Source organism: Molothrus ater, chromosome Z, assembly GCF_012460135.2.
Source record: "Molothrus ater isolate BHLD 08-10-18 breed brown headed cowbird chromosome Z, BPBGC_Mater_1.1, whole genome shotgun sequence".
Lineage (NCBI taxonomy): Eukaryota > Metazoa > Chordata > Aves > Passeriformes > Icteridae > Molothrus > Molothrus ater.
This window is the reverse complement of record NC_050511.2, coordinates 34,699,813-34,988,170: the sequence shown is the minus strand read 5'-3', so window position 1 is coordinate 34,988,170 and position 288,358 is coordinate 34,699,813. Positions and strand designations below refer to the sequence as shown.

At 37.9% G+C, this 288,358-nt stretch overlaps 3 protein-coding genes across 6 annotated transcripts; 1 reads left to right on the top strand and 2 right to left on the bottom strand.

Annotated features, from left to right (window-relative positions):
* Positions 1-42,810: 42,810 nt before the first annotated feature.
* PSAT1 (phosphoserine aminotransferase 1) lies at positions 42,811-58,768 on the bottom strand. The gene is made up of 9 exons (XM_036403525.2): positions 58,607-58,768; positions 56,425-56,485; positions 55,544-55,613; positions 54,201-54,406; positions 52,567-52,739; positions 51,376-51,545; positions 47,620-47,748; positions 45,058-45,195; positions 42,811-44,442 (listed from the first exon to the last, which is right to left on the bottom strand). The coding sequence occupies exons 1-9, from the start codon at positions 58,673-58,675 to the stop codon at positions 44,337-44,339; spliced, it is 1,122 nt and encodes a 373-aa protein (XP_036259418.1). The 5' UTR covers positions 58,676-58,768; the 3' UTR covers positions 42,811-44,336.
* Positions 58,769-63,746: 4,978 nt separating this feature from the next.
* Positions 63,747-88,594, bottom strand: CEP78 (centrosomal protein 78). 4 transcript variants are annotated; one of them, XM_036403323.2, is made up of 16 exons: positions 86,063-88,592; positions 85,675-85,850; positions 84,954-85,026; positions 84,330-84,433; positions 83,387-83,561; positions 81,493-81,606; positions 81,176-81,240; positions 78,361-78,469; positions 77,732-77,749; positions 76,635-76,770; positions 75,633-75,678; positions 74,457-74,600; positions 69,727-69,804; positions 67,878-68,044; positions 65,898-66,051; positions 63,747-64,554 (listed from the first exon to the last, which is right to left on the bottom strand). In XM_036403323.2, exons 1-16 carry the CDS (start codon positions 86,313-86,315, stop codon positions 64,051-64,053), a joined length of 2,316 nt encoding a protein of 771 aa, XP_036259216.1. In that variant the 5' UTR covers positions 86,316-88,592; the 3' UTR covers positions 63,747-64,050. The 4 variants fall into 4 exon arrangements, with proteins under 4 accessions (XP_036259216.1, XP_036259218.1, XP_036259217.1 ...); XM_036403325.2 differs by lacking the exon at positions 74,457-74,600 and having other exon boundaries at positions 81,155-81,240; positions 86,063-88,594; XM_036403324.2 differs by lacking the exon at positions 77,732-77,749 and having other exon boundaries at positions 86,063-88,594.
* Positions 88,595-117,330: 28,736 nt separating this feature from the next.
* LOC118699004 (guanine nucleotide-binding protein G(q) subunit alpha-like) lies at positions 117,331-234,408 on the top strand. The gene is made up of 7 exons (XM_036402576.2): positions 117,331-117,789; positions 155,322-155,506; positions 194,930-195,084; positions 207,769-207,897; positions 208,834-208,963; positions 219,959-220,112; positions 223,673-234,408. The coding sequence occupies exons 1-7, from the start codon at positions 117,654-117,656 to the stop codon at positions 223,861-223,863; spliced, it is 1,080 nt and encodes a 359-aa protein (XP_036258469.1). The 5' UTR covers positions 117,331-117,653; the 3' UTR covers positions 223,864-234,408.
* Positions 234,409-288,358: the final 53,950 nt, after the last annotated feature.

The following is a 288,358-nucleotide window of genomic DNA, read 5'->3' as shown; positions in this document are numbered from 1 at the left end:
GAAGAAGTAGGAGGTGGCAATGTAGAGCTCATTATGATACAAAGCAGTGAAAAGGAGAAAGTGGTTAGATTTGGGTGTCACATGAGGAAACTGAAATGGGCTTGTCCTTGCCTTGTACAATCTCATATATTCACGTGTGGCACATTGCATACAGTCCACAGACCAAAATATGTTGACAAATAGGTTGGGAGTTTACACTAGAGCTTCCCAAAAACTAAGGTTCCACAAGTGAATAATGAGGCAGAATTATAGGAGCTAATTCTGCATGGCTAAGTGACACCTCAGTGCATAGTGGGGAGATAGGAGATATCAAATATTCTAAAGCTAGAAAAACATAAGTAATGAATGGAGCTATTTAGAGAATGTATAAAGTAAAATGGACACAGAGTCAAGAAGATGTTCAGAATGTGTGTCTAAAAATTTACTGAAGTAGCAAATATTCTCCCCAAGGAAAATTACAAACCTGATTATTCTGGAAAGGTAAAATATGTATAAATTTAAGATTAAGAAATATATATTAGAGAAATGCCACAGGTGGGAAAAATGAGTAAATTTTTGTGTCTGATATGCCCAATATGAGTCAAGGTACATTGGGATCTGGACAAAGCAAGATATTTAGCAAAACATATGCAACATTTATTTTGGCAGATTCAGCCAAGCACCTGAAATCCATTAATATACACCCAGTTATCCTTGCAAGGGTTCTGCAAGGTAAGAGGACATATTTTTTAGCATTCTATGGATCTCAAATTGACACAGTCTAAGAACTAAACCCCCAGTGAGATCAGGCATTGCCACACAGTTACAGACCTGACCTAGCTCAAGCCATGAGTGTGTTTGCCAACAGAGTTCACATATGGCTACTTTTATTCCACCATCAACGCAGAAACACTGGTAGTCAACTGGTGAGTTTGCATCCCCTGCCATGACCAGCAGACTAAGACTAGATTCTTTAGAGATTTGTCCTCTGCATGATTTCATTTCCAAAAACCACTAAACTACTTTTATCTTATGATAATTCAGGTCCTATTCCTGGCTCTTAATACAGGTTGCCTATCTCAGACTTTCAAGAAAACATTGTTCCTCATTTTGTCTTGACCTAGTCCCCCTTCAAAGTGAAATATCAACATTTGCAAACACTGTATCATGAGGGGAACTAATTTATTCTTTTTTTTTTTATTCTTTTTTTCTTTTGCAAAGTGCTTTGGATGAAAGGCAGGATAAAATTCAAAATACTGTTTTTTTTCTTGCAAGTTCCATGCCATTGAGGAGGTGAAAAGGTTCCTTTGAACAAAAGCTGTTGATTTATCTGCATTTTAGTGGCTTCCTTTGTTCCCTGAAGCTGCATATTTAAACTTTGCTATGCAGGAATTTATTACAGATACAGGAGGCCAGAGCAGCTTTTTTAAAACTCAACTGCTCTGCTCTGACCAAAGTTTAGGTAGGGATGAAGTAGAACTGAATCCACTGGCATTACAGATAATTGTTTTTTGTGTTTAAACATCTTCATGGATTTAAAAAATAAAAAATACAAGCAAACAAAAAAAACCCACCCAAATGGAAGTACCAACTACAGTAATCATTATTAAGACTGAGGTAAGAGTATCTAGACCCCATTTATTACCTTTTTCCTGGTACAAATTATTCATGAGTATCTGAAAACACTCTGTAAATTCCTACTTTGGTAGCACAACACAATAATTTACCACCACTGCCTTCTAGCATCACACATGGCATCTCTTCTGCATGAATACCCAGCAGCTATACTAGAGATGCCAGTGAGTCATCATTATCGGCATGGCAAAGAAGCATTTTACCGTCATAACTCCCAGTTCTCAAACCAGGCATACATTTTTCACATCCTGATTCATCTTCAGAAGTAAAAGTAACTGTGTGAGGAACTGCAAATAAGCAAAAGCATTCACACTGGTAATGACTTATAACTACTCTGATAGATGGGTAATTTTCTGATAAATTGAAAATTGCATGTTGGTGGTGTTTATTACTAATTTTGATGCTTCATTTTTTTAACTTCAAATCAAAACAAGACTGGAAGGAACAATTAGGGTCATATAGTCACTGTTTAATCTAGTGTACAGAACACCCACTCTGCACAATGCTACTCACTAAGTGCTTTTGGAATCCTTTAGCAAACTAACACAAGTTGATACAGAATAAAAGCAGTCCCCAAGAGAGTGGCATAGGATGCCAAGCAAACAGAACCAGCCTCACTTTCAAGCACAGCCTTTCCGCGACCTGGTAAGGTGTCTGAATGAAGAAATGCCTGTAGCCTTCTCATCAGGTGTCTGGATGTACTGCTGCCAGCCTGTCTCAGAAGCAATGTGGTGCCTGCCCCACAGAAACCTCACAGCCCTGTAATCCTTCTCACTGGAAAAACAGCTTGAAGGGACAGCCAGAACAAATCTTGTGTAGCCATGGTGACTAAATCCAGCTGGTATCTATCGAAGGGTTCATCCCCTTTCCCTTACATGTATAAGTACATAGCCCATGTAATACATTTGACACCATTAGGTATTCCTGTCTTCATGATTTTATCCTTCCTATTTTAAATTGCTTTGCTTCCCATGTAGCCTTTTGTTACTTAAGTAACATTTAGAGTTTCCAGAACACTATCTCCATCATCTCTGGTCCATGGAGAGGGACAGTAAAGGAATAAGACATTAGAAGGGTGTTTGAAGAAGGAAGACTAAAGTTTAAATCTGAATAAAATTCACCTGATTTAAAGAAAGAAAAGCAATCAAAAATCACCTCTGATTCACCTCTATACCTCTGAAGAACAGGTACCACCTAAATTAAAAAAGGAAAAAGAAATTCCTTATTTGTAAAAATCAGTTGAATTTTACTGTACTATATACATAATGTCTGCATTTCATAGCATATCCAGTGAGAGATCTCTAATCTCTGTCCCATCATTTCAAATATTTCCATGTTCAAACTGCCTTCTTTTGTAAGTAGGCTTTTGTGTCTGATATATATATTTTTAACTGGACTGATATGGCACAGTAGAGACATCCAGTGGTTTGTTAGATTATTAAACTCATGACTGTCACTGAAGATATAGCACAGAGTTATTACCATTAGCTAATGGTAATTTTAATTTCACTTCAAACACAAATTTAAGATTTTATATTAATCAGCACTAATTTGGGAACTTGCAGCAATCTGACATCAGATATTTAATTTGCCATACATCTAGTTTCTAGTGATTTATGTGAAACACAAGCTCCATTTATACTAAGGTATAAATTTCAGTCATAGTCAAAATAAAGATGATAAAGTCAATGGAGTATTGTCAAGTTACTGTCAGAGGATATGGGCCTATCTAGTTTGAAAGGCATGCCTATTAAGAGTTTAAGATTCCTTTGAAGAAAACACTGGTTTGGCTTGACTTACATTCTCCATCTAGGTATGCTGGGAGACAGAATAAGAGTGTGGGCTTACTCATCTTTGTTAACTCACTAAATAGCAGCAAATACATTATAGCACTTGAAGATGGAAAGAAGATTGCTGGGAGCCAGCAAAGATCTGGCAGCTGAGAGGAAGAAGGCAGCCCAATAGACAGAGACAGAGAATTAGCAGCTGAGTGATGGGGTCAGAGCTCTGGAAACACAGAAATAAAAGAGAAATGAAATTTTGAAAGCAGATAAGGGGAAGAGACAAGCTAGCATGACAGTGAACTTTGGATCAGAAAAAGACAACATCAGAGAATAAGAGTCAGTTCTGACTTACAATCTGCAAAACTCTATTTAGGTTCAGTGAGGCTGTACAAAACATAAGTCAGGGTTGCTCGGGTAGAATAAAATCCTTAAAAAACAAAGAAAACCCTAAAGCTAGCAGGCCATAGAGAAACACAAAGGTATGCAGCCCATCAAAGAGGCTGCAAGACTGTGATTTATTAAAGTGCTGCCATTGCTAAGAGATTGATCTTAAATATGTTTAACCCAGTAGGAGTCTTTCCATGGATTCTGGATCAGGCTCTGAAACAGCATTGCTTGACTGGCTGATAAAGTGAATAACATCACGTATCTTTTCTATTGACAAAAGTGAGGAGGAGTTTTTAAATTGCTTTAGTTTAGACAAGTTATTTACAAACAAAAAGCAAAGCTGGCAAATGCACAGTGCCCTGTTAGAAGGAGACAGAGGGAAGTTACCACTTACCAGTGTTAATTAGTAGTTGGCATATATACACTATACTATATTTACTATTCCCACTTTTTTCATCCTTGCAATAGATACACATGCAGGTAGCAGAGAAGTGAGCACTGGTTTAAACCAGTGTCCTCTTCCTTGTGGTGACTATAAGCATGCAGCCAGGGAGAAGTAAGAAAAGGACCAGTATATCCCTATGTCTCATTCTACCACGTATTTTTTGGTCACTACATGCCTCCACGTGAAACAATTTTTTTAATACAATTGAAAATAAGCAGCACAGTTTCAGAGACCAAAAGGCAGAATATGACATTGTGCCAGGAGCATTCTCAGTTCTGACCCTTTTCTTGCAGTTAGACCTACATGTAAATCTCTCAAGACCCTCTTACTCTGCAGATAAAGCAAAATTGCAATGTTTTTTATTGAATGTGCTTTGGAAAGCTACATATCAGGAGAAACTGTAAATCATCTCTGCAATGTAAGAATTTGGCTTCATTCTCAGACTTGACTTGATACTATACAATTGCTTGCAAGACCTTAATTTCTGGACTTGATTTCTTAAACACAGAACTTTTCACTCAGACTTGTTAGCATAAGCCAAGAATTCTTCTATCTCTGTCAGAAGTGCATTCACAGACCTGAATTTGAGGGCAAGGTAAATGGAGGGATAATTTCTTTAACTGAACAAAATAGCTCTGCCTGCACTAATGCTTTTTAATGTCTGCAAAGTGAGGCCAAACTTCAATAGTGGACGGAGCATCGTGTTGAAAGAGGTGACAGGGCAACAATTTAATTTTTATTGAACCATGTTTCAAAAAATGAGTATGGGCACATATTATAAGCTAGTACTCACAGTGAAAATAGATCACCAGGTTTCCAGCACAATTAGCACCTACCACATTCTTCTCCAGATACAACTGAAATACTACAGATGACATTCAGCAGCAGTTTTTCTTCAGTGTCTAGTATGTGATATAAAGAATGTATCATGGGTTTTTTAAACCTCTGCTCAGGCAAGAAACAAAACTAAACAAAACCACAGCCTTTCTAAAGCTGCCTACCAACTTCTCCGTATCCGCTTGGCAAAGTAAGAGCAGCTTTAGGGACACTTTAATATTCAGTATCCATGCTTATTCACATATTGCATGTTCTTCTGATCCCATGATCATGTGGCAACTTAATCTCTTTTCTGTCACCCCTGTTATTGTGGGGGAACAGAACTGCCTCATGTTTCCTCGCTCATTTCACATAGATATCAAATGAAATATTTTTCATGTAGGCAGTGCTGAAGAAATCACTTGCACCTTTATTAAAAGTTAACAGAAGCTGCCAGCACAGGAATGCACATATGTAACTAACTTTGTACGTGGTCAGTAAAAACAAGTACTTGAACCCCTCACAGCTCATAGAGTTTCATTACAATATGGATTTGTGTAAAGATGAAAGCTAAGAACTTTTTTTCTTTTAAGGCATCTTCTCATAGGCTGTTGACCAGAAAGGAGAAATGGAGTCACTTCACAGGCTGGACCTTTAGATGGATTTTCTTGATTTCCATTTCCATTCTCTTAGATTTCCACATATGCTACTCAAAAGAAAATCTGAATTCAGTAATAAAATTAGGTAGTAAATGTTGAGTTAAATTTGAATATGTTTAATTATTCTGATCCCTTGGGAACTGAAAATCTATTACTCATGACACAGACCAGAAGATTTAGGACAGAATTGTATTCCTGATGGGCTTTAATCCATAAAACTAAAGACAGAGAAACAGTGATTTGACCAGTGGTACTTCCACCTCAGGCTGAGCTGGCCAGCTTTTATTTTAGCCCAGTCTTCACAGTTTCAGTTTTGTGTAACATTTTTAAGAGATTTCTGGTAGAGCTCCTTAGAAAAATTATTTTGGACATATGTTCTTCATTTTGATGGCTGAGCAATAAATCACTATTGTTACACTGCCAGTGTTTATGAAGTTTTTATTAACATTTAGAGTCCATTTAAAAGTAAAATTTCATCTTGGTGAGAGAAGAAAATTTGCCATAATCTGTGCATTTATCATGAAAACCTCATAAGGGAAACAACCTTTTCTAAACAGATGTTCTTTCATTCTATGCCAGCTACAGAAGGTGCTAACAAAAGAAAAACAGCAGTTGAATACATACGAAATACCAGAGTGCAGGGCAGCCCAGGACACAGTCGAGGCAGCAGGAGATTGCAACTAGCTTCTCTTCAGAGCTCATGGGTAGTTTTCAAATATGGCACAAGACAGGCTAAAGTCTACCAGGATATATCTGACTGACTTTCATCAGCTCAGAAGCTGAGCACTCACTGTCATTAGTGGTACAGGATCCTTACAGCAAAGAGAAATTCTTCTTTTGCAAATAAGGAGCCTTGAGCAGAGGGAGTGTAAGTGATTTCTCTAGGTCACAGGGAATCCATGACACTCTGCCAAGAGCTCTCTCTGAGTCTCCTCAGATTTCAGTTCAGGGCACTGAGGTTGTTCCAGCTAATGGCCACCTCTCTGGGACACCTGCAGTCTTTCTCACTTTTAATTCATATGTGGCTAGTTAAGAAAAAGGATAAGGGATTTTTCAGACAACTAAATCTGCAACATAACTAGAGTCCTTTTAAAAAGCCTGCTTTGAATGGAATCGACAGCTACATCAGAAGAGATATGCTATGATAAGTTGAAGAATGCAGGGCTCAGATGATTAATTTGTCATCATAACCACCTCTGAAAACAGAGGGGAAAGGGTATTTTATTTTTAAATTTTAATCTAGGTAATATCTAGTGCAGCTGAAGAATGTTTGCATTGTCTTACACTACATGTGTGAGTAGAAGAAAATGAATGTGAGGTTTCTCATGTTTTCTGTGTGACAGAAAAAGACAGAACCAAAAACTGGTTTTGAATCTATACACAGGAGACCATTTATCACAGGACTTATGTTTTGAAATTAATTTAGAAACGCAAATGCTGACTGGAGCTTTTCCCTAAAAACAAATCTAATTTTGAGATTTGAAGGAAAACCTTCTGGTTCAGAAGGATAGAAGAGAAACAAGCAGACTCCCTGTTCCTTTCTGCTCCTGAACAGATCTATATCAGCAATTACTACTCATTCTGACAGCTTTCACAGACCTCTCAGCCCCATGTTTCAAAATCAAGAACTACACATAGCTATGAAACTTACTTTAATTAGTCCAAAACCTAAAACCAGACAGGAGTAGAGGACCTTCACAGGTGTGGTACAGCACTGAATAAAGTCTTAAAAGGAGTTTAAAATAAATAAATAAATAATAATTTAAAAATTAAAAGTTTTAGAAAGTGAGATTGAGGAAATAAATGAAGCAATTATTTATCAAAAATACTTATCTCTACCTTTTCTTTACCTAAATATAACCAAGAGCTCAGGGCTATGCTGGCTACTTAACTTGTGTGAGGAGCCAATTCATTTGTCTCCACCCTGGCTGTCTGCGGGGGACGGGTTGCAATGCGCCACGTCCCGGAGACAGCCGGAAGGAGGAAAGCCTTGTCTCTGGGGGTGCCTTTCTTTGCCTGGCACCATTTCATGTCCCACAGGGGACAGGCAGTCAGCAAGGGAACCCCGAAGGCTCTGTAGCCCAGGGACGCTCTCCCGCCAGACGGCAGAAGGTCTCTGCCCGCGGGCTGCGCTGGCACATCGGCCTGGGCCGTGCTCTCCTGTCCGCAGGCGGACCTGGGGAGGAGCCGGGCGCATGAAAAGTAACTGCACCCCAAGCTCCGGGGGCTATTCTGTCCCTTGCCTTTGGACTCTCTTGGGAGGGCTTTTCGAACTTGCATTTGGAGTCCTGCCTCGCTGGCCCTCGCGTCTGTGCTGCCTCCCTGAGTCCCTGGCCAGGCCCGGCCCGCTTCGTCCCAGCGCCCTGTCCCTGCGTCCGGCCCTGCCGCCTCCGAGCCTGACCAGGCCGCTCCTGGCCGCGACCCTGCCCGATCCCCTGCCCGCGTGTCCCGCCGCCCTGCCCGGGCTCCTGCCCGATCCCCTCCCCTCGTGTCCCGCCGCCCTGCCCGGGCTCCTGCCCGATCCCCTGCCCTCGTGTCCCGCCGCCCTGCCCGGGCTCCTGCCCGATCCCCTGCCCTCGTGTCCCGCCGCCCCGCAGGGGCCGTGCCCAGGCCGGCAGCGTGCACAGCGCCGCCTCATCGGGACATCGCCGGCGCCCCTCGGCCGCCGGGGCTAACGCCCTCTTTTCTCTCTGGTCCTCTCTCCCTCTCTCTCTACAGCCCCGTTTCTTTCCCAGTTTTCTTCCTCTTGCTCTGTCTTCTCTAGCCCTCTTAAGGAGGGTAACTCCTTTTTTTTTGTTTGTTTGTTTGTTTGTTTGGGTTTTTGGTTTTGGGGTTTTGGGTTTTTTGGAGGGGTTGTTTGTTTTTGTTTGTTTGTTTGTTTGTTTGTTACCAATAAACGGTTCTCAGACACAATGTTTGCCTCGTTTGGCTTAATTTCGTTCCTGACCATCCATTTTTAAAAGAACTTCTTGCGGTTCCGCACAGTGGAATACAACAACTTGCTACTTATTACACTGTAAAGTAATGTCAAGTGATACAATTCAATTTGAACTCACGCAGCATGACTATCAAAGCAATAACACTTCCAGAAGAAGCAGTTAAAAAATAAACAGTTACCTGATGCTGAAATTATGGTAATTTCATCTAATCTAACTTTGCGAGATTGCTAAACTTGTGTTCTTGCTCAGCAATATTTCTTATAGGAAACTGACAGAAATATGCTTATATAATCAGCAAGTTATACCAGACTTTTCTTGCTCAGTCCACCCATGCACCCTCTACCCTGGTTTGAGCCCTTTCACAATTAATTAAGCCCCTTTTGCTTCCATATACATCCACTGCAATTTAAAGTTTGTGGTTCTCAAAACCCCTGTCTGCAAAATCAATTTTAACCCATCCTGGATGCAGAAGAGCTATTACTTGAAGGGAGTTTTATGCCCTATTTCCCTGCTCACCAATGTGAAGACATCTGCACTCCTCTGACTGTTCTCATTCCCACCAGCTAGCCCCAGCTGCCAGGGAAAACCTGTCCACTTTGGGAACAGAAAGGGAAACCATTCTCCAGCCAACCACTCTTTATCATTGTGTTAATAACCATGTCCCCATCTGTCCTCCATGTCCATCTGCTGTCCTCTGTCTTACACTGGGCTTGGACGGTCCTTGGTGAATGCATAGCCCTTGGTGACTATATTTTTGTCATACTTCCAAAAAACTGATTAGACTAAGCCTTGATCCATGCATAACAGATAATTTAATAGAAAGAGAAGGAAGAATATTGTTATACAAAGACCCTTGTCACCTGCACACCATAGTATGGTCCCAGAAAGGCCACGAGCTGTCTGCTCCTGTTCTGAGAAGGGAGCTGAAAACAGGATCTCATCTATCCCATTCCACCTGAGGACTGAACAAAAGACCCATAGCCAGTTGACAGGACGTAAGGCAAATGGATTTTAGGGATCCTGAAGGCTGCCAAGGTGGGGCAGCAAAATGACTAGCCAAAATACATGACTGAAAAAAAAAATAATATTTTGAATGAAAACAGTGTGGGATTCATAGAAGATTTCATATTTTCCCAGGGGAGGTGGTGGGGAGGAGGGAGGGGTTGTGATTGATTTTTTTTTAGGGAAAAAGCAAGGGCCTATGTTCTACCTATAGCCAACAAGTATCAGTGTGCTGGAAGTGTTTAGATTCATGGGCATTTTTTATGCTTATTTCAGTAATGGTATGTAAGTCTTTAGATAAATAAATTTATAAGACCCTGATACCACAGCTTTAAAAATATTTTGTGTTTCAGCTCTTTCAGCATACCCACAGGACAGAGTGACATTTGCAGGACAGTGACCATGAACTATTGGAAATTGTCAGGATGACACCTTAATTTCCATGATTGAAAAAAATTCTGTCATTCAAAAGAGATGCACCAGAAAAAAATAAAATACTTTTTCTCTCCATCAACTTATTCTGATGAAGTCATCCAGTTGTAATATTCTGTTACTATTTCTGAAATCTGTAAATATCACAAAATGCGCAAAGACAATCATGTGAAATGCAAAAACCACAGGCATAGCATTGTCTTGCTCAACCCATTGGAATCTGCAACTGAACAAAGGAACCCAAAAAAAAAGAAAAAGAAAAAACCCACTGTGTTGGAAGAAAAAAATGTTCATGCAGACGCACAAACCAATAAAAGCAAGGAAGTTCTGAATCCAGGTCACTGTGGAGTCCTAAACACAGGCCTATTGTGTTTTGATGCAGCAGAAGCCCATATGGTCTTCCATTAGAGGGTCTCAAAGCAATGGGCAATGTTACCATACCATATGTGCTGATTTGAACTACTGTGATGATTTATGTTAGTGAGCATAAGGATTTTTTTGCCTTCCCATTTTTTTTCTTATTCTTGTTTTGTTAGCAGAAGCCTACAAATGGACAACCTTGTCATTGGGGATTTCCAGCAATAATACTAAATTTTTCTCTGAAAAAAATGAGCAAAAAAACTATAAGGCAAACAGAGCAGGACTTCATGTTTAAAAGAGAGTTCTCTAACCTGGAACTACAATTTTCCACCAAATGAAAGATCCCAGTTTCTACTTCAGTTTCACACTGCTTCTAATCAATTCCCTGCTAGGAAGCTACAAAAAGGCAGTGGCCAAAAATGAACCTTATGGAAATTTACCTCTCAGAATCTGAGCCCCACAATACAGGTTTGTTTCTCAATTTCCCCTTCTAAAACAAAGCAACTGGAAGGATAATCAAACATTAAAAGTATCAGTGAGTAAAAAAAAAAAATCTTGCTTTCTGGGAGAAAGAAACAGTAATGTACTAAACAAAGTAATAAAAAAGCCAGCATCATCTCTCATTTTATCCATAGTACAAACCAGAGCTATCCATGACTTTTCTACCATGGATTGGTTCTGTGTATAAAAGTCATCACACAACACCCAACAAACTTGCCATTCATCCTGTTCTGCTGAGTATTGCATACTTTGATGAAAGATCATAAAAAAGACAAAACAGCCCACTAAACAGAGGAGCAGATTTCTTTCTCCTTTCCATGCTGTTACAGCTCTAACTACCCCACCCCACCAAATGTCATTGTCAAGTGTAACTGCTTGGTGAAGATGCTGGTTGTAATCTACAGACTGAACCAGCTGAATAATTAATTCAGCTGACAATTGTTGCTTTTCCATATTTATAAAATGTCAAGACAAAAATGGCATAGAAGGAAATTTCAACAGCACAAAGATAGGAGGTATTCAATCCCTTATAAAATCCTGGGCAGCTGCCAGCCAGCCAGCCATAGCAATTGCTCTCCTTCAACTCAATGCAACCCTCCAACTCAATTTTCCCTACACATTTTTTCTAAATCTCAGAGAAACACCAGGTGCTCCAATGTCAGATGGTGCTCTGAGCTGTTGATTTAAGAACATGGAGGGGGGAAATTGAGATAACTCACCCAGTTATATGTACATGGCTTTGTACGTAGAGATGCATATGGACTGTATGGGCAAACACACTGACATGAGGTTCTGGTAGTTTTACAGATTCTTTCTTTATCATTAGCATATTTGCAATTGCCTATACACCATGGGAATTAAATCAGAAATCAAATAAGCTGTTCCTATATTTTATAGAATTGACTAGCTAAAGCAAGGCACATTCTGCCAAAAAGCCAGTTGCAAGAAGGATCCACACAATGAACCCAAGAAAAACCCATGGGGGTTGCTGTTAGGGCCAGATGAAGTGAACTTGGCAAAGCAGAACAGACAAGCCAGAAAATATGTGGTTGTCCAGAAACATATGCAAAAAGAAGTGCTTAGGGCCAAAGTGCTGGCTAGAAAGTCAGCTTGCTTACCACAGGCAGAAAAGCAGACTCATCTCATCCAGTAAATGTAAATCATGTCATTCCATTAAGTTACACTGAATCTATCAAATAGTGCTCTTAACAGAATCATTAATCCTTGTGTTTTGAAGTTGTTTAAATCCTTAATCTATCAACTTCCAAGTGTCAGATCTCAGGAAGGACAGAGATCTCTTTGGTGAGAGGGGATGGCAGGGCTGAACAAATGCAATATATTCAACAGAAACAGCAGAGCATCCTTCTCCTGGAGGGAAGTCCCTCCCACGGTAAATAAAGATCAGTTATACTCTTCATCTCTGTCTCTACACAAGTGATGTCCCCCATGGGTCCATGCGGATGCTGTTCCCTTTTCCAACCAAGAAATGAAACTCAAGATAATTTTAATACGGGAGGTAATATAAAAGTGGATCTTTATTGAAGGCCTTCAGGGGCAGTTATGGAAAGGTGTCCACAGAAACTTGCCCACATAGGGTGAATACAGTTTTTATATGTTTAGCAAATTAGCATAATTGACAAAAAAGCACAAGTTAGGGGGAAAAATGATGATGGAATTTCCCCCCAGGTCAAGCTCCTTCTCTGGAGCCCCCCATCTTGGTGCTAGCTCTACTTTGTTAATGAAGATGTATTTTGAAGTGTTGTTCTCAGCCTTGGTCCCAGGAAGATAGGAGAGATAGGGTAGGGGTTTTGTATCTCCCGGGTCTTGGAGCTCTGGAATATGTTTTGTCTTTCTGCCTAGGAAAAAGCCATGGAAAATTACTGAGAAAACTACCCACTAGTACAATAGGCTACAGAGCTACAAATACATGTGTGAAGAATACAGAAAACAATACATATAAAAGGAAAAAGGGCAAACCAAAACAGCACCAGTACCAGTGTTATTTGAAGTCTTCATTAATGATGTAGATGAAGGTATCGAGTACACCCTCAGCAAATTTGCTGGTGACACCAAGCCAAGTGCTGATGTTGCTTGAAATACAAATGCCATCCAGACGGACCTGGACAGGATCAAGAAGTGGATCCATGACAACCTCATGAGGTTTAACAAGACCAAGTGCGAGGTGCTGCACCTGGATTGGACCAACCCCTGGTTCTAACATAGGCTGGGGGATGAACAGATGCAGAGCAGCCCTGCCAAGAAGGACTTGGGGGTGCTGGTGGATGGGAGGCTGGACATGACCCAGCCATGGGCACTCACAGCCAGAAAGACAAAGGTGTCCTGGGCTGCATCCAAAGCAGCATGGGCAGCAGGGCCAGGGAGAGGATTCTGCCCCTCTGCTCTGCTCTGCTGAGAGCCCACCTGGAACCCTGCATCCAGCTCTGGGGTCCCAGCACAGGAAGGACATGGAACTGATGGAGAGAGTCCAGAGGAGGGTGACAAAAAGAATTAGAGGAACTGAATACTTTTCCTGTGAAGAAATGCTGAGAGAATTGTGACTGATCATCCTGGAGAAGAGAAGACTTTGGGGTGACATAATTGCAGCTTTCCAGTACCTGAAGGGAGATGCAGGAAACATGGAGATACTCTTTACAAGAGCATGTAATGACAGGATAAGGAGGGATGGATGGCTTCAAACTGAAAATCGGTAGGTTCAGATCCGATATTAGGAATAACTTTTTCACTGTGAGGGTAGTGAGGCACCGGAGCAGGTTTCCCCAAGAAGTTGTGGATGCCCCATCCCTGTGAGTGTTCAAGGCCAGACTGAGCACTAAGCCACATGGTCTATTGGGAGGAGTCTCTGCTCATGTCAGGGGCAATGGAACTAGATGGTCTTTAAGGTCCCTTCTAACCCAAGCCATTCTACTTTTCTAAGGTTCTATGATTCCATGACTCATTGAGCAAGTCCTTGATTTGGCTACCAAATATATAGGGGATGGATGGATGGATGGATGGATGTCAGTTGTCCACCAAGGTTCTCCATCACTTCTGTCTTCCGTAGAACACGGGGGAGAAAAATAACACAGAGAAAAATATTGTGGGTAAAAATAAAGGCAACTTAATAAAGCAAAAACAATGGTTATGCACAGAAGCAAAGGAAAAGCAAAATTTTGTTCTTTATTTCCCATCAGCAGACAATGCCCAGCTGCTTTCCAGGAAGTAGGGCTTCCAGATGCATAGTGGTGGCACTAAAAGACAAATGTATTAATAACAAATGCCTGCTCCCCTCTTCCCTCTTTCTCTTAGTTTATATTGCCAAGCAGATGCCATATGGTATGGAATATCCTTTTGGTCAGTTTGAGTCAGCTGCTTTGGCTGCATTCTCCCAACATCTTGCCCATCCTCACTGGTGAGTGGAGAAATGTTGCAAAGCTTGCACTGATGCTGTGACAGCACTGCTCAGCAGGAGCTAAAACACTGGTGTGCTATCAACACCTTTCTAACCACCAGTGCAAAGCATGGCGCTACAAGGGCTGCTGTGGGGAAAATTAGCTTAATCTCAGCCAGAGCCAATACAGTGCATCAGTCCAGCCGCAGATTACTTCTTTCATTCATTTTTACATTATGACAGAATGCCTCACAGGGAAGCCTAAATAACTCCATTTTATCAGTTCTTAAAATAGAGTCAAATGTCATGCAGAACTTAATGAACTTGGAAAAGAACAGTAATCAAGCTGCAAAAAAATCCAATTTTTTTATCCCTTTTTATTTGATCCTAATCACTCTGTGCTATAGGCAGTCAGTAGACACAGGATTGGAAAATAAATAAATGCACCCTGGCAGCTGCCTCAGCTGCCACTGCAAGTGCTTTCTGACACATAATTAGAAAACAAATGGAAGATTAGCTTAATAATATTCATTAGCATCTAGCGAAACCAAGAGCATTTCGTGTTCAAAGCATGTTGGGCTTTTAGATGAGTTTAAGAAAATTCTGTATTTCCACCCTTCAGTTATGAGAAGACTGGGGGATGGGGCAAGAAGGGGAGGGAGGAGAGGTGGAGGGAGAGAGGGGGAGAGAGAGCTTGCACAGGGTTAACCCCTTTCTTTCTTGTCCATGCTATTTATTGATGTGGTTTTTTCCCACAAGTCTTTCTGCTAATCTTCAGGGCAGGAATAGTTAACAGAAAAGCAGGGCCTCCTTTCAGGCATTGTTGTTTTTCCATGCTCCCCTTCTTTTTTTTTTTTTCCGTCAAATTATCCTAAGTAAGGATTTTAATGATATTCAGAAATCACGGCTGTCTTGCTGAATCGCTGTAGGACTGACCTCCCTTGACAGTTCTTAAATTATTCAGCTATCAAGGGCCTGCTAAACATTAAATTAAGCATCCTCTCTCCCCTGTCCTAAACCATTAAGTTATGCAAATGCACAGATAATGGGGCATATGACAGCTGGAGGCATTAATCAGGCAGCTCTGTCTCTGGGCTGTTGTTATGTAGAAACCGCATCTGCCAACAGACAGAAGAGACACAATTAGATCTCACTTAATGGAATAAGAAGAAACTACCGAGCTCTCTACACTCCTGTTAAGTTGTAGACCTGGGAGGGAATAAGGCACTTGGGAAATCTCACTTGCTCTCTGTTTCTCTTGCTCTCCTTTTTTTTAATACCTGTTCTTCCAATTGAAATGAAAAATTACCTGTAATTGTTATCATTTGCAAACAAAGCCTGTCAGAAGACCCACCCGCTGTTTACAATGGATGTTTTTCTTGTTCCTTGCTAAGGTTCTTTGGGGAATTTTCCTTCATTTGTTTTTTTAACTAATGCTCTGTCTTTTGCTGGAGGAGGGTGGAGGGGGGAAGGAAGCAAATAAATGGGTGTCCCTTTACACCATTCAAATTACTGCTTTGAAAATGAACTGGCATGCTCAATCATAGCAAAAAAGCATATTGCTGAGGCATGACTCAGTTTGCCATTTGTACATATGTGATGATTTCTTTCTTATTACTTGCTAATTATTGGACACCAGTCTTTGCATGCAGATTTTTCTGGCACTTTTTAACACATTTTCCCCCACAAAATTTCCTCTCTGCCTAATGAGGTGGGTGGGGGTGGTGCACAGAAGTTTTGGGACATCCTATGAATTTCTTAAAGGGGTTTGGAAAACAGTCTAAAGAATTTAATGCAGCTTACTTTAAGAGTGGCTTTAAAAATCCTTGTTCAAAATTTAGGCTGTGATGAAACATGGATCAAAAAATACTGAGTTAGTGGGTAAGTGTGCACACATGACTTATTGTGTTAGAAAGGAACCTCTTTCCTATAGAGACTAATCTTATGTAATCTGCTGGAATTTCTGAAAGCCTTCATTATTAATAAAGTATATGATGGAATTTTCTTACTACAAAGATCTTTCACCCATGGTAAGCTCTCCCCTCCTCTCTGAAAGAATACCTACTAAAACAACTTCATTAAATCCTTAAGACAAAATCTTTAATATAGGTATTTTCTCATGGAGAAGTGTCTTGGTTTGAAAAGATGAGTGTCTACTAAGGAAGGTGGGGGCCTCTCTTGAAATGGAAATGTAAACTTCCTCCCTCGGAATTATTATAGTTTTGAAATTAAGGGGCTCTTAGGTAAAGATCTGGGAGCAGGAATAACAGTTCTTTATTAGGAAAATAAAAATAAAAATGCAGTAATAGAAAACAACACTGACAGAGTTAGAATACAAACTGACACCCTCTTGGTCAAGGTGTTGGTAGCAATCCAATTAAATGGTGGCTGCAGTCTTTTTGGAGTGACAGATGTGGTTCTGTTGAAGCACTGATCCTGTAGAAGGGTATAGTTTTCCTCTGAAGGTTCAGTCACGGTGTAGATGAGCCTGGTCTTCCTCTGGGAATCCAGTGAAAAAGGCTGTACCTCTGGGAATCCAGTGGGAAAAGGCTGCCTGTGGTGTTCCAAATCTCAGATTATATCCAGGTAGGAATGCTTGGCTCCCCCCACTGGTGGAGCATCTCACAATGGGATGATGTAATTTTATCAGTCATGAAGTGAGACTCAATGGCCCATTAACAGAAGATATCTCCTGGGGGAGAGGATGGGTCATGGAAGAGATAAAGAAAACTGCCCCACCTGGCTTTAACAGCTGACCTACTCACAGAAGATAACTGCCCCACCTGGTTCTAAGAGATGGCAATGGAATACACACCCCCAGCCACATCTTGCGTGGCAACCTTAGATAAGAAGCTGGGCTTTTAATTCCCATTATGTGTTAACTAATTTAATAAAAGCAAAGAATATCAATCTTTACTGTTATCAACTTTAATTTTTGGAAAGCAGTGACTTTTTTCTGGGACTAATGTGAAGATAAAAATGTTATTGAAGTAGTGGAAAAGGTTAGTGAGCATACATCAGTTTGCATACTGCTACTCAAATAAGCCCAATATGTGCTGCATGCAATTAGTAATACAGATCTTTTTCTGCCCAGCTGCCATGATCAAAACTTCTGCCCAAGGTTTTACAATCCAAACTGCTACCTGAACATATTGGTTGAACAGTTAAAACTGATCTCTAACCCCACACAAAAAATAGTCACTGCCTCTTTCACTACTGAAAGCCTGAGACCTTATGAGCTTAACTGTCACCTACAGGTGAGCAAAGCTAGAACCCTATATCTAAGGAGGAAGAGAATAAATCTCAGAATCCCAAAATACCAGGTCTTCCTTAGGAATCCACTTTGGGGGAAAAAAGGAAGCACTAGGATAAAAATTATAAATGGTCACAGCTGCCAGATTTCCACATTTAAAAGAAGAGAGAATGATAGAAAATGCAAGTTGCTTCTCTTATTTCTGTGACTGCATCTCTGACAAGCAGCTGGAGATCTAAGACCTTAAAACAGCAGATCATGAACCAGTACTAAATTGATGATGTGACTCTCTAATTACTTCCATTCATTTTGTTTTTTCTGTTCTTTTTATCTCAGGAGTACTGGGAATTTGGGCCAATATACTTCATCTCTATCTCCACTTTTTATGCGGAGGACAACTTTTCCTACCAGTCCAACAACTTTCAAGGTAGGAAAAATAGAAGCCAGGTAGAACATAACACCACCAAATCTTATTACTTTCATTTTAATTTTTGACAATCATGGTATTTCAGACATTACTTCAGCTGCCCAGATTGGTTGATGTGTTTGCTCCCAGTGATCATATAGATGCAGGTATCATTTCTCTTGTTTACAAAGTGCTCCCAGAGATCTGGATTATGAAGCTCTTTATAAACTTCTCAGCACCAAAAATTACATTCAAGCTTCATGTTCGTTTCTTCATTATTGAGATGTTGGATGGCTTCTGATTTGGTTTTGCAAGTCTTTATTGGGGTATTTTACTTTGAAATCAAGTGATACACAATTAACATCTTAGCTTTTCTATAAGGCTAGAAGTATTGTGTCAAATCAACAATATGTGTATAAATTATTGTGCACAAATTCTATGTCTATAAATTGCATAAATTTCTGAGTCCTTCACTGGAGAGGATGGGACAGATGCAGATAATCAAACCCACTGTTTGTCCCATATTGTATGCTTTGAGACATTTAACTACTTTCTAGTTCCAGTTCTGAAATTGTGCTGACTATGAAGCAGCATGCCATTAACAGTAAATAAAGTTATTTTTGAAATTCCTCCATGCCAATGCATACTAAGTTTTCAGTTGTATTTTTCAGAAGAAGCTAAATAGAGGTATCTGACCAATCTGAGTGCTTGTTCTGCATTATGACAAGATAGATATGGCATTGTAATTAAATACGTCTATAAAAATGCCTGAATAAGGCATATGTATAGAGCACTTACAACTGTTCCAAAATTTATCTAAGGTAGTCTTGGCCTATGGTACTACTTACAGTCTAACTGCAAACTTATAATAAGATATTCGCCTTTTCTGGCCACTGGTTATATTTTGACAAACATATGTGGAGATAATTTCCTGTGTGATCCTGTGTAGCAGGTGAACTGTACAAAGACATACCTATATATTGAATTCTATTAGCAGAGATTGAGCATATCAAGAGATAAAATACTTCATGATGCAGAAAAATTTTTCTTGCATAATGGCATCATACAGAAACTAGAGATCACAGCATACATCTGTGTTTTAAGTAAGAAAGTGCATGCACATGGTTACTGTTACTGCTTTTATTGGTGGGTCTCAATTTAATAAAATGTAATGAGATATTAAATAGGTTGCAGTAGCCATTCATGTTCACTCATGTAATCACCTTGCTGTTTATTCGTTTCTGGCAGAGTTGCAACCATACAGTGCTCTCAAGCTGCTTTAGAAAAGAGCGTGGCAGCACTATCTTCACAGTCTCTCTTAGGGAAAAGTGTGTGTTCAGCAACACTTCCTTAAGTGAGACAACAGTGGAGAGAGCAGCACTGAAATTGTTGATTTGTGGAACAGCTATCTCACTCTTGTTCAAGAAAGCTTGTCCTGAAATGTTATTTTAAATTGATTTCTAAGCACCATAATTGATAACCACCACTACAATAAGGTATTCTGCCAACATATTTAAACATTTGGCATTTTTACTATTTGGAATCCAAAAAAAACTGTACTGCCATCTTCATATGTGTTTTACACTATATATGTAGGTACATTTATTTTGAGAATTACTGGGAGCTTAAAATGTGCAAGAGCAGATAGTCCTATGCTGAATTTCTAAATTTAAAAACAGAATTTGCAACATATTCTTCATCTTGAATCTGCAAGTGCTTTTTCATATATGCTGAGTGGTAATATATATATCAAGCTAGGACTGAATGTGTAGATTACTTTTTGAATGCAAGTTGACCATAAAGTTGATTTTTGAATGTATGTTGACTATGCATACATACATGCAAATAAACTCTTTGTTTTGTAATTTATCCATCCATCCAAAGCCTATTACAGTGTAATGACTGGACTGTTGTTTATATTTGCCCCTCCTTCAGATACAATTTTTTGCTACTTTATTACCTGGGACATAGCCCAGACTGGGATGCTTCTCTGAAATTTAGTGCTAACTTTCAGAAATTCAAACCTTCTCTCACAGCTTTGCCACCAATTTCATGACAATAGGACTGTACCTAGTGTAGTAATTTGACATGAAATTACATTGGTTTAGCCTATTAAAGCAGTAAACAACAGCTTTCACTACTGTACAGTGAGAAACAGTCAAAAATATATCGCAATTTAAGTCATCTGCATCAGCAGAATTACTATATTGGTCATCCATGCTAAGCGTATTTCTGATATTAGCTGTTTTTTACTCACTGGCTCCAAAGCATAACCTGATAATTTCCTCCTATGATGCTTTCCTTAATTGCTTTGACTGATTACCTTCTTCTCCATTCAGTACAACTTTTCTCCTCAAAATGTAAGAACTGTCTCTGTGTCTTATTTCATATGTTTTCAGGTCTGGAACATGATAGTTTTCAAGCTGCACTCATTTTCTATTGGAGGATATTTTATACATGTCAACATTTCATACAGATTGCTATCTCTATTAGTAATCTCTGGTATATTTGGGTTTTATTGTTCTGAAAGGAAATACATGCTGTTGCACAGTTCTGTTCATGTTATTTGTCTGTGGACACCATTAGACCTTACTTACTGTTGCTCAGATACTGTATTTTCTTTTCAGGTCTGCTTTTCACTTAGTTTTACAAAAAGCCAGTTGTTGAAATCCTGGTCTCTGGTGACTTCTGCCTACACTTTGATAAAGGATTTTCTCACTGTCACTTACCAGTTCCCTGAATTTCTCTTGCCACAGCTCGTCTTTGTCCTCACCTTTACCCATTCTGTCAAGGCTTGTATTTCCAAAGCTGTAGGGACAGGCCACTATTCTCCATTCACTCTCCTTTCGGAGTCAACCTCCACCTGAGTACTTATGGCCCACCTGCTTCCAAATGCATCCAAAGATCAAGCAGATCCCCAGTTTAATGTCCAGAGAAATACAATATTGGGTAGTTGCCTGTCTGGACAGGAAGAAAAAAATTATCACTTCTTGTGCTCATGGCCTATACACACAGGAAAATATTGCTGGCAGGTTTGCCTCAAGACTTCCTCAGTGTGAGTGCTTCCTGGACACTCACCAGCAGAATTCCCATCACATCAACAGATGCATCCTTCTCAAACTTGTGTCAGGTTGCCTCTGATCATTCTGCTTTTCACTGCCATCAGTCAACAGAAATTAATGCAAATCCACTGGTCTTCCACAAACTGATGATCCTTCATCCGTCATTCAGATCCACCCCAATAGATCAAGCAAGACCAGCTTCTAATCAGGCAAGAAATTTGGCCCTTTAATTAACAAAACTTTGTCATGCCTAATTTCACCATAACAAGGGAATTTTTTTCCAACTTCTGCAGAGTATCATGGCACCATCTCTTTTGTACCACTCCTCACATTGCACTACAGTGAGAACTCTTACCCTGCACATCCTGGGCTACAGGGGACTTACAATGCTAAAAGTGTAATTTTCTAGGATGTGATCCGTGAATCTTTTGGTAGTTTGCATGTGAATTTACACAGAATTCTTTTCAGAGTTTCCATGTTTTCTGTGAGACTTTTACAAATTTGTTAAACCATCCATTGGTCATTCAGTTTCTATTTTCACCTGTCTGATTGATTTTTATAATGTCCCAGGCAGCAGCAGATTTCCAGTAAACACAAACTGGCTCACATCATTTATTTCACTCCCTTCCACCAGACCACTTACTCATTGCTTTCCTCAGATTGTTTTATTTCTGATAATATTAGACATTGAGATTCCCCCCCCCCCATTTTTTTAGCCTATGTTCCATAATCACTGTAATCTATTATCTATATAGACTGTATATACAAGGAGATATAAGATATTCACAGAATAAGATTGAGATAAAAGATAGCTTCTTTGTATTTTGTATAAAATCTGTCAGATATACACTTCTATTATGTATCTCATATATAATACATTTTTATGTCTTGACACCCATGTTCATTATAGATATCAGCACTTCCTGTGTGGAGAGAAGATGAACTCTGAGCCCTCAGGCCTCCCTAAGTCCAGGGGCATACTGAAAATGATAATAATCCATGGTTTGTTTTGCCATATTACTTAATTAATCCAGCAGCTCTTGAATTGCATTCTTCTTTCACTGGATATTAAACCAACTTGTCAATTGTAATTGCAAAACTCCTTTTACCTTTTTATCTCATTCAGGCCAGTCCTACAGAGTCCATCTTCTCTTGCATGATATTGCTTTAGTTCAATCATTTTTAGTCCAAAGGAAATATATGCTATAGAGAATTGAAATAAAAAGAAAATGGCCAGCAAGTGCATGAAATAATACTTGTAATTCATACATAAAATTAATTAATATTTCAAAATATTTTCATTACAAAGCTGTATCTGTTAGAAACATAATAAAACGTGTACAGATTATTCTAATACATCAGTAGTCAATAACTTCAAGTTTTTAGGAAGTTTCCACTCTGATGTGTTAAAGATGCATGAGTCTGTTAAAATGGACTCGGAGTGCAACTCTGCCACGTGTACAGCAAAACAAGTACTTCCAAGGAATATCAGGTAACATTCAGTACTTGTAAAGTTGCTTCTTTCTCTGTGTACAAGCACATAAAGTTACTTTTAAAATTTAGTTGCATAGCTTTCTTGTCATCATTTAATCTTTGCCTTCCCTCTTCTATTGATGCTGAACAGGAAAACATATGCAGATACAAAAAAAAAAAAAAAACAAACACAAGCAAAGCATTAACAAATTAGGGTAAATTAATGACATTACATACATCACCACTTGAACCACAGGAATACCCACCTGGACATGGATATTCCTGGCCTTCAGAGAGACATAACCTTTGTGTCATCATTTGTGTTATTTTGCCCACCAAATATTCTAGAATCAAGACCTGTGAGCAGCTCCCTTGAGTACACAGAACTTCAACCTTTATCATAACTGTGAGTTAGATCAGGCTCAAACAAGCAGATGTGTAGTGACATAGTTTTGCCAGCTAGAGACTGTAAGTGAGCATTATCCTTTTTTGTCCTTTTTACAGAACAGTCCCCATTCTCATTCCTTCTTGAAAGATGTGGTCTTCACAAGTCTTTTCTCTTCAAGTATCTACATGTCTGATGTTTAACACCAGTAAATTTTTTTCGTTTCCCGGGGAGCTGAAACCTAAAAACTACTGAATCAATGCTAACATGTGATCTGCTCACCTTGTTTATCTCTCGGTGCATTAGTTTTATTTATTTTCTCAAGCATATTTAATGTGCAATCTCTTGGTGGAGAATTATGTATTTCTAAATGATGCAATATTGCTGATAGAATTTACATGGCGGAATCACTGGTGTTGATGTGACAGCCTTAATGTCTCTCTGTTTATTATTATGAAGTATCTTTGCTACAATGCAGAAAGTAGTATTCCTAATGCCCTCTTCACTCAACATGATTAGTTATGCTGCCCTAAAATAAAATCGTAATTCATTCTGGACAGTGACAGTGATCTTGACAATCAGTAACACTCATCCTCAGTGTGATACCCATTCACAGACTATTCCTTTCTATGAGGCAAAATCCCAGACTAGGCAGATACCTCTATTACTCACTTGAGTCATCCCCATGAACAGCAGGCAGGCAGGGTGCCCCAGCCGCGCAGTAAGCATGCCTCCACAAGGCACCAAAGATACTGTTACAGACAAGAAAAGGAAACCTAACATAATGAAAGGGAGAAACTGAAGTGCCTATGTTACCCAAAGTGAGTTTTTTAGCATTTCTCAAGTATTGTCTCAGCAAGGGCGCAGCATCATCAACTCATGTAGGCAGGAAGGCAGGCAGGAATTGTCTACAGTTACCTTTTCTTAAAATTTCCCACTGATGCAATGGTTTTCTTGTAGTTCTGCCTGCCTGTTTATGGCTAAGTTTTTTAGATGCACAGAACTCAGCTGTCTAAAATTCCAGCAGATTGTGCTATGCTAATCACTATTGCGAGCAAGATCTAATGCAGAACTGACATAGCAGTTGCTTCATTTTAGAAAATGGACTGTAGAGAGAATAGTACTGGCTCTGCCACTTATCCCAAGTAGCTATTCCCAGACTGCCTGAGAGCTCATTTTGCTGTATATGTTAAAGGTACAGGCTCTGGTTATGCACTGTTTCAGCAACAGTAAATAAATAAATAATAATAATAAATAGCTCAACAGATCCACAAACAATTTACAATCAATACTGTTCTTGTTTAAGGAACAATTTCCGATGCTGCCTCTCTTACCCAGCTGTGGATTCCCCAACCCTGGAAGTGTTCAGGGTCTTGAATGGGCCTCTGACCAGCCTTGCTCATGACAAGAGGGCTGGGACAAAATGATCTTTATGTCCCTTCCAGGCCAAACCATTCAATGATTTTGTGATTTTATAACTCTACGATTCTGCTAGAGTACAGTGAATTTCTCTACACTAAGGAAAAAAAAAATTAGTTTGTTTTGTTGATCTGAAAGTCACAAAGATGCTGCATTTGTGTAGTCCAAACTAAGACACACACACTAAACATCTGGCTTGCATTTTCTTTTCAATAGCATAGAAGTTAGCCATGTTTCAAGAGGTTTTAATTGTCCAGTAGAGTAGTCCTTTATTTCTCTATATTTCTTGTCACTATGAATTGCTTTCATGTGTAGAAGTAAGACAGCTCTTTGATGCAGTTTGGAAATGTTGATTTCCTGGTTACAAAATGAATTCAGGATGGGCTTCTTCAGAGATATGGCTAGTTCACATTGGCAAAGCCTGGCATGTTATTGTACTTCTGCTGCAGGGAAAGAGGGCTTAGCTTTCCCAGGTACCAAACATCCAGCTGTTGTGGTTTGACAGGAAATGTGCTTTTTGGGATGCTGTGGTTTGGGCCAATGGATATTCAGGCTTTAATATTGGCATTTAACCTGGCCATTTAGGACATGGACACGCCTCTGAGAACACAGGGTTAAAAGCAGAGCTCTCCCCTGGGAGGGCCCTTTTGGGTTTCCGGCCAAGAAAGAGTTCGGGTCTGTCCCCAGGCCCAGCTGCTGGCTGGGCAGGGGGAGGGGAAAGCCATGAGGCCGAGAGAGGTAGGCCTGAGCCCGGGGGTGGAAGGGTGGAAGAGAGAGAGAGAGAGAGACACCGGGAGCCACCGGGCAGCCCCCCCTGAGAGACAGACAGAGAGAGAGAGAGAGAGAGAGAGAGAGAGAGAGAGAGAGAGAGAGCCGCTGCCTGGGACTGTAACCTTGAAGCTTGATAAACATGGGCCTGTGCCGGCAGCACGGCTGGGACAGAGAAGAAGGGGGGGAGGGTTCAGCCGGCCGCTTGTAGGAGCTTTTAACCCCTTTTTGGAGAATGAGAACTTTACAGATCATTGACCTCTCCTAGAAGATAGAGTGGAAGATGAGGAAGGAAATGTGCAAGTGTGAGAGAGGTCTGGGCGAGTGAGAAGTAGTGGAAGAATAGAGAAGAATCCTAGTGAGAAGAGATGATGGAGTAGCTTTTGCTAGACTCTTTTTGTACAGCCATGGACAGAACCATGTTCCTTGTGATACAGAGACTGCATTCTAGGGGGAGGCAATGGCCTCAGAACCAAGAGGGTTCAGTGTTGATGCCCCTCGGCCCCAGGGGGTGAAAAAATATGGGGGGGACAGGTGTCCCAAAGGAGAGATTGTGGGGACAGGTGTCCCAAAGGAGAGACTGTGCCTTTTTTGGATCGGGACAGAGCATCCTTAAAAAAGACAACCCTAGAAGCAGCTCTGGTCCGTGTTCAGTGGTGAGAGCACTGGACATGAAAGGAAGAGGTCACGACGGCAGATGTACTCCGGGCGGTGCCACGAGTGACACGGAAACACACGAGGCTTCAGCTGTGTTTCCAGGGGAAGCCCATGGTACAAGAAGGACTCCTCTCCTCTTGATGAACTGAGGATTGATTGTCTAAAAGGTGGTGCTGGACCGAGAGTTGGTGATTTGAGGAATAGATGTATTGTGTTGGAAATTTGGTGGGGGGAGGAGGAAATGCATTTGTGAGATTTTCATTTTCCCTGTGTGTGTGTTCCTTTTTATCTGTAGTTGTAGTGTAGTTAACAAAGTTTTGTTTTCTTTCTTCCCTAAGTAGGAGCCTGCTTTGCTTATTCCTGGTCACATCTCACAGCAGCTGCCAGGGAGAGGGTATCTTCATGGGGGCACTGGCATTGTGCCAGTGTCAAACCATGACACCAACATTCCTCAGCTGTGCTCCCACTGCAAACTACAGAAGACTGTAAAAGTTGTGCAGTCATGGTTTGCTAATTTTTTTTATCCCAAGAGGTTTTGAAAGAAAATAGTTTTAAAAATCTTTATCATATCAGCTCTTTTCTAAGAGTTCTCAAACAAAAGAAAGCACTGCAACACTACATGCTCATGGCAAATGGTGCTCAATTAAAAAAAAAAGTGCATCTTTCTTCAAATATTAGTGGCACAATCTGCAGAGGCAATATAACTTTTATGTGATTCAATGTAATTTTTCTATTGGCAAAAATAACTCAATATCAGCTGTAGGCAGAGACAAGTGAAGTCTATCCATTATATCAGTTCCAGAAATAGGCTAAGAAATTATCACATTTGAAGCAATTAATAAAGGAAAAAGATGTAGAGTGAACTATTTCTCAACAAATAATGTTAGGGGGCAATTTAGAAAGCAATATGATATATGATAAAAATATTATTTTAAATCAAACACACTACTTGTAAATCACCAGCTGTATCACTCTACCCTTTTTTTTCCCAAAGTTTAGTTTTTAAACACATTTCTGCATCTTAACCAAGTCTTTGTCTCCCTCCTGTGTTCAGACTGTTATTAACATGACTTTGATATAAACAAAAATCTCTTTCAAATATTTACAGTCACTGCTTTAAAATCGTTCTTTTTTAACTCAAGTTATATGTAAAGCAACATTAATATTTCTCAGATGAAGTAAATACTTCACAGATAAAGGCAAATTCATATCTGATAAAAACAGGTCAGAAAAAATTGCAAACAACTTAACAAAATAAATGTGATCCCTTTGCAATTTATGATTAATTATTTTCCCCCCTGCTAAGATACTGCATCTAAAATTTCTTGGTACTTGCAATGTACTAATTTTCAAAAACTTATCCAAGACCTCTAAACCTTTCTTTTAACTGTCAGACTGCTGAATTTACATGGTGTCATCAAGCAATGACTTTCAAAAGCATTAACATCAGAAGGGGGAGAAATGATTGATGCACAGATGAAACATATCATTAAATCTTAAACTAATCAATTATTAAATTCTGCAATATCTTAGTAAAGTTGCTTGTTTTTATTTCCAAAGGGATTATATGGAGCTAAGGTGGATATATCATACATTTTTGATGCACACACACATCTATGCTTCACTCATTAAGTAGAGTGAGACTGCTTTAAAAGAAATATACTGGTACATGGGAAAGACCCTTAAACATGTCATATAATACCTACCCATTTAAATAATTCTACCTTTTATTTCCCCTTTATTTTCCTTTTTCTCATATTTGCAACAGCCAGGACAACTGTCTTTGTGAAATTGGTATGTATGAACTAGGATGTATGTAGTTTGTTGCTGTCTTTTTATATTTTCTAGTGCTGAATGTGTTCCCCTTTCTATGAGAATCTGTAGAGCAGAGTCTTTCTCTTTTGCTGTAAGAGAACAAGTTTCCAAATCAAATCACATTATTTGGAAGGCACTGCATCTGATATTTGAATATTTGAACCTCCAGGGCAGTAGGAAAAGAGTTTCCAAATAATAAACACCGTTTCATACAAACCTTTAGAAATTTGTAGAAGAATGCTCCAAAAATTAAAAAAAAAAAAAAAAAGATTATACACATGGACAGCTACTGTCCATGTATTTGGTGTAAAAAGATGTTTAAGAAAAGCCATAATTTCAATCTAATGGAAGTGTGGGATAAACCCACAACATGACACCTTTGAAAATGAACATTACTTTTGTAGCCCTTTTGTAGAGCTTGGATATATTTGCTATCATTTCTGTTCCCACTTCTTGACTGCCCATGAGATCACAAAAAACTTCTAGATAATTCTTGGTTTGGTTTGGTAAAATAAGAAGGAACTGAACAAAAAGGTCTTTAGGCAAAGAATCTTTTATTTTAACCACTACAGGCTGTAAATAATTTGGTATAACTTAGCCAATAATTATCTAAAATTTGCACACTCTTGTTATTATTGTGAATTACTTAGCAAACATTAAATCATTGCAAACCTTTTGGGGATTGTACTCTAAAATGCTACCTCATTCTTACATTTTTGACCCAAAGGAGAAGTCAAAATTTTTCCCCTGTGTCTAACTCTCAGTTGCTCTAACAGAAAATATTAGCAGTTTTCAAATCCTTCTATTTTTTCAGTCACCGGAATTCTCTCTTTTTCAGCAATCTGTGATCTGATTTTCTATAAACCTCTACCTTCACTGACTTCTACAGAATGGTACACATCTCTCTGAAGTTGTAACCCATCACCCTGGTATGTTATCACCATTCCTGTTTCAAGGAGAAATGAAATAGCTGTTAGTTTTATGGCTTTGAAAATCCCTCCAATAGGGGAATAGAGAGTACATTGAAGTATTTCTCACTATAACCTTTTCTCACCTAGCTAAAGAGAAAGGCAGTGTAGTAGAGCTAGAGTAAATCCTGTTCACAGAGATTTTTCAGCACTTATCTTCTATAGCATACCTGCATTTGAATGTATTTTGTCTCCCTGAATCTTTGCTTTCCCCCTTTTCCATTTTCTACAATTCAGAAGGTAAACACAACCACAATAATGTGTAAATTGGATTTGTAACCCATCCTGAGGGGGTGAACACTAAGTAGGTCACAAGAACACAGATACTGATGGGGTGGTTTGCCTGTGGGGTGAGGAAGAGCTCCTGCACTTCTGTCACACACCTCTTCTAATGCAATGTGATAGAATGATTTTAGACTAAATGTAGGCTTTTCTTTGGTCTTCAGAGATGATTTTGCTTAAGTGTTGAGGTACTTAATCCACCACTCAATAATAGTCTTGAGTAGAAACATTACTGAAAATTAGCTTTGAAATAAGCAGTAGTATGAGTGCTTTGTTTGGCAATAGATGTTGCACAAATTCAGTTGCAGTTAGACAAGCCAAGCTTTCAATTACTGCAGACGCCATGGTGGAAAGAGGACCAGCATGTGGGCAGTAATTTTCATTGTTTGCTTTACTCCTGTATCCTTTGATAGCCAGCTGGTGATGGATGGGAAGCAGTGTAATGATGCAGACTCTCTCTTCTGAAAGCCGTTTTGTACAGCAATCCAGATACTAATAAATCCCCATGAATACCACATTTTTACGAACTGCTAAAGTGATATGACTGTTATATGTTGATAATGATGAATTGAAGGAGTAATTGGCAATAATTTATTACCCTTTTCCTTGTGATCAAATTACTCATACAGTTAAATGATACCAGTATATTATGAAAATGAAGTCATTCTGTTCCCAGGCTACTCCTCTTACAGCTAGAAGCCATGTCTGCTATTTTTACATCTTTCACTACTGTTCAGTTCTGAACTCCATGCAAAAAGGACTGCTCTTTCTCTTCTTTTTGTGGTACACAGAATGCTGTGATCTAGACAATGATCACAGGATTAAAATCTTTTAACAGAAATAATAGCTCCAAAATAATTTTGTAGCCTAAGGAGATTGAAAGAAAATATTTCTTTATACAGCATATAATGATGCAGTCTAATTTCCTGAACAAGTAACTGATTCAAGATAGTAAAGCAACAAATATCCTACTGAGGAAAAAAGTTCAAAATTAATTAAAGAGGCAGAAAGAAATTATCTGAATAATTAAAAAGTCATCTCTAGTTGTTCAAAGCAAGATAAGCATACAGGAATACCTCTTTAGTTCTCATCTCTGAAAACAGATCAAAGTTTATCTCCTTGGGATGAGAAAGAAATTCATTAGATCCTTAGTCATTCAGTGGAATCATTCACCTCAACAAAATTTGTCTTCTGTCAAGTTTGAATTGCAGAGATGTAATAAATACACAAATAGCATGGAACATCTTTCAAAGAGCCAAAGGAAAGCTTTTGAGAGTCATATTGACAGTGGCATGAGGTCTCCTGAGCATTCTTTTTTACAGGAAATGTTTAATTGCTTTTTATTGAGCAGAACCTTTCCTTCTGCTTATAAAAGAAATTATTGCTTTCTGCCTCTGGTTCAGTCAGAGGAAGTTAATAGTCCCAGCTTCCTCTGGAAAAAGACACAGTTAATGACTGGAAGACTATCATAAACAGGGTTTATTGCCCAAATTACAATCCAGTTCCTAACCAGCCATCTCATTTCAAATTGCCCTCCTGACATTTTGGTGATTTTCTGTCTTATTATCTGGTTCACAAAGACAGTTCTCTGATGTTTTAAAACTTTACATGCTTCTTTTTCTTCTTTTAAATTTTTTTTAATAGTATTCACATTGCTGGAAATTGGTAAGTTCAGTGTGAAAGGTGACTTCACAACAGCAAAGTGCCTCTCAACAGAAGTGATTCTTCAGCGTGCAGCAAAACCTGTGTCCAAATACAAAAAAGAAATTATTCCTTCTCTGCCCTGAAGCTGTTCCTTCTGGCGTAATATCTAAGTGCTATTATTAAGGCATGTACAAAAAATACGATTGTATAGGAAAATATTTGTGAAATCTTTAAGGTAAAAGAGTTAATAGAATACTACATATGTGATAATTATTCTTACTATGACATCATAAATGCACAGAGAGATTTGCAGTTAAACTAAAATCCCTGCTTTATAGTGCTATCAAAGAAATCAAACATATTGACTAGGTGTAGCTGGTACTGTGGTTGGAACATATTGTGAAATGAGGAGACTTAAAGAAAAGTTAAAAGGCAGATTTTCTGTAATTTAGCGATTTAGCAATGAGAAGTGTTATACAAAGCAAAAGCTAAAAATTGTGTTTCTTTGAAGGGGACTTCAGAATGGAAGAATTTGGGATTGCACACTAGAGAATTTCTTTGCTATTACACCTCATACATAGGTGTCAGATTTTCTAAATAGATAGATACATCCAAGACAGACATTAACTCAGAGTGAAATACAGTAGCAAGAAATGTAAAAGCCACCTTCCTGCCAGGACAAGGACATAATTACAAACACTGCATAAACCTAATCAATAAGTTGTATTGTCACAGATTGTCACAGAAATAACAAAAGTCTACAAAGAACATAGGTTTGAAATGTGATCAAGTCTCACCATGAACTCCAAAAGCCATTACTGCATTTATATCAAACAAGTCTGCAGAATTTTACATTATTAAAAAATTAAAAACCAAAACAAACAGGATAGGGGGAAAAGATCTTAACTTGTGGGAGAAAACAGTGATTATTTTTAGTTATATCACCCACTCCCTAAACTTCTGAAGCATCTGAAGACTTCCAGCTCTATCACAGCACCTCAATGATGCTGTCCTTTATGATTCAGACTGGTGATCTTTTAAATTTAAGTGTTGTGTAAGCATCAGCATTGCAAGTCTGAAAATATTTACTATCATTGCATCAGGATTTTTACATCCTATATTGGCGTTTTTATACTCTAAATAAAAATAACTATATAACTTTTAATTTTTAATTGAAAATGAAGCTTCTATAAAGGATTTCAAGACTGACAGGAAAAAACCCATCTATGTAGAATAGAGATAACCTCTAGTTTGCTTATGGCTAAGGATTCATTCAAGGGTATATCTATGTCTCTGTAAGAGGTGTTGCAACAGGCACAATAAAGATAGTAAATATTTTGAACAATCAGGCTAATTTATTAGAATGCCTAATTAATATTAATAGAGCATTTCAATATCACTAACTATAGCATACTAAAGGATTGAATTAGAAATCAACAGTAGCAACTGACAGAGGACTGTGTAACCAGGGCATAAATAGCAAGTCTTCCAAATATGGCTTATTTTTAGCTATAGTAAAGATGGTAAAAATATATTTATTATTTCTAAAAACCAAAGAGTGCTTTGAAGCACAGAATTTTGTTTAAGTCCGGTTTCAGCCTCACTATATTCTTTCTTTACTGTGTCAGTACTCTCTTTGGCTCAGAAGCTCATTTTGTGCAGGGGAGATAAAGAATAATAATGCAAAAGACTGCAGCTGATGACCAATCCCTTAACATTTTTATTTTGTGTTATAGCTGTGATATACAATAGGTGATTTCCTGAGTCTGGTACCACACCAGAGTCATGGACCATAGTACATGTACATATTCTCCAGAAAAGCTGTCCCACTCCCCAGTTTCTTCCTGGGAATTGGAAGCTCTTCCACAGCATCAGCAACAGCTGCACCACAAACATACTACAAGAGTTACACCCATCTCTGAGAAAAAGCTCCCCTAAATTAGCCATGCTGAGCAGTGCCACTTTCAAGAGAGCTGTCCTTCAAATAAAAGCCATCAGACATAAAATTTGACACTCTGTGTTCTTTCAGCAATCAAGTGCCATCATTTCACTTTGACAGCAGAGAGAGGAATTAGTCTCTATAAAAAATATCAAACAGACATACCTTGAGTAGTCCATGAAAGTGAAGTTGAGGGCTGGGTTGTTGCTGCAGCAGGTACTTATTTCAACAATTCCCGCAATTGGAGAGAAAAAGGATATCTAAAACCAAACCAGAGCCTTACAACAGTAATGGAATGGCCACTTCTACAGCATTTCTACTCCAACATGTCCATTTTAAGACTCTCAGTCTATATTTCAACCTGACTAAATCCTGAATGCCTTCTCTGAGTGACAAGTAGACAACCAGAGGACTTGGAAATCGTAGCCTCACATGGGAAGAAGCATGATACAAAGATAGCACCTTGCAGAGCACCCCTCAGGACAAAACTGCACCTTGATTTCTTCAGATCCCACAGTCTGCATAACACTTTTACAGCCCCATCTTATGTCTGCCCTACTCACAAAAAATGTCCCAGCACTCCATGCACCTGCAGTGCAGGCAATCTGATGATTGTCTCACAGCACAAACCTGCAAAAACAGGAGATGGATAACATGAGGTTGTGGGAAAATAGGAGAAGGATATCCTGGGGTTGGTCTCTCTAAGAGGAGATAATCCCTAGAACAGATTAGTTCTACATACGCTGGCACTTGAGCTCCCTCCTCTCGTCTGGGACACAACGGATTGGCATTATGGTAAACTCAGTAGCCTGTAGCTCTGTTGGTAAGAAAGGCAGAATGTGTGTCACAACTCCTGCTCTCTACAATTACTTTATGCATACCTGTTATGGGACCTTTATTTTTTAAGTGAAATGAAGTCCAAACAGATTAATCTGATCTCTCAGCCTTATAGCTACCATATGTTGGATAAGAAGATAACTGGTTTGGAGTTCTAAGAGTCATAAAGATCCAATTTACATCCACTTATTCCCGAACTAAAAGGATATGTGTGGTAAAATAGTATAAATTATGGTCTAATGGACTATTAACAGAAGCATGCTGTAACTGTGTGGCAGACAGACTTTACTTTTTATCACTAAACACTTCATTAATGACCAATTAAAGAATCCCCCTGAATTAGCTCATTTGACGCTAGAGGTAAGTTTTTAAACAGCATTTCAGAAAACTAAGCTGTTACCATGCAGCATATTGGAAAACATGGTGCATCAGAAAGATCTACACCTAATAACATGTCAATAAAGTCCATTATCATCCACACAGTTACGCTTCCAGCAGTACTGAACATTACCTTAGGAAAATCAGATCTGGAACATTAAACATTCCCCTTAGTGACAGGAGTGGTGCAGCTGCAGCTAACAGGTACACCACAGAGCAGACTGTTGCTATCTCTCATAAGGAAGGAACTGAAATAACTTTCAGTGACTGCAACAAAATACACTGTCTTGTCTAGAGCCTTGCTTCACTGAAATATTTACAAATATCTTACATCAATGCCCATGTGCTCAGTCTCAAGACTTTGGGTCATTTCATGGCATATTTTCAATTATTGTCCAAGGAAAAAAAGCACAAGATGGGCATCACAGTTTCAATGCAGGACACAGAGATTCATCCCCCTCTCTACAAAATAGCAGCCACGGCCATAAAAAGCCCTCAGCTGTGAAGCTGAGCTATCTGGTCTTTGGCCAGTTTATCCCCAGTTGTCACAGATAAGGAAATAATTAAGAAAACAAAAGAAAAAATGCATGTATCAGCAAAAGAATAATCAGGTCATTTGCTCCACAGCTCTTGCTAAAAGTGCAGGCCTACAGTCTTCTGGAGAGCAGTTTTTTCCTAGAGGAGCATCCCACAGCCTGCTGCTAAGGCCTGAGCTGTGAAGAGACTGGTCCAAATCATGTGGCTGGAGCCTGTCTGTTCCTCACCCCTTGACTGATGGCAGATTCTTCCATCTTTATACAGCACTATGATGGAATATACCTAAATTTTTGGCCTTTAGAGCAGCACATCTCCAAGAGCACTGAACTTGAGAGCACCTGGCTGAACAATCAGCAGCAGGAATGGCATTTGCTTACACTGGTACCCAAGCCACGACTTCTCACCCACTCCACTCATTCCTTTTCTTTTGCACTTCATCAGTCTCCATGTTCCCACACTGCAGCCACCTAGCCTTGTATCTCCTGCACAATTTTGATTTATCTCCCTGCAAAGGGAAGACTCTCTGGGGACCTAAGCCACCAATGTGACTTCTGAAAAATTCATAGCATGCCCAAGTTTAGGGAAGGAGCTTCAGCATTTCGTTGTAAGGACTTTTAAAACTCCTGCACCAGAATATGAGAAGGTGCCATACCATGTCAGTTAAGTAATACTGGTCATCTCTTCTTCTTCCTTACTGGCAACAGATCTACTTTCTGGAATTCAAAAACAGCTTAAGAATTCCTCTCATCTTTGCTACTATTTCCAGCTCAGTTTCTGAGTCTCTTATCTTCTCTTGCTCAAAATGTTGTCTCAAGTGTGAATTGTAACAACCTCTGTCTTAAATACCTGTTATCAAATAATGTTTTTTATAATAGGATAATAAAACACTGCACCATATTTTGTCATAGGTAGCACAGCTGTTAATTTATAGTGTGTTTTATGCTTATTGTCCCTCAACAAATAGAAATTGCTTTTCCTTCTCCTTTACCCTAGCATGGGACATAGTATGTGTCCAGCCAAGTTCAGATTGTGTTGCTCTCCCTTCATTAATCCTCATGTATTCCACTCAATAGAACCAAAAGTGGCAGCAGCAGTGTTGAGAGCAGCTGCAAGGTTTCTGGGATCCTTGTTATGGCTGTGATGAACTGCAAAGTATCCTGCAATAAACTGTAATCAGTAGCACGTCACCTTCAGCCAGCTAACCTGCCTGACTGAAGGTGTGAATGGGGAAAGAGATTCAAGAAGTGCCATGACTCAGAATATGCCTGGAGTAGGACATACCAAGGCCCACTGCTAGTGAGGTCTCTGTCGTCTCCACTAGAACTTCACATCTTGTTGCTAAAACTTACAATCAGTTCTCTTTAATAGCAATGTAAAACAGATGTAATCCAAATAATTTAAATGAGCATAAGTAATGGAATGAGAGACATAAAATTCTCTTTTATCCTACATTTTCACAGTAATTAATTTTTTTTTCAGAGAATAATCACCACTTTCTAGAACTGAGCTTTTAATAGCATTGCAGTAATTTAATATAGGGACTGGAATTTTTGAGACTTCATTTTAGACAACATAATACCCCTTTCAGATTTAAAAAAAATATTTCTTTATACAGCATATAATGATACAGTCTAATTTCCTAATTTTATATATACCCTTAAATGTGACCATATACCCTTAAATGTAAGCACCACTCTAAGAATAAACTCCAAGCAATGCCCACACTCAACACTCTGGGACATTTTAGCTCCCTTAAATCACAGGATTTTGAGATGCATTGCTAGATTAATATATTCTGTAAAACAGTCTAAAGATAATCCAAACGTAGTCAGACATGTAACAACCAATTCATTGCCATTTGAATACTTAAATGAAATAAATTGCTCTTTCACAGTTCCATGCTGCAGTACCAGGAGCTCATGGTTTCTCAGGGATGTACAGCAAATTGTCCACCAATTGCCTGTGGTGATTGGAATCTTTTCCATTTGTGAGCCACACTGGTTAACTGAGGCAAGAGATTCAGGCCTTGCAAGTCACATCAGAGCTGTGGCCATCGCTGGTGATGCCCTGATTCAAGTAAAGCACTGCTTATCTGGCTCTTCACTCTTGTGCAACTTATGAACTCTCTTCTGTATTCCTGGACCTCTGCTCTACACAGAGCTGAATTGGGCTGAGCTATTAATTGTCCACAAAAGAAGATTTCTTCCCAACCTGAACTACAATTTGCTCCAAAATGTGTAAGTTTGAAATGTGCATTAAGCCTTGAAATGTGCATTTTCTGACCTTTTTTGACCTTGCCTGGAATTGAATTTTCCAATTTCACTCATACGTAAGCACTGATCATTTGCTTTATACTGAGTAGGGCTCCATCCCAATGTCTTTTACATAGACAGGCACACAGAAGCACTTGAGCAGAGAGCAAGGAGAAGCGTGATACTGTAAATCAGTGACCCCCTTCTGCTCTTGTGGATCTTAACCATGAGTATCTCCTGAGACAGAGAACATCCCAGCCTTTCGCACATTTCTTTCACAATTTTCTAAATTGTTAGCCTGTTTCTTTGGTTTAACCTGACTGAGATCAGACTGATATACAAGGTTATTCTTTGTGTGTAAAAGACATTACAAAGAGCCTTTCACATTCTCTGGTGGTTAACACAGAGGATAATGGGTATCAACACTCCAGACTGGTTATGCTGTCTTCTAGCATCTTCCTCTGTGAATACCGTTTTATTATTCTACAGACATATACTTTGTGTCTACTTCTGCCTCAGTCTTATTCCAGAACTAAACTGCTTTTAAAGATGCTTTTTTGCAAAATATCCTTCCTTTCAGAGACATGGTGAGAGACACACAAAATGTGTGCTGCTTCATATCTCATCCACAGACATCTGATCCTTTAAGTAAATTCCTCAATGCTTTTCATTCTGCGTTGACTGTTCTTAATATAATAAGCTCTGTATTTCCTACAGGAATGAGAATCTTAAGTGAATTGTCTAAACAAGGTTTTTAGGAAGGTGAGAACTGGAAGCAAATATACTGAGCACAAGAATTTTCCACTGCTGTTTGTTTTCTTTCAGTAAGGATTTAGCAATGCTCAGCAACATTATTTCAGTATTGCAGAGCAATACTGAATTGGCAATTCTATGCTGTGAACTTCCCCTATTATTCATTTTTCCCATTCTGAACAGCGATTGTCACACAAACATCTATCATTTTGCCAGGTGTCACACTGATTGTGGTATGAAGCTTGAACTAAGATTTACACTAGCATTTCTCCAAAGTAAAATGTTTGCTTCATCACAGAGTGGTTTGTGTTGTAAGGCGCCTTCAAAGATAATCTATTCCAACTCTCCTGCTGTGGGTAGGGACTCCTTCCACTAGAACAGGCTGTTCAGAGCTCCATCCAAACCTGAACACTTGAACACTTCTTCCAGGGATGGGACATCCACAGCTTCTCTGGGCAGCCTGTTCTAGTGCCTCACCACCCTCACTATAAAAAAATTCCTCTTTATGTTCTATCTAACCCTAGCATTTTCAGTTTAAAGTTTAAAACAGTTATCCCCTGGTCCTCTAAGTCCAGATCATTATAAAAAGTCTTGCTCTGTATTTATAAGCTCCCTTTATGTACTGGAAGATACCACAGTAAGATCTCCCCAAATCTCTTCAGCGTCAATGGAATAACTGTGGAATTATTTCCATATTGGATAAATAAGTCACATTTAAGGGTATATATAAAATAATGGGAATCAGCACAATCAGAACACAAACTAAAACATCATAAAACAAGGGTATCTAATATTCATCTCTAGATGGTATATTTTAAAATATAAAGGATCTGTGGTTGATTTTTTGAATGCATTTCCTTGCATGTGTATCACTGAATGGATATGACTGGAAGATATTAGGGTAGGTCACCTGTTTCAACCTTCCTGCTCAAACAGGGTCATCCTAGAGTACAAGGCACAGAATTGTGTCCAGGTAATTCTTGAACTTTCCCAGTGGAGGAGACCCCACAATCTCTGTGTGCAATCTGTTCTAGGGCTCAGTCAAGTTCTTCTTTATAGTCAAAGGAAAGGTCCTGTGCATCCATTTTTGCTTGTTGCCTCTTGTCCTATTGCTCAGCACCACCAATCAGAGCCTAAATCCACTCTCTTGTGGAGAGCTTTGTGGATAATTGGCTAGCTGAGAAAGGTCACTTTGATATGATACCGTTGGATAAATTTCAAGGAGACAAGCTGGGGATTAAGTAGTCAGTGTCCAGTCATGGTGACCTTGCTGCAACATGAAGATGGGGGAGAGAATCTTTTGCCAGAAAAATGAAGATAGCCTTGGTAGAATAGCCACAGGAGTGTAAATGTAGAAACAAAATAATCATTAGAGCATAGAAGTAGGTGTGGTTGATTTATGTGTGTTTAACCAATAATGAGCTCAGCTTTTGCAATATGTATAAGCTTCATTAACACCAATATAAATATGTGTGAGCTATCAATAAACTTGGGATTTGCATGATCACTCATATTGAGTGCCGCTCTTCCTCTGCCGACCCGACACCCTCTTGACATTCTCCCTTCAGATACTGATTGACATTGATCAGGTCCCCACTCAGTCATCTCCCCTCTGGGCTGAACAGGCCCAGCTGCCTCAGCCTTTCCTCATAAGAGACATGCTCCAGTCCCCTTGTCACCTTTGCTGCCATCCACTGAACTTGCTTCAGGAGCTCCATATCTTTGTTGTGCTGAGAGGCTCAGAAGTGGACACAGCACTCCAAATGTGTCTAACCAGGGCTGAGCAGAAGAGCAGGATGATCTCCCTTGACCTGCTGGCACTGTTCTTCCTTGTACACACCAGGCCACCATTGGCCTTCTTGGCCACTAGAGCAAAATTTGGGGTTTTTTTCCATTCAGGAGCAGTTCAGAGCATCTACCAACCAGCACTGAGATGTCAAACCAATCAAAACTCGGCAGAGAGCTACCATCAGAATTCCAGATGTGGTTGTCTTCTCTGTGTCAAATGGAGGAGGGACAGAAATAATATTCTGGCTTTACACATACAAATGTGTGAACTTTGCACGAAAAAGCTAAAGTTTTGATGTTAATACAGTGGATTATTTTTCACTTACTGAAATGTACACTCCATTGCCACGGAAAGATTCTGACTAGGGCTGTCAAACAAGCAATTTGATTTCAAAGTAATGCTGTAATTAAAACTACTGCTGGTGGGCATCTGGAACACAATGGGACTGCTTCTCTTATCATAACAGAGATGTAAAGAAGTAATTGAATAGAGAATTTTGTTCATCTGCAGATATTGCTACAATACAGATCAAGTAAATAATACATTGGGGATACATTGTGTATGTGCTTGTACAGGGGAAGTGAGAGTGTAGTTCAATCCTGTCATTTAACTGACATAAGAAGTGTGTTCTGCCTTGCTTCCCCATCTAGCCAGGTTTTTGCTACAGCCCCTATGGTTATAGAGCCACAAAATAAGCAGTATTCCTCCCAGGTGAAGAGGGTAGGGAACCAAGGCAGAGGGCCACCTCTTCAAAGTGGTACACTAATAGGTGACAAAATAGTAACTTAAAGTTGTACTATATTCTTATTGTTTTTCTTCTGTTTCTATTCCTCTCCTTTAAATTTACACAAACTAACTCTAAACCTTGCAATATATCCTCCTATTCACCAGCTGTCACCCAGATATACCCTGCTCATACCCACCACTAACGTCCGATGCTTCCTTCAGAAGTCACAGAGCACATAGCTCTGGTGCCAGCGTCACCCTTTCTCTTGCCACACCTGAGGACACTTCACAGCACCATAGCAATGTCCTGTCTCACACCAAACTACTTCATATCACCAGACAGGTGTAGGAAACTGAAGACAAGCTTCCATGATGTACCAAACAGGAAGCTTCCATGAGGTACCATTTAGGTGGCTTAGTGAAATACCTCCACAGACAAAATATTCTATTTCAGTACTGGGAGACTAGAGCTGACAGTACAACTCATATTACTGTCACATGTACTGTGACATCAGGCAAAGCACAATCACAACTGAGTCAAATATTAACTTGTCTAACACTAAGGCCAAAGGGTGTGTCTTCACAATAAAAATGTGCCCAAAAGCAGCATGATTGGGGCTGTCCTGGAAAGAAAGAAAGGCCATAAGCCAGTGTGACCCTATACTGGCAGGGCACTAGCAGGTCAGTTTTCCAGCTTTTATAATTCTTTAGGTCTGGTTTGCCAAGCTTCAAAACTTAGCACCAGAGTGTGAAACTTCCATATAGTTGTTTCAATTCCAAAGACTACTGTTTACTCTATGGAAGAATATTTACTAAGTTTTACAGTAGAGAGTTTGTTACTACCATCCCTAATTCTAGCAATACATCTCTCAAATCTCTTCAGATTACATCATGGAACTACAATACAGAATCATATCCAGATTGGTTTGTTACATTAAAAATTCTAAGCAGTTTAATGGCAATTTCTCTTGTAATAGTTTAGCAAATTTCCATTTTCTCACGTGATTTCTTTACATCTCTTTTGTAATTAATCCATTTACCAAAATATAAATTTTTTTCTTTTTATGCATAGTGTAAAGGTAGGAGATATAATTCAAATTTCCTCAGATTTCAGAAAATGTACAGCTTTTGGTTTCCTTACATCAAATACACATTTATTCTTCAGCTACTTACAGAAAAATAAATCTATCCTTGCACCTCTTTGATCACTCTCCTCCAACCATTCAGTAATCCATCAGTAATTATAACTTCTTACTTTCTTTAGCCTAAAAGGGTGTTATTTATCACAGATTGTCATGAATCCTGGTTTTAAATTATCAAGAGTCCAATTGCTGACTGGAATGGGGAATCTTCTTTCTAATTAAATGGACTGATTTAATGTAAAAACTTACAACACTTCACTTTTTAATTAGGTACATCATTATTAAGTACAAAAAGGATCATCCTCATTTTATTTTCTACCCAGACAATGAAATACAGTGAAAATTAAACATATACCAATATAGTGCCAGACCTAGTAACACTTTCAGCATACCTCTGCAACTACTAATATATCAGTATATGTCTTTTATTCCTGCTACATTCCAAACACTTACTTGAATGTTAGGAATAGGCTTAAGCTTTTTATATCCAAACATGCCTGGGTGTATTGAAAAATATTAAGTTACAAGTTGAAAAGAAAAAAATGGGATTAATTTAAACAGAAACAGGAAAACAGGAAAATATAGAGCATCAGCTTACAGAAGAGCAGGACTCCTCCACACTGCTGCCTGTATGAATCATTTCTCTCCAATAGAATTACTAGTTAAACAGGGATGTGGCAATCCAGACTTTCAGTTCTTATTTAAGTCTTGCTTGGCTTACAGATGTTAACTTCCACAGGAAGTTCTTATTGTAGACAACTGACAGGAATCTCTGGGATATGATACCTTCCTGAAGGACAGTTGACACCTGGGCTAAAGCATCCCTCACTGAACACTGCAGATACAGAGGGAGCATGCAGCTTTCTCCTTTTAGGCCAGGTCTGGGAAAGACAGTGGCCAGAGACTTCTTTACTACAAAGGAGAATGCTAGAACATGCTTTTGTGAAATCAAACACAAGAGCTAGGAGATAGAAATGATTCATTAGAAAAGGAATTCAAAGAATTGTTCATTGAAAAACTTGTCTTATGATTCTCTCTCCATTTGAGCCAACTCAGGTGAGACCAGTATTTTCTTTATTTTTTAACACCTTTTAATGTCTTCAGAGTATTCATATCACACCAAAAGAGCCCTGCTTCCAAACACTGAAATTACTAACCCCATTTGTAAGTGCTGATGAGAAAAAAAGACCAGGAGTTTCAGCAACAGGTTGCTGAAATTCCTCCTACAAATCTGATATGGGAGAATCAGGATTTAGCTGTCCACAAGGGCTCAAAACCCCAAATACAGGCAAACAGCTTGGAAGGCTAGAATTGCTGCATGGATAAGTCTGAAACAAACCTCAAGTAAATAATTTATTCAGATACATGCTTCTGTATTCCCTGTATGCCCCTCACTTGGTATTCAGTCTACCATTGTCTGCTTAATGCAGTCTTCACTCTGTATTTAATTTCTACAAGATTTTTGCATTACTGAGTTAAAAAATTTGACAAGATGCTAGGCACAATTCAGAAGCAGCAAGAAGTTCCTTGTCAAACTCATGAATCGGCTGCACAAATCAGCACAAACTTTTCTTGTAAACACACACAAAAGCATGCTTGCTAAGAGGAATGCAAGGCTACTGTAAAATGCAAAGGTTGGCTGTTTTTTAGAAAGAGATAAGCCAGAGTTACAGCTTAGTAAGCTGCAGAGTTACAGCTGCAAGCAAGTACACAAAACTCAGAAAAATAAATTTATGAAGTTAAAAAGCTTAATATGGAATCCAAATTAGATATTTGTAATTGGCAGGGCAAATAGGGTTCTTTAAGCATTCATAATAATACTTTTGTTTCCATGGCTCCTATGGGAAAGACTCTTCTTGCACAGAAATAAAACATACAGGAGGGAAGCTTGCTTTTTAGGGAAAAGGAGTATACCAGAATCTAAAATTCTAATACACATTAGTCTTGATTTTCATCCTGAAAATGACAAAAATCAAAAAGTTTCAAACACAACGGTACTTCACATCATGACATGATTAGATTTTATTTTTTTCACATAATTTATTTAAGTAACACTAAGTTGACAGAAATCTCCAAATAGTAGTCTTAAAATGATGACTTTTCAGATAGGAATGTAACTCAATCCTAGCACATTCCATTGACTTGCTCTGAGATTCCACGAACCAAGGGATAGTACATCATTATCATTAATAAATTGCTACCACTGTACTGACGTTACACAAAAATTAAAAAAAAAAAAAAGAAATCCCCATTTTGTGCCAAAGAGTTTAGTCTGAAACCAGATGTAGCAATACTAAACACTCTGACAATAGCAGATATCTTCTACACAAGTTAAAGTAGGAGATTCAAGTCAATATATGGACATTGGCAGTAAAGTCACAAGCTGAGATAAAAGAGTAATTCAAGGGTTCTACAACAGGAGATCCTCTGAAAATTTTTGCATAACCACAGTGACCTCTCTAGCCCAGAGTATCAAAGTGTGCAATAAGCTAGAAGGACCAAGTGAGAAAGTGGGACCAAAATTACACTGCAGTGTCAGGAAAAGGCAGAGAAGACTATTATTTACTCCAGCTGGACAAAGTTCCACATATAAAAGGCTAAACAAGTGAAAGAATGAAAAGGTAGAACAAACACTGGACAAGTCGAGAGGGAAAACACTTAAGAAGACTGCTGCACTTTGGGCTCAAAGTCAGTGCAGAGAAAGTCACAGGCTCATTGAGTGGAATACAGCAATCCAGTCTGGCACTAGGTTAACAAATGAAAAGAAACTTTTTTGCAGCAGCAAATATGCATGCCCAAAAATAAGAATGTAACAATAACAACCTAGGAGTTTAATATACAAGATGTATAGAGAAATAAAAAACATCTTAGAAATTTATTTAATCAGACTCATGAATCTTAGGTTTAAACTAATAAATGTTAGTAGGAAAAAAGGCCCAGTCCTGCAGACTTTAACCACAATTAATTGCAATGGTTATGAAAGTACTTCTAGGATTGGAGCAGTAGTCAAAAGGCCAGATTCTCAAGTTAGGCATGCTGGTGTTAACTCCTAAATACTACTGGTGTTACACTGTTGGAATATACCCGATAAATCAACTAGATGTCCCTAGAGACCGTGTCAGTTTACCTTCATTATGCAGTCAGAGAGTATTTGTAAAGCATTATGGAGAGCTTATGACAAATTTTGCTTCCTAAATTTTACTAAAAAGGAGGCATTGCTGAAGTCACTTGTAACTAGAATTGAGAAAGACTCAGATCTATACCATCTTAAAATGTTATTCATGTTTTAACTACACATTTCCAAATTTTACAATCAATCATGATCAGTCTGGGGATCCTCAGCAAAGCCAAAGTTGCCACATCACTGCAAGACTGGGCCTCTGTTCCATTCAGTTAATTAATATTGCTACAGGAACTAAAAGAAAATAAAACTTGTGCGCTGCAGCTGTGCAGTACCGCAGTCATGTTAAAACCCTTTAGCTTTTATTTCATAGATGTGCAGCATGGCTCTAAGCCACAGGCCTTTATGACTGATGCATCTGCATGAAGCTTCTCATGAATGTTGCAAGCTTCTGAACATCTTCTACAGTCACCGCATTATATAAAGAGGCACGGATTCCTCCCACAGACCTGAATTGTAAGTAGGAGAGAATAAAAAAAAAAAAAGAACCAGAAAAGTTTTGTATATTCTAAAAAAAGACATTAGTAGCAGTCACAGACATTTAAATCTATTCCTACTCTAAAATTATAAAATTCACATTTATGTGCAGGGGAAGCAATATTTAATTCTTCAAGGCAGGCTTGCAGTCCAGCGAAGCTTAGTATTTATCAGTTATTTACAGCTCCAAAGCTGTTGCCCAATGACATCAAAAAACTAATCCCACAAACAATACTGAACATTGGAAAGAACTCTTGCAACCAGGCAGACAAGCCATCTGAGAGATTTTATACACTGATACAATCTGACCTCAAAAGATATCTTTGGCATCTGCACAGATTTGCAGAAGAGAGCAGAATTAAAGATAAAGCTCTCTGAAGCCCCCCACTTCACCTATGCAGTAGCTGAGCCACCAGCAGTCTCTGATTACAATCTCTAGACTGCTATTCTCAAGGGTTGCCAAACCAGTATGAGGAACAGCTTATGCGTGAGAAAGGCAGGTAAGTCAATGCACAATGCCTGATGCTGTACCACTGTAGTAACAGATTACTCTGCACAGCACAGAGACTCACTTGACTAATACTTACCGATGTCCTTTCAGAGATATCATGTTAAGTTCCACAGCCTTCTCAAGGAATTTCTTCTCCAGGGCTTCATCACCCTTGACACTGCCAATGCGGAAAGGTACATTCATTCTGCTTCGGCTCTTTCTCTCCACTGGACATCTAGAAAGGTTGCAGAATGTAATGCTTAACCCACTTTGGGCTAAATTTGTATTTCAGCTATATGCAGTTTGAGAAATGAATAATCACACCTGTTTAAAACCAAAATCAATCCTTCACAATCAAAACTGGTATTACTTTCTGTGAAAGAGAGCAACCTTCCTTTTTTAACCAAGTATAAAAAAAAGTTACTTAGGCTAGGTGAGGTAATTACAGGGAATTTTGACTAAGTCTAAAGCAGTTTCTTCTCTTCCTCTTCGAAGATTGACTTCTCCACTAGCCAAAAGTGCTACCAGAATTACACTCAGCTAAACAGAACTAAAGGAAACATAAGAACACAGCATAAGTAAATTTTCATAGACATTAGAAACTTCTGTTAGTGATTTCAGTCCACCTTCTAAATTAACATTACTCAGAATAACGAAGCAAAGAAGAGGTATCTCTAGAACAAATCTTGCAGTGCATACATGGCCATAGCATTACAGGAGATGCATCACAATTCCTTAATTTCCTAAAAATTTAATCTGAAGTGGAAAACTCAAGATCTGTGTAATTTCTCTTCAACTATTTTGTGAAGCTAAGAAATTACAGGGGAGGAAGAGAAGATTTAAACATCTTTTTTAGTGTTTCTACTTATAAAGGAGATCTGAAGCCTTCAGATTTATTTTTTTCTCAGTCTGTGATGTAGATTCTTGCAGACATTCAATATAAATGAGTGTTCATAAACAGCAGGTGGATTTCATACCTATTATGCTAATTGGAAATAGCATAATGAGAGACAATAAGTATCATTCTTTTTAGTTCCTCTCTTGGTCCTTTGTCCAGATGTCTCCATGATGAAAAGAAAAGAAAAATCCATCATAACACCTGCCTGTGCAAATCTTCTACTTCAGGTAGAAGTAGAAGATTTCCTTCTACTTCCTTTTTGAACATCATTTTCCTTCAACCAGGAAAATGACGTTCAAAAAGGCCTATGCTTCTGAGCACTCCCATATGTGAATTACTGCAGCCATGCTTTAGTTTTAGAATATACAGTTGCTACTAGGCAATCTGATGTAACTCAGTGCACAGACATTGAAAAACAAACTACAAATGGCACAGAGCACTTCATGGAAGAAAGGTTCCATTTGCTAAATGGCTTGTCACCTGGCTTACTCAGGGAAGCGTGCCACAGATCAAGTGCCACGTTACAGCTGGCAAGGCAGCTTCAAATTAAGTCTTCTTTTAAGTTATAGACACAATTTAAAAATTCACAGTCTTAACTGTATTGCTTAGAAAGCTGCATACAGCTCAGTTAGTGAAGCTTGTTCTGCTTTCCCAACTGACTATTTACCATCCAATTTGCATTGCATTTCCCACACATTGCCTTACAGACCAACTTGCCTGATACAGATTTCTGTTTGTCACAAAATGTTTTTTTCAAGGCTTCATTTGCTTTCTGACGTCTATGAAAAACCCCCAGGATTTCCCTGGAGTAGGATCACAATCCTGATCATGGTGATACTAAAGGCAAAGCTGTTTTCATTAACTAAATGAATAAGAAGAATGTATTAAATATTATGATGAAACTTTATCCCTGACAATTATGACTTCAGACAGCTCTAATTTAAAATCCAAATTTAATTTGCTCTATTCTAACTTGGACTTGAAAGTAAATTAGGTCCCATACTGTTGCTTTTACCCTGAAGGTCAAAGAAAATATTTTGCAGTTTCATGGTCAATTAGTAGTCTGAACTTGGCAAATAATAAAATTATTAGAGTACCAGCTTTTAACTATGCACAGGTCCTATGAGCTCAAAAAGTACCTTGCTATTCTGTGTAAAAGTCAAGAGGGTTAAATCTGCTTTGGAAAGCCAGCAAAAATAGCTGAAGAAAATCAACTGTGCATAAAGTACATTAAAAAAATGTATTCCATTTTGAGGTCTGATCTTTCTATTTTACTTCAAGAAGTGTTTCAGAACTTAGCATAATTAGCAATAAAAATGTTCTGCTTGACAGAGACAAAGCAGAGTCTTTGACTCCTGGAAGGTGGTAGGCAAAATACAAGGCAAAGGGGTCTCTACAATTTCTTACAGGCAATTTTTTCTGTTTTGGCCTACATGCCACCAAGAGATTCCGTAAGCATACAAACCAGAATCTGCATATCTGTTCTTTGTATACTCTTCTCCCACACTCCTGTTTTATTCAGTTTTATTCAGAATACGTTTTTAGTAAGGTTCACTACTGATCAACATGATAAGTTGAAATAACTTCCTACTGGAATGAAACTTATCCTTAGACAGTTACCAAGCGAATGGTTTGCTCAAACGGTATCTCTAAGAGTCCTCAAAAAAGGTGACTTCCAAAATACAATTAAACTCTCAAAATTTATGAATGTTTGGTTATGTAGCAAATATTGAAGCAAAGGGGAAAAGCATAGGAACTTACACATAAAATCCATTAGATTTGTCTATAATATCATAAATCATCCGTGACTTGATTAAACTGTGTTTATCCATAGCTGCAGCTCCACCATTATTCTTTATCCATTCTAGTACCAATCCCATGATATAAATACTGCAAAATGAAAAAACATTTTTCAGTGAAATTATTCAAACAGGAAAAAAATAAGTCTTGCCTAATAGTTCACAAAATCTTTCAGTAACACAATGCCATGTTTGATTTAAGGGCACTTAAGATTAACAAATCAAAACCTAGACTATTTTACAAGTTATGACAACTCAGATAATGTTTTCTGGACACAAGATAAAATATCCTGAAATTCAAATGTCACACATATCTGTTGGACCCATTTTAATCCTTTGTACCACAGAAGGACATGTCCCTGCAGGCTAATTTATGCAGCCCAGCAGGGCGCCTAAAGACACCCCCAGACACGCTGCATGCACTGCCAATTCATTGCCTACACAACTGCCTCTCAGGTCCTGCCCAGAAGGACTACACAACTGCCTAGCAGGAGCCAGATTTAGCAAAAAAAGTTAATAGCATTTGCCCTGTGCAGCTGCTCTAGCAAAAATGCAGGAGTAAATCTCAAATACATGCACATTAATATGCCAGAAATGTAACCATATTTTCAAAAATGTTAAAAATAAGAACTCTAATCCCATTTCTGTCTACAAAGACCTTTTGCCCACATGAACAGTGAAGTTCGGTGAAACAAATTATGATGTACCACACTTGACTGTTACCAGTCAAGTTCTTAGTAGAGATCTGGAAGCCTACTGGCATCACATGGCTTGAGACCAAGAATTTCAATGCTAGTCACTAAGTGCAACCTAAAAAAATCCTTGATGCCTTTTGCCTTTGTGCTTTTGCTACAAAACTCAGCTTGTTCAAGTTTAGACATTTCCCACGACTGCAACAATTTACATAAAAACCTGCTCACAAGTTTTTATGGCCTATATCCAACAAGTTCATTCTTATGAATCCCTTCATTATTGATTCCAAGGGAGTGCTCAGAGAACATTACCATACAAGTTTCCCTAACACATACCTAGCAGGAGGCTGTTTAAAATTTTGCTGCTTTTTATTTCTAAAGGGATGCCAGTACCAAATCCTTGAACACTTCCAAAAGGCTGCAGAATAACCAAGGTTACAGACTGCCTTTTACAGGAAGTACCTTACTGCTCTGAGAGCACAATCTTGCCACATTTATGACAGGACACTATCAACTATTCCAGTGTAAATGATTTAAGTGAAGTATAGACTATGCCCTTGGCAAATATACTGAACCACATTCACATCTTGCCCTCACTTCCTTGAGCAAAACTTTTTTGACAAGTGAACTCCTGGAAGTCAGCCTTAGAACCATTCACAAAAAACCAGACAGCTGAAACTCTTTATCCTTCTTTTACGTCAATCAAAATAACGTTTCTGAAACAACTTTAAGCGCAAAATGCATTTCAGAGCTTGCAAATGAGATTTTTAGAGCAAATTCATTGTTAATTTTAGCTAAACAGATTAGGGTCAAAGAGCCAACTATGTAGTGCCATGAGGTTAAAGCCATTAGCATCACCTTAATTTAATTTAACATTTTGCTGAAGTAGCTTTTGCAAATTCAGTTAATATTTCCTGCCTGTTTGCCAGCAAACCATTAACAAGTGCAAGGAAAAGAGCACAGAAAAAGAGAACTAAGAAGCTTTGCCAGTTCCTTAAACTGGAACAGGCAGTTAGGGCCAAGCCAAACAGATGTGCATCCTGCCAACATTTCAGTCTGTTACATTCTGGATTCTGGAGCATACTCCAATGTGAGTCTGTAGCATGAAGTGAAATCCAGCAAGACAGCGATGAGAAAGGAGAAACTGTTAGTTCGACTTTATTTTCAGTTCCCTTTACCACCCACTACTCTGTTAAGGCTATGAGTAATAACTAAAGCAGCACTTGCTTTTCAGAGGTTCTTTGCAATGGCTAAAATAAGGCTGCAGAATTTGATTTGTTTTGCTTTTCAATTCAGAGGAACAACACGGTATCCAAGTACTGAGATTAAGTAGAACTTCAGTTTTTCAAATGGAAATAGCTTTGTACTTGGAAAACATGAATGGCTGGATTTAAAACCTAGCATATTCAAGTATACAGTGTCCAAAAACAGTATGTATGACTTGGCAGTCAGGCACATAATCGATCATGAAATAGAGGTTTCATCAAGCACTGGAAAAGACATACATCTTGCCTATGTTACAAAGCTACATTGAGCAGACCAAAATCAGAAAACATTGAATAGCTAATTCTTACTGGGTGTACCCAGCCAACAGGGCAGACTGGCTGCCAGTAAGAATGCATAATTACAGCACTACATACTGTACAGTATGCACACAACTTGGGGGAACAAGTTCTGCACTGTAACATCTGGCATAAACAAATGTTCACAAGATTTAGTGTTCTGTTGATAAAGATAGCTGCTCCTATGTCATGGCAATGGTACACTGCAGTGACAATCAGCAGATTCAGAGATACCTAAATTGAGTAAAATTTGAAGTGATATTAATTGTAATGATGGAATTAAGTTATAGGGTTTATATACGGGAATCACAGAACTTTGGGCCTGTAAGTACATTTAACTTGTGTTGGAGGTCATTAGGCAATCTAACTTTGCAATTCTGGAACATGCAAACAAAATAAGAGCTGAGACTAAATATCAGTATAAAATTTCATTATGAAACTATCCTGAAAAGAAAATCTTTATTTTCAAAGTAATTTTAAAAGCTTCTGGGGAAAAAGAATGATAACTAGATAGAAGATTTTCTTTAAATACTCATTTCAGAGGATGCTGGTATAAAAATTCTTCAGGATAAGAATGGGTAGATACTACTAGCTCAACAGCTAAGCATGCTAGTAGCAAACATTTCACTAGTTATCTGAAGCTACAAGATAGCTACAATTTAAAAAAAGCAAGCTGTAGTCTGATCTGCTTCTTGCAGGGTGAAATCATCAACCACATGGCAATTTTATGATTTTGATTGCTAGCAATGTTTATAAAGCTAGATCAATTTTATCTGTGGATGCCAAACCGAACGCTGAGATGGCAGTCAAAGAATTATGCAAAACTTTACAAGAGTAAAAGCAAAGCAGCTACTAAAATGGCTTTTAAAAAGTTCTTCTACAGTTTCATTTCAAAACCAACAGTAGTGAAAGATGTAGAAAGAACAAGAAATATTTTAAAATATTAAAAGAATACATATTCTTGTAATATATTATACGATTTAAAACTTTAATCACAATATTATTTACCATTTTCCAGTAAAGAAAGTCAGTGGTGATCTGGAGGTTCAAATGCTGAGAACAGTGTCAAGAAGAAATTAAACCAAACTATATTTAGGATCAAGAAGCAAGTCTAAGTACCAAATTACCTCCTTGCAATAAGAGAAGCATCACCATTGAATTGACTAGAGCTGTGCTCGTGTAAACCAGAACTGCATCCTGAAACTTCTACAATGTAGCTATGACATACAATATTAACTTTGAAAAAGGCTACATCTTCTGTGGCTGAGTCGCACCAGGCAATGCAAAGACTACTAGTCGCACGGCTGGACATTTCCCATGTTCTCACAGAAATCACGTGAAACTCTCCAAGGTATCAGCGGCTTGAGGGCAAACACGGAACTTTGGAAGCTTTTCTAGACAAGAGCGGCAGGTGGCAGTGTGGCAGCTTTCTGATAAAGGATATCAGACAGCAGGGTGAGTTACCTGTAGCACGGTGGAGTGTTATACAATGAGCTATTTGCTGCCTGTGTTTTGTAATCCAGTACAACAGGGCATTCCTTCAGTGCAAATCCCAGCAAGTCCTCACGTACTATTACAACAGTAACTCCAGCACAGCCAACATTCTTCTGAGCACCAGCGAAAATCACACCAAACTTTAAAAGGAAGAAGAAAAGAACTTGGTACATGCATTCACTTGTAAATCTTATTACTGAGTAATACCCCAGGCATACTAGTCAGCTGAACAGAGAATGTGTTGAAAATTAGTAAGTTGTAGGTTAAAAGAAGAGTTAGCAGAAGTTCTGATTTGAAAGTGCACTTACACCTACTCAGCTGAGGAAGATAATCACAAATTTCACAACAGTTTGCTAAATGTTTATTTAATAGCTGCAAATAATTCTCAAGGCAACCTGTTGCAATTTCACACTACTCCAAGCAAATTTACTAAAAACAAATTCCTACACAGTTCACAGTATTTTAAACCCATCTGGTGTTTCAGAACAATCATAAAATTCACCTGTACAAAGAGGCAGATCAGGAAAGGTCAAGTTGAACTACTCCATTTTGCTACACACAGGTACAAAAGGTCAAACATGCTGTTTCACTAGTCAATAACACTTCTACAAAGAGTATACTTTACAAACATAGTAACTGCTTATGTTCTGCTCCTGTACTATCTGTGAAACAGACACCATAATCATGAGGCAGAGGAAGCTTTAGGAGCTTAAAAGAGGTTACAGATTTTTCATGATAGAGGCAGGATTCAAAAACTTATTAACAGTACCCTGCTGTAGCCGTACACTATCTACAGACTAAATGTTATTTAGAAGACATTTATTTTAGCTGTTATTTTCTTATAGCAGGTATTTTCTTCATCAGTGAAGATCACACAGCAGCTAAATAATCTTGGGCAGCTATTAACATGAACAATGTCAACGTAGTTCAGTATGTTTTTATGAGAAAAAGGAAAACAGACATTGAAATCTTAAACCTGAAATGTCAACGCTTCTATCTATCATCAGATACTCAATTAACAAAACACGACTTCCTTAATTTCACCGCTCAGCATCTCTAGCTCAGATGCTGAGACATTCAAATCCAGACATTTCAAAGTGCTTCACTATATGCATGAAACTTTGAAAATGCTTTGTACAGCCACTATGTCCAATTGTTTACCTTGGAAACATCCACAGGTTTGGACAGGAAGTTTGATGACATATCACAAACCAAGACTGCTCCTTTGACATCAGGTACAAAGTCAAACTCCACACCATGAACAGTTTCATTAGCACAATAATACACATAAGATGCATCCGGATTAAGATTCCAAGTGCTTGGGTCAGGAATGCCTAAGAGCCAAAAAAGAAACCCAGAGGTCACAAGTAACTTTCTTGGCATGCAGTTTTACCTGAACATGAAACTTAAGTGTAAACCAAGAACAATTTTGCCATATAGACTATTAATCTTGTTGTTACCAGGAAAATAATGTATCTGCAAAGCCAAGACACCAGTGCATTCCCAAAATTCACTGGTGAGTGATCATTAAGTTTGCAAAACTTTTTGATTTTCACCACTTATTCTTCAAATTATTTTCCTCCCATTGTAATTGCAGACTACAAACTACTGGCCTAAGGATTCAAAACAGCATTTCAGAGGAATTCAGACATTAAGTCCAAGAATCTTCCTGCTGCCTTCGGAACCACTGAAACATCCAAATTCCCACTGAAAGCTCTCCAAAATTCTGCTTCTGTGCAATCCCAGAAGCATTTAAGTCTTGCCCAAGCTGAACAAACACAAGGTCACCCATCTTTCTCCCATTTTAAGCTTTGCAACTGATTTACAAAGCTAAGATCTCCTCTGTCAACAGGCAATATACAGGCATGTCCTGACAGCACAGAACAGGTTTGGCATAAACCTGTTGCTCTCCCTTTCTTTTCTCCTCCAGGACCTGATGGGAGGTGGAGGGAAGGGTGGGAGACAGTACCATTGCCTCCATCATTATTTACTGGCTCTCCTCTTATCTACAGCTATGAAATGATGAATTACACTCCCCCAGACTGGAAAGTTGTAGGTTCAATTCCTTCCTGTGCCTCACAGAATATAAACTTACTTTCCAAGTTAGTGCCCTAATTGCCAGTTAAAACACTAACTTGTATGGGAATATTCTTTGTCTTGTTGCCACTCTTTTTAGTTCAAGTGCCGTAATTTGGACCAGAGGGAAGAAAAGTGAGCAAAAGTAGCAGGAATAGAAACTAGATCTCATGTATTCCTGCTCCAAGAATTATTTATGTATATTCAGTGACACATTGGTGGGAAAGATAATAATTTAGGAATCCTTAAAAGCCCTTAAAAGGGCTGTTACCTTAAAAGGGTAACAGAATTCAGGTATCCCATGTCCTGGGTCAAGTTAAAATCTCAGACCTGCTTCTGAATTTTAGAGCATTCTTATTACTGAGTGTACATGAAATTGAAATATCTCACAACATCCCTGTGAATAGCTTAAGAACTCAGTTAAATATTAAAAAAAACCTGAGTGAACCCAGACAATTTCCCTACTTAGACACTTTTGTCTTGACACTTATTTCCTGGCATCTGCTCAGCCCCATTTCACCATTTTTTTCTGGTGGAAAATGTTAAGCCATTAAATAAATCTCCCAGTGCTGAACAAAGAGGGCATGGCAGACATTCTTTCGAGTGCTGGGCACTCAACTCTAGTTAACATTCAACAGCCCAACAGCAACATTGGATCCATTTTTAGAGCGAGTCAAAAAGCTAAGCATTCACATGGACAGATGCAATCATCAACTTACTTGTATAGGCTCCTAGTTTGGGATGAACGATATTTACTTTGGCATACTTCTCCGCTTCTTTAGCTGCTTTTGCTGACCAGCCTCCAGTAACCACATAATCTGCCTGTCTTGCCTCCTTTAAACCAACAAGGTTAAGTGGGACTGCACTGAACTGAGCAGATCCACCTCCTTGAAGGAAAATAACTTTGTAGTTGTCTGGTATATTTCTGCATAAAAGAAATACCCATTTATGTTATTCCCAGGTGACACAGGATGCATACAACTTGATATTATGCATTTAACTGTAACTGAGGAAGAATACTGCCATTTTAGAAGACTCTTTGCCTAGAGGTTAGATCAATCCCACTAACTTACCTCAGCACTGGTCTTGAGAAACAGCTTATTTAATAAATATTAAATATTTAATAAATTTTAAATATTTAAATATTTAAGAGTACATGCTATGAATTTTAGTGATAAAAATTCTCTGAAAAAAAGCTTCCTCTCTCCAGCCCTGGCACTGCATGAAACAAACTCTGTGTGTAGCTGTACACACAGACTTGAAAGATATTCCATCACAATTAATGCTGACTTTTAATTTATCTGTTGGAAGCTTCATGACTTTTCTGTCATGAAGTCACCAAAGTGCTTACAGTAGCGCTCAGCTCTGAGACCCTTCAATTTGAAAGTGCAACAGTACAGTAAAGTATACATGCAGAGCAAGTGCAATAAAGAGTTGCTCATACAATCACAAAAATTACATATCCAAATTATTCATTAAAATCCCTTTGTCAATGATTCTGGCTGGACTGAGGGTCAAGCATTTGTGTTAAATGGCCGACATTATTAACTACTATGAGAACAGTAATTCTAATCCATTATATATTTATTTCAATTTTTTAAATATGTGTCATGCTATGAGTAGGAAAAGGGCTCTTGCTTGGTGATTCTAACACTGATCCACAGAGCTTTGTTAATAAAATAGGACTTATGGACAACGTTCAGATCATATTTATACCACCAGAGAACTGATTTTTATTGTTTGCACTTATTTCTTTTAGTTCATGTCCTTCATTAATTCTATGAAGGTGACAAAAATCAAAATTTCAAAACAAACTCAGCTAGACATGTAAAAAACATCTTAACCTAATAAGAATCCATTGTCACATTCAAAAACATAAGCATCAAATTTACATATAAGAAGATGGATGTCCTCCTCAAAGTTATTACTCTACAATACACAGTACCCACTCATGAAAAACACCACCAAAGAGGTGCTTTCAAGAACAGGTCTCTGTATTAGACATTACTGATGCAACTAGCACACACATAACATAAAAATAAGCGGAAAGTAATTCACTTACAGCAATTCGCGCATGAGATTTTCAGTTGTATTTAGAATTTTTGTGAAATCTGAAGACCGATGGCTCATTTCTTTGGTGGAATAGAGAGAAGAAATAACATGAAGACGGTAATACATGAATTTGATTTTAAAATTGTGTTAAGCTTTAAACCTTTTACACTACAGACTCAAAATATCTGAAGGTTGTCATTCCCAGTTCCTACTCTCTTTAAGTACATAAATACTACTAAACACCCACAGAAGACTCATCCCTGCAGTCTTGTCCAGATACAGGCAAATCCCATTCATCAACACTTGGCACCCATATGACCTTATTACCACTAGGAACAACCATATTTGTGGGTAAAAAAATAGTCTCTAGAAAGATTTCATTCTTCCTCATGCTAAGAACCTTCTCTGCTGCTAATGCTGTGAGAAGTATATAATAAAGCACAGGAAAAGTACAGGTTTTGTTTTGTTCTCTTAGCTTTAGCAAGGCTTCTTCACACAGTAAAGCTAATTAAACATTAAGGACAATTACACAGTAATTCCTTCTAAATCCATGGGCTGTCTTCCACGTGTAAGTGTACAATTTAAACATTAATCTGAATTGTGCAGAGACAGCTGCACATTCTACTTTTAGCAACTAATAATATGCTCACCATCTTGATGCATAAATCTTTTGTGCAACTGAGGGTGAAAAGCCAGCCAGCAGGAGAGCACTGCTTTCCTAATGGGAAGGATGCTATACATCTATATGGTATCTACACATCTATATGGTATCTATACACATCTGTACAGATACACAGGTATTAGAAATGGAGCCAAAAGACCAGGAAGTCTTATTAAACAATTCAGTTAAACAACAAAATAATGAAAAATGTAGATTTTTTTAAGTCTTACCAAGAACACTTATACCAAGTCCTTTGTAGTCCACCAATTCTTTCTGTGCTTCTAATAATACCTATCAAAAGAAAAAAATCCAGAAATAAATTAAGGGAATTTTCCACTATCTGGAGTCTCTGATGCATCATGCCTATGCCAGCTGCCCCATAGTGCAATAACCTGACACTTGTCAAGTGAGATTAACAGAAGTATAGTTACCAATACAATTTTGCTGTACCTCCTAGCAGCTTAAGGCTTTTCATAAGATACCAAATTTAAATAATATGCTTGTTGTGGAGACCATGTTGTAAGTTATTATTTCAAATGCTAGATTTCCAGATTTGTGAATGATTTCTAGCAGTTGAATGGAACTCTTGGAACTCTTACATCTAATGTTTGCATACATACTCTTTCTAAGCATGCATCCTAAACACCCACTCCCACCACTCCATCCTGTGTCCTTTCACTTGACTTGTGCAAATAGGACAAACAAAGTATTGAAGACAACATAACAAGATCAGCTTGGGGAATTGGATATCTTAAACTGAGCCAGCATGATAATGACTGGTTTCACCAAATGAAGTTCCACACTTTCTGAAGACAAGCCTTTATCTTATTAAGACTTAAGAAAGAAATTAAGCAAAATTTTGAGACAACCAAAAAAACTAGGTCACCAGCCAAGCAGTGCTTCAGCCATCCTTTTTTTTTTTTTTCTGCCTTCTCTCCTAGCTTTTAAGTATGTACAAAGTAGCATGAGATTCCAGCCACTGGATTTGCAGCTTCTGATTTTGGTAAATTCTTGTCTGAGAGCCAGAACAGTCTTGGCTGCTCCTAAAGGAGGCAGGAGAAGAGGGAGGCCCAGTAGAACCAAACAAATGCTGCACGCATGCACCCTGACAAGAAACTGCACACTCTGGGCAATTTCAGGAATAAGAAATCTACCTTGCTGACCAGGTATCTGCATGGCCTGTCAACTGTAACAGCTGGCTACCAAAAGGTCAACTAAAAGATTGTGAAGTTTTAACCACCACATTTTACGAGCAAACTTATCCATGCCAGAGAAGGAGGCAAAAAAAGTAAGGGAGAACACACAGACTGCTAGAGTAGTGCTTGCTAAACTGCTTGATCAGTAACATTCTTAATCTGAAGTTCTGTACATGCCTCACAACAGACATCTATGACACACATTATAATCTATGAATTGCTCCATCTTTTGCTTTACCGAGTCTGCATGCTTCATGGGCAGCAAGAGCCCACAATCAAGAGAAACAAATCATCGAGGTGACAGCAGTCCACACAAGAGCACTGCATTTTCAAGAGGGCAAACAGATTAATAATAGGGAGCTCAGCTGTGCCCACCTGCACTCCTCCAAACTTAAATCCAGGTTTTAATCATCTCTGTCAGAGAGCTGGGTATGAAGGCAGTGCCTGTGAGAGCCCCTATGGAATCTAGAGCTCGACACAGAAAAACAAATTTCTTTGCAACAAAATTTTTTACAACCTTACCCAGAAAGGGCACTTCCTCGAGAAAAGAGATGGGAGGGGAAAGAAACACAAACAAATAAAAACAAGAAAGTTGCTCTGCAGCAAATCTGTTTATCTAAAGAATTTTTTAAATAAGTAACACATAAAATAACAAAGAATACTGAGAAGGATACTAAGAAAAGAACAACAACAAAAATTCCACAGCACACAACCCTTAAACTGATAGTCAGGTACGTACAGTTCCGCAGAAACCACCCCTCTCCATATGTAACTGTATAATCCATGGCTGCTGATGCAACTTTCCAGAGGGTTGAGTATACATTATAACTTCTTATAAAAAGGCGTCTCAGGGAATTACCATGCTATTTATCAACTGACAAATCTCACACTCCACAGAGCTATCTTTGTACACCTAGGTCCTACTTCCCATCCCAAAACTAACGATATAGGTGCTAGTGCCGTATCATCCAGCACTAAAAAAACCCAAAAAACAAAACCCTAGAGTGTATTCGAAGAACCACACTCGAGCTCGTTTGCAAAAATCCGAGTTTATCAGGGAAGTTCGTTGTAGAATGGAAGACAAGAGGTTTTGGCGCTGCGCGGGTAAACTCCTGTAACTACGATTTATTAGTTTCCCTATCCCTCGCTTTGCAGCCGGAGCCCCGCGGGGAGCCGCGGGAACGAGGACACCCAGCCCCGCCGTGCCCCTACTCACGGAGCGCGGCAGCTTCGCCGGCCCAGCGCCGAAGTTCGCGACCTGCCGCCCGCTCTCCGTCGCTGCCATGCTGCCACTCCTGCTCCGTCTGCCGCGGCCGCCCCGCCAGCCCCTCCGCTATAAACCCGCGGCCGCCGGGGCAGGCACTTTCCACCCCTGTCCCGGCCACCCATTGGCAGCGCTGCCGCAGTGAGGCGGCGTGAGGGGAGGGGAGGTGGTGTGAAGGAAGGCGGTGTGAGGGGAGGCGCTGTGAGGGGCGGGGGGGCGGTGTGAGCGGAGCGGGATGCCCGCGGCGCTCGGCGGGGTGCCCACAGTAGCGAGCCCCGCGCGGGCAGCACAGCGAGTCCTGGCGGGTGCAGCGCGCACGAGCCGCCCACGCTGGGTGGGCGTGCGGGCAGACAGACACAGACACGCAGACACACACACAGAGAAACAAACACACCCACACACACCCACCCACACCCACACACACACGGTGAATGCACGTCCTACTGTACCTTCCTGCCTGTGCTTTTCCCCCACGCGGGTGCTGTAGCAACGCTGGGATGCTTGTTCCAACAGCAGTCTGGGTTGGATGCGTGAGGACTTAAAAAGCAGCGACCCACAGTTACAGTGAATTTTAGAAGATCCTTCATATTTCATATGAAATGACAAGAGGCAACGGACAGAACCTGATGTACAGAAGTTTCACCTTATTTACCTTAAGAAAGAAATGTGCAAGTAACCATGCACTAGAACACGTTGCCCAGAGAGGTTGTGGAGTCTCCCTCGCTGGAGACACTTAAGAACCACCCAGGTACAATCCTGTGCAATGTATTCTTGTACGTCCCCGATAAAGCTGTGAAGCTGGAGATCACCCACTTTATCCAACAAGACCATTTCTGTGATTCATCTTGAAAGAGATGGGTTTACAGTACCCAGATCTAATATTTTGTGTGAACCACTTGCCTTGTAGAGGAGGAGGATCCCCACCTTCTATAAGCCAACAAGTGTCCGCATGTTGTGCAGTTTCCCCAGAAAGTCTGTTGCAGGCAAATTGCTATTTGAATTTCACCATAGAGAGTAAAAACAGAAGAGCTGTGAAACTTGATCACCTTCACATAATGGATAGCATAGCTTGGACTTGCCTTGAGGTTTGACAAATCCTAGGTTAATAGCCCTGAATACTAAAGCATTTCTCCCTTAGGTATCTATGGAACGAATCTGCAGCATCTTAATTATTTGAAAACACAGAGGTAATACAACTGAACTGTTGTAATTGAGAGAAAGAGACTTTTAACTCATTCCATTTTCTGATTGTTTCAGGCAGAGACATTCTGCCCAGGTCAGTTTTCAAAGTGATTTTAAAGGCAGTAGCAGTAAACCAATTTTGACAAAGCAAGCAATGAAGTATGACTGAAAAGAGATGGGCATCACAGAGCCCCATGATTTCCAAGTATCTTGGGCAAGATTCACAATTCTCATATGTAGTTGTATAAAGCACAGCTCTTGAACACATTAGATTGCCCAGTCCTTTCCTGTAACACTGGCCCTGTTTTAGTCTCATGGGTGTTCACCAAGCTAATCATCAACATTAATCATCTGTAGAGAAAACTGCAAGTATCGATGTCTGTTATTTTGTGAATTCTGAGATGTATATAAAATACCATTTTTCATTACCAATTATTTCACTGAAGAAATATTGACTATGTGAATTTGTTCCTTTTCCTGTCAAGCCAGGTGATACCTGGAACCACAAAAAGAATTTATAGACCACATCCTGATCTGGTATTTAGTTGAAAGATTTTCATCTTAAGGAAGTTGTTTTGTTTAAAAAATTGTAAATAGAAACATTGGTATTAGAGCAAAGATAACTTTCATTTCAATGATAGCTACAGCTTAAGAAAAATCTATCAAAATTGCTTTCAGACACCAGAATTTTTAAGAGATAATAGCAAACTTCACAGACGACACAGGCTGTATACATTATCTTAAACATTATCTTACAACACACAGTTGTTCTTGGTATTGTGGTGTGAGACATACTTTAAAAATACCTTTATTATTAAAGTATGTCTCACACCACAATACCAAGAACAACTGTGTTACTTCTTAGTTATAAGTAAATAGAAACCTCTACTGAGATGCTTAGTAACAACATAGTTGTGACTAAAAATTTAATTATTTTTACTAGTGTCTCTAGGTAGAAGCAAGATCAAAAGATACAGGCATCTCATATGGGCTTTTTTCAGTATTAAATCTAAAGCACCTGTGTAGGCCCAGAGAAGCAATTTAAAACTCCAGTCTGGCTAGGAAAATGGTATCCAAGGTAGTAAGGAGTAGTGGAAGTAGTCAGAAATAGTGTAGATTGGGGATTCAGGTCAGGAAGCCTGCCTACTACTACAGAAAGTGCTTCAACATCCCGCCAGATCAGCCCTTGTGTGTGGCACAAGGGAAATTAAAACTTTGGAGTCAAAAATGTACTTCAAATGCTGGCACAAAGAGCTAGAACATGAAAATAGAAACAAGGCAAGCTACTGCTGCTATCAACTAAGAGCACTGGTGGAAATACCAGTATTGGAGTTTTTAGTTCACCGAAGTCTTATCCTGACCAGAAGAGTCAAAAATAGCAGCTCCCACGAGATCAGAGGACAACTCCACTGGAAGCCTTGTCACCTGGAAGCTTTAGAAAACCCTCTTCATACTGTGCATTGATGGGAAGTATATAAAATTGGAAAGAATATATAAATGTGAAATTTTTGCTGTGGACAAAGGATCATTATGCTTTTGCAGATGGAAAGAATAAAGAGAAATAATACAGGTCTCATTACAGTTTTGTTTGTATTGGATTGAGATTTCTCCTATTTTAGTATTTTGCTAGCAGCAGTTATGATTTCATGTTTTAATTACATCAAAACCCATGAATTCCATCATGGAATCATACCAATATTCATAGTCACCCAATATAAGCTTTCAAAACCATGATTTCCAGGAATGCTTCTGATTTCTACCATTTGACTGAGAATTTCAAGTGCCACAATTTCAAGTGCCATCAGTCCATGCAGATGAACCTGGATTTGTGCAATTAACACAAAAGCAAAGACAGCAGTATTTACTATGATGCATAACTGGAAAAACAAGACAGATTAAAAGTGTAAATAAGTTTTCAGAGTTCTCAGTGAACTTTTATTAGGTTCATTTTGACTTCATGTTATGCTGGATAGCAAAACCTTGATCAACTACTGCTGGAAAAGAACCAGCTCACTCAAGGAGAGCACACATACATGAGTTCTCTGTCTGGTACCACAAATGGACGTCATTATTAAAAGATAAATAATGCTGACTACATAGCAACCTGGCAAGCATTTCAGGAGGCAGCTGGGATGTCTGGTCCAGCAAACTAGTGAGATGAGCAAATTCTGGTGAAACCTTACACTTTGGTGGTTCAAACAACAGTTTGGGGCTATTTTGTTTTTCAGAGATTGAAGTCCTGAACTGTGAAGAGTAGGTCTTGGGAAGACTAAGTGAAAAAAATTATTGAGCTTTATGAGTAAACAGTAACATGTTCTCTAGCAAATAGTTACCTATTGATTTCAAGCTTTTAGGTCAAACAAGAATACAGACAATTATGTAAAACATTAACTAATAGCAAGAGAATGAAACTGTTTCTATGCCAACTCAGGGTAGAAAATGGTTTCCTAAAAATTTAAAATAAAAATATTTTTACTTTTTATTAGAATACTTTATTGTTAAATATATATAAATTTATATAAGTTTATATGTGTAAAATGCTTTTTGTAAATGAGTTTTTAAATTGTTAGAAAAAACCTTGGATGTTCTGATGTATTCATGACAGCCTCAAAAAGAATACTTCTCCCCAGGCAGCTTCAATCCATTGTCTCTGCCAATTTCAGATCCAACTATATATAAAGCATGCAGTACAGATTCTTACAGTAAGAATGCAATACCATAGCAGCAGTAACATGAAGAATCCTTCGTGTTTCTGATTTGACAGGAAAAAAAATGTTAAGTATTAATCCACTGAAAAAAAGTATGCCCATCTAAATTGCAAACTGCCTGGTCAATTTTGCTTTAAAAGATGATTTTTGACGTAATTCACACTCTAAATGCAAATATTGAAAAGCAAGTATTTAACATGAAAGATATTAAATATCACCTGCTTTTGGGCATGTAATATATAAATTATTCTAAGTTCTTCATGGTATTTTTAGGGACAAGTAACAGATTCCTAACTCCTAACCTCACAAATAAAACACTTCTGAATTTATAATTTTATCCAGCATTTCTCAGTGATTAGCTTTAGAATTTTAGATTTAAAAAAGGGAATAGGTAGCTTTTTACTGCTGAATATTACAGATTGCAAGTAATTGTTTAGTCAGACCAAAATCACAAAGAATGACTGAAAAATTAGACAAGCAGTTGGGAAAATATGTGAAAAATAACAGATTAATATATTACCTTCTAATATTCTGAAGTGACAAAGTCTGTACAAAGAACATACTTTCATTGTGCAATTACTTGTGCAATACTGCAATAGCTAAGTAATCTTGTGCTATTTGCTCTGTAGGATTGAATTTGAGGATTCATGAGTTTTTTCATATTTGTCAAGCAACTGGAGTCAGTAATTTCTACAGATCCTATGTGTTCCAGAAATCACATAGCAGATGACTGAGTAAAAAATAGTTACGGCCTCTTTTTCTCTCCATTCAGCCTAAATCATCCTGCCTAGTTCCTGTACATAATAAGTATATTCTAGTTCAGAAGCAGCAAACCAGCTGCCTGTGCACAAGGACAAGAACAAGATGCTGGGGCTAAATCCTAGAGTTTTAAAACAGTGATAATTCTCTTAGTTTACATTCTCACACTTCTCTAGGTCTTGAGAGCAATCTGAGTTAGACTACACATCCTCCAGAGGCCCCTTCCAGCATGTGCTATTCTATGATCTGCAGTCATACCACTAATGATGGCTGTATGTAAAGGTTTCCTATAGCAATGTTTCTGGGCTCATTTTTGACTCTGAAACTTCCACTAATTTTCAGAATGTCATACCCACACACTGTTATGCAGGAATTGATGTTTGCCCCAAAACCATTTCTGCACTCCCACTGAAATACACTGAAAATAAACACTAGGAAAAAACTGTACTCAAATTAACTTTATTAGCTCAAAAATCTGTGATAATGGAATCCATATGTTGAGTCCCTCATGTGTAGTACAAACTCATGGGTACCATTTTAGCTGTATCACATGTTTTCAAAACTAAAAATCTAGTGACAACATCTAGTGACAAAGAATGCAAGCATGAAACAGGAATACTGAGCAGTATGCAATGCTTTAAAAAGTCAAAGTCTACAAAACCTTACAAAAAATTCACTAATTATACTGAGACATTCAAAACATAATCTTGCAAGTGTAAAGAACAGTTGAAACATTTTAGAACCACTTCAAATGCTGTTAACACTTGGTATACTTTCTTGTATTTCAGAAACAGATCCTATAGTATCAGTTCCAGAGCTAACATTAACTATCTGCAGTCTACTTTTGTCTCCTGTTTCATTTGCTAGAGGAATGTGTTTCTTAGAGGAATAATTTTTGCTTTTTTCACCAGGAATACCACTGGATATTGTGCTATCATCACTTCTAATTTGTACACTGGAATCAGCAAATGAATGCAGACCGGTAGCCAACTGCCTTGCTGAGTGATGTCCTTTTGCTTGTTCATTTTGTTTGACTCTCCTCTCAGATAATACTGGAGTACTACTTCGAGGCTTATTCTCTTTATTTGGGTTAATTGTTTGAGCTTCATTTTCCCTCCACAAACCTGGCTGGTACTGCTGTCCAGCAGTCTGAAGTTCTCTCATTTCTTTAAGTGATGAAAAGGCATTATTCACAACCATCTGGGATTGAAATGTGCCAGGAAGAGGAAGTTGAATGTCCCCAGCTCTGTTCTGAAACAAAAGATTCCAATGAAAAGACAGGCAACTAGAGGAGAGGGGAAAAAAAAAAGAAAAAAAAAGACAGTTTTGCAACTGCCACATATACTGGAGTCTGCAGAGCAAAATACAGTCTTTACCTAATACAGGTAAGACACAGAGTAATAGCAATTGAACAATCTTTATCACCTTTCAAAACAGATTTCTGAAGATTGCTAGGGCGATAATGACACAGAGTAGGCACATTACAGTTTCACATCTAGCTTCAAATTTATACCAGAGGTGCATCAGTTACACAAAAGCAGCCAAAACTTAATCACATCTACCATCCCAAGACACCTGCAATTCCTTATGTTTACTAGCAATTCACAGAAGTGTAGTCTCAACACTCTATACCATAACACCTAGCTGCTACAAGAACCCAAACTAGTCTCAACACTCTATACCACAACACCTAGCTGCTACAAGAACCCAAACTAATCACCAGTATTGGGAGGCAAGAACAAGAGTCTTCAAACTGCAAAACTGGAAATTCTCTCCACACTGTTAAAACAACTCCCAAATTTTTAACATTACATTTAAGGATCTCATGTGTTCTTGAGGAAATTAAAAGAGTTAGAGTGGAAGACTTTGGATATAAGAAACACACTGGAATGCAGAGTGATTCTTAGTACAAAAGTTTTATTACAAAAGTTTTATTCAACTTGGACATAGCTATAGGCCTCCAGTATCTAAATTTTTAACAGCCTTTTAAAAAGCCTGGGTTTTTTTTCTTTGTTACACGAATTCTAATATCACCTTTGAAAAATACTCAAGGTTTACTATCAATTCACAGAGTAGAACCTCAAACTTTATGCAATATTTACAAATATTACAAATTTGTAGTTGCCTGAAGCTCATGTCATGGCCACAGAGAAATCTATCAGGACTGGACATATACACTATTATTACTTACAAGATAATTTATGATTTTCAGTAGGTACATTGTATAGCCTCTCCTGTAAGACCAGGGTTCTTAAAAACACTATAGGTCATTATTAAATGTTTCTAAGAAACCTTATCATGGTATTTTCCAATTTGAATGGATGCATTCCACTACTGGAACTTCCTATTTCAGACAAGGAAACAACAGAATTACCACCAAAGCTTAATACATTACAAAATACTGCAGTTTGTGCTCCTAGCGGTAAACACTTTAAAAGCTTACATTAATCACTGAATTATTATGATCTGTATAAATGCAGCTACAGCAAAGGGTTCCAGTAATAACTTCATGAATCAGAGGGGGATTAACAGCTAAAAAGTACATTAAAGAGTATAAAGTAGAATCGCCTCTAGCATTCCTTATAAAGACTTACTTTGCTATTCTCAGTATGTTCCTGTCTTTCTTCTTCAAAGGACTTCTCCTTTACCACGTTCACAGGCTTACTGAGAGTAGCATTCATTTGTGGATGCCCCAAAATACCAAAATCTGATTGGTCTATCCCAGCTAATACAGCAAGTTGTCCAAGGCTGTAAGATAAATGTTTAATATAAAATCACACAAACTATTATTACTTTTTGAAAGACTAAACGTTCAAAATCAGAAGTAGAATCTGTTAAAGCTTTGAACATAGTTTTCTATTACTTTAAGTGAAGCTCAGAGTATCTTAACTAAGACAAAAACAAGCAGCTGAAGGTATTTTCTTGACTTTGCACAATTAGCCTGCAGAATCAAAACAAGTGTTACAAGGCTGAGAATGAAGCTCTCTAGTTAGCTCAGAGCAGCATACTGGCAATGAGATTCCATGTCAGGCAGAACAAAGATTAAAACTCTGTCCATTCAAGCAGAAATTGGTGCACATCTCCAAATCGCATAATCTCTTAACATGTCAATGACAAGCTTCACAAATACAATGATGTTGGGTCACCTGCCAGCTTGTAAGTTGGCCAAACCAATCACATGTGGGTTTTAAGCCTCAGTAAAAAGTGGAAAGTTGCAGTCATTAACTGATAGCATAACATATGATAAAAAGAAGCTTACTGAAAAGAGCATTCTTCATGACTGGGATCCTGTAATGCTCAGTGAAGCTCCTTATTTACTATGAATAGACATAGGGCTGATATAAAGAAATTTTTTTCATGCAGTGAAAATGCATTTTTCCCTTCCTGAGAAATCTGAAACTCCTGTAGTAATGGCAACTCTACAAACCGTTTTGTCACAAAAATTAAAACACAGCCTCAGGGTAAAGTTTACAGCAAGTCAGAATCATTGTATCATGGAATCATTAAGGTTGAAAATCATTGAATCATTAAGGTTGAAAAAGACCTCTTAATATCATCAAGTCTTGCCATTAATCTAACACTGCTAGGTTCATCACTAAACCATGTCCCCTAAGCACCACATCAAGATGTTTTCTGGACACTTGAAGGGGTGGCCATTTCACCACATCCCTGGGCAGCCTGTTCCAATGTCTGACCACATTCTCAGGGAAGAAATTTTTTCTATGTCCCTTCTAAATGTCCCTTCTGAACCTCACCTGGCGTAACTTGAGGCCATTGTCACTTAGGTCCCAAGTTATATCACTACAATTTGGAAGTGGGAGATAGGGAGGGCAAATAAAATCTTCTGTGATCTTCTCTGAATCCACAAAGTAGACTACAATGCATATTCATATCATTCCATTCTTGTGGATGAGACTGCCATGCTTGGTCATACAAACTTTACAAGCTGGGTTCAAGCTGAAATTCTTTGAAAAATGGGAAGGATGAACCATCCTCTGACAAATTGCAGATACAGTGGTAATACAAACTTCAATAAATTTTCTGTAGTACTACTATTACTACTACTACTACTACTACTACTACTACTACTACTACTAACAATAAATACAGACTTAAAATACAAAGGCTGGAGATACAAATCCCATGTAGATTTCCATACTTCAATTTGTGAATGGAGAGCACAAGGTAACAGGACACTCTCTGAAGGCAGTTCAACTGCATTTTGAGCCTTTCATATTGTGGGAATGTTAAGAGCCAAAGGTGATTCACTAAAGACTTGGAAACACACCTTAATAGAAGCTTTCTACTGTTTTGGAATAGGCTTCTTGAAAGCCTTTCCCAAAGACAGATGCATGAATAGCATCTTAGCTGAACAGTATTTAGATCATGCCTTTGCCACTAGGAAAAGACTAAACAATAGGTAATTTATTTTAAAAAATGGCTAATTTATTTTCCTTTGCTCTCTCAGAGTACACACCGAGAAATCTGGCAGGGTAGCAGGCAGCATACTTCATTGTGAGGATAATTTTGAAAAGATCTCAGGAAACACAGCAAGACTAAAAGTGACAACCTACCCAGCATCTTTAAGGAGGTCTAAAAAAGCATGAAACTTTTGAAAAGAGTTCTCAATGCTGCCTAGAACACCTTCATCTTCCAAAATCATGTTGGTTACTGATTGTGCATGAAGAACCTCGGATAGGGAGATATTTAGACTCCTTAATCTTGCATTTTCAATTTCCAGCTATGCAGGGAAAAAAAAAAAGAAATTTCTTTCATTTTCAGTTTAAAAGACCCCAAAATATCAAACCTCACCTGTGTGCCTAAACAGTAGCATCATAACTGATGTAACAAGATACAGAGTTTGCTGTACCACACACTTTCAGGGCACTGTTGCATGAGCTCTGTGCAGGTCTGCTTATCCACAGCTGCAGTTCTGTGCTTCCATAGATATTCCTGAAGGCACTCAAAGCCACTGGCTTAGCACTGTCTTCAATATGTACAGGATGTTACAGATCAAGTACAAGTGGAAAAATTTAGCTTCCATATTGTTTTACTGTGTAGTTATTATATGACATGTTAACACCAAAGAATTTATTTTACCATTAAAAACTTTAATGAAGGCCAATGCCCTATTATATTCACCGCTCTATATTGGAGGTACTATGTATACTACTGTTAACTCTCCCCTGCCCTGTGCATCCCAAAAGTGAAAGTTTAAGATTATTCAATCTTTCTCCACAACGACCAGTAATCAAATTGATGATTAAACTGAAAACTGTGTGATCACTACAAGATATACAAGGTTTTGTGTTCGAGGGAAGCATTAACTCATCATTGAAGATTACAGCTATGAAATCAAGTACTACCACAGGCTTTCTGTCTTGTATTTTTTATGAGAGGATGAAAAAATTACAGATTGGGTAGTGCACTGTAGGTGATAAGTAAGTAACAAAATAAACACTTTTAGAGATTAATGCTACTTGTTTTATTCCATCTCCTGGTTCAAGGTGCTAAATCCAACCAGCCTAGCCTTGACAGAGGAAGATTTCTTGTAGGGGATGTTCAGCCTAAAAAGCATTTAAGGATCTAAAAAACAGACAGGCAGCAGAGCCTACTGGTGCACATCACATCACAGGAAGATGGGGATAGTCACACAAGAGGGCTACAATCTGTCTTTGAGAAGTGGGGAGTTCTTTGTGGGTATCTGCTGTGGGGTATCACCTGTTGCTCATATTTCAAAGGATATCACTGCTTTCACTTCCCTCCAAATCACATGTAAGGACTAAATCCCTTTGCTTACACTACCTTACACTCAACTGTATTACAAGAAATTCTGTTTATTCATGCAGAAGAATATTTTTAGGTCAGCAACAGCAGAGGGGAAACAGACCTCACAATTCAACTGTGATAAGTTGTTCAGTTTTGTCAAAGCTGAACTGCACAACAAGTGACATGCAGAAAACCATCCCATATGGTTAATGCCTGCAGAAATAAGACTTAAAAACCAAAGGTACAGAATAAACCAAACTGAACAACAGTTGCAACACAGCTTTCAGCACAAGTCATGGTTAGTGAGTTGGGAGACAAAGAACTATCTATGTGTACATACTGCAAATAGATTTAATCACTTTCTTGAGAAAAGCAAGTGTCAGGATGTCCCAGATCATAAGTGTTTCAGAAAATGAATAAAACACATTGAAAGAGTAGCTTGAGCTGGAGTTCAAGGCTCTGAACAGAATCAGTAGAACAAACATTACTAAACACAGATTTCATCACTGCCCTTAAGAACAGTAAACGATCCACGTGACTTTGAACTGAAAATCTGAAAGCTAACACATCAGCGGTCATTGATAATTACCCCTAAGCAAGTGCATTCTCTGAGCAGTGCCTCCTTTAAAAGTAAATATCGTTAAGTATCTTTACCTCTAGTAATCGTTCCTCAGCCTTTACTCTAGCTTTCTGTTCTTCCTTTAGTTTTTCCATGCATTCTTCCAGCTCCAACTACCAAAACACAGATAAACTATCATGAAATTTATCTCAAAATGTCAGATTAACATGCAATAAGAAAAAACTTAACAGCTAGCAAATGGCATTCCAAACATACCTTCTTCAAAAATACAAGACAGAGGCCTACCAGTAGACCATCTAGGATGCAAAATATTAAGACAGAGAAGTAGAAGTAAGTGTGATTCACTTAACAGATTTGTAAGACTGCAAGAGATCACATGAAATTACAGTCCAAATCTTTTTGGTCTATGACATAACCATCAAGAACATATGTTCTTCTCTACTTCCCCTTAATTTTTTCAAGCATCATTTTTAACTAAATATATCTATATCATAAAGCTCAAATTGGGCTCTAATAAGAAATTCTTAGCAGCCATATCTAGATTTTCCAACTATACTCTTTAGCCAGGATTTTATTCCTTTCTTTATTCCTTCTTATAATTGTAAGAATACAAAATTCTGAAGAACTGTACTCTAAGTAGTCAGAATACAAAATTCTGAAATGTAAGAATTGTACTCTTTCTAATTGGTTTCACTTAGTTCTTCAATAAAAAGCTTTTCACAATTCCAAGTTTAGTGTTGAGTTAACAAGAATAAAAACAAATCCAAAACACCTAATAAATATATTCTAGTGTTATTAATAAGATGCCTAAACTTGTATTTTAATTAAAATCTCAATTTCAGTAAGAGTAGTCAAGATTTGCAATACCACATTTTCTTGCATCCCAGCTGAGCATTATTGTCTTTAATTACAGCATCTGAACTAGAAAAACAAGCAAGAATTTTTGTTCTTGTACACCTTAACAATCCTCTGGTTCAAAAGGTGAAAACTGTTCAAATTATCACACTATTCTATTTTTCAGAGATTAGACTGTACAAATTAACAGTATACAAAACTTCTCCCTTTCACTTCGTGTACAAGCACACATATGTAAAAGGACACTGCATTTTGTATGCACCGTATCAACCAGTTCTAAAGAGAATTAAAGATTCAAGTAGTACTGAAATAGTTTGTTTACTAGTAAAAGCTTTTCCAATGCATACTACTGCACTTCCTATAAGTAACCAACTGAGAAGACTAGCGCGCAACAGAATGCATAGTAAAAATAAACCTACAAATGCAAAGGTGTTATAAGTTGCAAGGTACTTTTGCAATTGGTTCCAAGATGCAGGTTCTACAACCACTCCAAGTGATGATTATGGGTCTGTCACTATTCCAGTGAAGCCCACTCCTAAAATCACTAGACTAGTATCAACCAAGCAAACACTGCAAGTAGAAAGCTAGTCATATCTTTATCATAGTCCTATTTGAGCATCAAAGCAGATTTAGCACTATGTCTAACCTGCAGGCACAGGGTGGGGGGCAAATATCTAAGGAGAACCATCCACAAATATCATAATCTTACTGCCATCTACCTTTGAAGATGTGGAAATAATGGGAGCTACAAAACCTCTACATACACAGAAGCACAGCACAGAAAGTAGAAACCGTAATGTTCTGCACTGACAAATTGGCAGTCCCCCAGCCTAGCTTTGAAGACCAGTATTAGCTATCACAGACTGAAGAATTCTTACCTTTCCATTTATAGTGCATGTGCATATGTATAATTATTCATATTTTGAAGTTTCTAGGATGTAGGCTAGGAACTCTACTTTAGAAACCATAGCTCTCTAGTATTTTTGTTGTGGATGGATTTTAGATAATTTTAAAGATCAAAGTGCTGACCTTTTTCTTCAAATTGCTGGTTTGTAATGCTGAAGGTCAATGGCTTAGACAGTAATCAAATTATTACAATTTTTTAAACAGAAATGTAGATGTTTTGCAGTGATGCTTAAACTTGATTTATCACACTTGATATGTACATAGTATTTTATGGTTATGGACTGAGTTCATAACAAAACTGAACACTGCAGTTGCATCTCCTCATAAGCAATAGCAAAGCCAGCATTTAAAGAAACTAATTTGTCACCATTATGTTACAACTATATGTACATTTTAATCTTTGATTTGCTTTTAAGAAATTCACTAGTTTACACAACGCCCTAGTCTCTGTGCAGAAAAAAAATATTAAAATTGATATCAGAGAGGTAAATGTACATCCAAGCTAAAAGACTAAGCCTTCAAGTATTACAGCCCAGAAAGATAACACTGATAGACTTTAAGATGAAACTGAGTATCAAAAATATAGGTAGCCCTTAGAATTACCATAAGCAGTATGTCTGTTCAACACTAGACAGAGGTATAAAACTGAAGTTCAAAAAATTGTATTTTAAAAAATTTAGTAACTGTTCTTTTATTTGACTGCATCATACTTAAAAAAAATACAGTTACAGTGCAATCTCTACTTCTTTGCAATTCACAAAGTAGTGAGATGTAGAAAGAGTTGCCCTGATAACTAATTAGGGTAAAGTTCACCATTTAAATCCCTAGTTAAAATTTAAAAGTATGGGAGTTACCTCAACTACATAGTTCATCAAAACAAATTGTGACATTTGATTCCCTCTTGTGGAAGAAGAGAATATTTATCAGTTCTCATTTTTCATTTAAGCAGATACTAGGCTTTCACTAGCCTAGTCTTTTTTTTTTTTTTTATGAAAACACAACTAAGTACTACTACTAGTTTTATTAAGTAGTATGCCTAAAGCCCCTTTTTCTGCAGAAGGATGTAGAGGAGTTCTCCAAAACTAGCATACTTAAGTGAAAGTCTGGTCCTTCAGTCACATCAAGAGATGTCTGGAGAACTTTTTTTGACAAGGAAGCAGTTTAAGGAACTCCCACCCCTTACTGTTTATTCCCACTCTGCATTCCCATCGTTGCTCTAACACAACTGGTAGTCCCATTAACTGAAAGGTCTATTACCACCAAATACACTGGACTACTTTTCAGTTGGATCAGTTCCTCAAAGCACCTCCCCTCACAAGCTACTGCACAGTAACACCTGTTGAATGACAGTCTTATGATCAGACAAATGTTAAAAGGCACAAGAGAAAAAGACTGAAGCCAGAAATGAAAAGGCTAAGTGACAGAGGGAAAAGAGACAATTCAGTGGGGCCAATTTGATAGCTTGATTCTGCCATAATGTGAAACCTGCTTTTTGTGAATGTAACAAAAACAATGGGTGAGGCACAGAATCAAGTGCAGATTGCTTAACTGGTGCTATCTGATAAGCAACCATGGCCTAAAAAAGTATTTTGGTTTTCAAATTCAGAAAGTCATGAAAATCTCGACCTTTACAAGCACACAAAAATCAAAACTTTGCAGTAGGTTGCCAAAATTTGTGGGTTTCTCTCCAAGGAAGTTGAAATTAATCATAAATTGTCTCTTCCTTATAGCTGCCCTACATGTAGTACTACAGCTAACACCAATGTGTTAGCTGTGGTATGGTCAATAAGACATCCTAGTGGTCAGTATGACAACCCTTCCCCAGAGCACAAAACACTGCATGCCTCTGCTGTGTGTTATGAATAAAATATTCTTCCCTCTCCAAAAAGCAAGAATAAATACATCCAAAGCTTTCTGCAAGCACAGTAGTTCCTACATACAGGTTTTTGGAGCAATTTGCACATGACACAGAATTCTATGACTTCAGACAAAGTACTCTTGGTAAGTGTTGAAGCCACTACACAGCACAATGTCAATACATTGCACACTAACAGTAAAAGTTACTATAAAATTAATTTCCAGCAACATGTGAAAACCTAGAAATCTTCCTGAACAAGAGTTCTAGGGAGAAGAAGGTCTAAAGAAAAAATACATCAGCTGAAAAGGCTGGGATTTATTCATGCAGTATTTGTACAGTCCTTTTGCTTTCCACAACTCTATCTGAGCCGAAACATTCCCACTACTGATAAACCTACAGCAATTTAACTTAACTTCACTCCTCATACACAAAGACAGGTGTACAAGTCCAATACAGGTATACTGTTTTTTAATACTTATTGGACAGGTATACAGTCCAATATTTACACATACAAACAGCATATTCACCCAGCGTGGTGCTCTGACAACAACCTGCAAATCCAGACTGACTGTAGATCTTATTTACAGAAGTAATCATTGCTTTCTCTGAACAGAATTAAAATCTTGACACTTTAGAAACAGCTACCTCATTTATTCTGCCTGAGGGTGTTACCTTACAATACTGCTAGATTACCTCAGCAGCATTGCAGAGCCACTGATACATACCTTTTCTCCACCCCTTTCTTTTATAAGAAGATTCCCAATCAAGATATTTGCACAAATAGTCTGTTTCACTACTGCTAAGTTTTTTAAGTATCAAAGAAGTAGAAGGAATAATAAAAAGCAGATGAAAAAAGTTTACTAGGCCCAATTATAAAATGGAATTCAAACATTTTGAGCTATTTCTGTAATTATTTTTAAACAACAGTTATTTGTATATTTTAGCTCTTAGAAATAACACTAAGTTACTTTTATAAAGGAAATACTTGAAAGAAAATAACACTGATCAAAAGATCTGTGCACTATGATGCAAGAGAGAAATTACACATACTGCAGCTGTATTAAGTTATTCTGAAATCCTGCTCCAAAACTGGTTATTTGTTTAATTACAATTTTCTGAATAAAACATGGTTTAATTTATATAATTTGCCTTTACGGAATCTAAGGCACTGAACATGCTTCTTACCTGTAACTGTTGATATTGTGCTACATCAGTCTTATCTAATGATTTTGACAAACCAGTCTGCTGGACAACATTCTCTAAATCTTCTGTGTCTTCAGTTTCAGATGTAGAAGCACGTTCTAGTGTCACTTTCACAGGTACAGCTGTCTAGTTACACCAGAAAAGAAAACCATGCCCACTCATAGCATTACAATATTTAGCAAAAATCAAAGATTAAATCATATCAAAAGCTTAATTTAAATACAGTTGTTTCCCAGAGTCCTTTACAATGTATACACATTGCCCAGCCATACATCTATGAAATAAATTTGCATAAAACAGTATTAAAAAAAAACAATCCTATGTGTGCCTATGTTGAGTATTTGTGGAGAGGATTTAGCAGCAGAAATGCTAATCCCTGCAAGGCATAGCCAGGACTGCCCCACACAGGACACAGCCAGTCTCAGCTGACCCTTTGCAAGGCATAAAATGCCAGACAGGCACAAGAGGTGGGAACAAAAAGAGTGAGAAAAAGCAGAGGGAACATAAGGCTGGGAGCAGGCAAAGGGGTTCCATGGTGGAGCCAATACCCTCATTACAGCCAGGGAAGACCTGTGTCAGAGCAGAGGGATGGGTCAAAAGAGCTGCTGCCCACAGGCATCCTATGATACCCATGCTTTCCCAAAGGACTGCAGTCCATGGGAAGCCTACACCAGAGCAGAGGATAACTGGTGGCTTCTGCAGCCATCAGATCCTTCTGTGATGGAAATGAGATACAAAGGAGAAGGAAGAAAGATGGGGTTTTTCTTCTCCTGGTAGAGCAGCTCACAGAGAAGTACAAAAATAAGCATATAATCCAAATCCAAGACAGGAAAGATGGTGCAGAAAGTGTTCAGAGAAAAATGCTCTTGGTTATTCCTATTGCCTATGGAGGCATTGTGCCTATACTCCAACTCAGCCAGCTCCTAAGACTAAGAACCCAAAAGATACAGAGATAGAAATTGAAGTAAACCAAGTATCAAAGAAGATTCAACCAAAGGCTGATGTAAACTACTTTCTTTTTTTACTCCTATGAGTGACAATCTTTAAAAGTATGTTCCAGTCTTAGCTTTCAGACAACGAGAATCTCTTGAGAACATTTTCCTCTTTTTTCAGGCAGCTACCCACTAAAATAAAACCAGTGTGTGAGAAAAACAGTACCTGAATCTTCAATGGCAATTCCCCAGCACAATCCGCTGCCCTGCCTCTGAAGTACAGAAAAAAAAAATCAAAACCATACTTTTGAGGAAAGTTTATAATGCTCCGAACACAAAATTTGGAAGAAATGCACAAAATGCTCGGAACACAAAATTCACTCTTACAGGTGAAGCAGTAAAAGTAAATAAACAGCATCAAACACTGCACTACATCCCTTTAAGCCTCATTACATTCTTATTTCGATTAGTACTCCCTAGTTAATCATGATTTAGAGCAACACTACTGGATGCTAACATTAATATCTTCAATAGGCATCTTGTTTAGTTAATTATTTTGAACTAAAGTCAATAGGAGAATTTGGTGTTCAGCATTTTGAAAAACAAACTTAATAACCACACTTGCAATATAGCATTAAGTAAATTTTTTGTTTAAATAGTTATATAGTCTCCATTTTGAGAGGCCAAGATCTTGGGAATGGATTAAAAAAACAAAAACAAACAAGAATTGTTTCAAAAGACGGCTTTCATGTGTAAGTTTTTTTCAGTTTTACTTTAATTTACCGCTCTTAGATGATCACAATAATTATGCTGGTATTGAGTGGGGTGAAGCAGAAAAAAGAGACAGGAAAATACCTAAGCAGCATGAACTGGATCTCAAACCAACTATACTAAAAGTTTAGAATGCTAACTTGCCTCTTCAGCTATGATACAGTTGATAAATCATTATTAACAAAAGAATAAGCAGAGAAGGTAGATTTGGTTGTGGTGGGGTTTTTTGCTGCATATGAATGGCTATCATGTATTTTTGTGTATTTTAAATCCTTACTAGAGAAGAATTTATGTAAAATCCTCAAAATTTATATAAACAGAAAAAACTCTGACAACAGTTACAACATTCTGTGTGTAACTTTCAAATCATATTTTAAAAAGCTAACATTGCTCTCTGCTGTATTTATCATGCAAATTTTATGGTTTAGTATTTTCTCTTGTACTATGAAAACCTCACCTGTATCTCCTTGCACGTTCTGCAGTCCGCCAAGGAAGGAAGCCCTTTGTGCCTGGTGGTAGTGGTTTTGGTGAGTAACTCTCTCTCACAGTAGAATTTTTTTTCCCAGGACTTACAGATTTTTTAGATGATAATCCTGAATTGAAGAACAAGACGAGAAGAAAAGAGAATTCATGATACCTTATTATTCACATAAGAATTCACAGCTTACTGTTCATAAAATTTTCTATGTGATAAATAAGGACTGTAGGAAATCTGCCATTCAGTCTAATTTTGCTAAAATAAAAAAAAAGCTTGATCCAAAACCTTGAGATTATAAGATGGTATACTTAACTGCTCTTAGGCTGATGCAAGACAAGCTGGATTTCAAAAAAAGGAGGCAAAGCTTTGTAGCAGAAGAGCTTTAGATGGTTTTAAACCATCCACACAAACAGTAAAGGCATCTACGTGTTTCAAATTGCCCTCTAGTGGCTTTAGAGTGAACAACATTATTTTATTTATGGGCAAAATAATTAAAAATAAAGCTGATACTTATGCACATCACTTGTACAGGACACCAGCAATCTCTTCCCTTCAGAACAATAATAAGAAAAAGTAGGGTTTACTGGTCTGGTATTTTGCTGTTTAAATCATACAGCATCAATGTAGACTCAGAAAGAAACCTAATATGGATCATCATTAGAATATCTACCAGGAGTAATTAAACTTTTTATCAGGGCAAGGGGAGCCTCACATTCTCTCTAAGCCAGAAACTGGTAAGTCTTGAAAACTAATCATCTTATATTTCCTACAGTTAAACTAGTGAGAACTCAGGTTATTGTTTTTCTGAGATCAGTACAATAACTGATTTTGTAATGGTATAGAAATGCATCACTTAGTTACTAGGATTCAAAATCTCAATTCATTCTGAACATAATAAACAGGATAGTTTTCAGCTTGACTTTGTCCTTCTCTTAAAAAAAACAATCCCAAAGCACATAAAAACACCACACACAACCAGCAACCCCAAAACAGAGAAAAAGACAAAAAACCACAAAACCCTCCACAACCACATTTGCCAGGCATTTTTTCCTCCCATTACCACCCAGATCACTTACCTCTCTGCTTCCAGATAACTAGAGTGAAGACAAGAGACAGTGAAATGTATTACAGTGAAATTTTTAGTAGCTTACTGAAAAATGTTGAGTATCACATCTATCAGTACTTAATTATAAATATTCAAGATACCTATGTTATTTTAAACATACTATTTATAATAGGTTTACATGAAGTTAAAAAATGTTTTAGAACATTTTGTACATCAGTTAAAAAATGCATGTTTGCTTGTTCTGGCAGAGGACAGCCTGCTACAGAAAGGTTACAACAGCAGGAGAACTAGACAACTTACTACTGCCAAGCTTTGCAGAAGTGAAAGCTTGTGGAGACACAGTACAAATATGTGCAATGCTTCCACACATTTTAAAGTCAGCATATCCTACCATTTTTCCAGCCATGTATCTAGCAGTACTAGAAACAAGAGTAAGTTTCCTACCAATGATACCAATGATAACAGAAGATGCATTATATCATTAAGAAGGAACAATTTTTTTTCTTTTTGAAGACAAACATTCTGTAAACACTAACATTTAGACACATCATTCATTTTATTTTTTAATTTAAGCTCTTAAGAATTAAGATAAAATTTTCTAGACAAAATGTACTATAGGCAGAAAAAACAAAGAATTACCAATACGAATAGTAGCTTTTCCTTTCCGACCACTTCCTAGGACAATAGTTCTTTTCTTTGGCTTAGTTTTCAAAGCTTCTTTGGAAGACGAAGACATCAGCCACTTAAACTAGAATTTGGTTTATTTTTTAAAGAAAAAGAAATCTGTTTAGCAACTGACAGTTGAAGAGGTGCGTATTTAAAATTAGTTTTTCAGATCTAGAGAACACTGTACTTACAGGAAACTTTATAAGATGTAAAATCAAGAAAAAACAGAAGTCTCACAAGGCCCAAATTTAAGCAGATGATAGTCTACATTACCAGAATGTGTTCCCAAAACATCACTACAATATCCCATCCAATATTATCCTTTCTCCTGTGGAAAACAGTTCTCCTTCTATAGCAAAAATCTCCCAGCATCAACCCTATAAAGAGGCAACCCTGGCTTCTGTGCTTCATTCTCAGACAACTGGCTTGATAGGAATGACTGGCTCAGACCAAAGCTCTCCAGAATAACAAAAGCTTCCCCAATGCAATTTTGTATTGCTGATAAAGTTAGTATTTTAAAAAACACAAAGTTTATTTTTATTTGCCTGTAATGAAAATTCATCCTTACACAGTAAAAGCCCCAAAATAAAATTAAAAGACAGTGATGATCAAAGGCCACAGCTGTACTTCAAACTTCACTTCCTTACAGCAACAGTTCTATTCCTAAAGGCTCCCCTTGCCTGATAAAAAGTTTAATTACTCCTGGCAGATATTCTAAAATTACTCAGCTAAAATTACTTACTTTTCAGTGTGCATCACTAATACAGAGTCTAGTGCTGGAGCAGTAAAATACAGATGACACTAACACAAAGCCTGTCTCACATGGCCCTAAATCCCACATCAGAGTAGTAGGAACAGTATGTCAGAGCTATTCCCATCTAAACCATCAGAATGATTAAAATTCCATTACTGTGCTCTAAGTTTAATTCAAATTTATCATTGCCAAGAAGATCTTTTTCTTTTCACATTGGATACAATTAAACCTTGTATAAATTTTGCTGTGTCTCCAGGTGGGTCTGGTCCCTGCGCAAGCGAATTGATCATTTTAAACTAAAACACACCCAGAAAGTGTAAAATTAATTTGCAAGCTTCTAAGAGCAAAAGTAATTTTAATTTTGTTTTGCTAGACACCTAAAAGAGCAGCTTTACTAGGTTAAACCAAAAATTCATCTAGCACATAGCCTGTCTCATCTCTGCTCTTGTTGTAAACCATCTAAGCATCCAAGTATAAAAACAGCAAAATATAAAACTAGTGCTCTGAAAGTATCCTGTTTTGTAGACAACTTCAATGGATTTTCCCTTGAGCTATTTATAGACTCTCAGAAACTACACAAACTTTCATCACCTATTTCACTTGGTCATATCTATGATTACATATCTATGATTTCACTATACCACTACACAGTGCTGCTAGAATATATACCTTTTGTTTTAGCAAGGGCATCAATTAGCAGTAGACAATTACTCTTGCAAACCCAAAAAAAAGGTCCAGAAGAGAATCAACTACATGCTACTGAAAAACAAACAACCACTTTTTATACAAAGCAGGATGGAAGGAAAGACAGATGTGACTAGCAGAAGAAGCAAAGCTATGTAGTAAACCAATGGAAGTATTTCTTCATCCATGTTGTAAATGAAGTATGAAGAATTACTAGCAGTGCTAATAAAACTTAAGATACCACACTAACTGGTTGAATATAAAACTAATGTCTTGAGTCAAGTAATCTTTTAGTATATGGGAGATTTCCCAGAGTTGTTTCTTTCCATGGTCTGGCTTTCCAATTATCTTTAGCATTTCCAGGCAAATGTTATTTTCACGTGATTCCTGTGATATTTTTTAAGTTTTAATCTCATCTGCCAAGCAGAAAGAGTACTTCTTCACATCCAACCTCAAGTTCTCAAAAAAGGTCTTCTAGAGATTGAAGTAGGGAACTGTAATAATCCTCCAGAAATTCTGTACACAAATTTTCAGTTTATTAAGACAGTCTCTACACATCCACAGCTCTGTCTTTATTTAGTCTTTTCAAAAACCAAAAGAGCATTAAATTCCAACACAAGAACTGGGATTGCTGGGACTCCTTTGGGAACTGAATCACATTTCTGTATATTTGAACACTATATCTAATCATAAACAGTCTAGATATTCAGTTTATGTGCATTACTGTGAACTCTCTATGGACAGTTAGACCAAGATGAATGGGGGTAATGTACTTTAACTGAACTCTGTTCTCATAGATGGTCTGCATTGAAAGGACAGGCCTGAGCAACTTTAAAAAATTTGGGTTACAGAAGTTAGAGACAAGAAATAAGTTCTAAAATAAATTAAGGGCTAAATTCCAAATTGTGGTTTCCTTCACTTTTTAGTTAGAAGTTATTATTACCATGTTGACAAGGACATATGTAGTAGAAAGCCCTCCAGCAGTCCTGGAGGGACTATTTAATTTAATATTAAATTAATATTTAATTAATATTCTATGGTAATGCCCAAATACACACACATTTCCATTTTTCTCTCCATTAAATGGATATCCAGGTTTTATTACATGTGACAGCTTTAATTCCATAAGAAATCATACATGGAAAGAAATACAGTAACATGTTCATTATAGTGGTTTTAGGTTTCCCCCTAGAGAGTGGGTTTTTTTCATTTGTACTGAGTCAAACTTCTGTTTAGAACCAGAACAGCTGTTTTAGATTCATTCTGAAAAAAGTCATCCTTTAAAAAAAATAAATGCAATGGAAGCTAAAAAGAAAATCCCAAACTCACTCCAAAATGTGTAAAACACACCTCTGAGTCAGCACTGCTTCCATTCTTGAGAACTCTTTCAATTATCTTTTTCATCAGACTATGACCTAGAATGAATTAAAACACCTTTTTAAGAATTTTCTGTAAGAGACAATTCTTTTTGTGAACAAACAGATCATTGACTAGTAAGTAGATATTACCTATCCTGGTTGTTTTCCTATGTTAAAAATGTTTAGCAAATTATCGTGGCATGTTCTTTTTTTCTTAAAAGCAGTTTACCTTTCCCCAGATAGCTACTGAAGAAGAAAAAAAAACCCAACAACCATACAAAGAGAATAAATACAGACACAGGTACATACCAATTAATGGATTTTTTCTTACGTCAAGTACCACTAATGTTGTGTTAGTTTGAAGAGCATCTAATAATGACCTTGCTCCTTCATTGGATATTCCGCACTGCTGCAAATCAAGTGCTAAAATGTTTAAGGAGGCAAAAAAAAAAAATCAGTGGAGGTAGTATAGCATTTAGTTAGTAATTTAATTTAATAGTTAATATCTAAAAAATTAATCCTGCTGAAAACCTCCATTTCATAGAAAATGAAGCATGAGAACTGAGGACATGATGATAACAGTCATCAAAAAAGTGTAAAAACAGGAGTATTGCTTTCAAAGAACACAACTAGAACTTTTCAACATTAAGAAACAGCTGTTAATATCTGCAGAGGAGGTAATATGAACCACTCTACAACCACTGTGGGCAACCTGTGGCAGTGTTCAGCCATCCTCAAAGTAAGAGGGTTTCATCATGTTGGAGAAACCTCCAGTGTTTTCATCTCTACCCACTCCATCTTGCCTTGTCCACAGGTCCACTGGAAAGAGTCTGTCTCCATTTCCTTTACATCCTCCTTTCAGATATTTGTACACCTTGATTCCACTCTGAGCCTTCTCTTCTCTAAGCCAGAGTCCTAGGTTTCTCAGCCTTTTCTGAAATCGGAGCTGGTTTAGTCCCTTCATCTTAGAGGCAATTCACTAGACCCTCTCCAGTAGCTCCACTTCCCTCCCGTACTGCACATTCCATGGCCTCACTTGTGCTGAGTAAAGAGGAAGAATCACCTCCCTCAACCTGCTCAAAAAGTCTTTGCTTAATGCACCCCAAACACTAATGGCCCTCTTTGCCACAAAGGCACCTCACTGTTTCATGGACAGCTCATTGTCCACCAGGATCTGCAGCACCCTTTCTGCAAAGCTGCTTTTCAGCCACACAGCCCCTGCATGTTCTAGTGCACATATTATTCCTGTCCAAGTGCGGGACTTTGCACTTCCTTTTCTTAAACACCATGAAGTTCCCATCAGCTGATTTATCCAGCCAGCTGAGGTCCCTCTAGATGGCAGCACATCCTTGCCTTTCTAGGGACCCAAGAAAGACTGTAGTTTCCTGAGTCCTTCTTCCCAGACTTCTTGAAAATAGGCAAGACATTAGCTATCCTCCTCCAGTCCTCAGGCACACTCTCCCAATCACCATGATCTTTCAAAGGCTACTGAGAGTGACCTCAAAATTACATCAGCCAGCTCCCTCAGCACTTGTGAACGCATCCCATTAGGGCCTATGTATGGCTGTTTGTCCAGTTTAAGTATTCTCTAATCTGATCCTCTTCCATCAGGATGGATGTTATCTGTAGACCTGCCTCATACTAGAAAACAAAACTATAAAACAGGTATTTTATTCCACACACAGAATGCTATGATTTACACCAGCACTATTAGTAATTTTGTATAATTACTAGGTATAGCAATACATATACTGCAGAACAAATTCATTCTCAAAGATACTGAAGGACAATACTAAATAAAACAACAGTATTCAGATACTTCAAAAGAGGAAGAGAGATTTCTTTGGAAAAAAAACAGTACTCTTCCCAAGCTACACAGTAAGTTACTAGTCTGGCTGCAACTGTTACAACCGATAATTTTAAATCTTCTGCCTGCCACTACTATATTTTAAGAGATGCAGTAGTGAGACATAGAGATAGTAGAAAACATATCAGTAGAGATAAAGAGATATGGAGATCCTGCTGAAATCCTTACAGCAACTAGTAACAAGCAGATATGAGGTATATCAGGAATTTGCTGGTATAGGCCAAGTTCTACATCATATGGAATATCTCAGTACATATACATTAGTATGTCTGTAGTTACTATGTAAGGAAACTCCTGAATTACTCTGCTGCTCATTAGTAAAAGACTTTGTAATACCTTTTAGCCAAAGGTCCTCTCCTAGACAGTCTGCAAAGGCACTTGCTCCTCTATCTCCAACAAGCATGTTGCAGTTCAAAGTAATCCGCCTCAAACCTGTCATATATTCAAGGTCAGGTCTCCTGTAACGTAGGCTGTCAGCCCAAGCTTGACCATGTCTTCTTACTGCCTGGTGCTTTGCAAACAAAGAAGCTGTTAACAAGTGAAATGGCAAAGCCATAACTGAGGACATGATGACAAGCTACCTTTTTCTGTAAACCATGTTCAATGGCTTGAATGTAGGTATAAGAAATATATGCTGGTGTAAGTACACCATTCCCGAATTCAAGAAACATAACTAATTTTTAAACCTTACTGGTAACTCATATTTGTTGTGACTGCTCAGTTTGCAACGCAAATTATTAAACTTGGCTACAAAGTATTTTATCACCTTCTTTTGACAGACACTTTCAAGGCACATTGAATAGGAAATAAATACATACACAATTTTGTGCTTTCACAGAAATCACAATTAACACTAATTAAAACACACTACTAGGCAGAAATCTCCTGATCATTTAATCAGCAGCTTCTAAACTGTAAACTTGATTATTCTTAGCCAGTGCTTCAGAATACTTGAGACATTTTTCAAAATGATTGACAATGAAAGAAGCACCCTGAAAACAGGCGTCAGATGTTTACAGGCCTAGTCCTTATTTAAAGAAAATGCTTTATTATTTATGTTTTTTTCTAAGAAATAGCAAATTTAAATTTTACACCAGTAAACTAAACTGCTTTTGTCATACAAAGTCACACCTTTCGTAAGAACATACACTTAATTTTGGCATTCACACAAGCTCCTCATGAAGTGCCTTAACTGATTTTGGGCTTTAAAGCAGAAGTAAAAAATTAAATTTATTAAGTTCTTACAAACACTCCATTCTAAGACAGTTCATTAAATTACCTTTAATAAATTTGCTATATGTTCTGCCCCTCGCCACGTCAGGCTACATGCTGTGAAGTTAAGAAATCTGATAGTAGCTGTATTCTTTATACTCTGACAGATTGCTGAAGAAAACAAAAGTACACATGTTATCTACACACAGCATTTCCACATTATCAGAACATGCTTTTTCAGTGGCCTATTAAGAGGCAACTTTAAGAGCCAAAAGCTTTGACAAAGAACTAGTGCTGAAAAACAGAGTGTATTTTCAATACAATTAATGTGTTCTAAATTCATACATTTCTAGTGCAAATGTTCAGCAAAGAATATCTGAACAAGTTTGAAAATATTTGATTTCAGTTTACTTATAGAAGCTTAAACAAATCAGGAAAGGGTAAAGAAATACAAATGCTGTTTTAGATAAAAGTATAAACATCACTATAAAGTAGTATATATATTTACTAGCCTGAAGTGAAGAAATTCAAGTCTTTAAATGCTACTGAGTTATGCAGAATAAAGTAAAGATTGTTCTTATAATCTCCATAGACAAATTTAAAATGGGAATGGAAATACTGAAAAACTTGCGTACCTATTTGGAAACTTAAAAGAGAGAAGTATATTTACAGGTTTTGATTCTGAACTTACTTTCCAACCCTCCATCTCCAATTGGACAGTGGGCTAAAGAGACACTCTCCAGAGATGAAGCTGTGGCCAAGCCCTAAAGAATAAAACAAACAATGTCGTTATGTGTTTGAAAAGCAAAAAGCAAAAGCAAAAGAAAAAAAAAAAAAAAAAAAGAAAGACCAAACCACTCATTCTCTGTTCCTTACAAGAAACTCTAGGGGATTCAAACAAAGGTCAAAACCAGCAAACCTTCACCTTCAGTTTAAGCGGGTTCATTTCTTTAGCTTGCAGAGGAAGCTTGCCTGTGGGCAACCAGCAGCAACCTTCCCTCTAGAAGCCAGTTATGTGCAAACTGGAGCTTTCCAGTAACACATCTGAGGATCAATTTTTATCTCCTTGGTGTCCCACAACTTCCCTTCTACCACATACATGCACAATGGTTTCAGTTGTGAGCCTATGTCGTACGCCTCAAGCACACGGCAGAGATGTTGCCAAGATCTTTCTAGTAAGCCTTGTGCTTCTGAGACATTCAGTTAAGACCAGGTTATGCTAAAAGTCTCAGCAGAATCATTCTTTATGATTCTTTACGTAAAGACTACACAAGATATCTTTGCATGTATTTGTTGCATGTATTGTCTGCAACAAATATGCAAAGATTAGTTGCTACTATTCTCTGTTCTGGGCAATTTGTATATTTTGTACTATATGTACTATGTATTTGTACATACTATTATATTCTCACCTTTGTTAAAAGTGCTAGGTCTCTTTCCCTCAGAGGCAAACCCTGCAGTTCTAAATGTTTTAGTACATCTGATATACTGAGACAGCCTTTCACAGCTTTGCATAGTTGGCCAGTCAAGTCTTTTGACAGAGTTGCTGGAATTCTCCTTCTAAAGTAAGTTTTGTATCTTTCAACACCTAGTGAAAAATAAAAACTACACATCAGTAAAATCCAGTCTGTATTGGCTTAAAAGCAATTATAATCATACCCTCCTTGTTTTTTGTACTTTCTTAAATTATAGTAATTCCTTAGGCGTAAGAATTCCTCCCCCCATGTATTCCATCACGGAGAAGTTTTATGCAACAAGTTTTAACATGCATACATCAACATACTTATCTTTTATACAGACCTGATTCTTCAAGACCATGTTGATGTAAACTTCTTATTCTAATAGAAGCCAAAGTCTTATTATGCCTGAGAGCATTCAGAAGTGGTGCCCAATCAGTAGCTTTGATGTGATCCACAATTAGATCAATAGCATCACGAGTCATGCTAGCCTTCACAGCTTTCAGAGGGAGAGAGCCTTGAAGTTCACAAAGATGTTCATAATGTGAGAAGAAATCCAGCATGCACTGTCTTCTTAATTTGACTGACTCAATCATTTCTTTTATGTGAAAAATTTCTCTCTAAAATAAGAAAGAGGAAAAAACACAGAAACTTTTTTTTCAATATATAACTATCTTGCATTACAGTGCCAATTCAACACACATATCCAAAACATGAAAATGTTCCTGGATATTCTATAGCATTTACTCATCTTTAATGCATAGCTAAAAACCTTATGTCTTATGATGCTTACTACCTGTGCAAGTAAAGTTGCATGAGTAAAGGGCTGGGGAAAAAAACCCCAAACACCAAAAATCAACTCATCTGCATTTTTATTCTCCTCACTCTAACAGGTATAACAAGAACACAGAAGCCCAGATCTTTAAGCACTGACTTTTGTAGAGATCTTGTTTTCATCTTAAGATTTAACTTAGTAGCATCAAGGTCTGCCCAAAAACCTTGGACACTCCCTGACCCACCATCAAGGGAAACATACAGAGCCAGTTGTGAACTTCTCTGCTACTTCAGTTAAAAGTCTAAATTATCATCACACATAATAAAATTTGATTTCCTAAATATTTTTGCTATTGCATACCAGATATACATACCCCAGTAAAATTCACTAAGCACTTTTCAGGCATAAGGTTTTGTTATACTTTAGTACGCACAGAGAATAACACAACTAACTTCCAAACAGCATCTCTAAATACTGCTATGACATAGCTATTAAGAGTTAAGTAATTCTACTGTCTCAATAGGGACACTTGTCAGTGTATTTAGAAGATACATTTATTTATTTATTTATTTATTTATTTATTTATTTATACTCAGGACAACATTAAGTATTCCACACAGGATATCAAACACTGTTCACATTGCAAACTTTTTTTCTTATTTGTCACAGACTAGAAAGCTTTAACCAATCTTCTCAAATATTCTGTATGTCAAATTAAGACATGTTATACTGGACATGTGAGGACAGCCATTTGTAAAAGCATAACTTAGAAAAATAATATATTGTTAGCATCTAAATGACTGGAAATATAGTAATTCTAATAATACAGTTCCTCTACACCCTTTTACTTTTTTTTAGCTCTGATTTACCAGCATTTAATGACCACACCGTGGCCACAGTGTCAGAAATTACTGAATTACAATCTTACACTTTGGGTTCAGAAAATGACCATCAGTATTAAGACATCAATGGCTTCTGGTAATGTATAAATGTGCAAAATATTAGCCTTTTTTCTCCAGAGCTTAAGCAATATTCTTTTCATGGAGGCTTTCACTGCAACACCTTAACACCACACCTCTAACTGAAGAAAGGAGCTCCTGGCCCTACCACTGAAGTTTAATCCACTTGTAGGAAGAGACAAAAAAAACCAAACTAATCAGACCTAAAAGCTTTCCAAATGGAAAACTATATAAATTCGAAGTCTTCTGCACTGAAGGTGCAACCAACCTGATACCATACCACCTTTGACTTGAGTGGCTCTGAGAATGTATACAGACGATACTTATCTACTCAATACGGATCCAAGAAATCACACTAGATGGCAACAAATTACGAGAAATATAAGCACACAGTAAAACTGAAAAATCCAGCTCCATGTTAGGAGTTTTCTGGAACCTGTGAGTTTGTAAGGATTAAAATAACCAGCTGGCTAAATGTATATCGGGTGGGCAAACAGACGGCACCCAGGAGCACTGCCAGCAGCAGCCACGGCCAATGCCGACCTGCGGGGCACACCGGGAGGCCGAGCCGCGCTCACCCTGGCGGGGCGCGCCTTGCCAAGCGCGGCCTGGGGGCCTGACGGGGCTCGGCACCCTTCACTGGACCTGGGGCACAACTGCGTTTAAGGACGTAACTCAGCACCCAGCTACAGACAGCTCCGGTTAGCACCGGGGTAATAACAGAGGGGCTTTTATGCTACACCGACTCAAGATCGACACCGATTCAGGGAATCGCTTCAGACCGCACACCACTGAGCGGGCATCAACAGGGGGCTGGGCTGTCCCGCCACCAACTCGAGGGCTCTCGCCAGAGGCGGCCAGGAACAGACATCAGCCGGTCGCTCCCACGCCCACAACGGCCCCGCCACCCCCGGCCCTGACGGCCCCATCTTCCCGGAACCGACTACGGCTCGCTCCGCGGGCACCCCGCTCCGCCTCTGCGCCGCGGGCCCGCCGTTACCGATGTTAGGCGCCGCTAACCGGCACTGCGCGCCGTTACCCGCCGTCACCCGGCACTGCGCGGCACTGCGCGGCACTGCGCGGCGTTACCGGCAGTCACCCGGCACTGCGCGCCGTTACCCGCCGTCACCCGGCACTGCGCGCCGTTACCCGCCGTCACCCGGCACTGCGCGCCGTTACCCGCCGTCACCCGGCACTGTGCGGCGTTACCCGCCGTCACCCGGCACTGTGCGGCGTTACCCGCCGTCACCCGGCACTGCGCGCCGTTACCCGCCGTCACCCGGCACTGTGCGGCGTTACCCGCCGTCACCCGGCACTGCGCGGCGTTACCCGTCGTTACGCGCCAGCGACCGCTGTTCCCGCACCCCGCGCCTGGGCCCGGCGCCGTTGCAGCGGCCGCCGCGTGGCGCGCGAGACTGGCCCCCGATTGGCCGCCGCCCCGCCGCCCTCCCGCCCGCGTTCAAAATGGCCGCGCCCGGCCGTCGCGACGGCGGGGGTGTTACATAGCAACAGTACCGCGCAAGAGAGTACCGCTTCCCTTTCCTGAAGAAAAGCAAACAAAAAACAGAAACAAAGACGAGGAAAAAAAACCCCCAAAAACCCAAACAAACCCCCCCCCCAAAAAAAAAAAAAAAAAAAACCAAACCAAAAGCCAACGAAGCCGTGCTAGAAGAAAGTAGGCACTGCTTCAGCTTTCCGTCAGCAAAGCACGTGATGTAGGAGCTCCACAGGTAGGGAAACGTTTTGATATCCAGCAGTAGCCACAGACAGGTAGCCTGAGCCGTCCAACAGGGTAACAAACTTGTATTTCACATCTGTGTTTCCCATTAGGTTGCTAGGTCACACATAGTTTTCATTAACATTCAGTACAGTGCATTATACGGTGTGACATTTAGTACTGAATAACTCAAAATGGAGTCCAGGTGCTGCTCCTAGAACTGCAAGTTCTAGGATAGGGACACCAGCTAATTAGGAAAAATTATTACTGTAGGTTGATGACTAAGAGCAATTTGGTTATTTAAAAAATTATGCTTGTAATCTGCTCGTAGGCAGCAGGATTTAAACACTTAAGGTGAGCAAGCTCTAGAGAGCTTTCCACAGAAACTAGACAGGCTGCTAGGACATTCAGAGGACACTGTGTTTACGCAGATGCAATGTTACTTGCTGTCTCTGACTGACATCAGAAGCAACTGAAGCACCTTAATAGCTATCAAGTGTACCAGAACAAGACTTATTTCAGTAAGTCTGACATCACCATCTATACAAATGTTTCACTGTGATAGTTGAGGAATTCAATGTAAAAGACAAGAAACACAGGACCATTATCAGTGGAATGGCAAAACCAATGTTTCCGTAACTGTCTGACAAAATATTTCCTGTGCTTGCCATAACTCTTGGTGTCACAGACTAAACTCAAGCAAAATTAAATTAATATATTTTCAAGAATCTTTACTTTTAAAGGTTTATTGTTCCTGCTACTTAGTTACACAGATATTTCCAAAATTGAAATTCAAAATCTTGCTGAGAAACTGCTTCAAGTTGCTCCCTACCAACCTTGGTTTTCTTAAAAAAATAATGTTAAGTGTCCATTTCCTCAGCATTTGATTCGGTGCTTTAGATTTGCTTTCTATTTGCAATTCTGTTTTTTTTTGTTTGATTTAGGTTTGGGTGGGGTTTTGGGGGGGATTGGGTTTTTTTGGTTGGTTGGTTGGTTTTGGTTTTGTTAGCTTGGAGGCAGGGGGGGTGGTTTTGTTTGGTTGTTTTTTTGTTTTGTTTTTTGTTTGTTTGTTTGTTTGTTTTTGTTTGGATTGGGTTGGGGGCTTTTTGCTACACAGAATTTTGGTATACATGGCACAGAGCTTTTGGTACACCTTCCAAAAGGGAGGATTATCAAAAGTGTTCTGTGTATATCAATAATTGAGTAGGCCCTAAACACAGGCTTTTTGTGGTACTTGTGATGATGTCTCCTTCTGCATTCCAGTCTCCCACGTGTGGGCCTTGCAACAAGCCCACAGACTTGTTGCAGAACACACCTAGAGCAGGTAGCTTGAAGTGCCAGCTGCAGGTTGTACCCTGGCTGGTGGGAAACAGCTGCAGCCCCAAACAATGAGCTTTGAAGGTACAATGAGCTTTTAGACCTCCTGCCTAACAAAGGGCACAGTCCTGGAATGCCAGCCATCACCCAAAGCCTCTGCAGGGCCCAGTGAACAGGGAGAAGAGCCCATGTGCCACATAATTTTTATTGTTGTTTTATGTTTTCTCTTTGGTAAAGATCTCATTTATTTTGGAATATATCCTATGTATTGCATTTGCAACTATAATCACTACTTTCTTTTGTAGTCAAAGGCAGTTCCCTTTACTGTTTTAGAGCTTCAAAAACATAAAGTAATTTGGTGAGATACCAGATGTCTCTGGAGAGAACAGTCCCAAACAGACCCAATTCTGTCACTTTGGCAAATGATGTCTTCTTCACCAGTCATCATTTTGCTGAATTTGTTTAAGCGCTTTTTGTTCTCACTGTTTTCTTCCTGTATCTTTCTAGGCCATATGCTATTGCAAATTTTTTTGTTAATGTGTAATTTAATTTTTTAATCTGATTCAACAGTACAAGCATTTCTCAGTCTCAGACTATAACCAATGTTATCTTTTTTAGAGACATCTGGAGACAAAAAGGGGCTGTGCACTCTACCCTGTTAGTGGGTGGGCAGCAGATGTTTTCTCTTGACTTTATGAGGATGTCTGGAAGGTATCCTACTTGATTGGTGTTCTTCCACATTATCACTTACTGCCTAGTAAGGATGTGTTAAAGGAACCACTTCACATTGTCCTTTCTCTTTTTTTTTAACTCCCCTATCTAACCTTTTAAAGCCTGCTTCCAAGCTGACTTTAAATAGCTGTCTCATTCCAAAACAAAATAACTAAAAATTATTTTCCTCTGTTCTGCAGAATGCCAGTGGGGTTGAATGCTAAGTGCAAAAAAGGAAAAAAACAAAATTTCCAGAAATATTTGACAGGTTTAAAAAGCTGCTGACAGGGCAGCTCTGTATAGCTTTTGTCCAGAAGCCTGAGAGGATCCTTTGTTTCTAGGTGGCAAGGTTCATCAAGCAAAGCTGTATTGGAAGAGCCCATAAATCTGCTTAAAGCATGGAGGAAATAGTTATTTCATTCTGCCATTATTAGATAGCTTTATCATATTTTTATTGGAAGTTCATAGTTGCATAAGTGCCCAGTGCTCCTTATTATTTGCATTATACTGTAAGAGGACTTGACTCTTCAACACACACTAAATGTGACAAACTGGCAGAATCTCAATGTCTACTTCAGGGCAACCTAAAAGCACATCAAGTTAAAAAGAAAAGAGTCATTGTTTTCACACCAAGACATCCAAAAAATACGAAACTTGGATTGAAGACAGAAGTTTTTCTGGTAATCCTCAATTGTTCAAAACCTCTTGCAACATGGACTGGGCACTGGAAACTGAAGCAATGGTAAGAAAATATGCTTCAAAAAACCTGAAAGGAAAGAGGAAACTTGGCCAAGATGGAAGTAGAAAATATTTTATGGACTAAGGAGGGAAAAAGTGCTGAATATTCCTTGTTTTAGAAATCTTCGGTTGGACAAGATCTGGGGCATAGACATAGATTCAGTTCTTGTCTCCCTGCAGAATCTGGTGATTCCCTCCATTCCATGTATTAGCACTCCTTTTTGTAGCCTTGGAAGCTCCACATCCATGTAACAATGACTGAATGCAAAGCAGGACTTGTTCAGTGGAAATTGATTTGTTTTTTATTTATCTACCACTGGCTTGGTTTGTGTTCTCAAAAGATTGTTGTTTCTTTCACTGTCAGATATGTACAGAAAACCTTTGCTCTCCTTTTGTCCACTGGCTTGGTTTGTGTTCTCAAAAGATTGTTGTTTCTTTCACTGTCAGATATGTACAGAAAACCTTTGCTCTCCTTTTGTCTCTTCTTGTTATTCATTATCTCCCTTTTTCCTACTTTAAATTTATTTTCTCTTTTTGAAAATTGCTGTTTAACTATATCAACAATCTAGATACAAAAGTCTTTGAAAAGACATGATTACTCCTCCAAAAGTTGCACTTTATCTAGAAAGTTGCAAATTATCTAGACGAATTCTGAAAGTCATAACTGTAACAATATGCAACACTGAAAAACTCACCTAGAAATTTAATTCCCTAAAGTTAGGAGATGAGTAAATACTGAGTGTGGAGGATATAGAAAGGCAGCATGAACAAAAATAACAACATTATGTACCATTGCAATAACATATATTCAATATCATACATACAATATATATCATTGTATAGAGAAGAAAATATATAACATGTATAATTACATACAATTGTGTACATAAGCATATAAATTAAATATGTAATATAACATATGTGAAAGAACATCTTTTTTTCCTTCTGAAGTTAAGCTGAAAGGTCTTATGTGCAGGAAGAGAACACACTTTTAGCTAACTGTCCTTGATCCTAACTTTTCTCCTATATTGGGAACAATTTTAGCAGTTTCATTGCACAAAGTTTGTCTTTTGTTTCTGATTCACTACACAGATCTGCACAGCCTCAACTGCCAGAGTAATTTAGTAACTACTAACAGTAATAATAGTAACATAGTAATTACTATACACTAATTTTGAAATATATACTAACTTTCAGAAACAATGCTGAGAAAGATAGAAAACATGGGTTTTCATTAAGATAGCTGTCAAATATTATAAAACATAGTATGGTCTAGGTTGGAAGGGACCTTAAACATCATCTAGTTCCAGCCCCCCTGCCACGGAGAGGGACATCTTTCACTAGATTGGCTTGCTCAGAGCTCCATCCAGCCTGGCCTTGAAAACTTCCACAGGGATGGGGCATTCGCAACATCTCATGTTCCAGTGCTTCAGCACCCTCAGTAAAGGATTTTTTATTAATATCCAGTCTAAACCTGCTCTCTTTCAGTCTGAAGCCATCCCCCCTTGTCCTGTCAGTACATGCTCTTGTAAATAGTCTCTCTCCATCTTTCTTGTAGGCTCCCTTCAGGTACTGGAAGGCTGCGATTAGGTCACCCCAAATCCTTCTCTTCTTCAGGATGAACAGTCACAATTCTCTCAGCCTTTCCTCACAGGAGAGGTGCTCCATCCCTCTGATCAACCTAGTGGCCTCTCCTGGACTCTCTCCAACAGGTCCATGTCTTTCCTGTGCTGGGACCCCAGAGCTGGATACAGGGTTCCAGGTGGGGTCTCACCAGAGCAGAGCAGAGGGGCAGAATCCCCTCCCTGGCCCTGCTGCCCACGCTGCTTTGGATGCAGCCCAGGACACGTTTGGTTCTCTGGGCTGTGAGTGCCCATGGCTGGGTCATGTCCAGCCTCCCATCCACCAGCACCCCCAAGTCCTTCTCCCCAGGGCTGCTCTCCATCTGTTCATCCCACAACCTGTGCTGGAACCAGGGACTGCTCCAATCCAGGTGCAGAACCTTGCACTTGGTCTTGTTAAACCTCATGGAATTGCTATGGGTCCAATTCTCAAGCTTGTCCAGGCCCTTCTGGATGGCATCTTGTCTTTCAGATGTAGCAACAGCACCACTGACCTTGGTGTCATCAGCAAATTTGCTGAGGAAACACTCAATCCCTTTGTCTATGTCATTAATGAAGATCTTAAATAACGCTGCCCCAATAGGACCTGTGAGGGACACTACTTGTCACTGATGTCCATCAGGACTCTGAGCCATTGAGCACTACCCTTTGGATGTGACCATCCAACCCTAAAAGGCTGCCCTCAGGGACAAAGATGTGGAATAGAGTTGTCAGATTGTTAAGGAATTAATCCATAGAGCACAAAAACTAGCAATCCCCAGGTGTAAAAAATGATGCAAGGAAGACAGGAGACTGGCATGGTTGAGCAGGAAACTGCTGGTCAAAGTAAAGGAAATGCAGACAGTGGAAACAAGAATAGGTGACCTTGGAAGCATATAGAGATAAAATTCAGTTGTTTAGGGATGGAGTGAGGAAGGCCAAGGCAAAGCTGGAACTGAACCTATCAAAGGATGAAAAGAATAACAAGAGGTCTCCTACAGATATATTAAGCAAAACACAAAGGTCAGAGACCCTGATAAACAATGCTGGAAAACTAGTATCAAGGGATGAGGAGAAGACTGAAGTAATCAACAATATTTTTGTTTCAGTCCTCAATGGCAACGTCTTTTCTCACGTCTCTCAAGTGGATGTACAGCAGGATAAGGACTGAGGGAGCAAAGTCCCTCCCACTGTAAATAAAGATCAGGTTTGTGACCATCTGAGGAACCTGAATGTATATAAATCCATGGAACCTGATGAGATACATTCCAGAGTTCTGAGCAATTTCACTGATGTAGTTGCCAAGTCATTCTCCATGCTATTTGAAAAGTCATGACCATCATGTGAGGTCCCAGGCGACTGGAAAAGGGGAAACATTGTACCCATCTTTATAAGGGGTAGAAACAAGGACCCCGGTAACTATTACCCTGTCAGCCTTCCCTCTGTGCCTGGGAAGATCCTGGAAGCTGCACTAAGGCACAGGGAGAACAGGGAGATGACTCGAGACACCCAGCATGACTTCATCATCAAAGACAAGTCTTCCTGACCAAGCTAGTGGTATATGATGCAGTGCTGCATCAGTGGACAGGGGAAAGGCTACAGATGCCATTTATCTGGACTTCTGTTAAGCTTTTGACACAGTCCTGGCAACATCCTTCTCTCTAAATGGAAGAGAGATGTATTTGGTGACTGGACTGTTAAACGGATAAGTGGTTGGATGGTCACATCCAGAGTGTAGTGGTCAACAGCTCTATCAAGAGATAGATATACCAATGGCTTATATAAAGAAATATGTTTTTTATCTGCTGGTTAAATGTATGTAACAACATACTCAATCACTTAGAATAAAATAGGTATATAGAAAAATATATACCTTCAAATAGAATTTTAAAGGAGGAATATTGTCTGTTCTCATTCAAGATTTGTTACATTAACAAATAAGATTATGTTGCAAGGGGATTCTAAAGCCTGAGGAACACAAAATTTTTGAGATAAAACATCTCCCAGGCACTTTAAGGAAGCAAGACACCCAGGGAGCTACTGTAATTGGCACTGCTGCTGAACAGCCAGGTATCCCCTCTGAATGCCTGTGGCCTTTGACCAGAAGACCAACCAGAGGCAACTATTGGAACAGGCAGAAAATGTACTCATATGACTTTCATTGCCAGACCTGGAGTTGCCAGAGCTATGCTGGGTACAATTGGACCAAGTCAGGAAATTGAATTAATTAATTAACTATTTAGTGCATAATTACAATAATACTTTTAGTTCTCCTGTTCACCATTCCATCATTACTGGTTTAATCACTTTTGAAATTTTTACACAATATATATTTGTCATGGTTTAGGAATGGTATTCCCCTATTTAGTGTTCCCACTGTAACAGTCAAAACCATGCACTGCTCACTCACTACCCTTCTCCTCCACCTCCCTGTGTTGGTGGCTGGAGAGAATTGGAGGTTCAAAGGGTAAAGATCACAGGCTGAGATAAGTACCATTTACTGGAAACAGCAAATGAAACAGGAAAACAAACAATAACAGCAACAATATTAATAATAGTGTGTGAGAGACAAACCATTCAAACATGATTGCTCACCACACAACAATACCCCACTACCACCAAGCCACCCGAACCAGAAGGGCCCCTTCCCTTCCATCTGAGAAAATTATGTGAGGTGGTACAGAATAATTTTCATGTCCTAGCCATGCTTCCTCCTGGCTATTGCAAAAATTAACCCTGTCCTGGCCAGAACCAGGACAATATTGAATTCTTATTTTCTGCTAATAGCACATGCCCGTGCAACATTAAATGACCTTGCTCTGACTGAGAATTCTTTCCATACTTTCTGAGATTTCCTGTCAGGATAATCCATTGACCATTTTAGACTTCTAGACACAACTTCCCATCAAAAAGGGAACTAAAAGATCATTAAATTGAGCTGGTCCTTCTGATTTTTTCTTGCAAAGAAGCTGCTCCACCACATGACTGTTTCAGTCACCCAGTCTCTGAGTTTTCCCTAAGTCCACAAGATACTTTTGGCAATGGAAAAAACTGCAATGGAAATTGTCCCTGCAGCCCACAGGCTCTTTTAGATTTAGAACCAACAGGATGCATTCTGACCTATCTTCAGCACCCTTTTGGTGATTGTCAACATTCAATGGCATTTTCAGCAGCTAAAGCACAACTGGCTGATAATCAATGACAATTTCTAGAACTCCCTTTTGAGCTTTAAGTTTGAGTTAAGCATTATAAAAGCATCTAATCATGTCTTAGTGTATTTTGCATTCTGAGTAAAATAATTTTTGGTGCCAAATTTTCCTATGCTTCCTCAGTCAATAATAATAAGCTCCCATGAACACCTAGTTTGTTGAAAGAAATACCTCTTCTGTGGTAGTCTTCATCTTTGGCCTATACTTTATGAAAAGCCATTTGTTTGAGTTCAGTGGTAGTGGTTTTTTCAGAAAGAAGAAAAAGACAAAATGATAACAAAAATGCTTTTTAATATGGAATCACTTTTCCTCACATAATACATATAATAACAAATTTTCTGGTTATTAGCTCTCTTCAAGGGAAGATTTACCTTCTTTTTATTTACAGAGGATTTTAATCCTCTGTGCTGGATGCTGTTCTAGAGGTCATACAATATTCATCTAACATGTCTTAACCATTAAAAGAGCCTGAAATAACACTGTTTTGGCAAGATGAGGCAGTTGGGATGAAGTAAAAAAACTATAGCAAAATTTTAATCTTATTGTTTCAAAGCCTTGGAAGTGTGAAGTTTTTCAGAAGTAGGAGCTGGCATTATTCTATAGAATCCAAACTAAAAACTGAACAAAAACTAGATAAGGAGACTTTGTCTATTACAGTAAGAAAACTCTCTTGATTCACTAAAGGTTCTGCACTACTGCTTGAACTTTCTCAAGATGATAGTCATATAGAAAATTGGAAGACTGGGAATTTAGCAATTAAGTGAAATGTATATATGGTTGATAGCATTTAGAAAACACCAAGAAAAACATCCAATTTTCCCAGAAAAGTAATATTTTTTCAAAATTGTAGGCAAGGACAAACCCATTTTCACAGCAGTGATATATTAAATTACCAAAACATTTGTCCAGCTCAGAAAAAAAAGTACTCTGGCACCCAGCTAATCTTAGGGTCATTGTTTGAAAAATGTTAAAGGACAAAATCCAGCATCATATTCAGTTCATGTGGAGGTAGGAGGAGACACAGAATGAAGAAGTAAGAGTATAGAAATAGAAGACTAGGAGTATAGAAATATAGGAGTAGGAATAAATAGAGTAAAGTGTCCTTGTTCTAAGCTGGTAATTATTTGATGGTCCTTAAGAATTGCCTAAACAAGAAAAGGTATTTTTTTCCCTTGGATTTCACTGCCAATAATATCACAATCTGGAAGTAGATTGTTCTTTTCTCACTCATTTTTCCCCTGTTCTGCTCAACGTCATTTAATGGCCTTTTCTCCCTGCTTTCAGCTTATTCAGCTTGAACACCCAGTTTTATCTAGAGAAGTCATAAATAAATCTTTGTACCGGCAGAGAAAAACATCAAAGAGGAATCCAGTCCAGTGCAATCCCTAGTACAAATAGAAGCTGGGCGGAGAATGGATCAAGACTAGCCCTGCCATGAAGGACTTGGGGGTGCTGGTGAATGAGGAGCTGGACATGACCCAGCAATGCACTCTTTCAGCCCAGAGCAAGCAGCCATGTCCACCCCTTCCAACCCAAACCATTTTATGATTCTGTAATTCTAGGAATGGCATTTCTGTATGTTCTCCACAATGTGTTAACTGCTGAATATAAATCCACTGTATGAAAAACCTTTCAGTGTATTTTATGTAATGTTATTAATAGATCACTTTCTTTACATTATTGAGCACCAATATGTTGCAAATTCAGATCTCCAACTTGCTAGGAGAACCAGCACAACACTGCAGACACGAACTATACTGACATTGTTTCTGATGCAGTTTAAAGTTTAATGACATGGTGATGCTGGAATTTTTAGTCATTATTTAAATTATTTAGTTGTTGGATATAGTGCCAGCTCATTTGATGCTACCACATTAAAAGTCTAACAAAGGCTCAAGTTTTAGTTCACTTGGCACCCATGCTGTACATGTTGTGTTGACCTTGGCTAACTGCTGGACACCCACCCAACCCAGGTGCTCTTTCACTACTCTTACACACAACGAGGGAAGATAGAAAAGCTCATAGGCTGAGATAAAGACAGAGTGACAGCTTACTGATTCTTATCATAGGTAAAAGAGACTCATCTTGAGAAAGATTAATTTTCTTGGTGGTAAAACTCAAAGACACTTACCTACCCCTTTTCTTCCCAGCTTCAACTTCACTCCTTCTTCCCCAGCTCCCCTTCCTCCTCCCACGCCAAGTTGTGTGGGGCAACACCAGTGCCTGTATTTGGGAAAATGTAAGTTGTACAGGATTCTCAGTCTTTGAAGTTTCTGAAAACAAAGAACAACTTCAAAAAAACAGTTTCTAATTGGCCATTGTTCTGGTTCTGGCCAAGACTGGATTAAATTTTGTGGTAGTTAGGAGGAGCATGGCTAGGACAAAGAGGTTATTCTCTATGACCTGATATCATTGACAGGGCAGAGTAAAGGGACTCTCTTCTGGCAAGATGGGGTTTCTTCCAGTTGAGAAAATGTAGCAGAAGCCACCTTGTGTTAATTGTCATGGGGTCTGCAGTGAGCATTTTTGCATGTGAATCACTCTGTTTTTTACACTTCTATTATTAATATTGTTGCTGTTACTGTTTGTTCTCTTATCTCATTGCTGTAAATTGTTCTTAACCCATGATCTTTGCCTTTTGTGCCTCCAGTTGGATGGAAGGAAAGGGGAGAAGCATATGTTTTTCTTTTTATTAGTGGGAATATTAAACTGGGGAATACCACCTCTAAACCAGAACTGCCCTATATCTTTAAAGATAACTTATTATCTGTATAACAGAGGCAAATGGATATCTGCTGGAACAGCATCCCCAGAGACAGTATAGAGCAATTAGTTGTGAAAGTCAATACTGCCCACTCTATTACTAGCCAGGTCAGAGGAGCAAAGCAAACTTAGAAATAGAGTGAATGAAACATATACAAATTAACACAGTAGCAGGCTGATTTGTTATATAAAATCTTTTTGGACAATGAGTAACATACCATTGCCATCACGGTTGAAAAAGATCATATTACCCCAAAGAGTACAAGAAGAGAATATCCTGCACTGACTAGTAGTAGTAAATAGAATCTATATTATTTTATATATGAGTAGTAAATAGAATCTATATTATTTTCTCAAGTGATGGTTTCATTAATTGAAAAAAAAAGAGGAAAAAAAAGAGTGAGAGAAAGCTAGAGCTGGGAAGATGCATGTAGGGATGTGCAAGTATGCAATCCTGAGAAAACTGGGAAAGAGCAGTAAGGCAGGAATAAATCAAAGCACCTGAAAAGTGGTTTGAATGCAATGGCTCTTGTCACAAGTAAGTAGATAGCAACATGAAATCATTCCACTGTCACAACATGACATCATTGTGAATACTACACTGATGCTGTCTGACCCAAGATCAAATGTTCTCCTCTGGCTTGTTTCAAAAACTCCAAAAGAAGGCATACTTGTTTGGAACCATGTTTCCTTAACAATTTTCCATCATATTTCAGTCTTTCTTTACAGGTAGGTTTTCTTTCTAACTTTAGATTTAAAGTTAGACTAATGAAACAAATTAACAGACTAGCATTCAATTTTGTCGAAATTTAACAGCTTAAATATGGAGGATGATGCATTTTTTCCATGGAGGTAATAATAACTGTTAAACTTTTATTTTTTTCTCATGTCTGGTAATAAGAGATATTCTTTTTTTTACTCAAATTGATCATAGTTATTATCCATATTGATGTTGCTACTGTAATTTACTGTACAGAGAAAATGTCTTTCTGTACTACCAAAATAGGAATGCAAACACTGAACAAAGTCACTGCACTCAACTGTGTTCACACATTTTCCCGAACAGCAGAAAGATGTTGAATTGGGGTTTTAGACAATATTTGGCTAATATTGGGTAGCTAATATTGAGTAGCTAATATTGGGTAGCTAATTCTATTGATCGAAGTAGCTATCTAGGTTCCAAGAAAACAAATACAAATTAAAAGTTGTGATAAAATACCTTAGAAAAGGATTCTAAAGAAGACAGGGACCTGAGGCACAGAGTCTGATGAATTCATGTGCCCCCTACATGGTGAATAAAGAGCCAATGAGCAGACACATTAGGCTGGAGCATCAAAAAAGTCCCTGACCAGTCAAGCAGCTAGATACTAGATTCTACTTCAAGCAGTGGAACAAAAAATGGTTTCCTGTAAATTTGAGCTCCATGTATTTAAGAAGTTGGCTATACTGAATCCCCAAAAGGATTACACAAAGCTTAGTAATTTGATTTGGGAGTGGAAAGTGTGTGTTCAAATCCTGGGTCAGAGTCTTCAGCTAGTAGCTCTTTTCTCAGCGGTTTTTTTTTTTTTTTTCTTTTTATGAACATGGGATGTGTATCTTCCAACAAAGGCATGCACATAGCCTGTGACTCCGTGGTAGATTTTATATTGAAACATTGGCATTTCCTGGCAAGCAGGAGAATGCCTGTTATCACGGAAGAATTAATTCGACTCTGTACAGAAATCTGTCTGATCCGAAAATTAGAAGGAGGAGGGGCGTGGCCTCACTTTGTCCGCCTAGAAAGTGAATTAATAGCAGAATTATCAAAACTTCGGTCTCAGAGAAGATGCATACGAACCTGGAGAAGGCTGTTTTGCAATGGTTTCAAGAGTAAAGACAAAGGATAAGAAGGAGGAGCCTCTTGCCAGCCCGGTCTGTGTTGGTAAGCTCGACGTGACTGATGTGGATCTGGCGGCTCCGCTCTGCGCGGGGAGGGGGGAGCAGCATCTCCCCTTGCCGCCTCCATTGTCCCCGCCACTGGTGGGGGTGAGCAGGAGAGCTGCCACCGCCGTCTGTGCCCGCCGAGGCGCTGGTGACAGCAGCGGAGACAGCGGCAGGGCCGCCACAGCCCCCGAGCGGCCCGTCAGGGCGGAGACGGGCCAAGGCCCGGCCGGGGAGCAGCAGAGCGCGGAAGCCGGGCCCGGCCGGCCCTCAGCCCCGGTGACACCCCGCGGAACAGCCTGCGTTGGGAGTGAGCGCGGTGCTTCCCACACAGATAGCTAGCTCCTCAGAAAATGAAACCGAGAGCAAAGCTGCTGCAGCCACTCTAGTGAGAAGGAAAAGGGGGAAAGCAGCCCGAGAGGCCATGGAAACACCCGACCCAGTAGCAAAACACACCAGATCTAAAAAGGAGGAATCAGAAAGGGACGAGTCTGCCATACAAGCACCTTTAGGCTATGCTGTTGGGAATCAAGGGGTGATTTTCATAAAAACACTGCTTTCTCTGGTAGAATTGCAACAATGGAAAGCCTCAGTTGGACGATAATGAGACAATCCAGAGAAGGTAGCTAATCTTGTTAATAGGGCTATTAAGACACAAACCCCAGATTGGAGTGATCTGAATGTAATGCTAGACACATTATTAGATGAAACAGAAAAAGAGATGGTTGATAAGGCTGTTATATCTGCTACAGAGACTCTAATTACAGCTGGAAATCTTCAATGGTCAGTTAACAATATTTTTCCCTTTAACTGACCAAGGGTGGGACCCTTATGTGGCAGAACAAATGGCAAAGTTAAAATGTTATCAGAATTGGATAGTACTTGGCCTAAAATATGCCATTCCTAAAGTAGTAACTTGGTCAAAATTATATGAAGGCACAAAAACCAACCAACCAAACAAAACCAAAACCAAACCAAAACAAAACAACAACAACAACAAAAACAAAACAAAAACAAACAAAAAAACCACCAGAAATAAAACCCCTACAGACTTCTTGAGTAGGCTTAAAGAGGCTGCATGAAAATACACAAATCTGGACCTCAAGGCACCTGCAGAGCAAACCCACTTGGCTTACTTGTTTATAGGCCAATCTGCAGAATAAGCTGTCAAAGATGGGTGAGATGCATGGCATAGGTAGATTGTTGAATACAGCCTGGAAGATATATCAAAATAGAGATTCAACAGACAGGAATAGATGCCAGCAGAATAGAAGGGGTGATCAGGGAAAGTCATCTAATGTATTGAAAAGGAGTACTCCTCCTCTAGACAAAGGGTACCCCCAGTACCTGAATTAGCTGTGAATGGGAACTGATGGGGTCTGAAGGGACTATCCTGCCCAGCACAATCTTTGGTTATAGTTAAGCTGGGGAAAGGGGGTGTTGAATTTCTGGTAAATATGGGGGAACATATTCTGTGTTAAATACTTTAAAAGGGAAACTGAATCAAGATACTATAAATGTGATTTATGCCACAGGGCCTCCACAGGGTCAGTGAAACAAGGCCTTTCTTCTGGCCTTTAAAATTTAAGCTAGGAAACTGGGTTTCCTAGCTTAATTTTTTTTTTTTAAGCTAGGAATTTTTTTTCCAAACTCCTCAAAGCCATCAATAGGTAGGGATTTACTGTAGAAATTAGAAGCAGAAATCACATTTTCCAAAGAAGGTGGGAGTGAAAATTAGAATTCCTAAAACTAAATTTGTCAAAGCAGCTATTTTCTTACAGGAGAATTATGGAAAAATTCCCAAATCCCAAAATTCCCATCTTCATCTTCAAAGAAGTTGAAGATGCTGTCATTCTAATAGTGTGGGCCAATGATTTTCCTGGGACATGCAAAAGAGCTGAGCCTGTATTACACTCAAATTAGGGTCTACAATGGCAAGGCAGAAACAGCACCCTTTGAAGTTAGAAGGCCATAGGGTATTAGAATCTATCACTGAGAAATTTGGGTTATTAGTGGAATATGAATCCAGATACAACATGTCCATCCTTCCAGTAAAGAAGGCTGATGATAAGAGTTATTGATTAGTGCGGGATTTAAGAGAAATTAACAAAATAACAGAAGATATATACCCAGTTGTAGCAAACACCTACATTCTTTTGACCATGCTGACAGATGATTAAGGGTGGTTCACTGTTTAGACCTCAAGGATGCCTTTCCCTGTGTTCCTGTGCATAAGAATAGCCAAAAACTCTTTGCTTTTGAGTGAGATAATCCTGAGACAGGGAGGAAAACCCTGCTCACTTAGATGGTTCTACCCCAGAGATTCAAAAACCACCCAACAGTATTTGGAAACCAGCTCACAAAGGAACTGGAGAACTGGAGAAGACAGGAACCAGGAGGAGTTATTCTTTAATATGTTGATGATATCTGAATTGCAGCTAGAACTCAAGGTGACTGCCTCCAATTCAGTGTAAATCTTTTGAACTTTCTGGAACTAAGTGAGTACAGAGTCTTGCAAGAGAAGGCACAGGTTGCCAGGGAAACAGTAGTCTACTTGGGGCTAGAAATCTTCAATGGACATCAACAACTCAGCAGAGAACAAAAAGAAGACACTTCCAGAGCCCCACACTATGAGAGAGATGCAAGCCTTCCTGGGAATGGTAGGTTGGTGCTGCTTATTGATACCAAATTATGTACTACTGGTAAAACCTCTGAATGGAGCCCTTAAGGCAGCTGAAAAGGGAACCATCATGTGGACAGAGAACACAAGGGCTGTGGCCTACTTTTCAAAACAGCTAGACAATGTTAGTCAGGAGTGGCCTGGGTGTTTGAAAGGTGTGGCAGCTACTGTCATCCTGATACAAGAAGCCCACAAAGTCACCCTTGGGCAGCACAAATTCAAGTATGTGTCCCACACAGTGATCACTGTACTGGAACAAAAGGGAGGACACTGCCTATCTCCTAGCAGAATGCTTAAGTATCACTCTGTGTTGTTGGAATGGGATAATGTTACCCTAAAAACAACATTTGTTGTAAATCCTGCAATGTTTTTTGTTATCTACATTAATTTACATCATGCCTGAGCATGACTGTTCACAGATGATAGAAGAGGCCTATTCCAGCAGACCAGACCTGAAGGACGTGCCTCTGGAGAATCCAGAGAAGGAACCATATACAGAATGGAAATAGCTTCGTGGGAAATTGTAAGCAAATGACAGGCTACACAGTAACAACCATGGATAAGGTGATTGAAGATCTGATTTAACTCATTGTACTGACAAGAGCTCTAGAACTCAGGGAAAGAAGGTGAGTATATGGACTGATTCCAAATATGTCTTTAGTGTTGTCTATGCCCATGGACCCCTTTGAAAGAAGAGAGGGCTATAACTCCTCAAGGTAATGAAATTAAGTGTGAATTAAGAGTATTTGGAAGCCTTCAAAGGTAGCTATTATGCATTGCAGAGGTCATCAAAAAGGGAAAACAAGTCCCCAAATGGGAAATTGCTTTGCTGATGAGACTGTGACTCAGGGCTGGCCCAACGATTTGTATGGGACTTTAGTCCAAAATGCATCCAAAACTCTTAATAAGAACAATTACTGGATTTATACTCAATTTCCACCTTTCAGTAAGAGTAGTAACTGGCCACTGACTGGTGTTTTAATGGAATCAAACTGTACCAAAAGGTGATAACAAGTCAATAAGACTCTTCTGCCTCCTATACCCCTGAGTAGTCTAATAGATCACAGGAATGATACAGTTCCTTGTGCAGTTAAAAATGCCACAGGAAAGACCATTCTCCCTTCATACTGCCATAAGACCAGATTCATGGAAAAAATAAGCCCAAGAACTGTGAGGAAAAATGGAACTGACATCACAGAGACTAGTTCTACCACTTAGGACAGAGTGGTATTGGATATGTGACAATAAGGCCTGGAAAATCCTGCCCATAGATAAAGCTCAGGTTTGTGCCTTTGGGGCTGTAACTCCAAATATAACAATATCTGATCTAATTGAAAATCCAGATGGGCGGAGGAAAAGATTTGTTAGTCCCTACATTGAATGTCCTTGAATGTCTCCATGGTATAATCAGAACTCTCATTCCCTCTTTCAGAATAGTCAAGCTGGAGAGGGCAGTTATAAACATCTCAGCCATTACTGAATATATTTAATGGCAGACTGTAGACGCAATTTCAGTCTTACAGGAAGAAATCCATGGTATGTCTCGTGTTTGTGCAGAACACAATGGCTCTCAATTTCATACTGGCTGCACAATTATGTGCTATTATTAATACCACTGTTCTTATGTGGATCAGAGTGGAAGACATTTGGCTGACATTTGGAAGCAGACTCAAATTTTACATAAAGCAGCTTTCAGAAGTAACATCTTAAACTTTGACTATATCTTCGGCACCCTTACCTCATGGTTACCAAACTGGGCCTGGATAATCACAATAACTAGTGGGATAGCCAGCTGTGTAAACTGGTGCTGTGGTTAAATACAAAGTAGAGACTAGACAAGATAGACTCTTGCTAGTTTCTAAAAAAGTGCGGAAATAATGCCGTATTGATGTTTGCTATTATTTCTTTTATATATTCTCTGTATTCTTTACACAAATATTTGTCACTCTATAGTCTACTATTGTAACTTAACTTGAGTATTTTCCTAGGGAGAAGGACAAAACACATTCCAAGACCCCAATGCTATCTTGGCTCTCCTTAGAAACCAAGACTGAGACCAGCTCTTCAAGACATATTTTTTACAGAGCTTAGGCCTCATCTGAGGGGAACGATTTAGAAGATAGTAGAGCACAGGGGCACGACTTCGCCGGGCGTGCATCTAATTGGGGATTCTTGCCAGATATGCTTATTTGCAAAGTTTATAAAAATTGTGCATGCATTATGCAGGGTGTGCATCTTCAGCATTTTCCAGCTGATGAATTGGGTACCTAAGGATCCTTATATAAAGGATAACCCCTTTTTATCTCCCTGTGTCTGGCTCATATTTCTAGGACCAGAGAAAAAGGCATCAGTAGGTGCTAAATGGATACCAAATAAATGGAGAGACAGAAGCAAAATAGATCCTAAATATTAACTAAGGAAACAATGTCCTGAATCAAACAAGTCATATTTGTTTAGTAACAAGGGAACTGATAACTCATGGTGACCTTTTACTAATAGCAGTGCATGTAAATTTGGAATGAGTTACACTCTTATGGGGAGTGTGGCTGATATTTTCTCCAAACTGAGTTCTACTCCTTTCTATGTGGTCTACATGAATAGATGGAAGGATTTGATATAGCAGAGGGAAGAAAACATACCTGTATGCAGTTGAAATACCTGTATTAGCACACAGGGCTTTGCATATGAATTTTTCTTACAACTACTATCCATTAGGACTGGAATCCCAATGGTCTGGACACTAAATAGAATTACAGAAAAAAGGATATATACTCTTAAACTGTTTATGCTTGTGGTCTATCCATATGCATGACAAAACAGATCTGGTACTAAAGCATAAAAATATGCAAAATGAACAAAGCAGTCAAATAAAATGATGGAGACAAAATGGGAATGTAACAGATTAAACAAACAGTAGGATCTACATTTTATAACATAGAATTCTAGCAACAAATAATACTCTCAGCTCACTGCTAGAACTGGCTCTTCTCAGCATGGTCAGCTGTTTGAAATATTATATCCAATGTAAGCCTCCAAGTAGGACTTGATAAATCTTTTGTGAAGACCATGGAGCTGTTTTATTCAATTCATAAAGGAAAAGACAGAGCAAAAGTAATCATTAGAGTGAAAGAAGATTAATTGAGCACGTTAACAGCAGGAAAAAAGAATTAAAACTGCAGTTAAATTGAACTTCCCTTGATCACAGAATCAGTTAGATTAATCAATCATCTGAGATTATCAAATCCAACCTTTGACCAGACACCACCCTGTCAAGTAGAGCATGGTACAAAGTGCCCCATCCAGTCTTCCCTTAAACACCTCCAGGGATGGATGACTCCATAGCCTCTCCATGCAGCTTGATCCAGTGCTTAACAGCTCTTTCTGTGAAGTTCTTTCTAATGTCCAGCCTGAACTTCTCCTGGTGCATGCTTCAGATTGTCCTCTCGTCCTAATTGCCTGGGGTCAACCTAACTTGGCTGCAGCTTCCTTTCAGGTAGTTTTATGAGCTGATAAGGTCACCCCGAGTCTCCTTTTCTCCAGGCTAAGCAACCCCAGATCCCTCAGCTGCTTCTCAAATTACTTACCTCTAGACTCTTCACCAGCTTCATTGCCCTTTTCTAGACAATGTAGGGAACAGAAAAATTGTGAATGATCTGTGGGTAAAAACAAATATCTTCATGAATCTTGGAGTGCTGTCTCTCTAATGAGACCATGAAAAAATCAAAAATCAATCACTTTGGTTTACTGGTTTATTTTCTCATGAACTATCACAAAGGAGCAATGTGATCCTTGAAAAGAGTGCAGGTAGATAGTGTACTGGGATCCTCATGGAAGACATTAAACCTGAGGAGCTGGTGATCTTGCAAAGGCCACATTTCTCCTATTGGAACTTGGACTTGAGAATGCCATGCTATTAATACAATTTGTAAATTACAACATATATTTGGGAAAGGTAAACTCTATAGGGATCAAGGGATGGAATGCATTGATCCTGACTGGGAGACAGCTGTACACTGCAACTAACATGGGACCGTACAGGCAGCTGCCTGTGGGCAGCTCCTGCTCAGCACTGCCATGATACTTCCTGCATGGACTTGCCCTTAAACAGACCTGTTTTCTTGTAAGGAAATTATAGATGACCTCAAAGGACCGAAAGGGTGAGTTTCTTTCCCCAGACAGGATCTGTTCTGTGCAGTGTGCCATGGGAAAATCCACCGGGGCACTGTTCAATGCTCCATGGAGTGCCTTCACCTGAGGAGATGTAACATGTTGCTGTCTGTACCCCTCTTCTCAGCCTGTCTTTTTGAAGTAACTTTATTAAGCCACTTGTTGTTGGGCCTTTCTCACCAAAATTTAGCAAGACCCCTGCACCAGCTCACTTTCACCTCATTCCACACCTCCATGTGGAACAGATGGTATTTGGTGTTACCAGGCCAAAGAAATAGAGGTTTGCTTAACTACTTTTTGGAAATCATAATGGTAAAAAAGAAAGATTATTTCATTAGAAGAATTTTGAACTCCATAGGGAAAATGAAGGAGAAGTACCAATACATATATGATACACTAGAGAGAATTTTGACTTTTTTTTTTTGTTACAATACTACCACCTTAATGTCACCTATAAAGAGACTAGCACAGACTCTTTATGAGAACGGGTATAACAAGACTTGAAATAATCAGCACATTAATATTCTTCAGTTGTTAAAATAATGAAAGCACATAACTCCAAATAAAGTTCAGCCTTTGTGCAAAGACAGGCTTTTTTTTCTGGAAAAAATTAAGTGTTATTTAACAAAGAAATACTAATAAACAGATAAAAAGTGCTTTGATTATGAGCACTGATGATGAACTCAGAAACTATACATTATAGACAAATCTGGCCATTATGAGATTAAACACTTTCAGTGAAAAGTGCTTGTAATGTCAATCAGTACATCACTCAGAATTTTAGTTCTTAAAGTACTCTTTGTAACTTGCAATGGTAATAATGTAAAAGAACTCAAAAATTGGATTTACAAGTAGTAATTTATTAAAAATTGCAGTAGGAGTTCCCAAATCACTTACCTGAATAAATAATAGCTTTTTGAAAGCTATCTGGAAAAGTAAATTAAATTAATAATTTGTATGAATCTGCCAATATTTAATAAGTTCTATGATCCACCACTTTCATGTAAAGGGAACAAGATTAAGTGTATGCATATGCAAACACTAAATCATATCTTTGCACAAGAAACTTGGAAAACTATTGTATGTGAAGATATACATTGCCATGCACATTATGCTATGAATGCCAAAAACCTTAAGAGTTCTAACAACTTGGAAAACAAACATTCTGGTTCTCTCCACTGTTAATAGCACATTATCAGAAACTTAAAATAGTATTTCTGTGTTGTTAAATTTCTCTTCTATCTGACTGATATTTTACCCATCAAAACAAAATCCAGGTTTTCCATCTTTTTGGATGGAAAGAACAGTAGGGGGAGCTCAAAGCTTTTTTTCTTTTCTTGCAAATCTCAGACTTATGATTAGTTTCTTTGCAGAAGCAGGTATTAATGACAAAAGTTTTCCCTCACAAATACAAGAGGTTTGAATATCCTCTATAATTCAAAATACATCTATTACTCTCAGTATTCAAACTAAAATTTAACCACTGATTTTCTGAAAATTTCCTAGTCTCTTCAAAGTCTCGGTTCTGTTAAACACTCTTTATTTTGGAGTAAAAAAAATTACCTTCTTTCAATCAAAACAAAACCAAAATTTCAGAGGATTTTTATTTAGATTCTATGTAAGGCAATGCAAACCCACAACTCAAAATGCAACCAGATTAGGAAGCAGTCCCATAGAAATACAGTACCCTGACAGCCTGCCTCACAATTATACCCACACCAGGGTAATACTTGTGTTTTATCCAAATTGGTATTTAAACAATCTTAGAACTCTATCAAATTCTCTATATGTCCAAAACAGAATTTTCTAAGTGTTGAAAAGTCTCTCTTCTCTGTCTCTTAGGACAAATGAAAGAAATGTTATCCTTTTCCCTACTAATGAATTTCCGTAATTCCCTTAAATATTATTATAGATTCACCAATCTTCCTTAAAAGTATAGAGCACTATCTAAATTCCATGTTAACTGCAGGGGAATAATAACAGCAATCTACTATTAGCTCTGCATCTCAGGCATTATTTCTATTTCTGCTCAAATTCAAGTTCACAAATCATCCCATATTGATTGAAGAAACATACTATCCGGCTATCTGAGGTTATAGGTATAACTAAAATTATGTAACTGTAATTATAGTTATACAATTCAACCCACATTTTTATTTCAGTATGTACCTGAGTGCCTTGATTCCTGCTCAATACTTCCTAAAGTCTTAAATGGAAGCCAATTGTTTGCTGTCTTCCAACTCAGTTTTCTCCATTACTTTAAATACTTCTGTGGAAATACTACTTCTGTCAAGTATTTGTGATGGCTTTATATAAGACTTAATAAGGACCAATTTTCCTAAGTACCACATGCTTTTCTAATAGATTTTCATATAGAGAAAGAAAGATACTTCCCTTATTACTGTACTTCTACTTAGAAGAAAGCATTGATTACCGGTTGTCTTAAGATGCTTCTCTGCATTCACTTTAAAACCATAAATACTTGAAACAGTCTTAGTCTCATGATGGGCTTCTGCTATAATGTTTTTAATATTATATATATGAATAAAAATCATTTAATTGCTCATCTGAAAACACAATTGACTAGGTCATAATTTTTATCCTTATGTCACTTATCCCTCACGCCTTTGCTTATGATTTTCATTAGAAGATTTGGTAGTAATATGCAAAATATATTGATGCTCCTATTAATGGAAGACATGAAGCATATACAAAATACAGAATTTATTCCTAAAGCTTCTAAATTCTTGCATTTAATTTGTGTATAAATTGTATATTGAAAAGATAATTTTATGAACTACTACTACATGCAAGTGGATCATTATTTTCTGTTCATCTTCACTGGAAAAATAATTTTTCAGTTTACATACTAAAGTTTGGTGCAAGATTGTGGGAAGTATTCAAGAATGCTTTGATTTTGGATTAGTCTCCCATTTTAAAATTATGGGCAATGAGATAGTTATCCGTGGTCCTTCTAGTGACGTACTTTAGATTGCAAGAAAATAACCTCCTCTGACGCACTCTTTGGATGATGGAAAGATTTATAAATAATACTTTTCCATGAAATACCAAAAGAACTACCTCTGTCTGGTGATGTGTAACTCTTGCCTCCCTGTCCTGTGACATAGTGAGAACTAAGATGGGAGTGAGGGCATATAAGTTTATGCTTTCTAATGGTTAGACTATTCTGAAATTCTGTTTTTTTCCTTACAAACTGGAGGAGTCACACTATTACAATGTGTATGTTAAATATCTTAAAGGAAGCTCATGGTCTGACACTACTGTGTATGATACTGAAAAACAATTCCGTTGTTTTTCAATGGTGCAATTCCATTGAAAAGGATGGAGTTACTATGCTATGAAACTTATATGAAATCAGAATTAGGAAGCATATATCTAAGAACAGACTGTAGGGTAAGAGTAAAAGCTAGAATAGAATGTTTGAGGTCTTAGATAAATAATCCAAACATACAATACCATTAATCTAGCAGAGCATGAGAAGCCCTACTGATGGCAAATGAACCAGACATTATACAAAGTCTCTCTAGGTTAATAAATAGGTGTGTTTATATTTATGAATAACTTTGGACTTGCACAAAAATAAAAAAACCCATAAAGAATGAAAGCCGCCTTGTTAAAAATTCAATGACATGAAAGAGAAATGTGCTTGAATGTGACGAACATAATAAATGCACATGAAAGGTATTTTGACAGAAACAATAGTATTTCTCTGATGCCAAAATATTAATTTATAATTTATGTCACGGAGGTGGAAGACTAGTATCCTCCATACTATATCCTGGGCTGAACACTTCATCACCGGCCATCTGAAACTTTTGGGAGGAGATTTTAACCTCTATAACTGTCAAATAATAAAAATACAAATAAGCCTGGATCCATAATTGGCATCCATTTCATGGTAAAAGCAATATAATAGGACAAAAGTAATCAGAGAAACAGCTGATGCCAATACTGAAGACTTAAGTATTCATTTTCGGTGAGTGGCCATATTACAGTAGCATCAGCTCATACTCTACCAATTTATTAATGTAATTTGTGTCATGTGGCTATGTCAAGTGTGATGAGATTTTTTGCTTTGGGTTTTTGGTTTTTTTCAGTGTTGAAATTTATGATCCTGTTCCACCAGACTTGTGCAGAACAATACAGGAACAACTAGCTCATACAGGTGATCCAGCAGCTAATTCCCACAGAAGTGGTGGTCTGGATCACACTGTGCCTACTAGATGTTTTCCATGAGCAGGATTGAAGGGTCAACCGAAACTTTGTGAAAGACAATGCAAATCCTTAAACTAATAGCAAACTCTGGGAAAATACCCAGTCAAGCAATCAAGCAAGGAACCAACCAACAAACCCTAACGACCAAGAAAATTCCCACCCAACACAATACACCAGGATCAGTTCCGCACGCAGTTAAGGAGCCAAATCACGCGGCTGCTGGAGCGGGCGAGGAGCGCTGCGGACAGGATGCTGGCTCCTGGTGCGGCGTGCTCGGCTGGGCTGCGCGCCCTGCACCGCGCCATGCCTGCGGGTCGCTGCTCTGCACAACACCCCTCTTCTGCTGCCTGCTGGGGCAAAATAATATTAAAAGATGAGTCTGAAGAACAAAAGTATTTCGAAAAATACTTGAGCTTTTTCAGATAGGTCATCCATAAGAACCTCGACATACAAACAGGTAGAAGGAAAGAAGTTTCTAAAATTCCACATAAATCAGGTGAAAAAACGGGGTTAACTCTTCCCTAGTCATTAGGCTATACCTTAGCACCTTGGCGGGCACCTTTTGCTTTGAAATAAGTAACACTGAGAAACATTCAGAATATAATTTGTCTAAACTGCACACAAAAGGGTATCTGTTGAAGGAAATTGCAAATACTTGTTATTAATTTAACAGCAGAGAACAGCTGATACATTTTATTTGGGTTTTTTCCCCTTTATAAAAACAAAAACAACCAAACAAAGACCAACCAACCAACCAACTAAAACCAAAAAATTCAAAACCCCCCCAGAAACCCAACCAAACAGAGAAAAAAAAAAACCAAAAAAACAAAAAAACAAAAGGAGAACCGCAACTGAAATAAACAGGGCAGGAGACTTTTTCTCTTTTTAATGCCTTTTTTAAAAATGATCAGCTCAAGATTGGGAAGTCTCCATCGTCTCTCCCAGGGTGACTCCGAGAAAAAGAATATGCGCAGCTTTGTCCACTAGAGGTAGAGCTGGGGGTCAACGTCTCGAGGAACCTGGGGCGTGACCCCAATCTTTACTCTCTACCCCTTTCTAGCTCCGGGCCTCGGTTTAAGATGATTTTCGTGCTCAGGGCGAGGGGCAACAAAGGTTCTCAGCATCTCTGCAGGCTCAGTACTCTGTTCCTCACGTTTAGGCATCACTCTAATTTCTTAATTCTGCATTGGCTCGTTGTTTTTGGGGTTTCTTTCAGTAAGTTTGACACTTCTCATGACATGCTGGTCCCGAAGTTATTTTGCATCTTCTCATGTACCCCCTCCCACTCTCGTCCCCTCCCCTCACTGTCTGGGGAGAAGAGCCATTAACTTAGCCGTAGCCAGGGCCTTTACTGACACAAAAAGAACTATTAACTTCAACGACTTGTGATTATCATAACTAACAGGTAGCACTTCAGCAGCAACACTGGTCTGACTAGTTTTTGTAACCTTTTTCTCCCAAAAAATTGGCAGATTTTTGTTTATAACACCAACCTAAACAAAACCAGCAAACAAAAAGCCGATTAGGAAGGCATACTGGAAGGATAATTTGCTCAACTCAGACATACTGACAGCCTCTAAATTTACTGGAAACATTCACAAACAAGACTGGGATGTACTTCTGCATAGCACTGTACAAATGTCTTCTTAATGCACAATGGCAAGCAAAAAGCACTCACAAGATATCCCATTGGTTAAGATGGGAGGCTTATTCATTATGAAAATCCTATGATGCTGCTATTCACAATCTTCCGTTTTATTGTCATGTGAGTACCAAGTTCAGATACCATTTGGAACCTGTCAAAACATCACACAAAACCTTTCTTAGGCAGAAAAGACAGAGGAAAGTGACAATAAATATCTTTAGGCATAAAGAAGGAAGAAATTGAAAACTGGGATAGATTAGTGCAAAGAATGTTATGGACATGGTTAAACATAGTGGTAGTTTCCAAATCTTTACTGTCTTATGAGTAAGAATACCTAAGACGCAAGGTGTTTTATACCATGTTTTCTCCCTCTGTCAGTCTCACTTTTAATTTCCTGTGGCAGTAAGCAACACCAAAACGTCTCACAGGCGTTGCTATGACATGCACTGGAGACTAGTTGGATAGAGGAATATGAGATTAGTGCTATAGGAAGGCTTATCAGGAAGTATCTGTCCAGGATTAGGTTACAGTATGGATATCTATGGTATCTATGGATAATAATTATGTGCATAGGCAATAAAGATTTCTGTCATTTACTGATAGTTGTTATTAGGATAAAATATTTATAAAGGATGTTTCACATTTCAAAACAAAAGCCAACCATTATGAAATTGAGGTCTGGAAAGAAATTTCCTCATAGGTTTTATTATCATGTAATTATCCATAATGGGATTCTTCTGACTTCCACTAAGTCATGAAGCAAATGAGTAAAACTGTGTATAATAGCTATCTGCTGATGCCATATTCAGGACTAGATGGCTCATCCATTAAAAATCTGAAGTTATTTATTCTGTAAATATTTGAAATTCAGTTATGTCAATAGAAGTGGTACATGCAGATTACAGTTTTGGTCTGTAGGGTGTCTTGTCTCATTAAAAATGCAAAATTAAATTACAGTTCTGCATTGGAGGTATACACTGTGTTCATGCCTTTTATACTGAGCATATAAAACAGTTAAGAAAGTTTAGTCCAGCTTCTTCTACTGCAGACTATTATAGTTTTTATTAGAACAGTATGGTCTCAGTTTTGGAGAGGATACTCATTCAGTTTACCTAAAGATTGGAAACTCATTGACCTGTTCCTAACCTTTTTTCAAGATGTGATTCCTGGAGACGATTGCTGTGGATTTGGGCGCAATGTACAAAACATCCAGCAAGTATTTCTTGTGGGCTTTACCACACTCACCATCACTCTTTTGGACTCTGGCATTTATAAGAAAACCCTAGTATTTATCTCAAAAACTCTAATAATTATTTTCTTGAAGTAACCTCCCCCTCTTTTTTGTTACTTGTTATCTCTGTAATTGGCACTTTAGAAATCTTAATTTCATGTAATATTAATATATCAGGGACCAGTACACAATACAGGTGAATACATAGATACAATTCTATACACACAGGTTTTAAAAGAGAGAATATGCTCTGAGTGAAATCTAATCTATTCTTAGTAGCTGAAACTACCCAATTTTGACTAAAAGTCATTGACTGGAATTAAAAAAATAAAGATTCCAGGTTGTATCAATCATTTTATACACTATATATACCAGTACAATATATATCTACATGAAAATGATGCATTTTTTAAATAAGTATTTTTTTCCATGCTCTAAAAAATTGATTGTGTTATTTTCTTGATTGTTTTATTGTCTTTATTTTTAATTCCATCATCGTCTTACTCTTTACAGCAGACCTTACTTAAATAATTTTGTCGGTACATATAGAAGCTTTTAGGAAAGAGCATATGCTTTCCAAAACAGATGTCAGCAGGTGCTGGTGAGGTATCAGACATGGGGCTAGAAGATAGAGAATGATGTGCCTTTCTACCCATTACCTAGGCTAGTACCAGATTTACAGCCGATTTGGTAGCATTCCTAGATACAAGTAGCTTAAAATGGAGGTGGCCAAAGGAAGTGCAGGTGTGGGAATTCTGTGAGGCGTTTATGAATTCACAAAAAGTAGAAGGTGCATCAGTGCGTTCTGCTCGATTGTATGCCATCACCCTGAGGGCTACCGAAAGCTACGTGGGGACAGCTTTCCAGGGACTGAGTCTGCGGCAGGGGCTGGGGCGTGGGGCGAATAGAACTCACCGCAGCCGAGTATCGGCCACACTGGTGGCGTTCCGTGGGGTGTCCCAGGCGTTCGGGTCGAACGCACGGCTTTGCCTTCCCAGCAAGGAGTCAGGGCGCTAAACCTTCCGGGTGCCTGACGGTGTGCGTGTATCCCGCTCTGCCTTCCCATTCCGGCCAAAGGTGGAAAAGGCATTTTCGGCTCCTTACTTCTTGCTTCCTTTCAGCCGGCCACATTTTCCGCCAGTCCCTGCCAACCTAACTCATCTCTCCTAGGATGGGAACAGAATAAAAATGTGTGCCCACGACTAAAAACAAAGGAAGCGAAAGCAAACAAGGCGTTAGGGAAGGCGCTGCCCGGCAGAACAAACCGGAGCAGGCACAGCTCCTCGCAGCCATTTGGAGCGAGAACCCGTTCAGTCTCTTCCCGCACCTCCTCTTCTGCCCTCCTCCTCGGCCGCCGCAGGGCGGGCGGCGCGGCCCTGGGGGGCGGCACAGCGCGGGCGGGGGCTCGGCTGCCCCGGCCGCTCGCCCCCACCGCGCAGCGGGGCGGAGAGAGAGCGGGAGCGGCGGCGGGAGACGGGCCGCCATATTCCTGCCGCACCACGCCCGCGGCGCCCAACCATTTAAAAGCCGGTCGAGGTCGACCCCTGCTAGTGCACTCGTTTCCCTTTCCGCTGCTCCGTCGGCAACGCGGGCAGGGCCGAACCGAACGGAGCCGAACAGCGGCAGCTCTGATAGCGAGCTCCGCTTTCCCTCACCACCACCCCCGCCTCCTTCCTGAAAGGTCGAGCGGCCGAGGCGGCGGGAAGGAGGAGCGGCCGCGGGGAAGCTCTTCCTGCCGGGAAGCGGCGGTCTCGCCCACCCCGCAGGAGCCGGGCTCCCGCTCTGGGGGCGGGGAGCAGCGGGGAGATGTGTGTGTGTGCGGGGCGGGGGAGGGATTAGTGGGCATTAGCGCTTCCACAGTGGTGGGGTGGTCGCGTCGGGGGTGTCGGCGGCCGCCAGGGACACTCGGGGACCGCGTAGGCTGCGGGCGGCGGCGAGGGAAGGGAAGCAGCGGGACGAGGGGAGGCTCGGCTGGGTAGCGGTAGTGCTGCTGCCGCGGTGGATGTTTCCATGTTGTTCGGTGCATGATTTAGAGGAGAGGAGGAGTTGTCAGCGGCAGGGAGCGGGGATCCGCGCCGCCAGCGGCCCTCCCTTTCTTCTTGCCCCTCTGTGGCATCGAGGCTGCTCTGCCTGCGTGCCTGCCCTGCGGCGGCCCCCGGGCTTTCGGAGAGCGCCTGTGCCCCCCGGGGCCGGAGCGGCGGCGGGGTGCGTGTGTGCGTGCGGGTTTAGGGGGGGTGGGGGCTGTGTCTGAACCAGTTAGGAAGAATGACTCTGGAGTCCATCATGGCGTGCTGCCTAAGCGAGGAAGCCAAGGAAGCCCGGCGGATCAACGACGAGATCGAGCGGCAGCTGCGTCGGGACAAGCGGGACGCCCGCCGCGAGCTGAAGCTGCTGCTGCTGGGTGAGTGTGGGGCTTCCTCCTCCCGCCTTGGGCCGCTTCCCTCGGCCCGCTCGCTTCGGGCCGCTGCTGGCGCGCACGCCCCAGGTGCCGCCGGGCTCCAGCCCGGGCATCGCCGCCGGCGCGGTCCGTGCCGGGCGCAGGTACCCGGCGGCGGGGACGGGGCGGCAGCGGCAATGCCTGCAGTGCCTCTGGCTCGTCGTCCCCGCCGCGGGGAGCCGCAGGCCGAGCCCCCGCCACGGGGAACGGGGCGTGTGTGCCCGCCCGCGGGCATCGTCGGCGGGTGGGTTCGGTGTGGAACGGGAAGAGGCCTTCCAAAATGGAGAGGGAACGGATGACGGGTGAGAGAGGGGGCTGCGGGACGAGGGGCAAATGTCGATGTGTGTGGGAGAGCGATGGTAGCGAAGCGGATTAAGGAAGGGATTCGCAAGGGGAGTCGCTGTGCAGGTCGATGGTGGCGGGTGTGATATCTGCATTGTTCCGTGGGCTTCGGGAAGGTTGTTAACTTACCGGTTGAATTTTTTATTGTGATTTTTATTTCTTGAGGTAAAGTTGGATAAGGGGCTTGTGCTCAGCTTGCATACCGGTTTCTATAAAGGAAAGGGAGCCGCAAAGGCCCAGATATACATGGCAAGCCGAGGGGCAACCTGAAGTGTGCTGGATGATTACAGGATCTTTAATACTGTTGGCATCCACCCACTGGATGGTGGAAATAAAATCAGCTGTATCGTTTCTCCTTAATTAAAACAGAGGTTGCTATTTTAGACCTGCAAGTGTGTGGAGGTGGCATTTATCTAATAGAAATTTGGCTTATCTTAAAATAAGGCTTTTGAATTAAAATATGCCTGCCTGTGTCCAGTGTGATGCACTGTGTCGCGTAGCTCTCTGGTAGTAGTTCCTGCCTGGACTCATAGGCCTTTATGTGTTCTAGCACTACTGTCTGGTGTGTGGATAAATGAGTGTGTTCCAAATGGATGTGGGATGTTTATGGGGAAGATGTTTTTCTTGGGCCGTGTATATGGAAGTAGTGGTTGATACTGGGGAAGTAAACTGCCTATTCAATGAGGTAAGACAAGTTGAAAGGAAAAGTTTTAATACGTTTTAGTGCTTCCGTATGAATATGCTGTTTCCTGAAGGTTATCTTCTGGATACAGAGAAGGTTGGGATCTCTAACTGATCTGGGAGAGAAGTAGTGGACATGGATGCAGCACTCACAGTAATAATGTTCTGTTGGATTTTGGCCTGATTTTGGTTTATGGCAGCACATGGTGTGATTTCCAAGATTCACAAAGAAGATGAAATAGGTTGCCCTTGCTTAATATTATGGATGTCTAAGTATGATTAATGATAGACACTTGCTTCAGGATAGGCAGTTCATACATTTGACCTATTACTCAGGTCCAGATTTTTTCTGTATGTTCTTGATTTCTCTTACAGTAGTGCTAGAGGTTTCTCCCAGATTTTGAGAAAGGTATGAAATCCATTGAATGAGACTGAACATACTACCTAGAATATATTCTACTGAATATATTACCTAGAGAAGAAATTCAGAGTTTCACTTCTGCAGTTAGGAACGCAGAACTTGAGCTGCTTTGCAAGGTCTTCCCACCACTAACATGAAGTATTGGCGCAGATGGTGGTAGACTGGAGTCCAGTTACGGCATCGCTTTGGATCAGGTGATGTGTGGTAATTTGCAGAAGAATGGGGGAGAAGCCACCCCATGGAGGGAACTGGGGAAAACTCTATGGAGTTCCTGTATAAAAGACTTCTGTGTTCATCATCAGTGCCAGCTAATAGTTCCAGCAGGCTTGTGAAAGTAGAGGCATGATATAGAGAGATCTGGAGGGATGAACTTCTGGCTGCATGTACTTAACAGCACATCCATATACCTGGGCAATAAAACCAGTAAAGAAATTGTTACTGTGCACACATTTTTTGTCTTTTGTTTTGTCAGCCTCTGTCATATGTTTGACTGAAAGAAAGAGCATGTGCACATTTGGATCAACACTTAATGATCTTGTCTTGTGAAATGCTGTGTGTAGTGAAGGACTCTTGATGTCTTGGTATTTTGTAGACTCCAGTTTCAATTTCTGAAAGAAATTTAGGGAAACTTCTTTCATTAGTAGGTTTATCTTAAGTACCTTAGAGCAGGTTTTTTTTAGTCATTTTCGTTGCTTCTCGGCATAAGCTCAGTTACTAAGTTTGTTGTTTGTATGGGTCATTCACTTGGTTATGAGACAGATAAAACAGTTTTCAAATGAAAATATATTCATTAAAAATGGTGAGGCTGGTAGCAGGAAAACCATCTGAACATGTTTAAAGTTACCTGATTTTTTTAAATACTGAATAGATGTTTACTGTCCCATTTCATCTCTTCCCCCCTCATTATTAGCAAGAAAATCACTAGTACAGCTTAACTCAAGCATGTTCACTTATGCTTACATAAAATTTTCTTCCTTATTTTTTTTTTTTTTCTGGAAGTGCCAGTTTCTCAGTCCCACTCTCTCAAGTATTACGGGTCTGAAAAACATAAGTGTGTTAAGGTTTTTAAATACAGGACTAAGGAATAACCTTTGACTTTTTATTAAGGAGAATATTAGTGCAGTTTAAACTGAGCCTTGTTAAGTGGCTTTGCGTGTTCTTCAGACTAGTTGCAAATGCGAAGTGAAAGGTATTATCAACCTCTAAAGGCACAAACAAGTGTGTCTGTGCTAGGTTGTTTTATTATTGCACTTGCTTAAAAATTAGATGTACACACATAAAAATGCACATAGGTAATAAACAAAGAAAAAATTAATCTTTATGCTTCAGAGGAAAAGGATTTTCTCCCTCCTCAACTTGTGAAAGACACAGTGCCTTCTTGGAAATTTAGGTTTCTCCAACTTGTTACTGTGTCATGCACACAGACACAAACACACACCCACTGCTTAATGTGCTCGTGATATCTTTTTACTTTTCATGAAATGAAAGAGCTCGAAGTTGGAAGTAATTTGTGTAAAACTCACTGTGTGCTAAGATTAATTTTAGGTTTTAGTTTAAAAATAAACATTCTTTGATTAAACATTAAAATACCAATTTTACATACCTTTTTTGTACATCATTATTTGATTTTTTTAATGTATTAGAACAGGACAAAGTATTTTTTACAATTGTAATTGTAGAAAGCCAGAATCCATAAATATGCACTGAAGCATATTACATAGTAGTTTCAGCTAGCACAACTTGCCTGTAGTTTTTTGAGACACTTTGGAACAAATTCAGTCTTCCACTGAATTTAGTTTTAATCTGCATTTTAACTCTTCTGGATGTCATTTTTGATGAACACTTTGTAAAATGCTGTGGTTGTTCTCCAGAGCTTACAGTTGTTAATATCCATCTGTTGTTTGCTGTTAGCTGTAAAAAACACATTGTTTTTATAATTAGGGGAGAAAATTTTTATATTTGCCTGTGCCAGTGTGTTCTGCATGCTTTTATTTTAAGCATTTATGTATGTATTTATATTAAAGTAGTAAAGTATATACTTATGGATGTATATTTTTGGTCATACTTCCATATATAATTTTTTCCTGCCATCCATGTAAATTTTCCAGGGACTCAGAAAGCAGCATTTGAGCCTACATGACAGGCTGTAGCCATAAACCATCAGTCCTGGATGTAGTCTGCCTGTAGACTGTATACATTAATATTGTACACTATTTTCTCACTGAGAAATGCCTTGAGTATCTAAGAAAATAATGTAGGTGTTGTGCTAGCTACGCCTGTGTGTGTGAACCCTGGCCAGATTAGCTACTAGAGATGTGTGTGACAGTGCTGTTTTTTTGCAGCATATTGGTTGGTATTGTGTCATGTGCAAAGCATGTTTTTGTAAGAGTTAGGTACTTATATTAAAGATAGCAAATGTGTCAGTTGAGAAACTTGCCTTGATACAAGTGTCCTTCTATGTGCTGTAGCACGGAAACTAGATGGACAATAAGCCATTTAAATTGGCATGAACAGCAGTCAATCTTATGCTTAAAGATGCTTTTGAACATAAGGTATGTATTATTTCTTAAACCTGTGTCAGCTGAATTAAATGTTGAACATGCAGAATGTGGTCTGTTCACAGAGGCAGACTTTGTGTAGATACATTTAAGAGGAAATGGATCAGTTAAGCCAACAATGGCACACTCGTGTTCCTATAACTTTTTCAGCTGGAGAAACAAGCTTCCTTGTTTTTCTTGTAACTTGTATTTTTATCAGTCTGCCCTGATCACACTGACCTCTTTCAAATAATTTTAGGTAATTGACACAGTACATATTTACTATTGTAAAATGAACAAATAATTAACTTACTTCTTCATACATATTGTAACTAGATAGGTAAATATCTCTTGTTTAGCAGAAGCTTTTTCAAATGAAATATAATTTCATTCTAGATTTAACACCTTGATGTATTCTCATGTACACACACATGTCCATATATAAGAACATTTCTTTTTTGTGGGGTAGGAAAACACAAATCACCATTTGGATATCAGTGTGATAATGTGAAGAAGATGTATTTAGAAAATATTTAAGCATGTTTATTTTTGGTGTGCCACAAAAGGATACCTTGTGTGCAGCCATTAAAGAGGGTTTGTTGCTCTTTTGTTTTTACTACTCAATAAGCGATCTACACCCACCAAAGTTAATAGGAACTAGTGGAGTGTCTGAACAGTTAAAGAATTTAGACTAATTTAGCTTTATTTATATTTCAAAGAGCCAAGTGGCCCCTAATTTGTATGTTACACTGGCAAACAATGTTGAATAAATGTAGGATGAAAAAATACATGCTAAGCAGAAAAATCATTGGAGAATGGGCATTTGAGTGTGTGCTGCAAAACGAAGATATAATAATTCTCCTCATTTAGTTGCTTCAGATTAATTTTGTTGTTGTACAGTAACAGCAATTTCATAGGGGAAAGCACTACCTTGTGATCTCTGAAAAATGAATCACAGAGCAATGTGAAATAAAGTAAGATAGATGTCCGATTAATGGTGATTAGCTTTGTTGCAGGAATAGAATGCTGTAAGCACAATATCTTTTTCTATGAACTTCCTTAAGCTGAATGGTAGAAGACTGAAGAAAATCTGTTCTTGTACACAAATGCTGTGTATGAACACAAAAACTGTGTATGAACAGCTATTACTGATGAAATTATGGAAGTTTTTCAGTATTAACCTTTTATTTACTGTAATTATCAAACCTGGCAAGATCAAAGAGCAGGAAAGCAGGAGAAAACAAAGGAAGAATTAGCATATAGGAAACACTAGGAAGCCATACACTTGGTGTTGACCAAAAAGAAGGAACATTCCACAGGTTTTAAATATTAACAACTCTGTGCAAAGAAGTTAGATGTGTTAAAACTGGATAAGGGAAGTCCAAGCGATACCAATGTTTCAGAATTTAAAAGTTTTGAAACTCTCCTGTTCCTGGAGAGCTCCAGGAACAGCACAAATGTTTTTTCAGGCTAAACTGAAGTTTAAATCTGAAGTCTTCTGAAAGCACATTGTTCCCTCAATAAGTAGTGCTGATACCGAGGCTAAACTGAAGCGTGATTTTCTACAGATTTTTGTCTTTTGTAAGTATTCAAAGGACAAATGGCAGGGAATAATTAAACTGCGTAATTTGTACACTCTACTTACTGTTTATCAGTAGCGCAGAGTTTTATCCCAGAACCCTGATGGAGATGCAGTTGCCAACAGAAAAGTACTGTTGTCCATTTCATTCTGCACTTGAGAAGGTGGTGTGGCTATTCCAGGAACAAAAATAAACCCTAACAAGCAAGACTTCTCCTTTGTCAATATGTTAAGGCAGAGTCATCTGACAAACTACTGTAATGAACTGCATGATTTATGTGTGCCCCACTGTATTGATTCAGCTCATCTTTCTGCGGAAAGCAGGTGATGTGCAATATGCGTGTTGCTTGAATAGGCAACAGAACATTAGAAAGTTGATGAAAGTGGAAGCAACTAGTGATTCAGTAAATTGAAAAGATAAAGGCTATATCACTACTGCCTCAGCACAGCTGAGCTGTGTATTGACAGTTTCATCTGGGAGCTTTGCTATTTGTAATTTAGATTCATCTGTGTGTGGAAGAAGCATCTGATAGGAGTGAATGAGACTAGGTAGTTTTGACTAGTGTCAGAGTCTGACTCTGTTTGCCTTAGAGTACATGGATGAGATTTCTACCATAGGTCCTGTTCCCACTGATATCTGTATCTTTTGTTTTGTATCTAGGAGAATGCCGTTGTGGTCCTTACTGAAGTACTTTGGTACTCTGACCCAGCTGTCAAAAGTCTGTTGAAGGAGGATTTGTTTTTCCCAAAGGAAATTGTGGGGAGGGCAGTTAAAATTTGATATATGTTATATTTCTCCCCTTTACCTCCAATTTTCTCTTCTCTAAAGAGCTGAGTGCAGTTAGATCCTTAAGTCTTTTGAAGTTAACCGAAAAATACAGCTCAGATCTTAAGTGTCACCAAATGTGGATCCGAATAGTGTTTGCCCAGATAATGTTAGCCGCCTTTAAGTTAATTCAAGGTAAGAGCACAGATTTCTGTTCTGTAGGAACTTGGTATATCTGGATGTGAAAGAAAGACAACCTGTTAGAGATTCTTTGAGTATACAAGAATCGAGATAGAAATTACTCATTTAGTTACAATATAGCCATGAAATCAACCTAAAGAGATCCTGTTCTTGGTCATACTTTTATAAGCTAAGGTATAATGTAGTAAACATGTTTTAGGTGCACTTTGAAATAATACATTAGGAAAAAATATTTTAATTTTTTTGTAATAGTACTTATTCTTATGGCGTAGAATATACATTGCTATCTAGTTTTGTTAGTGTGTCTGTCACTGTCCCTGAGCTATATGTTCACTAGACACTTGCATAAACTTCTTGGTCCTTGGTTAATTCATTGCTCTAATGATAATCTTTGTCAAGAATCCTTATACTGAATGAGAATATTTCTGTGAATTAAGGAAAATTTCTTTGATTTCCTTGTTTTATAAACCCATCACAGGAGAGTTTTTAACTCCAAGTCTTCAATGTTAATGTTCGTTATCTTGCTTAAATTAGAGAATGTTGAAAAAGAATCCTGAAAGGTATTCCAGCCCACAATTCTGGGTGAACAGCATCATCCAGAAAGTCAAACAGAAGGTTTCTGAAGCAGCTGGTACCTCAGAACACCAGAAAGATGCAAAAGACATAGAGGTTGGAAAAGATGCCATCATTCTTTATGTTTCTGGGAGTTGGTCAGGCTTGGGAAATTGGTGATCAAGTATGGAACTTATATTTTGCTCTGATAATGGATTCGCAAAGCACTGTGAGTGCCTCTTAGTCTCACAGACCAGAGCAGCAAAAGCAATTGAAATTAAATGTGCTGAAAAATAAAGGCATCATTCACATATCTTGAATAGATTCTTACACAACTGTTCAGATACTTGAAGGATCTGATGCTTGTGTTTTTGGAGTGTGCTATCTAGATGGTGTTTAAATGAAATATTTATGTTTATGGTTAAAACCTTTCAAAGGTAGTTTGCAAAAATGAGAAATAAAAACAAATGAAAAACAACAAAAAATACTCCTTTGTAAAATATGTTTTAACTCAGTTAATCTTTTAGGAGGGAGAATAATGATTCTTATGATACTTCTCACTTGTATTTCAGTTTGATTGTTTTTAAAAAGAAAATAATAGTAACCTGGAAGTAGAGACACTCTGTAGTTGTGCTGGGGAGAAAAGGCCAAAGAATAAAGGATGTATTCTTACACCTATCTTTGAATAACTCTGGTAAATTCTGTTTTCCTTCTTTTAATTTCTTGTTTGTGTGTAAGAACCTGATGCTTAGAAGTGCTTTCATACACAGCAACAATCTTCATGCCACTCAAATCTCTCCTGTCCTGTGATTGTCTGTTTATTTGAGGGTGGTTCTGATGGATGCACCTGGTCATCTTCAACAGTGGTGGGATTAGTAGTTAATCCCAGAGTGCAGGCCACCAAGCAGCTTTCTGACTGACTTAGCCCATTATTAAAAGAGAGATTTAGAGATCAAAATCTGTTTATCTCATTACCATTCCTCCAATCCATTAAGTCCTTTAAGTGATTTTTTGATGAAGGTTTGCTCTGGGAAGTTACAGGTGTTGCATGTCATCGAAAAAGGATTTTGTACGGAACCCCATGACAAACACTTGAGAAACTTTTTTTTAATCCCACCAAGTAGGGGAAACCTCTCTGGCAACATTAAAGCTCAAGGCAAAACTCAGGGTATAATTTAGGCTTTAGATCATGGAAGAGATAGTCTTTAAACATTTATTGAAATGTAAAGAAGATGTGGAGGTGTTCATTATAGAGTCAGCCAACAAGACGTGCAAAGGACTAACTGCCTGACTAATCTTTTGGTCTTCTATGATGGAGTAACTATATCAGTCGACAAAGGAAGAGATAGAGATGTCATCTGTCTAGCCTTCTGTAAGGCCTTTGATACAGTGTCCCCTCCCAACATTCTTACTGTTAAATTGAAGTGAGGGAAATCAGATGGATAGACTCTTTGATGAATAAAGAATTTTCATGAAGGCTGCATTCAAGGAGTACGGTCAATGATTTAATATCCAAGTGGAAACAGTAATGAGTGGTGTCCTTCAAGGAATCATACTGTTTAATACCTTCATATGACATAAGCAGTGGGAAGTTGCACCCTCAGCAGATTTCCAGGTGACACCAGTCTGAGAGGTACAGTTGATACAGGAGGTGAGTGAGCCCATTGGAACCTCAACAAGGTTCAGGAGGGCCAAGTCCAAGGTCCTGGGTGTGTTGTCTGTGGTTTGGGACAACCCTTAATGTCAGTAGAGCACTGGAGATGAATGTTTATTGAGATTGAGAGTAGCCCTCTGCAGGAAGACTTGGGGTACTGGTGAATGAAAACTTGCACTTGGAACCTGGAAAGCCAGGCCTACATCAGAAGTCTCACTGGTGGTTAGGGGAGGTGATTCTTGGATGGACCTGGAATCCATCCATCTCTGTGCTCCTCAGCACAAGAAGGACGGGAACCTTTTAGAGTGAAAAGAGCTCAGAAAAGAGCCACAAAATGATCAGAGGGATGAAGCACCTCTCCTGTGAAGAGAGTCTGAGATGGTGTGGGTTTTTCAGCCAGGAGAAAAGATGCCAGAGAGACCATGATGGGCACCCTTTCAGTATACCAGGAGTGTATATAAGAAAGCTGTAGAAAGACTTTTTACATGGGTCTGTCAGTAAGAGGACAAGGAGAAATGGGTTTGAGCTGAAAGTGAGTAGATTGAGATTGGACTCACAGAAGAAATCTTTACAGGGAGGCAGGTGAGACGCTGGAACAGGCTGCTCAGAGAAGCTGTGGATGCCCTATCCGTGTAAGTGTACAAGGCCACACTGGGGATGGTCTTTGAGCAACCTGGTGTAGCAGGTGGCATAGATGATTTCTGAAGGTACCTTCCAACCCAGACTGCTCTGCGATGCTATGATTATATTGCTGTGGTAATAAATGATTTCCTGAAGTTAAAGTTTGTGTACATCTTCCTAATTGATAGCTGTAAGAAACAATGCTTTATACATGCATTTTTCCCCCTCTGAAAACATGAAATGCACCTAAACATACTTTTGTTTTTCTTGGTAAGAAGAGATTATGGAGAGAAAATAACATGAAGGTTTTTTTTTTGGTACTGCGTTTGGTATCCTCTTAGTCTTTGTTTATCTCAGCATTGAATTGGTAAATAAATTAAAGGCGATAATAAACATTTACTCTAAGTGATGCAAAGATGGATTTCATTTAGGTGACTCTCTCTCCTGGTTTAGCAGCTTATTTCATAGAAAAGCAGAACAGACAATTTAGGAGTAAATTTGCATTCATCTAAATGTAAGACTGGGTATTTTCTGCAAACGGAACAAAGATTCACTGGATTTACTGTATTTCATTAAATTGCCTAACAGCATGTTTCATAGAATCACAGAACAGTTTGAGTGGGAAGGATCTTAAAGTTCCAACCCCCTGCCATGGGCTGGGACTGTGCACTAGACTAGGTTTCTCAGTGCCCCATACAGCCTGGCCTTGAACACTGCCGGGGTTGGAGCATTTGCAGCTTCTCTGGGCAACCTGTGTCAGTGCCCCACCGGCCCCACAGGCAGCATTAGTAAAATGGCTTGTCTTAAAATCCGTTAACTTGGATTTTAATGCCTTTGGTGTTCACAGAAATCCAGAAACATTCTCTGCCCAGAACAATTTTTGTTCTCTTGGGGTTTATCTACTTAATTGCATTTATCCTGTTTTCTTACCTGCAAGGCAAGATAATAGTGAATTCAGATTTGCTTTGATTTTGTTCTTTTCTTCTTTGCGTTTGGCTCCACAACATAATTATACACTCCTATTAATTATTAGGTTTAATTAGGGTTAAGAACTAGACTCATGGTAATCTCTGAAGATTTTGGCCTTTGAACCAAAACTACAGAAACAACATAAGCAGAGTTTGCTAATAGCTTAATTGTGGCTGTATTTCCTACACCAAATGCAAACCCCTGATGCTGAACAGTGAAGCTAGTATGTAAGCCTTTAAATTGTTTTCTCGGAGAAATTTATGACACATTCTCTGGGTAATGACATTTTTGTGCTTTTTTTTTTTGTTTATTTGTTTTGTTTTGTAAACTAACAACCACTTTAATTTTATTAGTGCATTTTTTATTTGGTTGTTCTCAGAAAATACTTTGTCTGAATGTTTTGATTTATGGACTTTTTTGGTCTGCAGTTTCATGTAGTAAAGTAAGAAGGATAGATTTAAATACTTATATTGCATTTTTCATCTATGGAGTTTTCTCATTAAATAATATAAAAGCAGTAAAGCAGGAGGAGATTGTTATTTAAAATGACAAAATATGGTGGGATTTCTTTAACTAGTAATTATGCAAAATTACTATATATGACTATGATCTGTCAGGCTGCTAGGACATAATCTTTTGTTAGAATAGCTTAAAAGGGGGGACACTATCATGAAATTACTTTGTAATGCTTTTGCTTTATATTTTAGTTATTTTCAAGTTGTGACAGTATTTTCTGGAAAAATCTGTAGCTGCAGAAAGATGTGATCACCTTGTTATCTGTTTGTTTTGTCTTGTTTACATGATATCAAGCTACTTCTGCTTAGTGATATGGAATTTTCTTACGCCTTGCCATTTCTTTGCAGCTTTTTTTTAGGTGTACAGAGGATCAAAACTCTGCAGAAGTAGTCAAAACAGAGCCATAAGACAGAAATGTTTATTTGTTGACTGAGTTCAGTCTTATTTAAAACCGTATTTCAACCTACAGATCTAGACTGTCGTTTAGGTATAGTTAATTGCATATATCACTGTACTCAATAACTCAGGCTTTTTTGTGGGTTTAGGAAGGTTTATTTTTGTGGGTATGCATGATGAGGTTTTCTTTTTTGAGTGTGGGTGTCTTTAAGGTGATATGTGGTTTTTTGAACCAAAATACATGGTTGCACAAAACGCCAGCGGCCTGTCTGATAAGCTCTTTCTTAATATATTGTGGAATTTGTTTTCTGACATTAGATAAAGCATAAGAAGTAAAGTAACTGGACTACTTATTTTTTTAAGTTCATCATAACCATGAACATTTAATTTATTATCCACTTTGAGGACAGAAAGAAAATACTCCAGTATCTTGGGGTTCAGTTTGGATGGTTCCATAGTTCAGTTCTAACTTTGTAACTGTAGAGTAGATTTTATGATCCTGTAACTGTTTTTGTAGCTGGTTTTTGAGTTCTTTCCAATTCAAGGTCAGTACTAAAGTACAGATCATGAGAATTGAACAGTGATGTGTATATACTTTTTATTACAAGTATATAAGTACTGCTAGGTGGAGTACCATTGTTGAGGTGTGTTCAAGGAGTGTAACAGCCTACTGAGCCATGACATTAAACTATTCATGTTTAGATGACTGCTGTATATTAAATGCTTTTCTAAATAATTGCTTTTTAGGGTGGGTTTAGTAATTGTTTAACAAGTTTATATTTAACAGTATTTGGATACACAGTGTTTGCCCCTTTCTGTTTTACAGATTATTCTGATACAGTTTTCAGCATCGTATCATCATCATTGTTTACCAGTTCACAGCTTTTGCATCACCTACAAGTACTGGCAGCAATGATTCTATGTTTTTATTTTATCTCATGGGTGAGGATTTTTAAGGTTTTTTTTAGTTTTAATATTGTTGGGATCCTGTTTGGAAGACAGCTGTCTGCTGAGGACTTTTGCCTGTGTAGTTTACTACTTAACTGTTTAAGCAACTGTTACTGAATGCATGCAGTGTTGGTTTATTGTATGATCAGTTGCTTAGCAGATGCCTAGTTCTTCAAAAGCACTGACTTTGACAGCAAACCATCCAAATACTCTAACTCCATCAGTTGGTATGCAATCTCTTTCCCTCACCTGTTTTTCACCCTTTGGGGTTTTTTGGGTAATAATTCAAGAGTTTCAAGTCAGTTTGCCTTCCTAGCCAGTCCTTCTAAAACCTTTGGACCCTCTGACTGGCATTCTGACTTGAATAAATCCTCTGTGTTGTTCATCTTCAGTGGGCACTCTTTCATTGTCATTGCAAATGTGGTCTGTGCTTCCCTAAAAGAAAAAAAAAAAGAAAATTACATGAGTGTTTTTCTGTGTTAATAAATACTAAGTATTCTACAGCAACAGTTTTGTAAGGAACCAGTGTGGCTTGTCATTAAGAAAAAGTGAGGTTTTATGTGAAGCCCCAGAGGTCATAATTTGGCTTTTTCTCTTAAATATGGTTGAGATTTCCCATGGTTTTGGCTTACCTATTTCAATTTTCTTCTTTTACTTCCTCTCTTATCCAGGCTAGTTTTATTGTTTTTCTTTTTTCTTTGTATAATTGTGGCTGTCTAGGCTACTTCATGAAATGTTCTGAAATGACTCCCAGTTGTTCCTGTTTTAAATCTAAATCCAGTAACTTACACTTGTAATTCTGTCAGGTTTTTGCTGAAGTAGCTCTCATGAACACAATGTGCTTATAACATGCCTTTACTACTGGTTTTGAAATTTGTTCATTTACACATAGCAGATGGTGTACAGTCATAATCATATGCTCCTACAGTTGCTTTTGACTGTGGTTCTGACACATGCCCCTTTTCTTAAGAGGTATTTCTGTATGGTGCTTTTCTCGTTTAGGAATCACAATTTTTAAACTTGCAGAAATACCAAGGTAATTTGCTTGAGACCTTTAGTGTCAGTTACATGGCCTTAGGAGGTTATATTTTTCCATCTTCATGAAAGCACTAGAGGAACTCCACTTGCTTGCCCTGTCACATTACCTGAGACTGTCATCTGCTATGCTATCAGCTTTTGTTTCAATTTTTCTCTATTAGAATTTAAATCAAAAATATGAAGAACTCTAGCTGCTAGACAATTCTGAAGTGTAAAATAAAGCCAGCCACTGTAAACTTCGACTTGGTAAATCCTTTCTTTAGTTATACCTCCTTCTTCAAAACAGCATCTTTCTAAAAATGTTACTTTTGGTGTTACCTTTTAGAAATCAACTCTTGAGCCAGGCTCTTTTCAGTCATGCCCAGTGATAGGGCAAGAGGCAATGGACAGAGGCTAAAACACAGGAGATTCTGAACATCAGGAAATACTTTTTCACTGTGAGGATGACTGAGCATTGTCACCGGTTGCCCAGGGTGGTTGTGGCGTATGTCTTCTATTAAAAAAAACATGGTCCTGGGCAGTGTGTTGTGACCCTGCTTGAGATCCTTTCTGACCTCAACCAGTTTGTGTTTCTGTGAAATACAGTGACTATGCTGCAGCACTGGATCAGCTGAGTCACCAAGTGACCCTGACCTTTAATCATACAATGTGGGGGAAATCCTATGGGATTTACATTTCATTATGCTACACTTGCTTATCAGTGCTTATAAGTGTACAAAGAATCATTTGGTAAGTAGTCCTGGACGACTGTGACCAGTTACCTGAGGGGAAATCAGTGAAGATATTAGTTTTGTGTTTCAGAATTCTTGCAGTGGCGGCATGCCAGCATGTTTTTCCCAGAACAGCCACCTGTGCAGCTTAAGTCTGTCTGAGAAGACAGCAAGATAGCTCATTACCCTGAATTGTGGGCTGATATAGGGCTGTCTTTCAGCTGATCCTTGAATAGCTACAGGACTGACACAGGCTGTAGCTTCAAGCTGTTGATTGTAGGCTGGGCAGCCTCTGAGCCTGATCCAGTCGCAGTGCTCCTGGTAATGTCACACCATTATGCATCATTATATAGGGTAGTAATGATTTTAGGTGTTTGACACGTTATTATAAACTAAGTAGACACAGCAGGATTGAAACCCTCCAACTTGTAAAAATACACTTTCCTGAGACCATGTTGTAAACTAGGTGCATGATGCTATCTGTGCATGTAAGGCCAGGTCACTGCCAGCACATCCTGGTAAGTGGCACATGGATGCAATCACAAACTGTTATTTTGGTGATACTCAAAAAGATGGTCTGTCTGTTGTCAGCAAATGCTTTTTGTAGAAGACAAAATTATTTCTGGATAAAGTAGCAGAAAGAAAAATAGTCTCTTCTCCTACCCTCAAAATACTTACCACTGGTAGAAGTGTGCTGCAAAGTCAGAAGATTATTTGCAGAGGTGAATGTTAATTCTCAGTGTGTACCTTCATGAGAGAAATAAATGGATAAGACTTGTGATTCTCTACAAAGGTACTGTGCACCAAATATGTGTATTCTAAAATACATACAAATAACTTCTTGAAATAACCAGCCTGTTCAGTCAAGGTTGACAAGACTCTAAGGAAGGAAGTGCATGTACTGCCAGTCTATAGCCCTGCCATGCTTAGGCTGGGTACTGGAATAGCAGAGCAACCAGCACCTGCCTTGGCTCTTGGCAGAGCTTTGCTGTCTAAGCTGACAGGACTTTGCTCTTTAGTATGTGCATGACTGCTAGAGGGCCTGGTGGCTTCCCATAGGGGAATTTTGGGAATGGTGGGGCAGGATAGAGGCTTTTAAGCAGAGAGGCACCCGCTTCCAAAGTGAGTCCTGCTCCATCCTTATTTCTTTCTTTAAGAATGCTCCTCCTAGCTAGTGTTTGAAGATGAGCCTGTACCCTACAGTTGAGTGATGTGGTACATCGTATCTCCAGTGTCCCATCTCCATATCTGCTGTCTTGGTGTCCACTGATGACTGTGATATGTGGGACAGTGAAGCGTGAGGGAGGCTGTGAAGCACACCTTAGCTGTCTGCCTTGGCTGTGCTGCAGGGAGGAATGGAGATATTGGCATGGTCTTAAGGTAAAACATCTCATTCAGTACAGTTAGGGAGACGTGAGACATTTGTCAGGTTGCACTGGAGTTGGAGCCTTGGCCCCTACCATAGGTCTCTGTTTTAAAGACTGGTGCTCGGTGGTCTTATGGAAACTAGGCACTGTTTTTCGTGAGGAGGGCTGGACCTTAGCAAATGAGTGTGTAGTTGTGCTTGGCTCTTTGCTGTTACTTTCTAAAAATGTTACTTTTGATGTTACCTTTTAGAAATCAACTCTTGGGTTTATTTTCCTCTTGTCATAACGCTATGTAGTATTGGGAATTTGTTTCTTTGATGTTGGATTTTGATTGTTTTTGGAGCTCTCAACCTGTTGGATTTCTTTGCATCTTAACCTGTAAAATCAAATGATGACAAGTTGTTTTCCAGGCTCTCCTGAGATAATGCCAGTAATGAGTCAGCTGTTTGGGAGTACGCTATTTTCTTCTCTATGTGAAAACCAATAAATGGAAAGAGGGGAAAAGCCATTTGAATGCTGGATTATCTTTTTCCCTGTCCTTTCTTAATAGCCTACTTTAAATGTACAAAAGCCTTTGCCTCCTACAAAGATTTGTCTTTTAGTCTTACCCACTCCCCCTCAGAATAAGGTATGTTTAAAATAAAAAAAAATCAAAACAAAAATAAGAAAAAAACCCCCACATCCTTAGAAAAAACAAACAAATCCCAGAATACAAAACAAACCAGCCCTCTTCTGTGTTATGGAGCTACCTTGCAATATATCAAGTTTGCAGTTGTGAATGAAATTCACAGTTTTGCAATTGTAAATTAATTGTAGATAAAAAATAAGCCTTCCTGCCATTCTTCCTGTGGACTTGCCTTTTTAATAAATCTGCTTTCACAGAGAGAGGAAAAATGATTTTCTGATGAAGTTCTTTTGAAGCAGAAAACCTTCCTGAACAACTTGTAATGCAAATTGTGAAGTTTATTGCTTTCACAGTAATCTATTTCTCGATTTCAGGCAGTCCTTTAGCAAGCAAGGTAGATTATTTTTTAGTCCATCAGCAAGCAAGGTTTTTTCTGATTCTATGTTGTGACATGAAAGTCACCTAGGAGTATTTCTTCTTTTTCTTAAATGAATGGTATCTCTGTAACTAAGTATTTTGAGCTGCTTGTTCTTCCCAGTAATCTCTTTGTAATTATAGTGTTATGAATTACATTTCAGAATTATACTGGAAATGACACCAAGCTTTATTCCATTTATTCAATTAATGAATCCGTATCATCATTTCTCAAACAAAATCATGATTCAGACTGATCTAGGGTTGGGTTTGGTTGAGTTTTTTCCTTTTTTTCTTTTAGTTCATTTTGTAATGCTTCTGATGCTGTAAATTACCTGGGAATTGACAGCATGTTGCAAATTTTGCTGGTTTTCTGCAATTCACTTAAATAATTACTACAGTTTGGATCATAATGCATGATTCTTTCTTAAATGATAAAGCTTTAATTCAGGGCTTCGTGGATCATTGTCTTACCTTCACACAATATGTTTTCTTTTGGGAAAAGTGTCATACTGAAACTAAATTTTAAAGTAGGGAAAGTAGAAAGGCCATAGCTGTTACTTTCATAGGTGATACCATTTCCCCCTCTAACACATCACCCAGTTTATACTCTGAGATAGAAAAGAGACTGAGGTACCAGAGAGGTGGATTTTAGTTTACATTGGACTGGAAATGTTTGCCTAGGAGTAGTAAGTTTTTCATGTCTTAGGCAATACTGCCTTAATGTCTGAACTAAACTTCATATTTTAATATCTTGGGAACATCTTGTTACAATTCCATAAAAAGTGACTATTTATAGAAGTTTCTTTTTGTTCTTTCTATCGTGTACAATCAGGTACTTATGTTTTTGATGGCACTAGTAGTTAATTTTTTGAAAAACCTTACTGTGAAACGTATTTTAATGTTCTCTTTTATTTAGTCTAACCCATGTAGTCATACTGGTAATTGGAAGTAATTTTGACTAATATTTTTTTGAATGTGTGCATGAAAGATCCTGTCACTCCACTAAACATTTTTTTAAGAGCATAGAAATTCATTAATTTATTTGCAGTACATCTAGCTTCTTTAGTCACTGGTTTTTCAAACTGCAACTTTTGACATGCTTGGACCACCTGATGGTTTATGTTCATCTTCATCATGCCGTACTGCCTAGGTGAAGAATCTGTGCAGAGGGATTGCAGGTTTCCTGGAGAGAACTGTGACCTCTGCTAGCAAGCACTAAAGTACTTATCAATCCTTTGACCTGATTTAGAAGCCCCGAGAGAACTGGGTGAATGAGTAAGCATGTGCCTAATTAGCTAGAGCTGGCAGGATCAGAAGCTGAGACTAACTTTTGATCAAGGGTGAGAACGTGATCACTTTCCTTCCTTCATCTCACAATACATCCTGCTTTTCAACACATGGATGCGTGATACATGGTAGTGTAGTTGGACAGCAGGTTATCTTTCTTGGGAAGTTAAAACTGGGAGTTTGAACTGATTTTGCCAAACAAGAGAAGGTAATTAAAGTTCTGTGTAGTCTTGTGTATGTCTATGACTAAGCTAAGCAGAAAGCTGTTTGAAGTAGGAAGGGTTGTTTTCTCCTGTAGTTGTATTTTGCAGCAGAGAAAATGTCCTCACACTATGTGAGGCTTGCCCTGGACTCCTCAGGTGAGCCCCCCTGGGGCTGTTGCCAAACTGCAAAACCTGGGAGGTAAGGAACTCTGGAAGCATAAGTACAGTGCCAAAATGAAACATGAAAGATAGTAATTAACAAAATTGCAATCTTTAAAGTACTTATTTATAGATTCTTTATATTGTCTTTGGTTTTATTAAGCAAGAATAAATAAGAAGGAGATGCATGAGAACAGCAGTAGGTACTGGTTGCTTCTGTTGTGTATAGCAGTACTATTGAGGAGTCATTTCGTTGTTCATGGGTTTTTGGATCCTGACTGATAAATAACATTTTAAGATCTAGAAAAGCTTATACTATATTGACAGAGTTGTATTTCCAGAGACAGATTTCTGCTGAACTGAACAGCATCCTAGCTAAAATCAATGCATGTGCTTCGACTGGACACGTCCTATCATTAAGTTCCATGAAATAAACCTGCTGTCACAAGAGTGGCTTCAGCAAGTGGATCAAAGTTGTACTGGAGAGTAACCAAGGATGTTCCAGATAGGGGTTTTCTTGTTTATACACTGCTGTCTTATTGGATGGTACCTGCACAAGAGTATTTGTAATAAGAGGGAATAGCCACAAAGCACTGCAGATTTTCAAAATATTGCCCACCTACTAGCTAATCAGTTACTCTGTCACCTCCATAGGGTTCATAATTACTATCCCTGTGGTGATAGGTGGGGGGGTGCAGAGAAAGGCTGTTCCTAAGTTAGCAAACACTGTGAATGAGAGTGTGTCTCTAGGGTAAAACAGTAGGTGTGGAGAACCCGATGTCCAAGGGTTTGGGTTTTTTTTGCTTTAGCCAGGTCTAATCTGATCCTAGGGACTAAATGCCTGTTTGTAGTTGGAATGCATTAGTTGTGGTCCTTAACTTCAATTTTTGCTGGCTTTGTTCTAAAGAAATCCATGTTCTCACCTGGGGATATTTTGATAGCAGTGGGAAAGAGCACAGTCTGTGAAGGAGTTGAGGAAGTTTAAGCTAGGTTCAGAAGAGCACTTTTGAAATAAACACTAGTGTATGTCTACCCACAGGGACAAGGGACACTCTGGCAGATGGTTTCAGGTAGGAGCTTCACTATGTCTACAGATTAGTTGTTTAGCCTGGAGAGAAGACGACTCCGGGGGTCTCTACAACTACCCAAAAGTGGTTGTAGCAAGGTGGGGATTAATCTTCCAAGTAACAAGTAATAGACAAGAGGAAATGGCTTCAAGTTCTGCTGGAGGAGATTTAGATGGGGCATCAGTAAAAATTCTACATGGGAAGAGTTGTCAAATGCTAGAACAGGATGCTCAGGCAAGCAATCAAGTCAGCTTGGAGGGTGCTTAGGAATGTGGTTTAGTGGTGGACCTGGCAGTGTAACGTTAATGGTTGGACTTGGTGATCTTCAAGGTCTTTTCCAACCTAAATGATTCTGTACTTCTGTAATTTTCAGAGCTGCTAAGGGCACTTCAGCTGAACAGAGATTTGTGCTTGCAAAGCATCTCCCAATAGCATTTTATATACGTGAATCTGGTCTTAGGAATTGGCTGTTACTTTGCATGAAAGTGATGGAACTCACATTTCACTTTTCCCTATAATTGCTGAGTGATAATGAAACATTAATTCTTTGAAGTAGATTGATTTATGTTGAGAAACATCTTCTGATCAAGTCTGATTTTCATGAAGAACACGAGCTACTTACTCTCTTTTTCTGTGTTTCAGTGCCAGAAGTAATTAGTCCATTATGTGCAAAAACTTGGATTAAGTTGTCCTCTTTATGATCTTTTTTGTTCTAAATTGTCTGAACCATTAATGACATTTCACTCCTCCTTTGCTTTGCTTTCGATGTTGGACCCTGCAGTAAGTTTAAATTGCAGCATAACTAATTGATCAGAGACGTGTTTATTCTTTGGTTAGGCAGTATCTTTGTTAACATCTAAATTATCAGTCTTTTTTGTTTGATTTGACTTCTTGTTTCAACTAATGATAGCAGCTACTGTCAATTCATACCAATATGCTTCAACAGAAGCATCAGAAAAATAGATTTTAACAGATGTTTTTGATCTTAAAAATAAGGAATTGAGCAGGGAAAAATACTAGGCTGTCTTTTTTTCTGGAAGCAAAAGAATAGCTATCCTTCTGTCTCTCTTTGCATGTGCAAGTATATTCATGCAATCTTTAAAATACTTTTGACCTATAGATTTTATGTAGCTACACAACAGAGCCATTAGAATGAGAAGTTTGATGCTGGCTTTCCTGTATGTTGGTTTTATATCTACAAAATTACTCCATATGGAACTTTTTCGTGCTTTAAACTGAGCTAGATGCCTTTAACTTGATGTACAGTTATCTTTCACACATTCCTCAGGAGATTTTTGGCTACCAGTAAAATTGGGAAAGAAAATTTTAATTTAGTAAAGAGACAGGAAATTCATTTGTATAAATTTGCTTTTTGGAAAGCTTATTTCATTTCAAAGATGATCAGTTCAAGCAAACAAATCATAGTGTAATTATATGATGCATTAGATTCTACCTGAAATTGGTGGTAAAATATATGAAGAGATACATCTATTCGTGTAGCATTATGTTAGCAATCTTTCTTGCAAAAGTCAAATCACTATTTTTGTTTAATAACTGGTTCATGATTGTACAGTCTTAAATAATATGTATGGTATTGCATATGAATCAATAGCCATGCATCAGTAGTTGACTTAAAGGAGCTGTCTCCTTGTCCTAGGAAGTTAGCTTGGTGATGCAGTGGCTTTCACTAGTTGCAGTCTGAAACCCAGTGCTATAAGTGCCTTCCAACATAAAGTTTGTATATTATTCTTCTACAGAAATAGAAATGGTTGCATTTCAGTCTTGGTAATTCAGAAAATACCTGTGCAAGGGAAGAGGAGAATTTAAGGTACTTAATTTTGGCTTTAGGTCACAGCATTTAGGGCTTTGAAGATGTAAAACTTTCATTTTAAATTTCACATGCCTTCCAGAGTTTAGCAAATACTAGATTGCTTGCAGTCATGTGTTGTTTGAGAGCAAAAGTTTTTGGGTTATTGGAGGTCAATACACAGTATAATGTACAAGTCATTGCATCTGCGCTTACTTCTTCCCAGGTTGCTGTCACAGTATCTATCTTTTACTGAAGATAGCCTAAAACAACTTCTTGCGGAGAGTATGGAGTCAAAAAGGAATGTGTGTGATCATGGAATGCCTGTAAGCAGAGTTTTGAATAAATCCAAATGGCAGTGTGGAGGTGTAGTCAGAATGGAGCATCTTCTCTGCATTGAGATTATTCTTGGTACTGTATTTTGTTTTAAAAATCATAAGTATGCAAAGCAACAATGAAGGTAACATTTTAATAACTGATTTGAAATGGATAGCTCATGTAGAAAAATGGTATGTGGATTTTTTTTCTAAGTCTCACTAAAATCTGGCATGCAGATTAGATTTATAGGAAGGCAAAAAACCTTAAGAAAAATAGTGCTGAAATTGGTGTTTATTGGTTAGGTACCAGTAGTCTTTAAAAGTAATTAAGAAACAGGTCATTAATAACTGGTCTGTTTGATTGTTTAGTGAGTAGAATAAATGCTTTTTTTTGTTATGAGAATTAACAACAGTAACAAACACATGCATAAGGAACTGTTCAGAGGACTGGTACATCACACACAGTAGCTGTAACCACACTGTGCTGAAATGTTCTCATTCAGGTAAATATATCTTTCACCTCTTTGTTGAGAAGGAATGGGATCATGACCTGTATGCCTAGTTGTGTGACATAACAAAATAGCTTGCCAAAGAATTGTTTCTCAAGTAGAAGTTTAAAAGCAGGTTAATAATAAACTTGTAACAGCAGAGCTGCAATAGAATAGAATCAGAGAATTAGTAAAAATTTAAGTCTTCTTCTACTTTCATCTGATACTTTAGTTTAAAAATAAATTAGTTTCTATAAAGTTATATAGTAAGTAATCGTTCTTCAAATACATTTTCTTCATTTGTTAATATGGTATAATATAGGTGAAATCACTTTTTAGGACAGTGTTTAAAGGTATTTAATCTTCTCATTAGCTGTGTAGTGCAGCAAGATTTACTGAAATAAAAAGGACTAACAAATCAGTTTGATAAAACTTGACATTTGCACGTAACTGCACTACCCATGCAAAAACCACTGTGGAGCAGCTAATACATGGTAACTGGTCACACCGTGGTAGCTCTCTTCTTAGACTCTCTCTGATCTTAAGAAACATTTTTGGTAATTTGGTTAAGTGATAGGCAGAGAATTTGGAAAGCATTTGATGTTCTTTATTCGTATTCCTTGTTTTTCAAGAATACTTATAAAATTATTAAAATGGATATGCAGTATACTTTATGCCTACTCTCAGTTTTTTACCCTCATTCATATTAATAAGGCCATACTTTGCAGTAATCTGTTGGGACTACTTAAAGTGTAAGGATGGCAGAAAAAATCCTTAATAAGGATCACAGGAAAAAGAGTGGGGGAGGGGTATGATTAAGCTTTCCTGAGGTCATTATTACTTTCTTTAATTTCTTTTTCCAAACTCTTCAGTAACTTAATTTCTTTGAAAAATGATTGGTTTTTCTTTACTACTGACATGAGAGGAGTCAGTGTATAGAAGAAAGTAATGCTTGCAAAACTGGGGAGAGGTTGTAGGTTGCTTGGGGGTTTTCCCCTACAAATACCCTGAACATACCTTTGGTCCTCTTACTTGCAACAAGGTTTGCTTTTTTTTTTTTTTTTTTGTAGTTCTGGTAATTGAAACTCAGTTATTGACTGTAAGCTGCGTAGTGTAAAAATCCATATTTTTATGCTAATAGTGCATTTTCTCTTGTTTTCTGCTGCAAACTTAGATTGCAGGAACAATTTTGCACTCACAACTCAAATTTCTCTTTTTGTTATTTTCACAGTTTGAAAATTTCTTATTAAAGTGTAGGAATCCCTCTCCTAATTTTCTGACTTATCAATTTTTTTGTTGGGGAAAGAAAGAATTTGGCAGTTTGAAGTGAAGTTACATGATACTTACACAGAAGTGCTAGTTGTTGAAAACTTGTGCAGAAGCTTTTATTTCTTCATCTTTAGAAATAAAGAAAGCTGTTAAGATGGCATGAGAAAACTTGACCAACAAAACAGGTGATCTCTGATGACAGTCAAGAAAGGTTCATATTTATCTGAGCAGAAACATTCATCTTAGATTTTGTATCAGGGAATAACACAGGGCAACTGGGATACACTGGTCTATTGTCTAAAACGCATTTCCATAGCTTTATGCTTTGTCAGCCATAGTGAGAAGGTAGTCTTTAACTGCATATTTTAGTAAACTAAATTGCTTTATCTGAGTTGATAAACCTAAAGTTTGGTAGATAACATTTTCCCAGAACTACAACAATATAAAGACCATCCCCAAAACACTTCAATTGTCTTTTATGATACTTGTTCCCTTGCGGCAGAGATTAGAGGACCAGCATCCTTCCTTGTCTAATAAATGTCAGAATGCTTACATGATTTTGGAGATCATGTTAAAAGAGAAAATTGACTTCCTCATGGCAAACACTTTTTAAGTGTTTTAAGTGTTTCAGATAATTGGTAATTACTGGATGTGTACGTGTAATTCAGCAGCCTGGGAGGGTGCAGTGATTAACCTTTTACTACTGCTCAAAGACATTCAGTGGTTGGATCTGTAGGGTAAGATACATACTGAAGCAGCTGGGCTTTTTCTCTTTTTCTTTCTTTCTTTTTTTTTTTTGACAAATGAGACAGCTGGAGTCAGCAAAATATCCCAAAACCTGACAAATGACCAGAGGAAAAAAGGATAGTTCAGAACTCCCTGGTTATCACATTGTCTTCTGCTTTCCATTTTCTTGAAAATAAGTGTTGCAAAGTGTGGACTAAGGGTTGGCTGCTGGTGCTGAAAATGTCATCCTTGTCCATTTTTTACACACCTCTTGCTCCTCAGTGTGACAGCAGCCAAATGGCTCTATGTTGCTTGTACTTCAAGGCTGGGGAAAGAGCTTAAAACTCTCCAGAAATAAATTCTGCACCATGACCTCTATAGGGAACTGCCTTGTCAGCTTCTAGTCAGTGGGTGGAGGAAGGGCTCTTCCCTGGTACTCCCTCCCTAAGGGCCAAGCTGTGCCTGATTGGGGAGAGCTGGCTGGCAGTTCCCATCATCATGTCCCAGGCAGAAATTGTTTTGGCTACACACAGATCTCCTCTCCTGGCACACACAGGAACCTGCGGGATGTGGCTGGACAGCTGCTGGAGGGTTTGGGTAAAGACATGCGCCTTTGTGCTTGGTGGTGATTTTGCAAATTATGCAGACCAGTAGGGAAAGCTGTGTGGAGGGGTCTGTTGGTTAGAAATTGTGATATTAGTGTAGAAAAATGGTGTCTGTCTCTATTCTTTGTTTTGAAAATTTTTAGTGTTTTCAGCATTTGTACTCTACATAAAATCAACTTTATTTCACAAGATTCAAGGCCTTTAGAGCAATAGGAGTGTTATGACATGGGAATTTTTTAGGAATATCTAAAAGGTGTGGGCTGTTTTCTAGTCATGTAAGCTATTGCTTGTTGTTTTGTTCTGCCTGCCTTCCTTTCTCCTAGAACAAGCCTGATAACAAAAAGAACATTTTAAACATTTTTAATATATTCTGTTGGATTTCCCAGAGTTTTTCATTATAGATTTTCAGACAGTCCAGCCCTATACAAAAGGGATCAAAGAGTATATTTAATCAAAAAAAGTCTTTTAAAAAAAATTGCAAAATTGACAGTGGAAGTCCAAAAGAAGTTGGGGGGGATGCTTTGTTTTGTTTTTTATTGTTACCGTAAGGGTATAAAAAGAATGATGCAAAAGGAGAAGTAAAAACAGAGGTGACAAATATAATCACCTTTCAGCATCATGCCATTGTGGTTGTTGTAAGTTCTTGTTTAGCTTTGAATGGTAAACTCTGTGGTTTGTGGTGACAGCTGGATATGCCCTTGCTTGTTTTGTTGTGGGGTTTTTTAGTTGAACTGAATTGATAATTTAAAAAAAAAAAGTGGACTTGGTGGATAGCATTTTATTAGCCTAAAACATAAAGATTTGGACTCAAATACTTCTTATTTGACTATTGTGGAAAGGAATAACGTGTTAAATAAATGTTTACTTCCTGGAAGTAAAAGTTTCCTCTAGAAAGAAAAATAATGGCGAATAGAAACTAGTTCTTCACCCTGCCACCTCGTGCCTGTATGAACTGCAGTTGTGTTACAGTTCTTTGCCCTGACAGTCAAATTTATTTCTGCTTTGGTGTACTAAATAAGAACAGGAACAGATTCATAGTGTTATCATGCTCTTGAGTATCTTTTGCCATAGCACTGAAAGTGGCTAGAAATGTATTCAATGTAATCTTTTTTGAAACTAGATGCCAGTACAAGTGAAAACCAGAATTACATAAATGTTCATAAAACGAGAACCTGTCACCATAGAAAGCCCAATTACTGAGGATATTAAGTGAATTTAGAACTTTCTCTCAGATGAACCAGGATTTATAATGCAAGTAACTTACTTAAATGCAAATGAACAGCATGTGGATTTTAATTATTTAAACAGAAAACCACATGTAATTTCAGAAGAGGTCAGAGCAATGAGGCAATTCAAGGAGAGAAAGGAGGTGACATTTCCTAAGTTACATATCCATGTGTAGGTGGTACATGCTATTGGCTAGAGTAGCTGATGTTTGAATAAAACAGTAGTTGTTTTATTAAATTCAGATGCCATCTAGTTAATGGATTTCTGGAGATTTCTTCTAATAATGTAAGAGTATCCAGCAAAACAGTGCTTTCCTGTGACTCAGGAAGGCGTGTTGCTTATTCACAATTTTAATTGAGTTCTGAGTGTTATTATCTTATCAGTTTTATTACCTTTATAAGTAAAAAGTAGTTATTTATTAATCTATGCGGTCTTTGTTTATAGTGCATGTGTAAAGTGAATAAAAATACAAAAAATCTAAAAACTTTCAGAGTATGTAATAATCTGGTATGTAATCAGATTATATAATCAGGTCTAAATAAATATGTAACTTCAGCAACAAGGTTATTACAAGGAGGATCTCTTGAGGAGAACAAGAGTCATGTAGCTATCTGTTTTGGCATGTCAGAGATGTGACTGGAAGCTCTTCCTTTGAGCTGCTGAAGTTGCTCAGCTGAGCAGGTCAGTGGCATGGGAGCTGGGCCCTCTCTGGGCAGTCTGAAGGGGCACAAGCCATGAATGCTCTCTCTGTGACACTGTGATTCCCCAGAGTGGTGCCACCTGACTTTCCCTGCTGGAGAAGCAGAACATTGAAATGTCACACGGTTCAGCCATACCAAAGCGATGCTTTAAGCTGTATGCATGCTGGGACACTGTGCTGTTAAAAATGCAAATGCAAAATGATGGCACCAGATACTTTGACCATAAAATCTGCCTGCTTGTCCCTGTTCTTACTGACTGTGACAGTCCATGTTCTTACTGACCCAGTAGTAGTTTTCATTGGTCACTTTAGGCAAGCATAAAGTTTATTTCAATTTTTCATCTATTTGCTTGAGCAAATGCAGCATCTGAAAAGAATACTGCATTTGTCATGTACTAAGCATGGAAATACCTATGTGATGTGGTGTGTATGTGTAAAGCTAGCAAGGATGTCCTCTCAGAACTTAGCTATTCGATTTACCTTTTTTTTATTCTTAACAAAAAGCAGGGATTTTTTGGTGGGGGGGTGGAGAATCTAATTATAATTTTTTTAATTATAAAATTGTTCTTTGCTAATATTACCCTTGACCTGATTTCTTAAATTCAGAGTGCCAGTGGTATATTTATGTCTTTAGAGCCTTCATCACTTTGTGTGTGTATGTATGCACATGAAAATATGTGCATAGGTGGTATTTATATTCAAATATGCAAGGAACATGATTAAAATGTGATTTGTCCGTTCTTTACTTTTTCAGTATTATTCCAAATTTCCTAGATTTTAAATGTTTCAAGTAAGAGTTACAATACTATAGCAGTTCTGTCACTCCTATCCAGCTAATGAGCTGACTTGCCCAGGTCCCCTCTCCTTGTAGGAGGAAAAAGTGTGCAAGGGGTCTACCTTCATTTTGGAGAAGCTGCTTAATTAGCGTATGACTTCTTGGGATACCTCAGAAGATATAAAATATGAGAAGACAGCAAAAATCCTCAAAAACTAGTGACTCTCCAGGGGAAGTAGCAATTCAAAAACACTCTCAAGTTAAGGATGGTCTGCCATAAGCTGCAGGAAATGTGCCACAATATCTGGAACTGTGCTTTCCTCTGGGTGGATTTATAATGGGCTTGGCCTCGGAGCCTGCCTGGATTTCACAGTGTATGTGCACAGCCCTGCCGGTGTGCACCGAGGAACACATAGAAGTTGGGAGCAGCACTGTGAATGTAGGAACAAGCGGAATGCAAACTCAACATTTGAGCCTCTCACAGTATTTGTAGGATGAAAATAAAAATCAAATCGTATGTTTTTATTTGGATAGCTGCTGTGCCAGAGCTTCTTATTATGGTTGTCAGCCCTGCTGGGCTCTGTGTGTGCCTTGGGGATGAAGAGATGAAGGAACACTGCCTGTAGTAAGGGACAGGTCTTTTGGGGATGAAGTCTTTCTAGTGGCTGCTAAATAGCCACTGAGAAATTTGCACATGGAAGGAGGCTGGCAAGAGGAACAGCCCTGGGCTCTGAAGGCTTGCCATGTCCATGGGGTGAAGGCCAACCAGGAGGAGCTTTGCCTGGTAGGGGATGGCAAAAGTTCTTCCCAGGGCTACTCACAGCTGCTGATTTGGAAGCAGTCTCTGCACTGGACTTGCCCTTGTGCTCCCCAGTTCACCTCCCTTTTAGGTCTCCCAGCAGTCAATGTCTGCTGAAGCTGCCTGCCCATTCTATTTTCTGTTAGGAGGTTTCTTTGTTCCTTATAAAAGGCCTGAGCACCCCCCACCCCACCCTCCTTCCAGTTTAATGCTGGGATCAGCTGTAATGACAATGATATCCCAAATAGAGTAACTGAGTTGGTGGCATGTGGAGTGAAATGGGTGCTCATTCAGTGGGAGGGCCTGAAACCGGGTGGGGGTGGGTTTCAGTTACCACAACCTCTTCAGTCTCCCTGGGGAAGGAGGAGCAACTTCTTCACAGTAGCATGAGAGAAAGTGGTTAAATGCTAGAGAGAGATACTTGCTGTGAAACTTTCGCTTATACCATTAAGTATTTTCTTTATGATGCTCTCAAGATGTGTTCCCCTGGGAAAACAGGAAAATACACAATGTGTAATATACACTTGTGAGGTGTAATATTAAAAAAACTTATTAATTACCCCAGCTGATTCCTTACTGCAGTCAGTTCAGGGCTCTACTTTCAAGAACCTGCACTTTGTTTGTACTTGTTTGTAGTTTAACTAAAGCAAAAATGACTTCATCATTTTAGTGCTGGGGGTATCTTTGAGGCTTGAAAGAAACCTCTGTCTCTCGTCTAGTACTGCCTGTGAATGGACCACGGAAGCTGTCTGACAGGTATGCGCATACCAACATTTGATACATAGTTCCTTTATGTTTCTAGTGTAAGTTTGATAGTGACACTAGTAAGCTGACTCTTGTCTAATGAGGTCCTCAGCATCAGCTGTCATGTCATCATACTAACGCAGAGGTCATTGAGAGCTCTGAAGCATGAGCAGCAAAGAAGCAAAAGCAGGAGACCAAGAGAACAGCTTAAATGTCTTCCTCAGGAGTACATTACCTAACACAGAAAGATCGCAAATAGCTTTGTGGGAAAAATATTATTCTCTTCATGTGTAAGAAGAACCAGCATGATTAGCTTTTCTTTCTTTCTTTTAAATAATCTCAATCCATATGAAAATGTTCTTTCTTTGGCATGAATGAAGGACATATAAAAGAGTGGAAAAGCAAAGGGGTTTTCTGTTCATTCATTTGTGTTTTTCCCTTGTAAGGAGTGCTTCATGATCTCTAGACAAAGCTTGGAACTGGGGTGACTATCATTCTTGGAAGCAGTGGCCAACCATTCTTGAGGAAAAAATATTCCAAAATGCTACAAAACAGTTGCTGTTCTCAGTTTCTCATTTCAGATAATATTTGCCATGGGAAGTGTTACTTGACGTATGTATTGGATCATAACAAATATGCTATTATTCATATGACTTGTTTTCAGTAAATTCATATTTATACTAGTTTTGTTATAGCAAAGCAATTTACTTGTATGCATTTCCACCTTCTAAGAAAGAAATGCTGCACTGTGTACTTTCAGCTCTGGGATGGAGCCTTCTTGTATGAGGGGTAGGTCAAAAGCTTATATCAGGCTTTCAAAATAGAGCTCACAGGCATAGAATAGAATAATTATTTAAAAAAAAACCTTTGGAAAGGGTGTTTTCATGTTTTTGGACTTAGTTGTCCAAAAACATATTGTTATGCTAACATATTGTTAGCATAACATATTGTTAAACAAATTACATAATATACTGTTTTATATCAGTATTTCAGATGGATGCAAATGCATATCTAATATACTCTGAGTACTACAATACTTCTTTAAAACACAGATTAGAGAACAGATCACAGAATTTCTAGCTATACCTTGCGAAAGCAGAACATGCAAACTATAAGGCTTTGTGTGTTTGATAAATACAGCTGTCGTTTTGTTGATATGTTCTTGTACATGATAATTATGTTTCCAGATAGAACATATCAATAGAGAAATATTCACCTTTTTCAGTCTTCTGTATGGTAGAAGAATGGTAGCCCTTGGCATGGGGGAAACATAGATGGCCAAACTCTGTTGCATTATCTTAGACATGAAGACCACTTTTTCTGAAGACATAGGGTTTGAAGTAGTTAAGGTATTATTTACCTTCCATAATAAAAATCAGGGAAAACTATTGCAATTTTGAATGCTACCAGTATTTATCCTTGCTTTTGATTAATCATAGTGGTTTATACTGTCCCTGAAATAGAGTCTCTCAGAGTTGGTAGGAATCAGAGTTGTGTTTACCTGTTCATAATCCCTCCAACTAACACAATGTGAAAGAAATTTGAAAGAGTTAATTATTAATTAAATAAATTTTATGTGTCTTCCTTAATAAAAGTTTAGAACTAACTCAGGCCTTTTCTTGGAATGCAGGAAAACTCAAATCTCATTCTGAAATTCCTGGAGAATACTCCTGGAGACCTGCAGGACGTGTAGTGTTGTATGGCCTCTCTCAGCCCCCATAATTTTCAGTCCAGCTTAGGTGTAGAGGTGATGAACTGTAGGTGTAATATGAAGGAAACATAAAAGATTTAAACCCTAAATCCTGTCTCTATCAAATTAGTAGTTAAGCTAGTTTTCACAGAAAATCAGGTGGTGCTCAGCATATTATTACCATTTTAATAAATAGCTTAGAGAAAACATACAAGTTGATTTATTAATAGTTCTGTATTATACTGATCTCAAAGAAGATAATAAATGATCAATCTTGATTTGCTTGTGCCTTGGAATCTACTGGAGTCTGCTTTCCAACACCCTCATATAAACATTCATTTGAAATTAATCACACACGTTTGCAAAGACCGATTTTGCCTTTCCTCTGTGCTAGAAAGGTAAGAGTTTGTGTGATACCTTCTTTTATGAATGCTGATGTTTGCTTCTGGTTTTGTTTATAACATTTCCATCAAAGAGCAGCAGCCAACAGACTGACTTTAAACAGTTTGCTGTTCAATTGAGTTGTGAGTAGCATCAAGAAAATATTTTTGAGGGTGAAATTTGATTTGTGATGCTTTTTCTGCACAGATGAGTTCTTTAGGCAGAATTTGTCTAAGCTGCTCCAAACTGTATAAAATAGAAAATAAGCACAGACTGGAAAGAGTTGATTCTCTTTAGAGAGCCTGTGGTTTATCAGAGGGATCCTTTCAAGAGAAGGGAGGAGAAGGTCACACAAGGTGGGATCCTGTCCTACTTTGAACCCATTTACAAAGCTGTGCGAATTCTTGAGGAATTACTTGACCTCTGTGAAGGCACCCAGTTTATCTCTTCTCTTGCATACTTGCTTCTGAATTACACCTAAACTATTATAAGATACCTCTAAAATGGTGACAATTACCTGTTTGTAGCTATAAAAGATAAGGAGGAAGTCCTGTTTTGTTGGGTGGGGACTTAGGTGGTGGTGATATTTTTTTGTTGTTGATTTATCTAGTTGTTTTGATTTTGGGGGGGTCTTGCTGGTTTGGGTTTTTTTGGTTGCGTGGTGGGTAGGTTTGGGGTTTTTCTGAATTGAAGGTGTGGAGAAGTGAATGCTGACTTTCAGCTGCATAATAGTAGTGTAGTTTTGCTGTGTAGTTTTCATTATCTGGCAAAAAGCTGTATTTGATTAACTGCATTTCCTGTAAAAGAGTTGGAGGTTCTGGTTCACAAAAGCTTGCATTAACATTAGTTAAGAAGCTACAGAACATCAGCTGAATTTTATGTTTCAATTCTATCTTCCATTTCCTTCCAGTTTTTCAGTAATTCAGTATCTGTCTTAAGCTTTATTGTAGTAGTCACTTGAACTATTTTGAGTGCCTCACTTGTACAATGAGGATGGGTATTTTGTTTTTCTAAGTTTGTGGCTGCACTAGAATGACTAACTTTATTATAGTCTCAAAAACAACCAGATGAAATTTGTAAGAGGATTTTTCTTCTGTAGAAAGCAGTCAGACTAGCTGTCCACATAATGGCAGGTATTCTTTCCCCTTTTTTAAGGAAGATGGTCAATACAATTTCAATCATGTAGGTAAGGAAATGATGGAACAACTTTAGTAATATTTGTAATGGATAACATTTGCTTAGTTTTTCATAAATATTTAAGACATTCAAGATTATTCTTGAAACAAATTGCTCTACATGAATGTAGATGTTTCATATTCCTTATTTGAGGTAATTATGTACTTCATGAGCTACTTCAAAATTCTATCCATCCTTTTTTGGAATAAATATTTTCTCATCTTGCTCTTTTTTGTTGTTCCATTAGTAATTCATGAAATAATATTGTGTAGAATATTGACAGTAATCTTAATGAAATGTTTATTAATTATGAAAATGATACAGAGGAGATAATTTAGTGAATAGTGAAATGATTATATGCTTACTCTTTTTTAAAAAGCAAGTGGAATATGCAAATGTGCCTTTTAAACAAAACAAGTAAGAAGATTATGTAGTGATTTTAAACTAAAGATATCCTGTCAGTGGAGCAAACACTTGGCAATAGAATAATATGTACCCCTCTCCCATTTTTCCTAAGTGGTTCTTAACTTCAACCTGTGTACTGTTAAGTCTCAAAATACCATCACTGGGGTTCTCACATTTTTTGGCTTTTTGTCGTTATTCTGTTCAGTTTTTAGCATAACTGCAAAACATTGTGCTATTGATATAGGAACAGACTTCAGGACACCTTACTTCTCTTTCTGGCTTTTTTTGACTGAAATTTGAGATGCTTTCCTGTTTCATAGGCTTTTCTGTAACTCTAAATGAAATGCCATTGAAATGTTTCCTAACATCAAACAACTCTTGTAAGGTTTAATCTCTTAATGTCAGTTAATGAGTAGGATAATCATACAAGGAAGATATAATGGTTCTACTTTTCATTTTGTGAAAAATATTAATATGCCTACTGTATCCATTATCAGCACTGGTAATTCCTTACAGGAATTCTGTTTATGTCTCTGGATGAGTTGTCACTGAAATTCTTTGGTGTTTCTATGACCAAGGTGAAAATGGTCAGTTTCAGTTATTAACTTGTAGTAGTATAAATTGGTTGTTGGCGTAGGTTGGTACTTGTGTATCTTTCAAGAGGTATGATACAGTGATACAATGTCATGGATGTAATACTTTTTAAGCAATAGGGAAAAAAGTTCATAGAGTACTAGCAGTCTTCACTTAAAAAGGACTGCCTTATCAATGGCTGTACCAGCTTGAAGCAGGTCAACTCAGTTGTGGGAACTGTTGACAGAGGTGATGGTCAAGGCTGTTGTAGAGGTAAGGATCTCTTCATATGATGTCAGGATGAGAGCACAGTCTGCCTGGGCGCATGACCACATCAGGTGCACTGAGCTGTGGGTGTGAGAGACCCCTTGTTTCACTAGCCTTCCTGCCTTCTTTTGATGGAGAAGTGATACTCTAGTTCTGCTCCAGGGCTTGGACAGATACATGTTGCAGGGTGAGGTGGGGAATTTCACTTCTACCTCAGGGAGTTTTGCTACAGTTTTACCAACTGAATATCCCTCCCAGCAGCAGCCTCCAACTGTGAGCCTGAGACCTGCTGTTCTGAGTCGTAGGACAGACTGGCTTCTCTGCCTCAGTTCCCAGGAGGATCTTCATGCATTCCATACTACATTTTAACTGATTTGTCACCTACAAAGCCAAGCTGGTCCAAGGCCTGAATTCTGCACAGTTTCATGTTTTCATTTACCCATACTTGGTTTCAGTGGAAATGTGATCCCACTGCATTCCACTGCTAGAGCAGCAACAGACCAAACCATATTTTTTGTTTTCTCTAATGCTGAACTAGTGGTAGCATAGAGGACATTAAACTTTCTTCCAAGTGAAGTATAACTTTAAGTGAAATCAAGTATTTTTTTTTTCATGCATTACCTCTCTATTACTGTTTTAGCTCTTACTCCTCCTAGGAGTTATGCTGCTACTTAGTATCTGATGAGGTTTATTGCTCCCCTTTTCTGTAAATCTGTGAGGCAATGTACAACGACTGCTTTGTCTGAGTACATGTTTGATGAAACTCTGGTTACAGTATGGTTCTGCTCATCTGTGTAGGATGTTGATTCTACCCTTACCCATGAATCTTCACTTTCCAGGTACTTGTAGGCTTTCTTTCTGCATTTAAGCTCCAAGATGAAAGCCAGTTTTCTGCAAATGTACACACTGTTGTTTTGACAGTTCCTAATAAGTGTGTGTGTACAGTGACTAACAGGGTAGTGGATTTCAATGGCTTTCTCCTTCCTTACATGTTAAGAATGTCCTCTTCTCTCTAATTTAATATAAATTTTCAAACAGTAAAATAGCAGGGTTTATTTGCCTTTTCATAGGTCAAACTTGGGGGAAAAAACACTATCAGGTGTAGTTTAGCAGTCTTTCTGTTTAAGAGATGCCAGTGTGAATTTTACTTAGAGAATAGTATGTTGTTTTAGTTAAAAAACAGCCTTGTATTTGATCTGAAGATACTATACCTAAGATTTTTTTAAAGTTGCAATGCAGAGAAATGCAAAAGCAAATACAGGACAACCATACAAAGGAAAGGCTTGTCATTCTAGGCTTCTACAGTTGTTTTTCTTTTAAATTAGTCTCCTGTATCTTCTTTGTCAGTCACCACAAGCTCTGAAACCTCTCTGCCAGTAGCTGCATTGTTACCTATGTTTAAAGGTTTTCCATAAGTTTTGCAGAGCAAAGAATGTTGTATTTCAACATTCTGTGGCTTGATTTTTGCAGGATGTGTACCAGGAGAAATAAATTGTACGTCATATGTATATATCTGGGTGCAAGTGCATGCATAAGGATCTACTCTGCATTTAAGCAATCTGGCTTCTTTCCTGATTCTGCTTGTGGATGTAATATTGCTAGAAGTACTTTCAGATCTCTGCTTGTAAAATTCTTGATGATACAGTAATTGTTGTAGTTATTAACATTTCAAGAAAAAAAAACAAAGAAGTTTTCAGAAACTTTCAGTTTTTAAGATGCTAAGCTCTTAAAAATTTTGATAATCCTCTATGCCATGATTGGGGAGTTCATCACTATTACAGACATTTCTTTATTATTTTTAGACGACAGTTAATCTTTTTTCATTCATTACGTTGATTTTATCTGAGATGAAGTTTAGAAGTCAGATGACGAACCAAGCTGTGTGCTTGAGTCAAGAATGTGGGGTTTTATTCTGTCACAATATTCAATTCTCAGCTAAGTACTAGACAAGGAGTTATATTAGGACTGGGGAGAGGATGGGGAGGGAAAGGTTGAAAGTAATGTTTTTTAAAAGATGAAGGAGTGTGGCGGTGGTATTCTGATTATGATTGAGTTTTAGGTACATTGTGTGGCTTCAGCAGTCTTGTGACAGATGAGAAGATACTATATATCTGGCTTCAGGGAACTGACTTGACTAATGTAAAGGTGCTGTGGTAGCCAGCAGAAAATTGGTCTCAGTATAGTTTTATCCCCCATTGGTCCATTCTGCTGATCCACTGCACTGCCGTTTCACCTTTGCTCTTGTCTTGTATCCATTAGAGGTATAAGAATGATGGTGGCAGAAGCAGTGGCTAACAGAGCCCATAAGGCATTCATATCCTCTCAGAAGAAAATGTAGATTTTTTTTCTTATGTAATTTCAGGTTTTCTTTTCACCAGGTGAAACAGGCCCACTCAAGGGTCCTGTTCATGCTGTTACGCAGTGTCGTTTGTGTTTATTATGGTAAATGGTTATTATTATTATTGTGGTAAATGGTTATTATTATTATTGTAAATGGTAAAATTTTTAGACTGTATTGCCATGATGTATTTTTTAGCTTGTTCTGTAATGAATGGTTGAGGCTGTAGAAAGCACAAGTTGATACCAGTCAGTGTCTTGATGTCTAGGGGGATGATCTAGCAGCCTTTTGCTGACTAAATGGAGCCTACAAGAAAGCTGGAGACTGACTTTTATGAGGGCATGTAGTGATTAGACAAGGAGAAATGGCATTAAACTTAAAGAGGGTAGATTTACATGAGATGCTGGAAGAAATTCTTTACATGTGAAGGTGGTAGGGCACTGGCACAGGTTGCCCAGAGAACCTGTTGATGCCCCATCCCTGGCAGTATTCAAGGCTAAGTTAGATGGGGTCTGTGCAAACTGGCCTAATGGAAGATGTCCCTGCTTATGGCAAGGGGGGTCTTGTGATTAGATGATCTCTAAGGTCCTTTCTAACTCAAACCATTCTGATTCTGTAGTGTGTAACATCATGTTTGATTTTCTGGGAATGTGTGCGTAAAGAAAACCTGCATTAGAAGTTTGTTATATGTGTGCAGGAAATGGGAGCGATGGTTTCAAAATTATGCTTGTGGGAAGGGCAGAAGATTTTAGAGGCTTAGATTTTGCAGTGTGTACTATCTCAGAAATAGTTAAGGGTTACTCCTGTAAACTTCACTGCTGTGAAACACACTTTTTTGAGAAGACACCAAAAACGTTATCTAAAGCTGCCTTTGTCCTGGACATGAGTATTAGGGCACAAGGCATGAAAGCTTTACAGAAATGATTACAATAAAGCCCAGACTGAAAGTCTGAAAACCACAGCACTGAGCAATGCATTTTGTTTTCTGCAGAGCTGAGCAGCTGGGTGAACACAGGGCTTATGTAGTTGTGCAGGTTCAACTCCTCCTCTTAAGCAAACACAGGGATAATATAGATAAGCTCTTGTAGTTATAGATGAGCTTGTTGAATTGGAGAAAAGGAAAAATGTTGTGTGTTGTAATCTTTGTGAAGTTTCCACAGAGATCTTAACTTTAAGTTGACAAATAGTCATATTTCATCAATATATTACTTTTAGTACAAAGTATAAAAAGACATGAAAAAGATTTAGTGGAAGGAATGACTGCTTATTAATAAATATGAATCAAATTTTAATTAACAGTGATTTCATATGGTTCTGAGATTGAAGTTTGTTGGGCTCTGGTTGTTCCAATACTAGCTTAAAACAAAAAAAAGCTGCAACCCAACCATACCCCCTCAAACAAACAAATTAAAAACCAAACAAGCAAATACAACAAAACTGAAAACCCAAACAGAATCACAGAATTTCTAGAGACCTTTAAGATCATAGAGTCCAACCCATGTTCTAACACCTCAACTACATCATGTCAGCAAGTGCCACATCCAGTCTTTTTTTTTTTAACACATCGAGGGATGGTGACTCCACCACCTCTCCCTGGGTAGATGATTCCAGTATTTGATCACTCTTTCTGTGAAAAATTTCCTCCTTAATTCTAGCCTGTATCTCCCTTGGCACAGCTTGAGACTGCGCCCTCTTGTTCTGTCTATTGTTGCCTGGAGAAAGAAAAGCCTGAAAACCAAAACACATATATCCGTTGCTTGTAATACCAGATTACTGTAATGTCCTGAGAGTTAGCCTAGGAAGACTTTCTTCCTCTCAGAACTTTTGTGATGAACTGTCTCATGAAGTTAAGAGTTTCGTACAATTACATTTTTAAGAATAAAATATTTTCAAATACGAAGTTATATATAATATGTATATTTTGGAGTGCCATTTTGCTCACTAGTTCAGTTGTTAAATCAAAGTGCAAATTTTAATTCAGTTCTTCAGTTGCTACTGATGTTGCTGTTTGACCTTGAACTGGTCCTTGTAGTTACCTTCCAAGCACCACTTGACACTGTTGAGCTCTGCAGTAAGCAAGCTGTCAGCATTGTGCAAAAAAAGTTGTGTTTGTGTCCACTGGGTAAAGCATATCCTTCTTATTTGTCTTGCAGGCACAGGAGAGAGTGGCAAAAGCACATTTATCAAGCAGATGAGAATCATTCATGGATCAGGTTACTCTGATGAAGACAAAAGGGGCTTTACAAAACTGGTGTACCAGAATATATTTACAGCAATGCAGGCCATGATCAAGGCCATGGATACCCTCAAAATCCCATACAAGTGTGAAAATAACAAGGTGAGATTTTTGTTTATTTCTGTAGCTGAAGTTTTTCCTCTTTTTTGTTTTCGGAAATATACTGAAGGTCTCAAAAAAATGACACATCACAGAAGTGATACTGAAAGCTCCAAAGAAAAGGGCGTTTCCTGTCTTGCCTTTTTGTCTACTTTTACAGCACAAATATGCGTTTAAACAAGAGACCTCTCTTAAGATGCCTGGGGGGGCATTGTCACAGAACAGAGGTTTAATGGCAGGCTGCCATTTGACTTCAGTAACTCTTGTCCTTTGCTATGTGGCTGTGCTCTGGTTAGAGCACAGTTAAACCATTCTTGTGATGTACTGCTTAAGGATTGCTATTACATTACAAGTGGAAAAAATTCAAATTATTAGACAAATAGGTGAAGATATCGGTTTGTGTGTGACTAGATTGTTAAATTAAAATTTTCTACGCAAGACCTTAAAACAGTCAGTCTTCTGAGATTGATGCTGTTACTGCAGTTTAAAAGGACAAAATACATTGAAAGTGTTTCTAAGGTTCATCTCTAACTATCTTTTAACATTTTTTAACAGTTTTAACATTTAACAGTTCTAACAGTTTTAACATTTTTTTTAATAGTCAGATTTTAATAGTATGGTAACTACAATAGTTTGTCTCATTCTGTGACTAGGAATGAAATGCTTACTATTTACTTAAAATATATGGTAAGCCACAGAATTACATGTCTGTATCTCCCAATATCATGACGTCACAGAATAGGTCAAATTGGAAGGGACCACTGTGCATAATCTGGTCCAATCTCTTCCTGCTCAAGGAGGCACTGTTTGATAACAGTTCCCTGAGAACTTGTTTGCATTTTTACTGTTGATCCATTATCAGAAACTTTGTCAAAAGGAGAATTTAAGATCTGTGACAAAGTGGATGCCTCACCTTTTTTTCCATCTTGTGAAAGAATATTTAATGATTATCTGGTAGTCCTGAATAAAAGTAGTATTTTCTTTGATAAATTACTCAAAAGTTCTTTTATTCTGTTTTTTTTTCATTAATAGAAAATATCAAAGAGCAGCAACCTTTACAATTAAAAAAAGCATCCATTAACTGGGAAAGAGAAAATGAGATAAACTTGGGTTAGTAATAGAATCTTCTGTGTCTAAATATATGAAGTTTGATTTTTAGACCTGAACTGCTATATGTGTTTTAAAACAGCTGACTTATAAGTAGGAAAGATAAAGCTTATTAGCAGGCTAATGATGAGTTGTTTTTTCATTTGCATTTGCTGAAGTCATCACAGATGATCATTATTTTGTTGGTGATGTAATGTTGCAATAACAAGCGTCTTGCAGGACGGTGACTTGATGCAGTAGGAAGTCAGGAGGATCCCATCTGTCAGAATCAATATTGTTAACCTTCTTTAATGGTGGGTGGGGTTTTTCGTGCATGTGAAAAGGATTGAAAATTTTGTATTTGGTGAGACTCCTGACTGTTAAATTTCATAGTCCAGCTGCCTGCTGGTGCTGTCTGTTTTCCCATCATCCTTTATAAATCACAATCAAATGTCTAATTAGTTTTAAACCTGCATTTTCATTTTCATTTCAGTCTTTTGGCTCCATGTTTTTGCTGTGTGCAAAGCATGAAACATACTGGCCTGAAAAGTTAGTTGATTGTAAAGCACGTTTTTTCTTCAAAATTGGTGTTGACTGTCACTTAGCCTTAATATCTGGAAATCCTAATGATAGATTAGGTTTCTTTTTTCATTGTATTATATTACAGAGTATGTGTTTCATAATTATTTTTGGATATGCTGACTTTTTCTAGTGTGTTTATATGGTTGAGTGAGTTGGGTAGGTTTGCCATAGCTGTATATGCATGGCCAGAACTGTTCACTTTCTCTACATAAAAATTACTTTGCTCAAAGTAAGGGTCTCTGCTCAGCTACTTCACAAGCATTCCCATCAGTTTCTAATAGGGCTACTTGTAGACTAAAATAAAAGTCACCAGTTACCAGGCTCTCAAGGCAATTCCTGTACAAATTCCTTCAGGAATGTAGGAAAAACCAAATGCGCTACAGCATTGTCTCTAAACAGACATGACTGTGGTATACTACACTTTTTCTCTGTATACAAGGTCACTTCACTTCAAAGCACTGAACACCAGTCAACAAATAAATCTGCTCCTTCATTTTTTTACAGGCTGTTGAAAACAAACTCATTAGTCTAGCAATCTAGAAAACACAGGAAGGGAAAACACAGGAAATTCAAATTCCTATTAATTTGAATCTCCTATCAGGAAATCCTATCTCTGGAGAGAATATCTTGAAGTTTGAGTAACAGAATATTTTTAGCACAGTAGCTGTTGTACACTGTAGTTTAGAAAATTGCAGGTCAAGTTGGTATTGATGTGGTTGGGCCTGAAGAAAAAAATTACCCTTTTTTTGGGTCAAGTTCTTCATGTTCTGCAATAGACTTCAGGGCTACAGTATAAATGGTTTTCTCTTACTGTACCAATTTTCATACCTTTAACTGTGATTTATTAAATTTGGAGTATTTTGAATCTCTGAATACTGCTGGAATTTGAAGTGTCCTTAGCAGTCAGTTAAGTAGGCAGCTGTTTTCTTTGTGTGGTGTACAGCATCACAACATTTACATTGGATTATTTTAGTATAATCAACGTAGCCATAGGTAAGTTCTAAATTTCACAGGTCAGTTCTTGTGAGATTATATTTGTCTTCATAGTCACAAATGTAACAGAAGAGGCAGAGATTGAAATGCATTGTCCTATATTATAGTAACCTAGACTGTTTTGAAAGATTTATTATCAGAGTAAAGCCAATTGAGAAATATAATTGTGTTTAGAAGCTAATATCTCAGTACTGATGGTATAGCATTATATAATGAAAGACATTCATTTTTATGTGTTTAAACTTCTGAATGTGAGCTCTTCTGAGATTTAAGATAATGGCTGAGTGTGATCTCCTCTTTTAGGAATTTGTCTGTCATGGGAAATAGTTGCCTATAGACTTTTTTAGTTTCATTTTGAGTAAATTTTACTGTGCTTCCATTAATTCTTTTTCAACTAGAAGTTGTTGTATGGCTTTTGAATTTTAGGGTAAGAAGTATTTTATGAAATAAGGGAAAGTGTTAGTTTTTAGAGAAATGTTCAGAAGCAATTCTGAAAATTGCCCATCTTTTGCAAAATTTTGTTTGTACAGACTAACTCATGCAACCCCAGGTGTTCAAATGTATATTAAAAAAAATACAGGCTTATGCTTTTTGCAGTTTGTATTTTTAGACAAATGAATCTACTAGTATACTAAACACCAAATACTATGGTTGTCCTATACTTTTCCATTTTAATGTAACTTTCAAAAGACAAGTTGTTACTCTGTTCCAGCAGACAGTATCAGGAAGGTGTCGCTCCATGGTGATTAACAGGCAGGAAACCTTACTTGAATCCCACTCCCATAATTTCCTGTGAGACTTCTTAAATATTCATAACTAAACTAATATATTCATAACTAAAACTAATATGAGTAACTGTAGTCTTCAACAACAGGCTGCAGGAAAGTTTTTCAAGAAGCTGGAAACATAAAAGCAAGTTTTGTGGTAGACATTTGCTGTTAAGTTTCTAAGAGTGTTTTCTGATTAATTTTTGCCTGTTTCCCTTGGGAAATGTTTTGCAGTCAAAATGAGCAGATACCAGAAATGGTTTCAAAGTTCAAAATCTTACTAGCATTATCTTCAAGTCCGTAATTGTTTTGTTAGCTTGGTTTTTTCCATGTCAGACAGATCCACTGGAGAATGCTAATAAAATTACAGGCAGAAGTGGGACAATAGGAGCAGGAATGGAATGAGATTGCATAAGTTTTTGTCTTGGGTAAACAGTTGGGAATGTTAAGTGGTGAAATCCCATGGTGAAATTTGATGTTGAACAAACATAGCTTGGAGGAAAGGACTTACTGCAGACACCTCACCTGAAACAGAGTGTGAAGGACTGAATCCAGAGCAGTAGTGTGCAAACTGGGAGGACAGTCTTTCAGTTTAGAGGGGGGGTTTATTTAACAAAAAAGCAAGAATTAAGTTCTTGGGATAGTGACATAAAATGCTTAATGCTTTAGAATGGATATAATCAAATGGCTCTTCAAGCAGATGGAGACGCCTGTATGGTTCTTGTTTAGTATTTAACAATGTTTAGTGCTTGGTTAGTATTTAGGTTCTCTGAGGTGTTTCTCCAAGCACTCAAAACCAAAAAGTAAAATTGCCCAATAAATAGCAAGTCTTGCAGAAGAGTTAAATGTTTCTAAGACCAGGAGGCTCTATAGACATTATTTTAGCAAGAAATAGATAGCTGCAGTCAGATAATGTGCAAGAGTGTATAGAAGATTTAAAATATCGTGGTCATTGAGCTACATGTATTCAGACAAAGGAACTGAAGACAGCTTACTTTTTTTTTTCACTGGAAGCTGCAATATGAGGGAAAGCCCATGTCCCTGATAGCTGGATTTCCTCCCCTGGGGATATTGATCCATGAACTTTAGGGCTTCCAATAAAGCCACAAGCAGTTTCTTCCTGAGTGCTTAGTAAAGAAGCTTTGTGAGGATTTCAGTGATCTTAAATAGATAGCAGCCTCTCCTCAACTGCCTTTCTCATCTTTTTATCAGTCTCCTGTCAGTCATTTGGTTTTCTCATTCTTTGCTGTTCTTTCTGGCACCTCCTCAGTCTTACATACATTTCACCTCAGTGCATCTTTACGTACTTACGTGTGGCATACCATTTTGTCCTACTTTCTTCTGTTTTCCTTCTTTATATTTGAATAAAATTAAAACTAACAAGCAAAAAGCTCCCCATATATGTAGTAATTTATATTCTGTTCTCCTAGTCACTCATTTGCTTGCTCTCTGTTTAGAGCAGAGGGCACTTCCATTTATCTGTATTGCTCTAATGGATTGTTGAATTACTTGTTTCATCTTGTTATGTTCTGCTTAAGTATTCCATACTTCATCCCAACAGAAGCCAAAGTTCTAGCTGTTTTTTCAAATGTGTAGGGAAGATGATGGTATATGAGAAGTAAGCTGGAGAAGCAGAGTTGAATGCTCCCATGAAGAGTTTCAAATACTTTCTTTAAAATAAACATATAGATAAATGAACACTGCTGTTCTTCAGGGAATGTTCACATGAGTGTGTTCACTGATGATGAAGATACGAAATTCACTTAGGGGCAACTTTTATGTGTAATGGGAGTTTGGCATATATTTTAAGGTAGTGAGATTGTGTACTCTTGGAATGGTTCTGACTTTCTTCATGATTAGCCGCCATTATATAAAGATAGGTATTTAGACAATACAGTTTTATAAAAATAATGGATAAACATAATCATATATAAGTATTTTCAAGAAGGTGATATTTAGAAGTCATAGTTTCCTAATTCATTTCTACAGGAGATAGGCTAAGCTTGTCTAATACTTTTTTCTAAATTAATTTCAGATTGAAGTATTTTTGTCATATTTTCCTCTGAAAATTTATAAGAATATTTCTTACTCACAATAACCTTTTTTTGGGGAATTCAGATCCTGTTGTGTTCTGGTTTTATTATGTAGAATGACTAAAAGTTACTTGTTTCTTCATTGTAATTCCTAGTAACACACAAGATGCTTGAAATAAGGTTTATTGCAATCAATTAATAGTTCTTCAGATTAAATGGACAATATATTGATCCAGATTTTGTCAGTCCCTTGTTCAGTGTGCTCTTCCTATATGGTAAAAATTACAGTGCAAGCAGGTTTTGTCTTATAATGAAATTCAGCCTTGGCTTGACAAAAGAGTAGTTAAAAAAATCCACAAAAAAATCAAAACACAACCCGCCCTTCCCTCCTTCCTCCCCACAACCCCCTTTTTTGTTTCTGAAGTTTAATTTGTTTTGGATTGTTGGATGTATTGCCTAGTAGAAGTATTCACTATTCACATTGACCTCTACTTTTTCTGAAAGATTATTTTGCTCTTTTTTTCTCCCTGATTAAATTAGGATTAAAGTCTGCACATGAAGAGGTGATTACATATTCACACTTCATCAATCCAATCACATGCCTACCTGTTTTTAGGCTATGGGCCCATGTAGCTCTACTCTTAGATTTTGTATTCACTTTGGGTGATTGCATAAAGGTGAGTAATGAGGCAAGAATCCAGGGTTTTGCTTCTGGAAGAGTAGGTTGGCAGAGGAAAATCAAAGCATGACATTAGTCACGTTACATTTTAATTTTTTCATAACATTTACATAACAAACAGACAATCACAAGGCTATGGTTGTGTGCTTCATCTTTGTCAAGAAAGTATAGAGCTCTTGACTGTAGATTGTTTAATGTTTAGATTGCTATAGTGGACATAAATTACTAGCTAGGTAAGAAAGTAATTTATTGGGAGCAAGTCACTTCTGTGAACAGTTTCAAATATGACATGAAAAGCTAAATGTTGGGTTGTAGGGATGGGAATTATGAAGAGCTGCTTTCTAACATTTCTCTAACTGTCATGTCTCTCCTCATTAGTCCTGACATACATATGAGTTTCTGAGACAAATGATACTGTGGAAAAGCTGAAAATACAATTAAAATAGTAGTTAAAGTTGTTTCTGATGATGACTTACCATTTTTCTTAATATGACCTTCTAGTCAGTGTTAAAATTTGGCTTACTGTTTAGTTGTTAATCTCCTAAGCCAATTTGTAGATACAGTGTACTAATAGGTTTTACCCTCAGTCATAAACCCATGGAATTGAGTAAAACTGATTTTGCACAGAATATATTTGAAACACTTCTAATATATGTTTTTAATATTCCTTTGACCCTTTGCATTTTTTAAAGCTGCTTTTATTCAAAGTCTGGATTGAAAAAGGATTTCTTTAAAGCTGAAATGTAACCCTAGAACTTAACAGATTTGCTTTAGTTATTTTTTCCTCTTTTTCTTTCTTTTACTTTCTCTGTCACACTTAAATACTACCTTGATCTTTGAAAAGGTGAACGGGTTATGATGAAGAATTGAAAATTAAGCCATTCAAAACAGTGCAAAAACATATCAGATACTGTAAATTCTGCTGTAGCCAATAGTCTACAAGTAAGAAAGGAACAGGAGAAAATGAAATGTAGTGGCATTTTTCAAAAATAATTTATAGGTATTTTAATTTAGCTGTGTAGTAGGAATTTGGGGGAGAAATTAACCTTAAAACTTAGTCTTGGTTTTGAAAAAGATGGAGTTTTTTCCAACCACTTGCCACTTTGTAAGGAGCTTTTAAAAACTCTTGCAGTAAAACAATTTAAGTGGCACTTTGATAATGAGCCATGGAGGAGCTGTTGTGTTGAACTGAGACATCAGTAAAAGACATGAAAATATGTCTAGGACATGTATCTACAGTTACATATGCAGTATGAAATGGATTTTTATTGAAGAAAGTTGGAGTTGCCTATATCTGATTCAAACTTGCTCATAAGGGAAGGTGTTTAAGACTGTGTATGAAAAGATTGAGTAATGCATGTATGGACACATCTCCTCAGAGGCTGCAGAGGAGCTTGCACACTGAGATAACTGAAACTTTCCTGAAGGAGAACACAGACCATGCAGGTGGTATTTAAAGGTCAGGAAGGTTCTAAGGATGCTTCTGTGATGTTGAGGGGATATGTCTTTTTGCAGACTTGTTAATTTTTAGAAGCTCTTTTCAGAATTTTCATAATGATACTGTGTTGTGTATAGTTCACTTACTTCTTGAAAATCCTGTCCTATGAAAAGTGTCTTAACACCAGTCAGCATTTTTCCTAGTTGAGTCGTGGAAGTTTTTAATTTCACCTGTGGGATATTCTGGTACTTCTGATAGGGAAAAGAAATTGTGTGACATTATTATTAGACTCATTGTGAAAGGCCCCGTTTTTAAAAAAGTTCTTTTTCTGGGGCAGCTTTTATAAACAAAACCATCCTAAACAGAGAGGAGCATGACAGTAAAGCCCTGTAGCTCATGCCCTTCTTGTGTGATAAACAATGACTTGCACTGGCTGCTGTTGCTATAGTGGTGTACTCTGTCACTGCACTGCAAAATGTTTTAAATAGCAGCTCCCTGCTGTAGAAAACTACTCAAATTTTCCTCATGTCTTTTCTTTCAGAAAAAAAGTGTACCTTTTCAAGAAGTAGTTTTTTGAGGATTAATGCTTGGTAGGAGCTATAGCTTGCTCACTCACTAGCTTTGTTGTTTCCTGATTGCAGTGGGGTGTGTAAGTTCTTCCTGGTATGTTTCTGCCTATCTGTCCCTTTTTGGACACTCGTCAGCTTTTGTGGTCTTCCTGTAGAGCTTCCTGTGCACTGCTGTCTGATAATACCATATGAATCAGCAATGTGGGTAGTGTTTTGCCTGTCTGACAAATAAGGAACCTCCAACAGTAATGTTTTTAATTTTTCTACTTTGAAGTCAGTACTATTTAGAGTTACTTTCTTATGGCACACTGGGATGGATTTCTGTGATCCAGCAGGTCTTTTTTGATTTATCATCTACTGGCTAGAATATGCAGTAGAAAACAACCTTTTATGCGTGCATCCCAGGCAGGTGTTGTAAATGTCTGCATGTACTGAAACAGATAGAATCCTTGCCAACATAAAATGCAATCAAATTCTGGCTTTGCTAGATTTTAATGCAATTTTTCATTGTGTCCTTCTTACTGGTCTAAACACAAGAATTAGATTTTACGAGTTCTTTCCTCTTTGGAAAGGGATGAAAATTAGATTTTTCATATGAAGTTACTACAATGAGAGGAAATTTAAATAAATACGCCTTGGGGAGAGGGGTTGGTAGAGATGTGGGCAAAGGGAGGAATATATAGTTGATATGTAGGCTGAGTTGTCAGGATTCTGCTTTGTAAAGAAAGAGTTAGTCCCTGAAGAGAGTTTGTTTAGTAATGCTTTTCCAGTGTTCAGATGGTCTCATTAGGTCATTAATCTTTGAACATGACACAATTATTTCTCAACAGGTTATCAAGTAAGGTATTTCCTTAGACAACTGTTTTTATTATTTTATATTTGGCAATTAGATCTATGTTCTTGTGTTAAGGTTTGTGGGATTTCTTTTTCTTTCACTTTGCATATTCTCTAATTTTATGCAATTGTATTTGGCAGAAGAGTGTGAGGGAGAGTACTAAATGAGAACTCTTACACTGCTGTGCCTTGTGCCTGGTTCCCATATTCTTTTTGAGCTTTCGCACTTCTTAGAATTCAGGGAGTTTCTCAGGACAGTCTTAGTTTTCTTTAGCAGCACAGGAAGTAATCACGTGAATCAGTATTTAACACAGTTGGAAAAATGGTTGATATGACTCTGAAACACAGGCTTCCTGATATAGTTGTATTTTCCAGCACCTGCTTTGCAGATACAGATTTATACCAGCTGCAGAGTTCCAGGGAATTTTACTACAGTTCTTGTTAAAAATAAGTATTCCCAAGTGGCTGAGGAATCAAACAAAAAACAATGCCATAATTTTGGGTCTGCAGTTGGCAGCATTGCACGAAATACATAACGTCCCTTCTTTACAGTACAAGAAAAGAAGAGACAGTAACTATCTCATCCTTAAAATGAGCAGAAATGTAATGCATGCTTTCACTAGGAAGTAACTTTATAGTAGAAATTGTAGTTCATAGATGTTTTGAAAGGCTGAGTAAAAATACTCTTAACTAGAACACTACTGCATGCAAAATTCAGACATGTATTCATGCCCATCTCCTAATTATGCTTCACTACATCAACAGATGAGTCTTACGAAAGAAGCAATGATAAATCTCCACTCATAGTGTGTTACAAGTGCCTTCACTGTTACCATTTATAAATAAAATCAATAAGTGAGCTAAGTATTCTCCTCTGCACTACATAATTTTTTTTTTCTTCAGCACAACCGATTATAGAATAAGGGAAAGGCTCATATCCCTTAAAATACTTCTTCTGTTCTGTGGTAATCTTGCCATTCTGAGTGTCAGTCTCTACTGTCTTTCGTCTTATATCATCTTGTTATATGGAGACCTGTACTCAATAGAGATCAGTGGGTAGGCCTGAAGTACTAATAGCTAGACATTAAAATGAAGACCAGGGCTGGAAAAAGTGTTCAGAGCTATTGTGGGGAGATTCTTCAAAGGCAGAGCTTTTCCTCCCTCCTTTCCAGTATTATTAACTGTGATTCTGTCCAGTGCCCCAGATTCTCTGCCCTTCGCCCTGCTTGCAGTAGCAGTCTTGCTCTGAGCAGTCCCAGGACAAACCCACATCCAGTTTGCAGCACAGATTCTTAAATGGAGAGCAGCAGTAAGCATGCTTAGCATGTGCTGCCTTCAATCACCATGAACTGTCAGTCTCTTTGAAATTCTCTCACACATCTGGTGGCCTGCAGTAAGCTGTAGGGATCCTTTCTTCGGTCCGTGTCACTTTCGGTGGCTTATATGGCCCTGAAAATGTCAGTCTTACCGCAAGCAGCATAGATAAGAGTCTAAATATGGATCTTGGATGGTATCCCACAGCATTTAAATTAACTTTAATGTTGGTTAATTCAAAGATAGGAAACTTAAAGCAAACTAGTTTGAGTAAGGTAATTGCCTATTTTTTTTCCCCTTTCTGTCCTCTGAATGAAACAAAACTCTTTCCTTCCTTTATGACATCATTTTACCAAAGTATTAGTCACTGCTAGTTTGGTGTTGCTTCACAACCTGTATCACTGGGGAACTGAATGCTGGAATCATGTTTGTGGCTCAGTGCCTTGGGCAGCTGCACACACATACAGAAGTACATGCTCTACAGTCTTGAGAGCTGGTTCAGAAAATGGACTGCAGTGGTTTTGGATACTTGTTCCTTATGGCCAACCTCAGGATCTGCACACTAACCTCTGCTCCCCTGCAGTGTTCAGTATTCGTGTACAGAGATGTGATTTGAGAAAGTAGAGAAAGCACAGCAATGTCTGCCAGATCTACTAGCTGCTGCTGAAAGTTAGGTCACCATGGAGGATGTTCTAACTTAACTTGGAGTAGTGCCTGAAGCTAAAAGCATCAACTGTCAGGAGGGTATAAAGATGATTTATCCCTATCTTATGCTTAAGTCTTTCTTTCAAATCTCTCCCCCCCCCACCCCACCTCCCCCAAACTCTCAATTAAGTATTTCTTGGCTGATTTTCTAAGTTTGACCTCAGACCTCATGTGCAACTATAGAACATTCTAGAAAATGTCACTAAGTCCATACCAGATCCTTTTGGAGGTAATTTTTAATATATGCTTATACTGGTTGATACGATCATGCAGTTAATCGATGCAGGTAATATCTTCCACTGATTAAAACAAGAAACACCCTGAGCTAAACTAAGTGACCTACATGAAACTAAAGTAAGCAACTCAAGTTTTGCTATCAGGTTTCATTTCTTGCCAACCTGATTTGTTTGTTGAAGATTTATTTGCATTTTAACTTATAGAGGTCGATACTATTCACTTATCAGAAAAATCAAGATGGAAAGTATTTTTGCTGGTAAAAAAATGTATGTGTTCATCTTTATTTTGAGATTAAAAGTGTGAACTGTTGCCTGTCAAGAAATTTTTCTCCCTTCGTTGGTTTCTGAATGTGAATTTCACACATTGTCTGGGGTTTTGTTCTGCTTTTGAGTGTTCATTTTTTTAATGGTGGGAAAGTTACTTTTAAGAAGTGAAATTCTCTATTGTGGATATGAAACAATAGTGATTTAATTACCATTTAACATGTAAGTAAAGCAATTTATAAAGAAATTACCTTCAATTTCTTAATTTTAATATTGGCTGTGTAACAAGCAGGAAAAAGACAATCTAGCTTCAAGAAGCACAGTTTAAGATGAGCTCCAGTACGTTTCTTTTAATGGGACAAAACTAATGCTGCCTCTTCTGACATCAGTTTTTTAAAACAGTTAAAACCAAAATCTACTCCTTGTTAAAACATGTCTGGCACCATTTTGAAGCATTTTTTTGATATCTTAGTAATTGTACTAGCATTGTCTAAACATAAGGAGGGGCTTTTGGTATCTTAGCTGCTAATTCTGCTTTCACTGACTCCCTTTTACTTACTTTTTTTTTAGCGTTAGTAAATCTGTCCTCTGCTGTGAGAAGTTGTAACAAAATTAATCCTAATTTTGGAAATTGCAGGATTGTGCATAGTCAGTTTGTAGTGAATATTGCTTTCTAATGCTTTCTGTCACCACCCTGTTTTTGCTTGCGTTACCACCTCTGATCTTTTTAATCTAATACATGCTTGCTTTTTGACCTTTCCATTATCACTGTTTCAATTATATGAAAACTGAAGGATAGGTACTTACAACTGAGTAGAAGTCGGAAATAACAATTAGGAAGGCAAACCTTATTTTCCTCTCTTCCAGCTCTTCTAGTGAAATGCTGTTAACATAAGTGATTCCTGCCTAGTAGATGAACAGTGAAAGCACAATTGAGATTTCTGAAAGATACTTCTTAATTGCATTGCCAGCCTCAGACTCCAGAGTCTGACTCAGCGAAGAAGTGTTTTCCTCCTCCCCCTCTGTCTTGTCAGTGTGAGTTCACTGTTGGTGGGGCATATGACTGCCATACAGATAGTGCACTTGAACAATCACTGTCTGTAGTCCATAGGGCAGCTGATTTGGATTTACTGACATTGGGGTGCACGAGGCAAGCTAACGAAGCCCCTTCCAGTACCAAAAAAAAAATACTTGGCTCAAGAAACACCAAGTTTGATCTACACTTTGATCTACAGTTACTTTCTTGTTATTTATTTGACCAGCACCCCACTACCACTGCAGAGCAGCAGGCTGAACCAGCGCCATGTATTTTGTATGCATTTAGCAGGAATATGGGTAGTTTACCCATGGAAACCTATTTGCCTCTGATTCTACACAGATTGTCAGTAGGAGGAGTTATTCTAGGCGGTTAAACAGTATTTAGGCTTTTATTCAGGAGCCACAGTACCTGTATTTCAGATTACACAGAGATGGTAGAAAGCTTCCCTACAAACTTTCTTCAGCAAAATAATGAAGATTAAAGGTGTAATTGAAATTATAACCAAAAATATGTTCTTTCCACTTATTTATTCTACAAGGCATTCCCTCTTGACATCAAGTATCCTTCCAAGCACAAGTTTCACAAGCGTAGTGGAAGTATTCATGCAAAAACTTTCGGGAAAAAACAAGTATTCAAAAAAATCTTTGCATGTTTTAGTAAAGAATGCATTCTATCTGGCCCATAAGTTTTTATCTTTTACAAGGGTACTTGAAACTTGCCGTTAATTGTCATGAGTCCAGTGGTTGTCCTCTTAATCATATTGATAAGTACTTGCTCAGACTAATACCAGGTTATTAATGGAAGGCTTCATAAGCATGAGCAAAGGTTCATAATTTGGTCAGTATATTTGCAATGTCAAAAGGCAAGTCTCTGGCTGACTGCCTTCCTCTCCAAAGTATGGGACTTAACAGATTCCTTCTCAGGAGGCTACTGCATCTTTTCTGTGTTTGGTGTAAAGGCTAAGTTAAAAAATGTGATATGCAGAGTCCTGCCAGTAATAAAATCTCTGTTCAAGAAAATGGAAGATTTATTTCTGTGCTTTGTATTTATTGTATAGGACGCAGTTAAAATTTAGTTTTAGACTGTGCTTTAGTAAGTTTTGGTGAAAAGCATGAGCAGAGTTTTTGTAAGACACAGTTTTACTTTTTTCTGAAGATTTTCTTTGTTAAGAGCCTGACAAACAAATGTTAATATTACTGAATACCTTATTGAAATGAAAAATATGGGGAAAACATCCAGAGAAAGATTGCAATAGTAAGTAACTGAAATTCAGTTACTATTGTTTTTGTTAGTGGAATATTCTGTGGGTTTTTTACATGATAAATTTAATACTGTTTTTCCTTAGTCATATAAATCTATGGCATTGTCCTTGTGCTACCTTAGTCACTCTTTCCGCTTAGCTCTGCTATCTGTGGGGGTGGTGAAAAAAAATTACACCTCAAATTATACTGCCTGAACTAATTAATTTTAGACCTCTTCTGAAGATCTAACTGCTGAAATACTGTTTCCTTTTTAATTAAGGGGCTAAGAAAAAAATAAAAAGGAGGTGCTTACTAATGGGATGAAGGTGTTTTCAGTCTGTATAGACAGCAACTCTTTATGGCAATCCTTCTCTAGAAATACGTTGTACATTGGAGTTAGGAGCAACACTCGACTCCTTGGGTTTAGGTTTGGATGCTTGATGGCAAACAAACTAGGAATACATGATATTACTTGATGCAGAGTTGGTTGTGTTACTGATGAGTCACTGTCCAGCTAACTGTGTTCTTTTTAATCTGCTTTGTTCATACTTTTCCCTCTCCTAATTATGAAATAAATATTTATTGTAGAGCTTGAGTGAAGTAAATCTATAATGATGAGTAAATTTTTTCATTTCAGTATGTTGTTGTGTTTGAGGTTTTTTTCTGTTGTTGCTCCTGAGGCAGTAGCTGAATAAAAGGGAGGAATTTGCTGGTTACCTGGCAAAATCACACAATTTTTTGGTAGTTTATGTAAATACCATGTCGTAGTCATTCATCTGTCAGTTGACCGTTTTCTTTGGAGACTTTTCATTCCTATTCCACTTACCAAGGAGACTAAACATAATGTACCAGAGTTAAGTAAAATGAAGATTATTAAAAAAAAACACACAAAAAAAGAACAAAACACAAACCCCCGCCATCAACCAACCAAACACAAATCTAGAATTTGCAATACTTTTTGTTTTAAAGTCTTGGTAATACGCACTGAATATCTTCTGGGGAAGGGAAGGTAGTATTATCTTAGTTATTCTTACACATCTTAAAGGTCCTAGACTGAAATTTCTGGAGCTCCCTTTTGCATTAAACTGATTACAAGGTGGTGGCATTGTAACTCCTGCTCAAGGTAGAAAGAAGAGGAGCCTTTATTTATGAAAGCCTCTGTGTGTATATTTCCCTTGATAATTGTCTCAGGCTGCATTTAAGGTTTACTTCCTCCTTAGGAGCTTGAGTCTAGAAGAACAACAGTTCTGCATTTTGTAAGTTCCCTTAAGCTCTTGCAGCAGAACAAAATTGGCATAGTATTTTAATTGTGTCACTATTGCTGAAAAAAATAATGAGGAGGCTGATCGTAAACTTGTTGAAGTTATGAACAGCAGCACAAGCAATTTAGCTTTCTGGTCAGTAACTCAGGAGGACAGCACTGTTTTAATGTGCATGTGTCATGCTTGTTATCTCTGTAAATACAATAGGAGAAGGCAAGAAAAGTAGTAATACTTTACTTAGAGTTTAAGTCATTAATGAAATAGGCTTGAAAACTGAAGCAAAACCAGCATATCATGGGAGTTAGGAAAGTGGCTGACAGTTGTTATGAAGCAAGCCAGTTATATAAATTGTGAGATACAGTGTCATTCAGGGGTTGGAGGCAGGGGGCCATTTCATTGTTCCTCTGATTGAATTACTTGTAGAACTTAGGAAGTCAGTGCAGCTATGTCTGCTGAACATGTTGCTAGTGTCAATGAAACTGCTTTGCTTCTTGATACTTGCCCCTCTGTAAATACAGTAGGCAGATGCTTTATCAGTTACCTCCTTAGTTCATAAACTCCATCTGCCTTTCTGTAGGCTCTCTATGTGCTGTGTTTAAGATTCAAATAAACCTCTGGACACCAGGTTCTTCTCATTTCAGTGAGAAGTGGGGAACCCTCTAGAACCAGAAGCAGTGTTTTGAATTCAGGCTCTGGTATTTGTGATGCTGATGTGAGAGGCCCTAAAGAGGAGAACACAGTGAGCTGTGTGAGCATCAGGTGTGACACAGCACTGAACAGCTTCACTGCTGCAGTTTTTTTTTTTTTACCTCTTAGCTTGACAACAACATGAATCATGGCAAACAGTTAGGCAGAGGTCAGAAAATGTTCCGTACAGGTGACCAGGCAGTTGTTAGGCTATAGAAACATAGCTGTGTTTGTTACTATACAAATGAGATGGCTTGTCATGTAATCTCCTGCTAGGGTAAGGTTTGTCTCGGGTCTGGAGAACTGTTCTGTCTTTCAATTACCTTGTTTTGCTAACTGATTAATAGTGCTCTTAGTTTTATGATGTTTGTCTTTATTATACAGACATTCATATGCATTTTTAAAAGAGAATGTTATACTGCAGTTCATTCAGAAAAAGTTCCAAGCTATTTGAAAGACTGGTTTTAAGCTCTGTGTCAATGATTATATATTCTCTGATAAATATTTTTGTGAGAATTTTTTTTCAGAGCTGCTTTAATTCTTTTGATTAAAGTAATTTTCAAACAGGCTGGATAAAGCATGCCAACCCTAAATTATCTGTGCTAAAATAACTTTATGTTAACTCATTTCACTATTAAATAAAAAAATCTAACATCCTGGATGATGACCAGTTAAAAGCTTAGAGAAAGCACCATTGGCTGTATAAAAAAGACAATAATAAAATAAGGTTAGAACCAGATTGATGTAAAAAACAATGTTGGCTACACAGGAAGATTTCTTACCAAAATCTTTGTATTTCTAGGCATCTATTATTTGTAGTAGTACTTAGGAACTTATTAGTAAATATTCAGGAAATAAGAGGAAAAAAACCCATTAGTTGATGTTAATAAAAGCATGACATTTGGGAGAAAAGTTCCAAAAATGTTAACTCCTGCACAATTCAGAAGCTGTGTGCACTGAACTCACTCCTTCAGTTCAGAGTCTTATGAAAATAAGTTCAGTGTGTTTGAAATGCTGCTTGAGAACAGAAAGAGAGAATGAAAGCTATAATTAGAAATCTCATAGGAGTTTTTGGGCTTGTACTGTGCAGTACTGTAACTTTGTACATCAATGTCACTAGAAGTTGTCTCCCATGTCCTGTCCCCAGGACACGCTTTTGGAAGCTGGAGTGTTTATAGGTAGTATGGGATCTAAGACAAACTCTTAGGGCGGCACCTTACAAGATCTTTGATGGAAATACTTGGAGCAATGAAAAATATGTAAAGAATGGAAAGGAAAGAGTCATACAGGAGAGGAGTAGAGATTGCAAAAATATGGTTATTAATTGTATAGCAACATATGATCCTGCCATTTATCACTGATGGTCTTCTCAAAATGATAGTAAAAAAGTTAATACCAGGTACAGAATAGTTCTCAGGTTTGGTTCAAAATTTCTTTGTTTGATTTGTTTGATTCTGGTGTCGCTTTTTGGTGGGGGGCTGGTTGATTGCTTTTTTGTTCCCTTTTTCTTGGTGTGTTTTTTGTTTTTTAGATTTGGGGGGGGGGGGGGGGGGGGGGGGGGGGGGTTGGTGGTTTGGGAGGGGAGGGTATTTTTTGGGGTTTTTGCCAGGGTCCTAGTTCTTCTGTGAGACTTCTAATGTTCTGCTTTCAACCTGACAAGGTGTTGCTATTGCATATTTCTCGTTTGTTGACAGCAGACTTAATGTGTTTCCAGAGACTTCAAAGCAAGAATGGTTAGTCTATACATAGTTTTGGAATCAAGACATTTCTCTCATTTTTCTTTTGATGGCAGAAGATATACTTCCACAGTAAGGAAGGATTCTGTTAAGAAAATAATTCTGCACCTGCTGCCAGAACTAGATAATTCCAAACTGTGTTGTAACAGGTTCCTCTCTCCCATTTCATGTGCTGAATTACCAAAACCAGTCAATTACTTTAGATTTTCTTCTGTACCTACAGCCCCTTTTTTCCACGTCAAAACCAGTTTAGCTTAGTTTAGATTCAGTTTAGCCCTTCTGCCCTTCCATATGAGGGTTTTAATTTTAATTATTAATTTATACCTGGTTTTATTCTTCCACTGATGCTTCAGAAAATTAAATCTCACAGTTTATTTTAGGATTGTAAAACTTGCAGTTTTCCAGTGTTCAGAAATTTTAGATCATACCTAATATGTTATATAATACAATATATGCTTCACTTCGTGGTATTGTATTTAACTGTGCAGGTTTAGTGTCTGCTTTCAGCAGGAATAACAAGTAACAAGTAACTGGAACTGTAAAAAGAAAGTCTTCATAGGATTGCCTAATTTTGTACTGTTCAGAAAGACTAATGTGTACTATTGACATTTAGGAACTGTGATAAGCACTAAGTTCCATAGCAGTTTTTCCGTGTTTCTGAAATTGTGATACAATGCAACAAGGATCAAAGGAGCAATACCCGTTGTAATATGTTTTTTCACTTTGATTTAACTTATTTTCAGTTTTTGAATATAACTGCTGAAATGGCTATGTATTTCCAAGTGCAAAGCCATAGAGTTTTTATAATGAATGTGAAAATATGGAAGTATTTGAATCAAATTTTGAAGATAACTAGAAATAAAACAATGCTTGAAATGGTCATTGCTTGGAGCAGAAAAAAACCAAACACATTTTATCTCTTCTAAGGAATCTAAATTTGATAGTAAAGAAACAGCAAACACTTGCGGTTTCAACAGCAGAACATGTTCAGCCAAGAAATGTAATGCAGGAAACCAAAAGTAGCAATATTTGTAACATTGAATCCTGTCCCATTTATGTTACTTCGATATATATACACACACACACTGCTTTTTGCTGAGCTTCAATTTAGTTTTGAGTACTTACAGAAAAAGCCATAAATAGGGAAACTGATTCTGTTATTACTGGTTTTGGTATTCTTTTCTCAGGAAACAAAACATTGGTCAGGATGCTACATGATGAATCATTATTCTCCTTATATTTGAAAAAATTAACATCACCAGTAAATTCAAAATTTACACTTTTTTTCTGAAAGTGAGCTAATTCTGTAGCAATACTTACAAAATGCTACATGGTGCTGAACATGTTTTTATAGCTGTGCTGTACAGATAGCTGAGTACTAATACTTTGAGTTACTTTTGGTTTTGAAGACTTGCAGTGGATCAGCAATACTTCTGTAACTTCACAGACCTGGAGAAATGGGTCTGTTTGGCAGTTTTGAAAATTGTTTGGTGAGAACATTTAGATAACCTCCTTTTTCCTGGTTAGATTCTTTGTTTGGAATGATCTGCTGTAGGATCAGATGAGCAAACTTATTTTTTTCTCAGATAATTTGTCTAATTTCAGAATCTTGATTGGATAAAGATACCTTTGTGTTTGCTGCCTTTACTTGGGGGAGTAGGTCCATTGTATCATATTTCATCATAACTCTTTCTGGAGCATATTTTTACTGCTTCTTTTAAGCATATTTTTAACATACAAAAGAAGGGATTCATATTCCCAAGTTCTCTGTTATTCAGAAAAAAAAATATCTTATACCCTTGATACTCCCTCCTTTAGATAATTTGCAGGTATTGGAAAAATCGGTATTTTAGAAAGCTTCATGTGGTTTCATACATCAAAGCTTCTTTCTCCTAATTTATTAAGAAATTTTCTTTAACGAACCTCATTGATCATGAGAACAATTTGGTAGTTACCTTGTAATTCCCAGAAAAGTCCCATTTATCCTTCTGCCTCAGATGTCTTCCTGCTTGCCTGCCTCCCTTGGAGGTCCCTAATGCTTTAGGGTTATACTTTGCTTTGTTTTACCTTTCTTGGTTTTTTTCAGTTCACATGTGATTACAATTTGTCCTTTAGACCCTTTTTTCTGGGCCTGGATGGGATTCATATTATCCTCTGTGGGACTGATGAGGCAATATAATGTCAGCCATAGGATGCCTATCCTGCCAACAGCCTTGGGAATCGTAATTTATGTGGCAACTGCATTTCAGGGGAAAAAAAAATCTTCCTTCACAATTTTACATTATGCACTTGAGTTTTATGCCTGAAAGTTCTTGGGGAATGCATTACTGAATCCTCCTTACTCTTTAGACAGGAGGATCTGGAGGATTGGAAATGGTTTTTTCTCACAGATCAGAGGCTAGAAGGCAACCCATCAGCATCCTAGAAAATTCTAGTTATTTCTTTTCCTGTTTTTCACATGGAGTTTTGTATTCTGGTTTCATAAACTAGCTGAGTATGTTTTTTGACAAAGGAGAACAAAAGACGACTCATTAACTCTTAAATTGTTACAAATATTCATTGAATATTTACAAGAAAACAAATGTTCATGTGATTAGTTCATCTCTTCTGAAACCCTCATTGTCTCCCAAAGATTTATCTGTCAGATTACAGTGAGTAAAAAGCTTAAAAGGAAACTTTGTGTTGGTGAAGTTAGTGGAAAGTTTGTTTCAACCTTAATTATAAAAAAAGCTGCTGTCTTTGTGTGGTTCTTTGCTTTGTTCCATTTTGCATATTTTCTGGTTTTGATTGGGTTTTGTGGTTTTTGTTTTATTCTGCTCCTTGTCCAGGCTAACAAATTCTTTTATGTTATTTGCATATAAGTTTGGAGGGAAGACCTTAGGGCATGAGGATTGGAGTGAGGACAGGGACATGGGAGAGAGGGAGTGCCAGACCCAACAGATTAGTCAAAAAGGAAGTCAAATGCACCTAATTTTTTATAATGGTAGCCAGAACTGGCATCTCTTTCTGCTGAAAATTCTCAAGAAGTTTTTTTCAAGCCACCTCTTTTGTAGCGCCCCCCTGCTGCCCCCATTTTTTTCTCTTTAAGCAAAGAGCCTTGCAGACTTGCATCCTCCAAGTCAAGGCTTGACATGCATGCAGGAACGTGCAGACTTGGAAGACAAAATAGAACTTGATCTCTCAAAATTATTTTTTTCTGATGAGCCAGAAAATATTTCATTGGGAGCACTTTTCTTACTGGCTTGTGGGAAAGTAGGGAGTTCTGCTCTTTAAAAGGGAGTTTTTAGTGGAGCTTCTCCATACTGTTGTATGTAGTCTAGACTAGCAAAAGTGCCTTGGGTTGTTTATGTTTCCCACTTCAATTGTATCTCCTATTTAAGAGTTTTTCAAAGGGATTACATTACTTATGCAGGAGTATAAAGCTACTGAAAGAGTAAACTGAAAAGTGTACAAAGAGTTCTGTAAGGAAGTCCAAGCTAACGTTACTACTTTTAACTTCCCACTGAGAATATCTGTCCTTGCTTATGGAGAAGCTGTGTCTGTTTAAAAACTTAGTTCTGTACATTTTTCACTATCCACCCCTAATTTTTTTCTTCTCAAGTCGTGAAGGGCCTTCCTGCTTCCTTTTGAGAGAAAAAATGTAACTGGAAAACAGACCAGAATTAAGAAAACTCCCTATATGCATGCTATTTCATGTTGTTCCCTTAGTGAAATAACTCAAAATACATAGCAAACAGGTTAGATAACTTAATTAATTATTCTAATTTAAATTCAACTGTTAATGATACTGAAAACTGAAGATGAAATATCATTGTCTCAGACACTGTGTGACAGACACACGTCTGCCAATGATTTCAAGATGCATGTTACTAAATATGAGGCTGTAAAAATAACACTTGCCCACAAACTTGCAGACTAATAATGCTTGAAAGAGTTCTATATGGGAGACCTTGAAGTGTGTGAAAAACTTTGAATTCAGTGTTCTCTTAATATGATGCCATCCATGCCTTTTTCAGAGGATTTAAATTCTTATTACATATTGCCGCCTTCAAGAGATGACTGATGTGCAATTTGAATGGATTTACTTGTTTTAAGGTACTGTCAGGCTTTATAGTTCAAATTAGCTAGTTGTTACAGCTGTATTAAGCACATTACAGTCAATATATATGGACACAGCATGTTCTCTTTCCAGATTATTTTCTACAAGTTTAATTTTCTGCTTATTTGCATAGAACATATAATTTTTGTTGATTTTCTGTTTCTGAGGCCTGTGGCTGTTGTCCTCGTAATTTATGGATCCAAAAGTAGTGATGATCTCTTGTCAACATTTTTTACTTTCTCTTGCTGTAGATAAATGGTGAGAAGCAAAACTTACATTACACTTACTTTCTAGCTCTAAAAAGAAATATCATATTTCGTAACAAAGCAGATATATTTTTACCTGTTTACAATTTCAGTTATATTTAACACTTTTCTCACACTTTAAAGAGGTTAATACAACTAGGAAGTTGTTTCCTGTATTTTGCTCCTTTCTACATATTTCATGTTTTCTCAGGGAAAAAAATATTTTCTTAATGTCTCTAAAATGTTTTTTCTTTATGATACAATATTCTGCTGAAGTCATGCTGTTCTTTTATGAAATTTCTTAGTGTTCTACTTAGCATTCCACCCAAGAAGAGTCTGAAAATTTGACAGTAGCTGCATTTTTACACATCATTCCAGTTTAATAATTTTATGAAGTTATCCAACATCCATTTTTATCCATTGCTTTATATACTTTTTCTCAACCTAATATGAAGTCAGTCATAAATACCATAAATATTAACTGTGTTGAATACCAGCCTCTTATTTGGCAGGAGAAATTAGGAGAAATTAAGTGTCAATAGTAGAATGGATTGCCTTAATTGAAAATATTTACATTACATGTAATGACATCTCTTTAACTTCAGATACATGGTAGTTACTTCATATATCCAGAATGACTGTGAACACATAAAATCCATTTGACAGAAGAGATTCTGGATTCATACCAATGACATGTCTCCCATTTACTGGCTTGAAGTAATATTCATCAAAAATTGGTGCTTGTTTGATGATGTAATACAAGGTGTTGGGTAAGAGGCTGGTGAAGATCAGAAAATCCTGGCAGAGCCACAGTGGTTTCAGTGAATCTACACTGATTCACACCAATTGCAATCCATGCTCAAAGATTGCAGATAACTATTATTTTTTCATTGTCCCAGGTTTCAATAGAATTGAAACTTCTCTATGAAAAGAAACTTTTTCATTTTAAAATGTGTTTTTCTATTTAGCATTTTGTTTTCATTGTTAGAATACATATAATGCTAATGTTTTCATCATAACAGATGTTGTAATGCATATAAACAGTATAGCACCACTGTTTATTTATTTCATCCAAACTTCCTAAGAGTGACTTAAATGCCCCTTGTGATTCATAGTGTGGTGAAAGAAGTCACTGTTGCCACCAAAGGCTTGCTTTCTAGCAAGATGGTTCCAGAGTTAAACCTCTATTTTGCAGTTTATGTGTAGGGCTAGAATGTTCTGTCTTGAAAAGATGTTCATATATTCAGAACTCACAAAATAGGGTTATCTAATAAGGAAAGAAGTAGTATTGGAAAAACAAGTAATGTGAAGAGAAACTTCAAGTCATCCAGCGGTAGATGTTTTCAGTTGTATTTTAGTAAGGTACACATATGTGGTCAAATCGAAATACTGCTGAATGGTTACAGAAAGCAACAAATCACTTAATCACCTTCTTTCTTTATTGTGTAATGTCATAAAAGGTATATATGGCATATATAGGGGCAGGACCTCTTCAGCTGCAGAATTTGTTAGAGTTTCTGACTATGAACACTTGTATGTAATTTTCTTCAATAAATAACATGGAAAAAAGAATGAGAGTTTTAAGTTTCTCATACTGATTATTTTAAAAAAAGGGAAAATTTGTCTTGAATCAGTATGTCTTGCTTCTAGTCCCATTCTATTGAACTATAACTTAAGCTCTAATCTTTTAATAAAATGAACCAGTGAATCACCATTTAAAGATTTCAGTTTTTCAAAAATTTTTATACAAGTGGAAAAAATATGTAACTGTTCTTGGTTTAGTGAAAGAGGAGAAATATTGATATAACTCTGGGTCTCACTTAAAGAGCTGCAAGGACAATAATAGATTTATTTACATACAGGAAGTGTCAGCCTCCGTCAGCTTTAGAAAAAGTTTAATGTTAGGCATACAGGAAAGGATGTGTGATAAGTATCTTCATTCAGATATTGTTGTAGTATAGATGTTAGAAATCAGAACACTTAAGAAATTTGGCAAAGGATTATGCATTTGAATACATTTCTGTTCAAATACATTTCAGTCTGTATTCAAATACTGTAAAATATTTTATGTCAGCAGACCAGTTACATTTCTTAAAAAACTCTGCGTTTTAGCTGTTCCCCTTTAAAATTTCTAGTAGCCATCTCATGAGTAAATCCAAATTGAGGATATCTACACCACAGAAGTTTCTTGGTATTTACCTCATTTATGTTCCATACAATCATTTTTGCATCTTTCTTCTCAGTTGCTCTTGGGTGGGCAAGGATTGCTGTGATGGAGGTAACTGCAGGGGCTTGCAGTACACCAGATGTTCCTTGTTACCCACTCCTCTCATAATTTTCCACAGTGAAACAGTTAAGGGTGCTTTGTGTCATTTGCCACCTGTATTTGGAAAATGCCTCCATGGTTCTTCCTGTCTGGTGGATTCTTCTTGCAGAAAATCTTAATTCAGTAGTTTGTACAGTCCCATGAGTGATAAATCAAAATGATCTAGTTTGCTACAATTTCATGAACATTTATTTTAATGTGGTTTTCAAGAGAAATAAATCTACCTTTAAAATTGCAATACTTCACCTTATTCTCAAGACCAAAATCACTCAGAAGTCTTTTCCAATCTCTCATTCCTGGGCCAAGAAATTGAGAAAATAATAACTAACAATCTCCATTAACACATGCCATCTGTGAACATCTCAAATGTCCTACACTCTAGGTTCAAACTAGGGCAGAGCTCACAGATGAGCAGGAGTTCCATATAAAAACCATTCTTCCCTCTTTTTTGTTCCTGTAATCAGCCTGATCTGAATGAGGGACTGATTACTGAATTAGTATGTCTGCACTTCATTTAGTTTTTACAAGGATTTACATGTTTACATAGGCAGGAAAGGAAAATGAAGGAACCTCCTATTTTATTCTTAAAATAGATTTATTAAAAATTGGAGTCCAGTATTGTATTTCCCACTGTTCAAAAAAGTATGCAAAAAATTTTTAAAGAAAGGACAAAATATGTTCCATAAGCAATAGCCTAAATTAATTTCAAAATTAATCAGTGAGTATAGCTGCAACAAACCTAGCACATATCTGGAGCTACAGTTGCAATGTAACTATATATATATGTATATATCTGTATAATGTATCAAAGAGGAAATCCAAAGCAATTATTTTAAATTCAGTTCCTCAAGAACTGCATGATAAATGTATGCAGCATTGGAATCCAGTAAATGTGATTCATTAAGAGCTCTCATACTGCCGAAAGAGTGAATTCAATTTAAATATCTAGCTTTTATGTCCAGAAAATAAAGTGGCTGTTCCCATCTACAGTACAGAATTTAGTACAGAATTACAGGATTTATTTGCCTTCAGGTTCAGTAGACGGTACCTCTTCTTTTGTTTGTTTGATCTTCTTTTTATGTGATAAACTGATGTTCTGGAATGTAGAAGCTAGTTCACTTACAAGCTTTCTGAAAGGACTCAGAACAGTTTAACATCTTTAAAAGAAGTTAAGGCATAAATGTCTCGCTCCTGAGCTGTGCTCCAGCAGAAGTTGAGAGAGTGTTAGTTTTGCAGTGCAGTAACAAGTGATGTGTTATTTGTTGTTGGGTGTTTCCTCAAAGGGGGATAGTTTATCAACTTATCTACAAGGCCTTCATCAAACAAAAGAGTTAAAAATTGCAGACAGAGCTGTCAATCAGAGTTGTTCATATACAATTATTTGTGTATATCTGTTAAGTTTTAAGAGCTTAGTATGGGATAAAAATAAATGGCTAGTGGAAGGTTATCTGAGGAAACAATTAAGAGGAACATGGTTTGCGTGAAGAAGGTAAACAGTACTGGTGAGGATGCGGTGGTGACAAGTTCATGAGTGTGTTCGTAGTTTGTTTGCTGGAATTTTTGCTCTACAGCTTTCACTTTTGCTGGTTGGTCTGCTTAATAGTTCTGATTTCAGAGGGTTGCTCTCTTGTTCCAAAGCTGGCAGAAGTCTATCTTCCCCCAGCAGCATACCATTGCATTAACACAATTGCATATGCTTGATAGTTTTTTATGTCAAAGTCATCTTCTTGCCAGCTAAGTCATGTTAGTGATAGCTGAGACATTAATCTTTAGGATGATACAGGCATGTTAATCTATTCTGAATGAGTGATTTCAGGTTTTAATAAAGACAATGTTTTTTTTTCTCTATATTGATCAGAAGAGTGAAATCATAGATTTTAATTAGAAGATGGAGAAGGCCCTTTCACCCATCTCACATGATGCTGTGAAAGCAATTTTTATATCAAAGGGTTTTGCTTGACTCTTTTTTCTCTTTCTTTTTTTTTTTTTTTTTCTAATCACCCTCTTTAGTTTATAAATATGCATTTTTCAGGTAAGTCAATAGATACAGTTCACTGTAAGGTCTTGATTCAAAGCACTGGAGCTGCTTTCTCTTTGCCTTTTGGAGAAACTCCAGTGCAGAGTTGAGAAATGGCAGTCTCAGGTCCTCTTTCACACTATTTCCTCTATTCACTGTTTTCCAATGTAGTTCCATGTTTTCATTTGCACTAAGAATTTGGAACTATTTTCAGCCACACCATTTTAAAGTAGTGAAGCACATATGCTGTGTCTGGCATTTATTCACACTATCAAGTCTTGCTCTTCTACTTCTCCTTAGGTCTGTTCTGTTCCTCTATGTTCAGCAATTCCCGAAACCTTGTTTTCTCTTCCAGAGTTATTGTTGCAGTACTGGCTTTGCTGATGATACAGATTGTACCAAAAAACCCCTAGGATTCAGATAGGCTTATTCAGGTAAACGTTGTCCAGAGTAACTGATTTCAATAGTGTGTGACTTCTGAAAATTAAAAATTAGGGTTCATACAAACCCAGAAGGATCAGTTTGTTTTAAATTTGGAGAACAATATTGTAGTTTGAACAGAAAGTTTTGTTTCCTGTGTTATATCTAACACAGTGACTTGTTAGGATTGTAGATGTAAATTACCTTTCTGTAAAATATGTTCCTGTAGTACTTTTGTGTAAAAGGTTTCTGCAATTTCTTTTAGGTTTTCTTACTGGCTTCTCACACAGTCATATTAATGTGTGTGGTGTTTGCATATGACTGTAACCAAAGTGATGATGCTTATGTCTAAGGATCAGCTGAATGGACTATTTGTCATCTCTCTGGCAAGTAGTTTCGTAAGTTTTTTTTAGAATTAAGTACACATGTTTAGTTAGTAGGAAAAGTAAAGATTTACGATACACAGTATTGTTGTCAAAGTTTAGGTATTGAGATGGGAACTGTAGTGGTGACATGTTTTGGGGTTTAGGATTGGCATCAGCCTTCTTTGAAATGTGATCAAAAGGCAATGGAAGCAGGAATGAAAAAAGGGAGATTTCTTCTCAATCATAAATTGTCTTTTCTTCTATCAGGCTCCTTTCTGGTTTATTTATGGTTATTACCCTCACCAGATTCTTCAGTTTCAGCTTTTCTTTTGCAGCCTGACTCAGACAACATACTTTTGGGATTACCAAATATAGTACACAGTCAAATTCAGTCCCTGATATTCTGCAAATGCAATTCACAATTTAATTATGAAAGTGTGGAGTCACTGGGCATGCCCAGCTTCTTCTACTCTCTAGAAGCTGTTAGGCATCTCCATTGTTACGCAGTTTAGGAAGAACAGCTGCTTCTGCTTTGTTTGATGCCATTTGCCTATGGATCACAAGCTCATGGCAGGCTGTCACAGTGACACTTGGATGAGTAATTTTGTTCCTCTGAGTTCTTGTTCTGGTTGTTACTTGTTCCAACATCTTTATTTATTTATTCATGTTGGGAGGAAAGACCAGCATTATTATGGACAAGGACTCTTGATGAAAAGGGCTACTTACATCATCTGTCTTCAGGTTTTTTGGGGGGTGTGTGTCTAAGGTTCAACAGTTGTTTTTCTGTTGGTGTGGGTAATGCTGGTACATCACTTGAACATTTAATACTGGGCTGTCCTTATGTGTAATAAGATGCTTTAGGTGATTGAACATGAAACAAGGCAATATGTGGTGCCTTTACCATGAAAATAATGGTAAAAAATCTATAGCCATATGGTTAGAGCTGTGTTTCTCTGGTATTCTTATTAAATAAGAAATTCTTTACCTCACCCACTGAATCTCTGTATGAAAGTGGAGAGACCAGTATAGCAGCATCAGTTTAAATATTCTAGGAGTATTTTTAATATTTCTCTAACTTCAGGGTACACAGTCTTCCTTTTATAATTATAATTCTATGATCTTCTGAGAGTAGGAGTTGACACTGCCCACAGGATACTGTCTTTAAAAATGTCATTTCCTTTCCTGTCTCTTCTTCCTTGTTGCCATTATTTTAGGTTGGCTTTTTTTTGTTTAATCAGTTGGCTGATTTTGCTCTTTTGGGCTTTTTTTGTGGCACATGCAACAGGAAAATGCACTCAAGAGCTGTACTTTGTATGAACAGAAGTAAGACTTGCTTTAAATTAAGGCCACGAAATTCACAGTAATGCTCACAGAAGGATTGCCAGGCATTTTGAACATACAAAACCTGTCATTAGGTAACACAGCCTTTCAAACCACTTACTATGTATGGCTGATGTATTTCCAGTATGGTCTGATCCAAGACAATTTAAGGAATGGGATAAATACACCACTTACAGATCTCTGTAAGACCCTGATGGAGTTTGCCTAATTTATTGGGTTCTTGTAGGAGTAGTGATTTCTGCAGTGCTTATTCAGTAAGAATTACAGGAGTTATTTGCCTTTAGATTTCAGTGGACAGAAGATGGGGCTGCAAAACAGCTGAAAAGTTAGAAAATAAACATCAAGATATAATTCTCTTTCTTCTGCCTCCCTGTTCTACTTTTTTTCTTGACATGGAAGTATTAGTGTCAGACCAAATATGTTGCCATTGATCCTGTAAGTTGTAAAGGTGAAGAAGGATGTGTGTATTTGAAGGTTGATAATGATTGAGCGCTTTATTTATTTATTTTTTCTTGATTAAAGACTTTGCTTACAGTTACAGCAAAGGAGTTGCAAGGGGACAACAGAATTTGTAGATTCCTGTTAGACAGTAAATTATGTGAGAGAAAAACAAACAATGATACATCTCTGAAAGCACTGAGACACCAACCACAAATGTATATAAACACAATTTGATGATACTGCTTATCACATCCTTGGTCTTTATTGGGTCAGTTTAATTCTAATTAGACTTGTGTTTGCTTGTCAACAGTGTGTACTTTAGCAAACCTAGTTAACTTTTTTCTTTGCTAAGGTGTTTTCCAAGTGGGTTGTCAGAGCTGAGGCAGTATTTGGGACATCTCAGCACTATGCAATACTTGTAATAATTGTGGTGCAGGAGTCTGGGGTGGCTTCTGCAGACCAGCAGCCACAGAGGGGTGCACAGACAGAGCTTCTTGTTCTTGTCCAAACTGTTTTATTCTTTATGAGATTTTTTTCCCTCTGTTAAACTTGAGTCATATGCTGACCCTCAGGAGGAAACACTGTGGACACTTCCAGCTTTCTGCTGCTTAAACTGAAAAGAGCGTGGCCTAACAAGTGCAAAAGAATTGCTGACCTCACAATGCTAACTTTTTTCCTTAATAGTATGGAATGATTTTACTGTTCGGTGATTAGTGTTTTAGGAAAAGGTAAATGTGATTGCTGATCCAAATTTACATTTGGATAAATACTTCTCTTTGTGGGAATTACTGGGACCTCTGTATATACTTTCTCTATAATAGGTCCCCTAAATAAGGAAGTATTTTCTGTCCTCTGAAAAGCTGAATTTTGAAAAAGAATAGGACTGAATTTTTCATCAAAGAAGAGGACTGATTACTGTATGGAAAAAAATCTTACAACAGTATTTGATATCCTGTTTTCTAAGGGGTTTTTGTTGTGGATTTTGTTGTCTTTTGTGCTGGTTTGAAAGCAAACTAGTGGGGGATCCCAAGTCAGAAATACATTTTAATAGGAAAATTAAAATAAATTCAATAATATAGAAACACTGAGATAGTCAGAATAGAACCTGACATCCTGTTAGTCAGGGTGCTGGTAGAAGTCCAATTAAATGGTGGCTGCAGTCCTTCTGGAGTGACAAATGTGATTTTGTTGAAGCAGTGTTCCTGTAGAAGGGTCTCATCTTCCTCTGAAGATCCAGTGGTGGTGTAGATGGGTCTAGTCTTCCTCTGGGAATCCAGTGGGAAAAGGCTGACTGTGGTGTTCCAAATATCAGATTTTTATCCAGGTAGGAATGCTTGGCTCCTCCGCCTGGGTGGAGGATCTCCCAATGGGACGATGTCATTTTATCAGTCAAGCAGTGAGATTCAATGGCCATTAACAGAAGATATCTCCAGGGAGAGAGGATGGGTTGTGGAAGAGATAAAGAACACTGCTCCACCTGGTTTTAGCAAATGGTAATAGAATTCATACTTCTGGGTACATCTTGCATTGCAGCCTAAGACAGTTTTTAAAGCCATATTCTAAAATTTAAAACAATTCAATGTGGAGCAGTTTAACAGCTACAACAACTAATGTGCTATCAGAGGAAGACACTGAAACGAAGATGCAGGGGAAACAGCACTGAAATCTTTGGAAAACATAAGTTCTGTGGTTCCTTTGTCCTATGACACAAATAAGACAAAGTTTAGTGTTTTCTTAGAACCGTAGTGTGAATTTTCTAGCTTTCCATCAATTGATTTTTAAACAATTAAACATAAAGCCACCAGTGTGACGCCAGTGTAGGGAATTATTCAGCTACTGTAAATCCACTATAATCCACAGCCAGTCAATTTTGGTTAAAACCCAGTTTTGATGGTTTGACAGATTGCAACTGAGAGTACTTTTATATAATAGGAGGTGCTCTAGCATTGTTATGTTGATGCCTGAACCAATCTATAACTGCATTTAGATCATAAAATTCAGACTTTATTACAAGGAGCATTCCATATTACATTCCATAGTTACCAGGTTAACATGCATCATTAAGTGTTCTCTATCTGTTCAGTGTTGACCTTTTTAACTAAATCTGTAATTTAAATCAGTCATTTGAATATATATTATTAATAGTGTGAAAGTAGTAGTGTGAAGGAAAGCTCACCAGTGTTCAAAGAAATTGGCAGAGCCATGTCCTTATCATGTAATCTCCAACTTTCTAGCCTTTTAAACTTTTACCCTCCTATGATAGCATTTCCATGTTAGGATTTGTGATGACAATTATGGAAGAGTGCTTTGTCCTCCGCAATTCTCCTGCTGCATTGTTTGTAACATTGCAGAGATTGTTGAAGGACATCCATGGTCACATACCTAGATGCACAAACTGCTGGGTGCTGTGGTGTGGGCTGTCAAGTCAGTCACCATCAATGCAAATTTGAGTGATTGTGGGGATGTGGTGCTTTGCGGATTTAGTGATCAGCACTTCTGAAGAAGGTGTTGGGTGGCTGCAAAACCAGCATAAAGCTTACTCTGATTCCTCCCCTCTAGCAGTGCTCTCTTTTATTTGATTAATAATGTCTTGACCTACCTTGCAAAAATGCAAAAGTGTTCCTAGTTGGAGATGTGTTCTGCAGGTGGGGGATTGTATTAAATCAATGTACTATAATTATCCACTGAAGCTAAATGTTATCAATATTTAATCCAATTTGTGATTCATTTTATGGCAGAAGTCTGAAACAAAATACTTATTTACCCTGTCTAAAAAGTAATTAGGGTTATTTTCATATTGATAGTTTAAAGCCCACTGAAGAAAACAAATTTTAATGATAGCATCAGGTGATAACTTAAAGCAAGAGGGCTTTGCTAGCTTTTTTAACAAAATCCTGCCTTTTTTTCTTACGGTGAATTAATTCTTTTGTTTTAAAGACTAATTGCAGGTTATTTTTGTTAACCATTCAGTTCAGTCTTACTATCAGCATTTGAATTAATACTGCAATTCCAACTAGAAATATTTGTTTGTGTGTGTGTTGTAGTTGCCTGCTGATTTCCTAAGTAGCTGCCTGTCTCTGATAATACTTGTGAACAGGGTAGATAAGGCCTATTAATAAACGTTCTTTCTGGATAGCAGGATATAACTCAAACAGCATGTCTTTTCTACATCAACAGCTTCCCTAAATTAACTTGATAAATTTGTTTTGAAAATTTTCTGGGAAATTGCCTTGGACATTTCTGAAACTAACAAACAACAATAACGGACAGAATTAAGAGGGTAAATTTAGATATTTGTGGCTAAGTAGAACCTGTTGACTCCAGGAGATGCGATGTAATTGTCTGGATGTGGCTGTTTACTTCATCATTCATGTTCACTTTTAGATTTTCATCTCGTTGCTTGGAGAATCTCCAGAGTATATTGAAGAGCAGGCTTAGGTGACTGAATTCAGAAACCTTGCTATACTAGTAATGAGGACAGTTTTTCTCAATAGACTGTGTTTGTGATTCCACACCTGTGTTATTCACCCCCCACTTCTTCCAGATAAAATTTAATAAAAATTAATTCAAAAAAGCCCTCAATTTTGTTTACCTTCACATAGATGTCATTATTATTAAAAGCACAAGCTTTCAAATAAACCATGTAGGTTATTAAAAATGTACTATTAGGACACAAACAAAATCCTTCAAAAATCTATTTCCTCTCATGCAATGACTGATGTTACCTTTATAAAGAACATGCCTTATTTCTCCTGAGAATCTCATCCAATTGTGCTTTGGTGGATAAATAACATGCCCAAATGGTTGTTTAAAAGGCCACTGTGACCTCTCACTGCAAATATTAATAGTTAATAAGCTAAGTTAATCATTGAAAAATACATATGAATCAATTTTACAAACGCCAGGCAGCAAAGTGAGTAGCTTTTCAAGCTCTCAAAAATAGAAAACTTGTTTCCATATTTTCAGTATTGCAAAGATGTGTTTTATTGGTTATTTCTTCCTCCTTCCCAAAGATATATGAGTTGGCAGCATGTTCCAGGACTGGTGTTTGCTTGAAGCCTTGAAAGAGGAGTCAGCAGTGTTTTGCCGTCCTCCTTTAAATAAGCTCTTCTTGGCATCTGATACCAGCCAGCACAAATACAGTCCATTTCTAGGAATAGAGAAGATAGTACCTAATTTATAAGGAAGCTATCACTTTTTTAGGTCACACATGGCATAAAACTTTATTTTAATTTTCCCTCAAGGCATTTTTCAAATTGTTACTCATCACTATGGTATAATATGTCTGTGGTTTCTCTAGAGAAAATAATGTTGGCTTGCTATCTTTAACATCTTGGGGCTGAATTGATTCTTGTATGACCCTGTTCTAACAGCTTTTCATCTGAGATTACATTTTGCCCCCTTACTTCAGTCTTGCCAACTCATTGTTCTAAACATCTAGGAATTAATGAGCACACTCAAAATAAGTAGGTGATAGGGTGTCATGTATCTTTGCATGCCTAGGGTAAGTCTGAAGCTCACTTTCAGAGTTTACTTCCAAGAAGTGAGGTAATTGTTTAGAAGGACAGTCTTCTTGGTTGGACAGCACACAAATGTGATCATTTAAGTTAGTTGCAATTTTTACAGAGGAAAATTCCTGCTGGAATCATTCATTATTTTGAAAGGGACCCTCCCAGTTCTCTGATATTTCTAGAAATGGCAGTTTGAAATAACTGCCTCTGCTCTTATGTGTTAGTCAGTAGAGGGCACTCTGCTTCTTTGAAGATAAAAAAGTGTGACTTAAAAATATGGCAAAATGTTTTCTTTTATGTACTTTTTTTTTTAAACTTATCACATCTGACAATTCTAATTAGTATGAGTTGTGTAGAGGATTCTTTTTCCACGTAGTACTTTCTCTCCTGAATTGAAATTCAGATACAATTGCACATTTCCTTGTGCTGATTTAATCCCAGTCTAGGGCTATGTACCACACAGGCACTTGATTGCTACATCCATGGTGGGGAGAAGATTCAGAGAAAAAAATATTAAACCTCATGGGCTGAGCTGAGAGCAGTTTAATAATTGAATCAAAATAAAACATCATCATAATAGGAATGAAAAGGAGAGCAAGAAAGGAACAAAACCTAAGAGAAACACAACATGCCCAGAACAGCTGCTCAACTGAATCATACCTGCTGAATGATGCCTAGCCCATTGCCCAGCAGTGATCAGTGCCTCTCAGCTGCCTTTCCTTGGTTCACATACTGGCCATGACATTCTGTGGTATGGAATATCCCCTTGATAGCTCAGATCACCTGTCCTGGCAGTGCTGCCTCTTAGGTTCTTGTGCACCTGCTGGCTGACAGAGTATGGGAAATTTGGCTTAGAGTAAACATATTTAACAGCAACTAAAACATCAGTGTGTCATCAACTTTATTGTCACACTAAATCCAAAACTGTACCAGCTGCTAAGAAGAAAACTAACTTTATCCCAGCCAAAACCCGGACATTCCCTTAAAAGGAGCCTGCTGTTTGTTTCCCTGTGCCCTATCACCATACGTTCTTCTCTAGGTCTGAAAGGCAGTGCAATTCCTGCAGTTTCTTTGTGTAAGCAAGTAGATGCTTAACTGTCTGAATCAACTGGCCATGACATCTGTGAAAAGAGGTGCATCGTCTTCTCAGTTCTAGGTGTTTGAATCCATGAGACCAAGCAAGGCTGTTACTCCTTGTGCTCTTAAAAAAAGTCTGCAGTGCAGGACCAAGGCACAGGAGTGAGTCTAGTGGGAGATCTGTTCAATGGTATGCTTGTTAAATGAGAATTCTAGTACTGGAACATTGTCCTTCTATTTTACTTCTTTTTAATGCACTTAGTTGTGTACTGCAGTGATTGACTGAGGTAGCAGATTCTTGGAGGCTTGTGAAGTATAGCCAGTTATTTTGCTTGCAAATGGAGTGAAAATTTCAGCATGTCCATGTTTCCACTACATTTTCTTCGATAAATTCAACTCAACCACTATACAAAAATTTGGCAGAAAAATGTGCTATTTGCAAGACTTATCAAGCACCGTTCTTTAAAAACAGTGAAGCATATTATAAAGGTCTAAAAACTGAGATGTTTATGAAGTAGGAGAAATACTTTGTTATATGTTGTGTGTACAATAATTATTTGTAGGATTATAGCACAATAATGGTTGGATGATCTCAGCTTAAAAGTTGTCCTTGGGAGAAAAAAAGAAGACAAAGAGCACACCAAAAAAAAAAGAAAAAAATAAGAAAAAATACTTATAACATTGATATCTTTCTGAAAATATTATTGTAGATACATAGAATGGCCTGGAAAAGATCATCTAGTTTCAATCCCCCTGCTGTGGACAAGATCTTCCACTAGACCAGGTTGCTTAGAGCTCCATGCTTGAATGTGTTTTTGTAAACATTCAAGGATTACTTGGTGATAATACTATCTTTTTATAGATGGAGCAGTAATTTAGATAATTCCTTTTAGCTACAAAAGTTGTTGTGAGAGAAGAGCTTGTTGCCAGTACTTGCCTATGCTGGTTCAAATCTGAAACGGTTTTTGTTAGTTTCTGTCATTGAAGATTTGAATTAAATTTGTAAATAGGTTTTATTGCTAGAAGATTATTTTACTTGTTTGTCCTTGTCAGTTATTAATTGTGAGGATTTGATGAGATTGTAATTTGTTGCTAGTGACGATGTCTAAAAGAAAAAGATTTGGTTTAGTTTTATGTTCAGATTATCAGTGTTAGAATTCAAATGCTAAAATTAATTTTTAAAAAATGTCAGAACATTATCAGGTATATTCCATGGTATCCTTGGGAATCCTAAGGATTTATCTGAACCAAAGTGTTAATACCAAAATTTCATCAGCTGCTGAAAACCTTTGAAAAATTGCCAGTAAAAGTAATGGAAAACAACTCAAAATATGACTTGATGAGACTATTTAAACCCAGTACTAACTTAGCAAAAATAACTTTTTGCCAGTTATTTTGGATCTCTCTTTACTTATATGGACTGTATTTTACTCATTGCTCTGTTTTCTTTAAAAAGGAATTTGGCAAAGCCTGGAGAATAATTTGAATGTGTGAATTAATGTCATACACTCCTAATCAAGCAGTTAAATATATATAAATTAATCCTGTAATTGAAGCTATTGTTTACAATTAGAATAAAATTGCACGTGTGGGGTTTGTTTGGGTTTTTTGAAGTATTTTAGAAGTGACTGTAAACGAGTAGGATGTTTAGGCAGACTTGACTAATTTCAGGCCAGAATACCTCGTCTCCTAACAACACAAAACCAGCTCTTTGGGGGTGAATTACTAAAGCAGTGGAAAGGATGTGGCAGTTGGTTGATCCATAGAGATATTTCAGAAAGTCAGCTGTAGAATTTCCCCAGCTCTACAAAGCAAAAGTGTTTCCATAGAATAAAGCTGTTTCTTTTTCTAGGATCCTCAACAGCAAAAATGACACATTTTTTACAGCACACATCAGGAAAGTATTCACTAGCTGCAAAACTTTAGGACGAGTGTGTGAAAATTTCATGTAAGGTGCTACATTTAGTAGCAGGAGGTATGAAAGTGCCTAATTTATAATCCGTTGCAAATGTAACATGCCACACACACAAATGTAAATATTAGTTATGATTTTTTTTTGTGATAGGTTTTTGCAACCTGCTGTTCAGTTTTGCACTGATGTCATCTTCCAGCTTAGCTCTGTAGCTATGCCAGTATTTGAAGATCGTAACACCCTATGTAGTCATTAACAAGCAAAGTTGTAGCATTTAAAAGTTGTAATGCTTAATGATCTCACCTTCTAAGAAAGAAAGTAGGCAAATGTCTTGAGGGATCTGGAGAGCTAGAGGTCTGGAGAGTTAGAGGTATGAAACTTTTAAAAGAGAGGATAAAAGAGCCTCTAATTTTTGTTTATTATAAATCTTCATATTTTAGTTTATAGGTTGAACAACTAGAGACAGTGAAAAATATAAAAGGACAATTAATATTTAAAATCTGAAGGTAAAATTTCTCTTTTGCCTCTGTCATCACTGCAGTTGAGGAGATTAGTGCATTATCTCTGTGGCGGTTTAAGTCTTGTGTAGCAGAGAGAGGAAGTGAGATGTTCCCCCTCTCTTCAAATAACAGCTATTTTTTGTTTCAGATGGTTTTTTTCCATATTCCAGCAGCACAGGGAAAAAAAGATGACTAGAAATTACTGTAATGTTTTTCATTAAAGGTAGTAAAATAATTTCAAGTATTAGAATATGTTTCAATTTAATTTTGCTTTTGAAAACCAGAGTTATATCTGTATTTTACATCAAGCCTCAAGTCTCTGAAGTGCCAGTATATCTGAAATGGTATTATGTCCCTGGTAAATTGCCTTATATATCAGACACAGACAAAACATTGGAAATACTTTGGTAATTAAGATTTCCATGGAGGTGAAAAAATGCCCCACAATACTACAATTATGTTAGTAATTTTTGCAGATGTAAGATTTTTGGGTTGTTCCACAGAAATGGCGTACAATTTCCTGCCTTCATGGAAGAGTTTACTTCCTTCATGGAACTATTTACCTGCACAGTTTACATCTGCTTATTCCATACCTTAATTCTTGGGGATGTTTTGCAAATAACAATTTGGTCATAGGGTCATTAAAATACGATTTAATTATGGGAAGTCATGAGAAGTGTGTAATACTTAGAGTGCAAGTTGTATACACTGTTTTCATTTGCCTGTTTGTCTAGTATTTTAAACATTTGAGTAGCTCTGTAATGGCATTCCTAAGGTGACCATAGATCCATGTCACAGGCTGATTTACACAGGCTCTGTCTATGTTACTTAGAAATTCTGATGGATTTCAGTTCACCCAACTGAGATGTCATCCTTTTACTATGAGGAAACAAAGAAGCTGTTATATACCCTTATTTCTCCCTTTGTGCCTTCATTGTTGTTTATATCTTCATGTTGCAAGTGGGGCCATGGTGAGGAAGATGCTGCTCTAACAGGTTTTGTGAGGGTTTGGCAGCCTTATATGTAAATTACCATATAGCACGTACTGACTGTCTGACAGCTGCAGCATTCTCAGTCTTTAAGTGTTACAGTAGACATCCATAGTTGCATTTAAGTTCAATTTACCAGAAAGTGTTGGGATCATCCAAAGTTGCTGTGCCATTGTCATTCTGTAGCTGGGATTTTAGAGTGTGGTGATTATCCTGTTCTGCACTGCTCTGCACTATCCTTTGAATGGCCTTCCCTTGAGTCTAATGTGTGGTTTTGAGTGCCGGAATACACAAATACTAAACTGTTAGGGAGTGTCCAAAGGAGGGCCATGAGGATGGTGAAGGGCCCTGAGGGGAGCCGTGTGAGGAGTGCCTGTAGTTGCTTGGTCTGCTCAGCCTGGAGAACAGGAGACTGAGGGGAGACCTCACTTAGTTACAATTTCCTCACGAGGGGAAGAGGAGGGGCAGGCTCTGAGCTCTTCTCTGTGGTGACAGTGACAGCACCTGAGGTAATGGCCTGAACTTCTGCAACCGGGAGTTTTACACTGGATATTCTGAAGACTTACACTGATTTAAAAAAAAGACAAACCAAAGAAAGATGACTGAATTAGTTCCTCCTATAGCTGGAAAAGTGAAATACATTTTTGGCATTAAACATTTTTATTTACTCAGTTTATTCAGCTAACTGCTATTGTTGTCATAACCACTGTGGTAGTTCAGGAAAATATATATAGCATTTTGGTAAAATCCAGTTTAATTTAAATGCACACAAGTAGCCAAAGGAAAAAAGTGCTTCACAGTAGTGAAATGCCAACTCACTGGTCTAACCAGTCTAACCACCATTAATGTAGTCCTACAAACCAAAGAACAGAGAAAATATGAACACATTTCTTAGTAATAGTGCTGAGTTACTAGAACTTTCTCAGCTCTTTTGAAGTAGAATCTGTAGGATCAGGTATCTCCCAGTAGCTTGGAAATTATTTTGCATTGGGAAAATGGAAATTATTTTCCATTACTTTCCCATTACTATAAAAATAAGAGATGATAATAAAGATAATAAGTAGAAGACTGAGATCTTCTCAAGTGGAGATGTCATGATTACAAAATTCCAGTTTCCGTATTCTGGAATCTTGCTTTAAATACTTGTAGAAACCCATGAAGAAGATCCTAAATGTATAAGACATGATTTTCCAAAAATAATTGATTAAGTGTTTACAAGATTTCTGGTAAATAAAGGGGAAATTCTTATATTCCCAGAAGGCCATGGAAAATGTCTGCTGTTGTCAAAAGTATATTGAACTGAACAGTCACCTACAGCATCTAGATTTTGGTTGTGAAACAACTGAGTTGCACTATCAGTAGCCAGATCTTAATGACCAGTTTGAATTTGGTGGTACTTACAGAATCCTTCTGTTTTCTCTGTTATTTTTATTTTTTCCTTTGTTTCAATGTTATGGTAATAATTGCTGGTGTCCCAAAAGAAAGAAGTCTAAGATGCAATTTTCCCGAGAGCAACTTCACTCCCTGTGATGTTAGCTTAAAAGTTACCTCCTTTTTGCATCTTCACAATCATCTTCATGATATTTGATTTTTCAAATTTAAATACGTGTTGATGATATAACCAATGCGAAGAATTATAAATCTTGTTCATTGTATATGAGCTGACTGCAACATAGAAAATGAGGTACATTTTTACTGTTTTGTTTGTTTTGAATTAGGTTCATGCACTATTAGTTCGAGAAGTTGATGTAGAGAAGGTGTCAAGTTTTGAGAACCCATATGTAGATGCAATAAGAAGCTTATGGAATGATCCTGGAATTCAGGAGTGTTACGATAGACGACGGGAGTATCAATTATCAGATTCAACTAAATAGTAAGTACATGGTAGCAATGAACATCTATATATAATTTTCTGTTTCTAACAAAGTAATTTTTGCTTTTTAGCTTGTTGTACTATATGTCTGTGTACATGTTCATATGTATATGCAGCACAAGCATAGCTGAATATAAATTGAATTAAGGAGTGGTATACATCTATTTTAGGATTATATCTGTGCTTATTTTACAAAATGATAGTCTGTGATCATACAAAGTCTTAAATTAACATTCAAACTAGGGATTATTAAATTGGGGGGTGATTTTTGTTAAGCCTGTTCAACTTACTCTCTTCCAACATATAATCACAAATGCAAGATAAGCAAAAATAATTTCATGTAGTGTGACAGTTGTGAATACTGGGGAGTGCAGCCAAAGTAGACCTCCATACAATTCATAAAAATTGAAATATCCAACAACTTCTATTTTCCAGATTTTCTGGTTTTCTTCTCTGGCATTTGCAGTCTTAGTGGTGAGGTAAACAGTACTAAACAAAGAGATTTGTTTTATACTGAACTGTCTTTCTATTATGGAAACAAATTCTAAACTTTAAAGAACATGGCTGCCAGAAAGAAATCAGGAAAGCACTTCAAGTTAAATTGTTTGTTCTAGAGCAACAATAATAAAATTGCATATGTGACTAAAAAATATCTGAAATATTACCCCTTTGTTGGGACTGGGATCTGATTAAAAAAACATGTGAAATTTGTCACTGGAATCTGCCAGAAGGTTTACTTCATGAATCTTAGTTATTTTTTAGTGATGTGGCATACAGTTCAGGTGAAATGTCTCATCTGCTGTCAAAGAAACAGATGATGCCCTTTTGATGTTGACCTGTGCTACAGAACACAGCATGGTTTGTTGTTAAAGCCATGGCAAAAACTGCCACAGGTTCTACATTGATTTCTGTATTAGCTATGAAAAAAAATTATTCCAGTGACATAATTCCAGTCTCCATTTGGCATGTGTATGTGAATGGAAGCCTCTCACTTAGGAAAGCACAATGAAACTTCCATTAAGCTCATTGTAGCAGGACATTAGACATGACAGGTGTGGAATGACATTTATCTGCACAGTAGTCTAAGCATCCCTATCTAGTACTGCACTTAATAAGGGAATTAGTCAAGATGAACTTACTAGGATCTTGCTGATAGAATTTAGGCAGCTGAAGACGATGGATGCGTGACGTAAGTCTCCTCATATCCGTTGCAATGTTATCACCACACCATGACTTCCCTTTGCCCTGTGCATAGGGTTTCTGTTGTCCTGTGCAGTTTTCTGTCCTGGTTACCTTCCCAACCCATCAATTTTGCACATACATTTTGGTGTAGAGTGGTGCAAAGCACAATGGCATCTCTCTTGTATTGTTCAGATTCTCACTGTCCCCAAACATACCATATTGTGTTTTGGTTTTAGGTGGTAAGGAAACAAATATAATATTGCATAAAGAGAAAAAATTCAGGATGCATAAACAGTGATAAGAAAATTTTAGAGACACGTTACTAACAATATATTTTCAGGTTGTTTCTGTACTGAAAGGAGTGGCAGGGTTAACTAGAAGGTGAAGCATCTCATATTTTGAATTTCTTTTATATGTAGGTCCTAACTTTGTTTCCACAACAGATGAGATACTGGTTTTAAAGTTGAAATAACTGTATGTATTTTGTGTGCTCTACCTTAGAGGCTAGAAATAGAATTACTCTCCTAAGTAGGAAATAATGATCTGATGCTACTTCAGATCAGATTGTGCTGAATACCATAGTTTTGATCTACTTTTAATAAATTGGCATCATAGTGGATCTCTTGAGTAGCATTAAAAACAGTAGGGAATAATCATTAAGTAGCTATTAAAAAAAAGCTCCTAGTACATTGTCTTGCAAAAGGTACATGTACTAGTTGATTGGTTATTTCTTAAGCTCAGCATGTTTAGCAGTCTACCATAAGTTTTTGCAGATTTGGTGACTTTATTATAGTTCATACTATGGATTTCTGCAAAATCTTTTAAATTAGACTTGTTAATCACTGTATATGAGTATTTAGAAAAGCCTCTATGTATATTTATGCTTGCAAGTAGAATTTTTTCCGGGTATGGAGGTCCACTATAAAAAATCAGCAGACACAAAAGAAATGGTTTTTCAAAAATACAGTATGTGTGTTTACCAGTAAAACACCCAAACAAATTTATTAGCATTATAAATGTCACAAAGCAAGGAAACAAATTGCTTTAAAGCTACTACTGGGATTCACAAGGCAGTAAGACATAAAAAAGCACTTGGTGCTTATTGTCTTCTGACTTGATGTATAAACCAGAATGGTTTGTTGTCCACCCGCTCTCATGTTGGCATATGTGCCTATATCTGGTAAATGTATGTGTCAATGTCAAATGTGTTCTTCATTCATCCCTTTCACATGCCTCTCATCTTCTCAGTAGTTTTCCACTGGTTTTTGTAGTAGTAGTAGCAGTAGTAGTAGTAATAGTATTTTCAGTCTGCTGCCTATATTGCTCTTTTCTGCCATCAGTCTTCAACAAGGTTAAGTGCTGAGTGCTGCCCTTGGGTCACAGCAGGCTAAGGCAGTGATACAGGCAGGGGCAGAGTAGCTGGAATGCTGCCCAGCAGAAGATGACCTCAGGGTGCTGCTTGACAGCAGATAAGATGAGCCATCTTCTGGCTGAGAAGGCCAATGGCATCCTGGCTTGAATCGTAAATAGTGTGGTCATCAGGACCACATCTTATTTCTTGTATCAGAAGGACTGTGGAAGGGTTTGTCCCTCTGCAGTCAGCACTGCTGAGGCCAGACCTCAAATCCTGTGCCCAGTTCTGGCCCCCTTAGTGCAGGACAGACATTGAGGGACTGGAGCATGTCCAGAGAACTGGTGAAGAGTCTGTAGCACAAGTCCTGTGAGGAGCAGCTGAAGGACCTGGGGATCTTTAGCCTGGAGTAAAGGGGGCTCAGATGTGAACTTACCACCCTCTACAAATGCCTTGAAAGGAGGAGGTAACCAGCAGGGGGTCAGACACTTTTCCAGGTAACAAGAGATAGGACTAGAGGACATAGCCTCAAGTTGCACCAGCTGAGGTTCATTTTTCTGAGCATCAAGAATAATTTGGTCTTGGAAAGAGTTGTTAAGCATTGAAACAGACTGCTCAGGAAGTGGTGGAGTCACCATCCTAGAGTTGTTCAAGAAGTAATTGGATGTTGTACTTAGTGCTATAGTCTAAGTGACGAGGTGGTGATTGATAAGTGTTGGACTTAAAGATGTTTGAGGTCTTTTGCAATCTAAATTATTCCCCATAGTCTTTTTCCTGTTATTTTACTGTTTCTAAATTACGTTTCAGGTTTCTGTTATGTCCTGTATATCATACTACTTTCACTTTCTGCCATCTTTTGACCTGTTTTGTCATTTTTTGTCATTGTTAGCTTCATTTTTGATGTTTTTGTACCCACTGCTTGTACTCTGGAAGAGTACATACAGTGTATGTTTCCTAGAAGAGGTGGGGGTAGTGTCTAAGAAAGAAAATTTCCTGCATCATGGGAGTCGATTTGAACTTCTTGAAGGCTTAACAAATTCATTCTGTTCTCTTTCCTGACCATTGGATGCTCCAAAGCTTGGATGTTCATATTGTTTTAAAATCAACTTTTAGACTTCTCTGTAGTAAAGTCAAGAGCACCTGAGGTATATAGAGGTTATTTGCTTTCCATGTGCATTACCAGGTGACTTAGCCACTTAATTACCATCAAATTACTTCTGTTTAAGATGCTGCCTCACAGTGTGAGACAGATATAAACTAACATGGAGAATTGCCTTTGTAGTAGCTGTCTGAGATAAGATGAGATAATTCAGATTATACTGTACCAGCTGCCTAGACCTTAATCCAAATGTAAAAAGGTTACCATTCAACAGTTTGATTGTATCATACCTTTTCAAAGCCTAAGGAAAGGAGAGCCAATAGTCTTCTGTGTTAGAGAATTTGGGTTGCAATTGGAATTTTTGAAAATTCTTCACCATTTTTCTCCAGTATGACACTAAAGGCTTACGATTCATTAACAAAATGTAGGAAGAGTTAAGACCTAGAAAGTGTCCCAGAGCCTTGCTTGGCTCAGATTTTCAATTTCATCTTTTTCTAGCCACATGAAATTGAAGTATTTGGCTGCTGTGTACCTCCAACTAACGACTTCCTAGTTGCTACAAGCACTGAGAATGTCTGTTTAGTTTCCCTTCCATGGCTATGTTTTCTAACACTTCAGATAATTAAGTATAATTTTCCCATTAGTGTGTTAGCTGTGCCAGTGGATATCTATAGCACATTTTGTTATTATATAATGTACTGCTTCTTTAGTCATGCATGCCATTGCATTCTCATGCATGTATAATCTTTCAGGCTTTTGTTTCTGCATTTGCTGTCACCTTTAACAGCTCCGGTTCCTGCAGCTGCACTGCTTTGCAAATACTGTGAGCTCAGGTAGTTGGACAGTTAGTATAGAAATGCAGATTCCCATACTTTACTGTGTAATATAAGAGCTCAAGGGTGTGAATCTGAGGTCATTTACCACATATCAGTGATTTTAACCAGAAAGAAAGATATGAAACCTAGTGATGTCTGCTCAGTAAAGTACACCTTGTGTAAAAATTCTTGCAGGAGGTGTAAGGCTTTGGTTATCTAGTAATTTTTCTATGACAGTATTCCATTTGAGTTTGAAGTATTTTCAAAATTTTGGCTAAAAAATTCATTTATATCTATCGTCTAAAACTATCGTCTTCCTTCTGTGTTACTTTTCTGAAACAGGTAAATTTCAGTGGAATAAGCCTCTGTTAAATACAACGTGCTTGGGGGTACACAGGGGGGCAAGATCAGCGCGTGAATCTTAAGTTTTTACTAACGCAGTTTAGTCCATTTCTTGGCATTGCCTTTAGCAATCATTTTTTTATTTCATAAAGGTGTAGGGCAGTCTTAGAGCATGACGGGTCTTTCAGAAGTAGTAATAATGTCTGAAATTGGGACCTGCTATGAAGTTGAACTGATAGCAAGTTCTGAACAACTGTCTGGGATATTTGTGTAGCAGTCATTAGATTGTAGTGACAAAACCATATAGTCATATAGTGGTAATTTAAAAGATGCATAAGTACATTATTATTTAATAAACTGCTTATTAGTTCTTGCTTACTTTCATTTGTAAAAATATACCTGAAGGTCCTAAAGCTATACTTGAGGGCAATTTGTGTTGTAGAATTGTAGATTCTGCTTTTCTTTATTTAGAGTTTACACAGCCTAACGTACAGTTTAGAGTAAAGTAGAAACAGCAAATAAAAATGAAAGTCTTGAATTCAAATATCAAGCAGCAGAACTATGATAATCCTTTCTTATGCTTTAGATATAGTCCCAAAAATAAAAGCAATGTCTGAAGAAAGATGGGATGTGCATACCAAGGTACTGCTTCCCATACAAAAACTGCAGGTTATACAACACAACTTGGGAAATTCAAAAAGGAAAGGGGGACCGTGTAAAGCAGTATACAGTATGTATTTATTTCAGGATATTTTTTTGATGCAGCACCAAACATGTTCTTAATGACTGTATAATTTTTACACCACAGTTCATAAAAAGAAAAATTTGCATGAGTATTTGTTTATTTGGTGACTTATCTTTTTAGCCTTTGCTAAGGTTGGCTTTTAGTGAGGTAGGAAATTGAGGAAGACAGCTAGGTAGGGCTTAGGTGGAATATGGATTAAAAAAATGCTGTGCCGATGTCTTCCTACCTCACTTCAAACCATAGATTAAGATAAGATAGTTCTGGAAACAGGCAATTTACTTCAACTTTTCATCAATGGTGTAGAGTTTTAGAAATGCAAACCTCTACAGAAGTTCTGAGAACACAGCCAGTACTTGTTTACATTTAGTTTTGTATGCTGAAAATCAATTCCATTTACTGGACTGCTGCCTCTCAGCATAGAGAACACTTGTGTCAATTATTCTGGCAGCTCTGTGAGGCAGGAAAAATCCTGCTACAGCAGCTTTAGCATTTTGCATATCTGCTGTTGAAAGTCAAGCCAGTTGTATGTTTTCTCTAAGAAGCAAAAAAAGAAAGGCTTTTGTTTTTCAGCACATGGTCCAAATTAGTGCTAGGGGTTTTAGGAGAGTGGCCTCTTCAACTGGCTCAAAGTTTTGCAGAACAAACTAAAAAAATCCAACCCCACCCCAACACCACACCAAACCCCAACAATAGTATGGAGAATAGCTCCACCCCACTCCAGAAACAGGCAGGCTCCAAAGGACAGAGATATATCAAATCTTATTTAGTATCTTGCCAAATTATCCTTTATCATAGACTTCGGTTAGGTTTCTATTTTCTCTTGCACTGCTATTATCTGTGTATGAAATAGAGCGTTTCAAGAGGGTCATACCCATGAACTATCTTAATCTTAAGGAAAAAAATGTTTTTTTGCATTAAACCTCTGAACTTTGGGGTTGAAAAGATGTAAATGTTTATGGTTACTATCATACCAAAATCTCTCTTGTCATTGAATGCAATGAGAAAACATTTGCATGTGAAATGTTGCTGGTAAGGCTTGCTCTTATAACTGTGGTTATACTGAAATAACCAACAAACTGTTCCCTGTACTCTCGTTCTCCCCATAGACATGTGTTGGCTGGTTGGATGATAACAAATCATCTTTACTGGTTTTATACTGACCTTTCTATCAGTGTCAGTAATTACTTCTATCTCAATGTTTGGTTTTATTTAGGGGTTTATGACATAATGTTTCTGATATGGTGCCAGTCAGATCCTTTTTCCTCAGCAGTGTGTTTCAGATGCATTCTGCTCTCCAGAGACTTCTGTGCTCAAAGTGTCTCTCAGACTCCTAAGCCCAGGGTTTGATAGTGTGCCAGTGAGTGTTAATTCAGCACCTTGCTACATCAGTTTTGCCTCTTGAGTTTAGGAAAAGTTATTAGACAGTACTGATGAGCAGACTAGTCTCATTTTTAACCTCAGATAGGGAAATTATGTTAGAGATGGATTGAGGACTGTATCCTTTCTGCCTTTGTCTGCCCATGCCTTACTGCCTGCATGTGATCAATTAGGCTATACACTAGCATAGAACTAGAACAAAGTTTAATGTTACAGAAATTCATCCTATAAATTCCTTAGAAAATGCTTCTTTATCACCTGATTACTTGGAAAAATCTGACCTCAAAGATGCTGGTAAGTAGTAGCTCATAGCTAGAGGAGGGTGTTTCTTTGAAGTGTCTGCCCCATGTTGAAGGTGCTCCAAGATCTTGATTTCTGAAAGTAAATTCAAGTAAGTTTTGATGGTCTGTCTTCATTAGGTGGTGTAGCCCTAGGAAAGTAAGGCTCAGTATTGAGCTGCCTGTTCATGGTGGCGGGAGTCGTACTGAATTTATTAAAGAACTTTACTGGTTAAAACAATTGTGGTCTGCTTATTAAGCTTAGGAGTCTCACTTCCTTGCCTGATTTCCATATGGGAAATACATGTAGGAAAGTACAGAGTCAGTGTATTCCCATAATCCTATTCCTGCTGTTTATCTGGAAATGTGGACCCACAGTACCTTTGACATGTGCTTTCTTTCAACAGCATTGTTAGCACGTCCATAGCTTGGCAGCTTCCCTGAAGCTGGCTGAAGGCTTGGACCTTGTCATAGGTGATGTAGAGTGCATTAAAAATAATTACTTAGCTCTTGGTGCTGACTGGGAAACAAAAGTCTTCCTCTGCTTCTGGTCAGCGTGCAGATCACGGGCATGTTGCTAGATGCTGGCAGCTTGTCCTGCCGTCAAGGGAGGTCCACTGCCAGCAGCTCATTACATACTCATCACCTCGGTAATGCACCTTCTGCCTGTCACTATAGCAATCCCCTGGACAATTACCTCAGCACCACTAAAATTCATGTTTATTAAAACTAATTATGGATATAATTAACTTTAGAAACTTGGTCTGTATTGTAAATTTACTCAGAACAATGTATTTTCTCATTTTATCTCCTTTCTATAATGCCTAGCTGAGTAGGTGCTGTTTGGGTGAGAGGCCGTATAGCTACAGTGTGACTAATCAAAACAAGATTTCTCAGTAGGTGGTGAAAATGAACTCTGAGTACCATGTAGCTGAGACCTAAATGTCTTGCACAGTTGCTACTACCTGTACAACTGAATTTCCTGTGGTAATGCTGGTGGTTACTCAGTGTTGAACTAGACCTCAGAATGGCTTCCAGAATGTTTCCAACAACCATATTGTTATTATGACTTAAAAGTTTGAAGGCAATAAACTGAAAAAATACTTGGTCTGTGCAATTATCGGCTACTGTCCTTTTATTAAGATTTAAGATCTATATCAAGTCTTGTGGTTTGTTTGCAAGAGTGCATGTAAAGTCAGTTGAAGTATACATTGGAGAGTTAAGTGCATTGGTAAGACTGTGTATTGCAGTATGTGTTAATCCATTTTGAATTGAGCATCTACCCTAAAACACGCTGTGCATTTCTCTTATTTGTTTAAATTTCTTGTTTGTATGTAGATTTGTTTCCTCAGGAGGGCAGTATAGTTGTCAGTACTTTAGGGCTGCATTAGCTAAGTGCTTTAGAACCACAGTGAATCAGTTTATTAGTAAGCAGATACATACAAAAGCCCATCAAATTTTCATTTACTCCTCATCCATCTGCATTAAAAAACTCAATGCAGTTCACATAGCTATGGCTTCACAAGTTTTCTTCTGGTTGCAGATAAGTCAATGAAGAAAGTAAATCCACCCTGCTTTCCTGCTGGAGTTTATGGACTTAGACATCCTAGGACATATCCATCAAATAAACCATAATCAGAACAATTTCAGTAGTGTTTCTTCACTGTTCCAAATAACATTGACAGAGATGTGTTATCAAGCTATTGCACAAGTTAAAGAACTGGCAGCTGGGGATGGGCAGAGGAGCAGCTAGGGTGGTCTGGAGCCAACAGAGTTGAAAGCAGAAGACAATTGGCATTAGCTAGCACTTTTGATAATTTAAAGTTGCTGCCTCATAAAGTAATTAAAAAACAAATAAATCATTAGTTTGATAAGCTGTATAATGTTTAAAGCTTATGTGTGCAATGCTGCCCCTCCCTGGTGATCAGGGAATTTCTTTCTTTAAGCCCCAGCTTTCATGAAGGTAAAAAAAATGTCAAATATCCAATTCTTTTGGTACAAAGAAGATTTAAAAGTGAAAGTCTTTATTGTGACAGTAAATAAACCATGTTAAGCCAAATAATAAAATCTCAATGTTACAGGAACAGTTAGAATAGTAGTATGTGGAAAATGCGTGTGCTGCTGGTATGTCTTTAAATATTATTTGTAGTCTAGTTGTCTTCTCTTTTTATGTAGTCAGCTGCATTCACTTACATATTTCTCTCAGCATTTTGAAATAGTGACTCAGCTCAACAACCAGTTGTTCAGAATAATCAGACTGTCACCCCACCCCATCTAATGAAATGCAAAAATCCATTTTTGTGCTTCATAAGGAGAAAGTGCCTTAGGTTTTCTCTGTGTAGTACTGTGGATGTAGAGATGTAGTGTTTTGCAATTAATACACAAGTTATGATAATGTATTGAGGTTATGTGTGTTGATTTGCTCTCCTTGGTATTCTAGGAAGATTGCACCTGACTGAAAAGAGACATTTTATTTCTGTCATATCAAAAGTCTTCAGACAATGTTATAAAACAGTGAATAAAATGGAACGGAAAGACCCTGCTGTCAATCCCAATGATAGATGTTCTTACTTAAAGAAAATAGATGTTTTTTTAAAATTCTTAGTTTATTTTAGAGGTTATGTAAATTTTAAAAGAGACATGCCACATTTTTAGTGAATTTAGAATATCTTGAAGGCAACTTTGTGTTGCTGCTCCTGGCAGAGCTTTCAGTTTGATTTTCAGATTTTCATGTTTATTCCCCCTGAAGTTGATAGCAGAACACCAAGTTACATATCTCCATGGGGTAACAGGAAGTGTAATTGTCTGCAGAACTGTCAGTAACAGAAAATACCAGTTCCTTTGCTTCAGAACAACAGTGCAAAACTTAATTTAAATCTGAATTTCAGCACAAGTAATTTTTCAGCAGAAGTTAAAAGAGTCTGTTAAAACAAAATGTAAAGAAACTCCAAAAAAACCTGACAAAACTCAAACAAAACCAGAACAAACAAACAACAACTACTAAAAAATCAAACAGAAAAACTGGAAAACAACAAAAAAAGCAGGATGTTTTCTAAATGGCTTTTGTTAGCCTGTATATTCTAATTATGATTGTAAAAAAGATTTTCTTCTTTTAGGGTTTTGGTGCACCCTTATGTTTTGATTTTTTTTTTCCTGTGAGATACTCCTACTGGTTTTGACACTAATTCCTTGATTCTGGGTTTGAATGTATAATTCAGGACAGTTCTTAGAGAGCCCAACACTCTTTATTCTGTTAAGTGAAGCAATCCAGGATATTAAGTAAGACTCTATAAGGATGCATAAGGACTCTTCTGTGGACTGTGTAGACTCTGTAGGGGGCTACAGGTGAAAGAGGAAATGGCCTGTGTTTGGTTACTGAGTGAGCAGAACTTGAGCATAAAGAATGAGGAGAAGGAAAAGGTAAGTATTTTTAAGGATAAGTTAGTGTTTGTGAAACTTAGGACAAAAAATCCCCAAAAAAACTCATCTGCTTGTTTATTGATTTCTAGAAACACAAATGAGATGTAACAATTTACCTTTCTAAAATGAGCCAGATGTGCATTACCAGATAGTAACTTGTCCACTGTGCAAAGATGCAGTAACCAGGCTCACCTTGGAGACTGCTTGCCAAAGGAATACAACAAGACAATTGTGTAAATGGGCCACCTGCCAATTTATTCAGTTAAAATTCTCTTGTTCTTATGAATACCACTGTAGCATGTAATGACTGGCAATGCTTCTTTATCTCCCTTCAATATTTCATCACAAAATGAAACTAATTATTCTGTGGGTGGGAGGGAATAAGAATCTAATTCAGAGTCTGTCACTTTCTTATGGTAATAGTTTTGGATTTCATTCACTTTTTTTTTTTTTCCTTTTTTGCCAACAAATTGGTGGTGAGCTTGTTCCTGCTGCTTTTTGTGTTAAAAAACCCTGATGGCAGATCCAGTGCTCAGACTCTCAAGCCCTTTTCTCATTGCCAGAAGCCAATTAGCATTCTCAGAAAATATTTTCAGACTAGTACCTTCTGGATTAACTGAGATAGTGTTCAATACATCTTTCTCACATTGGTATTGACTATTGAATTGATACTGCATTAATGAAACATAATGAAGGAAATTTGATAATTTTATAATTGAGCCAATAATAATTTGGCTCTTCCCAAAGCTAACAAATTCTTCTGTATTTTTACTGTAAGGTAGAAATTAAACTTGTTTGTTTCTGTCATTGTTCAGGATAACTTCTCACTATTTTATTAAAAAGCAATCCAGAACCTCTAGAAGAAGTTGGATTATTTCTTGTGTGGGTTTAAAAATAGTGTCTTCACTAGTTACTACAAGGAAAAGAACATGTTCAGAAGTTGGTGACACTTCATCATCATTTAACAAATTACAAAACCATTGCTCTCATCGCCTAGAATGAATGAGGGGATCCCTACATTAGTTTATCTTCTTAGTGACTAACTGTAGGGTTACTGTTCTGCTGTGAACTAGCCAAATGTCAAAGAACTTGGTTTCCTGCAGCAGTCCTTCTGCCACATGTCCACCATGGGGAGGGCATAAGCTTCATGGTGCACTGACTTCATTAGATGTCTAGTTCCTGGACACACACATGGGTACCTTCCTTTTTTGGAGGATGTTTTTCATGACAGCTAATTAAAACATTCAGTACATTAGTGCTTTATGGTTGAAACTCATCTTTAACCAATAAGTGGAATAGGTCTGTGTTATAGTTACTGAACATTTACAAGCAATTTTGTACAATTTTGGGTTATTTGTTAGCCAGCTGGAGTGTGTTTCAAGTACTGCAGACTTACCAACCTAATCAGAAGTTTCAGTGTGAATGCAGGAGTTCAGGTGCCAGAGATCCCACTAATTAGTTTGTGCTGCCTTCTGGTAACAAGATCTGGGGAGTGTTTTAATTGTCAGTGGTTGGTCTTTTCAATTTTTAATTTAGTCTCGAAACAGTGCTCTTTATCTTCCTGTCATTTTATAACTGGTAATGATCTATTACCAGTCAGTTACACCAGACTCCTATAGACCACTATCTATTCTATAGCAGTCCATTGTTTTTTGGAAGGTTCATTCAATCTTATGGAGTTGATATTCATACAGATCGAATATCAAGAAATATGTTACAGATTCAAAGCAATTTTATGTTTTTCACACTTTGTACAATACTATGCCTCTGAATTTCCTAGAATGATGTAATTGACAACTTTGGTGAATTTACATGTGAAAGCCAAGCAAAGTTATATGAGATTAACAAAAAAACATAATAATTTTGCTAACTTTCTTGTAGAATTAGCTTGTAAGTGGTGATGGAGTACCTTTTAATATTTTATCCCCTCTTTTCTGCCAATAATGCTTTTTTTTCCCTTGTTGCACTTCTCCTTACCCCACACCCCACTTCCTTCCCAAGTTTTCCTTTCTCTTTTCCTCAGTGGGATGATCGTGTCACTGTCTAGCATTCCTGTTGTTTCTCCCTGTTTATAGCTATCTTAATGACTTGGACCGCATAGCAGATTCCACCTATCTGCCAACCCAGCAGGATGTGCTCAGAGTTCGAGTCCCAACAACAGGGATCATTGAATATCCATTCGACTTACAAAGTGTCATTTTCAGGTAGGAAAAAAGTTTTAGCACCCACTTGCTTTGCTTCTTTTGTTTCCTTTTACATTAGCAATGTCAAGTAAGGATATTCATTTAAACTACATAGAAAGCAATTATTCTGGTTTTAAAATTGGAGCTTGGTGAGTTTATTTTCATGTAATTGTCCACGTGTATTCAGGAGCTCATGTTAAAGATGTCAAAGGGATCAAAGCCAATTAGGTTTGTTATTTTTGGGAGTAGTTTTTTCTGATAAAAAATCTGCAATTAATCTTTTCAGTAATATATATCAAAGTTTCACTATGCGTAATAATCTGAAAATCCAACCGTGTGTCTTGTCATTCATGTAAATCATGGAATAAAAGGTTACCATTTGTTAGTTGATTTTTAGAGAGATACCACCCTACTTTAGTGCAAGTACAGTTGTTTAAAATTAACTAAGGAATTATAATTACAAGTTAGACACCTGTGTTTACACTGAGACGTGGGATGAAATGGGATCACACTGCAAGCAAACATGAGTTTTGATTTTGGCTGTCAAAGGCTTTAGTAGATAAGTATTGTTTTCTATTTGTCTGCTTAAAATGGGGCAGTTGTGGATTTTGATTCTGTTATGGGGGGGAGAAAAAGGTGGTCCACCATCTCTTTTGTGTTTGGTGCTGAATACATGGGGCATACATTGCCAAATCTTTGCTCATGAGACCTTTATACCTCTTAATTCTGAGGGGTTTGAGGGTCACAATAGTTCAAATACAGAACACCCATCAGACTTAAAGCAAACATGATTAACATGCTTGTAACAGATTCCATTAAATATCACTGGAAAAAAAGCCACTAAGAAGACCAAACCAAACTGTGTTTTAAACTAAATTCTTGTATTTTGCTGTGTTTATGGTTGGGTGTTTATCTGTTAAGGTGTTCATGGAGTTGATGTGGTTGTTAATTTTGCAGAATGGTGGATGTAGGAGGCCAACGATCAGAAAGAAGAAAATGGATACATTGCTTTGAAAATGTCACATCTATCATGTTCCTAGTAGCTCTTAGTGAATATGATCAAGTGCTTGTGGAGTCAGATAATGAGGTAAGCAACTGTCAGCAAAACCCATGAGTTCAAAAAAAAAATAGTTTTACTAGTCCAGTCCGAGGTGTTTTCTAAATGCATCTAGAAGCAATCATGCACAAATGGCACCCAAAGGAGAAGCACTTCAGGTATCAAAGGGGAGGAAGGGTTCAATCTTCAAGTAGGGCTAAGTGGATCTGCTCCATGAAGGATTCAAAGAAGTCCCTATTTTGTGTTGAAGAGGAATACAGTTGAACACAGAGAAATGTTTGTTCAGTTACTATTATGAGCAGAGGCACAATAATAGGTGGTGTAAATGAAGACAAAATTTATCAATTCCTAAGGAACAGCCCCAGGGTAGCAAACTCCGTTCCTTTGACTTAAAGCCTAAGGTGTATATTGTGTTTTTGTTTCAAAAAACCAAGAGAAGTAAGCAAATGGGTGTGCTGATGGTTCAAAGCATGCTATCCGTTATTTTGAATGCAGTTTTGAATGAAGACTAAGGATGATTTTTTATGTTGAAGGTATTTTTTCTATCCTGAGGGCTTTTGAAAGTTACTCATTGAACTTTTATGAATTTTAGTAATTAGCACTGTTCTGTGAAAATCTTTCAGCACATATTTTAAAAAGTTAGATGAAAAAAGGAGACAATATCTTCTTCATGGCTGGATACAAGTTGCAATGTTTAAAACAGTGGTTGACATAAAATAAAACAGGTGTCCCTGGACAATCGCATTTTGTATATTGAGCTTTCTTTAGGATTATTTGTTTTAAATGCCTTGGAGCTCTGGAAATTTTTACATTGGTAGTGTTTTCATAAAACAAAACTGTTTTTACATTAAGTGTATAATTATCTGTGTCATTCAAAGCTGAATTTCCAGAAATTATGATGTAGTCTGCACCAGCTTCATCTCCTATAATTTGGAAGCTAGACACATGTAGTTAAAAAAGAGAAATCTGTCAGACTTGGTTTGTTTCAAGTCAAACTGGAAGTGTCTGGTTATATCTTCTTCTGTTTGCATTATTCTTTTTGTAGCCACAAAGTCAACACACAAATACCAAGCATTTTAATTATACAAAGCAAAGCAGAATTCATTGGAAATTGCATAAAGTAAAATTAGTTATGATACTTTTCAAACACTATTCTAACTATCCAAAATAAGCTTCATGGAAGTCAAAACTTTCTTGCAGACGAGGGTTTTACACCTCACTACTGAACTATTTATGTTTTTAACAACAGAGGAAAACTTCTGAACCTTTTTGACTTGTAGTTTAAAATATATTCATGTCTTTAATTCAAACCAGTTTTTGTTTTCAAATTACACATATATAGCCTAGAAGGCTTTCCAGCACACTTGGGCCTGTGTTACTTTAACTCTGGAAAGGATATAGACAGTCTTAGAGCTGAGCACCAATCTGGGCAGCTCAAGTTTTGGCTTTCAGCAAACTTATCACCTGTCTGTCTAGATTTTCGTGGTATGCCAGGACACTGCCTTCTTCCCTTCTTTTTCTCTCCTCTGCATCTCTAAACATTGCAGTCCCAGAATTAATGGAAGAATGAGTTTATTTATTCCACACAAAGCAAAGCATAGTTTATCTGAATGTGTGTGTGGCAGAAATATGGCTTTAAATGTTTGTTGACACCTTGAATTAGGAAATTCAACCCACAAAGCTATTTTTGTTCTTCACTGAGGTGTGATAAGCTCAGTAGGGAAGACAGTGGTTTAACTTGAAGACTTTGGTAACCAGCCAAGAGATACTTTTTACGCTTAGCTTTAAATTGTGGAGCAGTATTGAAATTTTAGCACCAAAGTGGAGGGAGTGTGTGTGAATGTTCTACTTTCTTAATATGTATGCCATCAGTGCAATACTAGAATGGAATCTAATCATTCTTTGGTCTATATGGCTCATACTGAAATTAAAATATCTGACTTGACAATTTACAGTGTTCTGCTATTTCCTTTTCATTGCTTTCATGGCCTGATTAAACTATGATTTTTGTAAGGTGGCCTACTTTCTTTTTCTAATTAGTCCATTGCATATTGCCTGAAGTCTCATTTCCTGTAGTACATTTTTACAGAGAAAAGTGTAGTGTTTAATCATTTATGTCATCCTTTTTAGTTAATACAGCTTTTCATTAATATAATTTTAATGAGTAAATAGAAATCTTTAAAAAGTACTATTTTCTATTTGGGGTGGGGGGTGAAGGAGGTGTTGGTGGTTATATGACCTTCCTCATTAGGAAATAAAGACTTGATTTTTATTTGAAAATGTAATGCCTGATGGATGGTCAGTTGTAAATCTGTTTGTTTCCTTGTTTACCTTATTCAAGAGAAATACATTTGGATTATAAATCAGATGAGGTTACACTTAGTTGAGAGTCTTTGTTATTGTCTCTTACTGGATATATATGAGGTAGTGCTGGAAACTGTTTCTATTTTCATGCTCTTGAACGAGTTTAGATTTAAAAGTTCTGAGGAATGTAACTCTTGTATAAGTGGACATACATAGAAAATAAGACAAGAGTTCAGACTCCCTGTTATCCAGAGAGGTGCAGGATGACTTCTAAATGACACACCCATGACATTGCACTCCCATGACAAATACCTGAGGAGTTGTGAGCTTCAGTCCTGAAGATAAGCACACCTGGCTGTCCACCTGTATTTTAGCTATGATTTCTCTAACAGGTGATACTCAGACCCAATGACATCTCTTTTAAGTGTGTTTCTAGATTGTAGATAACTTGATTTTGGTATGTAAATACAAAACAGGAAGAGTCAGTAAGGATGGTATATTTTAACACATCCTGCAAAAATTTCAGTTGATGTACAGTCATGGAATATTTCTAACAAACACAAAGGAGAGATAGCTAACTGTTCCGAATTCTGCCCTTAATAAAATAGAGAGTCTGTCTAGATTCATAGCTGAAAATTAAGACAAAATTTGAACCAGAGGACATAATGTACTAATTACATTAATAGTACTGTAAATTAAGTAAATATTTTGTCAGTCTGATGTGATGTGACAAAGGACAGCATGTTATAAATTAAATTATTAGATGTTAGACCTTTTCAGTTTTTCAGAAAACTCCAAGAGGATTTATGGTGAGATAAAAAATTAAGGAATCATCTCTCTGTTAAATGGATTTATGATCTTTTATGTCTTGTGGGTCACATTGTAGCTCTGAATTATGCCAGCAAATTTGGAGAAATTGGCCGTTTTATCAAATGGCACAGTTTAGAACTTTTTCTTAAGTTTAAAGTCAACTTATTTGTTTAAATAAAGTGGGATTTTTTTTAGATTTCCAGGATATGCTGCATTTGAATATTTGTTAGAGATAGCTTCTTTCAACATATCAAATCTCAGTGTCTCAGTGCAATAATCAGAAAAATGAATTCCAGCTTCATAAAACAACGGTAACCACTTGCAGTTATGGAAGAACTAGAGACATAACAGTATATCTGTAAAATGAAATTCTATAAAAAAGTGAGTTCGTTATCTTTGCACATCTAATTAAGTACTTAGAAACAGCAAAATAGAGAACAATGTTTATTGAAGGCTTGTAGATATTTATTAGCGCACTAAAAGTCTCAAGGTATATAAGATTTCATATAGTTTGTATAGCTCTGTGGTGGTTATGTGTACATTTTTATAGGGTTCTCAGATCAAAACCAGAAAAGACAGAATATAATTTCCTCAGTTCAGATAAATTAATTAATTAATTAATAGGCTAAGTGAAAATTGGAAATTTTGTAATTTGAGGTGTGAACAGAACCAGTAGGTCTGGAGGTGGCTTGAGCAACATTTCCAATAGCCATTGCAATTATCTTTCAGGAGTTCAGGGGGTCTCAGACAGTCTCAGACAAATTAGAACATCTATATCTCTGGAATATGAAGGGACCATCTGATTGAGTCTTTCATGGAGCTAAATACTCCAGGAAGAAGGTTTCTCTTAAAAATGTTTTGTCCAAAACATTACCAACAGGGGATTATTAAAGTGACTATTATTAATAGTCTGTAAATACAGTGGCCATCAGTAAAACTGTTTCTGATTTGTTGTTCCTGTATCATGAAGTCTGAAAGCAGAATTGTTTGTTTAGAGAAGTAGGATCTCCATCCTGAAGAGAGATGTTAAAAGCTTGTCTGAACACAGCCATGAGTAAAATTATATGATGACAAATTTTTTCCTGCTGGGAGCAAGGAGTTGTACCTGATGACTTCCATGTACAGATCCACTCCAATGTAATTTCTTCTTCGATTTTATAAAAAAATTTATATGACACGTGAAAGGAGCAGTTTTTTCTTTGTTTCCTTGGTGAGCATCTTTGTAGTCATGTCATAAGTTTTTCTTTAATACCCCTGAAGAACCCTACTTTATTTGACAGTGGATATCTGCATTAATGTAGTTACCTTCACAGTACTTAATTTACACTGAAGAACTGTCTTGCATTTTTATCAGATGAAGGCAGAACAGGATATTACAAAAATTAGGGCTTCAGTATCAGCCACAACTACAAATTGAAATGGAACGAACTTTGTAGAGTGGTTTTCTGCAATGTTTTTATGCTCCAGGTAACTGAATAAAGGCTCTGTTCTTTTGATGGAAAAATTTGTTGTTTGTAAATTGCCCCACAGAGAAAGGATCAATATTGCTTGGTTTGTTAAAAAATATTGCAGTTAAAATCTAATTTATTAAAATTTATTAAATTTTTATTAAAATATTGACATGAAACATAGGGCTTACAGCTTAAATTTTAAATCTGAACAAAAGTACATCTGCAAAACAGCTGAGCCTAGAGGGAACTTGTGTAGCGTTAATTTGTATAGTACATTAACAGGTGGCAAATTGCTACCATGTTCCAGTCACACTTTGTTCTGTGGTGTGCAAAAATAAGAAATAGCATGAGGCTGCACAGTTCAGAGTATGTTTACTCTTCAAAGAAGCAATTATCTGAACAACATATTTCATTTTTTCATCAGAACTCTCATGCTGTTCAAATCTGAGCATGCTTCCACTTCTCTTCCAGCATTGTGTTACTTATTCTCAGGTCAGTCATACATGGCTTAGCGTGACGGCTGAAAGAAAACAATTCTGAGATCAGACGACTTCAGTCTTTCTACATCATAAATAAATGTAATGCTTCATTTGGCTGGTTTTTTCATCAACAGCCAACAATCCAGAACAATTGAACGTGTGGCAGAGGGATAATACAAACTCCCAGTTAGAACTAAAATCCTCATACTTACTTATTTAATTATTTTTTTCCCATGGGAAATCAAATCTCCAGAATTGATTGTTTATTTGGAAACTGGAGAAAATAGCACATTAACTACCTCATTGCTGGATGTATTGTATCTCTTCATACCTGTCCACACAAACTCATATTTATTTTTGGCTTGTGGATAAAGAACCTTTTGAATGTAAACTATCAGTACTGGGAAAGATTTTCATTAGGAAAAGTCAGAGCCTCTCTCTCTTTTGTTGAAGTGGGTGGTTCATAATGGAAGTTGGGAGGTTGGATGATCATGAACCGGCATACAGAGGCTGCCAGAAATGTTGCTTGTAAATGGTGCTACTGGCAAAGATATGACTGCTTTTTTTTTTTTTTCTTTCTTTTTTTCAGGGACAATTTGATTTTAAAATGTTTTTACTCATTTTTCTCAAATATATGTAGGTATTATAAAAATAGCCAATTTTGGCATTAATGTTTTATCATGAAAAATAATTTAAGAGCCATTTTTGCTTTTAAAAAATACTTGACAGCAATACTTGAAGTATGTTTTATGAGTACTTTATAGACCATTTTTGCTTTGGACAGTATGTTTGGTTTTTGATGGTTGTTGAACATGTTGATTTAATGGATTTCAACTGTCACTTGCTTCATCTGTGTCTCTGCTGGGTACATAAAATTGCCATGTACTTTCAAGTGCAGTGTTGCAAATTCAGTTTGCAACAATTGGAGAATTGAGAGTTCTTCTTCCAGGTGTTTTAAAAATACAATTTTTATCTACAGAGACTTCTTCCCAGTCCTCTACCAGAAGCTGTTTTTTTCAGTCTAGTTTACAGAAACATTGAAGACAGTGAACAAAATAAAGGAATTATTCCTGAGCTCTATTTGAAATGGCCTCTGACTGCATTTGTGTTACTCATCAAAACATTTATACAACCATTGCAGTTTTTACTAAGATGACTAGTTACACAGTAGAGTTACAAGATTATACTTCATACTGATGGCAAAAATGCAAAGCACTTCCAATTTTGATACTGTATTTACTTTTTTACATAGTGAAGGACTCTGCACTTACCTCCCACTTCCTCATTTCCTCTACTGTTTCCCAGGTTTTTGCAAAGCAGCTTCCTTAAATATTTAGCCAAGAAATAGGCTGTAGGTCTTTCTATACAGCTTCTACTACTTCTATACAGAAAATAATTGCTGGGGGTCTTAGTTGGGTAATAGAGACATTCCGAGTTAATACAGAGTTGTACATAAAAACCATCCAGAATGAAAGTTTTTGTCAACCAAAATAATAGAGTCCATGACAGTGACAGTAACCTTCAGAAATACTAACCTCTGCTTTTTCTGAAGCTTTCGTGCGTCAGTATCTCATTTTCTACCATTATCATCTCTGAATGCCCTCTGATTCATATAAGCATTTTTGCCAGCATACAGAAGTTGCACACACAGAACAAGTAGTTTACTGAAAAATGCGTGTTTGTTTACCTCCTTGCCACCTTGTCTCTCACTGCATTCCAAGAAAATGTAGTTCCTCAGAATATGTGAAATCCTAATTTTTCTAATAGACACTGCTTGAATTGCTAACATTTTTTAAAGAGAAAAGTAATTACTATGTTTTTTGTTCAGTGTGTGAGTTACAGTACACCCACTAGATGCCACTCTAGATAGTCATAAAGACAGTAATGGGTGAAACTCCACTAGTGCTTCTCTGTTGTTTCAGATTAATATTTTACTAAGTATTTTCTGTCAAAGCACTGCTTGTTAGCTGGAAAATGCTGCTTTCCCTTCACTGGGTACTAGCTGATACAGCTTTTAGATGCTGTTTTAGCACTCTTGCAGGTATTCTTCAGGATCTCACAGTTGAGTGCTTATAAATTACTTCAATTTTGTTATTTCTCTAATTGTAGGAGTAATTGCATTTTTCCAGAGCAACAGATAAAAAAGAGACATCCAAATGAGAAATCCATCATTTTAATAGGAAAATTGAAAGTGTACCTATAAAAATAAAATTGGAATGAAGTATACTCCTTTTTAATCCATTAAAATTTAAGGAAGAGTAGGTTTGCATTTGGATAAAAATGTGGGGAAACATGGTTTATACTTCTGCTTGTATTTTTATTAATGTTTAATGGTTGTACAAAAACTTTCCAGTATAAAATCTTTTATGTAAGAAATACATGACAGAAAGACATTCCATTTTATTTTTCTTTCATAGAAACATATTTCTAGTCATAAAATTGGACAGTCATGTAGTTTATTAGTAAGTACAGTGTTTTTTCTTGATATTTATTTAAATATTAGAATAACTTTGTCCAAGATTATGTAACTTGTTTATAGTTAACAAATTCACTATTGGAGTGTGTCTGCTGTATTTCTTACTCAGTTTCATAGTGATATTTTTACCTTGGACTGACAACTTCGTCAGGTTGTATGGAAGATGGAGAATTTTACACTGGCATCTGTATATCCTTACAACAAAAATAGAGGAACAGCTGGTGATATCAATATGTTTTTATGTAATTTGGGATTGACAGCAGACAAAAGCTGATCAGGGAAGTTACCCAGGCCAGCAGATCTTTGAGGATGGTGAAAACAGTAATCCTGCTGCTAATTTTCCATGTGCCAAGCCAGAGAGGTCATGATGAGCTGTTGCTGCTGTTGAACAGAGATTGCTGTTGAAGGTTGGCTTCACTGCTGACGATGGCTGTCAGCTACTGAGAAAGCCTTGAGCCACATCCAGCTGCATGTTTCTGTACATAACTTATTCAAGTTTCTATCTGCAGCATTTTTTGTTGGAGCTGAAATAAGATTTTTCTGGAAACAATTTGGTGAGATAGAGCTGCTCATAAAAGGGGATTAAGTACTTGGACAAACTAGTAAATATTGCCTGCTCCCCATTGTTGCTGGTTTTTGGGTTTTTGTTTGTTGTGGTTTTGGTTTTTTTAGGGGTTTTGTTTGTTTGTTTGTTTGGTTTGGTTTTGAAGAGCCATACTGTAATGCTTGGTTTGGCAAAGCTTTCTTCATGTTGCATCTGACAGAAGGTCAGATCTCCAGTGCTAGTCACTTTCCATACACCTTGTAATCATATCCCTACTATCAGGGAAAATACTGTAACATGAAACTATCTTTTACACAAGAAATAGTGCATCCTGTTAAAGAAAGGTTTTTTTCAGAATCCCATTCAACCATATGATCTTGTGATTAATTAAACTGATAAAAAATATTATGGCACATATAATCAATAAAGGAAAAGAGTAAGCATTGAAAGGAGTGAGCTATCATTAGAAACAGAAAACCAGTTTAAGACAAATTTTAGAGGATAATAAATTCTTCCAGTATTGGAGGAATTTATTCTGGCATAAAAATTGTTTTTATCTGCTGTGACAACCATAAAAGTTGAATTGCCCTTAGTAATTGGATAAACAGAGAGACAAAAGGCAGCAGAATGCTAAGCAGAGATTGAGAAGTCAAAAATCAATCACTTCAAATTTTTTCTTAATCAGTCAATAATAGTAAATTAATGAAACCATTATTGCATTTTAATCTCTAGTGGCAAATTGCATTTCTTTTTACAGGCAGATAAAATTTACTTGAAAATCTCTAGGCCATTTTTCAATTCCTACAAAACATCTGCAGACAACAGATATAAATGACAACATATCAAAATGTCAGTTTACTGTCCTTAACACAGTTTGCTTCGATTTCCCTTTGAAATAATTTGCAAAGGGAAATTATAAATATAATTTCATGGTCACCTAATCTGCTGGGAAAAGCATGAAGGGCCCGGAGCCAATGTCCTGTGAAGACCTGAGCTTGTTTAGTCTAGTGAAGAAGACACAAGTACTTGCCAACAAGTAGTTCTGGAGTTACATGAAGCTAAACTTTTTGAGGTGGACCATATACCAGATATAACTATACTAGGTAGTTCCCATTGCCTTTTCTTAAGGTCTTGTTAAGAGAAGTCTGTATAGAATGTTGAGAAGAAAATAGCATCTTATTAACAGTTTGTCTAAGGAGTTATGTTTTATGCTCAGCTGTGTTTACATTAGAGGTTCTTTCCTTTCAGAGTGAAATCCTGGCAGTGTTGAAATCAATATGAGAGTCATGAGATCTGACTGCATGAAAGCAAATGTTTTATTAGTCTGCATTAGTTTCTCAATATATAAATTCAACTATTTATTTTCATGCACTACAGCAACATGCAATAAAGTTCAACAGACCTAATTATCAGCTTTTACTAAAAAGTTGAATTAGTGTACTATTTGTTTTTTTGTTTTCATTTTTTGTTTTATGTTTAGTTTGGGTTTTTCAAGTTCCCATTCATGTTTATGTTGGCCTCTCTAAAATGCAAATTGATGGAAGTAAATACACAGTTACGGCAAAACTTTCTGAGTTATCTGACGGATTGTTGTATGGCTCAGCAACAGCAGAATCTGCAGGATTCATGTTTTTGTCATCCTCTGGAGGCCCATTTGGTGGTGAAACAACTTTTTCAGGGGTTGCAGCTTTAAATTTTAATAATACTAAAAGGAGTAAGTTAGTTCCTGTCTTACAAACCTTATTTTCTCTGGCTCTGTATTAACCACATCAAGTCAGCCTAACAGTTAGGAACTAATCTAATTGTAACATTATTTTACAATGACAAAAGTTTTACAAATAGAAATAACTATAGGCTTTTCTGGTATTTCAGCTATAATGCAAAGTGGTTTCAGGAGCATCTAAAGAGTTAAAGGCTAATCCAATGGCATTGTTACCAAAAATCAGTAAAAATTAATGTAGCCCCAATGCAGCATTAAGAAGCAGGCATTCTTTATTTGGCCAGATGCACAAGGGGATGGCTCTTCCAAATACTGTATGTGCTGAGTACAGGACATTTTCTCTTTATATACTGTATTTTACATACATACATTAATTTTCCCAGAATAAACATACATATGATCATAATTTCCCCAAAATCCTTGACATGTGGTCCCTTCCCTCTGTACTTGCATTCTTTTGTCCTGTGATTCTCTTTGGTGGTACCTGCTGGTCAGCAACCCCAAAGTCATACCTGACTGCCTGGTGAACTGGTAAAAGTCAACATAACTGGGCTGGCTGGTTGCTTTCTAGTTTTTCTTCCTACAGAATAAGCATTGTGTTCTTCCACAGGCTAGTGGGTTCTGAACAATAAGCATTGTATTAAGTCCAGGTGCAAATAATTCTTCATCTGGCAACAATGCTAGAAACAAAGGTAATAATTTACGACTTTTTAAAATTCAATGTCATAAACCTTTGATGTTGACAAAATATATTCTCAGGTTTTAAATTTACTTGCAATTATTTTAAGCTGATCTCTAAGGATTGCTGAACTCTGTATTCAAAATTTGGGAAAGGCAAGTAAAATAAATAATGTTCTTAAACCTTGAATTGGTTGTCTTGTGTTGTTATATATGTCTCTACCATGAATGACCTGTATTTCAATAACCACCAGTGTGTTGGCTGATTGTAACTGTGCATATTCAGGTTTAGCAAATGTTCCTGTTACTACTTTCAAGTTTGTGAATAGTGTTTTAAAGAATACTTATGGCCTAACTAGCTGAATTTGCAAAGGAAGATGCCTGAAGGTTTAATTTACTGTTTGCTCATTACTTTTAATTTAATTAATTGGATCTTATATATTGTAGGAAAGTGCAAAACAAGAAATGGATTCTTTTGCCAAATGGAGTGAAAATGCATGAATTTATTTTGAAAAAAAAATAATCTCATGACCACCAAAATTCTGCTCTCTTTTTTATTCCAGAATCGAATGGAAGAAAGCAAAGCACTCTTTAGGACAATTATCACATATCCATGGTTCCAGAACTCTTCAGTTATTCTGTTCTTAAATAAAAAAGATCTACTAGAGGAGAAAATTATGTACTCCCATCTAGTTGATTATTTTCCAGAGTATGACGGTAAGTATAATGACATGCTGTGTTTACACTGTAGTACTGGCAAATTGTGCTAGCTTGACCAAATACTAGACAGAGAGATACTTTGGTATATTCCTTTAAAAAATACTAAAAAATTGTAAAAAGTGATTGAAATTTTGTGGAATTTTTAGGCTGCTAAGATTTTGATTTGTACTGTAATGACTTGTGGGTAGGATGGCAGAACCTCTATTGGGAAATTGTTGACTTTTAGATGATATTGTCATATTAGTAGTGAACCACTTTTTGTCATTTTTCCAAAGTTAGGGTGAGAGTTTAAATTGAAATACAAGAGTTAAAATAAATAGAAACATATTCCTTAATTGTACATATAGTTTTTTATAGTTTTGAGGTTTGCTTTTATATAAGATTGAATACTGAAGGGGAAGTGTTATAAGCTCTCTGTAACATTCAGAGAAACAAGCAACCACCCCTTCCATCCTTTTATTGTACCTTTTAAAACTGTGCTTTAATTTTACATTGATTATATGGAGTTAATGTGTTTGTCCATAAAAAAAATTGTGGGCTGTATAAGTGTTTCTATTAAAGCTGTACTTTCAGGAAGTTCTTATGAGGGGAAAAGCTATGTATTTTGAGGTAACTGAGTGGAGGAGGCCTTGGTAACAGAGAAAAATCAAACTCATATAATAAGAGGTCTAAAGAACTAAATGTTCCTTTTTTTTTAAAGAGAGAATTGATTTTGTCCCACCAGGAAGGAATAGCTGATTGGGAAGCTGAGAAGAAGATTAAAACTCTCTTGTTCAAATATGGAAAGTAATAATGGGGAAAATGTACTTCTTGTTTTCTGTTAAAGAGGAAGAGAACAGAAAAAGCCTGCAGGATCAGATAATATTATTTATGAGTCAGTGTAAATTTAGTTTCATAGTAATATACAGAAGAGACTTGGCAGTTGAATAGAAATATCCTTGTTCTTTTGAATTTACTTTGTGTAACAGGTTCCCTAGACAACATCCCAAAGGTGAGTAGACCCTACAGTCTGCTCTGTTACCTCCTCTCAAATGTTGACAAAGCCCGTGTAAAATGCTTTTCCAGGGGAAAAAAAAAAAAAAAAGAATTCAAACAGTTTGTAGAAACTTTGTTTCTCTTCTCCTTTGTCATTGATGAGGGGAAAAAAAACCTTTATGGACTATCAAGGATGTGGGAGTGAAGACCTGCAAGTCTTTGAGTATGTTTTGTTTCCTAATTCTGTAGATCTTGCAGGACCTAACTCCAGAGACAAAGTTACAATTTGATGTGATTACTGCTTATGGCAGGATGGAGTCTGTGGCTTGCAGAGGTGGTCCCCTCTTCTATCCCAGTGTATTTGGGATGTGGAAAGTGGGAGATCTGAGGAAGGTTTCAGAAATAGGTATTTTTAGCTGGACTGCTTCTCTCATCTTCAGAAGGGAAAAAGTAGCCTAGAGATGAGAACTGCTGGCCAGGGTGGCAAATTGGACAGATTAAATTAAGGAGTTCTGCTGCACAGTGCATTAGTAAGAGCTTTGAAAGGGAGGCCAAGCCATGCTCCTAGGTCAGTGTGTCATATGAAGACACACTTTGTATGCTAGTACTTGACAACTGACTCACAGGCTGGGAGAGGGAGAGAGGGCAAACACAAAAAGAGGATGTAGTTGGTAGGAAAATAAGAGAAAAATACTGATGTAGCACTTGTTACATAGATCTTCATGGTATCATATAGAGCCAGTCATTGAAAACTGCTGATTAGGGAGAGCAGTGGGCAAGAAAGCTGCTAACTCATATGATAGTTCTTTTCTAGGTTTCTTAGACCAGAACCACTTTGCCATCTAAATTTGACATTAACTCACTCAATTTTTTTAAGTTCCTGAGGTCATACACATACCTCTCTGTGCTTGAAATCAGCTTAAAGTTTAAATAACGTAAGAGTAGAGGTGCGCAAATTTGGGTATATCTCTGAATAGGCCAATAGATCTTGAGAAAACAGTGTGTGTAGCTACTGTGAAACTGTTTTAACAAAATTCTGTTAGAAACTGTCTAGAAAACTACATGATTTATTTTGATGAAATCATTGTCTTTGGAAGCCCAAGAATTTTCTTCATAAATACTCACATATATATGTGCTATTGTGAGACTTAATATTGCTGTTCTTTGTCTGTAATAGAGTCTGGTGTCCAAGCTAAAGGCTAGAGCCAGTTGTGTTTAAGAAGCTGTAGAAGTGTTGGACATGGCCCAACTGTCCAGTGTCCTCTGTCCTGCCTCAGAAAACTTATCTGTTTATATTCCTAAATCTCAGAAAATGTGTCATCTATGTATGTATGTGCATATTTGTACACCTGTTCACATGCATACAACCGTTTACTGCCAAAGCTTACTCTTCCTCCACATAGATTTGCAGCACACCAGAAAGTATGTGCTTTCTCTTTCATACATTCCCTTCCTAAATTTTAGTTGCACAAATTGGAAGTGTTACAAATTTTAAGCTTGAAGTATTAAAATAAGGTCTGTTATCCAGTTGGTGACATGTGTGGACATGTGCTGGGCACCAAACTATTGATTTTGTGATTACTGAAGGACAGAGCTACAAATAACAGCTGGATGCTGGTATTTGTATTGCTGTGTAACAACAGAACTAATAAAGAGAATAGGAGGAAACAGCACAGAAAATCTGTGTTCTGTAGAAACCCACATTTCAGAAACACAAGAGCAAGGGAACAATGACTTGGTGGCAGCACTAGAATAATGGAACAGGATTCACCAGCATGTGGCTTAAGTTCTTGCTTCTGCACTGCTCTTTTGGCTGTGAAAATGAATGAATCCTCACTGTTGCAGGCTGGAAGTAATTACTTTACCTTCTGAGATCTTTTAGGCTGAAAATGTAGTTTGGTTAGATTGACTCTGTCCTTCTGAGAGTTACAACTTTAATTTAGATATGATAGGATCATTAGCATACATAATTTAGATACCAACTAAAATACTAGATACTTTAAATTGGTTTGAACATGAGCCGTTTACAGGCAACAGTTTCAGCTGGAGAGCAGCTGTGTATTTTATTATCACTTAAAGTAAATTAAGTTCTATTGATGACAATGTCAGACCCAGTTCAGGATATGATTTCTCTATGCTTCCTACTAAAATCCATATAGAACTAGTAAACTTGCAGTGCCAAAATAACTGAAGTATAATTTACATACAGTAGGTTTAGACTGAACATTCACCATTTCTACTAACTTTTTAAAAGATTTAATTATTTAGCTATTTTTTTTTTAAATTTTCATTCTATGCATTTATAAATCACCTGTTCTAAAACAGGTGATTTATCTTGGTAAAGAAAGAAGATAGTCAGCAGTGAAAGACCAGCTCTGACTTGGTGAACATCTAAAATTTCTTTCCATCTTTATTTTTAATAGTTCCTACCACAAGGAATGCAGCCAGTATATGATAATATTGATTAGTAAAAGGTTCCCCATCTTCTTTTAGGTGGGGATCACAGACTAAGCCTTCCTTATTTTCTTTTAAAGAAGTGGAAATACAAAGTTGACTTTAAGAAAACTGAATTTCTCTTACAGGACCACAGCGGGATGCACAGGCAGCACGAGAGTTCATCCTGAAGATGTTCGTAGACCTGAATCCAGACAGTGACAAAATTATCTACTCTCACTTCACATGTGCTACAGACACAGAGAACATCCGCTTCGTCTTTGCTGCTGTCAAGGACACAATCCTACAGTTAAACCTGAAGGAGTACAACCTGGTCTAACTGTACCTGGGGCATCCTCCAAAACCAACTTTCCATGATTGAAGATATACAAGAGGGACTGTATTATAATCTGTGAAAACAATTTGCATAATACTAATTTATTGCCGGCCTGGACTCTGTGAATGTCCACAGAGTTTGTAGTTAATATTATGATTTTATTTAAAGTATATGGAGGAAAAACAAAAGATGCTGAAGTACATTCACAGCACATTTCCTCATTTTTTAGGTAAAACCATGTGACTCAATGTGTTTCAAATTCTCAGTCGTACATTTACAAAGGATAGCAATTTTTTGCTATTGAAGCAAAATCAAGCTGGTTTCCTCTTTGCCTAACCCTTTCCCTTCCCCTCCTTTCCTACTCCCCTTATCTTTTAAAAGGTACAATGGCCTTTTTTTCCCCCCAGTTGCATTCCTGGGTGAAATATTTTCTGTTGAATGATTCGGTCAGGAAAACATTATCATCACTGTTTAAGTCATCAGTATGACTTAAATTTTACAGTATGTACTTTGAAGGATCAAAAAGTATTGATACTGTGGTTTTTAAATTCTTTACATGGGTGTCTTCATTCTGTCTTCACTTCTGAGACTAGAATATTTGGATTGCAAAACATAATTACAGTTGTCTAAGGATAATAAATGTAACCATAGTTTTACAGTTAAGAAAGGTGCACAGAAGACAGTTATGAAGTAATTAAGACACAATCTGGGATGTACATGGAATATGTTAGAACCTCTTTTTGATTGCCATGTGCCATTTTTTTCTCTCTTCTTTTATTCACAAATGCCAAATAGAAAAGTCGTAGACACTACATTTTCCTCAGTAGCTGTTTTTCTCAGTTGTGTGGGGTGTTTTCTCTTATGTTAGAGCTTTTTTAAGTGTTTGTTTTCCACAGTAAAAAAATTATTTTTATTGTACAAAATTCATGTTGCCAAATCTGGCTTTTTATAAAACCAATGCGCTTGAAACATAAGATACTGATTGAAATGCCAAATGGATGGGTTGGGAACTGACCTGATTGAATCAACTGCCAAATGATTAACACACACAGTTTCAGCTCATGTGTTCCCTTTTTTAGAAAGTGTACCATTTTTTAATGCCAAAACCAACATGTAAGTGAATATTCTATAAGGTGTACTGTGCACCCGCATGTAGTCTAGTAATTTAAAGACAATTTAGAGCTCTCATTTTGTAAGTTATGACATGAGATTGTTTTCTGTAATAATGTCAAGGCACCTTCAGTTATATTACAAGAAGTTATTGATGAGAGATCACATTCAGGAATCTTTTCTGATAAGGTTGATTGTTAATTGATTCATAGGCATTTGATAGGCTTTCATGCAAAATAGCCTTTCTCAATGTTCTTTAGAAGAGATTTATAAATGTAAATGAAGCAGTGACAAAATCATTCTTGAAATTTAAATGTGCAATTTTTAACAAACAAAAGTGCAGCACATATTGATGAGCCTTTATTCCGCAGCTTAGGTTGAAGGTTTTTTGACCAGGTGCGTGATTGCTAGCAAGAAAATTCTGTATAGAGTTCAGACATGTAATTGGATTGATTATCTATGATGCCAGCTGGCACTAGAGTGCACTTAACACAAAAACGGCTGCCACATAGCAGCAGATGGGAGGTGGAAAAAAGAATGGTTTATTAGTTGATTACCAAAGTTAACAATAAATACTAATGAGATATTTTTCATCCTTAACCCTCCCAAATTCAAAAGAACGATAATAAGAACAGTTAGTATTTTTTGCTCCCTCTTAAATCACCTTGTAATTTAAAACTGGTTGTAGGTATAGTGCAATTATGAATGCTATAATCATTGTACATACATATATATATATATATATATATGGCAGCATCCATATTGGCTTTGTAATCATTAATTTTTGGCAAATTGAATGTGCTGTATTGATATGTATCTATGTAATTGTATTGTATGTCTTACAGCTAATTCACATTTTAAATAATGTTATTTTATTTACTTTTTTAAGAGAGAAGAATGTAAATTTTGTCAGTTTATTTCTGACTAGGGATTCGTTGTTGTTTTTATTTGCAAAACAAAATACTATAGTACAGAGCGGTACTAGAATCGTGCTGTATAAAATCATTTGCACATTCCTGAGTAGAAGTAAATTGGAGACACCAAGACAGAGATGATTCACATTCAAAACAATGCTCAAATCTTGTCAGGGCTTTATACAGCCGTAGAAAACAATCGATTACAAGAACTTATGCTATTATATCTCATATTGGAACATAAACTTTAACTAGAAATTTCGGGTTTTATTTGACTGATTCGCATTAGGTTATTTTCACTTTCCTGATAGTTGTATTGGAAAAGTAAATTCAGAGATATTTCAAACCATTGTACCATAAGTACTAATGCATATATGCTGTTGCCCTACAAATACCATCATAAAATGCAAAACATCAGATCAGTCTTTCAGAAACTGTGGAAACCTTAGGTATAAAAACAACAACCAAAAAGTCACTATTGTTAATGATTTTAAGGAGTTAAAGTGTTTTATTTAATGAAGCTAAAGCAGGTAGATGTAGATTATAAAAAGTGACACTGACACTCTGAATAGGGGATCAGAACAGTGATTCTTTCTTACATACAGCTTAACAAAATTGGTCCTGATCATGCTGTAAATGCAACATGCTGCAACATGCAGCTTCTGTTTTCACAGTTCCAGTGTTGATAATATCCCTTTTTTTAACCTGGGAATACATTGCCCACACTGAATTCAGTGCTATAAATGGAACTGTGGCCAAAAAAGGAAGGGGCAAAAAAAAAAAAAGAGGGGAAAAGAAAAAAAAAGACAAAAGAAAAAAAAATACAAACACAACCAAACAAAAAGCCTAGACAGTGGTGTCTAACAAACGTTTGGGGTTTTTAAATTTGTTTGGTTTTTTTTTCTTACGGGGTATTGGGTGGGGGAGAAGGAAATGTGGTTCCAAGTTTTGTATAAAAACGAAACAAAAGTTTACTCATGCTTTATAGTTATATTGTGATTGCAGAAGTTTTCAAGAGTGTGTGCCACTGGGCTATTTTCTGGTATTTTTTAGGTAAGTTGAACCTGTGGCAATGTTTAGATAATTTGAGCATGTTCTGGGAAAAAAAAAATATTCGGCATGCTGAGGCAAGCTTTACATGAATCACCTAACACAGCATTGCAGTATGACAGTTTACAAAACATTTTCTTTTTAAATAACACAGCTGTTCCCACTTGTAGTATATTCCATTGTGGTGGTGGTGGTGGTGTTGCTGTTGTTTTAATTGGTGGTTACTACTATGCCTTATAGTGCTTAAGTCCAGAAGTTTGTGCCTCTAACATGAAGCTGAAGGCAAAAACATCAAGACAGAAACCCTTTTAACTTTGCCAAAATGATATGTTTTCTTTGAATGTTATAAATGGGGAGGAGGGAAGGAAAATGTCTTGGGAACCTGTGTATTCTAATGTTCACTAGCACAAGAAAGCTGTAGTATGTGTTTTACAGAAACCTGGAACTTGCCTTTTTCACAAATTAACTGTCGCTGTCCTTACAGATGTAGGATAATGCAGCTATAAGGGCAGTTTACTTTTTATAATTCAGTCTCTTTTGATTGTCAAGGTGTATGGACTGTACTTTTTAATCATACTGCCACATGATTGTGAATCACTTTTTAAAGTTTGAAAATGGAGAAGAGACTTTTAATGCTGGATAACAGTCAGAATTGACTGCATGATTTGCAAAAACTCTATATGGGGGAAAAGGGCTGCATATAGATTTTGCTAGACTCCCAGCCTTGAGTTGTAAGGTGCAGAAGACTTTCAGATTACTCAACCTCATGACCCTTTCCTTGTTAAACATTCTTCCCAAAAGAATGAAATATTAGGCGAAAACAAGTACATGTTAATCCACATGAAAAAAAATAAAATTTAGACATTTAATTTATTACATGTGCTGCTATTCTTGGAGATCTGTGCATAGTTATCCTGCAGACTATTACATTAGTGAACTAATGAAGTGTTCACAGCATATTAACAAGGCCTACACATGACCTACCTCTAGTTAAGAGATTAGTAAAGTAGCTATGTTTTGGAGAGACTGACATAAGTAATTTAGAAAACTTAAATGTCCTGGTATTTAATTAACCATGGTATTTTAGAAATTGACACTTTTACAAATGCGGTCCCTCTTTTGACATAAACCATAAGTTCTAGAATTTAATAGACATTAAACAACTAAAGCCTTACCAGCTTGTTAGTTTAGTAGAAGTCTTGCAAAACAATAGTTTTAGTTTGAGAAGTGGAGCTACTGATATTTCCTCTGTTTTGCCTTCTGGTTATCTGTAGCATTTTGAGTTCTGTCAGTCATACAAGAATTTTTTCTATCTAGTCAATACATTGGGGTCACAATTAGGATGATAAAAGAATTTTACTCTAGGTTTATCTTGAGCTTTTTCACAGTAGTCATACGGCAGGTAAGACAGGAAGAGAGATTTTGAAAACAGTGTCAAAAGATACATTAAGTTTTATGTAAATTATTTGAAGTTTTTTTGCTCTCAAAATACAGTTTAAACTGGTTTCCTCATTTACCATGCTGCAGGAAATCCTTATTTGACCAGTTATTAATATTTTTGTTCTTTTAAGGAAGGGATGTCAGAGGCATTTTTAAACTTAAGTATTTAAAATAATATTTGCTGTTCTTAAAGTGTCACATAAGTGCATGTATTGTGTGTTGCTTGAGGGATGGAAAAAGTTTTTTTTTTTTAAAAACTAATATTGTACAGTTTCTGCCCCTCAAAAATGTTGATGGTTAAAAATACAGTATTTTTTGCCATATCTTCATACTATAGCATCTTCATTCCTTGAAATTTAGTTTTTCTGGAATATTTGGACTTATTGTTCTCCCAAAATGATTCTTATTTGGTAAATGCTGGAGACATGTATTACTCCAAAATTACTTTTTAATTATACATGTTCCATCATCATTGTCTAAATATTACAATTTCCAGAGTATCTTTGTTACAGCCAGATGTTCAAAACATTTAGGGTTTGTTACAGCAGAGAAGGTAATTTGACAGTATTATAAAAGTTTTGGAGTTTTTTTGGCTTTTGTACAATGGAAACTCAGAAGCATGGGAGAAAAGAAATAAAACCTATGTCTCAGGAAAAGAAAATTCATACTTTGCAGACAGGAAGTTTTCTTAAGGCATTTTGGATGATTGCAGTACTACTGCAAGAGTAGTTAGTGTTTCTTAGATCTTTTTGTTCACCTATGTCATGACAGCCGTAACAGAAAGAGACCTCTGTGCTACTTTTCAGGAGTTTGACTCATACCTGGTCAACAATCAGTGGATCTGAGATCGTCATTACTGAAGAAATAGTATTTCAGGCAAGTTGCAAAAATTAGTTGGTTCTCTATTAAGTGAACAAAACAGTTGGGGTAAGAATCCTTACCTCAAACAGAGTGCAAACTGTTTGCCTAAGCAAAGATAAGAGTGAATGGTTCCTCATTTTTCTTTCCAGTTGCAGAATGTATGGGAGAAGGATCAGTCACTAGGAAAGGATTAATTTTATGTCTGTGTCTCAGTGAAGATAATACCAACAAACTACAGTGTCATTGTGACCTTTAGATATGTGAAATAGATGTAGAAGCTGTATCTGTGTGATAAGTTGTGCAGACTTGTGATTAAAATCTTACATCAGATGCTATGATCATCTCACCCAATTACCAAGCACTTTGTAGGATACTGTCCCAAACATATAGGAGTTCCAGAATATTTTAAAAATGCCACAAAATGCACAATTCTCAGTTCCTCAGGAGCACATCTGATATCAGTATCTGATACGAAGGCACCAGACCCCCTCTCACAGCTCATTACTGTTAAAAGGAGCTACCCTCCAAGACCTCTGATCCTGGTTTTCTTCCGCTCAGAGCTTTCTCTCCCTTATGTCAGCCCTGCTGCTTTGTCAATGAACTGGGTGGAAAAACAACCAATTTATTTTTGCTCTTCTTGCTTGGCTGCTTTATTAGTCTAATTTTCAGGGCTTTCAGCCAGTTTGGCTGACCAGTGGTTCCAAGAAGTGCTAAGCTGACCAAGTGGAAGGGGTAGAATTGTGTGGCCCAAAGGCTTAGAAATGAGGAAAAAAGGGAGTAACACATTCCTCCCTGAAAACCTCATCCTAGTACTGTAGTTTCTAAACCCTTCATTTTATGCACTATTAGCTATTCTGGCTTGGAAGTGTTGCACTTTTCATTTTTAAAGGCCTTGATTGCATACTTATTCTAAAAAAAAAAAAAAAAGGAAACTGCAAAACAAGGAAAACTCTTGTTCCCCTTTAGGAATCACAAGTTTCTGTGTACATAGACTAAATGAAACTGTAGTCAGACTGATGACTGATGCCAAGAAATCAAACTTAGTGTTAAGGATAGAAAAATACAAAAATTGGACTTTTATTCATAGCACCAAAAAAACCTCAACACATAGCAAAACAAAACAAAAAAAACCCCAAACAAACCAAAACTTGTTTTTTTCCAGTAAGCTCTAAAAAGATGATGTTTTCTATCTTATTTAAAATGCTGTGTTGCTGGGCATGATATTCAAGGTTTACTGTGTTTTGTCCAAGGCACTTCTTTCTCCATTCACATTTATTTAATATCACACTCATTAATTGCTTCCTCTTCCACTCTCATTAATTGCCATCTAAAGAAAATACAGTATTGCTTTATATATGTGCACTCTGGAATACTTTCTGATCCTTGTGAATTAAATGTAAATTGGTCTGGTAAAATTCAACAACTGCTGATGTGTAGTACAGCTGAAGAGGAACACACTTTCTGCTTAATCTTCTTCCTCCCGCCATTTTGTCTTGATTATTTTTTGATATCTTCCCTTTATCTTGTTTGCCACAAAGAGAAGGTTTCTTGACATACCAGATTCAATTCTGGAAGTCATTGCAGAATTGATCATACTGGCTGCATTAAAGACAAATTGTGAATAAGAACAGCTTCAGAAGGTTCCTGTAATCAGAGGAAGATACAATTAGCCTTTTGGACATGCATTTCAGAAAACTGTAAAACCATAGTTGGAGTACAATCATTTGAACAATGTAGTAGGCAAACATGGCCCAAATGTTGCCATTTTAGTATGTCATTTTGCATTGTCAGTAGAGAGCTGTTTGCTAAGATGTTGCTGAAAATTTGCCTTTTTTCCTGCAGTCCTGTATGAGGCGGTTAATGCAATAATCAGGCTGGCACTCAACTGAAGAGATGCATTAATTCGACAATAAGTTCAAATGTATTCTTGCAGAGACTATTGCATAAGATTACTTTATATGATGCTAGCAACAACAACAAAAAAGATACTTGCATGCATGCAGTAAATATTTAAGATATTGCACTTTTATACATTTATTATGAAGAGGAATCACTCTCTCCCTAAAAATAAAATTCCATTTATCTCACAATGAAGTATCTGGAGTCTCTTAACAATTGTCAATTACTTGTGCACACAAGTGTGATTATTGTATACTAGAGGTTAATTAATCTGTTGTCACATGCTGCAGAATACTTGGTTTATTTCAAATGCTTTTGGAAAAGCCAAGTAATGTTTTTATTAGTATCTTGGTGACTACTTTTCTCATGTTTTTAGAAGAACACTCACAGTTGCTGATAAGACCTGATTTATTTTAGCTCAAGAAATTAACTGATTTACTATTATTATCAAAGTTTTTTATTCAAGTGCTTTAGAACTTCACTGTTTCATCTCACTTTGCTGAAGTTAACCAACCTGAGTGTAATTGAGAGGCAAAAAGCTAGATATAAATGTAGTCAAATTTGATACTTCCCTTGCATAATAATCTTTTAATGTACAAATAAATTACATTACTATAATTTAGCTGATGGAGCTATTCCTCTTGAATTGCAACAAGCTGTGGTGGTAGTAAAAAGAAATCAGTTGTCCTTATATACATAATCATATTATTCAGATTCTTTACAAGATGTTGGAAGAGTTCAAATAATATTATGACTCATACATGTAAAAACAGCTTAACTGATTTTCAGTATTATTTAATGGTCTAGAAATTGTTGGAATACCTTGTAAGAAGTTATAGAACTGGTGCTACAAGTGAAAGATTTCTGTGGTTATGGATTAAATAATTCTCTTTTGATACATATTCACACTTATACATGCTGATTTTATTTCTGCTAATATGAAACAAAAGCAATTCCACTCTAGATAGCAAAACATAGTCCTCAATTAAAAACCAGAAGGGCAAAGCATTACATAGCTAGAAGGTAAATACAGGGCTTAATCTAGATGATAGTGTACAATGTAAATGAGCACGACAAATTTCCTAAGCAGAGAAAAATTTATGTAAACTGAGAAATAATTTGTGAGTTGTTTAGTTGACTGTTCACTTGTTCAAGCTTAATAGAAAAGCATTTGAGATACTTTATTAGCATCTCTCTAGGAGACATCTTTAAACATTTTGAAGTTCAAAGCAAAGTAGGTTAAAAGCTCTTTCTCCCTTACTCTGATGTTCTGGAGTTAAGAAATACACACTCACACTCACAATACATACATTTCGGGATGTTTAAACAGATACTTCCGAATTGCAGCAGAGGGGGATAGTGAAACACTGCGAGGCATGGAAGGCAAACCTTATGTCCCCAGTCATGTAGATGAAATGATTTTGCCAGTTGATCTGCAAAATACACATAACTTAATTATTTTGTTTGTCTTCTCAGTAGAAAATATTATGGCTTCAGTATCCTAGAACAATCATTTTAATTCTAACTGAAGAGTTCTTAATTAACAACTCTTCAGTTTTTTTAATGGAAATAGGGACAATTGTTGTCTTACCCTAGGCTACAAAAACAGTTTAACACCTTTCCTGAACTCTTGGTCATTCAATATTTGATTTGCTGTCTTGGAGAGCCACAAGTATGACCTTTATTTAGCCTTCTGTTGCACAACAGGCAAAAAGACAGGTCCTAACCACAGGAAATTAATGAAAGGGCAGACAAATTTAGCTGCTGCAGATTCATTTTCTGCACTCTATTCATACTGACTTAGTCTTTGCTTTTAATAATTCTGTGACCAACTCAGTTTAGGAGAAAATAGTTTCCCTTGTCTGCCTGGAGGTTTTTTGATTAAAACTTCTATTCCACTCATATATATATATGGAAAAGAAATCTGCTTCTCAGAAGAGGCTTCTTTTACAGCTGATTATCTGATATTTCCAAACATTAACTTGGTAATTGACGGTCTGTAAGTCATAGAGGGTGTAGCATTAAAAGAAAGTGTGTATTTCCCTCATTTAGGCTGACAAGCATTATTTAAAATGCTTATGGGTACATGGAAATTGCTATTCAGTGCACAGCGATCACCTTGGCCTGCTGGGTCACTTGTGAACCCAGGGCCCTAAAGAATGGAAGTCATAGCAGAAAGTCATGGTGTCAGATGTTCCTGTGTTCAAAGGAAGAGTAGATATGCTGCTGCTTTTGTGGAACAAAATTTCTCTACAACAGAGATACCCATTTTCTTCCTTCTCCCTGTCATTTTTATACATAAAAAACCAACTAAACAGCAACAACAAAAAAAGCAAAACCACCACACCCAACCACAAAAACCAACCCTAACAAACAAAACCTCCCAAAGGAGCTGGGAAGGCTTATCACAAACACACATTCCTGACAACAGTTTTCAGCCATGTTGTTTGAGCCTCTGAGTGCCCAGGTTTGCAAATATGACCACTGGCTGTTGATGTTGAGCCTGTAACTACATCAAGCCTGCAATGTCAGGCAGGATTTGATATGTGGTATGAAATATGTGGGTGCTGTTCCCTAAGAAGATACCTTTCTCAAGTGGCAGGAGAAGTAATACGTAATGACAGATGGCCATCAACCATCTACTAAGATCTATGGTGAGAACAGGCAAGACACTGGAATGTGAAGAATTCCACAGACCAAAGTTACTGGTACAGGAGGGGACTTTCTTATGGCAGAAAACTATTACACTTTAACCAAAAATACACTGGGAAAATAGCAGTGTGGCATATGTCATACCACTTAATAAAAGTTCCTTTGAAAATAAAAATTGTAAAGTCTGAGGTAATTTGCCAAGACTTCAAGGCTGTCATTAAATAAAACACAAGTTGAGAATATATCTGTGCATATACTACCTAGCAGTAAATTCGGGAGCTGTGACATTTGGAAAATGGCATATATAAATGACATAAAGAATGCAACACTAAGCCAATGGCAGGCCGCACAATTTTACTTCTTTCATCATAGACAAGTACAAATGCTTTTAAGTACATTTTTCTATTTGTATGTGCACATTTCTATTGGCATAGCAAGCATATCCAGGCATTTTGTGATGACTGAGAGTGCCACAGTCTTACAGATAATGCTTACCTATGTAAAGAATTTTCAAGAAGTTATTGTAAAACCATTGTAATTTCATAGTTGTTAATGAAAACTACAAGTTGTATTTTGTTTGATTTTTTTTTGTGTTAAATTAAACAAGTTTATTTTAAAAGTGTTTTCTACAAGAGCCTGACTTTCTTGATATTTTACATCAAAATATAGCTATGGTTTTGCTGCTGGCTGAAGAGGACTCGGTTTCACAAACTACAATGATAATGGGGAAATTATGCATGCTGTGGTCAAGAGACCAGAAGTACCTTGTGAGAGCCACGGGCCTCTCCTGACTCTGCCTCCTTGCCCTCTCCCCAGGGGAACGGGAGCCAAGAGAAAGTGGGCCAGAAGCTTCCTGGCTGGGGCTGGTGCCAGTTTTAGGAGAAAAGCCAGAGCTGCCCGTGCGGTGCCGCCCGCGGGGAGCGCGGCTGGCCGGAGACACCGGCGGCTGTGGGAGGGGGTCCCGGGGACGCTGGCACCGGAGCCGGGCTCTGCACCCCGACCGCCCTCTCAGCCCGCGCTGCTCCGCTGCCGCCCGCACGGCTCCTGCCTCTCGCCCCTCGCACAGCACCAGCAGCCCCCATCCCCGGCTGGGCCAGGCGGGACCACCACAGCCCCGAGCTGCCTCCGCGCTTCCCTGCCGGGGGTCCCGCAGCATCACCAACAATTCACACGCAGCTCGTGTCCCCCGCAGGCACACACACCCCGCTGCTCGGCAAAGCGACTCCCGCCTCTGGGGAGCTGCCGCCATCCATGCGCTGCTGTCTCCACTGAAACATCCGCGGCGTCCGTCTGGCTGCAGGTACTGCCCTGTGACACAAGGTGATAGCAGGGCTTGGCAGAGCTGCTGCAGGTGCTGGGGTCATCCTCTCACTATTGGCATCCTCTCATCCATCCTTTATTTCCCTGGATGGGAATTGTCCCTGTCCTTGCAATAAGCTGGGGTCACTTATTCATACTTGCACACAGTAGACAGTATCAACCACCTATCCATGTACCTGTGTACGTATGTATGCATGCTTGTGTGTGTGTGTATTTATGTATGTATCTCTTCAGAAAGTTCATACAATTTAGAATCAGGATCATTTAGGTTGGGAAAACCCTTTAGATCACCAAGTCCAACCAGTGAGTGCAGCTGCCATGTTGACCACTAGCCCATGTCTCCCTAACTGCCAGATCTACTCAGCTTTTAAATTTCTCCAGGGATGGTGACTCAGCCACTTTATGGGGCAGACTGTTCCAGTGCCTGACAACCCTCACAGTGAAGAAGTTTTCCTAATACTCAGTCTAAATCTCCCACGGCACAACTTGAGAGCATTTCCTCTAGTCCTATTGCTTATTACGTGGGAGACTGACCCTACTGCACCACAGCCTTCTGGCAGGCAGTTGTAGAGAGCCACAAGGTCTCCCCTGAGCCTCCTCTTCAGACTGAAAAATGCCAATACCTGGTATTTATTACTGGAGAGAAAGGAGAGTTCCTGGAAGTAATTTATGTACCTGATACTTTGAAGAAGTCAGTTTACAATAGCTTGGGAAAATTTTAAGTGATGTATAGAATAAAAAAGCACAGAGTTTTGCAAAGAAAAACCACAACTTTTAAGACAGTTACTAGATTAATAATGAAGATTCAGTAATAAGACAGATACTGCTGTATCATTTTTACTCAGTAGCAAAGGGAAGTGAAAGGCAGTACAACACAGAAAAAAAAATCTAGTCATAAATAATCAGAATTCAAGGGTAGGGAGTACCACAGTTAAAGGGAAGTTTAAATACCAAAGGACGAGGTAGCACCAAAAAGACAGATATTTTAAGTACATTGGAATAATATTAGCAATGCTATAGGTCCTTCTTTGTTTTACCTAAATGGTAAAATATAAATATGAAGAAATTAGGAAGCAGGCATTCCATATGCCTATGTCTGGTATATGTCTGAAGGGAATATAGCAAGGTGCTGTCAAGTAAGTATGATTGAATACTTTCTAATCCATTTCTCACTAAGGATAATTGTGAAAAATATTGAGTAGAAATTAAAACTGGCCCAGATAGCCTGCAGCCAAAAATTTAAAAAAAATATTTTTTCATTTAATGTAAAATTTTAATAAATCAAGAACTCCAAGAGAAACCCCAGAAGAGTGGAACCATGGTGCTGTTGTGCTACAATGAGATGTAGTTTAACTAAACACTGCCAACAATGAGCATAAGTAAACACCCTGATAAATTTTCAAAAATATTTGCTTGAATGTTTACTGAGTGCTTTATGATAAACGGAATAACAGTGATTATACTCAAGCTTCCTGTTCCAGCTCTGTCATGTTTGTGATGCGATCCTGTGGAATTGCTCTCCTGCTTTTTTTGTACAGTCGGTGGAGTTTACGGAGTAAAACCAGTCCAGCCAAACAGACTTTTGTGGGAGCTAATGCAATTATTTTTGGTGAAGTTTAGACTACTGAAAAGAAATATAAAAACGTAAAACTTCATTATATTTGCCAGCGGAAAAAACATGTATTATTCCCCAGACAATATTTAATCCAATATGTTTCTAAGCTCCTCTGAACCTGCCGTTACTAATATATTTTTACAAACATTATAAAATACTTAAATCTCATAGAAGACTGCTGCTAGGGCATCACTCTAACAGGAGATGGTGGGTTTAAACTCTGCAGATACAGAACCATTTATGCAACATTAATCTTAATTAGTGGTTTTAACCATAAAATGATGGAACTCTTTCCTTATACCTCAGGATTGCAGACTTATAATTATTGTGCAATAAACTGCTTTATTCCCCAACACCATAAATTTTACAAAACAAAACATTAGTAAATACTAACATCAGCATGCACATGTGGATTTACTTGGGAAAATTATCCTATGTGACCAAACATTTAGGATTTCTGAGAGGTCCTGGACTTATCCTCTCACAAGAATGATTATATGAAAAATGCTTCCTCATTTGGTCATCCATAATGTATTTTTTACTTCTCTCAGGAGAGATAAGGTACACCAGCAGTTTTATTTTGCTCTCATAATTTCTTGTTTGTTTGCAGCATTAGGATAGTGGATAACTTCACATTGCCAGATGAGATTAACCTACCATGAATTAGATCAGCAAAATCTGGCCATGATAGGTCTCAGACCTCTGGTAGAAAGAAGCTTAAGCTGCTGCTGGTTGTTTTCAAAGTATTCCTACTACAAGGACAAGTTTTGCCTTTGAGAATTAGACTGCCTTGTGATTTTTATACAATTCATTATTCACATTCTAAGTGCTAGAATTTAATTCATATCCTTTAACCCAAGTATTTCTGTTGAAGGGTAAGAATATGTTAAATAGCGTGCACTTGGAAGGTGGTTGAACCTGGGATATTTTTTCACTGCACCAGTATTTGGGGTCATTGAACCTGTCAAACTAGTTTGGGCCAGTAAGAAGGTTTCCCTGAATCTGTTCCTTTTAAGGAGTACAGCTACTGTGAGTTACTAAGCAATGACATGCACAAAGTACACAAAGTACGAAAGAAAATAAAAAAGTCAGCTGAAGTAAAACTTTATCAAAGTGTAAAATAGCAAAACAATAGAATAGCAAAACAAATAGAAACTAAACCACCACCCTAAAGAGAAAGCCACACATGGTGTTAAAGCAAAATTAAGTTTATTTTAATCTCCCAGTTTTGGAAAATGTATAACAATTGAGATCTGTTTCTGTCTGAATGTCTGTGTCCTACATAACTCTTTGTTCCTAAGAAAAGTGGACAGAAAGCACTGCCAAAAAAAATGTGTATCCATTTTTCACAGGTTAAAATGACCATGCTCTATGAAGGCTCAGAAAAAATAAGAGATTTCTCATTTTTCAGTACTACTTGAGTGAATGACAGTAGGATTTTTTATGGTCTTCTACCACTACTCTCACTCATAGTAGGTATGAAAATATACATAGAATGTAGAAATAGGAAAATATATCTGTAATTTAGGAGTAAAACAAAAATATTATTGGTATTAAGTATTCGGCTTTGAAGTCCCTTCTCCATATCAACAGTACCCAGAAAGCTGCTGTGAGCCATCAAAAAAGCCCCAAACAAACATTTAAAAATAGAAAAACTGCTTACTTCCCCATTGAACCTACATGAACACATTTTTGCTCATGTTTTTTTCTAAAACATCATCTTCCCCAATCCTATACTCATTACCTTTTTTAATCAACCAGCTACTTCCATGTAAAGCACATCATGAAATACAAGCCTGTGAAGCATATAAACATTTCCTTCTGCTTCCTACCTCTACTCAAAATATCACTTCTCTTCCTGGTAGTTGCTACAGAGCCCTGCTTCATGGCCTTTTTGTTTGGTACCTTCTTGATTTAAAGATGTTCATCTTCAAGGAATCATAACAACAATGAAAAATTGAAAAGAAGAAGAGAGCAGTAAATTATTGTGTATGCCTCTGCCCTTGAGTAACAATATGCAAGCAGAAGGAGGGAACTACCTGTAGTTGTTTTATGATTTTGTTACAAGATATTCACTGAAAATTACTTCTGACCATTCTCCATGAGGCCAAACTATCTCTCACTTAGCTTAACAAAAAGGGGTGATTTATAACTTTTCCCAACTGCATGCGAGCACAGCTTTTGAGCTAGTTTTCAGCAATATAGGCATGTGAGACAGTGAGATGTTTGAGTTATAAAGATTTTTACATCATATCAGATATTTAAAAATTTCAAATCTACCGCTATAAAAGCATAATTTTTTCGTTTTAGCTGACAGTAGAATTTTCATCCCTGATGGTATAATAAAATTTTATACTGTAATTAGCTCTCAACAAAAACTGTACTGACACCAATCACTTATCTACTCCTTTTTTTTGGCAGTCTTATCAAGATCATTGTGAGTTCATATGCCTGAATGTCTGAGAGTAGGCATGACTCACTACTAATGGTGGATCAGCCAGAGGAGTTAAAAGGAAAATAGCTTGATGCTTATATCTGCTCTAAGAAATACAACTGGCTGATGGATATTTTGGGTGGCTGTATTTCTCTTCAGCTGCAGTGCGCTAGTTTTGTCTTGGATAGGGTTAATTCTCTTCACAGGGGCTGGTATGGGGCTATGGTTTTAGATTTGTGCTGAACACAGGTTGATTACATAGAGATGTTTTTGTTATTGCTGAGCAGGGCTTACACACAGCCTTTTCTGCTTTTCATGCTGCCACACAGGGGAGGAGACTGGAAGTGCATGGGAGGCTGGGAGGAGACATATCAGGGACAGGTGGCCCAAAATGACCAAAGGGATATTCCAGACCACTTGACATCCTGCTCAGTGCATAAAGTGGGGGAAGAAGGAGAAATGGAAGGATATTTGGAGTGATGGCATTTATTTTCCCAAGTCATCATTATGTGTGATGGGGCCCCGCTCTCCTGGAGATGGTTGAACACCTGCCTGCCCATGGGAAGCAGTGAATTAATTTCTTGTTTTGCTTTGCTTGTGTGCACAGTTTTCACTCTCCCTGTTAACTGCCTTCATCTCATCCTGTGAATTTTCTGACTTTTACCCTCCCAATTCTCTCCCAGTCCTACTGGTGGGGGAGTGAGTGAGTGGCTGTGTGGGGATTGGCTTCAGGCTGGGGTTAAACCATGTCATGCATCAAGAGAGATGTAGCAGAATTTTGACTTGAAAAGCCCCACAGGAGAAAATATTGACAGCCTTATAGTCTGCACAATTATATTATTCATCTAGAGAATAACCAAACTGTAAATAGTGCAAGCTTATTGAAGAAAGTAGTAAGTAAGCTGGAAAAAAAGACAATTAGTGATTAGAAGAAAGCTTAAGCATATCACATAAATATTTGCTCCAAGAATAAATTGCCCAGAGGATTACCTACATTGTACTGACTTGCTCTTATATGAAGAAATATATGAACCAGAGTGTGATATGTTAGGAAATATTGCCTGAAAGTGTTAAACAAGTGTGTGGATATGACATTTGGGGATCTGTTTTAGTGGTGAGCATGAAAGTGCTGAGTCAAATGGTTAGACTCACTTCCACTAGAGGTCTTTTCCACCAGTTTCCATTTACAGTTCTATGAGTCTGTGAAAGTTCTCTGGCCTGTTAAAAGGTGCTATGAATAAAGCTGATAAAGATAGGACATATACAGAAAAATAAATTTAGATCTTGTTTTCTTTCCTCGGAGAGCCAACCTTAATGTGGGAACAGAGATATGATGTAAATTTTCCAAGTGATTAGCATAGTGGGAACTGTACTGCTGTGTGCATCTTTCTGTTGTTCCAACAAAAAACCTAATTCTGACACTTATCTCAAACTGTATGTACAGGTCATCAAATGCTATTAAACAAGGCAAATATTTACTTGCGGTAGCAATTAGTAAAGTCATTCAGAGAACAGCCACATTTGTATGAAATTCCATGATCAGCAAACTCAGAGATCCTGACTTCTTCAAAACCTGCCATATCCTTATGTCAGGAAAATATTCTAAAAACTTACTATGAATAAAAACTACAAAAATATTTCACTTGTAAATTTTGAAGCAACTGTTATATAATTACTTATTCCTGCATATTTGCAAAGTTGGAGACAGTTGTTTTCCATCGACCTAGAAATACTAAGCTTAGATTTTAAAAAATATTTTATATTCAGGATATAGACACAAATGCCCATGGGGAAAAAATCACCTTATGCTTGTTCAAATATTTGTTCATATTTCTTTTTTCTAATGGTTTCACCTATCCCTGTTGCACAAATCAAAAGTTTGTTCCTTGTTATTAAAAGTGCTCAAAACTCAAGAAATTCAAAAGTTCAAGTATCATTAGAAGGTTTGTTTTCTTTAGAATAAACCAGTAGAGAAAAACATGATGAGGGAAGACAAAGTAAAGTAACAATCTCTAAGGAAAATTTGAATGCATACATGGAGAAAAGAAAAATTGAGGGGAAAAAACCCTATAACTGTTTAATTTTAGAATAAAATTATAAAAATAAAGTGTAATTACAAACCTGAGTACATAGCTTCTATGCAATAAATGTTTCTCCCCATCACAAAAAAAAAGAAAAAAAAAAGAAAAAATAATAAAAGGTTTTCTGCACCTGAAATAACATTGAAAAGATATTTTAAAATTATGTTTTTATTTTACTGAACTTCAGTACATTTAGAAAGTCATAAAGACTGTATTCTCCACTGTTTGCAAATCTGTAAATGAGCCTCAGACTCTGGAACATGGAGTATGACATACTGCTACATTAGCAAGTGTGTCCTTAAACAGCTATGGAATTGATTCTAGCCTGAGAACAGAAAGGGCTGAAATAAATTACTGAAGCCACGAAATCTTTAGCCTGAAGGAGTTCCCACCTCAACCACCCTCAGCACAGAGGTATATTTCCAATTGAAGCCCAAGTCACCGTGCAGCTCTCTGTGGCTACAGTAGTTAGGCAGCTTGCTTGCAGTACCATGTCCTCAAAGGAGACAATAGTAATTGTTCTAAATCAGTGATTTGTGTATTAAGAAACATCAAACCTGCCTTTTGTAATGCTGCTGCTAATTGCAGGACACCTGAGAGCCCCTGTCACTGCACTGCAGCTGCCCTGAATGATGCTTTGCTACTGTTGCAGGCAAGACCTGGGTGTGAGCAAAATTCCCAGACTGTATGCCTTAAAAACCACAAAACAGTAAGCTCAGTGCTAGATTCAACTATATCAGCAAAGAATGAAATACAGCTAAGTCCAAAAGAGCCCTCCAACATGAAAACTGGCCGACACCAATGGCAGGCACATGCCCCGCCTTTCAGCTTGCAGACAGCTGGGGGACCCAGAGCCCTGCTGCGACAGGCACCCTCCCATCCCTCCTCCCCTTCCCCTTCCCTTCCCTGGTGCCTGAGTGGTTTTTCTGAGAGGAACCAAAGGCCAGCCCGCAGTGCCAGGGCGCTCTGAGGACGCCGTGGTGTCAGGGGTGGTCGTGCTGAGGCCCAGCAGTCGGTGTCTGTAGGCCTGCTCCCTCCTGCCTCCCGCATCCTGCATCCACCCCACGCCTTCTGCCACCAGCTCTGTTTCACTGCTGCTCATCCCGGCCAGATGTCGGTGAGGGCTCCAGTGCAGATGAAGCTGACAGCTTTAAGCCTTTCTAGCCACTGCTATAAAGCTCCACACAGATGCCAAACACACATCCAGTAGAATTCCTGCTGCTCTGGAACAGAGTATGGGTGGAAATGAAGCCCACAGCAGTGGCTGAAAGAAAACCAGATACTTGGAACTACCTGATACAAAATCCTAAACTAGGGGGAAGCAGCCTCAGTCAGGAAAGCTTTGCTTTTCTGTGGCAGCTGCTTGTGCCCCCACAGCTTGATGCAAAAGGTCTCAGGAGTCAAAGCTCCCAGTTTGGAGCTGTCTCTCTGCTCTAAGCAGCACCAGAGAAGTCTGTTAGCACAGTGAGCTGGCAGGACACTGTGCTAGTGCTCACACTCCTTTGCTACAGACTCTGCCTTCAGCTCCGACGCCCATGGGTCTCAAGGCTTGGCATCATGAATTATGCACCTCACCAAATAACCAATCAGGCTTCTGACAGAAAGTTGTCAGGAAGACTGAACAAAACTACAGATTGGGAACTAAGTTTAAATAGGCTTCTCTCAGTGTTGGATTACAAAACTTTTTAAAGGCAAAACCGATTTGAAAAAAAGAAAACCCCAAATAGTGATCCACCTTCAGTGTCATATATCTGTTTTGCAATTGCTTTTGCCTGTTAACCATGTAGGAATCTGTCTGACTGCTCTAACCATCTACATTGATGGCTGCTGGATTGTCTTGTGAATATTTATATATATGTCTGTTAAAACATTACACCATAGGAGTTTCAGTTTGTGCTGCTGATGTCTTCAAATATTGTGAAGTAACTTTCACTCCAATTTTCTTCAGTACAACGCTCTACATTTATGCAATTTAAATATTATAGTGTTTACTGTTTTCTGTTTCTCTCCTATTTGCTTTTTAGGATATCCCATTGCTGTATAATGTTGCTCTGCTTTAACCGAAAACACTGCAGATAGTTTTCTGTATTCATTTGCTGTTTTCACCAGGAAAACAGGTGAGCATGAGAACAGTTCCATTGGTTTTGAAAAATATAGGACTTACAAAGCACCACTGAGCTAAAGGAGTTTTAAATATATATATATATATATATATATATATATATATATATATATATATATATATATATTCTGTTTGTATTTTTTCTTACTGAAACAACTGTGAAACCCACTTTCTCCAGCTATATGCATGCAGTATATTGTGCTTAATTAGAGAAATTGTTATGTTGAACTGTTGGCTGTTTGAACAGGAAGCAGAATATACAAATAATACTTGCAGTTTCAGGCCAAGCTTAATTTTGTAGCTTTTTGAACAAGAAATAACAGAATCGCAGTGTGATTTTAGTAAAAGATATAGGAAAGCAAATGGAAAAGACAGAATCTAGTAGGCAAAGTATGCCTTTAAAAGTCATAAGGAGCTAATTCCTCTAGAAACTGTATAGCTTCATAAGAGATGAGATAAAAATTTTAACTGGGGATGGTGTCCTTAGGAAACTGCTGCCTTCCTGTGTACAGCTTGGTTAACAACACTGAGTCATGGTGGGGTGAGCCCCAGATTGAGCAGCCTGGAGAGTCTTGGCTTTGGAGTCTGGATTTTGCCAACCCTTGAGTTATTTAGATGAAAATATTTTTTGTAGTATACTAGTTCTGGCTGAGCTGGAGTTAATTTTCCCACAGCAGCCCTCACAGTGCTTTGCATTGGTATCTGGAAAGGTGTTGATAACACAGCAGTGTTTTGGCTGCTGCTGAGCAGCACTGGCACAGCATCAGCCGTGTCTCTACATTGTGCCCCATCAGCAGGCTGGGGTGGTCCTGGCAGGGGACACAGCTCGGCCAGCTGACCCAAACTGACCAAAGGGAACTCCATACCTTGTGATGTCTCTCAGATATAAAACTAAGGGAAGGAAGAGAAAGGGGGATGCTTTTTATTTACAATGTTTGCCTTCTGGAGAAACCTCTATATGTGCTGGAGCCCTGCTCCCCAGGAGGTGGCCAGACATCACTCGCTGATGGAAAGTAAGGAATAATTTTTTCCCCCTTTGCTTGTAATTAGACAGTTTTCACTTCTGTTTTAGCAAACTGCCTTATTTCAACCTACAAGTCATTTTCCATCTGATTTTCCCTCCCCTGCCCAGCTGAGAAGGGGAAGTGATAGGTCAGCTTGGTAAGCACCTGGCATCCAGCAAAGGTCAACCACACATAACTATTGGGGAAAAGATTTTGGCTACCTTAAGACTCAGATCTGATGGAGAAGTTAGGGTGAAATCCTGTGTCCCTGTTGCCTGTTATGTAAAATGAGAATTGGTTTGTTTTGAGAGTGAACCTCTCCATTACAATGTTTGGTACCAAGTTTAAATTTTAAACAATGTAATGCTATAACTTTAAAGGGCCAGACCGTTTGACTACTCTCTGGGTTTGTCCACTGGTTCTTCTTGCATTCTATTCAGCTTCTCCTTCTTCAAAAAGTTTTATTTGTTTGTAGTAGTGCAAATCCATCAGAGAAAACCTTAGACAGAGGAAGGATATTAGTATTTACTATTAATATTCATTAGTATTTAGAAGTAGCTAAATTTTAACTAATATTAGTATTTAATCAGCAGCTGAGAAGCTGCTGATTCAGGGAGAAAAAGAAGAAAGGAGGATAAGGTCAGTCTTAATAATAGGTAGTTAAGATTATTATGTGGGGGGTTAGGGGGTATTTATGGGTTTTTTTCTAAATAGCCCTAATTATTTTTTTCTGGCAATCCCTAATCTTACTGGTAGACTTCAAACTCTTTGTCTGCTATCTTTTCTGATGTAAAGTCTGCACTTTAGCCTTTTTTGATCAGAACTAAATAACACTGCTAGGAAAAAAATTATTGGAGAATAATAAAAAATCTGTGGTCTGTAGTCCAAATGTCTACGTGAAAATTGGATGGTATGCAGTATGAAGGCATAGCAGTTGTGCCTTGATCCCACTCAGCCTTTTAGGAGACTGTTTTCATGTACTCACCACTCTTTCTCTACATAAGATCCTGTTTGGTTCATCTCCCAGAGCTGTGCACGACTGGCGGTATTTGGGTTCTTCTCTTGTCCTCTTTTGACCTCTTTTAACCTTTTCAAGTTCAGTAATATTTTGGCTCAATGGAAGTTGTATATGAGGTGTCCCTGCCTCTGAAGAGAGGGTTTCAGTCAGCTTCCAGATTCTTGCTGCTGCACTGCTGTGTTATCTTGGGCAGTGTCTTTATCCACCCAGTCATAGAACAGCAGTCATCGAGGTAGGAAGGAACCTTGGGGATTAGCTGATCAGCTATGCCCCTGCTCAAAGAAGGGTCACCTGGAGCGGGCTACTCAGAACTGAGTCCAGTTGGGTTTTGAACATCCTTCAAAGATAAAGAAAACCTCCCTGGACAGAATAGTTGTGTATTAAGTCACCTTCATGTTAAATAATGAGGGGTTTTTTATGTTTAATCTCTAATATTCCAGTGTATGTCCATTGCCTCCTGTCCTTTCAGTGGATAACAGTAGAGGAGTTTAACCCTGTCTTCTTTGCACTCACTATCAGATATTTAGGCACACTGATATTATTGATTTGTAAGAAGAAGTAAACAGAACTAAATTAATTCTCCCTGTGGTCAGCAGCACAAAATGCTAATATAAGATCCAACTAATGAAGGATAGTCTCAGACTACTTGTGGTTCAGAGGTAAATCATAAGTAAGGCATGGCAGATTTTTCTTTTGGTTTTGTAATTTCAGTTAAGAGTCTAAGTTTCACAAAGATGAGAGAACTTGGGGTGGTAAATTGCTCAGGTCCTCCAGAGCACATAGGTCCAGCCTCCATGAAAGAAAGCAATAAAAAAAAAAAAAGGAAAAAACATTGTCCTGGCAAACTTCAATTTTTAATTGAGTGCTTGCTCTATTAATGTATCTATGTCTATAATGTGACACCTGAAAATTTTTATGCAGTTTTGAGCAAGTGTTGATATATTAGTGTTCAGACTAGTCCTTGAAATGATCTTTTAACAGAGCTCAAAGTATGTTAATACTGAGTGCTGCTGATCTGCATCTTGATAGTACCTTGGGGTTTGTCTTTGTCCCATGTATCATGGAGCTGTTGCAGTTGAGGACAGGACATTGGAGGTTCACACAGCCACAGCCCATTCTGATGGAATGGGAATCACCTTTATCCAGGGTGAGAGAGCCAGCGTGGCTGGTCCCGACTGGCTGCACTTCACTGCCACCCGGCTCACTGGCCAAGAGCTGTCTGCATCCCCAGTGGCCTCGGCTGGTGGAGTTATGTCATCATGGCTGTGGGCCCTCCAGGCCAGCTCTTAGCCACCACTTACTAAGGTAAGTAAAGTAAGGGTAAAGAGAAAGTTACAGTCTTGCAGTGAGGTCTCCCCTCAGTCTCCTCCAGACAGAACAGACCAAGTGACCTTATCTGCTCCTCGCACAGCTTCCCTCAAGGCCCTTCACCATCTTCATAGTTCTCCCTTAGACACTTTCTAACAGCTTAATATATTTCTTGTATTGTGACATACAAAAACTGCTCCCAGCACTCGAGGTGAGGCTGCCCCAGCTCAGAGCAGAGCAGGACAATCCCCTCCCTTGCCCAGCTGCGATGCTGTGTCTGATGCACCCCAGGACAGGGTTGGCCCTCCTGGCTGCCAGGGCACTGCTGACCCATGTTCAACTTGCCATTGACCAGGACCCCCAGGTTCATTTCTGTGGGATTTCACTCCAGCCACTCATTCCCCAGTCTGTCCTCACTGCTGCAACTCCAATCTTGCCTCTATACAATGGCCTCTGTACCTCTGTAAAGATCAAATTTCTCTCTTTCTTTTGTAACCAACAATTACTGATGTGATCTTGCCAAAATAAATAAATCAATGTATGATGTCTAAATTTTAAACATGAAGGATAATTTTGAAATAAACAAAACTGTCACAAAGTGGAGGAGCATTGCTGTGCTTTAACATGCATGTACTCTGGCCTACCTACCTACATGCTTGTTCCAGTCTTCCTGACATAATTATCGAAGGAAGTTGTTCCTGAAAAGTTTTTGTTTTTGTTTCTATTTAAAGCCCACCCAAGTGCACATGTATTCACATGTGTCTGGATTGTCTGTGACCTACCTTTCCTGTTTTTTAATAAAATTATAAAAGAAATACTTTTAGCATTGATATTTTCAACAGTAGCAGACTCTTGGGGGGTGAGGACAGTAGCTTTTGCTCATTAAGCCTGTGAAATGTTTTACGAAGCCTCATACTACATGAGAAAACCTTAGAGGATTTGATCAGAGGTTGTAACTTTTGGTGACAATGCTGATTTTGCTCCCATGCTTTCCTTCAGGATGTTTGGAATGACTTAGAATGATGGAATTACAACTAACTTTGTCCTGCACTTCTATAGGATGAAAGACTTGAGTGAGACATGGAACTTTTTAAAATTGTTCCTCACTTTTTCCTCACAATTATTATTTAGTGTATTAGTAAAGTATTATATTTTTTGATAAGACTCTTATAATTTAAATGCTTATTTGAAGATATATTGTCATTTCCACCTTTACTCTTAGTAGCAAAAATATCATTGAAGTAGAAAGTTATGTAGGTGTCATGCCAGAAGCAGACATTCAGATATATGCATAACAATAGTCCATATGAACTTATAAATAATTTTTAAAAGTTTTTTTTCTTCTCTACAGAATTTTTGATAGTTATTATTAAATATGTTTGGAGCTTCTCCCTCTGTTAATTTAACTTTGGGAATGGAGAATCTTATATTCTGAATCATATTCCCTGTCATCAGCAGGGAAAAATTCTCAAGAATATGCTTTTAACATGTGTGATTTTAGAATGCATGAGAGCTGTTTCCCTGGTAACCAGTGTGGAAGATGGTTCTGAATCCTACAGAATATGAATGGCGTATCTGAAATAGCTGCTGGGTTTAAGGGGGATGCTTTTTTCAGTTTTTGCTCCCCAACCTCATCTTCCAGGCCAAATTTGTTTCTTTATACATCTGTGGAAAGATAGCTTTTTTGTTGTTGATTAGTAAAAAGTGACAGATAACACTTCAAAACATTGCCTGGCACAGATATTAGGAATGCTTGCTTATTGGTAAATGAACAAGAGAAGTGAAAACACATTTTATTTTTGGATTATGTCCCTACTGGAAAACAATAACTTCTTATGAGTAATAGAGATTAAATCTCCTTTGGTTTTTCCACAGCTCTTGTCACTGCCTTGTAGTAGTGAAAATGGTCATGGATTTGTTTTCATGTAGCTATGTGCATTAGGTTGTGAAGCTATTTTCAACATTTCTTATAGTACCTCCATAGAAGTGGTTAACAGAATGAGCATGGTAGTCCTCCAAAACTGCTGAATTATCATAAAGATTTTTCTTCCTGACAACCCTGAAAAAATCCCTTTCTGCTGCTTTTCTCTTCTTTCAAGAGAAAATTCTGAAAATTTTTCTGTTTCTTGTAATTAAAACCCCATGGTTTTGTTATAACCTTATGTATTTTCAGTAACTCAGATTTATTTATTTGAAAGCCATCTTTGTTATATCCACATTTGCACACTAGCTCCATTTAGTTCTGCATATCAAACTCTTATTCCTACAATTACAGAAAGATGTTTTCTTCTTTCAGTGGTACAAGCCTAACAGCTACACTACAAACTATTGCAGATCCTGTGTTAAGGTGGTTTAGTTGTTCATGTGACAGTGAATCTCCTGATTTAATCAGTAAATGTTGCTATCTTTATTCTCCTAAATATTTCTGCCCTTTTTTTTTTCTGTAGAGAGTCAGAAATGTGGCCTGTCAGAGGCTTAAGAGCAGAGGCTTGAGGGTATTGAGTTTTGCAGAGCTGGTAAGTCACCTATAGCCTAAACATGATCCTTTTCAGGACCCTTTTCCAGTGGCCATGGCTAACTGGAGGAACAGGTTATACTTACCCATGTGGTAGTCAGTATTTGGAAGCAGAGGGAAAAATTGAATGCTTGAAGTGACTGGGAGGAGGATAATTGTATGGCATTCACAGAAGTATTTGCATGTCACCTTTTGTCTGTGACCTGGTCAGTAGAATACATAATGCCATATTGTGGCAGTAATGATTCAGCAGATAATTTCCTGAAATTACATCCACTAAATGTATTCTGAGAAAATGCTTATCAGAAATTTCACTGAAGAGTGAAATACAATTTGCCTATGTTTTGGGAGGTATGTTTTAAATTTTTTTAAGCACAAATAATGTTTTTAAACTTGCTAGTAATAACAGAATCCCAAGAACTTGCTGGTATATAGCCATGTTTCAAAGACTCCTGTTCTCCCATGATGCTAGAATGGACAGCTTTAAGATATGATTATATATTTCTAGATATATAATGCATCACTATTTATCTGTTCTATTATCTATACTTTCTGTACTACCATCTTTTTATTACCTTTTTAGTACTTTTCTGTTATTCCTAATGTAACAACTATAGTTTGTTTTCTAAAGACACACCAGGTCTTAAAAGGTACATTCCAATTTATGTGTCCATTTATTTTCCAGCTATTTTAATTAGAAAGATACTCAGTCCAAGTCTGACTGCATATGCTGTTCCATCCTGAATTTCAATTATCTTTAGTTTAATATCTCAGAAGTATGCATATTGGCTGGAATACTCCATATTCAAGCTCTTTTTTGAAAGCCTAGCCTCTTCTTAACATGCTTTTAAATGATGCTCTGTCAAGATGTGCTTCAAAAGCCTAGTTTCATTTTAGCTAATGAGCCCTGAAGAGTTTTATGGGAATGGAGTAACAAAACACTGTGTATTGTGGGATTTGCAAAGACCCAGTATTCAGGGTTTATGTCAAGAGGCACAGCAAGGCACATAAAGGAAGGAAAAATACAAGAGGAGGACTGTGTACTCCACTTAACATCAGATGGGAAGCACAAAACTTGTAAATCATCTTGTATTCAGGGTTATAAAAGGCCATGGGGTAAAGCAGGATGGCTCTGCTTTTCACCTATGTATTTCATACCACTTTGTGAATCATATCAATAGCCCATTTTCTTTTGCTATATGTTGACATAGAGTAGATAACTTGGATATTAATAAAATATTAACCTAACAATTCTTTAAAATTAAATTGGTTATATTGAGTGAAGAACTGCATGAATGAAAGGAACAGGAGAACTCAAAAGTATCAAGTGGCTTAAAGGCTGGTGCCATTGGCAGAATTTTGGATTCTTTGATCGTGGGACAACTTTCACGGCACCTGGCCTGCTGGAACTGTGTGGACTCCATCTCTCTGTTAAGGGCAGAAGGATTTTAGCTCATGAACTAGCAGAGCTCATTGAGAGGGCTTTAAACTAGGTTTGAAGGGGGAAGGGCAGGCAGTTGGGCTGTCTGGAAGCAGGCCAAAGGGTGGTAAGCCAGAGGTAGGGGTGGGATCAGCAGCCCAGCTGAGGGGCATGTGCACTAATGCACACAGCATGGGCAACAAGCAAGAAGAGCTGGAGGCCATGGTGAAACAGCAAAGCTCTGATGTAGTCACCATCACAGAAACGTGATGGGATGACTCACATGGCTGGAACACTGCACTGGTGGCTGCAAGATCTTCAGAAGAGACAGGAAAGGAGAAGAGGTGGTGAGGTGGCCCTTTATATTAGGGAGGCTCTCGATGGCATGGGCATTGAAACTAATGACAATGAGGCTGAGTGCCTATGAGTAAGAATTAAAGGGAAGGCCAACAAGGCTGGCATCCTACTGGGAGTCTGTTATGGTCCACCCAACCAGGAAGAAGAGGTGGATAACTTATTCTAGAAGCAGATGAAGGATGTTTCAAGATCACCAACCCTTGTTCTTTTAGGTGACTTTAACCTACCAGACATCTGTTGAGAAGTCAACATAGCAGAGGAGGGGCAGTCTAGGAGGTTCTTGGAGTGTGTGGAAGAACAACTTTTTGTCACAGCTGGTGAGTGAGCCCACCGGCGGGGGGACTACACTTGACCTGCTGTTGCAAACAGAGATGGGCTGGTAGGAGATGTGGTGGCTGGAGGCTGTTTGAGTCATAGTGACCATGAAACAAAAGTTTTCAATATTTGGCAAGAAAAGAATGGGCATGAATAGAACTTATGCACTGGACTTCCAGAGGGCAGATTTTAGCCTATTCAAGAGACTTATTTGGAGGGATCCTTGGGAAGTAGTCCTTAAGAACAAAGGAGTCCAGGAAAGGTGGGCGTCCTTCAAAACAGAAACCTTGAGGGCACAGGAGCAGACAGTCCTGATGTACCAAAAGATGAGCTGATGAGGCAAATGTCCAGCCTGGATGGGCAAGGAGCTTTTGGAGGAACTAAGAAAAAAAAGGAGTGTATCACCTTTGAAAGTAGGGTCAGGTATCTCAGGAAATGTTTAGGGCAGTTGCTAGGGCATGTGGAAAAAAGTTAGAGAGGCAAAAGCCCAGTTAGAGCTCAAACTGGCAACTTCTGTGAAGGACAATAAAAAATACTTTTATAAATACATTACTGGCAAAAGAACTTATCTCCATTAATGGTAAGGACAACCTTCATTCTCTATTAGATGCAGGAGGGAACTTAGTACCTAAAGATGAGAAAAATGCAGAGGTACTGAACACTTTCTTTGCCTCAGTTTTCAACAGCAAGACATGTCCTCAGGACAACTGTCCTTCTGGGTTGGTGGATGTGTCAGGGAGCAGAATGGTCCCCCTGTTATCCAGGAAGAGGCAGTCAGAGAACTGCTGAGCCGCTTGGATGTTCATAAATCCATGGGATCAGAGGGGATCCATCCCAGGGTGATGAGGGAGCTGGCAGATGAGCTTGTGAAGCCACTCTACATCATTTACCAGCAGCCCTGGCTCACTGGGGAGGTTCCAGATGACTGGAAACTGGCCAGTGTGACGTCCATTCACAGAAAGGGTGGGAAGGAGGATCCTGGTAATTATAGACCAGTCAGCCTGACCTCAGTACCTGGTAAGGTAATGGAGCAGTTTACACTGAGTGTCATTATGCAGTCCTTACAGGATGGCCAGGGTATCAGACCCAGCTAGCAGGGCTTTAGGAGGGGAAGGTTGTGTTTGACCACACTTTTTTTATGACCAGGTGGATGCAGGAAAGGCTGTGGATGTTGTGTACCTGGACTTAGCAAGGCCTTTGACACTGTCTCCCAGAGCACACTCCTGGGAAAGTTGGCAGCCCACGGCTTGGACAGGAGCACTCCTTGCTGGATTAGGAAATGGCTGGATGGCCAGGCCCAGAGGGCGCTGGTGAATGGTGCTGCATCCAGCTGGGGCCAGTCACCAGTGGTGTCCCTCTGGGGTCTGTGCTGGGGCCAGTTCTGTTCAGTATTTTTATTGATGACAGGGATGATGGGATTGAGTCTTTCATCAGTAAATTTGCAGATGACACCAAGCTGGGACTGTGTGTCAATCTGTTGTGGAGGGTAGGAGGGCTCTGCAGAGAGACCTGGAATGGTTGGATGGATGGGCCAAGTCCAATAAGATGAAGGTTAATAACTCCAAGTGCCGAGTCCTGCACTTTGGCCACAATAACCCCCTGCAGCATTACAGGCTGGGGATGGTGTGGCTGGACAGTGCCCAGAAAGGGACCTGGGGGTGCTGAACATGAGCCATCAGTGTGCCCTGGGGGCCAAGAAGGCCAAGGGCATCCTGGCCTGGATCAGGAATAGTGTGGCCAGCAGGAGCAGGGAGGTCACCCTTCCCCTGTACAGCACTGGAAAGGCCACACCTCGAGTGCTGTGTCCAGTTCTGGGCCCTCAGTTTGGGAAGGACCTTGAGATGCTTGAGTGCGTCCAGAGGAGGCAACAAGGCTGGTCAGGGGCTTGGAACACAAACCCTGTGAGGAACAACTAAAGGGGCTGGGGTGGCTCAGCCTGAAGAAAAGGAGACTCAGAGGTGAGTCTATCTTTAGATAGAGTTATCACTCTCTAAAATCTCCTGAAAGGTGGTTATAGTCAGGTGGGGTTGGTTTCTTCTCCCAGGCAACCACTGACAGAATGAGAGGTCACAGTCTTAAGCTGTGCCAAGGGAAGTTTAGGTTGGATGTCAAAAAAATTTCTCAACTGAAAGCATGATTGGGCAGTGGAATAGTATGCCCAGGAAGACGGTGGAGTCACCACCCCTGGACATGTTTAAAAAAGGCTGGATGTGGCACTCAGTGTTGTGGTTTAGTTGATGAAGAGGTGCTAGGTGATAGGTTGAACCCTATGATCTTAAAGGTCTTTTCTGACCCAGTTCATTCTGTGATTCTGTCAATTCCAGCTTGCATTATAGATTATGACCTCTTCAAACTTGGCTCCATCTGCCTTTGGTGCTTGTGGGCCTGGGGAAAAAAATATCTTCCTTTAAAAACTGAAATTGGCGGGGGGGGGGGGGGGAGGGAGGTGAGGGGCTGTTTATTTCACAGCATTGTTACATAATTCTGACAGTCACATAATGTTTTTTTCTTTGATTCGAGCTAGAGGGCACTTCTGTTATGTGATAGGGCTGTTTATTTTGAGTTTATAAAATTTTGGCCAGAAATTAAGTGCAGGTTAGGTAGTCTTCCTCTGAAATACAAGTGTTCCACTGGCAGTGAAAAAAGTTAGTGGTGGGATTTTTGGATGGGTTTTTAAAACTGAATTGTATTTACATTGTGCTTTTGTTTACTTCTGAAAGATGACACATCAGAACTGCCTTCCTGAGGGCCATGGTGTACCTTGTAACATCAGCACTTTACTAGAATAAATTCCTCCCAAAATTTGTTTGGCATATGTTCCGTCATATTTTTTATAATTTTTCATATTTCTTTCCAGTAAACCAGTAGAACACCAAAATTAGAGAAATCAAAAAAATATGTTGAAAGAATGGCTGTATTATCTTTTTTACATACAAAATTAGGAAATATTACTTATTCCTTGTCTAAAAAACTGCTTCAGTCTTTTTCTGATGGTCACATTACCTGGAGAGCAGAGCTGCGCCAGCAATGTCCTCGAGAGGGGCTGCTGAACAGTACAGGCTTGAATAAGGGACTGATGGTAGCTTTGAAAGGAAATCCCCAAAGGATGATGCAAATACAAAAAAAAAAAAAGTCATAGGGCAAGAATTGATGACAGTAATAAATATTTTAGAAAAATGGCTGTGCTTTAAAATGATACATACCATACTGCACTTTCCTAAGTTACCTGGGTTTTGCTTGCTCTTACTGGTAATATTAGGACCCTTGCAGCTGGGTGATTGTTCATTAATGTGATGGTATGATCTGCTACAGTACTGACATACAGTGTGATGAGGTGGTCAGTCACAGCGTTTTCTTGCTTTGCTACATCTGAAGATATGACATTCAGAGAAAATCTTCCCTCTTTGTGTTGGCATATTTTCGACACCTAGTGGTACAAAGTATAAATTACTGAAGGTTTATTAATGGGAATACTACTTTACCAGCAGTAACTGCTTAGTAGAGCAATTAAGCAAATAGTAAACTCAGACAGAATGGAGTCAATTGTTAAACTTAAAAAAAATTACAGTCAATCTTTTAAGAAGAAATTATAACAGGTATTATTTTGCTCCTGTACCATCCTCCAGTTGGGGAAGAGCAAGAAAAGGCTGTCCATGTCCCTCTTACTTTAAAGCTCTCTGGGACAGGAATGGATTAATTCAGCCACATCATACTGATGCTGAATAACAGGAAATACAGACAAACTGACAGGTATTGTAGGAAAGAGGCTAAGCAGCAACAAGAAATTTTTCTGTTGAGTATTAATGACATTGGTAAGGATGACTGAAAGTTTCAGAAGGATATTGTGAGAGTAAGCAGCGAAATAGCAGGTAAAGTTAATTGTAGATCAGTATAAAGTAATGCAGATGGAGAATAAACGTATAGCACGTGCTGTCCCTCTTTCTTTCAATTGCTTACAGTGCAAATAAGACAATGATGTCACTTCATAAATCTAATTTTTGTCAGCACGTTTTTGACATTTTGGTACTTCAAGTTTATCTCAGAGGTAAACAGAACTGATAAAATTTCAATATGAGCCTAAGGGATGATCAAGTTTGGGAGTGTTTTCCAGCTGAGAACTGAAATTACCTGGTTAGAAATCATCAGAGGAAAATACAGCAGAAGGTAAATATGTGTTGTCCTTTGTTGACTTTCTTGAGCCCACCATGCTTCTCTGTCATTTCCCCTCCCGTCATGGTTTGACCAAGCCTCCCCCAGCTGCTCACTCACTCCCCTGCAGCAGGATGAAGTGAACCAGCAGAGTAACAGCTGGAAAACTCATGAGTTGAGTTAAGGCTAGTTTAATAGGTAAAGCAAAAACTGTCCACACAAGCAAATCAAAACAAGAAATTAATTTACCACTTGCCATGGACAAGCAGGTGTTCAGACATGCCCAGGAATGCAGGACACAATCAAGCATAACAGTGACTTTGAAAGACAAGCACGATCACTTCTACTTCCCTCATCTCTATAGGCTGACCATGATGCCATACGAACTGGGATATCTCTTTTGTCACTTGGAGGGACCTGTTCTGGCTGTGTCTCCTCCCAAGTCCTTGTGCATTCCCAGCCTTCTTGCTGGTGGGGTGGAGGGAGGAGCAGAAAAAGTCTTGCCCTGAATAAACCACCCTGAGTTATCAGCACTGTTTCCAGCTCAAATCCAAAGTGCAGACCCACAGTAGCTACTCTGAAGAAAATTAACTCCTTCCCAGCCAAAACCAGCACATCTTCTTAACAGGGCCAAGAAGAAAACATGGTGAAAAAAATTCATGGATCAAGATAAAGACACTTACCCATTACCATTATGAGCAAAAAGGAGTTGGCTTTGGGAAATTAATTGCCATTCAAGGGGATACCCTGTAGGGAGAATCAAGACAGAAAAAAAAAAATCTCTAGAATTTATGAATTTATTCACTGAAGCACTATATGAACGAAATACAGTCACTAGCTTACTTTTCATTCAAAAAATATGATTGCATGTGACTGATATGAATACAAAAATAATTATCAGACTTCTCATTATTTAAATTGTTTATGTTCTTTTTTCTCATTAGGATTATAGAGAAGAAGCATAAAAAACTGGTAAATTAAAATTCTTTTATTTTTTGTCACAGAAGAACACATGGTGTCAACAAAAATGAATTTTGGACTTCATAGACTGGAGGAACTAGGGTTATTCTTTCACACATGAGAAAATATTTTGAGGGTTAGTAAATAATTTGTAAAACACCTTTGGGTCCTCAAGAAGGCAACAGTTACAGAGGCAGCTAATATGATTGAGAATATACTTCATCTTGATTCAGATGTGTTTATTTTGATGAAAAGCTATGACCATCAGAATCTATTTGAGGGAGTCTATTTTGCACTCTCTCACTGAATTTCATGTTTAGATTTGGGTTTTTTTCTTCCCATTAAAAAAAATATACAAAGACTTAATAAACAACACAGGTTTTTTATTCTGAGCACTGAGAACTGAGCTGGATGCATTTCCATAACACATTATTCTGCCAAAATGTTGTTCTTGATGATAGCTGTGCTGGCAGTGTCTTCAGATTCTGAAGATTATAATGCTATTTTACGCTTGTTAGAGAGAAGCAAAATGTAGTGTTCTGGCTCTTTATCAGAGGTAACGAAGCACTAAGTGATAAGAAGAGTTTGGCAAGGGCAGCCTCAGTGAGATGAAGAAAGCAAAATCCCTTTTGCTTACACACAGAGAAACCCCTGAGAGACAACATGAAAATAACCAGGCATCACTCCAGCCCCTTTGCAGAAGACTACTGCATTTTGATCTTTCATTAGGTACTGAATATAATGCAAAGTACTGTTAGTCTTGTAATTGTCATTACATTAATGGATCTTAGGCCTGTAATGAAAAACAGTTGTCAACAACAGTAATGAACACAGCAATTGTGATTCTGCTGTCATAATGTATTGCAAAGGTGTGTCCAGTGACAAGGAAGAAATCACCATGCATAGACCCCCACTTTACACCGTGCCTGCCTTTTCCATGACATTACTTGTTTTCTCTGAAATATTTGTTTTCCTATGGCACTTTATCAATTTTGTTTATCTGTTTGCATTTTTATTTTTCTTGTATTCAGGTTTGTGCCTTGACCAAGTCAGGGCCCATGAATTCTCTGGTTGCTGAATATCTGTCTTTAGAGCTTTTGTAGCAGAGAACAGATTGTTCTATGCTGTGTCTCTTTGTGAGTGTAACATACCTGAAAATCTGTAACTCCTGTATGGGTAGAATATCAAAAGGACTTGTTAACCTTCAGAAATAAAAGCAGTTTACAGAAGGTATTGAATGAGGTTTCTTACTGCTGTTTTCAGCTGTAGTTGTTTATTTTCCACAATAGATACTGAAATGAGAGGGTAAGAGAGTTTTTTCTTGGATGAAGTAGTTATGTACCATAGTAATGCTTGACCTTTAACTGAAAAAACAATTTTTACTTAATTTCAGGTTGTGTATTCTTTGGGATATTTTTTCTAGACCTCAACTTGAAATTAAAAGGTGTCATAGCATGTTTTGGGTACATTTTAGGTGAAAATCCTGCAGATGTTTAGGTATCCTACAGTTCATAAATAATATAAGGCATGATTATACTACCTTCTAAACTCTACAGTTCTGTACAGTTCTGGAAGGGCTGTTTGGTTGGGGTTTTTTCCTCCTTTTTTTTTTTTTTTGTTTACTTGCATTTGATTGTTTGTTTGTTTTCTTGTTATAACCACTCTAAAATTTCCTGCTAGACGTGAACTCATTGAGGGGGTGGGGTGGAGGAATTGTTATTAATATTCTATATATCACTTTTTTTTCAGTACCATAGAATAGGAATTGGTAAATTGAGTGTTGGTTGAATAGCCCTTTACAGTACAACATAATTTAGAATCTGAGGATAGTGCTTTTGTGTGACAGCTTGTATTAACTACTTTTACAAACACTTCTTGTGAGAATACAGATTTCTAAAAAGCAAGTTGAAAGTTAATGGCTTCTTTGAGAAACAGTGCTTGAGTCACTGTGACTACTCATATAAGTAAATGAAAGATGAACTGTACAAGTGAGGCACAGAGAAATGAAAAATCATTTGACAGCAAGTCATTGAAAAGTGAAATAGTGAAAGCCCTTTCTCACTGTACCAGATTTTTTTATCAAAGTCAAATTGTAGGAAATTAAATTTCAAGCATCGTAGACAAAAAATCAGTTGATGATGGAGGAAGTGAAACTATATCATTCTGCTTGTATATATCAATCTTAAAAGGATAATTTTCAGATATATTCTTGGGTGTTTGTTTCTGGCAGCCAGTCATAGCTTGTTGAATTACATTAGTTTTTGCTGTTGCTACTCATATAAAGATACTAGTGATGCAACAGAGATTTTAAAATACTAGTTCAACAAAACTTTTCCCTCCTCTTCTAAACTAAAATATAGCCTGTATTGTGGGAAAATCACTCTTTCCCCTCTCCACTTTAGGTGACATAGAAATTTCAATTTACTTGCATTGAAGAAAAGAAAACTAAAATTCTAAATGTGTACATAAAGCCAGCTCTGAAGAGGTATATAGCTGTCTGGGATGGGGATCATAGAAAAGGAATTCAGTCCTGTTGTTTTGGGTTGGTTTGGTTTATAAATGCACATGTGAAATGACAGGGCATATGTCTGCAATTAACAATTCTTTTCAGCAGTCTGAACAATAAGTTTTTTCCTAGGGAGTAAAACAGAATACTGTGAAAAATGCATTTCTCCAAAATGTTTCTGACTTTCAGTAAATAATAATCTAGTGTCCTTTAGTCTTGCAAAGTTGCCCCAGCATGACTGTGTCAGCAGAAATAATTTTTTTTTTTTTTTAAGAAAGTACTATAATGCCAAATTAATGTTATGGGATAGGTAAACAGCCAATGTCAGAAAAGGGGAATGCAAAAAAGACAAGTATAGCAAGATCAAATTTGGGAAGTACACAGAGAACCCATATAGTGTGGACAAATGGAAAACATAGCAAAGAGGCATTGGTGGATTTCCTCCCATGTAGGCATTTGAAGTTTTGGAAAATTATACAACACAGTCATTTCTCATCTTCATTATTTTAAACCTTAGGAGAGAAACCATTTCTTATAGCAGATGCTTTATTTTAAAAGTAATCTGATAGTAATAATTTTATTTTGTGCTTTTAAAAGCATTTTTACTTGCAATTAAATTTAGCTAAAAGACACAACACTTTTTAAACTGATTTTCATTGGGCTGGCACTAATTCAGGTGATAAAGGGATGGAATTTATGGACAGTCTAGATGTATTTTAGAAGTTTGTTTTATAGAGACTCTAATTCAAAGCATTCCAAAATATATTATACCCTGCTTCATAATAAACATTTAGTTATTAGTGCACAAAGTATGGGTCTAGGCACTCCTAAACAGAGGTCTCAACTTGATTTTCCAAGGAAATGAGACTTATGTGAACAGACTAATTGTGTCTGTCTTTGGACCTTTGTGTGATTTTAGCTGATCTCCACAAAGAGGTTGAAGGTAGAAACCTGAAATTCTTCACTTCAGAGAATTTAGTGCTGCTGGATGGTTATAAATAAGAGAAAGGAGAAAGCTTCTCAGAGCAACCCAATTGCAATGAAAGCAAAGAGTCAGCAGAGGAGAGGCTCTTTTCAAAGCACCAGAAGAAGGAGCTGTGTTCATTCAGTCACGAAATGTAGCATGTAGCACCATATCCTTAGAGACTTGGGCACACAACATCAGATCTTCTGCTTCCTTCCAGGAAGGGCATAGTTTTTCTTGTTCTTTTTTTGTTTTATAAGCTCTTATTTTGAGAGAGAACATTGGCCTCCTTCCAGAGCAAAGTGATTCAGTATCCACTTTGGGGGCTTAAATTTGTTTGCTGCTTTACATGACCAAGTATAAAATGCCATGCAAGTGAGTTAATAGGACTCTACATGGAAGTCAGGAAGGAAATTTTCCACTTCTTAAATGGCAACCTTCCCTGCCACAAAAGCAATATGCACGTGCCCAGCTGGGACATGTTTGTTGGTATTAGAATATGTGGGACTTGTTAAGGATGTGTTGGGAGTCTTTTTTTGCTGATTGTATGTTGATTTTTTTTTGGTTCAGGTTTTTTTGTTGTTTTTTTTTTTTCTTTTTAATGGTCCTATTCATCAGGATGCCTTATTGTATTTAAAAATTACCAGACTCTTAATGACACTGTTTCCAGAAATGCCACTGCTTCAAATGATGAACTTCTTTTCTGGCATGTCATAGTAAAATTGTGTGTTTATAAGACATAATACTAGTTACTAATTATTATTAAGAGACCTGTAGGAGTCTGTACAGTTTTGTAAATACATGGACCATTTCCTTTAACTTCAAAGACTTCAAGTTTCCTTACTACGCCATGTTGTTGACAAGACTGAGTACTGGGATCTATTTCATCTTATTGCTGCCAATACTGGAGAGGCTGTTTGCGTCATTGTTTGCATTACTCCACTGAATTTAAATAAATATGACAGGCTGGGTTTAGAGTTGCTTTTTAGTTCTTCTTTGGTAAATTCAGAGTAATGGGTTTCTGGTAGTCCTCCTTCCTAAATAGTTTCTAGACACACCCAGATGCAAAAGCAATAGTAACAGGGGTTTTCTTGTTTTCTTAGCATCTAGGTTCCAACTACCCACTTACTTGTTCTCTAGTGGAATTGCTGAATTAATTTGTTCTTCAAAACAGGTGACTGTTGGTTAGAAACCTGTAGGTATTTCTCTGCCTTATAAAATATCAGAGCTACCAAAAATGTTACAGAGTTCTCCTCCTCACTTACTAATTAATTCCAAGTTTTGTGTCCTCTTCATGTTATTTTGTTCAGCCTGTTTTGCTTTATTTTGTGAGGTTTTTTTTGTTCTTTGGGCTTTATACTGCTCTTTAAGTAAAATATTATGTTACATACATTTTCATTTTGCTTTGGTTCTTTTGCACTAGGGGAGACAGTTTAGCTTACTAGAAACAGAGTTAACCCTTCAAGTTATTTCAACTAATTATAACTGACTTTTGGATGCTTCTGGGAAAAAATAACATAAAAAACTGTAACTGGAACAATATCACAAGAGGAAGAGCAGAAAGGAAGAAAAAGTAGGTCTTAAAAAGTGTATACTTCTACAGTTTCTCACAGAAAAATAAAAGATGGTAGAAGGACTGTGTACATATATATATAGAATTTTGAAGAAAGTTTGAGCTGAACTGGCTTACTTGAGTCTCTAAACTGAGTTGCCTTTGTGATAGTAGTGATTTTTAATTTCTTACATGTCCATATCTTTGAGGTAGGTTCATCATTCCTTTTTTAGAAGGAGCATATTTTCTCAGAAAATACTATGAAGGGCACCCATACTTTAGACTGGGCTGTTTTTAAGAAAAGTAAATACTGGTGAATACTGAGGCAATGGGCGAAAATTGGGGTTTTTTCCCTGGTCAATATCACCTATGTATTCATAGATACAAACATTTGAGCAGAGGTACACCCATAAATCTACCAAAATCAGCTCTGAGGTACTCCCCAGAGCTGATACTTTGTTAGCCTTTCTCCACAAAATGTGGTATCTATATCTCCTGGATATAGATATATATTTTTCACTTTATATGGCCTTTCATCTAAAATGTTCTGACTTTATAGTTGCTATTTCTATGTAGCATTTAACACAACAGACAAAGTTACACAAGCACGCAGCATATAGTAACCCAAGGCTTGGGTTTAGTGCATTAGGAATGACTGGGAGGAAGCCCTTCAGACAGCAGTGGATTTATTGCAAATTGTTCTCCTCTTACTTTGCCATGTTATTAGTGGCATAAATAGTACATATAGAGATGTGATCTGATAATGAAAAGGGAGGACAGCAGTGATGGGAAAAATCATTAATGATGTAGAGCTTGTAAGTGAGGATTCCAGAATTAGTGCTGTACTTGGAAGTGGAGGATTGCATGTAGCGGTTCACATTAGAAGGATATGTACATGTGGTGAATATTTTCTGGCTTTTCAGAACAGACTTCAATGTACTGCAGGCCAAATATCCTCCCTCTTCCCCATGTTCCTTCCTTTGTAGTAAGTGAATAATTGTGTTGCTGCCTTTGTTGCTGCAAAAGAATTATTTATTGGCAAAGGGAAGCTTGAAAAACAAGTCTCCTAAGGGTGCAGAAGATGGAACAGAGTCCAATTATTCTCTGAGCTGTGGCTTGAGGAGATTTAAAGTGTCAAAACTTTGCTATAGAGACTAAAATAAAGTCACTGTACAGAGACAGCTGTGGCTGAATATATTTTTTCACCCAACTTCTCTATCAGAACTTGATGCTTCTGCATCAGAATCTGGATGGAAGCATATGCCCCTGGTTCTGTTGCTTGGGTTCAATCTGGCAAATTCACATCTGTAGTAGTCACAACAAAAACAACCAGAGTACATCCCTCAGAGATCTTTGTCAGCAGAATAAGAAAAAAAAAATCTTATCAGAAGGCAAGAAAAAATTTCAAAATATAATTTTAAAATGATTCATCGAAGGCTCTAAGAAAATAAAGTTTAAAACAACAAAAGACAAAAGTCTGTGTTTTTAGATTTGGCATGAGGAGTCAGAGGTTGAATCAGTCCTGAGAGGAAGATACTTGTAAATGTGTGTTGCAGCTGGAGAGTTTTGATACCTGCACACAATTGGCATGAAACACATGCTCTCTGTGTGAAAGCCATGTGACTGCTATCATTGACAACTTTTTCCAGGTCATTAGGTTTTCTTGCACAGTCTTGCTTGCATACTTCGGCTTTAAGATAGAAACGAGTGAATATGTACAGTTGAAAAATATTTATTCTCAGAAGAGAAACATACTATTTTACAGACATTTGCAGTAATATGTGAACAACTCCTTGCTATGGAAGATCTGAGGATTTTATTTTAATGGAAAGTTTAATGGGCATTTCTCTAAAGGAAAATTGGCAAATTTCTGCTTTGCAGCAATTAAATCCCTTCGTGAATAATAAACAAAGAAATTAATTGCATATGAAAAGACCAATTTGTAGCAACTCAGCCAAAATCATTTATATCAGCATCTGGTGTCATGTTAAAAATGAATAGGCCACTTCAGAAAGAGAACTAGCTGGAAAGCTCCTCTAGGCCTGCTCTTTCCTTAGTGCTAGAGCCTGTGACACATTTTATGGATTTATGATCTGCCAACAAAATTATTGTTTGAAGTGAATTTTCTACAATGAAGAAAAGAAAAAATCTGGCAAATTCAGACAGTGTTCAGAAAAAAATTCAAAAAGTGTTTTTAGTGTTAGTCTATTTCCTATCAAATGCCATGGTTCCATTTTAACATTCCTATTTTCCACTCCTGTATGTGTATTGAAACATGATGTATACCATTCTTTTCATGAATCTGATTTAGATATTCTTGCAACGTGTGGAGACTCAGCAAATCTGAGCATCTTTCTTGGAAGGACGCAGAACATTTTGCAGGGCAAAAAAGTGAAACTCTCACACTGGATTTCTCTTTGCATTTTGTGGGGGGTTTTTTGTTTCATTTGGAGTTTTTTGTTTGTTTTGTTTGCTTTGGGTTTTGTTTGTGATGGGGTATCTTTGTGTGGATTTTTGTTTGTTTGTTTTTGTTTGGTTGTGGTTGTTTGTTTGTTTGGGAATTTTTTGGCAAGCCATTTCCACATCTTGTTTGACTGGGAGATAAATTGAGAGGCATGAAGAGATGCCTGCTTGCTGCCTAGAGAGGCCACACTGCTAACACAGAAAGGAAGTCCCCCTACTCTAGCAGTGATCATGGTGCTATTTGCAAGGGCTCTGAGTAGGTGTTGTGTCAGTAGCTGTCAAGTAGAGCCTACAAAGGCCCTGTTTGCTTGCAAAAAAAATATGGATTTCAATGGCTTTGACATTTACAGCAGTGTTTATCAAGTCATCTATAGGTCAGCAAGAATAGAGTAAGTTAAGGAAAGGGAGAATTTCATGTGCAAACCTTATTCACTGTGCTTCATCAAATTGTATTGGTAGCACTCACTGGTGAATATTGGCTTTGAGGAGAATGTGTGGTAGACCTGTTGGGAAAAAGGCATGCAGAGCTGAGAGCAGCAGCCCATCACAGGAAAAAGAAGCTTCAACAAAATTTTGTATCCTTTAAACAAAAGATCTTCCCTTCTGTCTCTTGATTCATAATACCTTTACTGACAATTTGCACTGATATTTCCAGATAGAGTGAAGAAATCCTGAATTATTTTTTTCAATTCTTGCTGTACCATGAAAACCAGTATTTCTTAGAAGTAAAAAGAAATAGTATGTTATACACACAACATTAAATTAGTATATTGTGACATTAAAGAGTATATCTCACAGTTTTCAAGTATTTATATAATGCTATTTAAAAACGGATGGGAAAAGTGGTCTAATTTGCCCCTAGAGTAGCATGTACAAGAGATTTAACTGAAGAAACAGAATAAACTAAAGATAGGCAATTCACATCAAAGAGGAAAAAGATCACATCATAAAACCATAGAATCACACAATAGCTTGGGTTGCAAGCTGCCTTAAAGTCTAGCATCTAGTTCCACCCTCTGTGTCATGGAGTGGCCTCCCTGCCACCCACTGTAGCAGGTGCCCAGGGCCCCATCCAACCTGGCCTTCAAGGAGGACGTGAAAAGCTGTAATAACACAGGCTTTCAGGAACTGGCTTCAGGTCAGATTTCATCTCTGTAATGTACTACTTTGAACAGGTTTGGTAAAACAAAAGGTCTAGCTTTATACTAGACATTTGGAAGAAAATTCATTTTTATTTGGGAATTAAACTAATTTTGCTGGGGATTTTTTACCACTTGGTTATTTTGTTTCTTAAATAAACAGGTCTGTCCCTCTGATTTCCTCTCTCAATTTTATTGTCTGTCTTGGAACATAAGTATATCTGAGTGGCAAATATATTATTCTGAAGGAAGTCAGTATTAATTTACACAGAAATTTCTGAAGCTGAGAATTAATGATAGGCATTACAGTAAAAAACAGAGTAATTGTATGTTTTATGGCTGGTATGTTTCTCTCCTGCTCTGTTTTTTATGAGTTTGTGCTGCTGCTTTTTCTTCTTTTATTCTTCTATTGCTTAGTTGTTGAAAAAAAAAAAAAAGCAGATCTGAAATTTTTAACGTCTTAGAGAATTTTTGTAATTTGCAAGTTTCTGAATACATTGCCTAAGATACTTTGTGTGAAATTTCTTGGATATTGACAAGCACTCTTTTAAAACAGAAATCTAAGTGTAAGTGTCCAAAGAAAGAACTGTGTGCATTGTCATGACTTTCTTGGGAGAGGAGCTCAAGTAATATTAACCATTATGGCATTATTAGTGGAAGAAAACAGATGCAAACTTCACACTCACACTACTTATTCATTCACATTGTGGCAGTGGAAACACCCTGACCATCTTCCAAGCCTTCTGCCACATGTGCTAGAGGGCAGCTACCCTCTCAGAATTCCACATAAACACTTGTACTGGCCCACCAGTGTCTGAGGTACTTCAGCACTTCACTTATGTGCTCAAACCATTTGCACTACCATGAGTTCAAGCTATGCTCTGGAAAAAAAAAAAAAAGGAAAAGAGAAAAACCCAAACCAAAACAACAACAACAACAAAAAAAACCCAACCAAACAAAAAAAACCACCAACAAAACAAAAAAAAAAACCAACAAAACAAAACAAAAAAAAAACCCCCAAAAACCAAAAAAAACCCCAAAACCCAAAACCACAACAACAACAACAACAACAACAACAACAACAACAACAACAAAAGACAAAAAACTAAAAAAAAGACAAAACCACAAAAAGACAAAAAACAAAACCCCTGACACATTTATGGGATAAGAAGTTGATGGCTAATGGAATAAAAGAAAATAGAAGTGAGCTTCCTTAATCTGGGTGACCTCCACAGATCTCTTCCAACCTCAACCATTCTGTAGCTCTGTGATCCCTACAGGGATGGTGATAGACAGACCACAGAGAAGGCACAGTCCCTGGGGCAGTGTGGGAAGATGTAGTCTGGGAGGCAAACAGTGGGAAAAAAAGGCCCACAGGAGATCTACAGCTTTAGTGAGTTTTTGAGCAGATATCTGAGAGGTCTTTTTGGTAGCTGGAGTCCTGACCTTCTTCATAGCTGTGAGCCATGAGATCATGAGGCCTGTGTTAGTTAAGAGCACAGCAAAGCTAGGAATATCTAGCATTGAGTTTGTTAGTCTGAAAGAGACTTGACAGAGATTTACCAAAACACCAGGCTTTTCCCTTGCTTTCTTTCATTTCTTTTCCTTCTACTTAAAGGGACAATTTTTGTCTGATGAGCAGAACCTAGGTAATTAAGGGCTACAGATGCTGTGGTGTAACAAAAAGAAAACTGAAAGTTAAGAGCTTCTTTCTGCTTTACCTGTAGAAAAAAAAAAAAAAGATTATTAGTAGAAAGACTAGAGTGACAACATTCTTTATTTTCTTTTTTCCCCCAAAGTCACAATAGAGGAACTAAGAGATTTTTCAATTATAACCCCTTTGACCACAGGGTATGTTACAGCATTCTTGTGCAAAAAACCCTATTTGGGATAAGGGATCAGAAACCAAAATATAAAGCCGTAGGAAGCTCAAATGGAACAGGGACAAATAGTGAGCTGGAAAGTGGAGCAGGAACTCTTAAAGTAAAACTTAGTTTTGGATGAGTTAGAATTTTATTCCTAGTTGTCCTCTGTTAAATTCATGTTTATTTCCTTTTCCTTTTCACAGAATTTCAAAATATTGTGAGTTGGAAGGAACTCACCAGGATCATTGAGTCCAGCTCTGCAGTGAATGGCCTGTATGGGCGTCGAACCTGTAACCTTGGCATTCTTACCACCACGCTTTGATGCTGGATATATGCATGCAATTTCCCTGCTCAGCTGGCTTCTGCTCTATGTTCCTGTTAGCAACAAATCAAATTAAATAAATGGAACATAGCACACATTACTCTGAATTTCAAGACATAACATTTCTTAGAAGTCTCTCAAAAGCTGACAGCAATTCTTTTGTTATACCATGTCAATAAGCCCCAAGATTCCCTGGCACAAAAATGCATTATAGATTAGCATAAGGACTAGAGAGATGTTGCTGCAAATTTCTGGTCTAATTTCCTGTACAACACAGGAAATTATCCTTTCATCCCAGCTTGTGTGTTTTTCTAAAAGCTATGCTCCAATTAAAAATAAAATGAGTCACTATAATAGTAAATTAATTTCAGCTCCTGGTAAAATATTCCAGTGATAGGTTATTCGCATAGGAATGGGTGGAAAATTTGCTTTGTTCTGTTCCATGCCAAGGTTCCACTTTTGATGTGTGGAAATTGTTACATATTTGCTGGTTATCTTGAAAAGTCATCTGTTACTTTCTGTTCTACACTTTGTGTGATTAAGTTAGTCATGCTTATTCTCTTTGATCCCTTAAAAGTTTCAGTTCTCATGAAGACATACATTAGGTATGGCTCCAGCCTTTTAAACAGGATCAGTTCCAAGTTTCTTCATGGTGAAGGATAAAAATCAAGAGCCAGACTGGCTAAGATAGCGTTTTCCCAATTTCCATTGGCAACACCAAGCCGAGCCTGGCTCCATCCTCTTGACACTCTCCCTTCAGATACTCATAGACACTGATGAGGTCCCCTCTCAGTCATCTCTGCTCAAGGCTGAGCAGGCCCAGCTCCCTCAGCCTTTCCTCTCAGGAGAGATGTTCCTGTCCCCCCATCATCTTTGTCACCTCCTCTGGACCAGCTCCAGCAGCTCTGTGTCTCTCTTGTCCTGAGGAGCCAGAACTGGTCACAGCACTCCAGTTGTGCCTCACCAGGGCTGAGTAGAGGGGCAGGATCACCTCCCCCAGCCTGCTGGCACTGCTCTTCCCAATGCACCCCAGGACACCATTGCCCTTCCTGGCCACCAGGACACACTGCTGCTCATGGACAGCTTGCTGTCCACCAGGAACCCCAGGCCCTTCTCCTCAGAGCTGCTTCCTGGCAGATCAGACCCCAGCCTGTGCTGGTGCCCGGGGTTCTTCCTCCCCAGGTGCAGGACCCTGCATTTGCCTTTGTTGAATTTCAGACAGTTCTTCTCTCCCCTCTCTCCACCCTGTCAAGGCCCTTCTGAAGGGCAGCACGGCCCTCTGGCCACTGCTCCCACCTTTCTATCAAAAAAAAGTCCTACCTTAGGCAGGTTGTGTAAACTGTATCTATTAGAAGATTATGGATTTTTCTATTTTACTACTACCACAGCTCTCAGTTGAAAAGTTCTATGATGGTGTCTTCTCATTATTAAAGCAAAATTGAATCACTGATAAGTAATAAGTGAACCATGAAACACAGCCAATTGTCCTGCAGAGAACTCTTTAGAAGGCATTTATATGGCATTTTCACTTTCATGAAACACATTTCATAAAATTTCATTTCATTTTTAGCAGCATTTACCTTTTTTTTCTTTTAATATCTAAGGCAGTAGAGGCAAAGAGGATAAAAAGAGGGTCTGGATTGTAGACATCAAATCTTACAGGAGTATTCATAGATTGAAAATAAAATTATATACTCTAAAAATACTGATCAACATGGTAGTCTGCTATTCAAATATGGTACTGTTCTCATAAGTGGAAACAACTTTTTGGTTTAAAATTGGATGTCATTCATTTTGATGACATATGTAGTAAGTTATTTTAAAAGAAAAAAATATCATACAGTACTATGTAAATACAGCTTTTTAAGCAATAAATTGTAAGTAATAACCTCTATCACAAGCAATATATTATTCACATTAATATGCAAAATGAAAGAGGTAAAGTTTACTATGTGAACTCAGAGAACAGCACAGAAAACATAAAAAGTTCAGCATAGAAAACATAAAAAGTTGTCATGTATGTTCCTTGTAAATGTTTTTTACCCATTTTTCTGGAAAGGTTTACAGCACCAGAACACAGGCTTATTTCTTTCACACAGCTGAGTCATAACAAAATTAGAAAACCCACACCTAGTATTTGCAATGCCTTTGACAAAGCTGATTTGCAGGACAAATACATATTCATTCACTCCATCTACTCTCCCATTGTATATGGAGTGCTTGGAAAAAAATGCCAACAGGAATACATCAGAACTTACGAGCTAAAATTTTGGGGAGTTGGTTTTTCCATTTGTTTTTTATAATTTTAAAAGTAACAGTTATCTACAGGGTAGAGGCAAATGGGTTTTCTTACTTTCCTTGTTGACATAATTCAGTACTAAACTGGGCAGGCATTTAAGACACATCTTCTGTCTTGGCATATCGGTCGTGTCAGGGCAATCCCAAGCACAAACACAGGCTGGAAGGTGAATAATGGAGAGCACTCCTGCCAAGAAGGACTTGGGGGTGCTGGTGGATGGGAGGCTGGACATGACCCAGCAATGAGCACTCACAGCCCAGAAAGCCAAACATGTCCTGGGCTGCATCCAAAGCAGTGTGGGCAGCAGGGCCAGGGAGGGGATTCTGCCCCTCTGCTCTGCTCTGCTGAGAGCCCACCTGGAACCCTGCATCCAGCTCTGGGGTCCCCTTCATAAGGAAGACTTCAACCTGTTAACCAGAGGGCCAGGAAGATGATTAAAGAGCTGGAGCAGCTCTCCTCAGAAGACAGGCTTAGACAGTTGCAGTTGTTCAGCCTGGAGAAAAGAAGGCTCAAGGGAGACATTAGAGCACTACCTAGAGTCTCTACAGGAAGACTGGACTGTCCTGATTCAGGGCAAATTTTGGAGAGACCTCCCAAAGGGGCTCCTCTAGGAGAGCAGATCCAATCACCACCTCCCCACAACTGGTCTGGGAGAAAACAACTCCTTAGAGAAAAGTGGAAAAAGCCTGTTTATTAAACAACAAAACCTAAACAATATTAAACAATAAAACCCCTTGCTGCTCCAAAAGAGATGACAAACTGAGAAAGTCCCCTCCCTGGGTTGCAGTTCAGCTCACTCGGTCTCTGGTCAGTCCCTGCGGCGCTGGAAATGCTGCAGCCCAGGCCCAGCCCGGTGGGCCAAGGTTTGAGCTGCCGGTGCTCTGCTGGGTGTTCAGTCCAGAGCAGGTTTGAACAGGCCTAAAGAAAATGGAAAAAAATCCCCACAGTCCAGGGAACTTCTTTGCCTCAGCTAGCTAAACTAACTAAAAGCAAAGAAGAACTCTGTCCCACTGTCTGTCCATCCGCAGACAACACAGTGCAGGAGCAGGAATGTGGAGGAGTGAGTGCAGTGTCTGAAAACAAACTGCTGCTTCTTCTCTCCCCACTTTGCTCTCTGCAACAAGTCTTAAAGGTCCAAAACTTATTATGCAGCATAAACAGAACAAGATGATTGGGGATAAAAACATCATTTAGTCAGCCTAGGACATGGACAAAGTCTTCTGGTAATGTCATATAGTGATAGGACAAGGGGGAATGGCTTCATACTGGAAAAGGGTGGGTTTATATTTTATATTTAGATTTTAGGAAGAAATCCTTTACCGTGAGCATGGTAAGGCATGCCATGGCACAGGTTGTCCAAGGAATATGTGATTGCCCCATTCCTGGAGGTGTTCAAGGCAAGGTTGGATGGGGCTCTGAGCAACCTGGTCTGGTGGAAGGTGTCCTTCTTGCCCATCACAGGGAAGCTGAAAGCAGGTCATATTTAAGCTCCCTTCCAATGCAGGTTATTGCATGGTTCTATGTTTCTATGATTCTGTGATTCTATGATTTGCTTAGAGGTTGTCACTACTTAGCAAGCCAATGACAGTTTATATAATTTCTTTCCTTTTGTCTTTCAGTGGTTAAAACCAAAATTCAGAGTGGTCTGCTTCCTGTTTCAACATGAGAGAAAATGCTTTTGTGTCTGTGGATTTTAAGAATCTCAAAGTAATGAAGAGGAAATAAGGAAATTGCTTTCATGAAAATGTGAAATTAACTTCTTAAGTAAAATTCTTTGGGTCTATTCAGTACTTAAACTGATAAATTAGTGAATTAAACAGAAGCTGATAATTCAAAATATTCAGAGCTTGAGGAGAGATGTTTCAACAGAAGTCTAGCAAAGGATTCTCCTTATCCATGTTTGAGAATACAGAGATATTTTTTAATATAGAAAAATAATAATGACATTTGTGTTTTACATTCATCATCACTTTCTTTTCTTCTGGATACTGAAACAAATAGCATATCTGGTACCCTACATAGGTTGAAGGCAAAAGGAGAAATTATTTCTGACTTGTATATATCCAAAGCCATATTTACTTGAGCTGTGCTGTGAGGTATCTGAAGTGTGTTTAGAATGTAGTCTCTCAGGGCAGGGTCAAGCTATGTTTGGCAGCATTCACTTTCTGTACAACATGATATACCCTAACAATCCTACATAAGATAACATCCAAGGAATTCACTTAGCAAGGAAATTAGACAGATGAGTAGCTTGGCACACTGGGAAAGCACCCACTTTCAAGGACATTGTCCTTAAAACCAGTCCTTACTAATGGGTGAACATCAAAAAACCTGGAGTTCATTTTAGTTTAGATAGCAATGGCAGCTAAACTAATTGTGTCTACAGATACAAATTGGAAATATGGCAAAGCAGATTGTTAGATATTGTAAGATATATGGAATTTTCTGTGCTCAAACCATTTTAGAAATTCAAGTCATTAGTTAATTCAAAGTGATGGAAAATTTATTATTTTTGAAAAGAAGATGGGGAAAGTTTGGAAGAATCAGTCTAACATGCAGTGCAGTATAACTGTTAACACTCAAGTGTGAAATGTTAATCTCATGAACTAAGATATATTTTGGGGAATCATCTAACATCTATTCAGATTATTTTCAGTTGATGCCTAAATATTATTGAAGACGTATTTTCACACATCTTTGTACACTGAATTAACAGAAGTATTTAATACCTGGTGTCTGGGCATTCTACTGAACAGAACATGTACACTTGCAGTAGAAGTTGCTGAGAAGGCTGAGATACCCCTGAGATGCCCTTCTTTGCATCAGTCTTCACTGGTCAGCCCACAGGTATCCCTGGCTGAAGAAAGCAGGGGAAAATTCTGGATGATCTCTACTTGATGAAGCTGTTATACATCTTAATGCACACACTCAAAAACAATGTCCATAATCCAAAACCTTCTCTGCAATAAGTTTTTATACTGTAAGTACACTAGCAAGGCTGCAAGAGAGTTAATTCTTGAGAGGTGGTGTGACCTGTGAAATACCTTTGAAATGTCCATCTCTATTCTAAAAAGAATGCCAAAAACTTTGCAGAAAGTGTTAGGTAAATGTTATGCTGTTTTAAAGTACTGGGTGATAATGAAGATGCAGCATTGTGTCCTGAAAGGAATCAGTGAAACTGTATTATATTTGCCTCTTTTTCTCCTGTGGTATATTGCAAAAACTTAAGATGGCCAGAAATTTAATTTTCTTCAGATGCTCTTAACATGGAGTCTCCAAGGATATGGTGTATTTCTTGTAATTTTCAATTTTGATGTTCATAAGTGTCTTAAAAATGAGACAGTATGTAATTTCATGTCATATGGCTGCTGATGGCAAGAGATGTCATGTGTTTTCTTTATTCAGATCAGGATTTCTTGCGTCAGAAGTAATGAAGACAGAAGTAACAATCACCAGGGATGGGAAACTCTCTATAGAAACCAACTGAGACAATTTCATTCCAGGACAGTAATTAGTTTTCAAGGAGGGCTCATTTTATTGACACTCTTAGTCCTTCAACAGTGCAGAAACAAAACTGCTCCTCTGTCTAGAGCTGTTTGAGAACAGATAACCATTAGCTCTTGGTTTCCCATGTAGATTTTCTTTCTATGACACAGTCCTGGGAAAGAGAGACGTTTATCTTTAGAGTTTCTCCTGGTTCCATGGTACAGTCTAAATCATTTGAATGTTGTCTCCAACTGCCTGTAATGCAGAAACTCTATACAGTAATTTGAGAAGATGGAGATAGAATGCATGAATGAACTCCTGAAATTTTGGTGTAAATATCTCAAATAGTTATTTGCAATTATTGACTGCATAAGCTCCTTTTCACAATGTATTCTCATTCTCTACAGTTCAAGAATTTTCTGTTTTCAAGAGATCGAGGTATTTGCTGATAGAACTGCAGAAATAATTGAGAGGAAATAAATCTTGCAGTATCAGTGTTGACTCCTTTAGAAATTTGATATGTTAATAGGTGGAATGGTCTGTGGTTTTGACAGAAAAGAGAAATCTAGAGAATTTGCACCAAACTGTAGAAGTTAGACATCCACATTCTCATCCACATTCTTGTCCTTTTCTAATTTTTTTCCATTTTTTGTGTGTGTATGTGTGTATGCGAGGCTTCACCTGGCTAAAGAACCTCTTTATGACTTCAATAGCTCTTACTTATATAATAATCACATATTTAAAAGCTTCTTAATGTTACTTTTGTCCTACACCAGCTAGTTTCCACTGTAAAAATTACACCCAGAAGTATGAAATTTTATGCAAGCTCTGTCCAACTCTTTGTTTTTTCTGAATAATATTTTAATTTGTTGCCTTGCCAGAAGATCATTCTTTTTCATCTTAATTCTTGCATTTTCTTTTATTTTCCTTTCCTGACTCTGAATTCACTAATTGAATCTCTTCCTCAGCCTAGGAAATTTCCAAGTAGTGGAGTGCCCAGAGTGCCCCTGTTCTCCTGCTTGAAAAGTTTGCTCCACACACAGGGCTGTACATGGAGGCTTTTGGACCTGTGAACCTTGTTACTTTCAAGGAAGGAAATCAAGGCATGGACGAATTTCCTATTCTTAGCCAGCTGCATTTTTGTGGTTTGTTTCAATTTTATATGAATGTTATCTAATCACAATTTTTTTTCACCCTGAATTTGTTTCCTTCCTTTCAGGAATCTACACATATTGTACCTTCAGAGACCTATTCATGTTTTTCCTAATTCACGATGAATCTGAAAGAATTCCATTACAGTCAGTGGTGGAATACAAGTACAAACCGAGTCAGAAAACACACTAGTAAATTTCTCCCTGATTTGAGCACATACTTAGTGAATATTGTTACTTGGAAACATATTTTCTTTTCTTCATACAATTTTTCTTTAATGGACTGTGACTAATTAAAATTAGGCTTTTCTATTGTTATGTAAGGCCAGAATAAATGGAATAAGTATTAAGTCTAGTTTCTTAAACAAGAAATATTCTGTGATCACACTGTGCATGACTGCCTTCCTTCACTCCTTGTAGGTTTTAAATGCATTGACATATGTCAGCCAAAGTTACAGAGGAGAGAGATGTCAAAGGTAACTAAGTTCTGGCAGATTTTGTGATAAAACTATTGCAAGTGTATTGGTGAAGGAAAAGGAAGTGACAAGAACAAAACAGACATATTTTTTGTGTGCCTAGACCTATTTCTCTGATTTAACTTCTGAAAAAATTATAGACATTAATTCCTATCTTCTCTAAATTTGGTTGCATTTTCTCATAGTATACTGTAAGAAAACCAGAAGCCAAGCAGAGGATTAGTTGGATTAAATTCTGTGACTAGAAATCAGTCTACATTCTAGGGTTAGATAATTAGAGTAATTTATTCAGGAAAAGAGAGAGTTACTGTTATGGATATGTACTAATATGTTGTAAGAGTATGAAAATTCCATTTCATTCATTTTTTAAGCACTGCTAGAAAAAAAAAGATAGAAAAATAATCCCTTTAATTTTCCATGTCTGTTGACTCAGCAATATTATGTTACTGCATTGCTAACTATATATGGTTATTCCTATGTTGTTATTTTTTGCTAGGTTTTGAAAGAGCATGGATTGAAGTCTGTACTACTGCTGAAATTTGCTAGGGCCATTCTAACTAGAACAAAATTAAGAATAAGGATTATCAGAATGTGAAACTTTTTAACATGTCTTTCTTCTGATTTTCTGGAAGCCATCCATAAAGAGCAAATGCAAAAGGAATGGAAGATAAAGTTATCTCTCTAGAAAGCTTTAATACAAATAGGTTATAGACATATGAAATTGATTCTTTTTATCATCATTGTCTGATATAAGTGATCAAATTCAATTACAGACTTTGGCATCACAGACACAAATATTCCTGAATAGAACCTTCTCAAGTAGTTGACATCTTCTTGACATATCACTACTTGAAATTGCCGGAATGGGCTCAGCTGGAATCAGAGAACAGACTATTGGGGAATGTCAGAGATGTTTCTGAGGGTAAAAACTATGTAACAAATTCCTCAAATATTTATGCACAATATGAATAGATAGTATTAATGTGAAATGGCACATGTCATATATCGTGACCTTTCAATAAAACACTTTTTCTCTCCTTGGGAAAACTGCATGCTCTTGAGAAAAGATGTGGCATTACTAGATGAATGACATCTGTCAGATTCTGCACCTGGGATGGGGCAACCCTGGATGGACAGACTGTGGAAGGAGAATCTGGAAAGCAGTGCCATGGAAACAAACCTGGGGGTCCTGCTCAGTGGCAAGTTGAACATGGGTCAGCAGTGCCCTGGCAGCCAGGAGGGACAACCCTGTCCTGGGGTGCATCAGGCACAGCATCACAGCTGGGCAAGGGAGGGGATTGTCCTGCTCTGCTCTGAGCTGGGGCAGCCTCACCTCCAGTGCTGGGGGCTGGTTTGGGGGCCACAATTTAACACATTAAACTGTTAGAGAGCATTTACAGGAGGGCAACAAGGATGGTGAAGGGCCTTGAGGGAAGCTGTGCGAGGAGCAGATAAGGTCACTTGGTCTGTTCTGTCTGGAGGAGACTGAAGACAGATCTTACTGTAGTTACAACTTGCATGTGAGGGGGAAGAGAAGGGGCAGACACTGATCTCTCCTCTATGGTGACCAGGGAATGGTCTGAAGTTGTGACAATGGCCTGAAGGGGAGGTTTAAGTTGGCTATTAGGAATTCCCCAGAGGATGGCTGGGCACTGGAACAGGTCCCTGGAGAAATGGTCACAGCATCAGCCTGACAGAGCTCAGAAGTGTTTGGACAATGTCATCAGGCTCATGGTGTAACTCTTCAGGCTGTCCTTTGCAGAACTGGGAGCTGGACTTCAATGATCCTTGTGGGTCCTTTCTGACTCAGGATATTCTATGATTCTATCTTTTATCCATTTCTATTATAATCTTCTAAATTCCTTACTTCTGAGCAGATCTGTACTAAAGAAGGAGTCTTTTTTTTTTTTTTAATATGAGCTATTTAGCAGTTAAAACAATATTAACTGATGTGTAGTCAGAGTAACACTTGATACCTCCACATTTCCACTATTGCAAAAACACAGTGGCAGCAGAGTAAAAACTAACCTAATTCAAGCAGAATATCCTGTAAGAATTCCAGTGTTTGGCATTGGTCAATGATAGAAAACATCCTTTATGTGCTTTTTCAGTACTATTGCACGTGGTGCTGACTAGACAGGTGTGGAGGGTTGATCTTGGCAGGTTACCAGGTGACCACCAAGCCTCTCTACTGTTCCACAGCTGAACAGGGGAAGAAAAATCAGATGAAAAACAATTCATAAGTTAAGATAAGGCATTTTATTAAAACAAAAGCAAAGTTTGCATGCACATAATCAAAGCAAAAAAATAATTCTTTTCCGTTATTTGCCATCAGGAAGTGATGTTCAGTGTTCAGCCCCTTCCCAGGACGCAGGGCTCCAGCGTGAGTAGAGGTTGCTCCAGAAGGCAAATGTTGTAAATAACAAATGCCTCCCTTTCTCCTCTTTCCCTTAGTTTTATATCTGAGAGACATCACAAGGTATGGAGTTCCCTTTGGTCAGTTTGGGTCAGCTGGCCGAGCTGTGTCCCCTGCCAGGACCACCCCAGCCTGCTGATGGGGCACAATGTAGAGACACGGCTGATGCTGTGCCACCCTTTTACACCCTCCATTCAATAGTTGTAAAGACTAAGGGCTCTCCTGAGCCTCTCCAGGATAAACAACCCCAACTCCTTCAGCTGTTCCTCACACTGACACCAGTGTCAGACACTTCCCCAGCTCTGCTGCCCTTCTCTGGACACCCTCTACCCCCTCTGTCCTGCAGTGAGGGGTCCAGAACTGATCACAGGATTTGAGGTGAGGCATTGTCAGTGCCGGGTACAGGGCAATGATCCCTTCCCTGGTCCTGCTGGCCACAATGTTGCTGGTGCAGGCCAGGATGCCACCGGATTTCTTGGCCAGCTGGGAACACAATGGCTGATATTTGGCCACTGTCAACAAGCACTCCCAGGTCCTTTTCTTCTGGACAGCTTTCCAGCCACTCTGCCTCCAGCCTTTAGCACTGCCTGGGGTTCTATTTAATATTTTGTTTCCTCGGAAATAGGACAGAGGTGCAAGGTATCAAACCAGATACAATTTGTTTCCAAGCATGGAGATTCAAACCCTTCAAAAGAGAAGCTTTACCGAAGTAACAGCATTACGTGTAACAGTTGGAGATAAAATTTATTCATATATCTTCAAAAAATTATTTTTCACTTGCGGTGTTATCCATTTGTTGTCTGACAAATATTTGTTTTTACTATGAGTTGTATTCAATATACTCATTCACCTGGCGTTTCTCCCTCTTTCTTGTCACTTTCACAAAACAGGGGAAGGCTACTTTTACCCAGTGGTATTACTGATTGAAGTGAAAAAGAAATACTCAAGACCTCTCCTGATTATTTTCTTTCTTTTTTATATCACTTTTTGATGAAAACAGATTAACAACAGGACCTTGCAGTGGTGCCTCTATTCATCATCAAGTGCCCTTTTATTACAGAGTTAAATTTGATTCCCACTGGACAGTAATGTAACACACTTTAAAGGGAGTAATAGGTTTTTAGTATTCAATTGAAGTTAGATAGAGGTTTTGAGGTTTTTTTGTTAAATAATTTTGCCACTGTCTTTACTATATATTATCAGTTTTCTTTCCAGGACTATAGGTTTTGAGAATTTTGGTCTAGTTTGGTTTCTCGTGTGTTTTTTATTTTTAATGGAACAAATATATTCTCCTACTTCTGTGTATTCAAAACTATTTACCCTTATTTTGTCTTCTGCACCATGCACCATGTCATGGAAAAGTAGAGTTCTACAAAAAAATAAAACATCAGCCTGAAGTAAGGCAACTTTGGCATGGATATATTGAGTATCAAAATTTTATAGCATGTTACATGTAACTCTTGCTGTTCCTGCTTATACTCTGTTTACAGAGAACATGTTATATTCTATGTATTTCAATTAAGAGTGAATTCTGGAATTCATTTGTGAGTTGTATTTCATTAACAAAAATTTCTGCCAAGAAGCAACATTAACATGTGCTTGTGCTGTTTTGCATTTTCCCTCTTTGTTCCTTGGTTTGCTGTCTAATAATTATGGATTTACTTTGAACTCTTTCTGTTCTTTCTGTACAGCAGCTACTGCTCATGTGTTTACAGTTGCGTATTTCCATTGTGTCTCTTGGGCTAACTTCTTAGTGGTGAGACTCCTATAAAATTCCAATCTTGATGTAAATTTTCAGGATGTTTTCACTCCTTTCACGATACACAGTTGGAAATGCCAAAAGATATTTGTTAAATGTAAATTTGTGTTATTACGAAGTGTTGACAAGATTTAACAACCCTTTTCTAGACTTCTTAGCTTTGAGATTCTACAGCAAAATAGCAAAAAGCCTGCAAGCCTTGTGGGATACCTTATCTCATTCAGTAACCCTTTAGAGTATTTAACAAGGTGGGGGGAGGGAGGGATATTTAAGCATTTTATCAGACTAGCCTAAAGAGCTAGAGCTATAGCAACAGTAATAGCTAGAGCTATTGATTCAAAGTCCACCTACTCACAATAATCCTCAAAAACCCTTCAGTGGGAGAGATACAACAATGTAAAAAAAAGAACTGGTTAGCAGAATTGGTTCTTATGTTTACTTAATTTTCCAATGGTTTAGAGATTTTCAGTTCAGTTGCAATTATTTGTCTTGACCATGAATGCAATACAGAAAATCTGTAACTTAGCTGTAACTTTTATCAAAGTCTGATAATCAATTTTATTTAAAACTAGATCTAAAACAAACAATCAATTTCCAATTATAATCCTATTTTACACTGATCCTTTCTAGCCTGCCAACACAATTTTCTAGAAAAAGAATTTCTTTCAATTAATTCAGTAGTCAGGCTGAAACAGCTGGTATTGCTCTGGTCTTAAAATGAATGCTTCTTGTTAGTGGTAAATCATCACAAACACAAGAACACAAACACAAGCACTCAAACAAAGCCCTGTGACACCTGCCTCTTGGTTAAAATGCTGATACTTCCCAGTATAAAAAACTACAGGACTCTCCGGCTGTCCAGTTTGAAGGACTTTCTGCTGCTTCTAACACTTTAGAATGTGTTTCATGTTAATCCCCTCTTCTATCAGATCCTGGCTGGGTTATTGTAGGCTGTCTCCTAGTGTGAGGCATACTCATTTATCCTGAGAACCGCATTTTAAGGAACATAAAAATTCCTGTACCTTGCTTTCATATCATGTTATCCACTATAATCCACACCATAAGCATTTTTTATTAGCAACATGCCTGTTTACTGAGAATGGGGAAGATATGCCCACAGCTTTATACTACAATCACTTTGTGCTTTAAGTAATGTTTCACTTCAATGTAAGACTTTGCTTTTCTTTGAATTATAGCATGAGACTAGCTGTCTGTGTCAAACTCCTTTAGTTATATTCTGTCAAATTGACGGTTAATCCTGAAGTTACATGGTACTCGGCCACATAAGGTGACTGAGGTTTGCAGATGTAGATGTTTAAGAAATAATTCTTCTCACAAGACCCTGATAACAAAGCTAGTTTTGCAGCTGCAATTACAATGAAGCCAGAATAAACCCCAGTCAAAACGCTGTGAATGTGCCTTTTCATGACATTGCCCTTTATGCTCTCTACAAAATGATGTCTGTTCTGTGCCTTCACTAAATTGAAGGAACAGTAATTCATAAACAAAATTATTCTGCACATCTTTCCACTGGTAAGGTTGAACATACAGAGAAAGTGTATGGTCAGGACACAGGGTCTCTAGCCATTCTAATCAGTGCTGATATAAGAGATGCTTTTGTTACTGCTGAGCAGGTTTTACACAGAGCCAGGGCCTTTTCTGCTTTCCATACCCCCACACTGGCAAGGCAATTGGGAGGCTGGGAGAAGACACAGCCAGGACAGGTGGCCCCAGCTGACCAAGGGGATGTTCCAAACATACAATACCATGTCAGTATCTAAATTTGAGGGGGAAGGAGGAAGGGGCAGTTGTTTGGAGTGATGGCATTTATTTTCCCGGGTCACTGTAACGTGGGACCCTGCTCTCCTGGGGATGGCTGAACCCCTGTCTGCCCACAGGAGCAGAGAATTAATTCCTTGGTTTGCTTTTCTTGTGTGCATGGTCTTTTGCTTTTCCTATTAATCTGTCTTTCTCTCAACCTGTAAGTCTTCTTTTTACCTTTCCAATTTTCTCCCCAGTCCCCTGGTGGGGAAGGGAGTGAGTGGTTGTATGGTGCACACCTCTTATGTAAATTAGGTATTTCCCACCATTTTGTTCACACATGCACAGCCAGCCCTTTGGGACTCTCTTCTAGGAGGTAAGTTGTTGGCAGAGGGGATGGATTGATCAGGAGTCTCAAGGCAGAAAAATAAGTTGGCTCAGCACAGGGCCATCCCAGCTCTGCAGGATACTCTCTTCTAAGCACAACTGTCCTGTTACAACAGTCAGAATGTTTGAGAAACAACATGGTTATGCCCAGTCCTCCACAGACCCAGGAATTCACTGCTCCAGATCCAGACCAAATCTGTATGCAGCACTACCATTTGTGTCCTCAATAAGAGGTAGGCAAGAAAGCCTATTTCATTTTTACATTGGATCTAAGTTAAAAGGTTTTGATATCTATCAGTGTACTGGGAAAAGTGTAGGCCAGCTGAATTTACTGTAACCAATTTATATTCCACTCTCTAAATAATTTTTTAAAATATGAATTAATTTTAGAACAATTCTTTTGCTGACCCCTAGGGGTATTGGCAAACATCAGTATTTACCAGTTCAACAGTTACAGAGGACAATGCTTCCAATCACAGAATGGTTTGGTTTGGAAGGGACCTTTAAAGATCCTCTAGTTCAGCAGCACTTTCTACTAGACCAGGTTACTCAGAGCCTCATCCAGCATGACCTTAAACACTTCCAGCGACAGGGTATCCACGGATTCTCTGGGCAACCTGTTCCAGTGTCTCACCACCCTCAACATAAAATATCCATAAAATACCCTTATGTCCAAGCTAAATCTACCCACTTTCAGCATAAAGCCATTGGCCCTTGTCCTTCCTCTACAGACCTATGAAAAAGTCTGTTCACTGGATTCACTCCAGTAGGTCTTTCTTGTACTGGGGATTCCAGAGCTGTATGTAGTATACCAGGACGCGATCTCAAGAGATCTCGCCTCAACCTGTTGGCCACACTGGTCAGTCTGATGTAGTTGTCTTTCTGGGCTGCAAGCACACGCTTCTGGCTCATACTTAAGTTTGTCATCCTCCAGTACCTCCAGTAGTCCTCTCCTCAGGGCTGCCCTCTCTTGTGTTTTGTCCCCCAGTCTATATTGATGTAGGAGACTGCTCCAACCCAGGTGCAAGGCCTCACACTTGCTATTACTGTTGAAATTTGAGAGGTTCAAACATTCAATTGCCGCGGTGCCGGATTTCTTCTGCCTGACCAGCTCCCAGCACCGACAGCACGGGTGGGCTGCCCCCAGAAAGCTGCCCGATCCCGGGTGCAGCTGCAGGGTACGGCAGCTCTACGGCACAGGTGGACTGCAGACTGTGCCGCGGGTAGGGACAAGGATCAGGGAGAGGCCTTCTGTGTGGTTTCCAAAGAACTTTACCTCCCGAGATTCAGGGACAGAAAAAGTAAACCCACCCCCATACATCAACTTATAAGGCGGAGGAGGTCCCAGGGGAGGATACAATCTTTGATCAATTGGGAGAAATTGGGGGTGGAACACAAGGTGGGGAATACAATGTTTAAACCAATAGGGGACTGCAAGGGAGGAGAATAACTTAAACAAACCAATGGGGTTTTGGAGGATACAAAATTGATAGGGAAGTTTCTAGAGAAAGGGGCAGGCTTGGGGAGGGATTGACATTCAATAGGTGGAGGAACAGGGAACAGAGGGGCCAATCTTTGGGGAGCTGGACAGCTAGGGCAAAACCAACAACACTGGGGGGAAAGGAACAATCCATCAGTAATAAAATATGCTGTAACAGTACGAAATAGGAAAGATTATAAAACTGACTGCTGGAAATGCATTACAATCAAAAAACACACTGCCACATTCAATAACAGTCATTTACTTGAAAGTAAATGCATTCAAGGATTGAAACTGCTTGATTTCTCCTGGGTTCCATCACATCAATAGTTTCCAATTCTTTCCATCAATAGTCTCATTGATGGAAAGAATAGAATAAGAATGTGCTGCATTGTGTGCCAATAGCAATCCTTTCTTACAGTTGTGCAATAATTTAATTGACTAGATGATGAAAGAATAAAGTGACATTGCTGGAAAGATAAGTTGAGGCAATCAAGGAATTCTGGAAAGATTCAGGAAGCTGGACTAGGATGGGGGAAGCAGCTTTAAACTTTCTTTAAACAGCTTTAAAGAAAGTAGGTTTAGACTTGATAAAAGAAAGAAATTGCTGAATAGTTTGTGCAACTCCCATACCTGGCCTTCAAGGACAGGCTGGAGGATGTCTGAGCAGCTGGGTTGGTTGGAAGATGTTCCTGCCCATGGTAGGGGTGTTGAAACTAACACATCTTTAAATTCCCAAACATTTTTTATGATTCTGTGAATTCAGGAATTCTACAGGAGACAGAGGGAATAGCATCTCTTAGACTCATGTAAGCAGTAATGACCATGCCTAATTACAGCAACAAATAAGACTTAGAGAAGTTAATAATAGAATTGTTTCATTTTGTAAATACCCTTAAGATCATCACATCCAACCTTTAATCTCACACTACCAAGTCCACCACTAAACCATGTCTCAAGGTGCCACTTCTGCACAACATTCAAACACCTGCAGGGATGGTGACTCAACAACTGCTCTGGGCAGCCTGTGCTCTGAAAACACTTTCAGTTAATAATTTTTTCCTTATATCCAATATTTATCTCCCTTGGTGCAAATTAAGGCAATTTTGTCTCGTCCTGTCACTTTTTACTTGGAAGAAGAAGCCAACCCCCACTCTACACCAAAGGGATGTAGAGTGCAATAAGGAAGATATCCCGTGAGCCTCCTTTCTTCCAGGCTAGACAGCCTGGTAGAAAGCTGGATTTGTGCTCAGACCCTTCACCCCTCACAGGATTTGTGCTCCAGACCCTTCACCTGCTCTGTTCCCTTTCTCTGGACACACTCACTGTCCTTCCTGTAGTGAGTGAGAGGCCCAAAACTGAGCACGGGATTCAAGGTGTGGCCTTCACAATGTCAAGCACAGCTGTCAATCCCTTTCCTGGCCCTGTCATCCATGCTACAAGCCAGAATGCCATTGGCCGTGGCCACCTGGGCACATGCTGGCTCATAAAGAAGAGATAGTTTCCCTCTGATTTTATTAGTTATACCTGTCTCTATGCTGAGGTACCTCTCAGCAGTATACAACAAATTTTAAACTGGAGAGATGAAACTAGCTAATTTTAGGCATTCTAAACATTCTTCCTCCCAATTCTGAAATCAACACAGCTTGTATGTAACTGAATTTCCCTTGGCGAAAATAATGAAAAACGCTGTACAAAATATATTAACAACAAGCAGGCAGGTCAGAGAGTTCAGTTATATGAAATGTTTTGCATATAAATAAGAATGAAGATAAGTTTCTCCCCCAGTTTTCAAATAATTTAATTGGTGAGGGAAGGGTATGGAGCAGGGGGAGCTTTATTCTGATAACAGAAGAATTACATTTCTATTTCTGCCAAGGCTGAGAAGTAATAGGGTTAAATTTCAGCAAGGAATATTTAGATTATGCATTTACGGTAAAATTTAACTCAGAACAGTTACACATAGGCAATCTGCTCCTGTATGTCAAGCATTACCATTCTTGTCATATGTTTGTCTGCGTTTTCCTTAAATAATCTTACATTGAAGAAAAGGGATGTCATTTAACAGTGTACTATTGCCTCCTTTTCTAAGAAATCAGTCACAATCAGTAGTTTTATTTTCAATTTTATTAAATTTTCCTTTTGCTGTTACTTACAGATGAAATCTCAACATTAGTTTGCTACTTCACTGAAGAAGATGAGTTTTCTTATTCTTAAGAGAATAAAAAAATTCATCCTCTAAGCAAGTGGTTACATCATAAGTATTTCTTATTCTGAAGTCCAAATGTGAGGGATGCTGGAGCAGGAAGGGAAGAATACATAGAAGTCCTTGCTTTTCCATGAAAGGAAAAGAGAGGGAGAAATTGGTGCTTAAATAAAGGAAGGTTTGTGCTACAACCGTGGTGTAGGATTTGGAATACACCTCCTATCTTTTGTTCTAACCCTCCTAGGACTTCTACCCTTCTTAGGGTTTTGGATGATCTAACGTTGACGTCTAGTGGTGGGAAGGTAGATTGCAGAGAGCAATCCTGCCCTGCTCACGCACACACACATTTTACCAAGGCACAGGAAATGTTATCCTAAAATTTAAACCCAGCCATTAAAACTATAAGACTTGTGGAGCTAGGAAGAGTAAGGTTTAGAATAACTGCACAGTCAGATGAGAAACGAAATGCCTCATCTTTAAGTCTCATGTTTAAGTCTGAAACATTCTTGTTTACAACCTTTCGTTTTACTGTGCTATATAAACACCACAGATGAAGAGACTGGTGTTGGTAAACATTATAACTAGACTGATATTTATATTTGTCTTCAGATCTTAATCCTTACGTTTATTTTGGGGTAATAGCAAAGATTATTCAAACAAAAGTTAAAGGGTTTTATTGTTTTATGTCAGCAACAACTGTGCTAAGACCACGTACAAATGGATTCTATTTAGCTGCTTCTGTGGGAACACTTTGGTGATTGCTGATTACTACTCTGTGTTTGAGTCTGTGTGGTTCATTTATGATAATGCCTTCATCTTGTTTTTGTTGGGTGACCTTGGTCATATTGTTATGTCCTCATTTGTGACAACTTGTCAAGATATTCTTAGAATACTGGTGCCAACTACAGGAATTATTGAGTGTCCTTTTTATTTGAAAATATTGTATTTAGGTAAGATGACCTGCCAAATGATTCAGGATACAATTGTGAAAATAACTGCTGCAGCTTTCCCTCTATGGTCCTTTAAGCTTTCGCATTCAATGAGTGTTAGATGTATGTGTTTCCATTCCTTTTATTTTCTAAAGTTAACACAGTAATGTGAAGTGTTTCAAAACATGGTTTTAGAAGATTTACATTACATGAAAAAAGCTTTCCAATTCAAGCAGCCCAATTACTGTGCATGCTGAACTATTATTTAATTAAGTTTTGGATGGGGGAGAGGGGTGGTGCAGAGAAAAGGTGTTTGTAGTAACTGGAGTGCTCCTATTGGAATGTAGTTTAATTCCATTTAGAGCTAACAGTTTGTCTCCTGACTGTAGCTGTTTGGAAGAGAGGGCCCTAGTAGATATGCTAAAGCCCTAAAGTATGTTTACAACTTCCAGTTAGATAAAATTATGGAAGCAAGCTGGAGACACTGAGAGAAGGAGGACAGGGAGCAAAAGAAGCAAAGGGTCACAACAGTAGATGCTTCTGTTCTTCCTACCATATAATAGAAATAATTAAAAGAAAAAATGTGTTCAATGGATTTTAGAGATAAAGTCCAAATTATAAAAACAGCCTGAATAATTTCCTTAACAAATGTTACTGATGCTTTACATCACCAAAAGATGAAGTATCCTATTACATAGTACAGGCTTATATTCTGCAAGACATGTATCAAGCTTCAACTTACACCACGGGAGCTTCAGGAACAGGCTGCCCAAGGATGTGGTGGGTGGAGTCAGCATCCCTGGAGGTGTACTCAGAAACAACTGGATGTGGTTGTTGACAATGGATTTGATGGTTGGATTTGATGATCTTGGAGGTATGATGATAAATGATTCCTTGGATTCTATGCTGAATCCCACTATCAGAAATTAGAAATGTTATATTAATTTATTAGCAATAGAGAAAACACGTGTTCCCTTCCCAAAGAGAATCCTATTTACTCTGTGTGTTTTAGAAATCTTAATTTCTTTCATGGTCATTGACAAACTATGACAGTGTGGTGAACTATTAATATATGCTGCATAATTTCAGTAGACTTTTGGAAAAAAATTTGTTGACCTGTATTTTTCACCTTTGAAAAAAAGCATACTCCACACATTTCAGAAAGTAGTGTTGCAAACAGCTTTTATTCCACTAACAGATGAATGAAAAAAACTTAACAGGGGACTATGTCTTTATGGTAATTTGGTATTTAAATACAAAATTAGCCTGTTTTGATGCTGCCCACATTTTTCTTCCTTAACCCATAGCTTTTAACTGTTCAAAACCAAAAATTGCTTTGAATTATGATTTAAACAAGAAGTCAAAGCTGTCTCTCTTCTCCAAAAGAAGTCAGAGACTTAATTTTGGAGCTGTATCAGGATCTGTATCCAGACAAGAAGATAATCTTTCCTGCTTGTGCCTCAGACAGAAAATACTCATTTTGTCTTTTCTGTTGTCAAGTCCACTAAACCTGAAGGAGTTTATTCTGTTTTAAAGAAAAGCATAGTTGCAGCCACAAAGTGTAGCTTGCTCATAATACCCTTTTTAAAATGTGTTCATTTTAAAAAGGGCGTCTTTGAAATACTATTTACGGAAATGGAAGAGGGATTTTTATTTACTGAAGAAATACGGATTAAAAGAGTTTTAAAGAATTAGTTTTCACAAGTTGTACATTTAAAATATTGTGTTCATATTTCCCATCTCATTTTTGCCTGTGAGTTATTTTTTGACAGCTGTATAATCAGGTGTATTTAGAAGGATGTACATAGCTACATTGCTCTTCAGTTGTATTTTCTTCAGATTTTTTTAAATTTAGTATTTACAATCATAGCTTATAAAATTTGAAACAGTATTGCCTTAAAAATAACAAGTTAGAGTTTTTTAGGGTGCTAGATATTTTTATATTCTTGTTCTGAGCAATGTAATTGAAAGACTAGGGTAAGCCTATTATGTTTTACAGAAGTAGCTCTTTGTACTCTTGATAGACCAAGTCCTTGGATGTTCTAATAGTAATTACAAATATTAATTACTGGTGACTCTTGCATATCACTACATTTTTGTTCAAATGTTTTAAAACACTTCTCGGAGAGCAAGGCACTTAACAAATGTTCCCAGCATTCACTGCCATGGGAGCTGAAAGATTATCCACAGGTACTTGTGATTAACTAGGCCTTAAATTCCTCCAAGTCACTAACATAACCTGCTTTTTGCACGTTGCATTCCCCTTGCTATTAAGCTTCATGGGTAGTTTTCCATGGTTTAGAGAGCTGTAATGGTCATTCTTTAGAAGATTTCCAGCCATTTTCCTACCTCCCACATTTTCTGCCCAACTACAAACCCCTCCAGTAAAAATGGCAACACCTCTAATAGCACATTCAGTTCTCCTTCACTGTGGCAACAATTCTCAGACAAAATAATAAAGGCCATGAGGGCAATTTTGAAAGCTGTTCTTACCATGCAAAACTTGCAGAGGTTACTGGCACTTATCAGCTCGCCCAGCAACACTGGTGAGTACATCATGTTAGTAGAACAGCCTCATAATAGCAGTAATTAACCTCAAAAGATGTGCCAAGTTTCTCCTATACTTAAATACATCAAACTGCCATTTTTCTAAGAGAAAGTAATATAGCAATAGCTTTTACTATTGGCATAAAATTTCTGTGCTGCACATAACAATAAAAAAGTTCTACTGACTTTTCAGTTTGAGTAGTTAGTGCTCTTGTGTATGCCACCAGGTGATAGCTCTCACAGCTC

Bases quoted from the DNA above. Each gene is read 5' to 3' on its own strand.
- LOC118699004 (XM_036402576.2), top strand. From the start codon at position 117,654: ATGACTCTGGAGTCCATCATGGCGTGCTGCCTAAGCGAGGAAGCCAAG. The intron at 117,790-155,321 runs GTGAGTGTGGGG...TTTGTCTTGCAG, and splicing joins GCTGAAGCTGCTGCTGCTGG to GCACAGGAGAGAGTGGCAAA. The intron at 207,898-208,833 runs GTAGGAAAAAAG...TTAATTTTGCAG, and splicing joins TTACAAAGTGTCATTTTCAG to AATGGTGGATGTAGGAGGCC.
- PSAT1 (XM_036403525.2), bottom strand. From the start codon at position 58,675: ATGGCAGCGACGGAGAGCGGGCGGCAGGTCGCGAACTTCGGCGCTGGG. The intron at 56,486-58,606 runs GTGAGTAGGGGC...TTCTTTTGATAG, and splicing joins CGGCGAAGCTGCCGCGCTCC to GTATTATTAGAAGCACAGAA. The intron at 52,740-54,200 runs GTAAGTTGATGA...TTTGGCTCTTAG, and splicing joins CAAACTAGGAGCCTATACAA to GCATTCCTGACCCAAGCACT.
- CEP78 (XM_036403322.2), bottom strand. From the start codon at position 86,315: ATGATTGAGTCAGTCAAATTAAGAAGACAGTGCATGCTGGATTTCTTC. The intron at 83,562-84,329 runs GTAATTTAATGA...TTGTTTGCAAAG, and splicing joins ATATAGCAAATTTATTAAAG to CACCAGGCAGTAAGAAGACA. The intron at 66,052-67,877 runs GTAGGTTGTCAC...TTTATCTTACAG, and splicing joins GACCTCCTTAAAGATGCTGG to CCTTGGACAACTTGCTGTAT.